Source organism: Festucalex cinctus, chromosome 8 (genome assembly GCF_051991245.1).
Source record: "Festucalex cinctus isolate MCC-2025b chromosome 8, RoL_Fcin_1.0, whole genome shotgun sequence".
In the NCBI taxonomy this organism is placed as follows: domain Eukaryota; kingdom Metazoa; phylum Chordata; class Actinopteri; order Syngnathiformes; family Syngnathidae; genus Festucalex; species Festucalex cinctus.
In genome coordinates this window covers 8,254,096-8,491,595 of record NC_135418.1, presented here as the reverse complement: position 1 = coordinate 8,491,595, position 237,500 = coordinate 8,254,096, and the positions used below count along the sequence as shown (strand labels likewise).

The following is a 237,500-nucleotide window of genomic DNA, read 5'->3' as shown; positions in this document are numbered from 1 at the left end:
GATTAAGATATGAGGGGCAAAATTGTCAGCGCATTTAATGTGAAGAAACGGACGTAAATATGAATTGACTGTCAATGCCGTTTACACGCCGTCGGGAGAAATACTGATCTATATATTACTGGGTATCCTAGGCCAAGACTTTTGAGGTCGCGAGGCCGCCATATTGCTCCTCCCAAGAAACGTTTCTCGGCGTACGATTTTATATATTTACAGTATCGAAATTGGAGAACATTTGTGACCGGCTCTGGCAAAAGGGTCCTCACGTGCAAAAAAAAAAAAAAAAGAATCAAAATTGAGATATTGATATATTCAAATTCTGCACTTAATTCCATTTAAAATTATATATAATACATGAATGTACAGTAAATTATATGCTTAATGATGTTTAGGACAGGAGGAAACCTATATATGCATATATATTAAATTAAAGTATTATAACTAATTCAACAAAAGATGCCTCTGCCAAATCTAATATTTGGGTCTTTTTATTACAAAAATTACGATAATCCCGGATACCCCCGCCCCCCCTCCTCATACAAATTGCCTACGAACTGTCCCCCCCCCCCCCCCCCCCCCCCCCCCTCATACTAATTGCCTACGAACTGTCTATTTCTCATCTTCTGTACGTATATCGTAAGTAGTAGTCAGCTCGCGAGGTGGGAGTAATAAGATGGCCGCCCTGTGACTTCAACAGCTATCGGTTATCCCGGTATAAATAAATACAGGTCAGTGGGGAGAAGTGAAGCCACCGGACGTACCTCGGCGGCCATTTTACGTTGCCACTTTCTCTGTGCTGAGTGTGCTAGTAGCTTGAATATCTCTGCGGTGTTTTCACGTTTTTTGTCACCGTCTTCACGGAAAAATGACAATGTGTGGCGTACGGTTGCCCCAGTAAATCTGTGAAAAGCTCTACATGCACATTTCATCGCTAAGAATGCAATTATAAATGCTTCTTTTTTTTTTTTTAAGATTAAAAAGACAAATGAAAAACACACAAATTACAGTAAGCAATGTAATTTATGAGGAGGCTTAACCAATGTTCAGAGTTTGCTTATATTTCCCAGTTAAAAAAAGAAGAAGATTGTTTTAGTTTTATTTTATTTCATTTTATTTTTTGGTGATGGCAATATAACCTGTTCATATCCAGATTGATATTGTGATTCACTCAAGGGAGTTCTCCACACTATCAATCTGGGACTGCTCCACGATGATTTGTTTGGGAAAGGCAGCACATTCTGTACAATACTTCGAGCTGACTGGCCGATGCGGCGTTGTGCACGTTTGTTTTGACCAATTACGGCGACGGTTGAAAATGTCGTCTTTGTGCTTGTCGAAAGAGGGGGAAACGTCTTACCAGCTAAAAATGCACGAAGCGCCTCTCACTGCTCACCATTCAACAAGGAAACCTGAATAATTCTCCAAGAACAGAATTGCAGCGTCCATCCGTCCATGTTAGAAAAAAAAAAAAAACTGATATAAAATGATCTGAGCATATCCTCGTACTTTTTCTGGGTGTAAAGCAGCTGTGTCGTAGTTTGGCGGTAGCCACCGCGCTTGTCTTTCACTCCTCACTGTCTTCCGCCTGGTTTAGAATGACTGCCGGCAGCTGAAAGAATAATCTCATCCCTCTTTGAGCCATGAGAGCCTCCGTAGGCCGCGCACACGTTCACCATAGCATTGCTCGCTGATTTATCAAGTGTTTGACCCATTTTCTAGGTCACACTGATTATTTTTCTAATTGACTGCATTGAGGCCCTGCCCTCCACCGCAAGGGGAGCACTAGAAGGGTCTATTCTCTATTCTCGGGAGGTTGTGAACTCACAAATACAGTGAGAATTCATCTTGCAGAGCAAGGTTAAAGGTAGTGATGGGTCGATGAGGCGTCATGAAGCGTGTTGACACAATGATGCGCTGTGTTGATACTGTGTCACTGAAAACTGATACCTGCTGGACCTTAGTATCACGACAGGTAACCAAGGTGACTTTTTTTTCCTTCTTATATAATTTATTTGAATAATAAACAGTATACATACAAAATATTTGAGAAAATTGAATACTGTACAAACATTGTATACAATACAAGCAAGAACAGAACACAACCATGGAGGTTAAAAGCATATAGAAGCAAAACCAGTGTTTTAAGTGGGACAGAACGCACCGGTGCGGAGCTCCGGCACTTCTAAAAATCTCCCTTGAGCGTTCAGGTATTCCTCACCGTGCAAAGAACGTGCTGTCACGAATCAGTTAACATGTCAGACATGAAATAATTCTTTTATTGACCAAAATCACAATCTTTAACCATAACGAGAGGCGTTTCTTCAAGTTTACAGCATAAAATGACTTCATTCAAATTGGGGTCATTTTTGACCCCGCTCATGGTAATAGTTGGTCATGAATCTAAGGGTTTGTTGATGGCCCCCGGGCATAATGGGGTTTAGTGGGTGGAGCCGTAATCAGGGGCACCGAGGCCCAGTACTCCTGAGGAAGCTGTTGCCACTAACCTGCTCACACTCCTCTCTTCCCAGGGCACCACTTCCAGATTACTGCAGTGAACTAGTAAATTAAAGACTTGGTTTTTTTTGTATCCTTGCATATTCTCCCTTCTTTATTGTGACCGTTTGAGCCAGGGGTCATAACAGCTTTATGAGCGAACATTCATTATTATGGACAATCTGTGATGAGCACCTTAGTCCAGTAACTGGGTGTATGAATAGTGGGGATTGTTCCTCCCACTCACACACTTTCGGGTCTCACTGTCATTGCCCATGCATTTCGAATATCGAGTCCTCAGCGGAAGCGCTCTCCAGCAATCCAACAAGGGTGGGTACTCCGAGCTGATGTTTGGTGCAGAGGCAAAAACAACAGCCAAGACCAGTATTCTGTACTATTATTTTAATTACTGTATTACAATAAAGGCTTTAAATACAATGATTTAAAAAGTTTCTAGGATGAAACTCTTGAGCATCTTCGCATAGTCTGTAAACATCCTCAGTGGTTGGCTGCTTTAACTCTTTGACTGCCAAAAACGTTTAATAACGATAAGTAAAATCGCGATGTATGCCGCCATAAACGTTAAATGACGTCTACGTTTTCTTTTTTTTTTAAATCAATGGGAAGTGCAACATCTAAGTGGAGTGCTGCATGGCCAATGAATTGTGGAATCAGAAACACTAACTATCGCCAGCAGATGGCAGCACTGAATCTCTTTTCAAGGGGCTGCCGGTGTACGGAATTACAATGAAACATGACGGAATCTGATGAAATTGGATGAAATCAAACGTTTTCAAGGATGGCGTGAATGATCAAAGCTTTTGTCACATTAAACCCAATTTGCAGAGCGTCACAAAACAAAAATATTTAGTGTTAAAGTGACTTGTGGAGAAAATGTATCTTCACAAAAAGCTTGTTTTCTCATCTTTTCACTCAAATTACCTCTTCAAATGGTTATTACTAACGAATGGAATAAGGTAGAAACATTGTTTTATTTTTTTCTAATGAAAGAATGGAATGTGATCTTTCATTTGGTACCCACATTGTATATGTAGTAAAAGTACACAATATTCTGTTTGCCCTGAAAGATGAGTTAAAATGCTCAAAATCGGCTGGCACTGTTTTTTGTTTTTTTTTGATAATGTATGGCAGTAAAAGAGTTAAATATTGCTTTCAAGAGACTCTGCGGATTGCGTAATACATCTCTTATTTTTGTCATAAAGGTTGGTCAGGAGTAAACTGTTCTAAAGGTGGCTTAAAGGTTGCATCTGAGCATTTTTAGAATTCAAATGACCTATCCTCCAAGCACTTCTGGGTCACTCGCTGGGAAAATTCCTAAATATGGATCTGCTTGTTTTGTTTTTTTTGTCTGTTTTTTTTTCCCTCATTGCAAATGCTTTAAACACATTTTAACATTGTTTCTTTACAGAGATTACTCCTTAAGATGGGAAAGGTTTTTCCGAATTTGTTAGTAAGGACAAACTTTTTGTCTTCACAAACTTAAGTACAGTATGGCAATCACAAACCTTTACACACCTCACAATGAAACAGGTTCCAATAGGAGTTTCCTGTAGCAGTTTGTGGAATTTAACAGCGAGTTATAGATCGGTACTCAAATTCATTCAACTCCCATTGTATACTAAAATACTGTACAGTACTACCTCACTTTCTACTGGTGATATGTTCCAAACTCACCTATCGCAATAGGTGAATTTACATGAAGTAGAGGTTGACTTTTTAAATGTATTATTATTATTATTATTATTTATTTATTTATTGTTTACAAAATGTAGAATACCAAGCTGCAGAGGTGAGAGGATGCGCCCTCCGCGCAGCCCGGCAACACACGAGGATGACGAAACGGCTTATAGCTACGTTTTCAAGTTTCTCTTTTTAATCTTAAATAAGTACGAGAAAACAAGTGATATATGTTGCAAATGAAAACCTGTGAGAATAAATACACAATAACTGAACTGCAGCGAACACTGACACTCTATATAGGCAAAATGTACACATTCAATTGAGAGCCACTTAAAAAAATGGCCACTGTCAGATGTGTTGAGAATTAAAATGTTCTGGTTTTGTTGGATCGACAAACGAGTCTGTTACTACTACTGTAGCCAATTATTGAACCTTTGGAATTAATTTGTAATTGGAATAGAATATATTTTTATCCATAATTGTATATAAGGAGATATGATTTGAAAATAACTTTATTGTCAATAAGAAATAACAGTGAAAATAACAGTATACATCACTGCTTGCATTGACTTCCAAACATTCAACCAATAAGAATTTGCATTGCTAACATTTCTGTAGGAAATAACGGCTATACATACGGTGAGGTAACATTTTTACAAACTTGTGCATTCACGTAACACACCTGGATAATCTCAAGTGAGATTCAAGTTTCCACATCTTGGAACAGAACACTGTACTTTTGTCCATAATTTAAAATGGCAAAAAACAGAAAAACTGTATAACTAAATGAAAGGGACACCATATTCACTTAACTGTCTTAATCTGCATTGAGGCAGAAGTGCAACAAAAGTCAGAGACAATGACTGACAACTTGCCTTAAGCAGGAAAACAATAGCAGGCTTTCAGCACTTCACCATTCAACAATGGCTACTGAAAAAAATAAAGCACTTATTTATATATATCTATATATAGACACTTGATAAGTTCAAGCATTTCTTGTCCAAGTCAAACATGGCTACAGCCTAGATTGTCTTCAATGTCCAAGAAGCCCAGTGCCTGCAGAAAAAAAAAAAAAAAGAAAAAAGAAGAAAAAAATTAATACCTCGATTTGATATATAAAAATTACGACAGTGTATTAGGGTCACGTATAAATATAAACGCCTTGTTTCACCGCTTATGCTGACCCCTGGACGTCTGCATGCTGCGGCACAACTGCACTCAGACCAGCCAACTGTTTATTTTTATGTGCAATAAACTGCTATTTTGTTATCAAAAGCACTTTTTGCAATGCTTTATTGCACGAAAACATTATTTTAAGGTTTGAACTGTCACAAAAGAAAAAATAATAGTGTTCATGTCCAAGTTGTGCTTGAAATGTTTGTTTTTTACAAATGTTTGTTATTACAAAAAGCTCCTTTTCTACGTTTTTTTTTTTTTTTTTCCCCTTCAGGAATTGGAATTTCGACAAAACTTGGCTATATTCTAGCGCTGATAACTAAAGAACGGAAAAAGATAGAAATACATTTTTTTTTTTTCTGATGAACAAAGTCTAACCTTTCTTTTGGTAGGGTCCATGTTTAAATAGAAATAGAAACAATATTTTGTGGGCCTTGCAAAATAAGTCAAAAATCCAGTAGAATGGGTGATATTGAATGAAAATGGCTGGGATTAAATGAGTTAAGAAGAAATCCGTCTCCATCCTGCCTTTTCATTTTATAGTGTCCCATTAACCACCAACAAATCCTTACGTTAGCGCCTGGTGAACAAAAGTCAGCACCACGTCCAGAATATAGCTACACAACGTGAAGTTCTTTCAAGTTTCCAAGTTTTTTTTTCCACAAATCTGCCACTTTATGAAGTTGTAAATTTACCACTTTATAAAGTTGCAAAGTTGCCACTTGGCAAATATACAAGTTGTTTTTCTTGCCACTTTTGCAAGTTTTTTCTCTCTCGGAATTTTACTAAATATACTAATACTCTAATATTTAGGGATGAAACGATAAGGCAATATCGTGATATTGTGATATTAAAACTGCCACAATATCGTTGTCGTCATGTTCGCAATATTTAAAAGGAACACATTTGTTAAAAAAGAAAAAGTCATGTTGATTTCCATTTGTGCAGTTGTAGCACCCTCTAGTGGCTAGTTAAGTAGTGCATTTTTTTTCATTAGGGATGTTTTGGCCTTTTATGTTTAAAATCTATGCTAATTGTCAGATGAAGGGGAACCTAATTTGCTTGTGAAGCTTGTATTAGCATTAAGCGCCTCAATATTGTTATTAGAGATTGTAGGTGGTTTATATGCATTGCTGTAATGTACAAAAGCACAATATTGTGCTTTTTTTTAGTGTGAGCTCTTTTTTTTTTGTTACAATATTGTGATCTTTTTTAAATATCTCACCCCCCCAAAAAAAATAAATAAAAAATATCGTCATAATTATCGTATTGTGATGTTTGGATATCGTTACATCCCGACTAATATTGCAAGGTGTATTCTCTGGAGTTTGTGAACTCACAAATACTGCGAGAATTCATCTTTCATCAAGGTTACTATTACTATTACTACTCATCAAAGTTACTAATACGCCGTGGTAAAAAAGCATCACTGCAGATACATTGACAATAAATAAGTTATATTTAGCAATGGTGTGAAATTGCTTACCTTTAAACCCCTCTTCTGGCATTCCCACTATAAATGAAGAGGTGGGAAGCAGTGTCAGAAAACAGAATTACAACACAGGCGTGATTTCACTTTTTCTATACTAGAGATATATATGTCAGAATTTCAAATAAAAAAATGTAGATTTTCCCCATCAATGTGGACAAGACAATCTCCCATCCACAGGACACCCCACCACTGTTCTACATGTCCTGTACTATTCCAACATACTATACTTCCTTGCAACTTCAGACTTCCTCATACAGTACCACAGTTCCTCTTGGGGTATCCTATCATTGGTTTCCTCTTGAGCCACAAAGACGAGTATTTCCTTCTGAACTTCTCCATCAACACCAAGAAGGCAACAATGAATCTGTGGTATTCGCCCACAGTACATAATTTTAATGCTGCTCGCCCTTTCTGTCCTAACTTCAACTACTATTTCATATCACTTCACTTTATGACACATCAACTTGATTCATCTGTAGTTCCCATAGCTCAGCACATCTCCTATACATTATTCTTAAAAATGGGCACCAAGCAGGAACACAGATGGGATTTTGGAACTTGGGGGGAGGTCAAGCTTATTTAAAAAACAAACAAACAAACAAACAAACAAACAAACGATAATATATACAGTATCTCACAAAAGTGAGTACACCCCAAACATTTCCGCAGATATTTAATTTGAATTTTCATAGGACAACACTGAAAAAAAATGACATTTTGATACAATGAAAAGTAGTCTGTGTAACAGCTTATATAACAGTGAAAATTTACTGTTCCCTCTAAATAACTAAAAAATACAGTCATTAATAGTTAGCAATTTGAGCATAGTTTAATCATGTTTCCTTCCCAGTGTGTTAAATTTGATATTACAGCTCTGTTGAGAAAACTCTTCCTTTCTCAGCTTCCACAAAACGGTTCTCTACCTTTGCCTTTTCAATATTCCTCACCACCAAAGTGACCTTCCACACCACCATACTATGCGGCGTAGCGACACACTCCTTACAGTCACAGATCTTCACATTCATTGTCTTTTTTATGTGCTCCGCTTTTGTAAGTCCCCCAATGACCCTTTTTGCAGGGAAAAAAAAAGTGTTTGCTACAACTATTTGAATCCTCTTGGCAAAGTCTACCACCAACCCTCCCTGTCACTTCTTCATTACTTCATTGCCCTCACCAACATGCCCTTTAAATCCCCTCTCTCTCTCTCTCTCTCTCTCTCTCTCCCTCTCTCTCTCTATCCCTCTCTCCCTCTCCCTCCCTCCCTGGGATGAGCTGAACCACTTTGCTTAGCTCCTTCCACAATGCCTCTTTTGCAGTTCATGTCCTTACCTGCGGGGCGTAATCACTAACAGTAAACATTAACACCCTCGATTTCATGCTTCAGTCTCATCTCCTGTTCTGACACTAACTAACCTCTATTAATAATGTTACTCACCTTGATAGACATCATCCATGGCTGCAAAATCAGCTATTGGCTCGTCAGCCTGAGATAAGACAATAGCGCGAAATGCTTTTAAATGTAGTTTTCTGACAACTTCATGTAGAACACAATCCAAAGGGCCATCGCATCACATAAAAAGGTGACCGAGTGACTTGTGTGCTACTTACTTTTAGAGCGATAATACTCTCTGGGATGACACCTAAACTGCCCAAGGTGGCCGAGTCGTCTGTCAGACTTCTCCCATCAATGGAGAGGTTTTGGTCAAACGGTGCCACAGAGAAGGCATGCATAATCTAAAGTGTTGCAAGAACAGCAAATTAAATCCAGATTACTTGCTACCTTTTATAAATAAGCATGCGTAAATTAGTGATCCCAAAATACGGGACTTTAATCCTCTAGATTTATAAAAATGCAGCTGTCCTTCAAATGCTTTTTTGTTTGTTTACATTAAAGGAACGATTGCGGGTGGCTTTACCTGAATTTTCAGCTCTTTCAGGGTCTGATTTGCAGATACAATGAGGGCTTTTTCGCCTCTTAGTTTCCGGTGCCGAGTGCTTCTCCTGATTCCACTGTATTTAGTTGTGTTGGTTCCCAGGTAAGATCCTTCTATGGCGCTGCTTTCACCGAGTTTAAGCCGCTTTGCACCATCTTCTGACTGGTAAAATAAAAATAATATATCAAACAACTATTTGAAACTACCTATTCATGGATTTCCACCAACACACGCTCTTTTTGGCCATCAATTATACATGGCTTTTCACTATTTGTGAGCTGTCCCAGTCTCTTTCCCTCGCATAGCGGGGTCCACTGTACAGATAATAGAAAAGCTGTCTAGTAATGTTTGTATTGAGGTGACTCATAATAATCAAGGCAGTCAATTCACCAAGGAGCTGTGCTTTGATGTTCATTTGAATAGAGAGAGCAGAGACGTATGGTTCCGGGTTAGGTGGTACTCTGATTGGTTGCGATAACATATACACTAATTTTGATAGTAACTCTATTTTGCAAGTGAAGGGTAGACTGTTGACTCAAGTCGTCTCTGACTCTTGTCTTTTCCTCACCACAGTATCTGAGCCTGTTTTCCGAAGCTGAACCGTGATTGGTCATTACTTGAGCCCTCAACAATTGTCATGTCATTTTCAGGCGAAAGCAAGTGGCAAAATGGCCGCCTCTGAGATAAATAAGAATGGGTGGATTTTGCTCATATTTCCACATACATAATATTAATCAAAATGCTATGTTTAGACTAGTGGGGGTACTAGGGTTGGGATCGGTTAGGTTTTAATTTTAATTAATTTTCATTAGGGATGTTTTGTCCTATGTTTAAAATCTATGCTAATTGTCAGATGAAAGGGAACCTAATTTTCTTGTGAAACGATAAATGTGTGCTTGCATTAGCAAGTAAGTGACTCAATATTATTAGAGATTGTAGGTAGTTTATATGCATTGCACAATATTGTGCTTTTTTTTTTAGTATGAACTCTTTTCTTTTACAATATTGTGACCTTTTTTAAATGTCGCAAACCTCCCCACAATATCGTGATAATTATCGTATCGTGACCTTCATATCGTGATATCGTATTGTGATGTTTGGATATTGTTACATCCTTAGTGCTTAAACGGTTCTAAAATCGGTCTCATTCCGCATATTTGCCAAAGCAAGGTTACTTTAGTTAATGAAAATTAATGAAATAACTAAAACTAAAATTAAAAAAAACAAAAATGCTTTTTAAAAAACGAAAACTGAAACATTTTTACGTTTACAAAATTAACTAAAACAAATTACACCAAAATGTACTTCAATTTAGTTTTTGGTAATTAATTTAATACATGAGCCTTTGGGGTTGATTTTAAGTGTGATTTTAAGTATACAGGTAGTCCTCAACTTAAGAACACAATGGGTTCCGAGAAGTTGTTTGTATGTCGAATTTGTTTGTAAATCGAATCACATTAAATTTTGTTTCAAAATTACATTTCATAAAATTATTTTTTTTAAATAAAATAAAAATGTTAAAAAATTAAACATTAAATTATATACAGTATCTACTTTATATACATTACATAAATTAAAAAAATCATCCACCATCACCATAAAACATCCATCCATCCATCATCCAATATCTGAAACACTTTTCTTCACAACACATTGAATTAAATTATTACACAGTACGATGCAGTAAAAAACAAAATAAATATGCTTACTGTACATAGATGGTGGAGGAGTTATTGAACAGAGTTCATGTGAGGCTGCTGAAGTGGAAGGCATTCTTGTAACGTTCTCAGGAAAGTATGTTTTCCGACTGACCGTGATTCCGTGAACTACACATGAATGTGATTGGCTCATACGACGAGTCAAGATGGCGACCGCCGTGTCAGATTCAAGTGACTTCGAAGCTGACGTGAAATTCTACGTTTTGCTACTATGCCAATTAGGGCTACACGATATTGGAAAATCATGTAATATGCGATATAGTTGCTGAATATAGCGCTACCGATGATATTGCAATATTTAACATGTACCTAAAGAAATGACATTTTTATTTTCTAATTAAAGAATTACAATTTTTCATGCAGCAAAATAAGCAAACTCAATATATTCTTATGTAATTGTAATGACCTCTCAATAATGTTCAACTATTGGATGGCAGTGAACATTTTAGTTAGTGGTTGACTGGTCAAATTCAAATAAAATCATAACATTCCATATGAAACTTGTTGCATGTCTTTGTGATATGCATATTGCGTGGACCAATATCGCGATATTCTTTTTTTTTTTTCGATATATTGTACAGCCCTAATGCCAATAAAGAGGACGACTTAGGGCTGTTTCTCATGAATATCCTCCAGGAGAACCTCTGAAATGTATTCAGTGGGGCGCCAATATCATGTGCATGAACAGAGCGTGTGCCGTGGCTGCTGTGCCGTACATCGCCGGACAGAGAGGTAGTTGAAATGCGCAAATGGCTGCGTGGCGGGGATTGTGGCAGAGGGGCATTACAATACAATACTGTAATGTATGATGTGGCGCGCACTTAAAAATATTAACTTGCGAGCAAAATACAGCGTTTATGGACATCAGTCGAACGTTGTTCCTATCTGCGAATGTTAGTAAGTCGATTGTTCGTAACTTGAGAAATACCTGTATTTTGATATTAACCAGAATAAGGAACGTTTGTGTGTCACACAGAAGTGACGCAACCTAGCGGAAGCCAATAGCACCTTCAGATGACGTCGCTCTTAGGCGACAACTTTGTGTGCAACTCAGTTCTGCCACTATTGCACACATTCACATGACTTGTTTTTGTCCCTCTCTTTTGTCTGTCCAGAGTCCCACCTGATCAATTTAGTAGGACCGCATCCACAAAGGGCATGCTACTTCATATGACTTGACTATAGATTATTGGACATGCTGATCTCTTCTTTTGAAATGATCGCTGATGACCAGTCTTGTCCACTAGAGTTCTTCGCCCGTCATTGACATGGGACGAGACCCATAGTGTATGATGAGCATTTGTGTCAGACCCTATTACAGCAGAGGTGTCTTTTCATCCTGATGGCATTGGCCTTTTGCCAGTGCCCCTTTGTTAGCCATTGGCAACCATCGTTTCCGTGTACCGCAAGGAGGTAAGAGGATGGACTTCCACACGGCAACCATTACTTTAGGTTGTGTGTAAAATCATGACATCCAGGTCAATTCAGTGTCTAAATTGCATTGCTAATCTGGGCTTTGCTTGTAAAATGTAGCACTTTTGTGTGTTTTTTTTTCTCAGCCAGCTGATTAAATGGTTCGGCCCCTATTCATTTTAATACTGTACCAAATCAACTCGTGGGCCGTATTTACGACACCCGTCTTAGAGCTATTTACCTGACTGAAGTCTGGATCACTCTCTCCAGCTACCTTCGGTTGCTCTTCCTTCTCCTCCTCTGCCTCGGAGCAGCTGGCGTTCAGCTCTGGAACTGCTTCTTTAATCAGCTATTCAAAACGCATCATCATTTGGATGTTAAGGTGCATTGGCAAACTCTTATTTGATAAAGCTTGTATTTAGACTCAACCATTTAATGCAAATGTATGACTGTATGAATTTGTCATACCCTTTTTTCTTCAATAATTTTGCGGATGTAAATTGTAGCTTGGGTGTACTCTCTGAGGTCTTTCTGTTGCTGGGAAAGGAATCCTTCTCTGCACTCCCAGCAAAGATCTGAATTCATTATCACAAAAAGACAAGCAATACAACATGCATCAATGATGGTAAAACAAAAGAAATACAGTACACCAATCACAGTGCTGACTCGGGGTTAGGAGTTTGTAGTGATTTTGGGGTACTTTCCGTGCCAAAAATTGCATGGGAAGTCAATGTAAGCAAAATCTAATGAAAGTTATGCAAAGGATAAAAGGACTGTATTAGTAAAATATAAACATATCCAAACCCTAATTTATGGGGAAGGGTACTCTTCTTGATACAACAGCTCCTCAACATATGCATTGGCAGTAGGCATGTTTCTGGCATCAACTAGCACCCTACTCTTTACAGTGAGTAGTGAGTAAATGGTGAATGGACTGCTTTTTATATAACGCTTTTAACTACACCATATGGTGCCCTAAGTGTTTTACAAATTAAACCTCACATTCACCCATTTATACACGCACTCATACAGCAGTGGTCGGCTGCTGCTATGCAAGGCGCTGCCAGGTCCACTGGGAGCAAATCTTGGTTCGATGTTTTGCTCAAGGACACTTCGACATGGTCACTAGGGTTGAGGATCGAACCCACAACCTCACGGACGGGAGACGACCACCTTACCACTGAGCTCAGTTTCAATAGATGATCACCAAATGCCACCTTTATGTACAAAATCCTGTTACAACAGGCACATTATTCTGTGCCTCGCCCGCCTTGGCATCCGCTCGGCAGGCTCGCAGCTTCCCATACGGCCGTCCTTCCACGGAGACAGCCAACTCGCAGAAGCTGCTCGGCAGCAAGGCAGGCCCCGCTCGGCCGGCGGTGGACCTTCACGAGAGAAAGAACGGAGGTCCTCGCTCGGCCGGCGGTGGACCGAGCTTTGCATGCATAGACCAGCCAGAACCCGCTCTTTCTCGCAAAGGTCCCCCGCCCGTGCTGCGGGGCCTGCCTCGCTGCCGAGTTGACTGTCTATTAGTGTAGTAGTCCCACACCTAGTTTTGTCCACTTAGTGCCATTCGAAAACAAAACAAAAAAAATAAGTCAAAAGTATGAAATTAAGAAGAGACACATGGTGTGCATGGATGGTGAATTTTTAACTGCTAGGCAGATAACATTCACGACTTCACCGCGGGTTACTAGACTGACTGAGCCGAATCGAGCACGCAAAGGACAAGCACTCCATGGCTTCTACAGTTTAATCATCATCATCATCATCATCATCATCATCATGTTAATCGTGCAACCTCCTTCAATATCATATAAAATATTTTATTTCAAGTGTTCTACTGTATTGCACTGTGTGCATTATCAGAGAAACTGACATTAGTCCCGGGTTCCGATCAATACTCGACGCACACCTTTTCCTGAAAATGTTGGAGTAGGCAGTAAAATTAAACTTTTCAGGCATGCACAAAAAACCCTACCATATGTGTTGTTTAAAGAGATACTTTACTTATTTAGCCATTTTTGGCAGTCAAATATTAATATTTTGCCTAAAATAAATTTGATATTTTCATTATTTTTCATGTACAATTAGCAATTGTTTTTAATGAATAAATCAAGAAATTATGTTGAAATTTTAGAAAAATTTATTTACAGTAGAAATCTTTAGGGATCTATTTACTTGCGTTTTCATTTTTATTTTTATTATTTTAATTTAGTTTAACACATGATAATGACCCTGGAAGCTCTGCAATTTTTGTTATTTTTTAAACAAATCTGTCAATATAGTTTAAAATAAAAATATTAGTTATTTTCTATTTTACTGCAAATGAATATTGGCTTGAAATATCGGTTATCGGCCTCCTTGACTACTAATAATCTGTATCGGCATCGGCCTTGAAAAAAACATTATCGGTCTATCACTAGGGTCGATTAATCAGGTGTCAGGCCTAGGGGTTAGGTATTTTTGTTCATATTAATGACTCTCACTCCTACCCTGATTGCTGTTGATGATACTCAGTTGTTTTAAGATGTTTGTTGATATCCTTAGCAGTCAAATATCCCAATATATTTTCCCACATAAAAAAAAATTGATAGGTTCAAACAAAAAGTGCTAACTTCTAGGCCGTGTATCAGATTCAGAGAGCAAAACCTGGAAATATATAAAATCACAATGTTTTCATTAACTCATTTGCTCCCAATAACGTGTAAATACATTTTTTTATGTTCTAAGTGTCCCAAATACGTATTTATATGTTTTTTTGTTGTTGTTTTATGCGAGAGCATACAGAAGGTTTTGATGCAGCCTCTCAACTGCAAAGAACGGTTGCAGAAATGGTGGTTATTACACAAATGGCCGGCAGGTGGCTGCAGAGCAAAGGAGATCAACCAGAGCCATGTAGAAAAAAAGCTGAATTACTTATGATTTTAAATAGATTTGTGAAAACTGATTAAACTTATCTCTCTTCTATTGCTAATTGCTGCAAAACGGAAACAGATAGAAACATACTTTTTTTTTTCCTGATGAAAGAAGAGACTTTAATCTTTCTTTTGATAGGTTCCATGTTTTATAGCAATAGAACACAATATTCTGTGGGCCTTGCAAAATCAGTCAAAATCCAGTAAAACAGCCAGGAGCGAACGGGAGTGCTTCTGTGAAAATGGCTGGGAGTGAATGAGTTAATTTCCATTACAGTTTCAATAACTTTAGGGGGAAATATACATTCCAAATACATTAGAGCACACTTGCAATCACTATGCTGCTACTATGCTTGCAAATACTATGCTGCTGTTACAGTCAAGTGTACGTGTCTTATTATTATTATTATTATTATTATTTATAATGTACAGAGCTTGTTCCTACATCATGCTACAGTAGGTGCATGAGAAGTTCCATGAAACAAAAGTACAACAAAAATTGTGTTTCAAGACCTGTTTATCAGATGAAACACTTTCCTAGTTCTGTACTCTTACCAGGCTGAGTGGTGTATTTAGCGGTGGGACCCATGGGTGTGATTTGCTTGAAGCAGTGGATGGAGATGGGCTGGTCCACAATGAAGAGTTTGCTGATTACCTCCCATTCACTGGGCCAGAGCAGAGCAATGCTGTGCAGAATAAACCAAACATTATGAGCCCACATTCGGGTTATTCGTGACAATTTTATAAGCATTAAAAAGACAATGTGTATTATTTAGTGCCATCTAGTGGTGAACTAATAAAATGAGATTATTTTGAAATGTGCACCAAGGTGCCTCTGACCACATTTGGCAAGCCAACCACCAATTACGATCAATTATTATTTTGCGTGAGCAGGAGCTAGCGTGAGCGGCAAGGAAGAGTGGCTAGTAAAAACACACCGGAGCGGCTAACGAGCAGCGAGAAGGGAGACGCTAAGAAAAGGTAGCAACAGCAAAGCAGAGGGAGACAAGCAGCAGGAGCCCGAATCACAGGACTCAGAGATGACCAGCTGGCCCCAGTTGTGAAAGGTAAGCGCCGTCGACCCATTGGGTCCGACTCTAGCTGCACGCACCACCAGAGGCTGACTACGTTCGCCAAGTTCTTCTCCCTCGGGTGCCCATAGCAGAAAGTTGGCAGTGAAACTTGTCAGCACATAAGGTGTTGGCGCAACTTATGTAACACTAGTAGTGATTACTACGATAATAATTATTTAAAAAAAAAAAATGTACGCTGTGATACGAATGTACGCTGTGATGTGATAACATTTTTTGCATACAGTATTATTGAAATTAAGTTTTTTTTTAAAATGACGTAGTTCACCACTAGATGGTGCTAAATAACACACATACACTCTTAAAAACGCCCGAGTTAAGAATAACCCAAATTGGGTAAAAAATGGACCGACCCAACTTTCTGAGTTATTAAATTAAATTAATAAAATTATTAAAGTAATATTTACAAATTATTTCACAAAGCAACCTATTTTTTGTTGCTTGATGTGATGGTTATCCATTTGGCCAAAGTTTTTTGAGTAAATTGAATTCCATTCCGAACTGAATTTGGTCAAAAATGAATTCACCCAACTTTTTGAGATATTTAATCGAAAACGGGTCAAATTAAATAGTAACCCACAAAGCAAATCAATTTGTTTTTTTGTGGGTTATTTATTTGACCCAACTTTTTGGGTAAATTGAATAACCCAATTGGATTGGGTGAAAAATGAACCGACCCAACTTTTTGAGTTATTTAGCCCAGTAAGTTGGGCAAAATTCTTCTATGTCCAGGGTTATCCTTACCCCACCCCAGTGTCCAGAGGACAGCCAAAAGACGTGTTTTACGTATCAACAACCCAATGGCCTACAACTAGCCACCTTTGTTTTACAAATGTGACCATTACCTGCCAGATTAGCGGTTTCTAGGCACACCCTGCTAAACCAATACCTCTTTACAAGTGAATAGAATATTCAATGAGGGCCTTGCCACCACATAATTGATGAGCAACAGCTACAGCACCACATAATCCAATCACATGCAGAAAAGAGAAGGTGTAGCAGTGCCACTTAAACTCAGATAACTTCCACAATTCTTGATCAAAGCTGCACTAAAACGTCAAACTTCTGAAAATAAAATACAATAACTTGAACAACAGCTGAATAAACTTAATTCAGCTGTCAAAAATATTTATTTTTCTTTGTGTCTATATTAAATTGCAGCAATTTCTAAGTGAAAATTTGGTTGAATCTTGTGCGTGCACAAGCAATAAATCTCAGCAAAAAATACAAAACACATTTATTGACCTTTTACTAAAAACAGAGGCTAAAACAACTTTCCAAAGTAGAAATATTACTAATTGTAGCCTGTTGAACACACTGTGGTGTCATAAAAATATTGTTACCTAGTTCTAAAGATATCCATCACAACACACTGTCATTCTTTCACAACATACTGGTTTGGGAAGCTAAAAGATTACTTCACTTTCCCAGTCGATGCATACACGTAATTTCCACATTTACAGAACAATGGTGGAAAAAAATAGCTCCGCCACTTTGTCCTAGCTCTTTACAAGTGAGGGCTTTTTCAGCAAATAATTGATGATCACAGCTGCAACACCACATGGTCTGGTGAACACAAAATATGAATAAAATATAAATATTGTGCTAAATTCATTCATCATCATCCGTATTCTGTTTAGCCACGCTGCTGTCAGCATGTTGTGGTGGGAGCGGGGTAAGTGGAGCGCAACTGCTCCTCCGTTTACTACACGCAATCGACGACGCGTTCCAAAATTAGAAACAGCGTGGCGGAACCTCCGTTGAATGAGCTGCCCTTGATGCTCGCATATATCTTGCATCGAATAAGGCAACAAATATGCAACGTAGAAATGCAGTACGTCAGGAATTTCACGTTTTCCGCTATTTCCGGGTGTCGTACGCGTACATCCCTCGTAATTTTTGTCCAATGGGAGCACGGATCGTCACGTGGATCGACGTAATTACGCAATATAGGCCACTTGCAAAAAGCACAGTGTGAATATGAACCGCACCAAACTAAAAAAAAAAATAAAGTCCGTTTTTGGTCCGGACCAAACAAGCGGACTAAAGGACTTTTCTGGTCTGAATACACCCTAACAGGGAAGCACTGATTTGGACCATTTCAACCGTTGGAAAGTTGATGTTTTTTGTTTAATCTATTTTAAACATGCATAGCGTGTCATTACTGACTGTCCTCTGCCGGGACACTACAGTCAAGCTTATTTAAGTGCTTAATATTTGGCTGAATGTGTGCACTTTACTGGGAGTTGGAGGATCGAGGCCACAACACCGAGACACAATCAAGAGACGGGTAGGACCTTTCTTCACTGAAGGGGTCAATTAGGGCTAGAAGCAGGTTCTTAAATGACAGTCACTCCATTAGTTTCGTGACACGTACATCAGCTGGCATGCTTCGCGATGCTTCCGTCTGTTCCTTTGGATTCAGGATATTGACGAATGTGTTGAAGAAATTTTCCATTATAGCCGCTTTTACATCCCATGGGTCAAGGTGGAAATCACCCAGGGGTCCGAAGCGAAAGCAGTCCAGCAGCTGAGCTTCGGACAGGACAAGTGTTTACATGTGTTTCTTTCAGAGAGGAGGCTTTTTGCATATAAAAATGTGTTTTTTTTTTTGTTTTTGTTTTTTCAAAAACTAAAAATTTATATTTGGTCTTCTAAGTTATATTTCCCCTCGGTTTTTGTCCCATGTGCTCACTCAAAATGTTTTTCCTCGTATAACAAGTCAAAGCCATATGTTATTGAAACTCACTGTCGTGAATCTCCATTGATCAGGGAGTCGTAGGTGAAAATGAAGCCTCCATGTGGACATATCAGGAAGCTGTTGCCAACACTGGACACTGGGGAAGACTTGGTGGGTCTCCTGTATGTGAGAGTGAGAGTGAGTGAGTGAGTGAGTGAGTGAGTGAGTGAGTGAGTGAGTGAGTGAGAGAGAGAGAGAGAGAGAGAGAGAGAGAGAGAGAGAGAGAGAGAGAGAGAGAGAGAGAGAGAGAGAGAGAGAGAGAGAGAGAGAGAGAGAGAGAGAGAGAGAGAGAGAGAGAGAGAGAGAGAGAGAGAAAGAAAGAAAGAAAGAAAGAAAGAAAGAAAGAAAGAAAGAAAGAAAGAAAGAAAGAAAGAAAGAGAAAGAAAAAGCGAGAAATTAATGGAATGAAGAAATGAAGGACTGATTTAGATTAGTGAATGTCAGGCGATTAAAAAAAAAAAAATCTAATTACAGGATTTGTCATTAATCTAATTCATCGATTTTAATCTCATATCTGCTAAAGGTACCCAAATAAAGAATTTAAATTGATAGGACATTACGGAAAATTCACAAGGTACAAATCACTAGGTTCTTGTTAATAGTCGCGTCTTTGTTCGTATTATAAATAAACTTGCCATTCAAAGGTCCAAGTAAGATTGCCTCATCTGTTGTCATCCTGCTTTTCACTAGTGGCACAGGTCAATTTAAAATGTTATGTATTGTGTCTGCACTTCACCCATACACAGACTTGTACATGCAATATTTTGCAGATTCAAGCGCATTTTTTTTTTATCTGTATGCTCATGTAAATATTCTTTTTATCACAAAGTACAGACAAGCAATATATATTCAGAAAACAAACAAGTCCAAGGTCCATTTTAGTTCTCAATGTAAACCGGCTTAATCCAGAAACATGCATTGCATACAGTCAATGCGTATGTAGAGGAACTGTTGTATCAAAAAGAGTGCCCTTAGCCATAAATTAGAGTTAGGATTTGTTTATATTTTACTATTACAATCCCTTTCTTCTTTGCGTAACGTTTATTGGATTTGGCTTACTCACTGACTTCCCATGCAATTTTTGGAGCAGGAAGTAGCCCAAAACCACAGCAAATTATAGACACCCCAACCACGCTACTACACATCATGGTGAATTGCAAATGCACCAAAAAGACTTCGAGTTTGACTACGGAGGCCACTGCTGCTTAGATGTGAAAATTAATATAAAGTATCAGCGCTAGAGAACACTACTGGGTGTTTTAAAAGATAACCTATAACGAGAAGTAGACTGTACTCAGGTACATAAATGAACTTAAGTAACTGTGTGAAGCAATCATACATATTAGAGTGGCTTCATCATGTTTTTTGTTTCTTGTACTTGAGCGACATATTGCAATATCTGTACTGAGTATAATATAGTTATCATAAAAAAATAAAATAAAATGTTTTCATTGTGAGTAAATCCTTAAGCGGCTACATGTATTTTAACCTGAACCTTTATATTCAATTCTTTTTTTAAATCAATTTGTTGCTAAATTTCCGGATTTTTACAATCATGTATGCTTTGCAAACAGACAATGAATCAGGCACCTTTGTTTTTACAATGAGTTACTTTACTCATCACTCACAGTACTCCAATAGTTGTGGGAATGCATTCAGTTCTTAGCATTCAGCTATTAGCATTCAGCTTTCAGCATTCCCATGCAATTTCTCCAGAAATTGCACTTAGTCTCATTGTGAAAGTACTTTATTTATTTTATTTTTTTATTTTTATTTTTTTTTACTACTACACTTTTAACTTCTACTTGAGTATAATTTTCCAATCTAACATTACTTGAATATAAATATTGGCTACTCTGCCTTTAACATGTAAGTTTATCAGTGTCACTGAGCGGTCACTGTGTCACCAAGCCACTTTAACAAAAGTAACTGGGTCAAATGTTATCTTCTTTTTTTGTATTAAATGAGCATAATCTAATTACTAATTATTGTGATTTTAGCTTTTTTGGAGACTCTCTGGCATCTTAGAATACTAATTACACATAATGAACCAACATTAGGTCTCATACCAACATTTGTAGCCTTAGGTAGGCAAGGTGAATTCAGATATACCAATTTTGGGTTCTTTTTTTTGCTACTAAAAAAAAGCATACCTGATAAATTTTCTCCACTCATCCACAAAAAACAAAGGGACAACGTAAAGTATGTCTGTGTCCTGGAAAAATAAAACAAAAAGGATTTCTTAATCAAGTCCAGTATACCGACAGCAGTGTTTGATAGTTTTACTACCTGAGGCCACTTGGCGAGGGTTGGCCGGTTCTTCTCATGGAAGAGGTTGAGTAGCTGGTTCTTCTGCTCCAGAGCCATCATTTTACTCACTGCCTCATTGTCCTTTTCCTCCTGTTCCAGTGTCTGGACACACAAGGATGAAATGATTGGCTTCTGTTTCACTCCTTCATGACAGATTTAATACATACTACTATGAACAATGTAAGGATCAGTTTAGAAATGGAGATGCAACAAGAGCTATCATTTTGCTCTTATAGTGGAAACTTTCAAAGTGATGGCAAATTAAGTGGAAAACATTCCAGTTAATGCCTCTTCAATACATACGATAAATAATTATATGCTCAAGAAGGAACCTTAATGAAAAATGATGGACGGCTTTTCTTTTTTAAAGTTACATAAAGTAAGGGATCAGAAAAAAGCTGTGCCTACTTACCAGACACTGCGGACAGGGACTTTGGTCTTGGGTAAATTCAAGGGCTTTGGGGAAGTATGCTCTTAGCTTGGTCCAAACTTCAGATGATACCAGCTTACGTTCAGTGTCCAGAATACTCAGACCTCCTGATGCAGCAAAAACCATTGCCATTTACTTGTAGCAACCCATGTCACAAAAACATAAACGGAGAATTTGTACATGTGTAGTTTTTACATTCTACCCGTGAACATACCATGACTGCAGACAATGTCCTCATTGAACATCTTCATCTCCTCCTCGTTGCCCTCTGAGACCTCAGGGCTGCAATCTATAAGCCACCAATTAATTCAGTTTAATACTCATAGGCTGAATTCAATTCAATAATGCTGCAGACTCAGAGCTCCGAGTCCAGACTAACATTTTTCTACCAGGAGCACAGTAGTCCCTAACTTAAAATTGGAAGAGTTCCGGAAGAAAATTTAGGGGCTAACACGGCAAATTCACTTGCAAAAAATAATTCACATTTTGCTGAATTCTCACTGTATTGCTGATAAATACTTGCAGAAATTATCATGTTTTAAATTCACATTTATTTTATTGTGGGCGTTTTAGAAAAACGTAAACCCTAAATATTTATTCATATTAATAACTAAAAATGTAATGTTAATGTTTAGACCAGCAATGGAAGTATAACCAGCGAATTTCACTCACACTCTGTGCATGTTTGTGGGTACTGACAAGATTTGCAGTTTTTGAATTATATTAGCTTATATGTGACCTGCTCCAGCAAAAGGGTGCACACTTAGACATTTAATTTAATTTAGCACACAAGGCCAACCTAACCCTAACCCATATTTAGTTCTCACGAATGAGTGGCAAATTTAAATGTTCACAATTTTACGGTGTCATTGCAACGTTCACCGGCCCATGATGAAAAAACAACATGGGCTTTGTTCACTCATAAGTAGAGATGGGTACCTTTTGCATTTGAAATGGTTATGTTCCAATTCTCAGGACTGTGGAATCGATACTGGTACTTTTGTTGTGTGGGTTATTTATTTTATTTATTTATTTTGTGGTAATAAATGGTAACGTATACAATAAAATAATAATAATAAAAAAAGGACATCCACTTAAACGGTTATTTTTCATCAAATAAAATTTGGCAAATAAAACATGAAATTAAAACAAATGAGCCAAGGGAGGGAATAAAAAAAAAAAATTTAAGGTATACAACATTTTACAATGAATAAAGTATAAATGGCAAGTGGCATGTGCCAAAAAAAAATAATCAAAATTGAGATATTGATATATTTGAATTCTGCACTTAATTGCCTTTAAAGGGATAGTTCGGATTTTTGGACATGAATCTCTATTTCATCTCACCTCCAATGTGTGCGATCATCACTGACTTACCCCTGACAGCGTTCTGTGACACGAGTTCTGGTCCGGTGTTGGACGAGAGGAAAATAGTACAGCAAGCTGGCTGGGGTCACGGAAATAAAGCGTTTTTCTTCTAAAAACAATGTGTATTCAAAAGAGTGATACATTTGCATCACAATACTCCTTCCTTTCTGAGAAAAGTCAGACGCCATTACCGCTGGGCACTACTTTTCTGTTCCTTTGTATCACTGCGCGGCGCCCCACATGCAGCTGATAGACGCGCGCTAATCTACAAGTTGTTTGTCTGTCCTTTCGAAGGTGGAAGGCGCGCGGATCAGCTGTCTGCAGCGCGTCGATTAGCTGTCTATAGGGCGATGCGCAGTAATACGAACGAACAGAAAAGTAGTGCCCGGCGGTTATGACGTCTGTCTTTTTTCAGAAAGGAGTTTAGTGTGCAAAATATGTCACTCTTTTGAACACAAATTGTTTTTAGAAGAAAAACACTTTAAGTAACCCCAGCCAACTTGCTAGACTATTTTCCTCTCGTCCAACACCGGACCAGAACTCGTGTCACAGAACGCTGTCAGGGGTAAGTCAGTGATGATCGCACACATTGGAGGTGAGATGAAATAGAGATTCATGTCAAAAAATCCGAACTATCCCTTTAAAGGCAATTAAGTGCAGAATTCAAATATATCAATATCTCAATTTTGATTATTTTTTTTTGGCACATGCCACTTGCCATTTATACTTTATTCATTGTAAAATGTTGTATACCTTTAATTTTTTTTTTTTTATTCCCTCCCTTGGCTCATTTGTTTTAATTTCATGTTTTATTTGCCAAATTTTATTTGATGAAAAATAACCGTTTAAGTGGATGTCCTTTTTTTATTATTATTATTTTATTGTATACGTTACCATTTATTACCACAAAATAAATAAATAAAATAAATAACCCACACAACAAAAGTACCAGTATCGATTCCACAGTCCTGAGAATTGGAACATAACCATTTCAAATGCAAAAGGTACCCATCTCTACTTATGAGTGAACAAAGCCCATGTTGTTTTTTCATCATGGGCCGGTGAACGTTGCAATGACACCGTAAAATTGTGAACATTTAAATTTGCCACTCATTCGTGAGAACTAAATATGGGTTAGGGTTAGGTTGGCCTTGTGTGCTAAATTAAATTAAATGTCTAAGTGTGCACCCTTTTGCTGGAGCAGGTCACATATAAGCTAATATAATTCAAAAACTGCAAATCTTGTCAGTACCCACAAACATGCACAGAGTGTGAGTGAAATTCGCTGGTTATACTTCCATTGCTGGTCTAAACATTAACATTACAGCGCGTCGATTAGCTGTCTATAGGGCGATGCGCAGTAATACGAACGAACAGAAAAGTAGTGCCCGGCGGTTATGACGTCTGTCTTTTTTCAGAAAGGAGTTTAGTGTGCAAAATATGTCACTCTTTTGAACACAAATTGTTTTTAGAAGAAAAACACTTTAAGTAACCCCAGCCAACTTGCTAGACTATTTTCCTCTCGTCCAACACCGGACCAGAACTCGTGTCACAGAACGCTGTCAGGGGTAAGTCAGTTCTGATCGCACACACTGGCGGTGAGGATGAAATAGAGATTCATGTCAAAAAATCCAAACTGTCCCTTTAAAATATATAATACATGGTTGTACCTCAAAAATTGACAAAGTTACAGCAGTTTTAATGTTGGACGGTAGAAATCCCTAGTTTTGAGAAAATGGGGTTTAAAGTTTTGGTACTTGCATCTTTCAAATGTCCATAGCATTTTCAGGAACTGTTAAAATATCAGTGGAAAGTCAGTTCCAACAGCAGGCAAGGCCATCGCCCGAGATTTTAACCCTTTAAATGTTTTGGAAGTTTCCCCTCACAAGAGATGAAATCAGCCTCAACTTTGAAGATCACAGTCAGCTTACAATTCATCTTCTGAGGCATCAGTCAAAGTTTGGTTATATTATTGTTACTCCTTGTGGTATTTTCTTGCGTAAATGAGGTCATATCACCACACATTATCCACACAACATTTATTTAAATAATTTGTGAATTATGTTTGAGGCTAGGAAATTCGGGTTGTTTATAATAAAAAAAATAAATAACAGTTGCGCAAGAAGTGGCGCTAGCTAGCAGCTCAGCTAAAAACACACCCCCTAGGCGGTGGGCCGAGGCCACGTATCTGCTTTAGTTTTTTAGATCAATGATCCCTGGTGAGGGAAGACCTGGATCGTTCATGTTTTGAAGTTTATTTTTCTCGGAATCAGATTTTGTTTGTTGGCACTCGTAATTATTATTAAAATATGATCCTTTGTGGTTGCTCAGGAAAATGGAAAAAAAAAAAAAAAACTACCATGGAAAATTGTTGGTCATAAATAATTGTCCAATTTAATTACACACCCTAAGGTTTTTATTTTAACAATCTTAGTAGCATATAAATGAAGCAACTATAAATAATATTAAATGAACAACAACCTGAGTTAGTCATCTTCAAATGACCTATTGGCACAAGTTTGTACATGGCCGCTCATTCAGCTTGCAGGTGCATCGCCCCTTAACTTAGATTGTTTTCTTCCAAGAGCAGTGCACCAGCTCAAGTATTGCTGTTGGAGCTGGGGGAGAGTGATCATCCTGGCCATTCATTCCAAATCGCAGCAGAACTGGCCTGGACTGCAAACACTGCGGCAGTGGTGAAGAAGGCCCAGCAGTGGCTCCACTTCCCGAGGCTTCTCACGACCTCAAAACCCCTTCTACCACTCCTGCGTAGAGAGTCTTCTGACCTACAGCTACGACATCACAGTGTGGTACCTGTACTGAGGCAGAGAGGAAGGGTTGTAGAGAGTATAAAAGGACAGCAGAGAAGATCATCGGCTGCTCTCCTGAACATCTACCACTTCCGCTGCCTCAGTAGAGCTCAGAACATTATTAAGGACTCTTTTCACCCAGGTCACCATCTCTTTGACCTGTTACCCTCGAGCAGGGGTTACAAGACACTAAAATCCAGAACAAACAGATTCAAAAACAGTTTTAATCCAAGAGCAGTTGCAGGACTCAACTCATACTCATCCTCACCATTTAAATGACTATTTTTTATTGTGCACTTTACACTACTGGGAACTTTATTGTCACAATGCGCATGTTTAATCTTCCCTTTTAATTTTTATTTATTCCATATTGTATCCATCCATCCATTTTCTTGGCCGCTTATTCCTCACAAGGGTCGCGAGGGGTGCTGGCGCCTATCTCAGCTGGCTCTGGGCAGTAGGCGGGGGACACCCTGGACTGGTTGCCAGCCAATCGCAGGGCACACAGAGATGAACAACCTTCCACACTCACAAGCACACCTAGGGACAATTCGGAGCACCCAATTAACCTGCCATGCATGTCTTTGGAATGTGGGAGGAGACCGGAGTACTCGGAGAAGCCCCACGTGGGCACGGAGAGAACATGCAAACTCCACCCAGGAAGGCCGGAGCCTGGACTTCCATATTGTATGTTGATCTTTATTTAAATTTTGCATGAGGGAGCAACAAAATCTTGTTTGTATCTTAATGTTGCAATGACAAAAAAAAAGGCTATTCTATCTTATTTTATCCATCTTCGCAGGGGCAGGAGCAGGCTCAGATTCAAGGCTGCTTCTGTGGACTGCAGCCTGATAGTTGGAAAACTGAGTGTGCATTTGCAAAGAGTCGATCTGAAATAAAAGTTCTCCCCCCCCCCCCCACCCCCTTCTTCCCTGAGCTCATTTTATTATTTTGATGTTTGTGAAGTCCATGTAGCAGTCTCTATAATAGCTACCGTGGTTGGAAGTGCAGCAGGTTCCTGAAATTTAACTTCTACATATAACTTATAAAAGGACCATGCTTGAACATACATATAGTCAAAGCTAATTTTCATTTTCAATCTCTGGGCAAACATACGCCATCCACATAACATGTAGAATGACAACAAACGTGTTTTTAAGGTGAAGCAAAGCCTCTTTTGCTCCTTGTACCAATGGGTCTGTCTACAGAAACACAGAATTTATTAAATTCTTTCATCCTGTATACTGAGCAGTCTTTTCTGTGTAGTCAGCAAGAAAACAGTTCCAACAAATGTGGGCCGCGGGCGAGTAATTGTGTAGCAAATTTTTGTGACATTATGCAGAAGGAATGACTTTTCAAAAGAAGTGACAATAAGTACTATTCCCAGTCAAGTTTAAAGACGAATTTCAACGATGCTGACGCATGTTACCTTTCTGAAAGTGACTGATGTACAAAAGTGTTATTTTAGCAATAAATACGCCGATGCGTGTAGCAATACTATAAGGTATCAACTACGATAAGGCTTAAACATTAGAGATAAGAGTACGTACACACCCGGAAAAACAAACTGAGATGGCGCATTTCGAAGCGTGTCATTGGACAATAACCACAACTACGTTATGTATGTCGGACTCTGAGCATAGCTGCCCGCTCAGTTTGCCGGAGCCGGTAACCTACATAAAGTTACCGATCAACACAAAATGTGCAAGAGATAAGAGTGCCAACATTTTTTGTTTAATTTGTTGAGAAATGAAGCTGATGTTAACAAAAAATGAAGTCCTCCCTCGTTGGGGATCATTCAAATGCACGAAAACAGCCCTCGGCCCACCACCTGCCCGAGTTACGAGGCATAATGTCTAATAATTGCTTATTTTCATACACTTCTATTACAATTTTGACTTTTGTGCTGCTCAAGGAAGCTATTTGTGGAGAAATCTCAAAATGGACAAAAAATGTCCAACTGTCTAATAGGCAAGGCAAGTTTATTTGTGTAGCACATTTCATACACAAGGCAACTCAATGTGCTTTACACAAGGAAAGACAACACATAATATCGTCCATATCTCGATATTGACTGCCGACATGCGGACCCTTTTGCCGGAGCGGGTCACAATTAACTCTTTGACTGCCAGCCATTTTCGGAAAAGGTAACCCCTATACTGCCAGCTGATTTACAGAATTTTACCGATCTTTCAAGCTCCACAGAAAATGTTGTGTTAGGACTATGGAAACGCGGATACCAAATGAAAGATTGAAGTCTCATCTTTCATCTAAAAAAAAAAAAAGTTTGTTTCTACCTTATTCGGATCTTCAGTAATCAACAATAGAAAACACCTTCGTTTCACCCAAATCCTCTATTTTCTTCCAAAATACGGAGAAATCAACTTTTTGTGAAACGATGTTATTTCATGCACTCTAGTGAAATTGGCACTTTTTTTTTTGCATGAGTGATTCTACAAACACCTAAACTTCAATAAAACACTACCCCAACAATAAAAAATGTTTTTTGATTGCAAAATAACAGTTTATTTACATGCAACAGTAGCAATCCGAACAAACAATTTGGAAAACTCTTTGCAAACTATTTACACGTGCGCAACAGTTTTTGTCAGTCTGCTTCTGCATGGACTGATTTACGTAGAGGTTGGTATGATGAACGATGTGCTGGAGAAGTTCATCCGTGATGAAGAGCTCCAGGATGTCAGCTGGCAGGTGGGAATTCAGCTCTGCTGCAGCATCCCTTGGTCCTGGTTTTGCAGCAAAGGGGAAGATGGTTGGCTGCCAGCCGAATTCATCAACTTCAAGCCAGCCAGAATCTTTGGGATCTGCAAATATACATTTCAATATCATATATTATTTTAGAGCACTGTGATGCAATGTGTGTGTGTGTGTGTGCATGTTTACCTTTTTTTCTTGGATGTATTGGTTGATGCACATTCTGTAAATTATAGAAGACGTTTACCATCAAATATTTTATTAGTGCTGTGGAGAATCTTTTTTTTTTTTCTTTTTACCTTTGTTGTACTCACTGTGAGAAGGGTCACTTTGAGTAGGAGCTGAAAGAAATATATACACAATTACAGTACTATAGAAAGACTTTCCTTTTATTGTTGCGGTGTATTGAAAACATTTTTTTTTTTTTACCTTTCTTTGTCGTAGAACCAGCGGTCGGACGTTGCTGTGAGCACGATCTATAAAATATACATTCACGTTTGTATAGGTAATATATGTTTTAGTGTATATCAGCACATTTACACACGCTGCTAGCAGATCGCCCGAAAAGTAATCTTACTAGCAATCTCTTAGCATGTTAGCGCTTACCTTCACGTTCTTTGGAAGACTGTCCAAGACTGTCTTGCATCGGACCCATAGTAGTCGTCATCGTCCGATGAAACGTCATCTGTGCAGACGTGCTCGGTTGTGCACCACTTTTCTCCGGTGTTAGCATCGCTGGCCGGTGGGGCCTTAGGACGTTATTAGCATCTCTAGCCGGTGGGGCCTTAGGACGTGGTCGAAACGGCCGCGTCACCGCTTCAACTATGACTTAACTCCGTCATCACTGTGCTCTTGAGCACTGGTCGATGCTTTTGAGCTTTGAAAATAAGGATCAAGCGTGAGCTGATTGCCATCTGTAGCCTTTTTGACTCCCTTAGCCAAGTTAGCCATTCTCTCCCCCTCAACACTCTAGCTCCGCCTCTCTTCTTCTACTGTTGTCTCCTACCCGATCTTGTCCAAAAGACTCATCACAGCCATCTAGTGGCCAGGAATACTCATTATAGTAACCCGATCGGCTTGATACTTGGAGCACAGCTGCCCAAGGCTTTCCTCCACCCGTTTCCATAAAAAAACATAGTAGACGTCAATTAACGTCTATGGCGGCCAATCCTAGGATTATACTGAACATCTTTAAACGTTTATGGCGGTCAAAGAGTTAATACCAAAAATAAATTAATATTACAAATTATAAAGCGAGAAGCAAAGTTCTTTTCAATTAACAACATAAATAACAAAGTTAAGCAATAAAATTAGCATAGAATATAAATATTTGTATTGGGGTAATCCTGGTTGCTTGTGCAGGTGTTTTTCAAGAACGTGCCTGCTGCATGTAGAGCGATGAATTTGAATCCACCTTGGACAAAAATCTTTCATCAATTGACAGTTTTAAGAGGATGTGAACAGCAATCAAGATTGAAGAGAATGATTGGGAGCAAACTCATTTTAACTTACCCGATGAGGTATGTAATGGTTGCTAAATTGCCCCCAAGATTTTGCAATTTTATCCGTATGAAATTATAAATCGCTAGCGTCAGGCCAAAACCTCATTAGTCACAATTTAGTAAATTTGATGTTTTGTTTTGTTTTTCCCCAAAAATGTATACTTTTACTCAGTATGCACTAGGGGTGGGAATCTCTGACATGAGGCCAATTCAATATGTATCTCGATACACAGGTTGCGATTCGATTGAAAAACGTTATCTTTCAGAGCAGAACGGTTCGATATGGTTCGATTAAGTCTGGGAACGATACGATTTTCGATTCGATAAGATTAATTTTAATTCATTAAAAATTAAAATTAATTCATATAAAACTTCTAGTGACATTTGTTGCTTGTAGACGTTTAATCTTAAAACATCACACATTTTTACAGTATCTCCAAACATGTTAAAAAAACAATAACAAAAATGTCTTCTATATTTTCATATATTGAATCAATTATTGAAATAGACCGCAACAAAGGGCTGGGTGATATGACTGACAAATGTATCAGTTTAAATATTTATTAGTCATTATTGACAGTTATAAATTTTTTTTCTATTCAAAATAAGGATCAGGAAAACAAAAGGCTGATAATTTAATTTGATATAAATATTTAACCTTTAAAAAGACACCAACACAAACAAAATATGTGCACAATGTGAAGTACAGTGATACCTCGGCTGACGAACGCTTAAGCTCACGAACTTTTCGCCTCACGAACATTAAATTCGCGAGCATATAGTCTCTGCTGACGAACTAGTTTTCGGCGGACGAACCAAACCACGCGGTCGAACAGCACCACGGTGGCGGCCACGAGAAGCTGACGCACGCTCACGGCGTCCCAGTTCGTCACCCCTTTCTTTTAGTGCGGACGCGGTTTGTGTTTGATAGACATTTTGGACCATATTGAGTGTACTTTTGCTATTATGGGACCAAAAAAGACCCCACCACAGGCTAGTGTTAAGCCTAATGCTACGTTCTCACCAAAAGCGAGGGACGACGGCGCGTTCGCATTGTAATCAATGGAGTTCGCGCCACTAAAAAAAGCGAAAGTGCTGTCACGTACCTCAAAATAGGAGAAAATAGTGCCACGGCAGTTTAGTCCCAGGAAAGAGGTGAAAGTAGTTGGCGGTGCTCACTTTTTGTTGACTCGCTAAAGTGCTCCACTTCCTTGTTCACCAAGGGACACACCTCCTCCGCTCCGGTGAGCACGAAAGCGCGATTGAGCAGCAACCGTTCCATAAACACTCTACGCGGTGAAACGCTCGCGAATGAAGTAAGTCTACCATTGCTACCATCCTTAAGAACTACCATCACAAAGGTAAATAAAACGACTATTATACAGTACAGTTTATTTCTTTAATTACAATACAATAGCGCATTTATTATACATAAAATAAGGTATATTTTTGTGTAGTTTTAAGGCTTATTTAGTAGAAAATTATGTTTTATAGGGACCTGGGAACGGATTATTCTCATTTTAATGGTTTCTTATGGGAAATAAATGTTCGGAAGACAAACTTTTCGCCTCACAAACCCTTTCTGGGAACCAATTATGTTCGTGAGCTGAGGTATCACTGTATTTCAAAAACATAAATTTTAGAAATGAAATAAACCTGCCGTCCAGACAAAAGAAATATGAAATTTAAAGGGATACTTGACTCTTTGAACAATTTTCAGCAGTGAAAAGTTCATATTTTGTCCAGAATTAATTTGATAACTTCATTATTTTTCATATACAAATAATATCTTTTAAAAACTATTTTTTTCCCTCTTGCTGTCGACTGATGACATCACCTGTTCTGAGGAAGTAGGTCGGTAGGTAAAGTAGGTAACGACCAATCATGGCTCATCTTTTTTCTGGGGTTGGTCAGCAAACTGAGCCATAATTGGTCGTTACCTACTTCCTCAAAACAGATGATGTCAGTCGACAGCAAGTAGAAAAATTACTTTTTAAAGGTATTATTGTATAAGAAAAATAATGGTTACCACATTAATTATAGACAAAATATTAACTTTTTACTGCTGAAAATGAGTAGTATCCTTTAAGTTTTGTACGAATGTGGGATGCATTAGTGACACAGTTTTCCATCAGATGAGTCAGATATAAAACAGATGATACACAAGTTATCTTCTGGAGTTGCTGAATAAAATACACCTCACATCTAAAGAGTAAATGACTTGGAGTGTCTTCAAGTGACAAGATGTGCATACGCTTCCCTCTTGACTTTCAAAGGGGACTGAGATTGGCCATGCAGACCCCTTTGACTCAATCTATCTTGGGGATCTCACCACATTGATAATACATGCATTGGGCAAAGTTTGAATGTTCATCATTGTTTCCCAAAGTAAAAGCCATTGTTTTATTTTGATTCAACACAAAGATAACCTATTTACGTGGAGGAGTGCAGATATAGGATATTTGCTATTGAGAAGCTGAAATTATGAGCATTTGGGCAATTTATATTACATTTTAATTTAAAAAGTTATCTAAAGATTCATGGATTATTAAACAATTATAAATTCATTTGATAATCGATTAGTTGTCGATCAATAATCGCTGCAGCTCAAATCAATTAATTGCTACACCTCTATCCACTGCTACTATCCACTATCCCTACCTTGGTTGTTGTTGGCATGTGGTCCTTTCCCATTGCTCTGACCATTGCTTGGTTCGCTTTCATGCTCATCCTTCTCCAACTGCTCCAAAGCCAACTGCCTCCAACTGCGCAGAGAGGCTTTGCCCACCCAGTAACCTTCTCCGCTGACAGACACACAGACACACACACACGCACACAGTTAAGTAACATGATAAATAAAAAAAAACTGAATTATCACCAGAATTAAACAGAATAGGAACAAGGATGGAACACAAAAAAAAAAATGAAAAACGGCCACAAAAAAAAGAAAGCTTGAAATAATCAAAATAATAATAACGAAGAACAACTTGTCTGAACGTTATCGCGCGACACCATTAGCACAGTATATACCTAAGGATTGGTCAATAATTTGTAAAACAGGGCTCGACAGTGCGAGCATTTCACTCGCACATGCGGGTAACTTTCAAGTACATGCTAGTGAACAAAAATGCCGCTCGCGCGGCGTGAGTGCATTAATGCTCCCTCTGCACTATGTTTAAAACGTACATTCGAAAGTCGTGTCCTCCTCTGGCTCTCCCGTACTAGCAACAAGAGTGCGCCGCCTGGCGCTAACTCAATCCAACGACTGTCAACCCCACCCCCACCTTCGCGGACTGCTGTCGAGCGCCCCCTGGACCACTGTCGAGCGCACAGCTCCTAAACCCCCTCCGTTAGACCGCTGTCGAGCGCCACTGTTGATAAAATTCTGAGTGGAAACACAAACGTTTTTTTTTGTTTGTTTTTTTTTTGGTTGGCGGGGCGGTATACCGGAATCGGCCCCAGACTCAAAAAAAAAAAAAAAAAGTTCACATCGCTTCTGCTATTAAATAATTGAATCAAAATTAGAACTTAATCCATTGTATAATCCATCCATCCATCCATCCATCTTCTTCCGCTTATCCGGGGTCGGGTCGCGGAGGCAGCAGCTTCAGGAGGGAAACCCAGACTTCCCTCTCCCCAGCCACTTCAACCAGCTCCTCCGGCGGGATCCCAAGGCGTTCCCAGGCCAGCCGAGAGACATAGTCTTTCCAGCGTGTCCTGGGTCGTCCCCGGGGTCTCCCGCCAGAGGGACATGCCCGGAACACCTCCCCAGGGAGGCGTCCAGGAGGCATCCGAACCAGATGCCCGAGCTACCTCAGCTGGCTCCTCTCAACGCGGAGGAGCAGCGGCTCGACTCCCAGTCCCTCCCGGATGACCGAGCTTCTCACCCTATCTCTAAGGGAGAGCCCGGACACCCTGCGGAGGAAACTCATTTCGGCCGCTTGTATCCGGGATCGCGTTCTTTCGGTCACGACCCACAGCTCGTGACCATAGGTGAGGGTTGGAACGTAGATCGACCGGTAAATCGAGAGCTTTGCCTTTTGGCTCAGCTCTTTCTTCACCACGACGGACCGATACAGAGTCCGCATCACTGCAGACGCTGTACCGATCCGCCTGTCGATCTCCCGCTCCATCCTACCCTCACTCGTGAACAAGACCCCAAGATACTTGAACTCCTCCACTTGGGGCAGGATCTCATCCCCGACCTGAAGACGACACTCCACCCTTTTCCGACTGAGGACCATGGTCTCGGATTTGGAGGTGCTGATCCTCATCCCAGCCGCTTCACACTCGGCTGCGAACCGCTCCAGTGAGAGCTGGAGGCCCCGGCTTGATGAAGCCAACAGCACCACATCATCTGCAAAGAGCAGAGATGCAATGCTGAGGCCACCAAACCGGAACCCCTCCACGCCTCGCCTGCGCCTAGAAATTCTGTCCATAAAAGTTATGAACAGAATCGGTGACAAAGGGCAACCTTGGCGGAGTCCAACCCTCACCGGAAACGAATCCGACTTACTGCCGGCAATGCGGACCAAACTCTGGCAACGGTCGTACAGGGACCGAACAGCCCGTATCAAGGGGCCCGGCACCCCGTACTCCCGAAGCACCCCCCACAGAACTCCCCGAGGGACACGGTCGAACGCCTTCTCCAAATCCACAAAACACATGTGAACTGGATGAGCGAACTCCCACGCACCCTCGAGGATCCTGCGGAGGGTGTAGAGCTGGTCCACTGTTCCACGGCCAGGACGAAAACCACACTGCTCCTCCTGGATCCGAGATTCGACCTCCCGACGGACCCTCCTCTCCAGCACCCCTGAATAGACCTTACCAGGGAGGCTGAGGAGTGTGATCCCTCTGTAGTTGGAACACACCCTCCGGTCCCCCTTCTTAAAAAGGGGAACCACCACCCCGGTCTGCCAATCCAGAGGCACTGTCCCCGATGTCCACGCGATGTTGTAGAGGCGTGTCAACCACAACAGCCCCACAACATCCAGAGTCTTTAGGAACTCCGGGCGGATCTCATCCACCCACGGGGCCCTGCCACCGAGGAGCTTTCCAACCACCTCAGTGACTTCGACCCCAGAGATAGGAGAGCCCACCCCAGAGTCCCCAGACTCTGTTTCCTCAAAAGGAGACGTGTTGGTGGAATTGAGGAGGTCTTCGAAGTATTCCCCCCACTGCTTCACGACGTCCCGAGTCGAGGTCAGCAGCACCCCATCGCCACTATACACAGTGTTAATGGTGCACTGCTTTCCTCTCCTGAGACGCCGGATGGTGGACCAGAATTTCCTCGAAGCCGTCCGGAAGTCGTTTTCCATGGCCTCACCGAACTCCTCCCATGTCTGAGTTTTTGCCTCAGCAACCGCCGAAGCCGCGTTCCGCTTGGCCATCCGGTACCTGTCAGCTGCCTCCGGAGTCCGACAGGCCAAAAAGGCCCGATAGGACTCCTTCTTCAGCTTGACGGCATCCCTTATGGAGGCGCGGAACACGGCCCATTCGGACTCAATGTCCCCCGCCTCCCCCGAGACAAGGGAAAAGCTCTGCCGGAGGTGGGCATTGAAACTCTTTCTGACAGGGGATTCCGCCAGACGTTCCCAGCAAACCCTCACAATACGTTTGGGTCTGCCAGGTCGGACCGGCATCTTCCCCCACCATCGGAGCCAACACACCACCAGGTGGTGATCAGTTGACAGCTCCGCCCCTCTCTTCACCCGAGTGTCCAAAACATGCGGCCGCAAATCCGATGACACGACTACAAAGTCGATCATCGAACTGCGGCCTAGGGTGTCCTGGTGCCAAGTGCACATATGGACACCCTTATGCTTGAACATAGTGTATGGACAAACCGTGACGAGCACAGAAGTCCAATAACAGAACACCGCTCGGGTTCCGATCAGGGCGGCCGTTCCTCCCAATCACACCCCTCCAGGTCTCACTGTCATTCCCCACATGAGCGTTGAAGTCCCCCAGCAGGACGAGGGAGTCCCCAAAGGGGCGCTCTCCAGCACACCCTCCAAGGACTCCAAAAAGGGTGGGTACTCTGAGCTGCTGTTTGGTGCATATGCACAAACAACAGTCAGGACCCGTCCCCCCACCCGAAGGCGGAGGGAGGCTACCCTCTCGTCCACCGGGGTAAACCCCAACGTACAGGCGCCGAGCCGGGGGGGCAATAAGTATGCCCACACCTGCTCTGCGCCTCACACCGTGGGCAACTCCAGAGTGGAAGAGAGTCCAACCCCTCTCAAGAGGACTGGTACCAGAGCCCAAGCTGTGTGTGGAGGCGAGTCCGACTATGTCTAGCCGGAACTTCTCGGCCTCGCACACCAGCTCGGGCTCCTTCCCTGCCAGAGAGGTGACATTCCATGTCCCAAGAGCCAGCTTCTGTAGCCGGGGGTCGGTCCGCCAAGGTCTCCTCCCTTGGCTGCCACCCAGCCTGCACTCCACCCGACCCCTTTGGCCCCTCCCACCGGTGGTGAGCCCGTGGGAAGGGGGACCCACGTTGCCTCTTCGGGCTGTGCCCGGCCGGGCCCCATGGGTGCAGGCCACCAGGCGCTCGCCAGCGAGCGCCGCTTCCAGGCCTGGCTCCAGAGGGGGGCCCCGGTGACCCGCGTCCGGGCAAGGGAAAACGTGATCCATTTTTAGTCATCATCATCAGGGGTCTTCTGAGCCGTGCTTAGTCTGGCCCCTCACCTAGGACCTGTTTGCAATGGGTGACCCTGCCAGGGGCATAAAGCCCCAGACAACATAGCTCCTAGGATCATTGGGACACGCAAACCCCTCCACCACGTTAAGGTGCCGGCTCACGGAGGGGCCATTGTATAATCACATATAATTACCTGATTGTGCGTTTGCCCTGATTGGACACTTCCTTGTAGTCCTCATTAAGTTGATTCTTCAGACGTAGGACCCTGCAACGCTGTCCCACACACTCGCGGCATAGAGCGGAGTCTGCAGTTTTGGAGAAGTTGTGTGTTATGTATATACATTTCTCATGTGAAAATGTGTTGCTTTTGCTTTCCAACATAAATCCAGTTTGTCGTTCTCTTACCATCAAGCCTTGGCCCTCCACCGTAGCGCTCGTACAGGACCTGCCCAGCTTTCTTAGACACCCTCTTAGCATCTCCCACTTTGTCTGGATGCAGTTTGCCATGAGTACACAGGAAGTGTGAGTTGTCAATTTCCTTTGTAGCAGTAGAGTCATCCAACCACTTCTTCAACCAATCTAGAGGTATAAACTCGTAAGGGTCCCCTATGAGCAAGGACAAGAAAATACTCAACATGAATAAACATGTCACCTCTTAATTTCTGCAGCCGAAACCCGTTCCCTCAATAAAAAGTTGTGGCCATTATCCATTGCAAAGTAAGAACCAAGAAAACTTGGTTGAGACAAATAGAAATTTGTTTGTGAATAAATATACAGTACAGTAAAATGGATCAATCGTTTTATAATCGAATCATAGCCCCTAAATCATAATCGAATCGTGAGGTGTCCTAGGTGTGGTACTGTGCCATGCAGGGCTAATGGAAAAACGGCAGAAGGGACAGTACGAACACCCTGAAGAGGAAATACATTTCGGCCGCTTGTATCCGGGATCCTGTTCTTTCCGTCACAAACCATAGCTCATGTCCATAAGTGAGGGTAGGAACGCAGATCGACCGGTCAATCGAGAGCTTCGCCTTTCAGCTCAGCTCCTTCTTCACCACAATAGACCAAAAGAGTCTGCATCACAGCAGACGCTGCACCGATCCGCCTGTCGATACTCTATCCTGCCCTCACTCATGAACAAGATCATTTTGTAGGAAGACTTCAAAAGAGAGTAATGTGCTTTTGTTTTATTTTCTACCCATACAGAGGAGGCATACATTAAAATAGTTCGACTGTATGGCATCTTTGTGTAAGCTTAGTTTGACTATTATTTAAGTATCTCGAGGTCAGGCTGAGTGTCCTCTTTATTGAAAATGAAAACATGGACACCCTAGTAGGGATAAGTTGTGCACTCGCCTGCCAACACACAAATTTGTCATTAGTGTGTAAGTCTCAATTTGTGACTACCTGCCTTCCCAAACCGAGAGCTCACGTCACTGATGACATCTGATATGTATCATGGTGGAGATCATTACCAAACCACACCCCCTGCACAACAGAATTGGCAGAGTGAGGAGAAATTGCAAATGTGTGCATTGCGGAGAAAACAAAATCCAACATCAAATTGACATCTACCCAAACGATAAATCTCTTATACATGTATCCAAATTGGTCGGTTTACTGACCGTCTCTTGCAGGTAACAGCTCGTAAAGCTCTTTCACTTCTTCATGCTTCGCTTTGCCCTTATCCACGCTCTGCTTCCTCATGTTCGACATTTCACTGCACCACTCCTCAAATTTATGGTTGTCTTGGTCCACCAACCTCTGAAGGAACTCTTGCGAGTCGGGAAAGGGGTGAAACAAACCTCAGATAAGACGGCAGACATAGATGTTGACTACAAGCTGCAAGTTTATAACTAAAGCAGTCTTCTCAAAATTGTGTCGTGTCAGTGATTGATGTAAAAAAACAATAACAAAAAAACAAAAAACAAATAGAAAACTAAAATTCAACCCACCGGGAACTTGAACTATGGTCTGAGAGGGATCTAAGGTCTCCTCTTCCTGCATCTTATACACCAACATGTAGGCATTTCTGGAGCAGTGGTAGCCTTTACTGCACTTGGGTTTTCGTGTCTGAGACTTCACAGTTTCAGCTGATGACAAAATAAGACCAAGGAGATAGTAAATACTAAACAATTTCTTCAAACAAAAATGGTGATATTAATTAAACAAAAATAGGCTACTTGGTGGGAACTGCTATGATTTGATTTGTGTATATAATATAATATAACATAACATAATATAATATAACATAATATAATATAACATAATATAATATAACATAATATAATATAACATAATATAATATAATATAATATAACATAACAACATAATATAATATAATATAATATAATATAATATAATTATATATATATATATATATTTTTTTTTTTTAATGGGCAAAAGCATTTTATAAAATAAATGAAGACAAAGTTCTATTTATCTGATGATCCATGATCCGATCAGAGCCGTGAGTTTTTTGATCATCGCACCAAGTGATTAATACTTAGTGAGGCAAATAGAAATGCTTACCAATATCGTCTTCTGTACCTAACTGCAGCTTTTTGCCTTCCATCTTTTCAATTTCTTCATCATTGAATTTGTACCAGTCGCTGGTATGAGCATCTTTCACATGGGCAATGTAATGTCCGGAGTAGGCACTGATGCCGCGATGGATCAGCACTGCGCTCAGTTCATAGACGCACTTCTGATCTAGAAAGGCAACCAGAACACACACAGTTTGGTCTAGAAGTATTTGGACAACCCACATTCAAAACTGAAATAAAATAAAACAATCAATTGTTAAAATATAGTCCATAGCTTAAAGGGTTTTCATAAAAATATACAAACATATACACAATTCAAGTTTGGAGTCATTCAGATGTAGGGTGACGATTATTTTTGTCCCAACGGTCTGATTTTGATTGTCACATTTTTTTCCCCCTCAATAGTACTTTTAAACTACCAGCTTTAAAGCATCTAAACTAAATATTAAAGGAACTGGTGAATATTAACATCCCTTGCACAGCGGCTTCATTTACTCCACGTCGGTCAGTAGATACAGTAGCTACTCCTGGTAAGGAACAGCTCTTGTCAAAATAGATTCATCCTCAGAAGATAATGCCAACTCATGGCTGCCCATCAGCTGCACATTTAGCTGCGTGTTCGGTCATTTTTACTATTACTGTCTACTGCTTCTTCTCTCATTTATTAGCGGATTCTGATTACTTCTGCTTGCAAGCCATAATTATATGGAAAAGCTGGAGTCTGACTGGCTGCTTGCTACACGTACATTTCCGCCACGTCTGATCAAGTAAATATCCTTACAGCTCGCAGCTGGTCAGGTAATAATTTGATTCTCAGTCATATAATCACCCAGCCCTACATATACATTGCACACAGGGAAGGTCATCAATGGGGGTGACGTATATGGGACTAGTGGTTAGGGACCAATGCTGTAACGAAAGAGTGGGACAAAATTTCTCCACATAAATTTAAAAGATTCATTCACAATTATAGGAAATGCTTCACTTGTTATCAGATTCTTTTTGTTGTTGTGTTTTTGTTTTTTATGTGGAAAAAAAAAAGAAAAATTGTTCAAATAGGTATGTACAAATGTTTAAATTATATACAGTAGGTGTCTCCTTTGTTTCTTATTTTCATTGGAGCTGGGGAAATATTTGATAGGATATGGCTTTGGATAAGTTTATATTTTTGTTTATTAATCTGTACTTTCTTTTCTTTTCCACTAGGCCCGACCGGCACCACACCACACCATGTTGCACAACACCACAGCAGATGGCCTCCATTGCATTTCCATTGCACCGGGCATGCGGTGGGATGGGGGTGGGATAATTTGAACTGCCCATTTTGCACACTCGCAGTGTGTTGTGGCTCTGCCCTAACATTTGACGAGTGGCAATTCGTGGCTACTCTTTCTTGCTGAGATTCAAAATATTAATTTCCGTTGCATGATGTGGCGATGTCGCAAAGTACAGCCCATCGGATGCACAGAAGCTTTCACACAGACGAAAAAGCTATTTCTGGGTTTAAACCAGCGAGACAGGTTCGTGCCGGCTGGCCAGCATCAAGACAAAAGTACACAATATATAGTACGAACGTTTTGCATTTTACACCAACCATATTTACAATTTCATATGGATCACCATGGATGAAATATTGCAATCTTGATTTCACAACCGGCTTGCGAAGCTCGCCGCCTGCCCTCATTCATTCTGAATGAAGACCTCAGCCTCATTCATTTAACTGGTCAACAACGGCTTGTCCGCCGTCTAAAGCCCTCCGTTTGCAAAATTAACTTGAATACAAAAATACATTCGAGTCCTACTATAAGTCTTAACATGTACAAATACATTGAAACATTGTGTAAAGCATCACGAAGCTGAATTTTATTGATATCTCTGCTTCAAAGACAAGCAGTAAGTCATTTTGTGTTTGCCAAAACAGTTGTTTTAAAAATGCAACAAAAAAAAACGCCGAGGGTAACATTTTGGGGAGATACACTAAAGAAAGCCCAAGCTGGCGACTGTCATGTCGTCATCTGTGAACACAAGGTCGCGCACATGATATCACAAGTATGCGATACGATGATAGGAGAGGGAAGGGGTTGAGGAGTTGGGCACAACTTGAGCCACAAACAACAGATGGACCAACGTGGCATGTCTATTATTATCTGGTTTATCTGTATGACATCAAATTGGTCGATAATTGCCGATAATTGCCGATAATTACTGGTCATCCACATTATCGTGCATCCCTATTATATTTATTGTATATACTGTATTTTTATGACTTTGGCGAAGGCCTCTTGCCTCGCTCACGTAAAATAAGGAAATGGGCGTGTGCCACGGAGTTGCTTGCTGTATCGCTGTCGGCCAATCAGATGACAGTGACGACAAGGCCCCGCACGGCCCCCCTGGTCTAGTGGAAAAGTGGCATAGGTTTAGGGGGCAAGTACATTTTCACACAGGGCCAGACAACTAGTGAACAATGGCAGTTTCTGATACATGTCAGGAAAATCCCACTTTATTCATTTTGTATAACAAGTATGTAGTCAAATATTTATCCTTTGGTAACCACATATATATCTGACACGGGCACATAACTGTCATAAAGATTAAGATTGGTAATACCTTTTGTATCTTCAAAAAATGGTGCCATGTCCAGTTGATCGGGGAAACTGATGTAGGTGTTGAGTTTCTTCTTGTGGCCTGTTTGTCTAGAGATTACATCACAGAAGATGGTAACTAATGCTTAATGATGCATCATTATTTGTCATGAGTTTTCATCTAGAAATTGATCTGTGCTTAATCGCCGCTTAAAGGTGCATTGCAGGTTGTCACTTTTGTACTCGTGACTGCCACCTCTGGCCTAAAGCGTTAACTGCAGCCTCTATGTCAAGCTCATGCATGGTGCCCTACACCCCTCCTCCCACAAGATATTGTGGAGTGCCCGCCGAAAAATACTCTGAACTAAAGGGAAGATACAAGCTGATAGTTGCAGTCGCAGTTGGAAAGTCAAGACTCTCATCTGGGCATTGGTGGAGCATGCATGATGTAGTCTGCAACACACCTTTAATTTACTGATGTCTGTGTGTTATGTTAAGAGATGAACTGTGACAAACCTGTCAAAGACAAAGCGCATTAGTTGCAGGTTGAGGGTTGGAGGGAGACTGTGCAGTCTGATTCTGCGGGTAGCGCTGTGTTTACTTTGACAGCTTTCACAGAAGTAGCAGTTGTCACCATCTAGTTTCTCATCCTGAAAAGTTGAGACAATCATAGTTAATGCTGGTCCTTGTGGCAGGCAGAATAAAGGGCATAAATGGTTTTAAAAGATATCAATTTGTCCAAATGAAAGGATTTTCATTATACCAACTTATCACAGTACAGGTAGTCCTCTAGTTACAAACATCTGACTTGCGAACATTCTCAGATACGAACAAGGGCTGACTGATGACCATAAATGCCATATTTGGCTCGCAAGTTAATATTTTTAAGTGTGCAGTACTTGTCTAAGGCATGTCTGTCCAGTGAGTGATTCAGTTTTGCATAAGTTTCTATGAAAAATGTGTATTATATCGTCAGTGTTAGCACACAATTTCTGAGGAATATTAATATTGATTTAATTGGTTTTAATATTTAAAATTTAACTTAATTTTACATTTAAATGTAATTAAAAATGTATAAAATGAACCAATGACTGTGACTGACTGACATGTTGCACGACAATAGTGTTTAACTCTTTGACTGCCAAAGACGTTTCATGATGATTAGTAAAATTCCAATTAATGGAATGCGATCTTTCATTTCGTAGCCACATTGTATATGTAGTAAAGGCAAACAATATTCTTTTTGCCTTGAAAGATGAGTTAAAATGCTCAAAAGCGGCTGGCACTGTGGATTTTTTTGTTTTGTTTTTATAACGCCTGGCAGTCAGAGTTTTAAGAAAGTGGTCTCTGTTAAGAAGACATTTGTATTTGTTTAAAAAATTCACTCAATTACTCACTCTTAAGACGACACCAGTTTTAATTAAGGATGGCGTGATAAGGGCAATATCGTAATATTGTGATATTAAAATCGCCACAATATCGTCGTCGTCATGGTTACAATGCTATTTAAAAGGAACACATCTGTTAAAAAAAAGTCAGGTTGATTTCTATTTGTGCAGTTCAGGCACCCTCTAGTGGCTAGTTTATTAGTGCAATTAAATTTTCATTTGGGATGTTTTGGCCTATGTTTAAAATCTATGCTAATTGTCAGATGAAGGGGAATTTAATTTGCTTGTGAAGCGATCAATGTGTGCTTGCATTACCAAGTAAGTGCCTCAATATTGTTATTAGAGATTGTAGGTGGTTTATATGCATTGCTGTTATGTACAAAAGCACAATACTGTGCTTTTTTTTTTTTTTTTTTAGAATGAGCTCTGTTATTTACAATACTGCAATCTTTTTTAAATATCGCCAACACCCCCGCAATATCGTGATAATTATCGTATAGTGACCTTCACATCGTGATAATATCGTATCGTTATGTTTGGATATCGTTACATCCCTAGTTTTAATACTGTTTTTGTTTTTTTTTAAGTGATGCTACAAAAATAAAGCATTTTGTCATCGAAAAAACATCAGTTTTTGTCATGAGTAGCTTTATCGTGATTATCATGGACTTATTTCCTGACTAATATATCGATAATCGCGGTATCGTCATATCACAAGATAATCGTTATCGTGAGCCTCGTACCATGTATCGTATCATATCGTGAGGTACCCAGAGGTTCCCACCCCTAGTGCGCACTGCGCACCACATCATACATTACGGTGCAGTGCTGTACTATAGTTCCTCTCTCTGCCACAACCCCGCTGAGCGGTACCGCGATGCACGGCACAGGAGCCACAGCGCACGCACTCTTGTAATGCAAGAGGCATAGACCTTTTTCACAATAGCCGGAAGTTAAGTGCTCGCTGTGTGCATCAACTATCAAACTTCCGGTGTCGTTCGCAGCGAATGTAACGATGCCGCGGGCGAAAAATAAAAGCTACTGTATCGTACTGGGATGCTCTTCCTACGTTTTAAACTTTATTAAAGCAGCCTTACCTTTCATTTCATTAGTTTCTCTGCAACACAGAACTAAAATAGAAGATTTGGCGGGATTAAAGACCACATTTTATTATCAGGATAGGGCAGCACTCAAGTCTCCAGTAGCATTTCACCTCTGCGGATTTCGTGTTGGGGCTAAAGTGTCAGATGCCCGTAACCCAAGGCTGTTCCAGGCCTTTTCCCCTTGGATTAACTTTACGCCGCCTCCTACGAGGGAATCTGTTTTTGATCAATGGGACGTTGGTGCAAGCAAATGAGCCCTCACTGGAAACTTGGTCAGTACATACTGGGATTATGACACACGTACAAAAACACAAACACACATCACACGTTGCCATCATCATCATTGAAAACAGACTATAAGACTTAAATAAGGTCCTCTATATCCTTACTATGAATTAGTGTTAACTACAACCAATCGCCACATCAAGCACATCTTTAACTTAGGCCTACCATCAATCTAAAATAACAATGCTGCCATACACATATTGTTTCTTATGTTTAGGGGCTTCGAAAAGAAAAAATATCTGGGAATGTTTTCAATGTAGAAAAAAAAAATTGGCTGGTGGAAATTGTGTTTGGCTAGTAACTTTAAAGAGTAACTATCCACGTTGGCTGGTCATCCAAAAAAAAAAAAAAAAAGTATGTTAAAAGTCTCATACTCACTAATGATTCATGAGAATGAATTTCCCTAACTTGTAATGAATTCAATTGTAATTCCTGCAAGAGAAATATAACCAATTCAAAATCCCGTGGACTGGAATCAATTCAAATGTGTCATCGTCCGACCAATGAATTGAATTGAATTCTAAATTTTGCCAGCCCTGGTCATGAGATTTTACAATGACTTCACTTTCAACACTTCCGATTTTACCCGTATCTCGCCCCCGTGAACGTCACATGTCAGACTGAGCTGCTTGTGTTATGTTTTTAAGATCGAGAGAAGCCAAAACAGAAAATCATGGTTAAATTTCAATTGCACATCCCCTGGGGTTCAAATGCATTGTGACACAATAATTGTCATGTCTTACTAATATTTATGAGTATGCCAATCATCGACTAATACAATAAGCACAGGTATTTCTAGGACTTGTTTGTGTTTATTCCTGTTACCTAAACCTACCTTCAGAAACTCTTTCACACACTCTGTAAGGTTCTTGTGGCCTTGAATGTTCAATTCGAGTTCGTAGAATCTGGAGGGCAGCGCAGACGATCGCCCACATTGGTTACAGCTGGAAAACAACAGTGACTGCAAAATTATAAAATCTTTCTTTGTTAATGTGAATAAAATGCATCTTTGTAGTCTGACAGGGGAAGAAATATGCCATGGTGATACTTCTTTAAGAAGACTGACATTTGCACAGTCGGTTTGCTTACACAGTTACATAGGAGAACTGTCCACAAAATTGTTGCTGAATGACATTTTGCAGGGTTGGGTTCTTCTGCTTGGACAATGTGTCCTCCAACAAGGACAGAAAGAGCTTTGAAAACTCCTGGGCATCCTGACAGAGAAAATAATAACTTGAGTGCCCTGTGGAGTCACCACTGGGGCATCATACTGTTGAAGTGATAGTAAAAACAAAAAATCAACAGGTAGTTTGAAAGTTTCTTACTTGCTGCTGCCCAGTGTCTAAGCCAAGAGCTTTAACCAGCCCTGAAGGATCAATGTATTTCCTGTTGCTGTTCTGCAGTAGTGCAAACAAATATTGTAGATGTTCACAAATGGACTGAGGTTCGTAATCTGAAACATACCAAGTACATGTCAGAGTAGTATGTGCATATTTGCCCCCCAAAAAAGAACCTACAGCTTTAATAACTTTTGTACTCCATTCTACTGAATATGTCAGAGAATACCACAATGCATGGTTGTAATCATTTGACCCTGAACTAAAATTTTCCACTAGGATTTTTTTCTTCTTCAAAATGAGGTGGCACTATATGATCACACTATACTCTATGTAGTGCTAATGGGAACATTTACAGTAAAGCCTGGTTCACACATAAAGATAATTGGGCTGTTTTTGTCCCGATATTGCACAAACGCCCGACAATCTTTTGTCTTATAAGATTATCTTATAAGATTATCTTTCTATGTGAGATGTATTAAGAGTGGATTTGTCCCGATAATTAGGTCCAAAACCAGTCGGGGCCGACAATCTTAAATAATGAACATGTTCAATATTTACGACAAAAATCTTAACGTCGGCGGGGACGCCGAGGTGCGCCTGCGCCACCAACTGTGATGTCAAACGGAATGTAGCCAATCAAGAGGCGCGCTAACTGAAAAAGATGGAAGTGTCCATCTATTCATCCATTGACTACCGCTTATCCGAGGTCGGGTCGCGGGGGCAGCAGCTTTAGGAGGGAAACCCAGACCTCCCTCTCCCCAGCCACTTCCACCAGCTCCGCCGGCAGGATCCCAAGGCGTTCCCAGGCCAGCCGAGAGACATAGTCTTTCCAGAGTGTCCTGGGTCGTCCCTGGGGCCTCCCGCCGGTGGGGCATGCCTGGAACCCCTCCCCAGGGAGGCGTCCAGGAAGCATCCGAACCAGATGCCGGAGCCACCTCAGCTGGCTCCTCTCAACGCAGAGGAGCAACGGCTCGACTCAGAGTCCCTCCCGGATGACCGAGCTTCTCACACGATCTCTAAGGGAGAGCCCGGACACCTTGCGGAGGAAACTCATTTTGGCCGCTTGTATCCGGGACATGGAAGTGTGCGTATACAAAAACAACAAGCATATCAGAAATCATGTCCGACCAGAAGCACAAAGTCCGGTGGACTTCTACCATGGAGGACCAGCTCGTGGGAGAAGTCGTCCGCAAACCATCATTACTTCCAGTTCGTCGCGTTTGTTGTCTTCCATGGTGTGTCTCGTCGTTTCCAAGATGTTTCAGTTGGTTTTTTTTCCCCCTTCCGGTTTTGATTAGATCACGTATAATCACGCGAGAGGTCTCTCACGGAGGACTGGAATTTTGACTAGTGTTGAGATGATAATCTTTATGTTTGTGAGGGAGCTGTGATGGGATTATCTGCGCACCTTACACACAATACCAACAAAGATGTTAAATGCCCGATTTTTTATCTGACAAGGATAAAAAATCTTTTAAGATTTGAAAAATCCTTATATGTGTACCAGGCTTAAAACAACATGAAATATTTGCAAAACATCAAACTAAATGGTTAACAACATAAAAGTGGCAATTTCATTGATATAAATTGTACCACTCCTGTCGCCTACTGCCTGAAGCCAGCTGGGATAGGCTCCAGCACCCCTGCGACCCTTTTGAGAAATAAGCGGTTCAGGAAATGGATGGATAAATTAAAAACAAAGCAAAAGTCACTGACTATATGTTTACATTACCAAATGAATCCAGCGTATGTGTGTGTGCTTTGTGTGTGCGTGCATGCGTGTTTGGGTGTGGGTGAGTTTGTTTTTATGTATGAATGAATCGATAGAGATCCAAATTATTATGCAAAGGGTACTAGGCATAAATTTCAAAGACTGTAATTTGAATGTTTTTAAAAGGAACCCCGGCTGTCATGATTACTTTGCTTTATATTATTTATTTGGTTGTTACTAATGTAACTATGAGATTCATTTTTTTAAAAATCATTTCCAGTTTAATACATTTTGTAACTTTATGAGAAACTTTATTTAGACGTACGCCGCCATCGTTATTTACGTCGCAACGCATTCAGTGCGGCGTGACGTAGAATGGCGGTAGGTCTCTGCTGAGCAATGCGATTTTCGGTTTTGTTGTGAATGCAGCATTAAGACAAGAAACTATCGCGTGGACGTAGGGCTGGGCAATAAATTCATTAATTTGATTAATCGTCATTTTGAAAATTCAATCGTGGAAAATTTTCTAAATCATGAAATTGAACTTCTTTTTTTTCTTCTGGACTATTAAACGGTGTTGTTTTTATGTTCAGTTTAGGGCTGAACGACTATGGAAAATAAGCTAATTGCGATTTTTTTTCCCCAAAAAATTGTGATTGCGGTATCATATGCGATTATTATTTTCATGGTTCTTCAATTTCAATATACTTTTTATTTTTTTACCCAAAGATTACAGGATCTTATGATAAAGGCAAATTAAGCCTTATCACTTTTCTACTACTATTACAATTTACCACTTCAACATATCCAATTTTTCATGTTGCATGAAACATGAGATGTAAACACCACACTTTTTAAACACTGCATTTATCAATAAATACATTCAATATATCTAATTAATCACTAATTAAACTTTGCGATCACAAGTCAGTAAACTCACACATGCTAAATTATAGGCAAAGACAATTATATCTGCTTATATAATGTAACATTTTCCGATTTGATTTAAAAACAAAAAAACAAAAACAAAAAACACTTGCATTCTGTAGCAACCCTTGTGGGTGGGTCGCGGGTTGAGTAGTTCCTATGGTCTTGACGGGCCATGAAGGCAACACAGACTTTTGTTTTGATAAGCAAAGCGCATTCAGTGCTGTTGTGTTCTGGTGTGGTTGCGGCCGACAGTTACTTGCAAATTGTCATAAAAGAGTTGTTTGTTCGCCGCTTGGCCTGATTATTTCACCAACGCTACAATACATGTACATTAAAAGAGGGTGCGGTGGCGACAGCTAAATGATGGTGAGTAATGATGAGCAATAACCATTTCATCCGTCCTAATTTTCATTCATGAAATCGGACGACACAACATATGGTCACATGCATACCTATTTAGCCTAATAGGAGAACTCAAATTTACAAATTTATCAGCTGCTGCTGCATACTTGCGTGTACAATCAGTTGACATGCGACACTACGGCAGCCAAAAAGTCATAACTCACAACAGTGAAGTGTTGTTTTAAAACCAAGTTCAAACAGATTCACCATGTTAGAAAATCATCTGAAGGTCTCATGACACCAAAAAAAAAAAACCCTCACCAAAATAATGTGCACTTACGGCGCTAGGCTTTAGTTACAGCGGTGACACTGCTGGATCCCACTCTCTTTCCCTCTTTCCGCTCCATTACAATGAGCATTTAAATCACCCCTTTTCACGATTATGTCATCGCGTTGTCAAACTGCAATTTAATCGCAAATGCATTTAATCGTTCAGACCTAGTTCTGTTACATGCAGATGTTATTGTGAGTTGTAATTTTGCTAACTATGAATGTGATGATGTTAAATCTGATTTAGAATCAGTATACATTATTGTTGTCTGAACATTTTGCATAGGAATTATTTTTTAATCAATGAAACCATTATATAAATGTTTGTTGGGTTTATTAGATTAAAATCGATAAAAATCATAACTCTCCTGAATGACTGAAGAAAATTATTTTATTTTTTGGTCATATCACCCAGCCCTACGAGGACGGAAAAGAATGTCTTTTTCTGCAAGGAGCACTCTGCAAGATTCCAGGGGCCTCATTTATAAAACTGTGTGTGAAAATCTGCGCAGAAAAGTATGCACGAACGAAACTCAAAACTCACGTACGCAGAAAAAAATTGAGATTTATAAAACCATGCGTAGACACACATACGCATATCTGCACGCAAGGTCCCTTTATAAATGCCACACGATCTCAACCGGTGTGTGCAGCAGATTCCACGTCATTCCCCTCCGCAAGTCCGCCTATTTCATCCCATATTTGGCAATGGAAACCAACTAATCTGCGTATTAATAAGCAGCACGTCCGCTTACGATCCGATATGACAGCCTTATTTTTAGGGGTGTGCCAAAAAAATCGATTCATAAAAGAATCGAGATTCTCATTTATTAATCGAATCGATATTAACATCCAAAAATCTATTTTATTTAAATTAGAAATGAAGAAGAAGGGGAAAATGCAGTTGTAGCCCACATGCTGTTTTTGTGTAAAAAGGCACTTACAATACAAAATTAATAAATGTTTAAAAAAAAAAAAAAAAAAGACACTTTAATGTCTCTGTCATTTTGTCTTGCAAAGCAGACTGGAGTAGATCAAATTATTTGTCAATCAAAAAATTTTGAATCGAAAATCATTTGAATCGAGAATCAAAAATCGATTCTGAATTGAATCGTAGACCCAAAAATCGGAATCGAATTGAATCGTGAGACAGTCAAAGATTCCCAGCCCTACTTATTTTATCCATCCATCCATCCATCCATCCATTTTCTTAACCGCTTACTCGTCACAAGGGTCGTGGGTGTGCTGGAGCCTATCCCAGCTGGCTTCAGGCAGTAGGTGGGGTACACCCTGGACTGGTTGCCAGCCAATCGCAGGGCACACAGAGACGAACAATCCACACACACAAGCACACCCAGGGACAATTCGGAGTGCCCAATTAACCTGCCATGCATGTCTTTGGAATGTGGAAGGAGACCGGAGTACCTGGAGAAGACTCACGCAGGCACGGGGAGAACATGCAAATTCCACCCAGGAAGGCTAAAGCCTGGATTCGATCTTGCGTTCTCAGTACTGGGAGGTGGACGTGCTAACCACAGCCTACGTGCCACCCAGCCTTATTTTAATTTTTTATTTTATTTTATTTTTTTAATACAAAATAAGTGCAAAAAATATATTGTACCTGAGTAATGTACTACCAACGTTTCATATCGTGCGTTCTAGTGAATTTTTACAATAAATGTAAAATGATAAAAACAATTTTGGGGGGTTTGGTGGTCTCAGCGTTGCATCTCTGCTTTTTGCAGATGATGTGGTGCTTTGGCTTCTTCAAGCCGTGGTCTCCAACTCTCACTGGAGCGGTTCGCAGCTGTGTGTTAATTGGTTGGGATGAAAATCAGCACCTCCAAATCAGAGACCATGGTCCTTAGTCGGAAAAGGGTGGAGTGCCCTCTCCGGGATGAGATCCTGACCGAAATGGAGGAGTTCAAGTATATATTGGGGTCTTGTTCACGTGTGAGGGCAGGATGGAGCAGGAGATCGACAGGCGGATCGGTGCAGCGTCTGCTATGGTGCGGACTCTGTATCTGTCTGTTGTGTTGAAGAAGGAGCTGAGTCGAAAGGCAAAGCTCTCAATTTACCGATCGATCTACGTTCCTACCCTCACCTTTGGTCACAAGCTGTGGGTCATGACCGAAATAACAAGATCCCGGATACAAGCGGGCTCTTAGAGAGCGTTGAGAGGAACCAGTTGAGGTGGCTCGGGCATATGGTTCGGATGCCTACTAGACGCCTCCCTGGAGAGGTGTTCCGGGTATGTCCACCAGTCGGAGGCCCCGGGGACGATCTAGGACACGCTGGAGAGACTATGTCTCTCGGCTGGCCTGGGAACCCTTGGGATCCCGCCGGTGGAGCTGGTTGAAGTGGCTGGTGAGAGGGAAGTCTGGGCTTCACTGTTAAAGGTGCTCCCCGCGCGAGCCGACCCCGGATAGGCAGTAGTTAATGGATGGATGGACTTCTTTTGGCAAGATTTTAGTTTTGTTTATATTGAGCGTTGTACTTAAACTTTTTAATCTTCTAAAATGTATGGGTTTATTATATATGTATGTTTTATAAGGATCTTGAATTTATTTTAATGTTGGTGGGGCTCAACTTGATAAGCTTCTCTTTCGTGTTAGATACAGCTGTGGTTTTGTTGGTGTACACAAACAACGCCAAAAATTAAGCACAAATTTTAAACCAGCTCAATTACTAAACTTAAACAATTGTACCTGTCTCTGTGTTGTGTTCGCGTGCACGTGAATTGTCACACTGATAGAGGCTTCTTCGCAACTCAAGGTTGTGGAACCACACTTGCAGGAAGGTGTTGACGTAACACGTAGCTCCTAGATTGGTCAAACCAACAAACGTGTTCTGTAATAGAAAAAGAAACAATTATTAAGGTACTGTGCACAGTGATTTAAATTATGAAGTATTGTACCTTATCTCTACGCTCTGAATTTGGGTCATCGATATTGTGGAAAGAATTTTCATCAATCTCCCCAAGCCATCCCTGTTCACCAATGCCAACAAGACAGTTGGGGTTGCCTTTACAGTTTCTCCTGAAATGTCACAGCATGAACAGAAACTGTTAACAATTAAACAGCATATGAATATATTCATGTGTGGCAGGCTAACTGTGCATAGAAGTTTCAAATCAGTTTCGAGTCACAGTATAAAACTTAATTAGCGTGTGATGAAAATGCGTACATGTATAGGCTTTGTTTGACTCGTTATTAAATATGACACAGTGAATACCTGCATGTTCCTCTCTTGCAGGCCGGAAGACTGATGCGGTACGCTAGCTCGATATGCTCCTGGCAGATATCTTCAGGTTTTACCGATTCCACCCAACGCCAAGCCGCTTTCTCCAACTGTAAGCGCGGCGCCATAGTCCTGGGATTTGAGGTTAACCAAAAGAATGAAATGTGTACACGGACAAACTGCAGTATGACGAGAATGTTCACACTACTTGAAATAATGCTAACACAAACGGCTAACACGCTAAATGCGTATTCACATCGTAAGCAGCCTACCTCGACAGCTAAGTGACGCTACTTAGTTTAGCCAGTTGAAGAAATTAATATTTTACATAAGCAATATTTAACGCGCCACGTCGCCTCGAAAAAATATACAGACACAGTAAATGGCTATTGTGCCGGACAGCAAAAGTAAGAGCAACCCTGCTTATACTAGCATTGGCTCGTTAACTTGCTGAAAAGGCAGCATAGGCCAATCCGACCTTGTTTACTCCTTCGTATTTTATTTAAGTTTTAGCTAACGAGTTTTGAGATAATGGCAAGTAATATCGAACCTTGCTTCACCAATTGGTTCGTGTCACTTCACATTTTATTGAATTTTATTTCATATTAATCGCCCTTGTGTTCGTAAAGCTATGCCCACTTAGCTAAAAAAAAAAAAAAAAAAAAAAAAATTAGCACGACTTCAAAATGACGTAGGCGAGAGTCCTGTTGCTAGTAGGAGGAAGAGGAAGCTGGTACTGTTCTTCTTCGTCTCATACTGTTTGTGTTCAACGCTGGTCTGCAGAGTAAAACCGCCACCCATTATTCTGAACTGATTTGCATTTAACTTGTTCTTCTTCTGTATGATAAGAACTTGACTTTATGTACGACGGCGTATTAGGGCCATGTATCACGTGTAAATATTTTTTTAGAGGGCAGGGGCAATATAACGACAAAAAGGGGCAAATTTGCACTTTTTTTTCTCGTCTCGCGACTGTTTGTCAAGTGTCAAGTGCATGTGTCACGCGCTACACAAGGGTTTTCAAACAAGGAGATACTAATTGCTTTAGCAGAGATTAACAATATCATAGTTGCCAGTTTATTATAAAGTGGCAAATTTTCCACTTTCTTTCTCGTCATATTAAAAAGAGGCAAATTTGCCACTTTTTTTTCTCATCGTATTAAAAAGTGGCAAATTTGCCACTTTTATCTGGTCATATTGCCCCCACCCTCTAAAAAACCTATCTATCTATCTATCTATCTATCTATCTATCTATCTATCTATCTATCTATCTATCTATCTATCTATCTATCTATCCATCCATCCATCCAGTCAGCTTTTTTCCCACAATTTGTAGATGTTGAAATTGAGGTGTTTATTATCTGTAATCTTTAATCATGATCAGCATCATTAAAAAAAAAAGAAAAAAAAAGAAAGAAATATTTCACTCTAGCTTTTAAAATTTATGATATACGGTAATCTAGATGCACCATAGGCTATATTTTATGTCCCTACTATGACCTTATAGCTTATTATTTCCGTTCTGTTCTAAAATTTCATGTTTAAAAACGTTTATTCAAAATTACATGTAGTCCTACCGCATGCATGTGATTATCACGAGTCGTTTGGCTGTGGGAGTTTTCAACATAACACAATTCTGGACCTACGCGAGTGCTGATGAATGGAAGCTCCGCCCCTTTGCTGGTAAAGGCTGCACACTACCTGGGAAAGTCGGGTACCGTCCAAGGATACCTCAGCACACGCGTCTCTCACCGCTCCACAAGGTAAAACGTTTATTTATTTATTTAATTATGAACGCTATCCTAGTTTGTTGATTCGTTTCAGCACTTGATACACACTGCAATATGTTTTAGACCTGTACATTCTGTTTAAAAACGCTAGATTTTATGCATCCAGATTTGAGATGTAACCTTGTCTACACATTAAATGTACACACCTAAACTGCTGTCGTTTTAGTCAACACTTGGTTTGAAATGTGGTGTTTTAGTGTTTGGGTTCTGGAAGCCCAAAACCTAATTGAATTGATTTGACTTTAATCAATGCCTTTTTAGAAACCACCAGGCACTACAGAGCTCAAAACAGTCTTACTATAAATGTGTTGCTATTTGTTAAAGATAAAAGTCATAATGTAAGCATTATAGCTAGCTGGGTGGATAGATAGATTTTGGGGGAATGACAGTTTAATATTCCAGTGAAGAACATTTTAAAATGAGTCTACGCTAATTAAGTAATTTTTGCATGTCCAGAAGTTCATTGATCTTTCAAGGCTAGGATTATACCGACCCAGTTCCATTATGGAATCAGGGGTTAATCTATTCCCTTGGCAGACACACAGAAGAGAAGAGAGACAGGCAGGGCAGATACAGTACATGTCAGAATCTGCCTCACTAATCCGAAAGGTTTTTGAGTGTTGTGCAACTGATAGGCACAAAAAGGCTTTACTTAGCTGGGAGTGACCTCAGCAGTGGACATGCAACCATTTATGTAACCAGACTGAAAAGGGGACATTGATTGTGAAACTGTTCAGTGAAGGACCAGCGCCCATTATTGTATTCCTCCACCAATTTCCAAATTTAAACATGGTATAGATTGAAGATATGTGATACACAGTTTACAACGGACAATTGTTTTTTGAATCTTTGGTCACCACAAAATTAGGGTATGCCTAGCTTCTACTAAAGTGTCAATTTCATTCAGACCAAACGAAATGGATAGAGATTATGCCGCGTATCTTAAAAAATGCCAAGTACGAATTGTTTTAAAAAAACAAACAAACAAACAAACAAACAAAAAACTAATTATCATAGTAACGATTACTTCTGAAAAAAAAAAATCAAATATTTCTAAAATTTCATGCTTAACAACGTTAAATATTACCCAAAATTTTAAAGTAATTTGTTACACTACTCATTACTAGGAAAAAGTGATATTATTAGTTTTAGTTACCAGTTACTGTAGTTACTTTCCCAACACTGGCCATATGTATTTCAGGAGTCTACGGCAACGTCAGAGCCAAAGATGGGGCGGGCGGAGATTGTCTGCAGTTGGAAGAAACCTGTAAATAACATCAAGGATGTGTTTGACTTCAAGGGAAAGATGGGATCGTAAGTACTGCGTGCTCAGATGAAAAAGTGTGAGAAATGTCGGACTCGTTACAGGCTGCCACCCTCCTAATTGCAGTGTTGCTATTTACAGTAAACCTAACTGCCTCGTCCCAATATCAAAAGGAGGACACTCCAGGCTCAGATTGGCACATGTTTCAGGATAATCCTTTCATCACCTTCCGCACAGCTAACTTTATCAATGGAACTTTTTATACAGTCAACATAATCCGCTTACAATTCCATCTCCTAGCAGTCATATTTTGACATGCCCATAGATAGTGCAACACATTTAAGTCCAATAATGTTCATATTCCACAACCATATAGACTTTAATTAATTAATCAATTAAATGTTAAACACATTTAAGACATATATCACTGGCTTCGGGCCAAAAACCTTATACAATAGCCTACTATCCTTTTACATTTAATCTGTGCCTCACAATTGCTAATTCCTTTATGAATATGCCATTCTCACAAAAACAAAATGCTGCAGAGTGAACGGAATCAAATACTTGTTGACTTAATTATAAGCCTGTTACCTCATCACTGTCTTGTGGACTCAAAGCTGCTTAAAGTATTCTTATCATGGACTGGCTGTGAATAAGTATGGTGTGTGTCTGTGCCTGATCACTGACGTCACACTGGGGCAGTGTGGGAACATCCTAGCCTCACTTCATTATAAGATTAGGAGTCTGACTGAATATATGAGGTTGAAAGTGTGCTGCACACCTTTGTTGCTGTATGTCAAGCAACAAAGAAATAAAACGGCTCTGTGTGAAACAAAAATGTGATATTTTGAACAAGTTATCTTTGTTTTTGTTTTTTATTTCTGGGTCTGGGGTGAAGCTATTTTGTATTTTTTAAAAAGCAAAATTTTTAACCTGGATTTAAAAGCATTTACACTCAGGGCTGACTTCACTTCTGTTGGTAGCCTATTCCATCTGTGTGCAGCATAATAGCTAAATGCAGCTTCACCATGTTTGCTTCGAACTCTGGGTTCCACGAGTTGCCCAAGTCTGTAGATCTCAGAGCTCTGCTGGGTTTGTACTTCAAGAGACTTAGGCTCGATTTCCTAAACGCAACCGGCTCTTTCAGCTCTCAAATGATCCCTCACATTTTTTTTCTGCTTCAAATAATTCACTAACAATGTATGCACGATGAATAGAATGAACAAGAAAGTGGGCCTTCCATGAGGGAGGGATTGCGTCTTAAGATTCAAATCATAAACTGGTCGATTCAGTTCGATCCTCTTAAAAAAAAAAAAAAAAAAACCTAATCGAATCAGATCGCAGTAGCTATTAAGGGAAGTTCCCGTCAGGCAACTACCATGTGTTGAGAGCGCAGATGTTAACAAGCCCTTGAGCAGCAAGCGGCTATGTTAGTGATGTCCAGTTGGATGGATTTCTGTCCCAACAAGGCTGCGACATCAGTAAGGAGGTGAGCAAAATGACCGCTGCCAAATTTAGTTAGCTTCTAACTGACCGTTTCCTGCTACAGCATAAAAAGAGCCATGAACAGTCCAATAATTCTGATGCAAGACAACACGTCCCACCTGTTTTTAGACATTAAGTTATGGATGGCAGAAAATTTCCTGCAGCTCAACCAGGACAAAACAGAGGTTTTAGTCATCGGTCCTGAAGGTCAGAGAGAGAAACTTTTACCTAAACTACAAGATTTTAAACCCACGCAATGTGTAAAGAATTTGGGCGTCATTTTTGACTCTGAGCTTACTTTTAATCCTCATATTAAAAATGTAGCCAAGATCGGTTTTTACCATCTTAAGAATATTGCCAGAGTCCGCCCGTTTCTCTCACAGGCCAACACGGAGGTGCTGATGCATGCTTTTATTTCTTGTCGTTTAGATTATTGTAATTCCCTACTCTCTGGTCTTCCCAAAAAGAATATTTCAGTCCTACAGCTCCTTCAGAACTCAGCTGCACGTGTGCTGACGGGGACCGGAGGGCGGGAGCACATTACACCAGTTTTAAAATCGCTGCATTGGCTCCCCGTGCGTTTCAGGATTGATTTTAAGGTGCTTTTATTAGTTTTTAAATGTCTTAACGGTCTTGGCCCATCTTATTTATCTGATTTGCTTTTACCCTATTACCCCTCGCGGCTTCTGAGGTCTTCTGGCAGTGGCCTTTTAACTATTCCAAAGGTGAGGACCAAGACACATGGTGAAGCTGCCTTTAGCCACTATGGTCTGCAGAGAATATTCATGTTTTTAAGAGGAGGCTTAAGACTTATTTTTTTAGTTTGGCATTTGATTGATCTTTTTTTATTGTATTTTATTTATTGATGTTTATTATTATTATTATTATTATTTTTTATTTTTTATTATTTATTATTACTTATATATATATATATATATATATATATATATATATATATATATATATATATATATATATATATATATATATATATATATATATATATATATATATATATATATATATATATATAGGATTCACACCTTGAGCATGGAAGAATGTTATATGAACGGAACATTAAGCCTTAATATTTTATTTTAATGCTGTTCAAACATGAAACAGATTACAACCTCTATAAGACTGAAATTTCAGATAAATAAATAATACATTTTCATATAAATCTTACACTCTACAAGCTTACTGATTATTATATTATATTTTCTAAATTTGAATGAAAAAAAATCGCAACAATCGACTTATAAATTCGTATCGGGATTAATCGGTATCGGATCGAATCGTGACCTGTGAATCGTGATACGAATCGAATCGTCAGGTACTAGGCAATTCACACCCCTAATATATATATATATATATATATATATATATATATATATATATATATATATATATATATATATATATATTTATCCCCTTTTATTTATTTAACTATTTTAATCTATATTGTCTTGTAGCTTTGTTATTTATTTATTAATTTTTTCTATCGTGTTTAACTGTTTTCTTTTAGTGTTTAAATCTTTTTTATTTGGTAGTTATTAAATTTATAGCTCCAGTGTTTTCTCATGGGGGAGCCTCCACAGTGAGAGGGATGCTTGGTCTTCATCCATCTCACTGTGGATGAACTCCTCCTGGGTGCCTTTCCTTACAGGGTACTTCTGTGCCCCGCCATGTTGTGGTTTTCATGTGTTTGTTGGGTTTTGGGTGTGTCTGTGGGTACGATCATGGGGATGGGGGGGCTTTTTCTTTCTTTTATTTTATTGTATTATGGATGTCCAGCACTTTGAGTTGCATTTTAAATGTATGAAAGGTGCTATATAAATAAAGTTGATTGATTGATTGATTGATTGATTGATGAAGGTGAGCTGTGATTGGTTGTTACCTGAGCTCTGTTGGGACCCTGAACTTTGATGTCATTTTTAGTCGACAGCAAGTAGCAAAATGGCCGCCCCTGAGATAAAGAAAAACGTGGATTTTGCTGCTTAAAGGGTAACTCAACAGGAAATCAGACTCTTGCTCCACCCCTGACAAAGATTTGAAATCGGTGCTCAAAGTGGGTGTTGCCTGGACCATTGGTTTGCGAATGGGAAGAGGGTTGGGCGTGGTATGGCTGTGATTGACAGCAGCAACCGCTAATAAGGCGTTTAAAGGGATAGTTCGGATTTTTTGACTTGCATCTCTATTTCATCCTCACCTCCAGTGTGCAATCAGCACTGACTTACCCCTGACAGTGTTCTGTGAGACGAGTTCTGGTCCGGTGTTGGAAAATAGGCCGGCGAGTTAGCTGAGGCCACTTAAATAAAGCGTTCTTCTTCTAAAAATAATTTGTGTTCAAAAGAGTAATACATTTGTACACAAAATTCCCTCCTGAAAAAAAGTCAGCCTCCATTACCCCCGGGCACTATTTTTCTGTTCGTTCGTATCACTGCGTGTCGCCCTGTAGACAGCCTATAAGATGCGCTGCAGACAGCTGATAGTCGCGCCTTCCGCCTTCGAAAAGACAAACAACTTGTAGATTAGTGCGCGTCTATCAGCTGCATGCGGGGCACTGCGCAGTGATACGAACGGACAGAAAAGTAGTGCCCGGTGATAAATGGCGTCTTACTTTTTTTCAGGACAGAGTATTGTGATGCAAATGTATCACTCTTTTGAACACAAATTGTTTTTAGAAGAAAAACGCTTTATTTAGGTGACCCCAGTCAACTCGCCGGACTATTTTCTTCTCGTCCAACACCGGACCAGAACTCGTCTCACAGAACGCTGTCAGGGGTAAGTCAGTGCTGATTGCACACTGGTGGTGAGGATGAAATAGAGATTCATGTCAAAAAATCCGAACTATCCCTTTAAGGTGGCATGTATGAGACTGAGCCGTTGGGTGGACAAACTTTGTTTATCACAGTGTTTAACCTTAAAATGGCACCAAACAACCAAACACATGGTTTTTGCCCCAAATTCAAGACTTCAACAAACATGCACTAAAATGTCAAAATTATGACCAGGACATGTATACAGCATTAGTAGCAGGGGCGAAAGTGGGACCTAACGGTCTGGCACTACGTTCCGGTAATAGATTCAGCCCCGAAAATATGATGGCTACTGTTAAAACACCATGTTAAATAATAACCTGTCAGGCTGCAACACAAGCAGAAAACAATCTACTAATGTCAGATTTACATACACAACAAGTCACTAAGAGCGGGGCGAGTGTTTAGGTGGCGCGATTGCATAGACAATTTAGTGCAGACGGCTGCAAAAGTGCGTGGGGCGGCGCGGAGGATGTGTTTGAAGTGGTGGGATGAGACGGTGTGGTGAGGCGAAAATCCACATATTCGCCCTAGTTGAAAAATTTGAACTTTCTTCGCATTTTGCCTCTCGGCCTGATGGGCTTGCTGAAATATGTGACACATCAGCTTCATCCATCTTCGAAGGACTACGTCACACACGCCAATGACCACGCACGCAGTAGGAAATCTCAGATAGGCCTATACATAGAAAAAGCTCAGACGAAAGAATTTTACTATTTTTGTGTTTTGTTCCATATGTCTGAAGTTTAAATATCTGCTTACAAGGAACCTTTTCGAATTAAGCTCCACTTTTCTGCGGTAAACGTTACAATATCCCACGACAGGGTATGCAATTTTTGTACCGGGTTAAATACTTTTGGCACAACAGCGGAACGCTCCCCCTTATTGTGGTGTGAACGTAGCTTAAAGTTCTTTTGAATTGTTCCAGTGTGCCTGTGTAGTGTAATCCGTTTCCACTGATATCGTATTTATTTATTCCACGGAATTCTGTCCACCGGCTCCGTTATATGAGTCACGTCGATATGTGTACACATTGGTGTTTTTGTTATATATTACTTTGCACATCATTGAAAAAATAAAATTTTGAATCAAAATAAGTTTCTCACGTAGGCCTCGTTACAATCATGTTACAGAAATGCAGTAGCCTAATGCATGTGTAAGACCTGTTGTGTTTTAATTGTGTGTTATAGGTATAACTGTGCCATATGCAGTTTTGTTTGCATTTCGGTGGTTTGTGGGTTCGATCCTCACCTCTGGTGACCATTTCTAAGTGTCCTTGAGCAAGACACTGAACCCCAAATTGCTCCCAGTGTACCTGGCAGCGCCTTCCATGGCAGCAGCTGACCACTGGTGTATGAGTGTGTGTGAATGGGTGAATGTGAGGCTTCAATCGTAAAGCGCTTTGGGCACCATATGGTGTAGTTCAAGCACTACACAGTACATTTGACTCGACTTAGAGCGGGACTAAATAGACTAATTCTTAGAATAATATTTACCGGCACACTTGTAAGAGAGTAAAATAAAGAATTGGTAAAAATAAAAGTGACTCAAGGGTGGAGGAATAAACTCACGACCTTCAGCTTGGGAGACAGCCGATCGACTCCCTGAGTCATGCAGCTCTTGCTTTCTGTTAGTATATCGCTCATGTCAGTTGCAACTGATTCCATGGAATCTTCTCCAAGAGAACAAATGATGTATTTGGTCTCTTGGAGATAAGCAAACAGCAGGAGGGACATAGCTTAGATGGCAGTGTGGCAGTCTCGCAAGCTGAAGGTTGTGAGTTCGTTCGTCAACCCTTGAGTGACTTTAATTTTTTGTTTTCAATTTTTTTTTATTTTACTCTCCTCCTAATGTAAATCTTAGCCTAGTCCAAAACTGAGTCTATTTGGTCCCACTCTAAATAGTCAAATGTACAAAATTTACTGTTTATATAAAAAGCAGTCCATTTACCATTTATTTACCATTTGAATGATCACTATGAAGTGACAGAAATGTGACATATGAGTTTTTGACCACCGTTTTATTTATTTATTTATTTTTAACTGTTGTACATACTAATTTGGAATATGGTACTGAATTTATTTTGAGTAATTAAAAAGACTGTTATGTAATATGTAATAAATGTTCAACGTCATTGTGGATGATTTAAAAATGCACCCAATCTAAATCTTTTAGATTGTTCGGAAAATTAACAAAGTCAACAAATGCTTGATAATTTGGAGCACAGTGAATACTAAATAGCCATCCATGCATTTTCTGCATTAGGGTTGCAGATTTTCTGGACCTTATCCCAGCTGACATTAGGTGAAAGGTGGGGTAATCGCAGGGCATATATAGATAAACACAGACAAACAAGCATTCACACACCGAAGGATAATTGAGAGTCTTCACTTAATCTTTAACATTCATGTTTTTGGAATGTGGCAGGAAGTCAGAGTATCTGAAGAATATACTACAGGTGTAGGCATGAAAATTAGAATATGTTGGGAAAGTCTTTTAATTTCCATCATTTGTTTTAAAAAATCAAACTTGTATATCACATTAGTTCACCACACACAAAGTGAAATGTTTCAAGCCTTTGCTTCTTTTTTTAATTTTTTTTTAATTTATTTATTTATGCCGTTTAAATAATTAACTGTCAATGTCAATCAAAATTGGTGATTATTAACCTTTTAAAGGCAGACTTGATGATCTATTGGCTCTCTTTCGATTGCATGTTAATGGAAGAAGACATTACAATGTTGTGATTGGTTGTTGTATAAACACTTTCTCACCCAACTTAACCCCCCATTGTTTTGTGTAGGGGGTCTTTTTCTGAAGTTTTCATGGTGCGAGAGAAGAAAACAGGCAAATTGTTTGCTCTGAAATGTCTGAAAAAAAAGCACCTCACCCACAGCAACCTGGAAAACGAAATCTACGTTTTAAAGAGGTAAAACACACAATATCATCTGAAAAATAGACATACACCTTAAAATATATTATTTCAGCTAGAGCAGGGGTGTCAAACATACGGCCCACGGGCCGGATCAGGCCCGCAAAGGGGTTTAATCCGGCCGGTGAGATGATTTTGTAAGGGTTGGGGGAAAAAAATAAAATAAATAAAAAATACTAATGTTGGACCAATTAATTAGCCGGCTACAATCAAAGCATATAAATTTCTAATTTCACAAGCAATCCTCAGATGAGCAATGTAACTTGTACACAGAATTGCTCTGGATGTTATTTTACACAATTTAAAGATAGTTTGTTTAGAAAAAATAAAAACACAGACCAACATAAATCAAACACAAATGTGCTGAATAAGACACACAGATGACAAGGATTAACGTCCTTATAACTTCATTAACGGCACCACACGATGCATTCTGTGAGCAACATACAAGTATATGCAAAATAGGTAGATATAACACGCTCAGAAATCACACAGGCAGTGTTGCCGCGTTCCATTTTGATTCGTGTTATTTTTGGGATATTATTTTTACAGTTGCGTCCTGCAATTTAGGGCTGAACTGGCCCGCAAGTGACGGCGATTTAAAAAAAATAAAATAAATACATCCAATATTTTTATTATGGATGTAACGATAGCCAAACATCACAATACGATATCACGATATGAAGGTCACAATACGATCATTATCACGATGTTGTGGGGAGGTTGGCAATACAAAAAAAAGGTAAAATATTATAGAAATATAATATTAAAAAAAAAGCTTATTCTAAATAAAAAAAAACACAACAGTGTGCTTTTTGTACATTACAGTAATGCATATGAACAACCTACAATCTCTAATAAGATTTAATATTGAATCACTTACTTGCTAATGCACACACATATTGAGTTCCTCTACAGAGTGACTTGGTTCACAAGCATATTCCGTTCCCCTACATCTGACCAATAACGAGTATTTTAAATATAGAAGGGACAAAACATGCCTTATGTAAATTAAACTGCTGTAAAAAAAAAAAAAAAAAAAAAAAAAAAAATTATCAGAGGGTGCTAGAACTGCACAAATGGAAATCAACCTGACTTTTTTTAAAAAGATGGGCTGCTTTTAACTCATTCACTCCCAGGCATTTTCAGAGAAGCAACCCCCTTTGCTCCCAGCTGTTATACTGGATTTTGACTGATTTTACAAGGCCCACAGAATATTGTGTTCTATTGCTATCAAAACATGGAACCTACAAAAAGAAACATTAGAGTCTTTTCTTTCATCAGGAAAAAAAAATAGATTTGTGTCTGTTTCCGTTTTGTAGCAATTAGCATTCGAATACAGATAGGTTTCCTTGATATTCACATTCCAGGTGAAAACACTATCAAAAAGAGCTTGTTGCAACATAGCCCTGGCTGATCTAACTCTGCCACCCCCTGCTGGCTATTTTTTGTAGTAACTACCATTGTTTTAAGCCACCTCTTCATGTCAGAAGACGCACCAAAGCCTTCTGTATGCTCTTGCATAAAAAAAAATAAAATAAAAAAAAAGACATTTAAAAAACCCCGTATAAATACGTTTTTGGGAGTGAATGAGTTAATATCGTGACATGACAACCATGATACATGTGTCTTAATATCGTGATATTGCCATTATCGTTACATCTCTAGATTTTACCGATCCGGCCCACTTGGTAATATATTTTCCTCCATGTGGCCCCTGAGCTAATATGAGTTTTGCACCCCTGAGCTAGAGTGTACAAGACAAGCATGCATGCACACAGAAAGAAATAACTTAGGTCACTGAAAATATACTCTATAAATATAACATCAGACATTACTTTATTTTTGTGGTCCACTATGCTGTCGGGAGAAGGCACTCTTCAAACCCGACACTGCTGGAGCAGCTTGGTTGTGAGGGGTTGGCCAAAATACCTGTCAACAGGTGCTAAATCTCATTAGTTACTTAAATCTTGGACCACAGTGTATTCCTCAGAAGGTTGTGCAACAGATTTGACCACAAAACTGAAGCAATGCCAGATTTTCCTCAAGTCATTTTGAGTATGTTTTCATGTTTTACTTTTGGCAACTTCAGGGTAGTTTTGGGACCATGTTTTTTTTTATCTCTATGTGTGTACTTGTGTTGCTAAGGCCTGCACTGATTTCTGAATGTCTTTCCCATGATTTCAGGATAAAACACGATAATGTGGTAGGCCTGGAGGATTTTTACGAGAGTAGGACACACTATTACCTGGTCATGCAACTGTAAGTGTATATTACCCTTAAAAGTCTTTGTTCCATATGTTGAGTAAAAGAGACAAGACAAAAATACCGTACTAATGACAATCCTCATTTGTGTGCAGGGTGTCAGGTGGGGAGCTATTTGATCGGATTTTAGATAAAGGTGTTTTTACAGAGAAGGACGCGAGCCTGGTGATCAAACAGGTGCTGGAGGCTGTTGGCTACCTGCATGAAAACAGTATTGTGCACAGGGACCTGAAGGTAGCAATACAATGCAACGTTTTACTTTGTAACCACGAGAATACCTTGTACTCACCCATGTTTATCAATCTTTTTGTTCTTCTCGCACTCATTTGCTGAGAAGCCTGAAAACCTGCTGTACTATAGTACAGACGAAAATGCGAAGATCATGGTTAGCGATTTTGGCCTTTCGAAGACGTTGGAGCATGGGGTGATGTCCACAGCATGTGGGACACCAGGATATGTTGGTAAGTTGCTTAGTGGGTCATGCACACAATATAATCGAATGCAACTAGAAATGTCTCCTTTTCGTTGATCATCTGCTCTGCTTTCAACAAAACAAAACAAAAATCAAGTGATACATTGATATTATGCAGTAAAATAAAAAGATCATGAATCACTTTTGCCCACCTGATGCACCTACATGATTATCCACCATCATTTTTCTTTTGTAGCTCCAGAGGTCTTGGCCCAAAAACCCTACAGCAAAGCAGTTGACTGTTGGTCAATTGGAGTTATAACTTACATCTTGTAAGTAGCTTTTTTCCTTACTTTATACTAGGGATGTCACAATAAGGGCAATGTCGTGATATTGTGATATTAAAACAATATCGTCGTCGTCATGTTCACAATATTTAAAAGGAACACATCTGTTAAAAAAAAGTCAGGTTGATTTCCATTTGTGCAGTTCTAGCACCCTCTAGTGGCTAGTTTATGAGTGCAATTTTATTTTTATTAGTAATGTTTTGGCCTTCTATGTTTAAAATCTATGCTAATTGTCAGATGAAGGGGAACCTAATTTGCTTGTGAAACGATCAATGTGTGCATTACCAAGTAAGTGCCTCAATATTGTTATTAGCGATTGTAGGTGGTTTATATGCATTTTCGTTATGTACAAAAGCACAATATTGTGCTTTTTTTTTTTTTTTTAGTTTGAGCTCTCTTTTTTACAATATTGTGATCTTTTTTCAATATCGCCAACACCCCCACATTATCGTGATAATTATCGTATCGTGACCTTCATATCGTGATAATATCGTATCGTGATGTTTGGATATCGTTACAGCCCTACTTTATACTGCAGGTATAGTCATAACAGGACCCGACCAATTAATCAGATGATGGCCCTCCAAGTATTAGCCAAAATAATCATCCAAATTTATTATTATTATTATTATTATTATTATTATTATTATTATTATTATTATTATTATTATTATTATTATCATTATCATTATCATTATTATTATTATTATTATTATTATTATTATTATTATTATTATTATTATTATTACAAACGCCTAATAGTCTTTAAAAAAATTGATAAACATTCAGAATGCTTTACATGAAAAATAGAGTGAAATGTGAATAAAAAGTCTTGAGAATGGGAAAAATCCAAAATTTGGGGAAAAAAAGAAACTGAATGTATTTATTGGATGGATGGATGGATGGATGGATGGATGGATGGATGGATGGACTTGTACAATGTGAAACAGGGAAACAAATGCACTTTTTTCAATAACGAAAGAAAAATACAACAAAAATGTAAATTAATACAATTAATACAGTGAAATGTGAATAAAAATCCCTGTTGGGAAAAAAAAGAAACTGAATGTATTTATTTTTTTGCACATATATTTAATTGAATGTACAACGCGATTGATTAGATGATTAGTTAGCACGTCCCCATCCCAGCACTGAGGACGCAAGATCAAGTCCAGTGTTCGGCACTTCCTGGGTGGAGTTTGCATGTTCTCCCCGTGCCCACGTGGGTCTTCTCCGGGTACTCCGGTCTCCTCCCACATTCCAAAGACATGCATGGCAGGTTATTGACCCGAATTGATCCGAGGTGTGCTTGTGAGCGTGGATGGTTGTTCGTCTGTGTGTGCCCTGCAATTGGCTATCAACCAGTTCAGGGTGTACCCCGTCTACTGCCCAAAGCCGGCCGGGATGGGCTCCAGCACCCCTGCGACCCTTGTGAGGAGTAAGAGGTTAAGAAAATGGATGGATGGATGGATGGATGGATGGATGGATGGATGGATGGATGGACGTACAATGTGAAACAGGGAAACAAATGCACTTTTTTTTAATAATGAAAGAAAAATACAACAAAAAACGTAAATTAATACAGTTAACATAATCCCCCCCATGCTCAAGGTATAGACCTCTTCGAGATTGCCATGGAAGTCAAAGATAATGGTGTGCATTTAAACTCAATGTAATTTTAATCTGTAATATCACGATTCACCACAAGATGGTGACATGTCTTAGTTGCACTCAGAGGTGTACTATATAGAGAGAGTCTGGCAAACTGAAAACACGGACGCCATGTTGTTACCCTCAGCCACAGGAGGGTGCGTGCGCTCAAGCGTGTAGCCCATGAGCATGCCTATTGTTTTGCACGCAAAACACTAAATAATGTTCTTTCACAAACTATAGGCGTGCAGTTTCTTTTATATTTTCCCCTTGTTATATTTTTTTTTTTAGCCTTTGAGGTATTTGACAAGCAGATCATATCAGGCTTTTAGTAGTATAATATGGTATATTTTTATCGTACATGGATTTTGATTTTCAACGTTATGAATGCTGGCAATGTATCAGTGTGTTCATACGTAATAATTGTCAAGCTATCAAACGATGAAATTCTTTAATCAGATGAATCACATTTTATAATTGTGACTAATCACGATTAAGCGCCTAATTAAAAAGGCTTTTTTTAATCAACATTTTTTTGCCCTCGAAATTTAAAGAGCACCTGTTGTGTTAATTCTTTCAATATTTAATGTTATGAGGACGTCTTCAACATTTTTTGATCCACTGCACATGCTCATCTCCCCCTTTTTTTTTGGTTCCTAATTAGTTAATTACGTACGTAATTTAAAATGGAAAAAAATGACTCCAATATTTTGACATGAACAAATATTTTGAATCTCATACACAAACATTTATTAATTGCTTCTTTTTCTGCCAAGAATCGGTATCTGCATCAGCCTCAAAAATCGGTCGAATTATTGAGATATTTATATCCACTAGACGCTAAATTTTATGTTAAAGTACAGTGTCCATCAACTGGAGCACACTGCAGCTTTCCAGAACTTGGGACCTGCTCAAAGTTTCCTCCTCTGTGAGGCCCCGTTCCACTTGACGTAATATAACCTGGGGCCCTTTAGTGAAACAACGTTATTTGTTTCTTAACCACTTAGAGCAAATTGTTTCTGCATCTAACATAAAAAATACTGTCAATGCTATACTGTACACAAGTTTTCCATGAAAAAAAATGTGTACATATTTGAAAGTATTGTCTCTGTGTTGCAGGCTGTGCGGATACCCTCCATTCTTTGAGGAGAATGAGACACGTCTGTTTTCAAAGATCATGAGAGCTGAGTACTCCTTTCACTCTCCATTTTGGGATGAGATCTCTGAGTCAGGTACAAAAAAAAAAAATCATTGTGCCAACCATCCTCATTACCTGTAATATATCGAGGACCAAAACTGCCAAAAATTATAAATAAATAAATGACTCAATAAATGAATAAATGACTAAAAGTGAAAATAAAAATGAATATAAAAACATATAATTTGAAAATTATATCCCAAAAGATAATTATAAATGGAAATAAATCCGTTTTTATTTTCACTTTTAGTAATTTATTTATTTATGTAGTCATGTATTTATTTATTTAGTCATTTATCCATTTATTTAGTAATTTATTTATCTATTTATGAAGTCATTTATTTAATAATTTAGTCATTTATTTAGTCATGTATTTATTTTGAATTTTGGCAGTTTTGGGCTATTCTGCCAAGTCGAAATGTTATTCAAATGAGCGTGTTTTGGGTTGGTCCATTGCTGGAGCTCTCCATTGCAAGCCAGCAAGACTTCCTCGTTTGCCGAGGTGCTCACTTGACCAATGACAGGCTCAACCCAAGACACGCTTAGGACCGCCCCCTTATTTGAATAACATTTCGACTTGGCAGTATGGATGGGCTCTAAATGTTGACTCCACATGTATTTAGCCAAGTAGACAGTGTATATACTTCATCCATCCATCCATCCATCCATCCATCCATCCATCTCTCGAGGTGCTTATCCTCACTAGGGTCGCGGGCATGCTGGAGCCAAGCACAGCCGCCAATGGGCGGTAGAGGGGTATACCCTGAACTGGTCGTCAGCCAATCACAGGGCACACATAGACGAACAGTGTATACTTCACACCAGAAAAAATAGTTCCATTGTTATGAAAAATAATTTTATCCCTTGACTATTAACCTGTTTTTGTTTTTTTTTGTTTTTTAAGATTGAAAGGATTTAAACTTATTGGACACTGTATATTTCTTCTGTCATCACAGCAATAGACTTTATTAGGAATATGATGGAGAAAAATCCCATGAAACGATTCACCACTGAACAGGCCCTGCGGCACCCATGGTGAGTCTTATTTTTTCTTCTTCTCTCTTTTACAGGCACACGTGGCCAGACTAGCACTAAAATTAAACCTATCTCTATCCTTACGTTCAATTATTTATTATTATTATTTTTTAATCTGTCAGTTACTATCAATGACTCTATTGCAGGATTGCCGGAGACACAGCTAAAGACTTGGATATTTATCGTTCTGTCTGTGAGCAGATGGAACGAAACTTTGCCAAATCTAAATGGAAGGTGAGTAACAACATAGCATTGTCCATATTTTAGGTGTTTGTGAGCTCATCATCATAATCATGTGTTACAGTCAGCATATATCAATCCTGGTTTGGATAAACGGGTATTGACAATTCCAAACATCTGGACATTTCTGTTATTTCCCAAATACAAATGCTTCCTTTACACCAGGGGTGTCAAACTCCTGTTAGCTCAGGGGCCGCATGGAGGAAAATATATTACCAAGTGGGCCGCATCGGTAAAATAACGGTATATAACTTAAAAACGATTGCCGTCAATTATACGCAGATTTTCGCTATTTGTGTGCCAACCCCTAAATTACAGAGCTCAACTGTAATCATATTGTTCCAAAAAATAATACAAATGCAAATGGGACGTGGCAGCACTGAGTTCTGGATGTATTAAATCTACCTGTGTTGCATATATATTGTTCCCAGAATGCATTGCGTGGCACAGTTAATGACATTATAAGGACGCTAATCCTTGTCATATCTATTTGTGTTACCAGTAATCAAATTTGTGTCATATTTAACACGTTTGTCAGTCTATGATTAAAAGAATAAATTACTACTACTACCACTAATAATAATAATAATAATTATTATTATTATTATTAAACAAACCGTAACTTTAAATTGTGTATAAATAATGACATCCAGGACGATTCCCCCGTACAAGTTGCATTGCTCATCTGATGACTGCTTGTGAAATTACAAATTTTATATTTTTGATTGTGGCCAGCTGATTAATTGGTCCGACTACATTTATTTTTATTTTTTTTAACTTTACAAAATCATCTCATGGGCCGGATTAAACCCCTTTGCGGGCCTGATCCGGCCCGTGGGCCTTATGTTTGACACCACTGCTTTACACAGTGAAAAGAAATGGTGCATTGTATTGCTTTTGCCTGTGACTAGCATACAAATCAGGCAGATTGTTATAGTAGTCAAATGACATTTCATCATATTTTGAATTCAAAATAATCTTCACAAATTCAATGCCAACGATCCAAAGTCCAATGCTTTTCAATGAGTGGACAGCCTGGCTATTTTACAGCATGTTAAACCACGTTACACTGTATATTAGGGTTGTAACGATTAAGGCAATATCGTGATATTGTGATATTAAAACTGCCACAATATCGTCGTCGTCATGTTCACAATATTTAAAAGGAACACATTTGTTAAAAAAGCCAGGTTGATGTTCATTTGTGCAGTTCCAGCACCCTCTCGTGGCTAGTTCATTAGTGCAATTAAATTTTCATTAGGGATGTTTTGGCCTTTTATGTTTAAAATCTATGCTAATTATCACATGAAGGGGAACCTAATTTGCTTGTGAAGCGATCAATGTGTGCTTGCATTAGCAAGTAGGTGCCTCAGTATTGTTATTAGAGATTGTCGGTGGTTTATATGCATTGCTGTTATGTACAAAAGCACAATATATATATATATATATATATATATATATATATATATATATATATATATGTATATATATAATTTTATTTTATTTATTTTTTTTACAATATTGTGATCTTTTTTAAATATTGCCAACCCCCTCTATAATATTGTGATAATATCGTATTGTGATGTTTGGATATTGTTACATCCCTACTGTATTTTATGCTAGTATTCGTTATGGTCATCAAGTTTCAGAGATCTCAGAAAAACAAAGAAATGATGATTCCGTGTAACTTTTTGCAACTCTGACATTTGTGTCACGCAGGTAGAGAAAGCCCTCTTTTCACCTTATTTCTTTGTCAACAGCAAGCCTTCCATGCAAGTGCCGCTATCTACCACATGAAGAAACTGCAGGTGTCCCACAGGGACCGCTGCTCGGCTCCTCTCTCACTGCCCCACATCATTGTTCAGACCTCCTCTCAGACTGACCTAGAATCTCTGGGATCCTGCAATGATGACGCTCTCAGCATGGACCCAAATGGAAACCCTCTGCAGTCCTCCAACCATCTCACTTGCAGTGGTTCTGAGCCCAGTAGGGGTCTGTGCCCTCCACTAAGCGGACATCATCGTGAACCCAACTATCTGCTTGCAGAACCAAGAGAGGTCCACTCATCGGACTCTGACAGTGACACTTCTTTCATGTCATCCAAAAGGTCATAAATGCTCACCATACTAATAAATGTTAGCGACGGTATTAGCGTCTAAAGGTGAATTATGTGTGTGCGTTGTAGCCCAGGGGCTGTGGCTGAGAGGAAGGACCTACCACTTCAGTCTGGTGTTTGTTCTGTCATGTGATTTGCTGGCTGCTTGAGACGATTCTCACGGTAAGTAAAGGCTTTTTCCTCTCTCGTGGCTTCATTTATTTTCAAAAATTCAAACTTTGCTGTTTGCTTCTGAAATCCTTTAAACTGCAAATGATCTCTCATTTCAGCTGAAGACACAAAGTGGCATTCTTCTTGGTTTGAAGATGTCAGCACATCGACTGCTCAACAATTCTGCCCTCTGAGCTGAGGAAAATATTTTCTGATGGCTGACACTGTTAACTGTAAAACAGTCTTGCACTTTTCTCTTCTTTCTGTCTTTTGGACTTAGATGACATTATTTGAAATTTAGTTTAAGTTATACCTGTCTGAATTGAATGTTTTCTGTAAATTTCACATTAGTTGATGGGAAAAAAATACAACTTGCACATAGAAGGTTCCGATATTCAGTTAGTAGTGCAGTAACCCACTACAACCCCTAGCAAAAAGTATGGAAACACCAGTCTTGGATGAGCACTCACTCAGATGTCATATAAAAAGCATGAAACAGTCGTAAGGTCATTCCAAAGTGCAACATCTTGGCTTTCAGAAACACTAAAAGAAATGAAGAAATAATATTGTGCTGGTCAGTAAATGTGCAGGGGAAATAAATATGGAATCACTCCATTCTGAGGAAACAAATATGAAATCATGAAAAACAGACAAAGAAAAAAAAACAATCAAAACACATCACTACTACTTAGTTGCACCACCTCTGGCTTTTATGACAGTTTGCAGTCTCTGAGGTATGGACTTAATGAGTGATAAACAGTATTCTTCATCAATCTGGTGCCAACTCTCTTTGATTGCAGTTGCCAGATCATCTTTGCAGGTCGGAGCCTTGATGTGGATCCTTTTTTTTTTTTCAATTTCCACCACAGGTTTTCAATTGGGTTGAGATCTGGGCTATTTCCAGGCCATAACATTGACTGGATGCGTCTTTTTCCAAGGATTGCTTTCACAGTTTTTGCTCTGTGGCATCTTGGAAAATGATTTCATCATCCCCAAACATTTTTTCAATTGAAGGGATAAGAAAGCTGTCCAAAGTGTCAATGTAAACTTGTGCATTTATTGAAGATTTAACCACAGTGCCTTTGCCTGACATGCAGCCCAATATCATCAAGGACTGTGGGAATTTTGATGTTTTCTTTCGGCAGTCCTCTTTGTAAATCTCACTGGAACGGCACCAAACAAAAGTTCCAGCGTCATCACCTTGTCCAATGCAGATTCGTGACTCATCACTGAAGATAACCTTCATCCAGTCATCCACAGTCCATGATTGCCTCTCCTTAGCCCATTGCAGTCTTGTTCTTTTTTGTTTAAGCGTCAATGATGGTTTCCTTTTAACGTTCCTGTATGTAAATTCCATTTCCTTGAAGCGATTTTGCACAGTTCTGTCACATACATTGACTCCAGCTTCCTCCCATTTCTTCTTCATTTGTCTTGTTGTGCATTTTCTGTTTTCAAGATATATGGCCTTTAGTTGTTTGTCTTGACGCTGAGATGTCTTCCTTGGTCTACCAGTACGCTTGACTTGAACAACCTTCCCATGCTGTTTGTACTTGGTCCAGATCTTCGATACAGCTGACTGTGAACAGCCCACATCTTTGGCAACCATACGTGTAGTTACCTTCTTCAAGAAGTTTGATAATCCTGTCTTTGGTCTCAGGAGACATCTCCCTTGTTGGAGCCATGATTCTTGCCAATCCACTTGGTCCAGCAGCCCTCCAAGGTGTTAACTGCTGACTAACGAGCAGATGTCATTTGAGGCAGGTGCCCAATTAAGGAAAGGAAATTGACTGGGTGTGTCCTTACTTTCTGGAGTGATTCCATATTTTTTTCCTCAGAATGAAGTGATTCCATATTTATTTCCCTGCACTTCCTCTATAAAAGTAACATTTACTGACCAGCACAATGCTTTTTCTTCATTTGTTTTAGTGTTTCTGAAAGCCAAGATGTTGCACTTTGGAATGACCTTACGACTGTTTCATGCTTTTTATCTGAGTTTGATCTACACAATAAAACGTCTGAGTGCTCGTCCATGACTGGTGATTCCATAATTTTTGCTAGGGGGTAGTATAAATCACTAGTATTGACTTGGAATATGTACATGCATTGGACCCCCACACTCTTTGCGGTTTGGCACCCGTGGATTCACATATTCCCCGTTTAAAAAATAAATAAATAAATAATAGTGTTAAATATTTTTTTGCACCCCCCCCATACCCCCCCCTCCCTTCACCCACTATACCCTTTTTGTGGGGTTTGAAAGTTAGTCCGCATTTTTTTTGTAGATTTCTTTGGCATAATGTATTTTTTCCCCCCTTAATACATTTCAATGGGTGACGATTATATGTGGATTTCCACGATTCGTGGGGTAGCTTGGTCTTCTATCGACGCAAATACTAGTGGGGGTTCACTGTACATAAATTAATTTATCAAGTGCCACAAACCACAATGACAACTCTGTAAAGAATTACAAATGTAGTGAAATACATTTTTCAAAATGTTTTATTTTCTCAATGAATGTAGACTAGTCGTTCTCTTTCTTCTTGTGATGCCGTACCACGTTCAGGTAGTCATGTAAGTCTTTGTACAAACAATGAAGAAGCATAAGTAAAGCTTTTATTAAATATGGTGGGTTCTTCACAAATAATGAAACAAAGAATAAATAATAGTACAGGGTGTCCAAAAGAATTTGACATATATATTTTTTTTAATATCAATGTGGTAACTACTTGTCCCAGGCAAATGGAATTAAATAGGCTTTAAGTTATTTAAAAAACAAAAAAAAAACATTTTCATACGATCATAGGCAAACTGATTACACGAAGCTTTACAAATCCACAGTGTGCACTGCCCATGTGACGCGACACACATTAAAGATGCATTCCGGAGTTTGCCACTTTTTTTTTTTTTTTTTACTCGCAACTGCCACCTCTGGCCTAAATTGTAACTGCAGCCTCTGTGTCAAGCTCGCGCAAGGCTACGTTCTACCCTTTCCCCCCTAAGAATCTGTGGCATGTTCGCCCTGAAAACCACACTGAAGGGAAGATACAAGCTGATAGGTGCAGTCACAGTCAAAAAGTCAGGAGTCTTTGTACTCAGGCATTGGTGGAGTATGCATGATGTAGATCTTTAACATTAACATTTTAACTTCCACAATGCACCTGTAAGACAACAAAGCCTTTTTATTGCTGGTAAATATCATCCGTCCTGAAAAATGTGTATTAAACTCATGTATTTGCCACATCTCATCAAAATTTTAGCATGGATTGGCTATTTAGTTAGACTACAAAATGGCATCAAGTTTTTGTGACACCCTGTAGGTTACGCAAAGGTAAATCTGATACTGTGTTGACCTTTCTCATGACATGACATTTTTCATAAAAAAAAAAAAAAAAAAAAAAGACATACATCTACAGATTACTACATTGACACCTCACTAAGTGTTCAGTAACAGTAGTATAAGCAAAAGTGGTTATTTAGACTTAGAATCAGAATATCTTTCCAAACCGTACATGTTGCATCCATCATAGAAGATGTGCAATGTTAGTGAAGACAAGTAACAGCAGTATTTGAGGGTTAAGGAGGATTTCTGCTTTAATGAAGACTGATTCTGTTAAATGATGTCCTGTGCCATAGTGAAAGCAACTTATCTCCTCAGTCCTGGCAGTTACTCAAATCATAGGCTTTCTTTTGAAGTTGTGCCACAAGGTCTTTAAGCTTGGCATCAAGTCCCCCAAGCTTTGAGGACTTTTGAAGAATCTCATCCTGCAGTTTCTTCAATGAATCTGCTTTACCTGTGGAGAGGTAACAAACAAGTCTGTGGAGCTCAAAGTCGGAGTGAAATAATGATTTTACTTTCATTTATTAGGGCCCGAGCAGCGACCGCTGCGAGGTCCCTATTGTTTTTGTAAAAATTATTATTATTATTATTATTATTATTATTATTATTATTATTATTATTCTTCTTCTTCTTCTTTATTCTCCGCAAACGATCGCGATTTTGGGTACCTAAACATTCACGAAAACTCACCGAACTTTGCACACTCCTCAGGCCCGGCGAAAAATTTGATATTATTAAGTCGTCATAACAATGAGACTCGATAGCGCCCCCTAGCGTAGAAAAATAAATACCAAGCCCGGCACGTTTGAGCTAGAGCAACAAAAATTGGCAGGCACGTGTAGCACCCCGAGACGCACAAAAAAGTTTATTGGGACCATGTAGCTAAAATGTACAGGAAGTGAGCTATGAATTTTTTTATGTCCAATTTTGGCCTATTTTGGCACATTCACTGTGGTCATGCTTTTTCCCCCTTTGCAAACATTTTTCATCCAATTGACTTCAAACTTGGCATTTATCATCTCAAGACCTGAGAGAACAACTGGGCAAAACATCTTGCCTTTTCGAAATACTATATGACGGGGGCGGGGCATCAAATATTGCCTTTAAAATTTCATTTGTCCAGAAAGAGCAAATGCTTAATAACTCCCATGTTCAAGCTCCAAAAAATCTCAAACTTCTCAGGCAACGTAATAGTCACGGCCTGAAAACATCTATATGATAAAATTCAGTTATACATATAGCGCCACCTAGTGGTTACAATAAATGTCATACTTTACGTTTTTAGCTACTGTGCTGAGCTTGTTGAAGGGATCCATTTGAAAATTGGTCAGAAAAGCCTTAAGATGTTGATCATGCCCCACACCGAATATTGTAACTTTTCGCCAAAGGGCGTTGCCGCTACGGTGACGCAAAGTCTGAAGATTTTTCGTGAAAATAAAAGCTGCATTAACTTGACCGAGATGATCCTATCTTCTCAAAATTTCACACATTTGATGAGAGTCCAGCCCTAAAGACATCTACTGACTTATATTTCATCTAACTGATAGCGCCACCTAGTGGCAATTTTTTTTCTTACGAATTTTCTTCTACGTTTTTCTCCAAACACGTTAACTGGACCTACCTCATATTTGCTCAGATGAGGGTTTCGGCCTTCATGATGTCACAACACGAAGTTTGTGAGTTTTCGCGAATTGCTGTGGGTGTGGCTAAGCGCTGTTCGCCAAGAAAATAACGCCAGTTTTGAGGGTCTACACATGCACAGAAACTCATGAAACTTGGCACACACATCTGGCCTGGTAAAATTAGCAATATTTTATTGTTGATTGTGCTATTTTTACAAAAATGACTCAATAGCGCCCCCTAGAAGTTTTTAACGAAGCAGCCCCAGTTGTACGTTTAAGCAAGAACGACGAATATTTTTAGGTGTATGAGGGAGCCCAAGACCTACAAAAAAGTCTCTTGGACCCATATGCTAAAATGAACAGGAAGTGAGCTACGAATTTTTGAATGTCCCATTTTTGACAATTTTTGCACATTCACAGGGGGCAGACTTTTGCCCACTTCTCCTATACGTTTCATCTGACTGAGTTAAGACTTGACCTGGACCATGTCAAGTCCTGAGCCAACGACAGGGGGAAAAATCTTGACCTTTCGAAATACTATATGATGAAGGCGGGGCATCAAAATTTGTGTTTCGCACTGAAAAAGGATATGCTTAATAACTCCCCGGTACATGCTCCAAAAAATCCCAAACTTGACATGTATGTTTATCGTCAAGGCCTGAAGCAATCTCTATGACAACATTCAGTTATATATGCAGCGCCACCTAGCCCTTGAGGCATAAAAAAAAAATACCCCACATACGGTATTTTGTACAAAAAATGTCAACTCATTCTGAGTGTGATAACTAAGTCATTTATGAATATTCTTTTAGTTTCCACCACTCAAAATGTTCACTGGCATCAGACTTATCCAAACATATATATATTTTTATTTATTTTTGATAGCCTCTGTGGACATTAAAAGCAATATCGTGAATGAAGGATATGCTTAATAACTCCACGGTACATGCTCCAAAAAAAATCCCACACTTGACATGTATGCTTATAATCAAGGCCTGAAGGTATCTCGATGACAACATTCAGTTATAAATACAGCGCCACCTAGCCCTTGAGGCTTATATAAAAAAAAAAAACCCACATACGGTATTTTGTACAAAAAAATTTAAACTCATTCTAAGTGTGATGACTAAGTCATTTCTGAATATTCTTTTAGTTTCCACCACTCAAATTGTTCACTGGCTTCACACCGATCCAAACGTATGTACGTTTCCATTTTGTTTTATTCATTTTTGATTGCCCCTTTGGACAATAAAAGTAACATTGTGCAATGAGTACAACGAGCGATGATGTATATATACACTTTTACAAAAAATATCAATCAGGGCAACTCATTGCCTAAAAATAAAAAAGGACGCTGATTTTTGCAGGTCTTAACAATCACCAAAACCCGTTGAGCTTGACACACACTGGCAAAAAAAATATTCTACATGTAAACGTTTATTATGCCATTTTCAAAGAAATTTTGCTTCCAATATGCCAGTACCCCAACGTGCCAGTACCCCAACGTGCCAGTACCCTAACGTGCAAGTACCCCAACGTGCAAGGACTCCAACGTGGCCCGGGCTGCGAGGGCCCTTTATAGCTGCTCGCAGCTCTAGTTATTATTATTATTATTATTATTAGGGCCCGAGCAGCGACCGCTGCGAGGTCCCTATTGTTTTTGTAAAAATTATTATTATTATTATTATTATTATTATTATTATTATTATTCTTCTTTATTCTCCGCAAACAATCACGATTTTGGGTACCTAAATATTCACGAAAACTCACCAAACTTTGCACACTCCTCAGGTCCGGCGAAAAATTTGATATTATGAAGTCGTTATAACAACGCGGCTCTATAGCGCCCCCTAGCGTAGAAAAATAAAAACCAAGCCCGACACGTTTGAGCTAGAGGAACGAAAATTGGCAGGCACGTGTAGCACCCCGAGACGCACAAAAAGGTCTATTGGGACCATGTAGCTAAAATGTACAGGAAGTGAGCTATGAATTTTTTAATGTCCAATTTTGGCCTATTTTGGCACATTCACTGTGGTCATGCTTTTTCCCCCTTTGCAAACATTTTTCATCCAATTGACTTCAAACTTGGCATTTATCATCTCAAGACCTAAGAGAACAGCTGGGCGAAACATCTTGCCTTTTCGAAATACTATACGACGGGGGCAGAGCATTAAATATTGCCTTTAAAATTTCATTTGTCCAGAAAGAGCAAATGCTTAATAACTCCCATGTTCAAGCTCCAAAAAATCTCAAACTTCTCAGGCAACGTAATAGTCACAGCCTGAAAACATCTATATGACAAAATTCAGTTATACATATAGCGCCACCTAGTGGTTACAATAAATGTCATACTTTACGTTTTTAGCTACTGTGCTGAGCTTTTTGAAGGGATCCATTTGAAAATTGGTCAGAAAAGCCTTAAGATGTTGATCATGCCCCACACCGAATATTGTAACTTTTCATCAAAGGGCGTGGCCGCTACGGTGACGCAAAATCTGAAGATTTTTCGTGAAAATAAAAGCTGCATTAACTTGACCGAGATGAACCTATCTTCTCAAAATTTCACACATTTGATGAGAGTCCAGCTCTAAAGACATCTACTAACTTACATTTAATCTAACTGATAGCGCCACCTAGTGGCAATTTTTTTTCTTACGAATTTTCTTCTACGTTTTTCTCCAAACACGTTAACTGGACCTACCTCATATTTGCTCAGAGGAGGGTTTCGGCCTTCATGATGTCACAACACGAAGTTTGTGAGTTTTCGCGAATTGCTGTAGGCGTGGCTAAGCGCTGTTCGCCAAGAAAACAACGCCAGTTTTGAGGGTCTAAACATGCACAGAAACTCCTGAAACTTGGCACACACATCTGGCCTGGTAAAATGAGCAATATTTTATTGTTGATTGTGCTATTTTTACAAAAATGACTCAATAGCGCCCCCTCGAAATTTTTAACGAAGCAGCCCCGGTTGTACGTTTAAGCAAAAATGCCGAATATTTTTAGGTGTATGAGGGAGCCCAAGACCTACAAAAACGTCTCTTGTACCCATATGCTAAAATGAACAGGAAGTGAGCTACGAATTTTTGAATGTCCCATTTTTGACGATTTTTGCACATTCACAGGGGGCAGACTTTTGCCCACTTCTCCTACACGTTTCATCCGACTGAGTTAAGACTTGGCCTGGACCATGTCAAGACCTGAGCCAACGACAGGGGGAAAAATTTTGACTTTTCGAAATACTATATGATGAGGGCGGGGCATCAAAATTTGTGTTTCACAATGAAAAAGGATATGCTTGATAACTCCCCGGTACATGCTCCAAAAAATCCCAAACTTGACATGTATGTTTATCGTCAAGGCCTGAAGTTATCTCTATGACAACATTCAGTTATATATGCAGCGCCACCTAGCCCTTGAGGCATGAAAAAAAAATACCCCACATACGGTATTTTGTACAAAAAATGTACACTCATTCTAAGTGTGATAACTAAGTCATTTATGAATATTTTTTTAGTTTCCACCACTCAAAATGTTCACTGGCATCAGACTTATCCAAACATATATATATTTTTATTTATTTTTGATAGCCTCTATGGACATTAAAAGCAATATCGTGAATGAAGGATATGCTTAATAACTCCACGGTACATGCTCCAAAAAAAAATCCCACACCTGACATGTATGCTTATAATCAAGGCCTGAAGGTATCTCTATGACAACATTCAGTTATAAATACAGCGCCACCTAGCCCTTGAGGCTTATATAAAAATAAAAAAAAATACCCCACATACGGTATTTTGTACAAAAAATGTACACTCATTCTAAGTGTGATAACTAAGTCATTTATGAATATTCTTTTAGTTTCCACCACTCAAATTGTTCACTGGCTTCACACCGATCCAAACGTATGTACGTTTCCATTTTGTTTTATTCATTTTTGATTGCCCCTTTGGACAATAAAAGTAACATTGTGCAATGAGTACAACGAGCGATGATGTGTATATACACTTTTACAAAAATATACCAATCAGGGCAACTCATTGCCTAAAAATAAAAAAGGACGCTGATTTTTGCAGGTCTTAACAATCACCAAAACCCGTTGAGCTTGACACACACACTGGCAAAAAAATATTCTACATGTAAACGTTTATTATGCCATTTTCAAAGAAATTTTGCTTCCAATATGCCAGTACCCCAACGTGCAAGTACCCCAACGTGCAAGGACCCCAACGTGGCCCGGGCTGCGAGGGCCCTTTATAGCTGCTCGCAGCTCTAGTTAGGGCCCGAGCAGCGACCGCTGCGAGGTCCCTATTGTTCCTGAAGGAATTCTTATTATTAGGGCCCGAGCAGCGGCGGCGGCGGTGCCGCTGCGAGGCCCTATTGTTTTTGTAGGAATTCTTCTTATTAGGGCCCGAGCAGCGACCGCTGCGAGGTCCCTATTGTTCCTGAAGGAATTCTTATTAGGGCCCGAGCAGCGGCGGCGGCGGTGCCGCTGCGAGGCCCTATTGTTTTTGTAGGAATTCTTCTTATTATTATTATTCTTATTATTCTTCTTCTCCGCAAACAATCGCATTTTTGAGACACTAAACGTGACCGAAAACTCACCAAACTTTACACGCACATCAGGCCTGGCGAAAAATTTGATATTTTAAAGTCGCCATACATGATAACAGAAAAATGGCTCCTTAGCGCCCCCTACATAGGTTAAACGGATCCCTGTCCCGCTACGATTGTCCGACGGCTATGAAAATTGTGTGGCACCTGTAGCACATCCCAATGAACAAAAACCTCTTTGAAGTGTGTACCCTAAAATAGACAGAAAGTGAGGTATGAGTATTTAAATGTCCAATTTTTGCCAATTTTTGCACATTTACAGGGGTCATACTTTTGCCCGCTTCTCCTACACGGTTAACCCGATTGACTTCAAACTTGGGATGTACCATCTCAACACCTGGGACAACATCATTGTGAAAAATGAAAAGTTTTTGATATACTATATGACGGCGGCGGCGCATCAAATTTAGAGTTTAAAAATTCTTACTTCACGAGGCATTGCCGGTTGTACGTTTAATCTAGAGCTACGAAAATTGGTACACATATGTAACAGGCTATGACCTACAAAAAACTCTTTTTGAACCATATGCTAAACCTAACAGGAAGTCCACCATTTTGATTTATTTTGGAACGTGTTGCCATTTTTTTGGCCATTTCATTGGAGTCTTATTTTAACGAACTCCTCCTACAGTGTTTATCCGATCATCTTCAAACTTGGTGTGATTCATCTTAAGATGTTGAAGATGAAAAGTTATTGAAAGCTTTGTATTTCGTCGCACGCTGTTGTCATGGCATGCACTGTTTGCAAAGGAAAAAAAATATCCTTAAAGAAGCATTGCCAGTTGTACGAAGCAGCTAGAGCTACGAAAATTTGTAGACATATGTAACAGCCCAAGATGTACAAAAAAGTCTCCTGGTGCCCTGTGCTAAACCCAACAGGAAGTCCCCCAGGGGCCGGGCATCACATTTTGAGCTAAAAAAAACTCCTCTTTAACAAAGCATACCCGGCTGTACGTTTCACCTAGAGTTACCAAAATTTGTAGAGGTATATAACAGCCCTCGATTTACAAAAAACTCTTTTTGAACCATATGCTAAACCTAACAGGACGTCCGCCATTTTGATTTACTTTGGAATGTGTTGCCATTTTTTTTGGCCATTTCATAGGGGTCATATTTTAACAAACTCCTCCTACAGAGTTTATCCGATCATCTTCAAACTTGGTGTGATTCATCTTAAGATGTTGAAAATGAAAAGTTATTGAAAGTTTTTTATTTCGTCACATGCTGTTATCGTGGCATGCACTTTTTGCAAAGGAAAAAAATCCTTCTTAATGAAGCATTCCCAGTTGTACGAAGCAGCTAGAGTGACGAAAAATTGTAGACATATGTAACAGCCCAGGATCTACAAAAATGTCTCTTGGTGCCATGTGCTAAACGCAACAGGAAGTCCCCCAGGGGCCGGGCATCACATTTTGAGCTAAAAAACTCCTCTTTAACTAAGCATTCCCGGTTGTACGTTTCACCTAGCGCTATGATAATTTGCAGGCATACATAAGAGCCCACGATGTACAAAAAAGTCTCTTGGAACCATGGGCTAAACCAAACAGGAAGTCCGCCATTTTGATTTATGATGGGATTTGTTGCCATTTTTTGTGGCCTTTTTCAGGGGTCATATTTTAACGAACCCCTCCTACAAAATTTATCCGACTGTCTTCAAACTTGGTATGTTTCATCTTAAGATGTTTAAGATGCAAAGTAATCGAAAGTTTTTTATTTTGTCACACGCTGTTGCCATAGCAATGCATGGGAATTGCACACCATATTTTGCGTTTTGATTAAACACCTAAAGCTATGATAATTTGCAGGCAAACATAAGAGCTCAGGATGTACAAAAAAAGTCTCTTGGAGCAATATGCTAAACCAATCAGGAAGTCCACCATTTTGATTTACGTTGGGATTTGTAGCCATTTTTTGTGGCCTTTTTTAGGGGTCATATTTTAACGAACTCCTCCTACAAAATTTATCCGACTGTCTTTAAACTTGGTGTGCTTCATCTTAAGATGTTTAAGATGCAAAGTTATCGAAAGTTATTTATTTTGTCGCACGCCGTTGTCATGGCGATGCATTGTTTGCCAAGTAAAATGTTACTTTTTTTTTTGGTCTAAACATGTGCAAAAACTCATGAAACTTTACACACACATCAGGCTTGTCATCAGCATGAATATTTTAGAGATTTCTTATTCAATTTGCAATAAATGGTTCAATAGCGCCCTCTAGACATTTTTATGAAGCTTTTGCAAATGTTTTGTGTTTTATGATTCAGCTAGATTTGTAAAAATTGGGATACCTATCAGCCTAAGACTTACAAAAAGGTTTCTAAAGCCATATGCTGAATCAAAAAGGAAGTTTGCCATTTTGATTTACTTTGGTATTTGTAGCCATTTTTTGGGGCCTTTTATAGGGGTCATATTTTCAACAGAACTTATAAGATCGTCTTCATTCTTTGGCGTGTTTCATCTTAAGATATTTAAGATGAAAAGTTATTGAATTTTTTTATTTTGTCACACGCCTTTGCTGTAGCCATGCATTGTTTGTGAAGAAAAATGCTTTTTTGAGAGTCTAAATATGGGTGAAAACTCACAAAACTTTGCACACGCACCAGACCTGTCTAGAACATGAATATTTTATTTAGAGATTTGTTGTGCTATTTGTAATAAATGGCTCAATAGCGCCCTCTAGACATTTTTATGAAGTCTTTCCGATTATATGATTCAGCTAGATGTGTGAATATTGGCAGGCATGCCGAATATATTCAAAAAGTATTCTATATAGCCATGTGCCAATCCATTTTGATTTTATTTTGTTAATTGTGCATCGTTTTTGGCCTTTCCATGAAACTTTAAAAACACAAAGCATGGCAAAAACGTTTACAATTTAGATGGTTTCCTATTTGACAGTACCCCAACATGCCAGTACCCCGACGTGCAAATACCCCAACGTGGCCCGGGTTGCGAGGGCCCTTTATAGCTGCTCGCAGCTCTAGTTAGGGCCCGAGCAGCGACCGCTGCGAGGTCCCTCTTGTTTTTGTAAGAATTATTATTATTCTTCTTCTTCTTCTTCTCCGTAAACGATCGCATTTTTGAGGGCCTAAACATTTACGAAAACTCACCAAACTTTGCAGTCTCTTCGGGCCCGGCGAAAAATTTGATATTATGTAGTTGTCATAACAACGCGACTCTATAGCGCCACCTAGCGTAGAAAAATAAAAACCAATCCCGGTCCGTTTGAGCTAGAGCTACGAAAAATGGCAGGCACGTGTAGCACTACGAGACGCACAAAAAAGTCAGTGGAAGCCATTTCCTAAAATGTACAGGAAGTGAGCTATGAATTTTTTAATGTCCAATTTTGGCCTATTTTGGCACATTCACTGTGGTCATGCTTTTTCCCCCTATGCAAACATTTTTCATCCCATTGACTTTAAACTTGGCATTTATCATCTCAAGACTTAAGAGAAAAACTAGGCAAAAAATCTTGCGTTTTCGAAATACTATATGACGGGGGCGGGGCATCAAATATTGCCTTTAAAATTTCATTTGTCCAGAAAGAGCAAATGCTGAATAACTCCCATGTACAAGCTCCAAAAAATCTCAAACTTCTCAGGCAACGTAATAGTCACGGCCTGAAAACACCTATATGAAAAAATTCAGTTATACATATAGCGCCACCTAGTGGTTACAATAAATGTCATACTTTACGTTTTTAGCTACTGTGCTGAGCTCGTTGAAGGGATCCAGTTGAAAATTGGTCAGAAAAGCCTTAAGATGTTGATGATGCCCCACACCGAATATTGTAACTTTTCGCCAAAGGGCGTGGCCGCTACGGTGACGCAAAGTCTGAAGATTTTTCGTGACAATAAAAGCTGCATGAACTTGACCGAGATGATCCTATCTTCTCAAAATTTCACACATTTGATGAGAGTCCAGCCCTAAAGACATCTACGAACTTATATTTCATCTAACTGATAGCGCCACCTAGTGGCAATTTTTTTTCTTACGAATTTTCTTGTACATTTTTCTCCAAACACGTTAACTGGACCAACCTCATATTTGCTCAGATGGGGGTTTCGGCCTTCATGATGTCACAACACGAAGTTTGTGAGTTTTCGCGAATCGCTGTGGGCGTGGCTAAGCACTGTTCACCAAGAAAACAACGCTAGTTTTGATGGTCTAAACATGCGCAGAAACTCATGAAACTTGGCACACACATCTGGCCTGGCAAAATGAGCAATATTTTATCATGTATTGTCCTATTTTTACAAAAATGACTCAATAGCGCCCCCTAGAAATTTTTAACGAAGCAGCCCCGATTGTACGTTTAAGCAAGATCTACGAAAATTTTTAGGTGTATGAGGGAGTCCATGACCTACAAAAAAGTCTCTTGGACCCATGTGCTAAAATGAACAGGAAGTGAGCTATGAATTTTTGAATGTCCCATTTTTGACGATTTTTGCACATTTTCAGGGGGCATACTTTTGCCCACTTCTCCTACACATTTCATCCGACTGACTTTAGACTTGACCTGGACCATGTCAAGACCTGAGCCAACTACAGGCAGAAAAATCTTGACTTTTGGAAATACTATATGATGAGGGCGGGGCATCAAATTTTGTGTTTCGCACTGAAAAAGGATATGCTTAATAACTCCCCGGTACATGCTCCAAAAAATCCCAAACTTGACATGTATGTTTATAGTCAAAGCCTGAAGGTATCTCTATGACAAAATTCAGTTATATATGCAGCGCCACCTAGCCCTTCAGGCGTGAAAAAAAAATACCCCACATACGGTATTTTGTACAAAAAATGTCAACTCATTCTAAGTGTGATAACTCCCATGTTCAAGCTCCAAAAAATCTCAAACTTCTCAGGCAACGTAATAGTCACGGCCTGAAAGCATCTATATGATAAAATTCAGTTATACATATAGCGCCACCTAGTGGTAACAATAAATGTCATACTTTACGTTTTTAGCTACTGTGCCGAGCTCGTTGAAGGGATCCAGTTGAAAATTGGTCAGAAAAGCCTTAAGATGTTGATCATGCCCCACACCGAATATTGTAACTTTTCGCCAAAGGGCGTGGCCGCTACGGTGACGCAAAGTCCGAAAATTTTTCGTGACAATAAAAGCTGCATGAACTTGACCGAGATGATCCTATCTTCTCAAAATTTCACACATTTGATGAGAGTCCAGCCCTAAAGACATCTACGAACTTATATTTCATCTTACTGATAGCGCCACCTAGTGGCAATTTTTTTTCTTACGAATTTTCTTGTACATTTTTCTCCAAACACGTTAACTGGACCAACCTCATATTTGCTCAGATGAGGGTTTCGGCCTTCATGATGTCACAACACGAAGTTTGTGAGTTTTCGCGAATCGCTGTGGGCGTGGCTAAGCACTGTTCGCCAAGAAAACAACGCTAGTTTTGAGGGTCTAAACATGCGCAGAAACTCATGAAACTTGGCACACACATCTGGCCTGGTAAAATGAACAATATTTTATTGTTGATTGTACTATTTTTACAAAAATGACTCAATAGCGCCCCCTAGAAATTTTTAACGAAGCAGCCCCGATTCTACGTTTAAGCAAGATCTACGAAAATTTTTACGTGTATGACGGAGCCAAAGACCTACAAAAAAGTCTCTTGGACCCATATGCTAAAATGAACAGGAAGTGAGGTACGAATTTTTGAATGTCCCATTTTTGACGATTTTTGCACATTTTCAGGGGGCATACTTTTGCCCACTTCTCCTACATGTTTTATCCGACTGACTTATGACTTGACCTGGACCATGCCAAGACCTGAGCCAACAACAGACGGAAAAATCTTGACTTTTGGAAATACTATATGATGAGCGCGGGGCATCAAAATTTGTGTTTCGCACTGAAAAAGGATATGCTTAATAACTCCCCGATACATGCTCCAAAAAATCCCAAACTTGACATGTATGTTTATCGTCAAGGCCTGAAGGTATCTCTATGACAACATTCAGTTATATATGCAGCGCCACCTCGCCCTTGAGGCAAAACAAAAAAATACCCCACATACGGTATTTTGTACAAAAAATGTAAACTCATTCTAAGTGTGATAACTAAGTCATTTATGAATATTCTTTTACTTTCCACCACTCAAAATGTTCACTGGCATTAGACTTATCCAAACATGTACTTTTTTATTTATTTTTGATAGCCTCTAATGGACATTAAAAGCAATATCGTGAATGAAGGATATGCTTAATAACTCCACGGTACATGCTCCAAAAAAATCCCACACTTGACATGTATGTTTAGAGTCAAGGCTTGAAGGTATCCCTATGACAACATTCCATTATATATACAGCGCCACCTAGCCCTAGAGGCATAAAAAAAAATACACCAACTTAACGGTATTTTTACAAAAAAAAAAAAAATCCACATGTCAAGGTTTATCATGCCATTTTCAAAGAAATTCTGCTTCCAATGTGCCTTACCTAAACTTGCCAGTACCCCAACGTGCCAGTACCCCAACGTGCAAGTACCCCAACGTGCAAGTACCCCAACGTGGCCCGGGCTGCGAGGGCCCTTTATAGCTGCTCGCAGCTCTAGTTATTATTATTCTTCTTCTTCTTCTTCTTCTTCTTCTTCTCCGTAAACGATCGCATTTTTGAGTACCTAAACATTCACGAAAACTCACCAAACTTTGCACACTCCTCAGGCCCGGCGAAAAATTTGATATTATGAAGTCGTCATAACAACGCGACTCTATAGCGCCCCCTAGCGTAGAAAAATAAAAACCAAGCCTGGCACGTTTGAGCTAGAGCAACGAAAATTGGCAGACACGTGTAGCACCCCGAGACGCACAAAAAAGTCTATTGGGACCATGTAGCTAAAATGTACAGGAAATGAGCTATGAATTTTTTTATGTCCAATTTTGGCCTATTTTGGCACATTCACTGTGGTCATGCTTTTTCCCCCTCTGCAAACATTTTTCATCCAATTCACATCAAACTTGGCATTTATCATCTCAAGACCTGAGAGAACAACTGGGCAAAAAGTCTTGCCTTTTTGAAATACTATATGATGGGGGCGGGGCATCAAATATTGTCTTTAAAATTTCATTTGTCCAGAAAGAGCAAATGCTTAATAACTCCCATGTTCAAGCTCCAAAAAATCTCAAACTTCTCAGGCAACGTAATAGTCACGGCCTGAAAACATCTATATGATAAAATTCAGTTATACATATAGCGCCACCTAGTGGTGACAATAAATGTCATACTTTACGTTTTTAGCTACTGCGCTGAGCTCGTTGAAGGGATCCAGTTGAAAGTTGGTCAGAAAAGCCTTAAGATGTTGATCATGCCCAACACCGAATATTGTAACTTTTCGCCAAAGGGCGTGGCCGCTACGGTGCCGCAAAGTCTGAAGATTTTTCGTGACAATAAAAGCTGCATGAACTTGACCGAGATGATCCTATCTTCTCAAAATTTCACACATTTGATGAGAGTCCAGCCCTAAAGACATCTACGAACTTATATTTCATCTTACTGATAGCGCCACCTAGTGGCAATTTTTTTTCTTACGAATTTTCTTGTACATTTTTTCTCCAAACACGTTAACTGGACCAACCTCATATTTGCTCAGATGAGGGTTTCGGCCTTCATGATGTCACAACACGAAGTTTGTGAGTTTTCGCGAATCGCTGTGGGCGTGGCTAAGCACTGTTCGCCAAGAAAACAACGCCAGTTTTGAGGTTCTAAACATGCGCAGAAACTCATGAAACTTGGCACACACATCTGGCCTGGTAAAATGAACAATATTTTATTGTTGATTGTGCTATTTTTACAAAAATGACTCAATAGCGCCCCCTAGAAATTTTTAACGAAGCAGCCCCGATTGTATGTTTAAGCAAGATCTACGAAAATTTTTACGTGTATGAGGGAGCCAAAGACCTACAAAAAAGTCTCTTGGACCCATATGCTAAAATGAACAGGAAGTGAGCTACGAATTTTTGAATGTCCCATTTTTTACGATTTTTGCACATTTTCAGAGGGCATACTTTTGCCCACTTCTCCTACACGTTTTATCCGACTGACTTATGACTTGACCTGGACCATGCCAAGACCTGAGCCAACAACAGACGGAAAAATCTTGACTTTTGGAAATACTATATGATGAGGGCGGGGCATCAAAATTTGTGTTTCGCACTGAAAAAGGATATGCTTAATAACTCCCCGATACATGCTCCAAAAAATCCCAAACTTGACATGTATGTTTATCGTCAAGGCCTGAAGGTATCTCTATGACAACATTCAGTTATATATGCAGCGCCACCTAGCCCTTGAGGCATGAAAAAAAAATACCCCACTTACGGTATTTTGTACAAAAAATGTAAACTCATTCTAAGTGTGATAACTAAGTCATTTAGGAATATTCTTTTACCTTCCACCACTCAAAATATTCACTGGCATCAGACCTAACCAAACATACATATTTTTGTTATTTAGTTTTATGTATTTTTGATAGCCTCTATGGACATTAAAAGCAATATCGTGAATGAAGGCTATGCTTAATAACTCCCAGGTACATGCTCCAAAAAATCCCATATTTGAAATGTATATTTAGAGTCAAGGCCTGAAGGTATCTCTATGACAAAATTCAGTTATAAATACAGCGCCACCTAGTCCTTGAGGCATAAAAAAAAATGCCTCACTTACGGTATTTTTGCAAAAATTGTAAACTCATTGTAAGTGTGATAACTAAGTCATTTATGAATATTCTTTTACTTTCCACAACTCAATATGTTCACTGGTATCAGACCGATCCAAACATATGTATTTTTTATTTATTTTTATTTTTTATTTTTATCGCCTCTATGGACAATAAAAGCAACATTGTGCAATGAGTACGAGCGATGATGTGTGTATATATACTTTTACGAAAAATACCAATCAGAGCAACTCATTGCCTAAAAATTAAAAAAAAGACGCTGATTTTTGCAGATCTTAACAATCACCAAAACCCATTGAGCTTGACACACTCATCACACCTGGCAAAAAAAAAAAAAAAAAGTCCACATGTTTATCATGCCATTTTCAAAGAAATTCTGCTTCCAATGTGCCAGTACCCCAATGTGCAAGTTCCCCAACGTGCAAGTACCCCAACGTGCAAGGACCCCAATGTGGTCCGGGCTGCGAGGGCCCTTTATAGCTGCTCGCAGCTCTAGTTATTCTTATTCTTCTTCTTCTTTATTCTCCGCAAACGATCGCGATTTTGGGTACCTAAACATTCACGAAAACTCACCGAACTTTGCAGACTCCTCAGGCCCGGCGAAAAATTTGATATTATTAAGTCGTCATAACAATGCGACTCGATAGCGCCCCCTAGCGTAGAAAAATAAAAACCAAGCCCGGCACGTTTGATCTAGAGCAACAAAAATTGGCAGGCACGTGTAGCACCCCGAGACGCACAAAAAAGTCTATTGGGACCATGTAGCTAAAATGTACAGGAAGTGAGCTATGAATTTTTTTATGTCCAATTTTGGCCTATTTTGGCACATTCACTGTGGTCATGCTTTTTCCCCCTTTGCAAACATTTTTCATCCAATTGACTTCAAACTTGGCATTTATCATCTCAAGACCTGAGAGAACAACTGGGCAAAACATCTTGCCTTTTTGAAATACTATATGACGGGGGCGGGGCATCAAATATTGCCTTTAAAATTTCATTTGTCCAGAAAGAGCAAATGCTTAATAACTCCCATGTTCAAGCTCCAAAAAATCTCAAACTTCTCAGGCAACGTAATAGTCACGGCCTGAAAACATCTATATGCTAAAATTCAGTTATACATATAGCGCCACCTAGTGGTTACAATAAATGTCATACTTTACGTTTTTAGCTACTGTGCTGAGCTTGTTGAAGGGATCCATTTGAAAATTGGTCAGAAAAGCCTTAAGATGTTGATCATGCCCCACACCGAATATTGTAACTTTTCGCCAAAGGGCGTGGCCGCTACGGTGACGCAAAGTCTGAAGATTTTTTGTGAAAATAAAAGCTGCATTAACTTGACCGAGATGATCCTATCTTCTCAAAATTTCACACATTTGATGAGAGTCCAGCCCTAAAGACATCTACTGACTTATATTTCATCTAACTGATAGCGCCACCTAGTGGCAATTTTTTTTCTTACGAATTTTCTTCTACGTTTTTCTCCAAACACGTTAACTGGACCTACCTCATATTTGCTCAGATGAGGGTTTCGGCCTTCATGATGTCACAACACGAAGTTTGTGAGTTTTCGCGAATTGCTGTGGGCGTGGCTAAGCACTGTTCGCCAAGAAAACAACGCCAGTTTTGAGGGTCTAAACATGCACAGAAACTCATGAAACTTGGCACACACATCTGGCCTGGTAAAATGAGCAATATTTTATTGTTGATTGTGCTATTTTTACAAAAATGACTCAATAGCGCCCCCTAGAAGTTTTTAACGAAGCAGCCCCGGTTGTACGTTTAAGCAAGAACGACGAATATCTTTAGGTGTATGAGGGAGCCCAAGACCTACAAAAAAGTCTCTTGGACCCATATGCTAAAATGAACAGGAAGTGAGCTACGAATTTTTGAATGTCCCATTTTTGACGATTTTTGCACATTCACAGGGGGCAGACTTTTGCCCACTTCTCCTACACGTTTCATCCGACTGAGTTAAGACTTGACCTGGACCATGTCAAGACCTGAGCCAACGACAGGGGGAAAAATCTTGACCTTTCGAAATACTATATGATGAAGGCGGGGCATCAAAATTTGTGTTTCGCACTGAAAAAGGATATGCTTCATAACTCCCCGGTACATGCTCCAAAAAATCCCAAACTTGACATGTATGTTTATCGTCAAGGCCTGAAGCTATCTCAATGACAACATTCAGTTATATATGCAGCGTCACCTCGCCCTTGAGGCATAAAAAAAAAATACCCCACATACGGTATTTTGTACAAAAAATGTACACTCATTCTAAGTGTGATAACTAAGTCATTTATGAATATTCTTTTAGTTTCCACCACTCAAAATGTTCACTGGCATCAGACTTATCCAAACATATATATATATTTATTTATTTTTGATAGCCTCTGTGGACATTAAAAGCAATATCGTGAATGAAGGATATGCATAATAACTCCACGGTACATGCTCCAAAAAAAATCCCACACTTGACATGTATGCTTATAATCAAGGCCTGAAGGTATTTCTATGACAACATTCAGTTATAAATACAGCGCCACCTAGCCCTTGAGGCTTATATAAAAAAAAAAAACCACATACGGTATTTTGTACAAAAAAATTTAAACTCATTCTAAGTGTGATGACTAAGTCATTTCTGAATATTCTTTTAGTTTCCACCACTCAAATTGTTCACTGGCTTCACACCGATCCAAACGTATGTACGTTTCCATTTTGTTTTATTCATTTTTGATTGCCCCTTTGGACAATAAAAGTAACATTGTGCAATGAGTACAACGAGCGATGATGTATATATACACTTTTACAAAAAATATCAATCAGGGCAACTCATTGCCTAAAAATAAAAAAGGACGCTGATTTTTGCAGGTCTTAACAATCACCAAAACCCGTTGAGCTTGACACACACTGGCAAAAAAAAATATTCTACATGTAAACGTTTATTATGCCATTTTCAAAGAAATTTTGCTTCCAATATGCCAGTACCCCAACGTGCCAGTACCCCAACGTGCCAGTACCCTAACGTGCAAGTACCCCAACGTGCAAGGACTCCAACGTGGCCCGGGCTGCGAGGGCCCTTTATAGCTGCTCGCAGCTCTAGTTCGGTTTGTTTCTGTTATGTTTAGTTTCTTTCTGAAAATTAGATTTGGCCAATGTCAAATGAACTATAGGTTTAATAAATAATCCATAGTAAAACGTTGACAGATAACTCAATCACGTTGTAAGCAAATTCTGAAAATGCGACTATATGATGAATCTGTTACCTTCCAGAGCATCCAACATGGTGTCAGTGGTATTAGTCAGATCCCCAACATCCTTCTTTAGGTTTGAAAGCCGTTCGGCATCTGGCCCTGCTTCTCCAGGAGGCCCTTTAGAGGCAACCTTATCTTTAAGACGATCAAACTCATCCAGCACTGTCAACAGCTCCTAAAACACACACACATGCATAGTGCATATATATTTATACGTTTTAGCTGAATATCCCGATCAAAAATAAACATGGAAACTTGAATTGTATTAACAGTTTACGATCATAAAAATCCAGTCTAAGTTAGTGTATGACGACTGACGAGTACAGCATTTAAACCCTGCAGACTGAAATCTTAATCTGATTTCTGATCATTTCCAAGTGACATCTCACCTTATCAGTAAGAGCTGTTTCATCCTCAGCTTGGTCTGCGTTCTCCTGTGCGACATCAGCATGTTCGCTTCCATTCTGCAGCAAGTCTTTAAGCGTATCCAGTTGGGGTTTGAGTGGACTAATTATTGATGACACGTCATCCAGAGTCTTCTCTGCTGGTTTCAGTTGATTTTTTGCCTGGATGAAATCAGCCATTATTAAACAGAATGTTTTTTATTTTTTGTGATTTTCCCTGGGGCTATCCATAATCCAGGACTGGATGATGGTATGCTATACTGGAGATGATTTATCCTGGGTCCCACCTTAGTAAGGGTTCTGTTCAAGTCGTCTATGGAATCCATGCTGTTCTGGAGTCTGTCTTCCATGTCCGAGAGGGATTCCTCCACTGAGTCAAAGCCTGCCAGCAGTTCATCCACATCATTCTTCACCCCTTCTGCAGTGTCCCTGTCAAGATGTCATGAATTTTCACTCCAAGAATGACATTTAATGCTTGACATTTCATTAAATCTGACATTTAATCTAAGAATGGTTGATATTAAAAACAAACTGTGAAGGTGGGTACAGTCACCTGGTATCTTGGGCCTCCTGCAACAGTTTTCTGGCTGCATCCAACTGCGGGCCTGACTTGTTTAATATGGACGTACTGTCTGGTAGGTTTGCTGCAAGGTTTTTCAGTTCATCAAGCTTCTTCTTTAGAGAAGCCGGGCTCAAAGGCAATTTGGTTTTCAGGATCCAGTCACTCACTTCCTGAATGTGGGTCAGGTTGGATGTTGGATCTGGATCCAGAAATGAGACAAGTTGGAGGGAGAATAAGAGCGAAGTCTCACATACACATGTGCGCTCACAAACATTCAACTTGCCCAATATAATGACATCTAAGGGGCTCGACACACGGGAGGCGACAAGCGACAGCGAATTACATATTGTGTCGCCTCCCATGTTAAACTCGACACAGGGGAGGCGACAAGCGACAGCGAAATACGAACCTTGTCGCCAGGTCTCCACACACGGGAAGCGACAAGCAGTTGCAATGGCGGCAGCGACTGACGTCACCCTCTAGCGCAGCTTGTTGACAACAGAATTGATTGGCTATCATTGGCTAAGGCAGGAAGTGTTTGGTCGGTGCTGGATGTCACTTTGATTTACCTTTCTTTTCTCTTTATTTCTTTTTTTTTTCTGACCTTTTCTCTGGTCTCCTGACCATTTAAATCTCACGACTCTGGCAAGATTCTGAAGTACCTGGTTAAGGCGAAGGGTAATGGGATATTTATAAGGTTTTAGGTGAATGAATGAGTATAAATTTATACGTATTTGCACGCACGCACACGCACGCACGCAAACGCACGCACGCACGCAAACGCACGCAAACGCACGCACACATACACAAAAAAAAAAAAAAAAAAAAAAAAAAAAAAAAGAGCAATGATGACAAGACGTTGAATCGGTAAGACTACCGAATGAACAATTCTGAGCTCTTAAAAAAAAAAAAAAAAAAAAAAAAGAATTGATTGGCTATTAAATTGGAGGGACACATTAGTTGCGTGAAGTGTGATATAAAACTGGATGGTCGGACACTGCTAAAATTAGATGCTCGATTTTGCTGCGTATTGCACTTTCTAGCATGCCCTGCGTTCATTGGCTCATCAATGAAACCTTCGTGACCGATTGGTCGAAGCCTTGGCGACAGTACAAAAGTTGAACATGTTTCAACTTTTCTAGTATCGCATCACGGACCTACGCGCACACGCGCAATTTTTCACATGCACGAATGTCGCGTGTCGCTGAGGAGGAGGGGGAAGGCGATTTTCGCCTTGTCGCCTTGATTCCATATAGGAAATGAATGGGGAGTGAGCGACATCACCTCCCCCGAAATTATTCAGCACACAAACTTAAGTTGGGAGGTTAGTAATAATGCATCAGATTTATATAGCGCTTTTCTGGACACTCAAAGACGCTTTACATTATCCATTCACTCACACATTCACACTCTGGTGGCGGTAAGCTACTCATGTAGCCACAGCTGCCCTGGGGCAGGCTGAAAGAAGCGCGGCTGCCAGTGTGCACCTGCGGCCCCTCCGACCACCACCAAACATTTGCACCTTTCAGACACCAGTGTGAGTGGCTCTGGAGGCGATACTGTAAAGCCCAATTCACACTGACTGCGGAACGGACGCGTTGCGGACGCCGCAAGGACCACGAGTTGAGTTCACCCAATAACAACCGTGTATATAGTCCTATTTATAAACAAAAGCCACGCTTGCCTGTTGTCACATCGATATGTTTTTTGGACATTATTTCTAGGACTTCTACCATGGCTGTTCTCCATGGGTAAGTACGTTTTGTGTTTAAATAGTGTCCTTTTGTCGTGTTTAATTTAATCTGAGCTCATATTTTGTCTTAAATGTCCGACTGATGTCATGCTATGCAGCTAGCTAGCTTCCCTCCCCAAAAAACGAGTTTGCAAACTGTTTTATTTTGAAATATACCGGATTTACCTTTCTGCGAGACGCTCGATTTCCTGTCCGGCTTGTGTAATTTCTTTAGCTTCATGAAAATCCGTATGCGGCGTCCGGAAGAAATAGAACGCTTGCGGAAACCTTCCGCATCGACGCAGTCATTCCGCACCACACCGAAGCTGGTGTGAATTGACACATAGACTTGAATGCGGTCTATCCTTGCGGCGTCCATACGGCCGCCGTACGGAGAATGCACCACGTCCGTGTGAATTGGGCTTAAGGTGACGCATGACTTTGTTGCGGAAAGCGGGGATCGAATAGCAGTGGCGGAGCCAGACTTTTATAAATAGGGGGGCCGGGGGGGGCCAAGGATACTTCATCCAAAGATGATGCCAAATTTGTTTTCACGAAAATTTATTTCAATCGGAGTCTCTATCGATGTTCAAATATATTTAAGTACATATTAAGCACAGGGGAGATTTTTGCACATAATGTGCCATTTATTAAGAATGTATAAAATGTACAAAAAAATAATAATTCAGCACTGTTTAACTTGAATGAACTTGCACGCACATGCAGATACTGTATTCATGCAATTACAGTACTTTTATCAACATAACATTATAATATGAACATAATGCAAATTTGTATTACAGTATGACTAAAGATCCTGTCGAAGTTCCAAACTTCATTTTCCACACACCCTATGAAAAATAAATTTATTACTCCAACTACTACTTCATTTACAACCACATAATTTATTAATGTGATTAATTAATAATCATGTTAATAAATCCTCCCCTTCTACCTGTAAATGCAAATGTCAGTTAGTGTCGGTTTGAACTTTCAACCATTGGAGGGTGCTATTGTATTGCATAACAACAACAACATACTTATTTTTAGCTTGCACAAAACTACGTTGCTTATTGATGTCCGTCCAAAACAATCTATCTGAACTAGAGGTGTCAGTGGATTAAAATTTGTAATCATAATTAATCGCATTACTTCAATAATGAACTGACTATTAATCACACATTAATTGCACATTTTATATCTCAATTTATACCTACATTTACAATAAAATGTCCCCCCCCCCCCCCCCCCCCCCGATTTCAATATGGTTTTATTTTTTTTTAGTCATTGATAGAGCAATTTCATAATAATTCAATTAAAAAAATTAAAAAATTCATTGATAGAGTAACTTCATAACAATTCAAGAAAAAAAGTTTAAAAAAATAAAAATAAAATATGTGCTGTACTGTAAAACCAAACCAAAGCGTGACTGATTTGTTTTGGTCATTTTTCTCTCACTACAACATGGTATAATTGCATTTGTAAGACAATAGTGAAAGCTCAATGCATTTCTCTTTTCATATTAGGAGCTGCCTAATTTTTAACATGAAGTAACTTGTGAAATTATGCACATTTTTAAAACTGTAAAATACAACACAGTCCCGACAAATACAGTTTATGCATTCGCTCTAGGCTTTTATTTTGTGAAGTGAAATAGGATGTGCATTGTAAAATGACGAATTTTTACTGCATAGGAACCAGAAACGACCGATGTGTTCTTTTCATATTAATAGCTCTGTAATTTTAAACAATAAGTAACTTGCGAGTTTCTGCACATTTTAAAATTGTAAAATACAACTTGACGCCAATCCCCACACATTAGGCAGTATAATTTAATTTATTACTGCTAAATTGTGTTATAGTGACTCCTTTTTATGACGTCGGAAGCTTTTATTTTGTTAAGTTCTCGGATGCGAGACGCAGCTGAGGCCGCTCTACTGTTACAGCGAACACATCGGTAGTTTCACTTTCACCCTGATGAGATATTTTGTGGAGATGCTGAATAAAATACGCCTCACATTTAAAGATAAATAGGATTGGGCTCACTCCAACTGTCAAGACGGCGTCCATTCGGCTCTTTACTCTCACAGGGGTTTCAGAGTGCCCATGGACGCCTCTTGGTGCTCGGTGCGAACGCAACGAACAGAGTGCGTTCTTTCAAAGCAAGGCACGGGTGGTAGTGGTGAGACACAGTCCAAATGGCTCCTCCACCTATATTCTGCCCCTTAAACACTGTATTTTAGCTCCAGTGCATTTCTATTGGGTAGTTTTGACGTGGACGTTTCTACTGCGTGGTGACTAGAATTCCCTGAGTAGAGGCTTTCCAAATAAGGAGCGGTCGTTAATCGAGCGTAAAAAAAAAAAAAAAATAGTGCCGTTAAAGGCACTTTAAGTTAACGAGATAATAATGCGACAATTTTGACACCCATAATCTGAACATAAAAGTTATTTTAAACAGTCACTCACATCTCACAGGCAAACAAACATGATATAGCCAAACGCCAACATGCATTCTCGGTACTCAGGAGACTGCTCCTTAAAACAGATGATTCTCCTTCTCCAGACTCCTAGTGAGGTGGATTATAATGCTTTGTCGTAAGTAGCGCCAGCTACTGTTCAGGAGGGGCATAACAGTTAGTAGGCGTCTGCTTGAAAAAAAATGCTGGCAGGCTGCATCGGCCAGGCGTGCGACGTCACTGCGCCGGTGCCGTGATATGTCAATCATTTGGCGTCTGCTGGGTCCAATCACATTTCAGCAGGGGCACGTGCCACCCCGGCCCCCCCTCTGGCTCCGCCATTGGGTATATATATCGGCTGACTCCATATTACTTACAGTCCTCACACAATTTAACGTTAAATATCAATTATTTCCCATTCATTTTCAATGGGACTGACATTGACTTTTTCTAAGTCCCACTTTCCAAGCCCAGTTCCTTACATACAATCATCATTACCAGCTCTCTGATACTGCTCAGTGCCGCACTTGGTTAAGTAAACAGAAGGCGAGGATTTGAATCCCACCTTCACCAGATTCCAGTTCAACTTTCTTTTTATTCATTTGTCATTCAACCAAGTTACTACTTAAAATGATTAGTAATATTACCACTACTTCTACTACTGCTACTACTACTACTACTCGTAGTAGTAATTAATAGTTAATTACTTTGTAATTTTCACAGAATTTATCCTTCAATTTCCTTCATAAGCATTCAGCTTAGCATTCAGGTATTGGCTTTCAGCATTCCCACACAATTTCTGCAGAAATTGTACTTAGTCTAGTTCCATATACAATTTTAGCCATCATCTCTTTGCACTATAAATATATGTACCTGACAGGAAATCTTTGAGCTCTTTTACAACATCCTTTGCCTCTTTTAAGTCATCTTCCAGGTCGTCTTGGGCCTCCCTTATCTTGTTGGACAGATCCTCAGTTGTCTGTCTCATGTCATTGGCATTATCTTGGCTGTCTTGAAGCTGTAAATTAAAAAAAAGAAAAAAAACAACAACAATAAAAGTACAAGTGCGTATACAGTATGATTATGATTAATTCGTGCTACTTCATAAAAAAAAAAACAGAATTCCACATGAATAACTAAGCACTATGGCAACACAGTCCCTTCAGAAACCTCAAACAAATCCGAGACTTAATAAGAGGAACAGAGGGCAGAATTTCATTTTATATTCCAAGAAGAATAGTTTGTTGTAGCTGCAAAAAGGACCAACTATATTTTCCTCTATTTAAATTCCCTGTAGGCAAAATGACCATGGGGCCCAATAGTTGTCCCTATATGTCAGGGTTCAACAATCTAGTGCACTCAAGCATCAAGAGCCACATGAGTAGGCCTTGGGCATGTTCTTTAAATTGTAAATATATAAATAAATATAAATTTGGTTGTACCTTCTCTGAAGCCTCCGTGATCTTGTTGCTGAGATTTTCCAGACGATCCTTCACATCCCTCACATCGGCATCTGCCCTCTTGCCCAAAGGCAGGGCGCCAACACATTTTGAGCCCTTCTCACAAGGCAACGATCCTTCTGGTGGACACAGGTCTTCACCCTCACACATGAGTGGGGTACAGGGTTCGGACCGAACACTGCCACATACCTGGAGAAATATTCCTCATTTAGACACAATACTTCAACTATTAGGCCCCTAAAGGGTCGCGGGGGGTGCTGGCGCCTATCTCAGCTGGCTCTGGGCAGTAGGCGGGGGACACCCTGGACTGGTTGCCAGCCAATCGCAGGGCACACAGAGACGAACAACCATCCACACTCACAAGCACACCTAGAGACAATTCGGAGCGCCCAATTAACCTGCCATGCATGTCTTTGGAATGTGGGAGGAGACCGGAGTACCCGGAGAAGACCCACGCGGGCACAGGGAGAACATGCAAACTCCACCCAGGAAGGCCGGAGCCTGGACTCGAACCGGAGTCCTCAGAACTGGGAGGCGGACGTGCTAACCACTCGACCACTGTGCCGCCATCGCGATACATACGTATCCCAATGCTTGATCTTCAAGGCGATACGTATCCTGATATATTACATTAATTTACTTGGATTTTATAGTAACAGCCATATGTATACCTAAAGGATATGTTTGTTATGCTGACTGACAAAAATATTTTTGTTAGCAGCTCTTCTGGTTTACCACCAAGCGGCATGCCTGGTCTAAATGTGTACGCACTGCAGAGCAAGGAGCAGTTTTCACAGACACACCGGGAATATTTATTAATAGGCACGAGCCGATATGAGCAAAAATATCAAGGTATTAAAATTACAGCTCTAAAATGTGCTTATCTGAAATATTTGGGGAAGTAAAAAAAAAGCATTTTTTTTTCATGTAACACATTCTATTTCGTTTTTAAACAAAATATAGGAAAATTGGTACATTAAGACACATGCACCATGTTACGTTTATAAGTAAATAAATGTTGATATTCTTCCTCTGCTTTCATTTTTCTAAGCAAGACACAGTGTCCAATCACTGGTGAGCTGTTTTTGCATTAATTGAAGGCAATTAACTTCAAAGACGCTGCTGGTTTTTATTTTTTAGGTACAATGCAAGCTGCAAAGGCAAACGTTAACTGCCTATTCAAAGTTAACGAGCAATATCGAGTCTGACGTCTGCGTATCGATACGTGTATTGTGATGAGGCTCGCAACGATATATTGCCGTATCGATATTTTGAGCACACCCCTATTTTGTACTGATGTAACAATCATCTAGTTTCAACTAATTTAAGACTATGTGATGTCAAGGATCTTTAATGCTATGTGATGTTAGGTGATGTCAGGAACTATCTGTAAGAATTTTGTGATGTCAGGAATCTTTAATCGTGTTGCTGGGTCAGCCAATCAGAGAATTCCATGTCAGTACTGGTACTCACATGTCTAGCAACAACCAATGAGATTGATTGACTGTTGATATAAGTGTCTGAGAAATGTGTGTGTTCGCCGGATTATTACTCACTGTTCTCTGTGCATCTCCGCAGCCCAAAGGGGCTTAGCGTATCGTGATTCTCGATGCTTTCCCGTTGTTTTTCGTTTCGTCAAGTTATGTGAATAAATAGCTAAAACCTTATTTTTGTCTGCGCTTTGGGATCAAAACCTTCAGCACACGACAGTTATAGAGTCTTTCACACAATGGACTACTTTCTCATCCAGTCGAGAACGTTTCTCGTCCTAATGAGAAAGTTTCTCATTAGAACAAGAATGTTTCTAATCTTAATGAGAAACATATTTCAATTTTTTTTATCCCATGTCACTTTAGGGGTTCCATCTTCAAACAACCGTCAAATTACATTACGAGTAATTAAAATGTTGGTGGCCTAGTTAATACCTTTTTAGCAACAGGAGTGAGATCTGGGCGGGATGCCATGCTCTGGTTTAGTTTGGTGACATCTCTGGTGTTGTTTGGAAATTCTTTTTCCTGAAGATCTAAAGTATCTTCTCTCACATCAGCTGATTCCTTCACAGTCTTTTTACTGGTATCGATTTTCTTTGCAGCATCTGCAGACTCGTCATAGGCGTTTTTGATGGTAGCAAAATCTCCTGAATGAGAGAAAACCTCAATATGAGCATACTTTATGAGTTAATCTTGTGAATGTGATTCTGATGTATTTTTAATTGTAAATTGTCAAATGGTCTTAAAAAGGAATCAATAAAAGAAAACAGCATGATGAAATACAATATAATTGAGTAGAATGACAGGAGCAGTGAGAATTGAGAAGGATCAGACCAAAAACGGAATGTTCAGGAGAACACTTAGATAAATCTTTATAGATGTTTTTTTGTGACTGCCATACTGAATGTAAACGTGTTTCTATGATTGACCTGCATTGCCGGGACTGATTGTGTTTTTCATAGCTTCTTTCTTGATGTTGTAGTCCCCATTTAGGCTGTCCAACAGGTCATCAAGTTTGTCAAGCTCTTTGCCCAGATCGGGTTTTTGTGCCAGAGGAGATAGGTTATTGTTTACCTTGTCCACTTGGTCCCTGTGAAACACATGGAGTTCAGGTGGTGAATAGAAGTATTCATATTCAATCATCCATCCATCTATTTTGTACACTGCTATTCCTGTTTATGGGAGCGGAGCCAAGGCAGGTTGCCACTTAAACCATTCTCACTAACATTCACACTGCCACCTAGTGTAAATAAACTGACCCACCTTATTTACCCCCCACCCCCCAACCCCCCTGACGGTAGTGGTGTGTCGGTTGCGAACGAGCCGGTACAAAGATTCTCTATGTTGCTCTCTCTTTTTCACGTCTCTGAAGCAAGGTTTGGCAGTGTCTCAGACAGACAAAAACAGCAGGAGGAGAAAACCGGAGAGGAAAGGACGACACACAAACGCGGTTTGTACAAGATGAGCCGAAAACGAAGTAACATTTGGAGACGTTTTAGTTGGTTAAAGTCAGATGAGAGAAGGATCAGCCCTTGCAAGTTATGTTTTTTTTTTTTTTTTTTTTTTTTTTTTTTTTATGCAAATTTAAAATAAAGCAAGGTCTTTTATCCTGGACCGGGTGAGTAGCTAATGCTTGTTTTGTTCGCTGCTGCTGTTGCAGTTAAACTACTACTCACTATTTTTGTAATTTGATTGTTATTTTGATTGTTGTTGGTTGAAGTTTTAATTTTGTTTCTTGTTTATTGTATGGAGCCTATTAATTTGTTCAATAAAATTAGAAAAAATAATTTGCTTTGCTTGATAATTGTTGCCATTTGTAGTCAGTAGAGTGCAATATTTAGTTCTAAATTTGTAAATTTGTCGTAAATATTTAAAAGAAAAGCTAAAGTTAAAAGAGCCGTTAGAGAGACAAAAAGCCGATCACTGAGCCAATCCAATTGAACCGGCTCACCGAAAAGAGCCGAAAATCCCATCACTACTGCGCGGAGGTCAGGCAAGTAAACCACTACACCAACAGGGTCATGCATTCAGAAAATATATAGATGTAATATAAATGTTGATAGAAATATTTCCACACCTTAATTTGTCCAGTTCGGACAGAGCATTGTCAATCTGTCTCACGGAACTGGGAGGAAGGAAGACACTGTCCCGAATCAATTTCAGACGACCTTCCAGGGCTTGAATACGGGGCTCAAACTTTCCAAGGTCACCAGAGCCTCCCGGAAGAGACGGGACTTTCGGGGTGAATCTCTCTATGGCTAAACTGAGGGTTTGTCGTCGTGTATCCAGGGTGAAGAAGCAAGATGGACACAACTTGCAATTCGGGAAAGAGTTACAGTGTCCTCTGGGGCACGAATCACATCGAGTCCCTATGACACCTGGACGGCACAAACAGCTTCCTGTCTGCTTGTTACAAACTTGGGTGCCTTCGGCGTCACACAGACAAGCTTGGAAGATCAAAGGAACAGATGAAATATGTAAGTCACATGAAAAATGATTGATTCCTAGTTTTACGCAATATGAATGCCAACAGTTCCTCAAGGACAGTAATGAGAATTTTTCTTCATATCTGTCATAAATATGAAAAGATATCAATAATTTTCCATAGAATTTTCTGTTTAATTTTTGCAAGAGTGCGAGTGTCAGACATCAAGAGAAGTTGACTTACGCTTGCAGCCGATGAGAGGGTCTCCATATGTGTTGTCTGGGCAATCGGTACATGTTCGGCCTGCAAAGCCTGGCCTACACTGGCACTGACCTGTCAACTGGAAAGGCAAACAAACAAACAAACAAACAAATCAATTTTCACCCACAGGAGAAACAAAAAACTGCACAAAATAGATTAGTGATTCTCAAAGTGTGGAGCTAGTATCGCTTGTGCTAATCAGTTTCACTCTAGTGGTACAGTACTTGAAAGAATGAATGCCCAAGCACTGTTCAGTTGCACTTAAAGGTATAGTAGAGGATGTCTTTTGGCTAAGTTTTCCGAGTGGATCATCTTAAGTTTTCGTCCTCCAGCCTGTCAATCAATCTGGAGACGTTACTAATTTATTTCCACTTGCTGCACATGCGTGTTTTGAGTGTGTGTATGTTTTTTTTTTTTTTACGTGACAAACATACATTTTGCTTCTACTTTTCAAGATAATCCTCTGTTATGCCTTTAACTTTTTTAAAACAGTTTTTCTATATTTAGATGAGTATTGATGGTCAAATCTGTGCATAAAGTTAGAGACTAACAATAGTTTTATTTTCATGGACACTTAAATCTACCATGCTACTGTATTTTAAATTTGGTCATTATGATGGTACTTACTAATTGGAAAATACGTTTTGTGGTACTTGCTGAAAAAGGTTAGAGAATTACTGGATTAAGTCATATGTAACAATACACAACTTTTTTTTCCCATTACCTGTTAAAAATGTATGCTGTTGCTATTTTATGAAGTATTTAAAATCCTTCTCTCTTAATATGAATAAAAATCACCAATTAAATTTTAGTTCTAAAAACCGCTTTAAAAACTTATAATATAGTTGTGTTGAAATTTTATATTCCCTTGGAGTATTTAAATTTATGAGCACAACCGTAATGTACAAAAGCGTTGCTTAATGACAAAAATGGCATTAGTGATGTGTCGGTCGCGATGAGCCGGTCTTTTATCCTGGACCGGGTGAGTAGCTAATGGTTGTTTTGTTCGCTGCTGTTGCAGTTAAATTACTACTCACTATTTTTGTTATTTGATTGTTGTTGGTTGAAGTTTTCATTTTGTTTCTTGTTTATTGTATGGAGCCTATTCATTTAAAATAAATAAAATAAATAAAATGAGAAAAAAAGTGCTTTTCTTTGCTTGATAATTGTTGCTATTTGCAGTCAGTAGGAATGCAATATTTAGTTCACCAAGTCATTTATCAAAATGTGTGGTAAATTTGTCGTAAATATTTAAAAGAAAAGCTAAAGTTAAAAGAGCCGTTTGAGAGCCAAAACAAGCCAGCTCTTTTCACTGAGCCGATCCAAATGAACCGGCTCACCAAAAAGAGCCGAAAATTGCATCACTAAATGCTATGAATCGTCACCAAAATTCACATGCACATCTCTACCTATGCCAACTTCAACCTCTGAACATATCAAAACAATTGCTGCAAGTAGTTTGGTTTTTATGGGCATTAAGCCTTTTTCTCTCCAAAGAGTGCACTCGTGTTTACATATCGCTCGGGTATGTCACATTCAGACATCTTTCCTCAGTGTAATCTGTCCAAACATGCATATGATGACATAATCGTACTAAATTAAAGTAACAGGATGAACATTCCTGTTTATGATCATGCAGACTGTCCCGTTTTCATTGTAGGAACAAGTCTGGAAGTGAGTAGGTCACACCTGGTCACAAGTATCGCTGAAGGACTTGGTGGGATCACAGCTGCAGAGTTCGCAACGCTGGAACTGCGGGGATTTCCAGTAGCCTCTTGCACACGTTTGACAAGTCAGGCCATGGAAGTGTTGCCGACAAGGACACTGGCCAGTCACAGAATCACAAATATCTGACAGTGATCCCTCCGGAAAACAGGAACACTCTGGATAGCAGAAAAGGGGTGGGGCGGTGGGGAGGAACTTGAATCAAATTCCTTACGAACATATGATTACAGGAGTGCGTGTAAATGAGTGAGGAACAAATAAAAAAACACTATGCAGTGAATGTAATTTAGAGGAGACATATTTCACTATTTAAAACAGTTCCCACCCATTAAAATGAGCCAGAATCCTCCATCTTGAATTACATTTTATGTTTCACCCACATGTTTTGAGGGAGTGATTTCTGTTTTCATGAAAATGAGCCACTGCTCACCACACTACCGTGGTGATTATGGTTTTGTTACCATGACTACCAACGATGGCAAATATATTAATTGGCTTCTTTAGCTTATATTGATGTCTTTGCAGAACAACATACAAAAGCTTCCCTCTGTCAATTTAAATGTTGTGCAATTTTGAATTATTTTCCCTAGCCTTATAGACCTACAGGAAGGTCTGTTGGGGAAAAAAGATCTAAGGTACCTTTTTAACTTTAGTATATTAATTAATTGAATTCAATTAATCAGCAAAAGAAATAGAAACACCTGAATGTTGCACTTGGCTGCTTAAAGGGAATGTCAAGTCACAATTTTTCTGAACAATATGTTGTATGTGGCCCCATTATCTAAACACGGTATTCTGATTAATATTGTATATGTGGAATATGAATCAAGCGGAAAAATCCACCCATTTTTATTCATCTCAGGGGGCGACCATTTTGCCATTAGATGTCACGGCTGCTCAGGGCTCTGGTAACAACCAATCATGGTCTCGTCTTGTGCATGTCACGTGACCAAACTCAGAAAACAGGTGAGTGGTTGTTACCTGAGTCTTGAACAACTGTGATGTCATTTTCAGTGGACAGTAAATGGCAAAATGGCCACCCCCTGAGATGGACAGAAACGGGTGGATTTTGCTGCTTAATTCATTTTCCACAAATGCAATATTAATCAGAAAGCCATGTTTAGACTAATGGGAGCAAATAGAAAATATTATTGTAAGGATTGAATAATTTTTTATTTGACTTCCATTTCAAGCTTAGTTTCTTAAACATGTCTTAAAGTGTCAGTGTGTAATCTTTAGCGCCATCTAGTGGTAAACTAATAAGTCATTAAATTTAAATATGCAAAAAAAAGTTCCATCACTTCAACATACATTTTGTTTATATAATCGTAGGTCTAGAAACACGTCTGTAGCCACACCTTACAAGAGGCTAATATGTTTCACTGCCATTTTCCTGCAACGGATCCTCAAAGGACAATTTCACAAATGTGAACGTTGGAGCCTGCAGGTAGTCATTGCTGAGACCCATGATTAGAGCTCGATCCCGCTCGATCCTCGCCCTCTGCTTTCCTCTGTAAAGCTGTTACTCGTTTACTAGCTTCTTCCACTGTTAAAGATGACTTGACTAGCCACTCTTGTTCGTGGCTCGATCCAACTTATGGCTCAGCTAACTCCCACTAGCTGATCTTGTTAGCTACTAGGGGTGTTAAAAAAAAAATCGATTCGGCGATATATCGCGATACTACATCGCGCGATTCTCGAATCGATTCAATAATAGGCAAAATCGATTTTTTTTTTATTTTTTATTTTTTTTTATTTTATTTTATTTTTTTAGGATTCACACCTTAAGCATGGAAGAATGTTATATGAACGGAACATTAAGCCTTAATATTTTATTTTAATGCTGTTTAAACATGAAACAGATTACAACCTCTATAAGACTGAAATTTCAGATAAATAAATAATACATTTTCATATAAATCTTACACTCTACAAGCTTACTGATTAGTATTTTCTAAATTTGAATGAAAAAAAATCGCAACAATCGACTTATAAATTCGTATCGGGATTAATCGGTATCGAATCGAATCGTGACCTGTGAATCGTGATACGAATCGAATCGTCAGGTACGAGGCAATTCACACCCCTATTAGCTACGGTGGCTATATTCCAGTTCGCTCTGTCTTTCAGCCATAGATGGGAAAGTCCAGAAAGTAAAAACCCTGCCACAGTTTGGCTGTAGCCACAGCCCACAGGTGCTTCTACTCACCCGGGCTCGTTTACCTGCCAGTTGAGTAGAAGCACCTGTGGCTAAAGCCAAACTATGGCAGGGTTTTTACTTTCTGGACCCTAATTTCCTATCTCTGCTTTCAGCGTCACTTGCCGGGGTTCCCCCCGGCTGCCAAGTCGCCGTCACTCGCCGAGTTGCTCGTTCGCTCACGCAAAGTAAGAATTGCTGGTAGGCTTGCTAAATATGGTCTTTCTGAGCCACCGTCGTGTGCGTGCTTCGAAATGCAAGTTTTGCAGCTACATCCTATGATATATCCATTGGTCACTTATTAATAGTCTTGTTCCGATACAGTTTTTTGGCCCCGGATACCGATTCCAATACCCAGCTTTACAGTATCGGCCGATACCGATACCATACGATACCTGTTTTTTTTTTCCCCTCAACATGAAAAAGCTGCCCTGCCATTGTTTCAGAGCATTCAAGGGCCAATAGAATATCTTAGATCGGCATGCAGTGAACATGTCACATATCAGTGAATGTCATGCACGAGCAACACGCAAGATGCTGCATCCAAAATCCTATATTAGTGATGGAATTAATGGTATCGGCATGTTACTTGTGAGTACTCACCGGTACCGATACCACTGTTTTAATGCAGTATCGGCACCTCTGCCGATACTAGTATCGGTATCGGAACATCACTACTTATTACACACTGTCACTTTAATTTACACAAAGTACTGTTACATGAATAACATGCAATGCCCATGTGGTGTTGAAAAAAACTGAAGAAACCAGTTGACTCACTCGAGCAACCCAGAGGATTGGCTGCAGAAAGGCCATAATAGCCTCTTTTGCACCGATCACAGCGTGGGCCTTCCACATTCATTTTACACTGACATAGGCCTGTATTGTCATCACAGCGTCCGCCACTCACTGTCCCGTCAGCATTGCAGACACAACCTAGCGAAGAATTGCTCAAATAAGGACAAAATATACCAAATCCACGCAAAGACACTACTGCAATACATTTAACAGACACTTTCAAAACTATCGGTTTTACTTTGTAAATGTGCTTTTGTTGACTTACGTATACAAGCATCAGGACGATCCATCTGACTGTTGGGATTCAGCTGGTAGCCGGCGACACACTGGTCACACTTTGGTCCTGTGGTGTGGTGCAAACATCCTTCACACACGCCTCCAGTCCTCCGGCCACTGGCTTCATACAACGCTTGGTCAAAACGACAGCGCTGGGCGTGGTTGTTACACTCACAGCCTGAGGTGTACAGAAAGAGAATTTAACAAATGCAACTCAGGATCAAAAAGCACAGCCAAAAGCTTCATGACTAGTTCATTTTGGTTTAGTGACCCATGATTACGCAACTCGTAACATAACCACGTTATGTTGTTGTCCAAACTCAACTGTAATCTCTACTTCCTAAATACTGTACCACAATCCCACCCATTTATATGCATCAGTTATGAAATATTACAACAGTTTTCAATATTCAATTCCGCCCATTTAACTTCTCATCTCAGTGGTTCCATAACTTTGGCATGTGGTAGTGTGTCTTACGTCTGCAAGTGTGAGTGTTGCCCTGCTCCGCAGGTCTCCAGGGTAGATCATTGTAGAGATCATCACAGCGCTCACAGTTCACACCAGCAGTATTATGCTGGCAATCACACTGTGGGCTCACCTGCAATTATTCATATTAATTGCTTTAATTAAGGGTGGTTGAAACAGGTACGGCTATAACAACACTAGTCGATCCAGCAAGCAGTCAAATTTATAGTGAGATCCAAATGTATGTTAAATGCAGTAGTCAGCAGTGGTAAGCAAACCTTATTGCCGGCCTCCAGCAAACAGTGACTGGCATGTCCATGACACATGCAGCTGCCCATCACTTTCATCTCCTTCAAGGCGAAAAACCTACTGAGAGCTCTGCCTGGTTGACGTGGTACGTCGCCCAACTCTGCCAGGTTTACCCTCAAACCTGTTAAGCCAGTCACATCTAAGGACCAAACAAATCAGAAGTCATAATAAGCGGTCAAGAAAATGGATGGATGATTCAAGAAGCAATCATACAGCTGTAAAGCAAAACAATGATTTTTCTGATGACAACGGGCCAATGTCAGGAATCCAACACACTAGCTGTTGATAGCAGGTAACCAGTAGGAGGCTCCAAGAGACAGCAGCTGGTCTAGTGACCCAACTGGTACTAGGCTTCAGAAAATTCCTCTGGGGTCTCTACTAGCAAACTTATGAATTATTTTTTATTTTATATGTCAATATAGGCAAATATCTTTCTTTGTTTGTTTTGTTTTAGAGTTCTCTGTGGTCCTTCTTGCCTGAGACTCCCAAGGGGTCAAGAAACATCCCGCATGTAATACATTGCAGACAAACACAAATACAGTACTAACCTTTAATCATTGGGTTGCTAGGATCTGGGACATAAGGATAGTGATGCAATGGATTGAACTCGATCTGAAAAAGAAAATACTTCATGTATGTTTTTTGCATTCACAATGCTGAAATAGATTATCAAACCCCAAGGTTTATGTATTATTTTGTTCTTTTCCTCCTTTGTTGTAACAGCCACACAGTATGGAATTTTGCGTACATCGTAGGAGAAATACGAGAAAAGAAAGTTCTAATTCTAAATAGGGACGTAACGATAAGCGCGATATCGTGATATCGTGATATTAAAACTGCCACAATATTGTCGTCATTATGTTCACGATATTTAAATGCAACACATCTGTTAAAAAAAAAGTCAGGTTGATTTCCATTTGTTCAGTTCTAGCACCCTCTGGTGGCTAGTTTTTTAGCACAATTTAATTTTCATTATGGATGTTTTGGCCCTTCTATGTTTAATTAAAATCCACGCTAATTGTCAGATGAAGGGGTACGTAATATGCCTGTGAAGCAAGTCAATATGTGTAGGAACTCAATGTGTGCGTGTATTAACAACATAACGTAATAAAAATAATAATAATAACATAATAATAATAATAATAATAATAATAATAATAATAATAACATCGATGTTATGTACAAAAGCACAATAGTGTGCTTTTTTTAGTATGAGCTCATTTTTTGACAATATTGTGACCTTTTTTAAATATCACCAATATCGTGATAATTATCGTATCATGAGGTTCATATCGTGATATCGTATCGTGACGTTTGGATATCGTTACATTCCCAATTCTAAAAAGTACAATACTTATACTTTATATGAAAAAAATGCATAAAAAAAATATGCATATAATTTGCAAACAAATAAACTGTCCAACCTGGTCCTATAAGAACAGTTGCATTGACTATGATCAAACAAACACAAAAAGAAAAAAAACATATTTCACTATTACCAGTCTACAACTATGTATAAATGTCTTCTCACTTCTTAAATGAAAATATAAGAAGAGCAAAAATGTCATCAGAAATGTTACGGGGACTAGGCTATCTACATTATTTTAAATTCAAATAATATTGAGAAATTCAGAGCTGTCGGGGATCACTAAATTGTACATTAAGAACTGTTTTTTGTAGTATCACCACAAGAAGGTAAAAAACAAATGGTGGCAAAAAAAATGATAACTGGACGTTTTGAGAGAAATTTGAGTTGTTCTTACTGTATGATCTTGGTATGGGTTTGCTCCAGTATGGGGCAGAGTTTTACAATATGTCTGGTCCTCAGTAACAGGAGGTGCAGTAGGAATCCCTGGAAAATATCTCTGGCAGTCTGTAGATAAGTAAAAGGCAGGCTGCCATGTCCTGCCATTATCCATAGACTTCTCTATCACCAGGGCATTAGGACGAGGCCCCTGCACAGACAATTAGTTCAGAAATGACATGTGCATGTACGTTAGTTAAATCAAATGAAAGTTCTCAAAATGATAGGAAATGGCATAAAACAATCCCCTCTCTGAGCCATCACCGCATTGTGGTGGAGGCTTTTGTATGTCCCAGTGATCCTAGGAGCTAATTCGTCTGAGGCTTTATGCCTGTGGCAGGGTTACCCATGGCAAAAAGATCCTAAGTGAGTAAAAATTACAAAGACAATCCTATGATAAATAAAATATTTTGACCTCAATTTCCCTTGCCCAATCATGGGTCACTGGTAACACCCCACCTCGACCAATCCCTCCAGGAATGGAGGTGGGGCATGTTGGCGAGCCCCTGGTGGCTGGGCCTGCACCCATGAAGCCCAGCCTGACAGCCCGAAGAGGAAATGTGGTTGCCGCTTCCCAAGGGCTCACCACTTGTGGGAAAGGCCAAGGAGGTTGGGTGCACAGAATGCTGGTTGGCAACTTGGTGGTCCGATCCTCGGTTATAGAAGCTGGCTTTAGGGATGTGGAATGTAACCTCTCTGGCTAGGAAGAGTCATGCACCAGGCATGCAAGGGTGGTAAGTTCGGGCTATATATAGTCAGGATCACCTCAACATATAATTTGGGCTCTAGTTCCAGTCCTCTCGAGAGCGGTTGGACACTATACAGTTGACCACAGAGAGAGTTGCAGAGCAGGCCCCTTGGCAATGCGTGCACATTTTGGTATTCACCCCGGTGGACGAGAGGGTAGTCTCTCCAAGATAGAGAAGCAAGAGAAGTCCTTGTAGTCCTGTGGTACTCCGTTTGCAGCTGATGGGTTTCGGCTGGTGGCATGGTGGCTGACTGGTTAGCACGTCCGCCTCCCAGTTCTGAGGACTCCAGTTCGAGTCCAGGCTCCGGCCTTCCCGGGTGAAGTTTGCATGTTCTCCCCGTGCCTGCATGGGTCTTCTCCGGGTACGCCGGTCTCCTCCCACATTCCAAAGACATGCTTGACAGGTTAATTGGGCGCTCTGAATTATCCCTAGATGTGCGTGTGAGTGTGGATGCGTGTTCGTCTCTGTGTGCCCTGCGATTGGCTGGCAACCAGTCCAGGGTGTCCCCCGCCTACTGCCCAGAACCAGCTGAGATAGGCGCCAGCATCCCCCGGGACCCTTGTGAGGAATAAGCGGTCAAGAAAATGGATGGATGGATGGATGGATGGATGGATGGATGGATGGATGGGTTTTAGCTGGCCAAGTGTCCTCTTTTGTGGTTGCTGAGGCAAACACATGGGTATGGGAAGAGTTCGGAGAATGACTTCTGGACGGATTCAAAAAATTTTTGCTTCACAATCTGGTGTTTCAGGAGGAGGAAGTAGTGCACCATTTACACTACTATATGTATAGTGGAGATAGGGTGTTCCTGACCTCAGTAAGGGACATAGTGAATCAGTGGGGAGAATGCTACAAAATACCTCCTCAACGCCACTGACATTCCCTCCAATGAGGAAGCATAGTCTGGTGTGTCTGGCGCGGCCTTTCCTATCTCTGTGGTCACCAAGTGGTTAAACAGCTCCTCAGTGGCAAGGAAGGGGTAGATGAGATCCGCCCAGAGTTCTTAAAGGCTTTGAGTGTTACAGAGCTGACATGGTTGACATGCCTCTGCAACATTGCATGGACATTGGGGACAGTGCCTCTGGATTGGCAGACTGGAATGGTAGTTCCCTTTTTTAAGAAGAAGGAGGGTGTGTTCCATCTACAGGAGAAACCACACTGCTCAGCTTCTCTGGTAAGATCTATTCAGGGGTTCTGAAGATGAGGGTCCGTCGGAAAGATGAATCTCAGATTCAGGAGGAGCAGTGTGGTATTCTTGATGGCTGTGCAACAGTGGACCAGTTCAACACCCCCAGCAGGGTCCTCCAGGGTCCATAGTAGTTCAATCAACCACATGTGCTTTGTGCCTTTTTGCAGAAGACCTTCTACTGTGTGCCCATGGGAATATTATAAAGGATGCTCCGTGAGTACATGGTACCAGACGCTCTAGTATGGGCTGTTTGATCCCTGTAGTTTGGCCCGCATTGCCAACAGTAAGTTGGACTTGTTTCCAGTGAGGGTTGGACTCTGCCAAAGCTGCCCATTTTCACAGATTCTGTTTATAAACTATGGATAAAAATTCTAGATGCAGCCAAGACGTTGATGAGGTCTGGTTTGATGACCGCAGTCTGACCACAGTCTCTGCTCTTTGCATATAATTTGGTTCTGTTGGCTTCATCAAGCCGTGTTGTTCAACTCACTGGAGTGGTTCACAGCCGAATGTGAAGAGTTGAGATGAGAATCAGCACATCCAAATTTGAGACCATGCTAATCAGTTGGAAAAGTGTGGCGTGCCCTCTCCAGTTCGGGAATGAGGTTGTGTCTCAAGTGGAGGAGTTCAAGTATGTTGGGGTCTTGTTCATGAGTGAGGGGAAAATGGAGCAGAAGATTGACAGTCAAATTAGTAAAGCATCTGAAATGATGCAGACTCTGTCATGGTGACGAAGGTGAGCAGGCGAAGCTCTCGATTTACGAGTTGATCTACGTTCCTGAATTCCTACCCTCAACTGTGGTCACAAGTTGAGGGTCGTGACCGAAAGAACAAGATCCCGAATATTAGTGGCCGAAATGAGTTTCTTCCGCAAGATGTCCAAGCTCTCCCTTAGTGATAAGGTAAAAAGCTTGGTCATTTGGAGGGCTCAGAGTTGAGCCACTGCTCCTCTGCAGAGAGGAACCAGATGCGGTAGCTTGGGCATCTTGTTAAAATGCCACCTGCAGGTGTTAGGAGGGGGCCCCAGGAATGACCTAGGACAAGCTGGAGAGACTTATGTCTCCCGGCTGGTTTGGGAATGTCTCATGATCCCCAAGGAGGAGTGGCTAGGGAGTGGGAAGTCTGAGTCACCCCGGGTTTTCACCGGATGCGGTTGCGGTGCGGTTGCGGTGCGGTCCGGCGACGCAAGCAATTAGATTCCATTCATTCGAATGGTGCAGTTTACACCGCTTGCGGGTGCGTTGCGTGTCGACTGCGGAAGGCCTGCGGCGTGCCGCAAGCCTTCCGCAAGGATAGACCTATTTTCTATTTTTAAAACAATGTTGATGCTGAAATGAGAAATGTGGCTTGTTTTCACACACCTTGAAATGAAGGATCAGGTTGTCCAGCTTGAAGAGATTATTGAGGTCCAATTGAAGTGTTACTGGAGCAACCTCTGCAGGAAAAAATAATAGAACTAAAAGCTCCATCACATATCATTATTTCGTAGGCATCATCATTTTTTCCACTGTTTTAAAAAATAATGCCGTTGTCATATTTATGAAATACGATGATGTCCACCACATGTCCAAGAAGAACTGAATACAGTATGTCTGCCTGAGCCCTGTTTAAATTCACCAAAATTGTGTTGCACTACCCATGCCAATAGTTAGACATGGTTCCAGCAGATGTACCGTACATATCAGTTGACTTTCAGCCACCAAATTGTCAGATGGGCCAGGTTCAAGTCAAAGCAAACACCCTTGGTATAGTATACCTGTAGTGCAGAGCAGTCTACCAAATTCCCAAACCGTCATGAATATCAAGCTGTGCTGTCTCTGAATATATAGCTGTTTGAGTACTCTATTTTCTGAAGTCTTGAATGATTTGTCTTACATGATGACTTGTAAGAATTCAACTTTGTTCATCAGCTTTCAATGATTGCTTTAAACTAAATTATGCATGGGGTTTGAATTGTGGCATTTCTGACAAGGCACACCCCCCCTCACATGAACTGTGTCTCACTCTTCCTCAATTCCCTACAGCTCTCATACATCTCAAATCGTTCATTGGCATTAAAAAAAAAAAAAAAAATCATCAATTTTTTTTAAAAATGTCTTTGCCAACCTTTAATGGACTGCCACCATCTCTCTGGTCCAGCGGTGGAAAGCACTTCCTGGAGAGTGTGGGCTAGGGGTCCGTTTGGGTTTCTGGAGTCGCATGGGCAGCACTTCATCTTCCTCTGAGGAGTAAAAAATCAAGAACAACAACTGAACCTTAGTCAGTGCCAGTAAACTATCCTTACACAGGACTACATTTATTCACATATGGTGTTTCATCTTGAGGGCCTGGAAACTATGGACCCACGAGCAACTTCCAGATGTGTCCAGCTAGCTAAATCACTGGAACCCAGCACAGGATCAATAAATCAGATTATATATATTCAAATTATAGGACTGTGTTGTCTACTTGTGATTTTCTATCAATGTTATTTTGTTTTTGTACCTCAACCCTCTATTCTATTCCATTCAATTCTATTCTATTTCTACTGGCAATCAATTTCGGTAAAGATAGATCTATATAGTATACTTTTCTATATTATTTTAATGATTACTGGTTTTGTACCATTTTAAAGTTATTAAGGTGTATAATTTCCAAGCGTCTTTATGTGTATTTATGAGAAATACAGTATACCTGCAAATTTATTTCTGTCTTGTCTACATATTTACATCTTGTAATAAATCTTATACTGTGATGCATTGATTTGCCGTGTCGCCATCAAATGAATAAATAAGTCAATGATGTGACATCCCAGTTTGCCTTTGCCAGTTAAGTCAATATTTAGTAATTCCCGTCAATGCTGGAAGTGACTGCCACTCTGACACATACAGTAAGAGACTGGCCGCCTACCCACTAGAGAAAAGTTCCCAACTAGTTGTTCATTGTTGCAACATCAGTGTTGTTCATCACGCTTACGTGCCTCAGGTGGTCACACTTCACAATAAATGGTCTGTTACAGTATAATTCCAGTAGGAGTCCAAATGGATTGTTTTGGGTTGTTAAAAACTAAAAATAAAAATCTGACAAGTTATTGGCAGAGGCTACCTAAATAGCTTGAATCTGTGTTTTACTTTACTATACTTTATTTGAGGCATAGTGACATTTATTAATAGACTTGATGTCATTCATAAATGTAGAAAAAAATACACCTCAAACCCTGACAAATTAACTTGATCTACAAACATATGCATATGTGTTAAATACATTCATGACACATTTGTTTGTTTTTATTATACATACAGTATATTGCCTTTTTTTTTTTTTTTTTTTTTTTATAGCATAAAAACAATAGATGACAATTGATCAGGGAATCAAATGTTTGGTGGATTAACCTTAAATGACCACCAATCCAGTAGAGTGTAACATAAATCTGAGCAGATTAAAGTCCTGTCCTTATTTGAGGTTTTATTTTTAACTGTTTGTTGCTTTTGGCACAGTTCTTTATCACCTCAAACAAACATGACAAGCACTGTTTGTATTCATTCCTTGCCAGTGGTCTGATACCTGAACTGATGAAATATATTTGAACTGAAGTAAAGGTAATGTACAAAGTTCATAATGCAAAGTATTCAATAAAATACTCTAATATGTGTCTTGTAATAAGAAAGCACTGGTTACATTTCTAATGGTGACAATGGTGTGTATATTATTTACTCTGACTAACTCAGCGTATGTGAACAAAATCACGTTTAATATTTAACACACAAATCCAATAGCATCCTTTTAAACACCGCTTCTGGTTTAATATGTTGCAATATAATAGATTACTAAGGAGTGATTCTAGGGTCAGACGTTTAGGGGTCTCCCAGCCAGGCAAGATCAAATTTCAACGCGAATTCATTCCCACATTTATGAAAGAGAAGACCACCTGAAACCTTTTCTTGCTAGAAAAAAAAGTCACCTAATGAGGGCTACTAATGATAATAAGAGTGTAATGATAATGGAGTGTTAGGTAAAAGTAATGTTCCAGACAAGCCTGGTTTAATTTATATAGGATACTAGTTACTACTTACACCATGACTGTCCTGTCAGTACATCATTGGAAATCGGTCGGGGAGAGGTGGAAGGGAACAAAAGATTTTGAAGCACGGTGTGGAGGGAATTGCTGTAATTTTGTTGTTAAAACATTACGTTTCAACAAAGCACTGAGTGTGAATACAAGTCTTTAGCATGCTTAAAAAGGAACATACAGTACAACAAAAACAAACAAATACTATGCTAAATTTTAGAGGGGTGAGAATCAATTTAGTCGTGTTTGAGAACCCCCCAAAAGGCTAGAAATGCCCATGGATTCTACAGTAAGCTTTGTTTGTATAACAATGAATGAATTCATATATCAAATATAACATCTGTTTTCATACTAATTTAGGACTCCAGGCCATACAATATATTGTCACCACTACTGCCAGCAAGTTTTAATAATGCAGTAGCATTAGTAAGAAAGCATTCCGCACGTGATCTGATCAGTGAGTTAAAATGATTTTGGAGCCTAATCATTGTTGATCTTTATTGTTCGCCATAGGTGAGTGTGCCAGCTCTGAGATAAAGCTGGGTGTTTGCTCCTCTCCCTCTCTGGTCAAAGTCACACAGGTAGAGAAATAAAATATGGACAAGCGGCGTTCACCTCGACAGAGCGGGAGAGTACACACCTAACACAGGTATCATTCCCACAGGCAGATTCACAATAGTGTGTGCAGAAAGATTGTCAGAAATTGTTGAATGAACGCCAATAAATGAGGTATGAAAAGATGTGTCTTGGCTGCGGAACAATCCTCCCCCAGTTCTGCATAGCGTTGCAGATACAATTCCCAAAAAAAAGGGGGTTGACAAAATGTGTCACTTTTTCTAAGGTAGGGGTGTCCAACTCCGGTCATCAAAAGCCCCTTTCCTGCATGTTTCCCTCCTCCAACACACCTGAATCAAATGATCAGGATCGCTTCTACAGAGCGTACAAATGATTTGATCATTTGAATCAGGAATGTTGGAGAAGGGAAACATCTAAAACGTGAAGGATAGGGGCCCTCGAGGATTGGAGTTGGACACCCCTGTTCTAAAGCATGCTGCTCTGTCATACAGTAACCGACAGACATGTTTGTTTGTGTGTTTACTTGTTTTTTCCAATCCTTATCTTGGTGTCAGTCTTTTTGAAGCTGACTTCAGTGATTGCACATTGCCGTCCAAACTACGGCCCGGGGGCCATTTGCGGCCCGCCGTCCATTTTTCAGTGGCCCGCGGCATATGCTAAAATTAATTATAAAAATAAATTAACAACTGCGATCGGCTGGCAACCAGTTCATGGTGTACCCCGCCTACTGCCCAAAACCAGCTGATAGGCTCCGGCACCTCCCGCGACCCTTGTGAGGAATAAGCGTCAAGAAAATGGATGGATGGATGGATGGATGGATGGATGGATGGATGGATGGATGGATGAATAAATTAACAAAAACAAAAAATATTTGGAGATGGTCAAAGTAAAAAGGGAGGGTATCAAAAAAAGAGGTGCCATTAAAGGTTTTTAAAACTAATGAAAAAAACTCAAACTAAAATTAAAACAACAATTTTCTTAACAGGCGGCACGGTGGGTGACTGGTTAGCACGTCGCCTTCCAGTTCTGAGGACTCCGGTTCGAGTCCAGGCTCCGGCCTTCCTGGGTGGAGTTTGCATGTTCTCCCCGTGCCCGCATGGGTCTTCTCCGGGTACTCCGGTCTCCTCCCACATTCCAAAGACATGCATGGCAGGTTAATTGGGCGCTCTGAATTGTCCCTAGGTGTGCGTGTGAGTGTGGATGGTTGTTCGTCTCTGTGTGCCCTGCGATTGGATGGCAACTAGTCCAGGGTGTCCCCCGCCTACTGCCCAGAGCCAGCTGAGATAGGCGCCAGCACCCCCCGCGACCCTTGTGAGGAATAAGCGGTCAAGAAGAAAGAAAGAAATTTTCTTAACAAAATAAAATAAAAAACGAAAATGCTTTTTAAAAAACTAAAACTAACTGAAAATACATTTTATGTTTACAAAACTAACTAAAATTAACTATAATTATAGAAAACATGTCCTTCGTTTTAGTCTTTGGTAATTAATTTAATGCATGAGCCTTTGGGGATGATTTTAAACGTGATTTTTAGTAGATTTATTTTGATATAAACCGGAATAATGACGTTTGAAAGTATGGTGTTTTTTTTTAAATATTGCGCACAAGTAATACACATTTTCAAAAATATATAATAATAAAATACAACCAATACTGAAACTAACAAACTCAACTAAAATTAAGCATTTATTAAAGAACTAAAACAGAACTAAGCTGAAAACTAATTAAAACTATTCCTATTAAAAACAAAACTCAAAATAGTTATCGTTATCGTCTCAATGAATGGCTTCTATTTTAGTTTTCGTTTAATTTTCGTCTAAAAAAAAATTTCGTGATAAAAATTGTGACGAGAATTTTTCAGGGCACGAGGGTGGAAGTGCGAGTATTGGGACACGGTGTATTTGTCGCTACAATAACTGGAAATAGCGTATGTTGTGACTTACAGAAATCGGAAGTCCGTGGCATCTACTCCAGAGCTATGGTTCAGCATACTAGCAGTTAGCATGTTAGCATTTGCTAAGATGTGGCATAAGAAAAAGCTGATTTCAGTTACTGCGTGTTGCATTTAATCAGGGATAGATTTAAGACTGAGTTGCCAGAAAAAAAAAAAAGATAATCTCAGATTAATTTTGCAAATTGACAATGCTATTCAATCATGTTTGCTTTTGTCAAAGTCAAGTCAAATCATCTTTATTTATATATGTCAGAACTTGTTGCACCATTTATTTCAATTGAAGTCAGGGGGTCAATCAACTATCTTTTTTTTTTTTTCTGATTTCTCAGCTAGAATCAAGTATTACACTCTGGTCTACTAGCGATGAACAAGTCAGTTTTTAAACAATATACAGTATATACATAGAAAATGAGCATTGGCTATACTGTACATGCATTCACTCTCCAAAGCCTTGCTCACAAGTATTACGTGGAATCAATATAGCAAACAGTTTGGTCGTGAGCGATTTTATTCTATTCCAGATGGGCATTAGTACAGTACATTATTTAATGTAGAAACAAACAAATAGAAAAACTTTTGTACAAAATAGTCTAAGATTGTCTGATTAAGGTCTGTGCTGAGTCAGCGAATGGTCTGCTCAGTGGTGTTGCAGACTGTTCCCAAGATAATGATGTAGGTTAAAGGGTGCAGTTGCAACATGAAGGTCTGGCACTGAAACGAGACTGACTAAAGGGGCATCGCACAGTCTAGCCAAAACTACCACAGACCTTTGCTGCATGTGTATGTCAGTGTGTTCACCATGACCTCTACCTTATTTGCCTCCCTGTGTTCTTATCACCCCTGTCATGGTTTGGGTTGGGTTTTTGTTGCTTTTGTTGGGGTTCTCGTTTTGAGTTTGTCATATTCCTTTATGTTTCTGTTTCTGCTTTCCGCTTTCCGGTTTGTCCCCCCTTACTCTCGTTATTGTTAACTTTGTCCACCTGCGTGTATCTTCCCTTCACAGTGTATCTACCAATCAGCTTCCCCTGCCACTTGTGTCTTGCACCGCTGTGTCTCGTCATTGTCAATTAGTGTGTGTATTTCGTCACCTGTTTCCGGTTCAGTTCTTTTCGGGTCATTGTTGTTATTTTTCTGCCTGAATTACTGCCGTTCTCCTGTCCTGTGCTCTGCCCTAGTTTCCCTTGTTCGTCTGCCCGGAGTTTACTTGTGTTTTGATCGGTTCCTTATTTGCCTCCTGCTTTTGTTTTATTAATAAAATCCCTCCTTGACTCCTCTGCCCTCGTGCCCTGCTTCGCTTGCATTTGGGTCCTTCACCCCGCCAATACCTAACAGCCCCATAGAAACACATGACTTTGCAGGTAAGCCAAAGCGTGATCTACGCTACCTACAGAGATGTCTCCCAAAATAAGATGATTTTCTATCACGCGACTAATTACTCTATAAAATGATATCTTCGAGACCCATTTGACATATTTGAGGTAACAAAGGCTGGGACACATTAATTGTTTTGAGTATACAGTTGAAAACATGAGCACTAGTTTCACAATTATAACTATTTTTTTCTTTGTATTGATGTGAACTATGAGATCTTAAGCATGTCAAGAAGTGGTATCAACAAAATAACACCAAACTCTGTCCGTGTTGGGCGCTTTCGTTTAAATTTTGCCAGCTCGTACCTGTTGGTATGGCGTACAGTACACTTCGGGGCCAGTCAGTCCGCATGTTGATGAGGCATGGAGCTCATCAGCACGACCGACAAGTAGGTCGCTGCTGCGTGGATAACAAGCTCCTTGAGAGCAGTCGGTCTGGGCGTGAGATACCGCAGCCACGGCTGGGGGAGAAAATGGTTACATTACCCACTTGTACTTGTAAGATGCTACCTCTGTCAGAAATAAGCCACTGGAATTCATCACTTTTATATTTTAAAATATCTATCTATCTTAACTTCAGTGTTATTTTGAAAAAGGTCCACATAATTAGCCTTGTAAGAATGGTAAAGCAGGCCCAAACTAAGTCCCATGTGTGGTAATAAGTCTTTAAACATGTGCCATCATGACAGAAAGCATGCAGGTTCATTCTTTGTGTGAGGTATGTGCGGTATATTAGCTACCGCTTAGTTTCACTGGAACGATTCCGTTCATTTATGGTCAGAAACAACAGATTTAGGTCAGAAAGAAGGCACCAGAGAAAGAGTGAATGAGCAACATTGAAGAAAATGTGTTTAATCTTACCAGTTAGAAGTAGAAGGAGCGTCATTTTACGATCTATTCATCTACAGGTCTGAAAGAGAAGGGCAAACCAACATATGAGCTTTTGTCAGCAAAGAGAAACAAATTCAAAAGCACCTAAATGTCAATTTGAATGTGAGAGTCACCTTTGTAGTCGATGCCCACGCCCGGTTACTTACTGCTCATGTGTGTTGTTGCCTCGCTGCACTTATACCCACCGTAGACTCACCTGGACGATATGATAGAGTGTGTGTCAGAGTCACACCCTTCAGCACCACTCCCTGCTCTCCATGAATCAACACACGCACACACAAACACACACTGTGAAACGTTACCCCATAAAGTTTACTGCACTTCACAACGATATATCGTCAGTCCATCTTAAAAAAAAAATAATAAAAAATAAAAATAAAAATAAAAAATAGCCGCTACAGCTATACAATTCTGAATCTGATTAAAAAAAAAAAAAAAAAGTTTGGTGAAAATATGCCCTGCACAAATGATGTCACACACATTCTTTGTCTGTCCTTACAACACTGGGGCTGTTCATAGAAGAAGGAGAGGAGGAGAAAAGGAGATTGCCAAAAATAATATGTTATACTACTCATTTGCCTTTGGAATGCAATATTACTTTGAAGCTTCAAGTAATGAGGACCATGTTGTCCCAAAGGATCCATTTTAAGATCCATCAGTCCAAATGTCATTCATCCAAAATGTCGCTCTTGATTTTATATTTTACATCTTATTATTAGGGATATGCAATATCGATGCCAGGTATCAGTATCTGGCCAAAACCTGGTCTTATTTCAAGGTATCGTATTCACAACGCCCTCTTGTGTCGCAAGGGTCACGGGGATGCTGGAGCCTATCCCAGAATAATTCAAAATTGCCATTACATGAAATTTTATGAGGAAATGCTATATTGTATGTATAATGTGTGTGTATACATATATATATATGTATATATATATATATATATATATATATATATATATATGATATTTCTTATTAGCCATCCATCCATTTTCTGAACCGCTTACTCCTCACAAGGGTCGCAGGGGGTGCTGGAGCCTATCCCAGCTGGCTTTGGGCAGTCGGCGGGGCACACCCTGGACTGGTTGTCAGCCAATCGCAGGGCACACAGAGACGAACAACCATCCACACACACAAGCACACCTAGGGGCAATTCAGAGCACCCAATTAACCTGCCAACCATAGGTTTGAAATGTGGGAGGAGAGCGGAGTATCTGGAGAAGACCCACGCGGGCACGGGGAGAACATGCAAACTCCACCCAGGAAGGCCGAAGCCTGGACTCGAACCCGAGTCCTCAGTACTGGGAGGCGACGTGCTAATCAGTAATCCACTGTGCCGCTTATTATTATTATTATTATTATTATTATTATTATTATTATTATTATTATTATTATTGTTGTTATTATTAGCATTATTATTACAAATGCTGTACTGACATGTTTAGCCTCATCTTCTGAATTGTGAACAGTGGACGGTTAGTAGCCGACTATCAAACTTTCATTGAGAACTATTGGGATCCAATGGAGGCGGAGCTCTGATTTGGAACATTTCAACTGCTTGAAAGTGGCTGTTTTTTATATAAACTATTTTAAACATGCACAGCGTTTCATTTACTGACTGCCTGCTGCAAGGACACTACAGTTCAGCTTATCTAAGTGCTTAATATTTGGCTGAATGTGTGCACTTTACCGGGAGTCAGACCAAGGAGCGACACCGGGACTTGAGGAAGAGACAGGTTTGATCTTTTGTCACTGAGGGTGTCAATTAGAGCTGGAAGCAGGTTCTAAATAACCAGCTGCAGTGTGTCCCGTGTGACCCGAGGCATCTAGAGTGGTGGTTTGCCCCAGCTGGGGCATTGGGGATATTTAGTGCTGACAGCACATAATATAATGAGATGTCTTTAAGCGAACCGTAGTATGCAATATGTTGCATTACTTAGCAATGTTTGTGACTTGTGTAAATCGCTAGTTTTGTAATGCGTAGTCCTTACACTGCCAACCAAACACAAATAGTGTTGTCCTTGCCACATAACACTGAGCAAATCAATCGCCATTGTGACATGTTGCAATAATATATAAAGCCAACACAATGTGGAAACGTTTCTCTGTTTAAAAAGAGACAGTGACTGGAAAACAATTTCTGTCACTCCATTCATTTTGCTACATGTCCGCTAGCAAGCTTCGTGATGCTTCCGTCTGTTCCTTCGGTTTCAGGATATAGACCCTTCCAGCTGACGTCACTGCTTAGCTCCCGCGGCGCCTCCCGGAGGGCAAACATCCCATAACAAATTAATGTTATTAAGCTTGATTTTCGGCGAGTGTTTTCGTTAAAAGGTGGGAAATATGTCAAGTGTCACAAAAAATGTCCCACGGAGGACACTACATTACTGCGAATAATTGAAACCAGTCGTTTGGAGCCGCTAGATACAAAAAAAAAAAGAAAAAAAAAAGAAAAGAAAAATTGTGTTTGTTGGAAGGAAAAGTGGAAGCAGAAGTTTAAGGTAATTGTTTTTAGTTGAAACAGTACATCGATCACTACTCTCATGGTGTAAATTGTCAATCATGAAATCGTTTGTGTCCCTGATATACTCGTCTTGCTGTATATCGAAGTCTTCAAGCTATCATAGCTTGATAGCTGCTAACAAACAGACCGCACGTTTACTACGCATTCCTCAGCAGAGATCAAGCCCGAGTTAAAATGTTAATTGTGATAATCATGTTAAATCATTAACTTTTTGTTCAAAATTACTTGCAAAAAATGTATGAATGATTGTTTCACGAAAGATAATATGGCACATTCATCTCGTCTGCCTGGAATTTACAATCAGAGGTTAATGTTATGACCAACTGTATATGAAAAACACAAACAAACAAACAAACAAAAAGTACCTGGTATAAATTGATCTGAGCATATCCTGATACTTTTTGTGTGACATTTTTGTTTTTATTTTATTTGAACTGAGTCAAATGCCATTTTTAGCATATGTCGTGGGCCACTAAATGGCCCCCGGGCCGTAGTTTGGACAACAATGTGTTAGAGCATCCGTCAGCCGCGCACAAGTTCACCATATAGCATTGCTCGCTCATTTATCAACTGTTTGAGCTATTTTCTAGCTCACACTGATTATTTTCTAATTCACTCGCATTGATGCCCTGCCCTCCACCGCAAGGGGCCCATTTCAAGGTGACGTCACACTGGAGGGATCTACTGGCAAAATAAATGTGTTAAAGAAATTTACAATTTAAACTCTTTTACATCCTTCTGGAGCTTTCTTTTCTGTCTGGAAATCGGGAAGAATAAACGGAGGTTTACAAGTGTACAATTCCGACTTGTTGGAGCGTTTTTTTTTCTTTTTCTCTCCTATAAACTCCATTAGGACAATTAAAAATGGCACAAAATGCACCTGTTGTTTTGTCACTTAAGGCTTAAAGCCGTTTAAGCAACGCTTGCAAGCTTTAAGGTGTACAATTAAGCAGCACTCTAATCTCCGCCATTCAAACTTTTGTAGCCAAACTTGATTTTTACGCATGCGCAAACGTAATGCTCACATCGCTTATTGCTTGCACATTCATTTAAGTCAACACACACAAGAAATTAATACTAATCTCTGCTGTGTTGTGCTATAAGACAATAACAACACATTTGAACCGCAGACACTCCAGTTACCCTGAGGGCTTGATGTTTACTCGCTTGTGTGCAAAGGTAGCCCCAGGGCCAGCTGAACACACATATAATATTCTGTATTCTCCATGCTTAATAAGACCAAGCACAGGGTCAGGGTGTGTCCTGTGATTCAACACATGCGCACACGCAGACACGTGCACGCACATACATTCATAGAGTCTACACTTCTTAGACAAGTAGCGTCATGCCTTCTGCCGCTCTGTGGATGTGTTCTTCATTTCTAAAGTAGCAACTTGCTGTTTTTTCTCTTTCAGCCCACAGTTATGGAACGGGAGATTTGAACATTTACTGTATATTTCAACACATGTGTTTCATAACACCCTACTTAGGTAGAAAGCATTTAGTGTACATTAAATGCCCCTGAGGTTGTATGATTTGCAACACCAAAACGTGGCCAAAAGTTTGCATTTCAAACTTCCATCATGTATGACGTCAGGTGAGATGTCGGCATATCACTTCAGCCTCAGTTGAGCAAACATGAACGGATTAACTGTGAGTTCCTTGGCTTCTTGTGGCTATTTTATGACATTTACTGTATTTGTGACCAGCCTTAAAGGGATACTTCACTTATTTAGCCCATTATAGCAATAAAAAGTTCATATTTTGCCTATAATCAATTTGATACTTTCATTATTTTTCACGTACAATTAGTACCTTTAAAAACACATTTTGCAACTTGCTGTCCACTGAAAATGACATCACAAGGGCTCAGGTAACCAATCACAGCTCACCTGTTTTCTAGGTTTGGTCATGTGACATTCACAAGCTGAGCTGTGACTGGTTACCTGAGCCCTTGTGATGTCATTTTCAGTCGACAGCAAGATGCAAAATGTGTTTTTAAAGGTACTAATTGTACATGAAAAATAATGAAAATATCAAATTTATTATAGGTAAAATATTAATGTTTGACTGCTAAAAATGGCTAAATAAGTGAAGTATCTCTTTAATAAGGGCTGTTATGAGAAGAATGCAGAAATAGATGAACCCAGGTTAGCGTCAACATTTGAGTTGTGACTGCTTACCAAGTTTAATGAAGAAGTTTTTGTTTTTAGCATTGAATGTTTAGTTTTTTGTAAATGTTTTTTTTTCTCCATCACTCAGTCCCTATTCAACATATTCCATCCATATAGTCTTTGAACCGACAACCTCCAGCCTCAAAAAGAAACCCTTTGACACAGCTAGTTCTTGCCTCTAAACATTTTAAAATCATGTTGTTTTTCTTTTCTTTTAATTATTTTAGAAAGTAGTCATTTGCTCATTTCTTTACTCTAAAAAGTTTTCTTTTAATGTGTTTTAATGTTGTGAATGTATCTTTGAGTAATTTTGTTTGCTCTACTTTGCTTATGAATGTCATTAACTGTTATTTGTTAATGCTTGTAGGTGTTTTGTCTTTGTGTAAAGCACATTGAGTTACCCCGTGTATGAAGTGTGCTATAGAAAATAACACTGCCTTGCCTTATGCAACATATGATATGTCTAGGGTTGCCAACTGTCCCTTGAAATACAGAATCGTCCCATACTGAGTTGTCAAGGGCCGCACTTTTTCCCGTACCATGAGAATCAAAAATAGTCCATAAAATGTCAATGGAATTAATGAATAACAGTGTCCTTTATGTGACAACTTAACTTAATTATTGTTTTATATTAATGTATACAGTTAAGCAGAAAAGGTTTCTGTTTGAGAGATAGCTATTTATTTTGAGACCCTTTTATAGGAATAGTCTGTTCAGAAGATGGATCGATGGAAGTTAATATTAGTTTTTATTCAAGTAAGTTTCAGGATCATAACTTTTCCATGTGTTTATCCATCCATCCATTTTCTTGACCGCTTATTCCTCAAAAGGGGGTGCTGGAGCCTATCTCAGCTGGCTTTGGGCAGTAGGTGGGGTACATCCTGGACTGGTTGCCAGCCAATCGCAGCGATGTGTTCATATCATTCAAAAATATGCATCTTATTCAACTCAGGTTTAAATAATCAAAAAATTATTTCACCTACAAAAAAAAAAAGCAAAAAAAATAATAAAATAAAATAAAATAAAGCAAAAAAATAAAACAAAACCACGGCAACAAGGTTGAGGGCAATTAGGTCGGCCGTCCTTGTCGATGAGGTGTCCTTTATTTATTTTTCAGGAAGTTGGCAACCCTAGTTATGTCCCGCGAGCCTTGTGAGGAGTAAGCGGTTTAGAAAACAAATCGATGGATGGATGGATGTTATGTTGAAAAAACAGTCACATATAAAAACCAGTAATCAATCAAATAATCATAAAATATGTTGATTTACAGAGTTGTAAGTTTTGTATGACATTCTCCTAATGTTACTCCGAGGATAAGTTCTCACATATCATCAATTTGTTGGTTTCCTGTACAACCCATTCTTAGTCATCGTCTGACACACACAATCGTGTCTGTGTGTCTGAGTGCTGTACAATTCCACTCTTACCACACTTGACAGCAGCAGTCTCAGGGTCGAAGTAGGTGACATGGTTTACACAACCTTTCCTCTAGTTCCCAATCTGTCAATGTGGTTGTTATTTATATGAAGCTCTCAAACATAGAGGAAACGCACAATCAAATTGACACTAAAGCCTACGTAATGTCAGAATACACCAATTAAAAAACAGCTGCAAAATATGTTAACTATGTTAAACTATTTGTCCTACAGAAATAATGAAAAAGGCTAGGCGACTTTAATATAAATACTAGTGGAAAGTATTGTTTTGTCAAACTTGCACATTTGGTGAGTGGAATCTGATAACTCTGTAGGCATAGCTGAAGAAACAGGAGAAGTAATGGCTGCAAAGGCATTGCTGATATTGATTCCATATAAGGATGGAGGTCAACATGGGTGTTCAGAGTGAACAAGATAAACAGTTGGAAAATGTGGTGTGTGTGTGTGTGTGTAGTTTTTTTTTGTTTGTTGTTGTTGTAATAATAAGAAGCTAGTAGGTATAGCGGCAGTATATAGATTGAACTACAATAGTCCAGGAAGAAAAATAAGCCAAACTTTAGAAAGTGTTGATTGCTAATTTGCAGGATAATTCAACCAGGGACTTCCAGAGACTTTAATTGACATAGCTACATATTATGCGGAGGTAGTGGCAGAGACGCAATTAAGGCAAGGCATTAATTAATTTCTAGAACAGTGGATCTCAAACATTTATTCAGTGATGTATCCCCCGTGATTTTTTTTTTTAGGCAAGTACCCCTAAATCAGCACAAAGCATTGCTGATTGAAGAAAAAATAAATACATACAAATAATTAAAACCGAGTGTTGTGCCATCATTGTCTGATTTATTATTAAACTTTGGAACTCTATTTGTATTCATGTGGTCTCTTGAACTATTTGGAAATAAAAAGTCCACTAGTATTTATATTAAAGTCGCCTAGCCTTTTTCATTATTTCTACTATAAAGCTTTTAACAAAGTATTACCGGCCAATGTGAATACGTTTTTCACAATTAGAGTATGTGTGCATACACTGAGAGAATATGGAAATTTTACGTTACCAAAAATTAGAACTACTCGAAACTTAAATAATGCAAAAGAATTTATAGATTTAAACTGTTACGGTATTTAAAAGAATGGTCTGGTCATAATACATTGAGAATATTTTGTGTTAAGATGACATCAGTGTTTTCTGTCTGTGCTTGATCAGCCAGAGAGGGCCGTGCACCATGCCATGCACTACTGTCATGATCGAGGTTGCGGCAGGTTTATACATGCTTTCCATAAACGTTAATTACGTCACGCAAACTTGGTGTGGCTATTAGCGCCTGCGTTTAGTGAATTAGACGCTGTATATCAATGAGTCTCATTTGCATGGTGGTGGGCAAAATTTGCGTCAAATGTATGCAAATTACCTAATTTACATACGCGCAAATAACACCGGCGCACCGTGGTGCAATCTGGTTGGCCGCGCACTTAGTGACAGATTACCCCATCTCCGCGTGTTTAGTGAATTAGACGCTCCCAGATTGCTCCATTTTGACGGGTTAGCGCCGTGCAAGGCGACCTATCAAGATGCTGATGAGATACCATGATTAGCACACTGGTGTGCCTTAGACTGCCCACGATAAAAGGACACTCTAGTCTGAAAGGTGCAAAAAAAAATCTTCAGTAAGCGATGGGGGTACACCCCAAACTGCCAACGTGGGCTTACACCTGGGCTAGGTGTCCCCCGACACACTCCAGTCCAGTTTATGGTGGTAAACACAAGTTGATTTGTCAACCAATCCACAGGATAATAATTACTCACTACACAGCATCATCTTTTGGAGACATCCAACAACGGAGCCTATGCTGGCTTTGATTGGATAGACCAGGGATGTCAAACATAAGGCCCGCGGGCCGGATCAGGCCCGCAAAGGGGTTTAATCCGGCCGGCGAGATGATTTTTTTTAAAGTTAAAAAAAATAATAATTGAAAACACATACATTTGTAATTTCACAAGCAGTCCTCAGATGAGCAATGCAACTTGTATGGGGGAATCGTCCTGGATGTCATTATTTTACACACAACTTAAAGTTACGGTTTGTTTAATTATTATTATTATTTTAAATCATAGACCGACATAAATGTGTTAAATACGATAAAAATTTACTTACTGGTAACACAAATAACTATGACAATGATTATCGTCCTCATAACGTCATGAACTTATTTGCTCCCAAAAACGTATAAATGTTCTATTTTAAATATTACCATGCTCCCAAAGACGTATTTGTTTTTTGTTTTGTTTTTGTTTTTTTTCATGCTAGAGCATATAGGAGGTTTTGATGCAGCCTCTGAACGGAAGAGAATGTTCAAGCAATGGTAGTTATTACAAAAACGGCCAGCAGGTGGCAGCAGAGTATAAGCGATCAACCTGGGCCATGTTGCAACAAGCTCTTTTCTCCCACCGTTTGAAACAGATTTGTGAATAATGATGAAACTTTGCTAGATTCTAATGCCAATTGCTGCAAATTGGAAACAGATAGAAATGTATACCTTTTTTCCTGATGAAAAAGAGACTCATCTTTTGTTTTGGTAGGTTCGATGTTTTGATAGCAATACGACACAATATTTTGTGGGCCTTGCAAAATCAGTCAAAATCCAGTAAAACTGCAAAAAATGTGCTGGTAGTGAATGAGTTAACTGCGCCACGCAATGCATTCTGGGAACAATATATATGCAAAACAGGTAGATTTACAGGCCCACAAATAGCGAAAATCTGCGTATAAATGACGGCAATCGTTTTTAAGTTATATACCGTTATTCTACTGACTATTCTAATATATTTTCCTCCATGCGGCCTCTGAGCTAACATGAGTTTGACACCCCTGGGAGAGACGTTTTACCCTGCTTAATTAGAGCAAGAAAAAGCTAAATCAATAAGCAGCATTTTTGTGAAACCTTGTAACTCACAACACATCCTTATTTGGATCCCTGTTAGCATAAACCGTGAATTTGAACACATAATTGATGACAGTCAGCAGTGAACTCCAAAAAGCTCCACCTGCCTTTGAGCAATAAAATTGTGGTGTGCTTGCTCAACAGTAAACGTGACATTGAACGGGGCAAGAACATTTCGTCACAGGAACTCTGGACAACAGCCCAGGAGCTGCACGACGACACGGCCACCCTGGCTGCCTCATGAATATTGAGCAAGTGGCACATTATGGGTGGGGAAAGGTTGGCTATAAATGACCACAGTCAAAAGTAAACTCGTCATTCACATTCAGACTCCAAGTCATGATAAAGATGAGCCTCTCATCAACATCAACATCAACAACTACAGTAAGTTTTCTTTCATTTCTGATGTATGACTAAAAAACGTATTTTTGATATTGATATTGACTAAAGGGAAGTGTGTTGCACAATTCTTAAAATGCAAATTACTTTTACTATGGAGTAGGCTTTTAACTACCATCCAAGACAAGCTTATCAGTGGACATTTCGAATCACTCTCAGCAATAAAAATACAAGTGAAATGAATTATTAACCTGGTGGTTGACTGGTTAGCATGTCTGCCTCCCAGTACTGTGGACTCGGGTTTGAGTCCAGGCTTCGGCCTTCCTGGGTGGAGTTTGTATGTTCTCCCCGTGCCTGCGTGGGTCTTCTCTGGGTACTCCGGTCTCCTGTCACATTCCAAAGACATCCATGGCAGGTTAATTAGGTGCTCCGAATTGTCCCTACGTGTGCTTGTGAGTGTGGATCGTTGTTCGTCTCTGTGTGCCCTGCGATTGGCTAGCAATCAGTCCAGGGTGTACCCCGCCTACTGCCCAGAGCCAGCTGAGATAGGCTCCAGCACCCCTCTGTGACCCTTGTGAAGAGCAAGCGGTTAAGAAAATGGATGGATAGATGGATGAATCATAAATGTGAGTCATGGCTGGATCTGGAACCAATGGTTCATTATTCGAATGAAACTGTAGCAGTGATCAGCTTATGCAGCTTGATCCACAATTAAACATTCAAAGGTTGTGACACACACGCATCTACATCCAAAGAAAAGCAACTCATGGGGCTGAACCTTTAATTTGGATCAAGTGTTGCAATACTGTCTCCAAAATCAGGGTCATATGCTATTCAAAGAGTCACTTTTTAACAACTGTCCTTTGTATCAAATGTTGCTCACAATATTTGATTATCGCTGATCTTTTCATTTGGATTGTTTTAGATGCAAAAGCAGCCTCCATCCAATTCTTGCATATCAGCTGAAGAGCCGCTGGAATCGGAAAGCATGCAAGAGTTCATGCTCTTCGCCAAGGAGATGCTCAGTCAGAAACCCAGCCGGCATCTGCTCAAGGTCTACTTGATGGGCTCGGTGTTCGCGGTAGTGGGGACTGTCATTGGACTGGTTGAGATGGTGTCTCACCCGTTCTCCTCAGGAGAGCCGATGGATGCAGAGATGCTCCACATGATGGCTCATGATGAGCAGAGGACTGTTGCCTCCATGACACAATGCAATGTCAAGATGCAGGCAACAAAGGAAGATCAGGACACGATCCGCAGCATGACTTTCACCAAGATCCAAGGTCAAAGAGGTTTATCCAATCGGCTACACGCTTCAAGAAGCTAATTTCTTTATCAGACTGCTCTTGAATCAACACTGTTGTGCAACATGTACAACTTAATCTTGAACACATGAATGAAAAAACCAAATGAGCTTCAGGTGCTATTTTTGCACTTGAATCATGGCTCACTGAACTCTGACTGTTCATTTATGCAATTGTACATTACAAGTTACATGTTTTTAATCCCCTGCACAAGCACTTTTCATGTTAATAAGACCGTGTTGGTTATTATAAACATTATGATTGGAATATATTTTATTGTGAAAGGTGAACTGCCGTTTTAAGATCTGAGCAGCCATACAGCACACCCTAGTGTCAGAATAAAAATGGCTGCTTGACCAATGTCTCACTTCACAATATCTTGAAATACTATACATGCAATGTTTTTGTACACATCAATATTTATATTTGAAAGCAGGTACAGTTCTACAGGGTCAGAGGTTTTGAGGTGATAAGATACCTGCCAGGCAACAGAAATCCAGCCATTTTGTACATTTTTAGCCATTTTCATTCTATATAAATAAAGATGACTTACATTTATGGAAAAAAGAAGAATAACATTTTTTTGGCCTCAGAGGATAATGGTGCTGTTTCTGACCCCCTGAACTGTTTCCTAGCTACAAAAAAAAAAAAGAAAGAAAAAAAAAAGAAAAAAAAGAAAGAAAAAGAAGTCTGAGCTAACTACCTAACAACATAAACAATGACCTACAATTATATTCAGCAACTACAACGACAACTGGTAATGATAACAGCGTGCTAGAAGGTAGGATATACTAAACATGTCATGGCATAAGCCAGTCACAGCATTTACTACTTGCACCACAGCTGTACTGTCTGTATATGACTTGAAGGCAGCATATTCATCTGCACAATTAGGACACTCAGAGCCTGGTTGGGGAAAGTTAGATGAGATTGGGTGGGAGCAGGGCCGGCCCAGGCTACAGGCGAGCGAGGCGGTCGCCTAGGGCGCCATCTTGTGGAGGGGGCGCCAAATTGCAGAAAGGAAAAAAAAATAAAATTTAAAAAACACAAACACAAAAAGCCCTCCCACCCTCTCGTGTTTTCTAGCATAAAATGTTATATAGCAAATATATTTTAATGAGTTCCTTTTTTTATTTTTTATTATTACTTCTATTTCAAATAAATGACTGTGAGTTCACGACCTGCTGTCCTGGCGCCCACCTGACCCACTGCTGCCGCTTACAATGAATGAAAGGTAGGGGGAGGGGTCGTATATCATCTCAGAGTGTAGTGGCAGCAGTGCTTTAACACCAAAATAATTTGAAGTGATGTATTTTGTTTAATGTACAGCTGAAGCAACAGCCAGTCAAGCACCAATCAGCAGTACTTTGAGTGACACAAAGCTCGATCTTCTAGATCCAGGTGACTATTTCAGTTATATCAGCTATTGCTGCATCATGTACAGTGCTCAGCATATATGAGTATACCACCTTTGAAAAATGTAAAGATTTTGTTCAAAATCTCCCCGCGACCCTTGTGAGGAATAAGCGGTCAAGAAAATGGATGGATGGATGGATGGATGTTCAATATCTCAATAAACATAAGAACAATTTCCAAAATATTGACAAAATGTTTTCTGTAGAATACGCACTTGACTCACAACATGAAAGTAAGGTTGTAATAGGATGCATAGATTACAAAATCTTCAATTTAATCAAATTAACTAATGCAAAAAAAAAAAAAAAAGCAACCCACAACAAAAACGACGACATCTAGTATTTTCTATGAGCTCCATGACTGTTATGGGTAGCAACATGTCTGCTAGGCCTGGAATTAACAATTAGCCTTTTTCTCGGGGTCTACTTATTTGTGCAATATGTACTCTAATAAATTAAAAAAAAAACAAAAAAAAACTCTTAGCAGAGATGCAGTCATTTCTTACCTGGCCAAAATCCAATATGTCAAGCATGGAACTTTTAGTTTTTCTAGAGGAGAAAAAACTTCGAGAAATCTATCCCAACATGTGGGTAGCACTCAGAGTGGCCGCTACCATACCAGTGACTGTAGCATCAGCTGAGAGATGCTTTTCCAAGCATAAACTAATAAAAAACTATTTAAGGTCTACCATGTCACAAGAACGGCTAACTAGAGTGGCACTTATCAGCATCAATCAAGAAGTATCCAGGCAGCTATCCTTTGACGCACCAATTGATGCCTTTGCTGCAAGGAGGTCCCGGCGTGCACTATTTTAAGTATTTGCCGTTATGTTCCTAAGTTATTTAGTGAAGTTTTTTTGCACACTATTCACATTATCTGTGAATCACCTTATTGCCAAAGTTTTACGATATATCAAAGTTTGTATATTGATACATTTACTATTTTTTGTATCTTACACAATTATTAATGTACATAGTGAAAACATTTTGAGGTTTTAAATACTTTTCAGTCATTTTTCAAAAATTGCAATAAAAAGTTGCATTGCATTGTACTTCTGTTATTTTTCTTATTTTTATTTGTTTGTGGAATTTGGTGTTTATTGCGTGGTGTGCTATTAAATATTATATATCTCTAATTTTTTTTGTGTGTGTGTGTTTTTTTCGCCTAGGGTACCAAATCATGTAGGGCCGGCCCTGGGTGGGAGAAACCATTTTTTTGCGTGAACCTTGCTGTAATTTTGCTTTTAAAATGACGTTTCAAGTTTCAATAAAGTACTTCATATTACACCCTTCTCTAGCTAGTTTGAAAGGACTGACATTTTTTTTTCTTTTTAAACCCACATAATCGCTTTAATTTTAGGGGTGCTGGGGTTCAATCTAGGGGTACTTGAGCACCCCCCCAAAAAAAACTGACTGGAATCGGCCACTGCTCTTTATGGCCACAATGAGCTGGAGAGTTCCCCCTGGCCTGGCCGCCAGCTAATTGCAGTGCACAGAAAAGAAATTTACACTCACAATCACAGTGATGACAATTTCGAGTGCTCAAATAGCACAGCTCACTACTACCTCATCCTGCCTGGATATTTTATAAGTACATATGGCTGACCAAAGAGGTTCTATTCCATTTGTGTAGTTCAAGCGACCTCTAGTGGTTACTATATTACTGCGATTTAATTTAAATTTGGTTTTGTATTGGCCGTGGGCGGCACGGTGGATGACTGGTTAGCACATTCTTTGTCACTGCTGTTATGCACAAAAATACAATATTGTGCCTTTTCCCCCTCCAATATGAGCTTTTTTTTGTTACGATATCAAAAGTTATTATACAGTATCATGAGCTTATATATCCATCCATCCATCCATCCATCCATCCATCCATCCATCCATCCATCCATCCATCCATCCATCCATCCATTTACTTAACCGCTTGCTCCTCACAAGGGTCGCGGGGTTGCTGGAGCCTATCCCAGCTGGCTTCCTGGTTGCTAGCCAATCGCAGGGCACACAGAGACGAACAACCATCCACACACACAATCACACCTAGAGACAATTCAGAGCGCCCAATTAACCTGCCATGCATGTCTTTGGAATGTGGGAGGAGACCGGAGTACCCGGAGAAGACCCACGCAGGCACGGGGAGAACATGCAAACTCCACCAGGAAGGGCAGCGTCTTGCGTCCTCAGCGCTGGGAGGCGGATATGCTAACCACTCAGCTGCCGTGCTATATACTGTATATATATCATCACTCTCCCCAGAATATTATATTGCAATTTTCATATCGTAATATTTATCATATTGTAACATTTGGATATCGTTACATCCTTACAATAGAATGAACCTGGCACATGAACACCCATAAGTGGAAGGTCATTCTAATCCTGAGTCAATATGATTAACAGTTGGCGCCAAGAATAGGTTGAGTAACAGTCTGTGTGTGAAACTGATCTTCTGAGGGATCTCATCTGTGCTACCAGTTGACCTAAAGTAGCCGTGGCAGTAATGTGCGCGTGTTTAAAAATAGGTTGTTATAAAACAAGCCATTCATTCACCCTTCGAAAGAGCAGAGCCTTTTAAGCTTGATTTGGCACTTACCAGATGACTTACGACATTTGAGAGACACCGCTACCGCTCCGTCACCATGAAATCTACAATGGGTTCCAAATGTTAAGGCAAAAAAACTCAAGTTGATCTTTTATCTCACACACACAAACTTTCTGAAGAAGGCATTTTTATTTCTTTCCTCTCGCTGTGTTACAGCGCTTTTACTGTCTTGCAAAAGATCAGAAAAGTCATTAATGCTTGCACAAACATGAACCCTTGAGCTGTACACTGTACCAGTTTAATCGCGGTCAAAGAGTCAGCTATAGAAAGCCAAATCAAAGAGACAATAGGATTGGGGAAAATGGTTCTTTTTTTTCTTGCTTTTTTGCTGAACAAGGATTTAGCTTGAAAGGTTGTCGGTGGATACCAAAGTCAACACACACAGTGTGAAGTTGTGGACTCCTTGCCAGGCCCTGAGTCAAACAAGCACTGTGGATACTTTGTCTAAGAACAACAGAGACTCTGCTGTAAAGGGTGAGATAACATCCTTGTTTTAGGCCATTGGGAATATCTCTCCTTACCAGCTGAAGAGTGCCATGAAATGACATGCTATTGGGACAAACATTTGCATCACAACAGGAAATGGGAAATAAAAAAGCAAATTGCAAGATGACTGGTTGCACTGAGAACAATACCCCAAACTCAAAAGTAAAAAGACTGACAGCCCATCTCACCTACTATGATAGAGTTATGTATTATTGTTTTGTGGTAAATACTAGGGATGTAACGATAACGGCAATATCGTGATATCGCGACATTAAAACTGCCACGATATATCGTCGTCATCATGTCACGATATTAAAAGCAGCACATCTGTTAAAAAAAAAAAAAAAAAAAAAGTCAGGTTGATTTCCATTTGTGCAGTTCTAGCACCCTCTGGTGGCAGTTTTTTTTTTTTTTTAGTGCAGTTTAATTTTTGCAAGGCATATTTTGGCCCTTTTATGTTTCAAATCCACACTAATGGTCAGATGAAGGGGAACATAATTTGTCGATATGTGGAGGAACTCAATGTGTGCTTGCATTAGTGCCTCAATATTATATTTATATATTTTTATATATAATATTTATAATATTTTATAATACTTTTCATTTCTTTAATGTACAAAAACACTATTTTGTGTTTCTTATTTTTAGAATGAGCTCATTATTTTTACAATACTGTGACGTTTTTTTGTTATATATTATATATATTTTTATATATAATATTTATAATATTTTATATTTTTCATTGCTTTAATGTACAATATATATATATATATATATATATATATATATATATATATATTTAGTATGAGCTCTTTTTTTTTTTTTTTTTTACAATATTGTTACTTTTTTTTGTATTGCCAACCTCCCCGCAATATCGGGATAATTATCGTATCGTGACCTTCATATCATGATAATATTGTATCGTGATGTTTGGATATCGTTACATCCATAGTAAATATCGAACATTTACACGGTGAGAAGCCCAATCAGTGTAAAAATAGCAACATTTCCATGATAATATCTTAGCTCATGTTGTCTGGCAACTGGCAAAGCATGATGGTGTCCAGAAAAACTGTAGACCGCTATTGTAGAAGATTTAGGGTGCACTAACAATGACGGATAGTAATATTATACTACGACATTGAACAAAAATATAATAATCCATCCCACCTCACTAGTGCATGTCAAGTTAGTGATTAGACAGCACGACTATTGCACCGATGTGCTTTCAGCTGGCTACAATAAATGCCACAGATTTTGCAAGTTTTGAGGGAGCGTGCAATTGGCATGTCCACCAAAGCTGTTGCCCGTAAATTGAATGTTCATTTCTCTAACATAAAACAATTGGCCAGTAAATCTGTCATGATCTGGATTCAGTTGTTTTGTTATTTTTTGTTTGATTTTTGTTATCATGTTTTCTTTTGTCATTTATGATCTGTTTTGTTGAATTGTCCTTGCATGTGTCTCCTTGGGTCTTGTCAAGCTTTATCATGTCCACCTGCATTTGTCATCATCACACCCTTGTCAGCCAATCAATTCCCTCAGCCACGTGTATCTTGTCCAGGTGTGTCTCATTGTCTACTTAGTGAGTGTGTCTAGGCCCTGTTCACATGAAAGCCTGTTTCAATGTATCCGCACAAGTTTGTTACCGTTTGGGCAGTTCGTCCACAAGTCGGCTCGGTTTCGGCGCTTGAAACCGATCACTTTTGAAACCGGGCACCTGAGTGGAAAGATTTCAAAACGCGCCCCGTATCGTGCACATGTATTGTGACCAGAGGCGGGTAGTAACAAGTTACATTTACTCTGTTACATGTACTTGAGTAACTTTTTTTTTTTTTTTTTTTTTTTTTTTAATGTACTTCTAAGAGCAGTTTTACCACACAATACTTTTTACTTTTACTTGAGTAGATGTGTGAAGAAGGATCGCTACTCTTACTCCGCTATATTTGGCTACACTAAAGTCGTTACTTTTTTTTTTCTCTCCTTTTTTTCGTTCATTATCTTTACCAGAGACGCCAACAGCGGTTCATCAGCGGATTATTATTATTTTTTTCTCACTCACTCACTCACTCACTCACTCACTCACTCACTCACTCACTCACTCACTCACTCACTCACTCACTCACTCACTCACTCACAGAAGCTTACATGTGTGAATGAGTGAGTGAAAAAAAAAAATCTGTGCGTTCTTTCAAATTGCCGCGGGAGTGACGTCACGCAGCCGACAAATTCGCTCGGCCCCGTTTGCGACACGGCACCCCCCGCTCTGCGATTGGCTGGAGGAGTGTAAACACTGTGTTTCCACAGAAACGTCCCACTGTTCACAAAACAAACACAAAATGGCAAAATACAGGCTTTGGGGGTTAGTACAAAATCACCACCAGAAATTAAGAGAAGCCCAGAGCTGTAAATTGAGAAGTAGTTTGTTTGTTTAAATCCTGTATTTAAAAAGTGCATTTTTCTGAGTGAAACCGGCAGACTGGGCCTTTAAGCTTCCGCTTCCACTTTGACTTCCAACAAACTCCCTTTTTGTAGCTAGCGGCTCCAAACGGCTGGTTTCAATGAGTCACAGTAATGCAGTGTCCTACTCGGGACGTTTTTTGTGACACTTGACATATTTCCCACCTTTTAACGAAAACGCTCACCGAAAATCAAACTCTCTACATTCATTTGTTATGTGATGTTTGCTCTCCGTGAGGCGCAGCAGAAGCTAAGCAGTGACGTCAGTTGGAAGCATGTGAGTTTTTGGATTCATTGTTATGGCATGTAGGGCCAAAGGTGCTATCATGGGGAAAAAATATCACTTTTACCACGCCACCTCAACAACGGTCATCGCAATATGTATTCAAGGGCCATGTCACTGATGTCAGTCATGGGCCCTTAGAGTTGGCATACAGTAATGCTTCTCCTCTTTTCGGCATCCCTGCATATGGCACAGTCGTTGGTGGATGGAATGTGCTTGTTCTTACATGTTCCAATTCTACATGATCAACATGAGGATGGGAATAAGAAACAAAATCTGACATCAACCATGTTGTCACATCACAATTATGAAATCTAAGATCATATGAAGAAAGGAATAATGCTGATGTTTGCAATTTTCATTGTAACAAGCAATGTAGCACAAGCCAATCAGGGATATTTCGCAATTGCTTACCAAAAGTCCTTCTCACTACTTGTATTTTAGCGTTTGAAATTTATGTATGAGTTGGGTAGATGTATATAGTGTGTCCTGTGTCGTATGTGTGTGTTGCGTCATTGGTCTACATATGCATTTTCAGTACAATTCAGGAAAAAAAAGAAACAGTACATTCATGTGCTGCTGCCTGGCAACGTGGCACTTAGGAACACTCGATTTCTGCTTTTAGTCCTGTGACCTTGTGTCTTACATCTCCAAATCTTTAAAAGACTGCTGTGGGTACTCTGTATAATGTAGTCACACAACACACAGTGGCTGCTGGAGTAAATGTTATCGACCTACTCCATCTGGAGTCCATGACAAAGATAGTTTGCCTGGAAGACACATGAATACTGACCGCCCCTCGCACTATATGGGAAATACAGTTGGAGTTAAACAACTCTTTTCTTTAAAGAAGATATGTGCATTTGTTCACATTGAGTTTCCCACATGTCGTAAGAATACACCTATGACGTGCTTTTGTCAAAATACCCCAAGGATAAAGAATGACATCACAATTTATACACCATACATCTTGCCTTCCCACAATCAGCTCGTTTTAGGGTCCCACTCAGTCTCATGTAGTTGTAGTGGGCCAGCCTGTATCCCACCGTCCCCACATATTGCTGGGCCATGGTGAGGCTGTACACAAATACCCCACACTATGTTAACGTCACAGAGCAATCAACTTAGTGTGGCTTTTCATAAAGTAACACTGCAAGTTAACACGGATCTGTGCATTCAGAAAAACTTAATGCAGCTCTCTTTTTCTTGCATGGCGGCACCTAAATCATCTATCTTAATCCATCTCAGGGGGTTCTCATCTCCGACTGGACTATCAATGCCGCTTACTAGTCATTAAGGTGGCCATCTTACATTGCCACTCACCAAGGCTGCCTATACTGAATACATTGATTTCTCTGTGACGTTTTCACATTATATTCTGCCTCTATGATGAAAATGCCACCATGTATGACTACATGTACATTTCCTTGCCAACAAAAAGACTTTTAATTTTCTCTTATCTCCTGATGTCTCAAAGATTAGTCTGCATCATATTGTCAGAGCCATTAATAATCAGCTGAGAGTAAAGCCCATCAGGTAATAAATTCACGGTGAAATGAACCTAACTCACCTCTGTGAGTTATCCATCCATCCATCCATCCATTTTCTGAATCGCTTTTCTACACAAGGGTCGCGGGGGGCGCTGGAGCCTATCCCAGCCGGCTTCGGGCAGTAGGTGGGGGACAGCCAATCGCAGGGCACACAGAGACGAACGACCATCCACACACACAAGCACACCTAGGGACAATTTGGAGCACCCGATTAACCTGCCATGCATGTCCTTGGAATGTGGGAGGAGACTGGAGTACCCGGAGAAGACCCACGCAGGCACGGGAGAACCTCCAAACTCTACCCAGGAAGGCGACAACCTGGACTCGATCTTGCGATATACTCTGAATGGTCCACAAGCAGTGAAGTTTGCTCTTTACGAGGATCTCATCACTCCATACAAGGATCCTATTGTTAAACACGTACTGATAACAGTTCTTGTAGAAATAAAAAAAATAAAACCACAAGTTGCCAGTAAAAGTGGCAATCTAAGATAGCTGCCTCTGTCTTCAGCCGTGACGGTCCTATTGACAGTCCAGTTATCAGAGGTGGGTAATCCAGGTCCAGAAAGTAAAAACCCTCCCACAGTTTGGCTTTAGTCACAGGAGGTTCTAGTTGACCGATTGGTAAGTAACTTGTTTACCTGCTGGTTGATTAGATGCACCTGTGGCTCAAGCCAAACTGTGGCAGGGTTTTTACTTTCTGGACCTGGATTACTCACCTCTGCCAGTCATATATATGTGTTTGTGGTTCTCATATTGGGAAATATCACACTCCTTTATTGACCAACATTAATGGTACAATTACACTGTTATAGTTGCTTCCTTTATATGCTGAGTGTCATGTAACTAACCCTGCAAAACAAGTTACTATCTCGCGATAACTAGTATAACTACAGGTTGATGACATGATGGTTTGAACATAAATCAAATAAGCATCGCCCTATGTTTTTGTTGACATACTTGGCCAAACATATGTGTCAGTGCGGGTTATCAGACTAGCTTTCTAATGCTAATCCGTGCTAACACTCTAGTTCCGCATACTTTTATTTTTTTTTGTATCTTTTTAGCCATGTCTGTGACATGATAGTTTTGGCCACCACTTAGAAGTTGCTGTTTTGCTCTTGAACTTCAACCAGCTAAGCTTCCATGTCATTAGCTCACTCACAGACATATTATAATTTTTGGAAATACTGCAAAAAGAAAAACAAGGATTTACTTGGTTGTTTAATTTCACACTTAAAGGGTGAACAGAACAGGCACTCCACACACCCAAATATATATATACAAATAATAAATAGTATTTTTCTTTGTTTTGATTTATGTCCGCTACAGTATGTTTCCCTGGAGAACAAGTTCACACTTCAAACAAATGCTATTTTGATAAATAGACTTTCAATAAACTATATATTATGCAACATCACCAACAGCACTAACACTAGTTGATGGTATTCCATCCACTTTCCTCACTCTAAATTTGCCAATAAGGTGCATGTTCAAGTGGTCTACAGTATGTTAGCTGTGTTTGACTGGCAATTCTTTGAGAGCGTACACCCTCTTGCACAAAGTCACCACCAGTGGTGCAGTCCAGGTTATATTTGGGTACCCACAGTTTTTCGTCACCCCCTTCTAAATCCTCCTTGATGTGCACGTTCATCTCCTCTGCCTCTAATTGGCTGGTAGGCGATGCCTTTGCTGATTAGATTGGCTAACTTTACACATGAATACTGATGAGCCAATCGTAATCAGAGTAGGGCGGGTCATTAACACAGTGAAAGATCCTTCAAATACTGTCCAGAGTGGCGATGAGTTTTAGCTCAACCGGATGGCATCGCGCTCATACACCAGAGACTACTTGCGGTGTGGTTTCGACCCCGGATTGAGCGCCACCGGTTACACATTTAACTACATGATTTAGATCCGTTTTAGTAGCTAGACTGGGAGTCAAAGGTGTAGTCCAGGGTAATACGGCCATACGAAGTATATCCACTTCTTTTTCAGACAGCATTGAGTATACCTAATTCTAAATCCCCCCCGCTGCACACCGTTCAGCCAAGGTTTACACTCCACTGCCTCTAATTGGTTGGTACCCTCTGCCTACACTGATTAGATTGGCTAACTTTTGGCATTTGAGGACTGATGAGACAACCGGAGGCAGAGTAGGCCACACAGTGGTGACCCAGAAATATAGCTCAGGTGAACTGATTTGTGACTTGATCGTGATGTCAGTTTGAGTCCCGGGGTGGACGCTGCCGGTTACACACTAACTACATGCTCTAGATAAGTTTTTTATGATTTGTACCGGTAAACACAAGAATGGAGACAAACAATTTAAGACAGCACAAAGCAATACTGGGCAGCACGGTGGGTGACTGGTTAGCACGTCCGCCTCCCAGTACTGAGGACTCGGGTTCGAGTCCAGGCTCCAGCCTTCCTTGGTGGAGTTTGCAGGTTCTCCTCTTGCCTGCGTGGGTCTTCTCCGGGTACTCCAGTCTCCTCCCACATTCCAAAATCATGCATGGCATTATTGGGCTCTTCGAATTGTCCCTAGATGTGGATGATTGTTTGTCTCTGTGTGCCCTAAAAATTGGCTGGCAACCAGTTCAGGGTGTATTCCACCTACTGCCCAAGAGAGCGAAGGCCTCTGGCCAGAAGCCTCCGGGCGACTGGAGTGGGGGGCGGACGCTGGCCGAGCGCAGCCGGAACTGGAGCGAGAGAGAGAGAAGGCTGCTGGCCGGATGCCTCCGGGCGCCCAGGACTGGAGTGGGGGTTGGACACTGAGCTATGAATTTTTGGATGTCCCATTTTTGTCAATTTTTGCACATTTACAGGGAGCATACTTTTGCCCACTTCTCCTACACGTTTCATCAAATTTGCTTCAGACTTGACCCAGACCATGTCGAGACCTGAGCCAACGACAGGGAAAAAAGAAATCATGACTTTTCGGAATACTATATGATGAGGGCGGGGCATCAAATTTTGTGTTTTGCAATGAAAAAGGTTATGTTTAATAACTCCCCGGTAAATTCTCCCAAAAAAAATCCCAAACTTGACATGTATGTTTTATTTTGTTCATTGTTCACTAAATATTGTTTTACAACATTATTTATACTGAACAAGTGTCTCATAACAAAATTATTTCACATTAATTCAAGCTGCGTGTGCTACCAGTAATAACTACAAACTGCTCAAGTCATGATAATTTTATTATTGTGAGCAAGCAAAAATGACAGATTTTTCTTACAAGTCATTGTATCTTAGACAGGATGGTTTTCTGGACTTAAAAAAAAGTGGAATTTTAGACTATACTCACTTCTCCAAGGACCACTACACCACTAGTCACAACTAGAATAGACAACAGCTCACATGACCCTCTTCTGGATGCTTGATACAAAATAACAGGCTGGATGGAAGGGAAGGCAGTCCAATATATCAAAAGAAAAAGTCAACAAGACCTTGACACGTGCTGTGCTCCGTAGGTCCAAACGTCCCACTGTGGAAAAACAGTGGACTGCTGACAGTGGAAGTTTCGGAGAACAGCTGTGCTGAGCATGAGGATGTCTTTTATTTTCATAAGTGTCCTTGTCAGACATTGGGTCAAAGCTGGAAACGTTGCTGACTCACATTAACATTCAACAAAACGCAATACAACAAAGCTATACGATAAACTAAAGTAAAAGCACTTTTGAAAACCAGATGAACTGCACTGGAAGTGAGCTGTAATCATACGTACAGAGAGCCCTTATGACAAGTGAAACATGCTGTGAGGATTCACAAGTTTTAATAAAACACAAGTCTACACCCTGCTTCTCAGAAACACATCAATGTAAAACACAAAAAACAGTTTTTCCTGTAGTCAAACACTTTCAGCTATTTTATATTACCCATTTCTCCAAAAAAGGTTGATACAGTCTGTATCAATATTCAGTAATCACTGCTCACACTAGACCCAAGTCTTATTGGCAATTGTGATCGAACAGTCAGCCCTTTTCTCTAAAGTGCGGCGGCAGAAGGAGTTTCGTCTGCGTTAGTGACTAGCGCACCTGCTGGCGTCCCGTTTAGCGGCGACTGTGGGGTGACTTTTGCCAGACGGTGCTCTTTGCTGTGAGTACAGTTGCGGGCACAGAGTTGGCAGGAAGCGCAGGCCGAATTGCAGCACGGCAAAAAGCGCACAATACTTATGCGCCACAGGAACCAGCCGGGGGACCAACAGCACCAGCAGAGCACTCCGCATCCCACCACCACACCCAGGATGATGTAGAGAATCAACAAGGACACAGAAACTGGAGACTCTGGAAAATAATTCAAAAAGAATTTTCATTATTTATATTTTTGGATTTGAATTAGTGGTTAGATAGAAAAGCCTCACAAACAGACATGCAAAGTGGGACCTCTAAAATCAATCCGTCCGTCCGTCCATCCATCCATCCATCTCATTCGGAAATGCTGATTTTCATCCCAACTGCTTCCCCTTGGCTACAAACGATTCCAGCTCGAGGTGGAGATTGTGGCTTGGGTAAGGGCTCAATAATGACCAATCATGGCTCGGACCAAGGTGAGCTGTGGTTGGTCATTACCTGAGCTCTTTTATGTAATTTTCAATCGACAGCAACTGCAAGTGGCAAAATGTTTTTGTGTACTAATGAACTCAGACCTGACCTTCAGCAATCATATCAAATCAATCACCAAAACAGCCTTTTTGCAGTTGAAAAACATATCTAGACTTAAGGACTGCATGCTTCAAGCAGACCAAGAGAAGCTTATCCATGCTTTTATCTCCAGCAACTTGATTACTGTAACAGTCTTCTGACTGGACTCTCTCAAAAGAACATCAGACAATTGCAGCTCATTCAGAACGCTGTCAATGTATGATTTTTTTTTTAAAGTAAATTTTGTAACCTACTTTTGTTTTCTCTTTGCTCTGAATGTTGTTGAATGTTGTTGAACTATTGTGTGGTTTTTCCTTGTGTATCAAATGTGCTATACAAATAAACTTGCCTTGCCTTTTAAAAAGGTATTGCAAAGAATGTTATAAAATAATTAAAACACAAGTTATTAAATTAATTATAGCCGGAATATTAACATTTTATTGCAGAAAATGACTAACTGAGTCAAGTATCCCTTCAAAGAGAGGAGTTTGTATCGTCCACTAGAACCCATGGGAGCAGCTTGGCTAATAGGTTTGTACGGTCTCACAACGATGTAAAAAAATAAACATAAAATAAAAAAAGGTTATCACTTTAGCAACTGATATGTAGTGGTCATATTTGGTCATCATGTAGTATGACCTGGAAAAAGAATTATAACAAATATATATTTTCATTATAATTTTAAATGTGTGGCTCGCTAGTGTGTTTTGTTTAGATAGCTAATTGTTAGCCTCATAACTTTGATCTGGTGCGACCATTGTAGAAAGATAGATGATAGATAGATGAAGATCCATGATAGATGTATGCCCTAAATTATAGATGTCCTAAATTGTAGATAATTGTAAAATTTCAGGTAATAGTAAATAATAATAAATATTTTTTTTTTTTATGTATTTTTATAATAAAAGAACTGTGCTGGGTCTGGTAAAATCCTTATCCGTCAATGACCCTCGTCTAATGACTTTTTTTTTTTTTTTTTTTTTTTTTTCACTGTACAATACTTGCCATTTCATTCGGTACACATTCACACCCTACATTCAATGTAAGAGTGATACCGTAAAAAAATCTGACTTGACACAAAAATTTGATTTGACACAAACAATAATATTTAGTTTGGAGTGACACGAAGAGAGGAGGTTTATCACTTGTAGCCCAAATGAATGTGAATCTATCTAAAAAAAAAAAATGAAGACAGAAATACATTTTTTAGATTTTAAGTACTGTTAAATCACCATGCACAGTTTTAATGCGATCGGGGAAAGGAGGTGGACAGCAGACTATTAATCTAGTTTCCCCACTAATAAGATGGCAAAAATAATAATAATTACAAAAATCAAAGTAAAGTTACATTCCACTTACCCGAAACGGACTCATAACTCGGAGTGCTGACTGCAATGCCACAGTTGAAGTGTGTGGGAATTGGCACTGTGGGGGGATTTACAAAAGGTGGAGGTGGGGTTGCTATTGGTGTTGGTGGCTCTGGAGGTAGAAGCTGACCTGCTGAGGAAGGACAGACTTTGGTCAACCAACTTAATCAGAAAGACAAGGTATTTAACGGTAAGAGGCATACAATAAAGTGAACCCATTCTAATTAGGAATGTAACGATATCCAAACATCACGATACGATATTATTGCGATATGAAGGTCACGGTACGGTAATTATCAAGATATTGCGGCTGGGTTGGCGATATTTAAAAAGGATCACAATATTGTGTAAAAAAAAAAGAAAAAAAAAGAGCTCATACTAAAAAAGCACAATATTGTGCTTTTGTACATAACAGCAATGCATATAAACCACCTACAATCTCTAATAACAATATTGAGGCACTTACTTGCTAATGCAAGCACACATTGATCGCTTCACAAGCAAATTAGGTTCCCCTTCATCTGACAATTAGCATAGATTTTAAACATAGAAGGCCAAAACATCCCTAATGAAAATTACATTGTACTAATAAAATAGCCACTAGAGTGTGCTAGAACTGCACAAATGGAAATCAACCTGACTTTTTTTTTAACAGATATGTCCCTCTTAAATATTGTGAACACGACGACGACGATATTGTGGCAGTTTTAATATCACGATATCACGATATTGCCCTTATCGTTACATCCCTAATTCTAATGTAGTGGAAACTTTACAGACACACCTGCAATTAGTGAGAATTTACAATACAGAAACAATAAAAACCTTTTAAAAATAGTCTGACCTCATCCACATTCTTGAAACATATTTAAATGTGTAAAACATTACTTGAGCTTACTAAAAAAAATACACCTTTCAAAAACATTGTATACATATTTGAACACACAAAAGATGAATTGCGATATAGCGGGGAAACACTGCACTCCTTAAATTATTTGTAGTGCTCCAAAATGCTTGCGAAGTGTGACATAATTTCAGAGATGATGTCACAATAGATATATTTCAAATCAAAACAACAAACTCTAGACCAGTGGTGTCAAGCTGAATCCCTCGAGGGCCGCAGCTCTACAGGTTTTCGAGGCCTCCCATTTTCAACACAGCTGATTCAGATTTAAGATCATCAGCAAGCTCTGCAGGAGCCTGATAATTATCCAGATCCTTGAATCAGGTGCGTTGGAGTAAAGAAGCCTAGAAAACATGTCGCGCTCTGGCCCTCGAGGACCGGATCTCGACACGTGCTCTAGACACAACCCTTCAATGTAATTGCCCTTGAGTGTATAACTGACCATGTAGTCCGCAGACCGCAGCCACTGAACTTTATTCTTCATGCTTTTATATACAGTACATATCCTCTGTGTCAGGTCTTCAAGCAGTGAGCAGAGCAAGTGATAGGTAGAATCATCACTGTTGATGATCTTCGTTGAAGACCCGTGAAACAAACGCCAGAACCTTTACTTGAAGAGTCTGATGTCACAAAAAATAGATCCTGTGGCGTTTTCTTTGTTCTTGAAAAAAAGGCAAGAACTTCACCATGACACTTTGCTCTGAGCATCTGTTACTTCCTGGCCAAGGAGAACATTGCATTGCTGGAACGATCTCCCACCTGTCTCCATGGGATTTGTTTTCCTCTTTTTCCCAATCTCAAGAAGGTCATCAAGGCCAGGGGAGCCATTTTGAAGACGTGGAGGAGATCAACACCTACCACCAGATGGCGGCAAGCCAGGTCGATGTTTCTCATTTATCAAACGATCAACAGCTTTTTGACTTGGTCCAAAACTTGATCATGGTTCTTTCGAAGATACTTCGCTCACTTGGCACTGTCAGCAGCAACAAAAACATTTTTTTCTTTTTGGACTAGTTTCTTCCATATTTGCAAGCAAGCTCTGTAATGTGGGACACCATCGATATACTCCTCAGTCCTTGGAAATAGTTTGCGTCCCTACCTCTTGCAATACTTGTTCGTTGCTGTTCTTGGACCCATCCTTCCATCCATTTTCTTGGCCGCTTATTCCTCACAAGGGTCGCGGGGGGTGCTGGAGGCTATCTCAGCTGGCTTTGGGCAGTAGGTGGGGGGTACACCCTGGACTGGTTGCCAGCCAATCGCATGGCATGTTCTTGGACCCACATGTGAATTTTCAACATGGAAAATAATAAGTAAAATAAACACACAAAACACTGAAAACGCGCGTTTCCAACATTAGGCAATATTTTTGTTTCATCTGTGGTTTGTAAATGGAATAGTTTGAACTGAGGTGTTTGTAAGTCGGGGTTCCACTGTATATCTTTTGTGACACCAGTTCCAGAATCTCTGTGACACCTTATGTTTGTTGGTCGCCTTTTAAACAAAAATAATATGGTTTAGAGAGAGCTATCAGAACCAAATGGTCTAAATAGCAACACATTACCTCACTGACCTTTACACCCTGTTGTCAGATTTTCTTCCAGGTCACTTCCATCCCCACAGTTGTCAATGCCCTTATCATCACACACTAGACTGAGTGGGATACACTTTCCATTCCTGCAAGTGAAGTAAGGCTCACTGCTGCATAATGATTGATTGAATCCTGGGGAGGAAACGTGTGATGTTTGTGTCAAAGACAATGAGACTCATTCACTAATAAATGCATAGATATGTTCATATTCCACGCACAAGTTGAGCGTATAATCAAAATTACTTTTGCACCTCTGTGCATATGTTAAAGGTCCCCTGAAATGAAATGTTCACTTTTTTGTTTTTAGGTTTTTGGTCATAAATATGCCTTACCATAGCTTGACTAAGTCCCCAAAGCTGTGAGATAAATGACCCATGTATCTCTTTCCTATGGCTGTTTGTATCAAAGTAGCTCTAACAGCACTCTCAAATGGGCTTCAGCAGATCGGTTTTATACGTCACTAATCCCACCCTTTTCGATTTTGTGACGAACAACCACTCACACACATGCACACCTACGGAAAATTCAGGGTGTCCAATTGACCTGCCATGCATGTCTTTGGAATGTGGGAGGAGACCGGAGTACCCAGAGAAGACCCACGCAGGCACGGGGAGAACATGCAAACTCCACCCAGGAAGGCCGAACCCTGGACTCGATGGGGAAAAATACTATTTATATTATTTACCAATAAACTTTGTGCTAATTATGTTCTAGCTTTTTACTATCCATCCATCCATTTTCTAAACCGCATACCCCTAATAAGGGTCGCGGGGGTGCTGTAGCCTATCTCAGCCGGCTTCGGGCAGTAGGCAGGGTACACCCTGAACTGGTTGTAGGACTTTTAACTATTTAATAATTTTAAAAAAGCACAAAAACACTAAAACATCATAAAAATTAATTAAGACTTAGCAATTCAATTATGCATCTACTGAATTTATAGTTTGACATAAAGTAGTTGCTTAAACGTTTCTAACAAGCAGACATTTTGGTGGGCCCCTCAAATTGAGACCACTTTTTGAGGGTCAAGACTTGGTTTTAGAGTTTAGGTTTGAATTGGATTTAGGTTGGGTTTAGGGTTAGGCAATCAGTTGTGACGGTTAAGGTTAGGCTAAGGGTAGAGGAAATGCATTATGTCAATGAGATGATGTCCCTACTAACATACAAAGACAAACGTGTGTGTGTGTTTACCAAGTCTGAAGGATGTGAAGTCCCCCACAAAGTCTACTCTTGGCTGAGTCCCACGGGTAACAAGTCGCAGGGTCAGGTAGTTTCCTGTCGACAGCACCGGCCGTGGCGGTGTCTTGCCACACAGAGGAGGCCCAAGAGGAGGAGAGTTCTTGTCCCATCCATCATAAAACTGAACGAATGAGCCTGCATGACAGGGATCTTCTGAACTTTCCCCAGAGGTGGGCTCCAGTTTGGGGTTGAGGGGAGCAGAGCCACGTGCGGACTCGGGTAACAGAGGGGCTGGGCTCAGAGGGGCTACTCGCAACAAACTGTAGACAAGGAAGAAGCGAAAGTGGAACTGGACCTTGTCCTGTGGCGAGCTGGCCTGCATGGTGAGGTGGCAGTCGGTCCCCATTGTTACAAAATAGTACTTTTTAGATTCTTGATGGGAGTTGATGATCATGCCATCACCCCGGATGGTCTGACCACAGAAGTCCACCACGTTCACTGATAAGACAAGCACACCACAAGTAAATTCAATTATTTATTATTACGAGAGTTTCACTTTTCACCTCTGAGTTCAGGCCTTAATTCAATAGAACAGCTAAAACTCCTGACTTGAGAGAATGTAAAAAAAAATACAAAAAATCAAAGTTAGCATATTTCATTAAATAGTTGTCTTCAATGGAATGAAGGCAAGGAAGGTTTTCTATAGCACATTTCATACACAAGGCTACTCAGTGTGCTTTACACAAGGAAAGACAACACCTATGAACATCAACAAACTACACTGGAAGATGGCAGGAGACCAATGAGATGTAGAAGCTTTGAGGAGAGGAGTTCCGGGATGATGGTGTTGAACGCAGAGGTAAAGTCAACAAATAGGATCCTCACATAGGTCTCTGCGTCACTGAGGTGTTCCAGGATAAAGTACAGCCCAATGTTAACTTGTTGACTGACCTGTTTGCTTGGTTGGCAAACTGCGAGAAGTCCAGCAGGGGTCCAGTTATGCTCTATAGGTGATCCAGCACAAGGCATTCAAAGGACTTTATGAGCACAGATGTCAGAGCGCCAGGCCTGGAGTTGTTCAGCCTTAATAGTGTCGGTTTCTGATGTAAATGTTCGTTTCATTTTTAGAGGTAATGCACTTATATGTGTTATGAGCAGTGGCAAAAATATTTGACATACTTGCACATACAATATGAGACTTTCTCACACCTTTGGCTCAGTGGTAGAGTTGTCGGTCTAAACCCTAATTTGCTCCCAATGGACATGGCAGCAGCTGACAACCAGCATGTGAATGTTTGCGTGAATGGGTGACTGTGAGGCTTTGAAAAGCGATTTGGGCACCATATGGTGTCGATAAAGCGCTGCATGAAGATCAGTCCATTTACTATTTTTAAACTGATTTGTCTTGACATTATGTATAGGCTACTGCAGTGTTGCCAGGTGGGAAATATAGGATTATCGTAACATCGACTCAAAATTATCGTATTTTGATGGAAATTATTGTACATCCCTCATAACCAAAATACACTGATTCGCGGCAGTCAAATATGTGTTCTTGTGTTTAAAAGCGCTCACAGGCACTCAAGGCTTCATTGCGAGTTAACGTCACTGATCTGTATAATTTCCTGTTTGGGAGCGTCTCCTGGGGGCGGGCACTTACCATTCAGCCAATCGATGCATGGACATCTTTCGTTGCTCATGCTCAGCAAAGAGCGATTGGCTGGTATTATGTCACAGGGTTCGCAAAAAAACTCTGGCAGTTTCAGTTTTACCGGCAATAATCCAAAATGGTCAAATTATCATACATTTGCCATTTTTTGGGATTATTGATCGTACATCGTACATAGGGTTAAATTATCGTACAAATACGATAATTATCGTACACCTGGCAACACTGGGCTACTGTAACATTTTTTATTCTATCAAAGCGTTTTAATCACACTAAGTGTCATGACTCGAGTCATGAAGGAGTGATGTTTGGGTCTTGTCTCGAGTCATGAAAGAGTTGCAACTAGTTTAAGGCTATGTGATATCATATTATGTGGTGTTAAGAATCTTTAATGTTATGTGATGTTATGTGATGTCAAGGATCCTTCATGCTATGTAATGTTATGTGAGGTCAAGAGTCTTGGTGTTATGTAATGTGTGATGTCGAGTCTTTAATACTGTATGATGTTGTGTGGTGACAGGAATCTTTGGTGCTGTGTGATGTTATATGATGTCAAGAATCTTTGGTCGCGTTTCTGGGTCAACAGCCAATCAGAGAATTCCATGTCATACGATGTCTAGCCACAACCAATGAGATTTGATTGACTGTCTATATAAGTGTCTGAGAAACGTGTGTGTTTGCGGGATTATTGCTCTCTGTTCCTGTGTACAGCTCTCTTAGTTTCTGCCTTTGTGTGAATAAAGATAAAATCTTATTTGTGTCTGCGTTTTGGGATCCAAACGTCTCAGCACACAACACTAAGTAAAAATGTGTTAGCACATGCAGGAAAAGAAAAATGCTTATCCGAAGATGCACATCCTGTAGTAAACTGTAACAAAATAAATTCAGTGCTGCTCACTCATTACCCTTCTTCAAACAGATAGATCAATCTATAACATAAATGGCGTGACTCAGTGGTAGGGCTATGGAACAAATGTATCCAAATATCATAGCCTACCTCCCAAAGTAATCTTAAAACCAAGCTTAAAACATGTTTAAAAAGTCAAAGTCTCAATCACAGGTACCTCTTATCTGTTATTTTAACGTATGCTGATCTTCCAACAGTATCGTTTTGTTGTTTGTCCTCAATGTATTACTTTTATTTGCATTTTTATTTTTGTTTGTATATCGAATATGAATATCTACATTGATTAGATAATGTGGTGAGATTGACTCTATAAACCTATATGGTTATTCTGATCTGACCTTCTTCCAATATTATGTTGTTTTCTTGTCAATGTGTAAACAGACAGTCTAAATACAAATGCAAATACGAGTTCAAGCCATCAAACAACCCTGTGAATCAGCAGTGTTGTTATTGGATGGGCCGGACCAGGATAGATAGGTGGGCAGGTCCGGCTTTGGCAGCCCCATCTTCACCCTCTGGATCTGGGCTGTAGGCCAAATAATGACCAAATTTACAATCACCCATGGAGTTTATTAGCTCTGTTTCCATGGGAGACAGTTAGCTCCTCCTCCAATGGCCTCCAGGAATGTTTCAAAGCTCGGGAGCCCCTGTTGGTGGGAAACGTTAATCCCTTCTACTCAGCAAATGCTACAGAAAATTGCAATTCCAGTTCTTATTAAACAATACAGTCATATATGAAAGCCAGTTTATAAGATGAGGCCGCTAAAAGACGTGACAGCAGTACAGGCATGCTGTGCATCCATTTGGTAAAGCATGACTGATTTAACAGGAATTCTTTTGGTAATTTCTCACACATGCACATAAGATTCTGGATTGTTGTTCGCCAAAGACTAAATGTTCACCAATGTGTATGAAGGGCTTTTAGGATGACAATTCAGGATTAGCTCTCACATTTACTATTGAAATGGTCTAATAAACACTACAAAATGTTTGGGTTAGTAGAATGCTCTCTTGCACGACACTGAAACACCCCCAAGCAACAAGGGTTTGGGTGCCCCGGCGGCCATTCGTAGTGTAGTATGTCATTTTTAAATTGCACTTCTGCATCTTCAATAAACAATCACCATTAATTGTGCTTCATTCAAGTGACTTGTTTTGTTTTAGTTTAACTGAAGCAAAACTACTTCTAAGTGAGTCAGAAAACAGGAAAATAAAATTGCTAATTGCATGGTCGTTTGAAAAAAAGCCTTACTATACATGGTCATTAAAAAAAAATGTAAGTAAAAACTTTACTATAAATGGCCATTTTAACTTACTAAACATCGTTTTAAAAACAAACAAACAAACAAACAAACAAACAAACAAACAAACACCTTGATATGCATGGTCATTTACAACAACAAAATGTCTTAATATACATGGTCATTTTTTAAAATGCCTTATGGTTGTAAAAAAAAAAAAAAAAAAGCCTTATGGACATTTAAAAAAACAAAAAAAAAACGCCTTACTATATACGTGGTCATTAAAAAAAAAAAAAAAAAACAAGAAAAAAATGCCTTGCTATTTGTGGTCAATTAAAAAGAAAACACCTTACTATCTAGTAAATTGTCTTTTTTTTAAATTCTTTTCTAAACACCTTCCTATACATGGTCATTTTAATTAAAAAACAACAACAACAAAAAACACCTTACTATACGTGGTCATTAAAAAAAAAAAACACCAAAAAAAACCACCTGAATATACATGTTTTTTTTTTTTTTTAAACGCCTTACTATATACATTGTCTTTTTTTTAAGTGCCTCACTAAACGTGGTCATTAATTAAAACAAAAAAACAAAAATCAATGCACCTTACTATACATAGTCTTTTTTATTTATTTTATTTTATTTTTTTAAAGGCCTTACTCGCCTTGCTCTCGCAAGATGAATACTCGCGGTATTTGTGAGTTCACGAACTCCGGAGAATACATCTTGTACTGCTCCCATTGATTTCTGCTGATGGTTCGGACCAATCACAAAGCGACATTGTGTTTGGGGGCGGGATATGCAACTGTGACGAAACCAGGAAACCAGCGCCGACGCCGGAGCTAACAAAAAACCCCAACATGGATGAATGGACGCTGCAATTAATTCTGTTCTCGCAGAATTACTCACCGTTTCCTTGTTGAATGTTGAACAGCGAGAGGCGCTTCGTGCATTTCTAGCTGGTAAAATGTTCGTGCTTTTCCCCCCTTCGGCAAGAACGAGGACGAAATTTTCACCCATGGTTGTGATTGGTTAAAAACAAACATGTAGCATGCCGCATTGTCCAATCAGCTCGAATTATTGTACAGAATGTCCCGCCTTTCCCGACCTAATTACTGTGGAGAGGTTCCAGATGGATATAGCTTACTATACATGGTTATTAAAAAAAAAAAAGACGCATTACAATATCTGGTCATCTTTTTAAAAATGCCTTTTAAAAATGCCATGGTCATTTAAAAAAAACAACCCATCTTACTATTAATGTTTTTGTTTTTTTAATAAAAGTTTTACTACTAACATGAACATTTACACAAAAATTAAGAAAAACAATCAGCTGTACTATACATGGTGTTTGTTTTTTTTAAAGCAAAAAACAAACAAACAAACACACACAAAAAAAACACCTGACTCAGCACTGCTAATGTGAAGGATATGCGGTTTGTGTCATTATCTGTTGACCCTCTGGGGGCCCCTGCTGGCTAAGGAGCCCAAGCAATTGCCTGCCTTGTCTAATGGCAAACTACACCTCTGCTATTGTTTATGAGGGGGGAAGGAATTTATGTAGCGTTTATAAGAGCATTTCAATAATAAGCACCTCTAACGGCCCCTCACAAATGTCGACGGACATTACAAATCCATCATATGTATAAAGGTGTCACTACATTATAATTGTGACGTTGCATTTACCTGCTTTCTTGCATTGTTTTTTTTTTTTTTTTTTCACAAGCGATTCACAACGCAAATTGAAGTGTAAAAGCAGACTAATTAAAGACCATGAATATTCAAGACCAACAAATGAAATTGAAAATGAAGGACCTGCCTGGTTTTAGTGCTGCATTGTAGTGATAACAAATGTAGCCGACTGCTTTCGCATATAAAAATTCATCTTTAATAAATGTGTTTTCCATCCATTTTCCGAACCACTTATTACTCACGCTTTTTATTTATTTATTTATTTATTTTTAAAACAAAATTTCAGAAAACTGTCATGTTTTGGTTTTGTGGGGGGTGGGATTTTGTTTGCTTTTGGTGTTTTTGGTTGTTTGTCATGTGTTCCTTGTCTCTTCCCTTGTCCCGTTATGTCAAACCACGTCCACCTGAGTGTTTCTTCCCTTCCCAGTGTATCCACCAATCAGCTTCCCTTGCCACTTGTTTCTTGCCCAGCTGTGTCTAGTCATTGTCAATTAGCCTGTGTGTATTTAGTCACCTGTTTTCCGTTCGGTTCTTGTGGAGTCATTGTGCCTGTTGTTGTCCCTGTGTGCCATGCCATGCCATGCCATGCCATGCCATGCCATGCCATGCCATGCCATGCCATGCCATGCCATGCCATGCCTTGTGTGTTTTCGACCTTGTTGTTTTAGTCACAGAGTACCTCGTTTGCCTTTTTGTTAATTAAACCCCTTTTTTTTACTTGCATCCCTGCCTTGCCCTGTTTTTGTTGCCCCCTGCATTTGGGTCCTGCCTCCAACACCGCCACATCGTGACAAAAACTGTTTTAGTAGCTATACCGTATCATAATAATGCATTTTCATATTTCAAACTCGGTATTAAGTTTAAGGGGAAACAAATGAAGCAATTTTGTAAATGGTAGACTTACTTGGTTTAAATATCCACTGCTCCAAATAATGTCATATGCAGGGCAAAGAGAAACAGACACATTTAGGTGTAAGAAAGAGGACGATAAGTTTGCTTCATTATTTAAATGATTTGAAATTAATAAAATCAATTTTAATCGCTCAAACGATCTGCGCACATATGCAATTCATGTTCATCATAATTCTACCGTTGTGCTTGTATTTTGTATTTTCAGTTGCTAATGTATCATTGTCTTTGAGTCAAAACAACAACAACAAAAAAACAAAAAAAGTGATCCAGTTACATGTAGTAAAACCAACTTAAGATACTATAGCCTACTGTTAGTAAGGCAATACACTGCGAGCAACCGGTAAGATTGCGCACACGTGTCTGTCGTACTTTTCAGGCGTGGATGTCTAACCTGTGTCGATGGCTGACCCGTGTAGACCCAAAAGGCAGAGTGGGAGTAACAGCGTGACCAGGCGCCCACAGGGCACGTCCGCGAGAATCTCCATCATCCAGGCTGGCCGCGTCAATGACGACAAACTCACAGAAACATGAGCGCCATTGTCGCTCCGACGTGAAATGATCCCAACGTGGACTTTGGGTTGGAAGGAGGATTTTATCTAGTACTATGTTGAGGCCATCATGAAAACGCAGAGTTTTATTTAAATCCCACATCTCGCCCCCACCTACGGTCCCCGACGTTTCCACGACAACAGACAACCAATCAGCTGTCAAGAGAGAAGAGTGGGGAGCTACACACACCAACTCAAAGCACAACAAAGCTGCATGGTCCTCGTGAGCTTCTAAGAGCATAAAGTCACGCATGGACGTAAATTTAATTTCCAACTGCATTTTTTTTTTTTAATAAAGTTTAGAAGTGTTGAACCTCCCCACATACAACAAGCAGGATGGGTGTGTCACGCGCGCGCGTAGACGCACGCACACACTCACAGGGGCCGGACTGGGACTTTATTTGAACAAGTATGTAAACATAAAAATGGGCAGAAAAAGGACAAGAAGAAACCAATAAGCAAATGTACATTTTGCACTCCACAAGACACGCTTACTAAACCAGCAACATTAAGGCAGATTGTACTTCCTGTATGTGCTCTTATTTTGAAATGTGTTGCCACCACTTCTGGTGCACACTACTGAGCTGACTGACGCTAACTTGAAGAGAGCAACGATAATTGTAGGAGGCTTTCCCATCATACTTTGTTGCTGTTACTAGTAACACTTGTGATTGTGTTTTGCCTCTTTTATGTGTTATTTTTGTACAGACAAGGTTTAATAAAGTTCTTATTTCTCGGGATGTCCCGATCCCGATCATGTCATTTTCAGCTGATCGGTATCGGGAGAAAATGTTAGGCGTAACTTCAATTTAAAATACTACATAACATCCTTGAAATCATAGAAGATAAATGCACCTTCTGTGGAAATGTATCTGAAACTGTTTTGCACTTATTTTGTAATTGCCCTGTAACTTTAACATTTTGGAGAGATCTTGAAAAGTATGTATGTGAGAAAAATGGTCATTACAATTGATCCCAAAGCTGTGATTACAAATTTCATGCATGATAACAAATCTCTAGTTTTTGGGATCAATCTTTATGCTCCTATTCGGCAAATTTTATTTGCATAAAACAAGCGTTTCCAAATCCCTGCCTAAGTTTCATATTTTTCTGGTGGAATTTAATTTATATATTAAGTCCTTAAAGTTGACAAGTAACAAGAAGAGTTCATTTACATTGAAAACTCTTGGTGAATTATCCTTTGTTGATCTTAATTGAATCTTTTTTTTTCTGCCTTATTTTGTTCGTTTTCATTGTTTATTTTGTTTTGTTTTTCTTTCTTTTTTTATGTATAATTGTTGATTTCTTTTTGTTTTCAATATTGTGAATGTAAATAAGATGGAAACTTGGAATTGAAGTTTGTTATTGTTGTGAATGTTAAATGCAAAGTTTCAAACAAAAAAAGAAAAATAAGAAAATTATAGGGGTTTTCATTTTTGGCAATTTTGTTTTTATTATTGTTATTATTTTATGCGCTACAAAGCAACACAATCATACATATTGGCAACATATTGCCAAAAAAACGTTTTATTTATTTTTATTTGTTATTTTGTTCACTTCTGATTACGTGTGCGATTTTGAAACAGTGTCGGTTCGCAGCTAAAATATTGGATGGCCCACCAGGAATTGACATGACAATCTCCAGCTACAGAAGCAAGTTATCCACGGCATAAAGTTTTTTGAGAAAGTAAATTCAGACCGTGGAGAACGTCCCAAACCAGTGATGAAGCAAAAGTTTTGACAAAAGTGAAGAGTAGACAATAATTCATATTTAATGGCATCGATAGATGAAATAAAATGACAGCAGACAAGTTATTTTTATTTGTGCTCAGTAAATACTGTATCTGTTATGATGAGGTAAACGTTCCAGGATAACCATGCTGCAGTAGAACTGCATCATTTTTAATGAACATGGAGAAGAAACGCTCCATGTACAGATTTATGTTACATTTATCATCATAATGAAGATGACAACTTTTACAAACTCAAAATTATCTACTTGTACTACTGCTACATATTTGCAGTTCTATACAATGAATGACAAATACAAATGAATTCTGTGTGACCTGCCAAAAGACAGTTCTTCAAATAAAAGGTGTTGACTAGTGATGGCAAAATGAAGCCCCGTAAAGCAGTGAAGCCCTGCAGTGAAATGCTTCACACACACGTAGGGGCTTCAAGATGATTCATTTCCTCGACTACGCCATCATGTGGACAGAAAAATGTATAACATGCTTGGTGCATGCAATAAAATGGTGGGGTGTAAATCATGCTCTAAATACAAAAGAATATATATTTGAAGAGTGTTTTAACATGAATTGTTCTGTGTTACTTTGTCTATGTTTGTGCTTATGCAACAAGTGAAAATGTGAAATAAGGACGTAAAATAAAGTGCTTATTCATTTTTATTTAAAAACTATTTTTTCCGAAGTGTTTGGACTCAGGCGGTTTCTTTTTTTTGCAGAGAATTTCACCTGCTTTGGAAAAAAACTCTTTCACATGGTACTGATGAAGCAGGGGTGCATCGATATGAGATAGCAAGTTTGTATAGAATTGGACGCGTATATTTCTGTGATTCCCAGTACTGAAGGGGACTTTCAACTGTGAACAGAAAAATGTGAATTTTATGTGTTGTCACATTTTATTTTATTTTATTATTGGAATCTGTTAAAATAGTACCGTAATTGCAGTGCATTACCTTCTGAGGTGAGATCTGCTCAAAGTGCTCCGAAACAAGGGAAAATCTCTTTCTTGCTGGTTCCATCGCAAAAAGAAGCTCGTCAAATCGAATGCCAAAAGCAAAAAAAGTAGCGCAATAAGGGACCCGAAAACACAAAAAGTGAAGGGGAATCCATAGCGTTTCTTTGCCGCTTTTATTTCGAACTACACTCAAACCAAGCGAATCATTTCCTGAATCAGTCACGTGGTACACCTGCTTCGTGGGGCTTCAAACGTCACCACGTACGTCATCAACACACGCATTGACACGCCGTTCATGAACCACTCATCTGCATTACTCGGCACACGCTTCAGGGATTCGACCCGAGAAGCACATCACTAGTGTTGACACACTTTAAAGAACACACCACTTAAGTCATTTTCCAGTATTCGATTAGGCATTGTGTATAAAGAACAGTGTAAATATTTCTGGCATCTTATTCCCTGATACATTTTTTTTAAGTGATTAAGCATCAAAATAAGAACATAACATGGGCAACGCCATTATCCTGGTCATGTGATCATGATGACATATCCGGTGCGTAAACGAAAGCCGCCTTCGTTCATTTGAATGGGAGCTTGCTGACGTAATGGGCAAGAAAAATGTCATCCTCAATTGCCAAAAACTGTACCAATTCGGATTGGAGTAATCTTCAGCACGTCAAGTTTCATGTCTTTCTGTTGGCGGCTCTCCTAATGTGGGATAAGCACACTGAGCTCTACAATAATGTAGCTGGCCTCGTGAGTACAAGTGAGCTGGGTCCAGGTTAGGGGCCGTCCACAAGTAGTCATGTTATTCTTTGCATGTTTACAGCATGCGATACGTCACGATGATCACGTAACAACGTAAAAATGGCCAATACTGTACTTAACTCATTCACTCCCAGCCATTTTCACAGAAGCAATCCCGTTCGCTCCCGGCTGTTCTACTCTGTTCTATTCTGAATTTTGACTGATTTTGCAAGGCCCACAGAATATTGTGTTCAATTGCTATAAAAGCATGGAGAAATTAAAGATTAAAGTCTCTTCTTTCATCAGGAAAAAAAAAGGATGTTTCTATCTGTTTCCGTTTTGCAGCAATAAGCATTAGAAGAGAGATAAGTTTCATCAGTTTTCACAAATCTATTTAAAACTGTAAGTAATTTAGCTTTTTTTTTCTAGATGGCCCTGGTTCATCTCCTTTGCTCTGCTGCCACCTGTTGGCCATTTGTGTAATAACTAGGGCTGTCAAAGTTAAACGTTAATAGATTAATTAATCACAGAAAATTGTCGCATTAATCACGTATTAACGCAGATTAATCACACTATTTTTTCTGACCGCACTTGAACGTAACCGCGGATGGTTACATTGAGGGCTGTGCAGGTCCGTGTTTAGGTCAATGCACGGCATTTCCTACACCTGTTGGTCCAAAATGAGCGGGGTGACTCCAGTTGGTGTGCTTGGTGGTAAATTTCGCTTTAAAAAACACCCCAACGGGACTTCATAGAAAACAAAAGTAATTTGTGTTTAATTAATAATTGCTGAATTGCACCCAATTGATATGATGCTGTTACGTTTTGAGCATTACACGCATGCCTGCAATTGCGTACATGCATTTAATCAATGTTTGCAAATGACATTCATATCATAAAATGCGTTGTCAAAATATTACGATATTTTGTATTTATTTTGTATTACGCGAATACGGAAGTATTTAGCTGATTAATCGTGATTAATCAAAATTAAAAAGTGTGATTAATTGGATTAAAAATGTTAATCGTTTGACAGCACTAGTAATAACTCATTTCTGCAACCGTTCTTTGCAGTTGAGAGGCTGCATCAAAGCCTTCTGTATGCTCTAGCATAAAAAAACAAAAACAAAAATTAAAAAAACATATAAATACGTCTTTGGGACACTTAAAACATAAAAAAAACGTATTTACACGTTATTGGGAGCAAATGAGTTAATGTAAAAACATTCATAAAAAGTACTGTAAAATCATAATTGATCAACATAAACTGACACATTTTTTTTCCCCCAAGGAAGAGTTGAAATGAATCATTTCACAGAATAGCGGGTTCATTTTGAATAAACAGTGTGTTCCTTTAAATATAGACCAGTACTACACTGTGCCACTCAATACAAGTAGCAGTAGCACTACTATTGCTTTTCAGTCAATAAAACTAACAGATTATAGTCTGACAAAAATATTTCGGTGTTATTTTGTTTTGAAGCACTGCTTCAAACGCCACTGTACAATAATAAGAGAACTAAGACAAGCTTAAAACAACGGAGAGTATAGATGTACAGATACCGCATGCACTATAAAAAAAAAACAAAAAAACAATTGCATTCCCCAACACAGGGGGCAAATATTAAAATTCATAATTTAGCGAGGGGAAAAAAAACAACATCCTCACAAATGTTGAGGACCCTGAGCTTCAGTTCTCGTCATCAAGCCCATGTGGGTGTTGGGCCACAAGAACGTGAACGTCTTGGTACATTAAAAAAAAAAAAAGCAAAACAAATAAAAAGCTTTTAGTTTTCAGAAAAGGAGGCACACCAACAACCAAATGTACAAGCAGCAGGTTTACAAAGGGATCTAATGAATCCCATTGATGATGTGCTTGTGCAGCAGCTCCTCTTTGTGGTTGTGTGTGGTAGGCGTCACCTCTTCATCCCGCAGTCGGGCATTCTTGCGGATTTCTTCCAGGGAGTAATTCTGCAGAAGGCATCCGTTCTCAAACACGGTCACCAGCAGATCCTGAAAAACAGGAAATGCATTGACATCATCCACGCTTGCCAACCTACAACATCAACATTTTCTACGTGGGTTAAAATATTCGAATAAATCCAACACAAACATAATATGTAGTTGTAGTTACTATCTACAACAAATTCGAAAACCACTTGAAAAGTGGACAAAATTGGATTTTTTATTTTAAATTAATAACGCTTATTTGGGTCACAAGAACTAAAGGGTTTCCTGTTGAAATTTTGACAGAACTTGCCCCTTTGTTATATGAAAGCACACTGTCTTCATAAAGATTGTAAGTTCCAAATGTAATAATGTTACGTACAATGCGCAAATGAGTCTTGGGTTAACTTATTGAACTATATATGAGAAGAATAATTTAAAGTACAGTAAAAGAAACACAAAGCTGCCAACACATAGAAATTCCTTTCTGGAACACTTTATGTGAATTTTCATATTTTTAAAATTCTGTCAGGAACGTGTAAGGAAACAGTGCAGTGTCTTAGCATTTATTCTATGATAAATAAAATTGCAGTTGGCACACAGCATTGATGGGCATAATCCCGTGATTAAACTTCACTTTGTGCGGCTGTTTTTGTTCCTCGACGCTGATATTAATCTATTAAGATGAATAATAATCACAGTTAGCCTCTAGTAGCTTTTGGCTAATGATCGACTTCTCTGCTACTTTCCACCGCCCATGAGCAAGAAGTGATGAATTATGACACCAGAACCACCGGCAGAAAAACCGTGGCATGTCAAACATAAATCACCATTATCTACCAGATATTTTTGATCATTTTCAATCTCTTTTTTGTAAATTATTATTTTATTTTAAATATCCAAAACGAGGTAGTGTTGAGTGATTTCTGTAACAAAATACAGACAATCCGTAACAGTTGGCAGCTCTGGAAACTAGTGTTGTTCCGATACTGATACTGGTATTGGCAGAGGTGCCGATACTGCATTAAAACAGTGGTATCGGCATCGGTGAGTACTCACAAGTAACATGCCGATACCATTCATTCCAAAGCTAATATAGGATTTTGCAGCATCTTGTCTTGCTCGTGCACGACATTCACTGATATGTGACATGCCATTGGCCCTTGAATGCTCTGAACCAATGGCAGGAGAGCTTTTTCATGTTGAGGGGGAAAAAAAAACTTAAGTATCGGTATGTTATCGGCCGATACTGCAAAGCTGGGTATCGGAATCGGTATCCGGGGCCAAAAACCGGTATCGGAACAACACTACTGGAAACCCCTTGATCATAAGTTAGTCCAGTTTTACATCCAGGCAAAACAGTAACCACAATCATAAACATATTGCATAAAGAATGCTACATTCCAACTAAGCATTACAGTAAACACCCAGTTTTTGCAGGGAATAGGGATCAAGCCCTTCTGTAAAGAGTACAAATTCAAGAGTAATTGATACCCTCTCAAAAGGATTTGTATTTGCCTACCGATGCCACAAGATGGTGACAAAGCACTACTTATGTCTAAATGAAACTCCTCAAAACAATTCAACATACAATACATTCTTGCCACCAGATAGCGCCAAAGAAATAATGCTCAAGCATTGGATAGATAAATATTCCACAATAAAAGACATTATTCATTGAATAGGCGAATGTGCACCGACTAAACTTCACAGTATGCTGATGTCACAAGTAGGGATGTTCAATAACACTTTTTTCAGACAAGTACCAGTACGAGTACTCAATAGGATTAGTCACCGATAACAATACGAAGTACTAGTACTTTTAATACATAGTATTTCCCACAATAATCAATGACAGAGAATTTTAAAGAAAGACCTGTATGTCCCAACAGCATTTTTCCTAAAAATGCATGAAATTAATGTCAATATTCTATTCTTCTAATTTCTCGTTCCTGATCATAAAATGGTCGGCCGACGTTGTAAGTAGCGATACCTTGACATAAGGCCGGGTATCAGCCTGTTAGGATACCTGGTATCGGTGCTCGCCCATCCCTAATTATAAGATCAGTCTCACCTCCTCAGGTTTGCCGGCTCCCCTTTCTACAGTCTCCAAGAGCCCATCAGAATTCCTTCTCAGTGATAGACGACCTCTCTTTGACACCTTGGACGGATCCGTCACTGGCTGCTTGTATACGTCCATCTGTGAGCGATAGACAATGGAGTAGTTCTTTTTGAGAGAAAACAGATTTCAGTGCAGCATACTTAATGTCCATCCCCCCATTTTCTGAACCGCTTAAGGGTCTAATCTAATGTATTCAATATAAAACACAAAAAGTTTGAAACACTTTTTCTTTGAAAAGTCTTCAGCACAGCCAATGTTTTTCAAACAGTCCCCTTTATACAGACCCACAAAAACAAATGAAGATCTGTAATATGTATAAAGTTTGTGATCATCCTCCCTGGTCTTATTCCAAACAGTTTTTCATATGCAAGTAGGATCAAAATTTGATGCATGGAAGTACCACCAACAGACACATTTGTGGTGCAATAAATGTACAAATTGTTTGAGAAGCATTAAAAGCAAAAAAAAAAAAGCTCCAATAGCGCTGCCTTCTTGGTCTGTGAAATATTCACGCAGCCCAGGCATGAGTACTTGACTTACGGGGAATTTACAGGAAATGTATTTTTCATTGTTTGTATGCAAATAGTTGGGCGTCTGTAGTGCCTGCTCACCCTTCAAATTCAAGTGGAAAAAAAAAACAACTATGTGAATTTTTGCTCTTCTACCTAATTCTGTGTGTTCCAACAGAACTCTTCTGGACTTTTGTCCCAAGGAGCGTTTTTTCCAACTTTTGGAGAACTTTTCAGTTTACCTTGGTAAAATTCAGTTCGTGCGTTTTTCAACCAACAACAATTACCAGGGTACTTAAATTCCCCAGGGGGCATCCAAGTACAATTCTCAGCAGCAGGGTCTTGCTGAGCCAGGCAGGAACTTTGAGGGGGCGGGCTGCAATGACCACGGCTGATTGGTCAAATTTGGGGGCGTTGTTTTTACATCAGCTGGGCTCAAACTCATTTGAATTAATTACCAAGAACTCCTTATGTCATGCTTCACCACTACTTTAATTGAGGTGTACTTTGGTGGCCTGGAGAATGCAACATAAGCTTTCTATAATCTAAAGTATCATATTTATCTGTGGCGGATATAAAATGTCTACATAGCATGCACACATCAGTAATCGTATTTATTAATATTATTATTATTATTATTATTATTATCACTTTAATCACTTTAAAACTCTTGGTAAATGAAAGTGAGCATACACCTGCCACCATTTAATTAAAGTCTTGTCTTGTCACCCTTTTGCCCAGATATATGAAAAAGACGGGAGATTTTTGTCACATGTACTGAACAGCCAGAATCAGTCAAAATGTCCTGCAGCTCCTTCAGTGTTGCTGTATAAGCCTCCTAACCAGTTTTCTTCTTGTCTTTTTCATTTTCAAACTTGAAAAGAGAAGTCCAGTTCTTGGTAATGTCACTGTTGTTCCATATTTTTTTTCACTTAATGAATATTGTCTTCACTGGCTCCTTTAATGCCTGGGAAATTATTTTGTAGCCGAGTCCTGACTGATGTTTTTGAACAATGAGATCCTTCAGATGCTGTAGGAGCTCTGTTTCGACTACAGAAATGTCAGATAAAGCCTACGATAGAACAGCTGAACTTTTTTTTTCTTAAAAAAAAAAAAAAAAGATTAATCAGAGAGCACTTTCAATGGTGGCAGGTCCGTCCGTCCATCCATCCATAGATAAGAGGCATACAGACAGACTCCCACTTAGCAAGTTTGAATGTGATTGCTTAATTCCAAGCACAGCCACATTCCCACCTACCACATAAGCATGTGCACACAAGATCAACAACACCTCAGTTGTATCACTAATATTAAATTTTTGTTGTTGTACACCAATTACGTCACATTAATGGCAGACAAACCTTTTAAATGAATCTTGGCTGTTTCACTTATGTAACATACATTAATATTTGTAGACTTTACCTAATCATGGTCGGACGATATTTGGCATTTTATACATGATCAGTGATCGCCTGTACTGTCATAATTTACGCAATCAATCGTCATTGTGGAACAAGACATTACAGCATAAACAATCTCGTTCACTCCGGAGTCATTTTGTGCTGTTCTGTGATAGTGTATATGTGAGCCCGAAAGTAAATCTATTTTTAGCCTTGTTGTGAGTCGTGAGAGCCGATACGGAAGACCTTTGCCCGGGGAGGCGGAAGTTCCGTCTCTGCCACTTCGACCATCGAATCACAAAGTAATAGCCTTTGTGTATTTTTTTTTTAAATAAAATAGCGAGCTGCAGTATATTTGTTATTTATTTATTTGAACATTTATTAAATTCCAAGAAGTAACATTAACTTCCAGTCACACACATTCAGCCAATCACAGATGCAACTAGCAGACAGGCGTTTTGTTTTGAAATAACACAGAAACACAGATGCGCAAAATTTTTACTAGATGAGGATACGACATATACTCCGGTCATATTGCTATTCTCGTGACATGATTACTTAAGACTGGCAATACAATTCGCGTAGATAGGGATGAATCTCTGCTTGAACCAAACCAAACGGATTCACTCAAGTGTCCTATGCAGATAAAATGTGGAGAATGTAACATAGCCATCTTCCAATACAGTACAAACCAAAAAGGAGCTGGCAGCATGAAAAGAATGTGGAGCCATGTAGCTGATAAGTAGATACATGGATCTGTTGACAAAACTCCCGCAGCCACCTGAATGACTGGCGATGTTCATGCATATTTTTTTAAAATTAATGTCAGAGAATGAGATGCCGTGAGAGAGAGAGAGAGAGAGAGAGAGAGAGAGAGAGAGAGAGAGAGAGAGAGAGAGAGAGAGAGAGCGAGAGAGAGAGAATCCTTTTTTTTGACCCCCAATTTTTTGATTTTGTAAAAAAAAAAAAAAAAATACAGTAGGTAAACAAGTTAAATAGATATTTTGCTGGTGATCGGATATATATATATATATTTTTTTTAAACTCTCTGATTGGCTAACTGTGATTGGGTCTAAAAATCGGGTTGTTAGTTGTTTGTTTTAAAAAATGACTGTTTCTGACAAGGAAAACATTTTGGTTAAATTTGGGACAGATGATATCATCTTAAAAATAAAGGAAAAATGTGTGCCTGTTAAGCCTGCAGCTTACAGAGGACTCGTTCTCAGAAACCAACCTATTGCAATACAGCCAGTAGGCAAACATGACAATTGTGGAATAGAATGCGCAATTGAGTTCCTGACAGTGCTATGTATTGGTATGTGATGTAACTCTGGGCTAATGCAATATGGTCACACATAATAACTTGTCTGTTTCCTTTCCGACTTCACCTCAGCATAGGTCACAACTTGTTTTTCTTTATACTTCATGTCTTAATTATGCTTTAAAACGATCCGACAGTGTTGCATGTAAAGGTGTGAGTTTTCTTTAGATCTTGTACCGCCTGCAATTGGCTGGCAACCAGTTCAGGGTGTACCCCGCCTACTGCCCGAAGCCGGCTGGGATAGGCCTCAGCACCTCCGCGACCCCTAAGAAAATGGATGGATGGATGGATGGATGGATGGATGGATGGATGGATCTTATACCACTGCAAAAACATTTATGGCAGTGATCCACAAGTGCGGAGCATATCTCCAAATGCATCTTACAGTGCACAGGAAATACATTTCAGTTCAGCCATTGTTATCATTTTGGTCATAATTTCATAATATTACCTTGGTTTTATTATATACTGGTTATATTTGTATTATAATAAAGCAATGTCTTTTCTAAAAGCTTCATTTTTTTATAATCGACTTTTAAGTGCCGGACCAACAGACTAAAGAACTCCTTTGTCCACCCTGCCATTGTACTCTACAACTTCCCACTGGGGGGGAGGAGGGTGTAGCATGCACTTCACTTCACAAATATGGCACTTTACTGTACTTCTCCGGTGTAATAACCTTATTTAATGATTGACTGAATTTTCATTTATTATTATTATTATTATCATTATTATTATCAGTATTATTGTTATTGTTATTATTATTATTATTATTATTATTAATTAAATCTCTGGTGTAATAACCTTATTTATTTATTGATTGAATTTTTATTTTTTTATTTTATTTTTATTATTATTAATTCAATCTCTGGTGTAATAACCTTATTTATTGATTGATTGAATTATTTTTTATTTTATTACCTGTTCTCATTGCGGCTGGATGTGTAAATTTCCCAGAGGGAGCCATCCCAAAGGGATCAATAAAGTCAAGTCTAAGTCTAAGTCTAAGTCAAAGTCTAACTGATCTATTCATACATGCATATATATTTTTTTACTTCCTCAAATACTGTCTCATTTGCGTCACACAGGCTCTACAAAATCATCTGATTTCAAGAAGGCTGGGAGATAATTGTACTGCTTTTTTTGTTTTTTTTTATCCCTAAGACAGGATATTAAGACACTGGGAAATTTTTTAATTAAGAAAAAAATGCATGTCTTCTTTAACAGGGAAAATGGGATTTTGCTTTGTTTCAATTTAACAATTATTTATAATGAAGTCTTTTTAATTCATTCAACTCCCAGCCATTTTCACAGAAGCAATCCCGTTCACTCCCGGCTGTTTTACTGGATTTTGACTGATTTTTCAAGGCCCACAGACAATGTGTTCTATTGCTATAAAAGCATGGAACCTATCAAAAGAAAGATTAAAGTCTCTTCTTTCATCAGGAAAAAAAAGTATGTTTCTATCTGTTTCACTTTGTAGCAATTAATATTAGAAGAGAGCTGAGTTTCATCAGTTTTCACAAATCTATTTAAAATTGTAAGTAATTTAGCTTTTTTTCTACATGGCCCTGGTTGATCTCCGTTGCTCTGCTGCCACCTGCTGGCCGTTTGTGTAATAACTACGATTTCTGCAACCGTTCTTTGCAGTTGAGCGGCTGCATCAAAGCCTTCTGTATGCTCTAGCATTAAAAACAAACAAACAAACAAACAAACAAACAAACGTATAACTACGTCTTTGGGACACTTAAAACATTAAAAAAAAACGTATTTACACGTTATTGGGAGCAAATGAGTTAACCTTGTGCCACACTTATTTACAAAAGGTGCTAAACAAATGAAGGTTGAGTTGATTCATGCAACACTTTACAATTGCACTATTACTTTCTCTACTTTTGAACATATTCATGATATAGAAAATTACTATAACAGTTTTCAATATCCAATGTAGGGAATGAAAGAAATATATGCTCTAAGGAATAAAATCATTAAAAATGATAAAATGACAATCCCCAGTGTTTACATAGTCTATGGTCTCATAAAGTCTCAAACGTATTGTGTAGGCTCAGCCAGTTCGGAGTAAATGTTTCAAGTATTCATGAAACAAGCAATATTTTCATTTGATATTCAGTAGATAAAACTGTGCAAACCTGTAACACTCAATGCTACTCACCCCCTTGCCATTCGTCTCCACATAGCTGCACTTGAAGGCACAACTGAGTGTGTCTCTGTTGAGCTTCTGAAGCAAGGAACTGCCACAACCAAAGAAAACGTTCTCTGCACTCCAGCCTTCATCACTCAGTTTGTGAAGAATCTGCAGAAAACCACCAAGGCACATACTAAGGTGACATACAGTTCACGGCACACAACATACTTAAAGCAACTACAAACATCACAATTAGCATTTCCAGAAAGACTGTCACCTCACCAGTATTTCATTTTTACCGTATCCCTGATGCAGCTCATGCAGTGCTTCAACTTCTTAAATGGACCTTCGCACTATTCCAGTTATATTGTTTAATATCACAAATTGCGTAATTTTTTTAGTTTTTCCTTGCACCCTTGTGGTTCCATCATTAATATTTGTCAATTGTGGTCACGTGAAGCCCTTTAAGACTCTTTTGTGATGAAGGGCTATATAAAAAAATAAAAAAATAAATAAACTTGATTTGACATGTCCAATGTTTAGACATTTCAGAAGAAATCTGACTATTTATTGCTTTTTATCAGCAGGAATTATGCCAACCAATACCAATGATGGCTCAAAACAGTGATTGGTTTAATAATGTGGAACAACCACTTTAACAATTTTTTCTTTGATAATTAGGCTCATCTGGGCAAAAAAAAAAAAAAAAGACTTGTAGTAGTAGTAGTAGTAACGAAAGTAACCATATTTTCCGCACTATAAGGCGCACCTAAAAGCCTTCCATTTTTTCAAAAGCTGACCATGCGCCTTATAATCCAGTGCGCCTTATATATGGATCAATATTGAGCCGCAACAGGTCCGCTGTCAAGACGCTATCGGTGACCCTGCACGATCGGTGACGCGCATGCGCGGAAGATTCCGCCATCTTGGATCGCTAGCTAATACTAATACTTTACCTCAGAGGTAATAATAAAACAGCTGTTTATTCATTTTGGGAGTGAATGAAGTTGTCAGAAAGTTGGTTTGTGATCTATGAATAAAGTTTGACTGACCTATTTTACTGTTTTGTTGACATTCCATTTAGCACAGCACCATCTAATGGATGCATAACGTAACCCCAGCCTCTACTGTAGCACCTTATATATGGAAAAAGTTTTAAAATATGTTATTCATTGAAGGTGCGCCTTATAATGAGGTGCGCCTTATAGTCATGAATATACGGTATATTGAGAAACAAACACCCACCCCCCCAAAAGACAATACCCAAACGATCATTTTCTTTAATCGTATACACATCATTTTTAAGGACACAAAACAACAAAATAAAACAAAAGGACATGTTTGTTGAGCCGTTTAAATTGCATGGTCAAAGACAGGACGCCATTTTAAAAATCTCAATAATTTGAAAAAATAAGATCCCCACAAGAGGATTGACTAATACTATCGATGTCAAAAAATATGAAATTTGGACCTAGAAGGTTTCGGTTCAACACCAGTAATATATAAAACACATTGACACAATATAACACTACCTCATCCACTGAATTGAGGTCAATGCCATCTCCTTGAATTATTCGCAGGTATGAAGGCAGCACCTTGTATCCCACAGAGTTCAGCAAACATCCAAAACACTCTTCCAAAATCTTGATGACCTTGAAGACACATTATTTATAGTAAAAATCTTTCATGCATCTTCAATGTGAGCTGCTGTAAACTAAATAACCCTTGTTCCAATAGAAACAAAACTACACTGTCATTCAATGACCCAAATCAAAAGATCAGCTATACAGATTTCCAAAATATGTCAAAATGTGGGTGGAATGGCCAATGCAACCTGAGTGTAACGGAGTAACGCAGCAAGAATTTTGAAAATTGGTTGATGGGTTCCAGGGAAATTGAGTGTTTTTGCATGTGAACAAAAAATGGCGTTCTTGGAAAAAGTATTTGTGTGATATCAACTGTTGAACAAATGAAAAAAACACCTTCAAATTAGAGTAAAACAGTATCACTAATTATTCTTCAATATATCTCCTGGACTCTTATTTCGGTGATCAGTGAAGCCATTCTCTGATTGGCTGGCAAGTTTCAGCCATATGCCTGTACGGGCCACAATTTCAAAGGGTGCTGCAAGTTGATGTGTCAAAATTAATGTGACATTTCAAATGGCGTCACATGCCATAAAACTCCTCTGAAATGGAGCATCATTGGTGAGAAAAGTGCGGATTATTAATCGATCAAAATATACAGAATCAACACATCCACTATTTATTAAATTAAATACAATGGAATTTTATGACTTGGTTGAGTTTAAAATAGCACAAATAATGTACAAAGTATACAACAATCTACTCTGCCACAGTACTCAAAAGTTGTTTGAAATTAGACACTGTCCTTATGAGATAAGGGGTACAAGTGTGTACAAAAACCCCAAAACAAGAACAAATATTAAGCAAAGGTGTGTCTCTGTTAAAGGAGTTAATTTGTGGAATAACGTGGGAACTGACCTGAAAAGATGTAATTCACTTGTTGAATTTAAAAAAATGTTTAAAAGCAAAGTTCAATATTATTATTTAAATCAGACATGAGTTAGGAAAATTGTAGAAATGATTTATTTATTTACTTACTTTTCTTTGATGTTTCAATATGAGTGTAATGTGAATTGTATACATGAGTATGTTGATATATTATTATTGTGTATTTCTATTAATTTTATTTGCATACGCTATATGAGTAGGATTATATATTTTCTTTTATTAAAATGGAATCTATTGTATCAAATATGAAATAAGTGATAGGATACGAAGAATAAGGGGAATAGGACTGGATAAGTTTTCAACTTCTTCCTACTCCCTTGAACATATAAATTGACATTTATTGGATGTTTCTTTTATTTTACTTTTAACTTTCTTTGTTACTTGTTTATGTGTTTATATTTATATATATATATATACGTTCAATAAACTTCAAGCTTAAAAAAATAAAAATAAATCTACCCATAATGTTAAGTAAGTTAAGTTGAGGTTTTTCGTGCTTCAGTATGTAGTTAAAAAAATAAAATAAAATCACTCTGCATGTATGGTGCAAGCCCCCTTAGCCCTTCCATGCATTTCTCCAGCGCAATAGTACTGACTATGGTGTTAAGAATCCTGTCAGCCTCTTTTCATTTGTTCTGCATTGTAAAAGGGACCTCCTACATGACCCTAAATTCTTGGTCTGGCCTGACACCTTTACTCCCACTGTTCCTTTTTTTTTTTTTCTTCTTCTTCTTTTTTTTTTTTTAACTCATCCTAATTTTGGATTTTTATTGGACAGTCAGATGTGAGAAGGTCAGTTTCCAGAGTCCAGACTCTACATACAATACAACAAGCAATTGAAAAAGTATGCGTTTCAGAAAAAACATATTCCCCAAAACAATTTGTGCGGTTGGAGTAACTAGGTGCAGTTGTTTGGAACGCTACAGCACTGCCCTAGTATTTATGACCTGACCTGATCTCATTATAAAAGAGGTGTCCAAACTACGGCCCAGGGGCCATTTGCGGCCCACCGGCCATTTTTCAGTGGCCCGCGACATATGCTAAAAATGGCATTTGACTCAGTTCAAATAAAATAAAAACAAAAACGTGTGGAGATGGTCAAAGTAAGAAGGGAAGGTGTCGAAAAACGCAGGTGCTATTAAAGGTTATTTTAGTTATCTAAAACTAATGAAAAAATAAAACTAAAATTCAAAAAAACAATTTTGTTAACGAAATAAAATAAAAACGAAGATGCTTTTTTAAAAAAAAGAAAAGTAACTGAAACTACATTTCATGTTTACAAAACTAACTAAAATAAAACTAACTATAACTATAGCAAAAATGTCCTTTGTTTTAGTCTTTGGTAATTAATTTAATGCATGAGCCTTTGGGGATGATTTTAAATGTGATTTTTAGTAGATTTATTTTGATACAAACCGGAATAATGACGTCGTGCCCATGGTGTTTTTTAAATATTGCGCACAAATAATACACATTAAAAAAAAAAACTAAACTAAAACTAATAGTGAAACTAACAAAACTAAAACTAAGCATTTATTAAAGAACTAAAACTAATAAAAATGAACAGAACCACCCTGAAAACTAATTACAACTAACTAAAAAAAAAAAAAAAAAAAAACTCAAAACGAAATAAAAACTAAAATGAAAAATTCCCAAACTATAATAACCCTACTGCCATATTACAAATAAATTGGTTTATATACTGTAGCATTTTTCTAAATAGGCAAAAGCACAAATAAATTATTTGTACAATTTTTAGGGCTAAACACAATTTCTCTTCATAACATTATGTGGCCCTTGCGTCCTTCTGATTTTCTGTATATGGCCCTCAAATGAAAAAGTTTGGACACCCCTGCATTATAATAATCATAAAAAAATAAAATAAAACTAGGAACTAAAACAATACAAAGGGCCCGTTGGTGAAATATGTATGACTGTGTCAGATTGAATCTGGCGGCCTTATTTACCTCAATAAGAGTTTCTGCGGGGTCTCCAGAGTCAGGCCGGATAACGAGACACGAGTCCTGGCCGCGTTCCATGACTCGCTCCTTCAGCTTGTCTCCCCAGATATGTTTGCACGCGTTGAAGATGTCGTAGCTGTCACTGACCACAGAGACCGGTCCAGATGAGAACTCATCCAACACTCGCTCAAATGCATCCTTCTCTCTACTTTTCCCCCAGGAGATGATAGTACTGGAAGAAAAGGGAGAGCATTTTCCAAAGATTTTTTTTTAGATAGCCTAACATTTGGAGATGATTTGAGAAGAAAGCAAGACAACGGGTAGAAAAGAAAGAATGATTAAAATATGTTCATTGTAACGATTATCGGCCGGTTGTAACTTTTTGCAACCTCAGTTCCAAAGGAATTGAGCTCCTGTGGCCTGAACATGCCACTGTGGGGGGTGGGGAGCACAAGAACATCCCCCACAAACAGCCACAAATGCTCTGATTGACACGCGCACGCGCACACACACACAAATCAGGACAGTAAAAGCCTTCTTAGAAACTTGACTTTCTTATTTTGCAACAGAACAATGAATTATGAAATGTTATGTTTGCCATTTGTGAAATGTTGACTCCATGAAATGTCATGAAAATGTTCCATTGCAGTGGCAGATTCTCCACTAAACTTTCATGTGTATGCACATTTTAACAGTGTAAGCTAGGTAACATTTTATTTGAGGTATTCAATTGTACGTGTTGCATTGGTTGAATTCTGACCTTAGAATCTTAACACACATGGGATCCAGATTCAATCTGATTAGTCAACCAAAAACCTCCCCCAGCTGGTAACTTTCCACTGTGGTCTCAACCGGCCCCCCTGGTGTGGAGGCCGCCGCCTTCCCAATTTAAAAGCACGCTCCCTGCGTGCTGCTTTCTCTCTTCCGCTGCTTTGGCTCCTCTTGGCTCCTTCCTGGTCTCCATCGGCGCGGCTGCCAGACAAAGGGCTAGCCCAGCTAGCTTAACCTCCAGCACACGGCAACGCACAGAAGCCATCGCGTGTTGCGACAGGCGCAGCGAAACACGCTGCTTTTGGTCCCTGCACAAGGCTCAAACGGATGGTGCCTTTCCAGGCACAACAGGCCTCAACCAAAAAGGGCCCTTCCCAGCCAGCAGGTTGACCCCGTGACGCTCAGTTGGCCAGCCGGACGACCTGTCTCTCCCTCTCCTGAACTGAACCTTCTTCATCCCTTCTTCAAACGGGCTTGGCGAGTCTCCATCCAGGGTCCTGCTTCTGAGACCAACCCCCTCTGTAAGTGCAACTTTGCAGGCCTTCGCCCTAGTACAAATTGGTGCAAACTAGGTTGATTGTGGGTCCCATGTTGGTTCGATTTAAGAAATCCATCACCTTGGCTAAGACCGTTTCTTTTTTTTCTTCTTTTCTTCTCCTTTGATTATTTTTATTATTTTAGTTCTCGTTTCATTGCCTATCATAGTAGTTAGTGTTGCTTCTTTAAATTCTAAGTAGATTATCCCACCTAGGTTAGAGAATAAACGTGCACAAAACTCAACCCCTGGTTTACTGTGTGTGTGTTTCAACAATTTATAGTGACCTCTAAGCTGAACAAAGAACTCACAAAATTGTAGTAAGGGCACAACCTTCATTTTAATGACTGATTCAACGAGGTTCTCATCTGTTATCCTGATAAAATTATCAAAAAGAGATGTGGTGCTCCGCAGGCAAGCTCAACTTAATTTAAATATTAAGTTTGAGTCTCCTTCAATTAATTGATTATTAATTTAATAATTAACAATTATTGATTTAATAATTAATTGGACCGATTTCCCTTACATCATTAATGCTAACGAAACAGCCTATTAGTATAGTAAAGGAATAAAGTATTCAGTATAATCTTAGATTTTTGCAGCCTTGTGTTAAAATCGTTTCAATACCCTCCATTCAATCGAATTCATCACAAGCATCTCAAATTGACAATCTTAGATGAACACAGAACGTGCAGGCTTGAATATGTAAATTGCAGGTTATCATAATGATCAGTCTTAATGACATACACCACTTCCTCATTCATAAAAAAAATGTTTTAGCCATCATTATGAATTTATTCTATTTTTGAATCAAATTGTTTTTATTGTGTTCGTCTCTGTGTGCCCTGCGATTGGTTGGCAACCAGTCCAGGGTGTCCCCTGCCTACTGCCCAGAGCCAGCTGAGATAGGCGCCAGCAGCCCCCGCGACCCTTGTGAGGAATAAGCGGTCAAGAAAATGGATGGATGGATGGATGGATGTTTTTATTGTGCAAGGTAGCAGCATTAATAATTAGTAGGAGGATTGATCGTAGTAATTATATGAATGATCATGGCACAACTGTGAACACGATCACGAGCTAATTCAGAAGTGAGCGTACATTGGACTTTGACTGGGGATTACAGTAGACCTCCGCATATTTGTGCTAGCATTCACTAATTATCCTATTTGTGGCCTGAAAAATGGCAAAAAAAATTGTGGGAGAAAAATTCTTTCTACAGTAGGTATTATATTTGTTGTACTGTAGAGTATCTTTAATTGACACAATGAATGGTTACTGTCACATCCATCCATCCATCCATCCATCCATCCATCCATTTTCTTGACCTCTTGTTCCTCACAAGGGTCGCGGGGGGTGCTGGAGCCTATCTCAGCTGGCTTTGGGCAGTTGGCGGGGGACACCCCAGACTGGTTGCCAGCCAATCGCAGGGCACACAGAGACGAACACCCATCCACACACACACCTAGGGACAATTCGGAGCGCCCAATTAACTTGCCATGCATATCTTTGGAATGTGGGGGGAGACCGGAGTACACTGAGGAGACCCACGTGGGCATGGGGAGAACATGCAAACTCCACCCAGGAAGGCCGGAGCCTAGACTCAAACCTGAGTCCTCAGAACTGGGAGGCGGACGTGCTAACCAGTCATCCACCATGCCGCCCGTTACTGTCACCTGTAGTAGCATTTCTTTCAGACAAAGAACAATTAATGTCAGCTGTAAACACATCAAAATTGCTGTCTGCGCAAAAAAAAAAGAAAAAAACGTCCTCCCACCCGCACTTGAGTGGCTAGGCGGACGTTCTGTCTATAGACAATTGCTCACACCATCACAGATACAGCAGTATTGGAGACAGATTGGAGTAGTGTACCATGCTTGTGCTTACACTCATCAAATGTCCATGCCCAAGCCTGTAGATACTGTAGTACAGTGAATTCATTACTTTAATTCTCACACTCCAATGAAGGTAAAAAAATACTGGATCAAAGTTGTTATATTGACGGAGGTGTGTGGTACATAGAAAGAGTAGTTACATTGCTATGAAGCTTTCCAAAATAAAACGTGTGTACCTATGCTCAGCAGCTGGAATGGAGAAACCGGCCATTGGGCATCCGTAGTATCGCTGAGCCATAAGTAGGCCTGCTACTGTGTCAGTACTGCAGAAATTCACCAGATGAGCAGCTCCACCTAAAGCTGCAGACTGGATAGATCAAGAAGAAATAATTACTTATTTGGCTCTTTAAATATTATGGGGGGTTTTTCTCCCATCTGTCCTGTTTTTCCAGTTGTATTGTGGATGTTACAGGACAGTGATAAATAGGGAGTGAAAGGGAATGAGAGGGCACAGAAAGTAGAGAGAGTGAGATAAAGTGTGTGTCACAAAGTTTGTTGCCTGATGTGTTGTTCAATTATTGCTGAAAAGACAGAACAACAAACTGCCAGGCTCGAGGAGTGAGCAAACCCAAACCCAGACCCTGGGCCCTTCTACAAGCGCCAAGACCAGGTCAGACACAAGGCAAAGACCCAAATCATAGCAAAGAAGCAAGCAGCAATAAAAGCTTGGTAAATGTATCCAAGTCTTTATTTCACAAACCAGTAACATACAACCAATGACAAAAATGAGTTACTGACCTCCTGTGAGGAGACTCCTCTGTAGCCAAAGTCATGCAATTTCAGGTCAAGACCCTCAAGGCTTCCTGAAGTAGCCTTCAGGTGTTTGGCGAGGATCTTCTTAAACTCTCTGGATACGGTAGCCACAGTGATGGGATACCACATCTGGACCAACATGGTCTGGAGCCAAAATTGAGAGGGTGTCATCAAACAGATGAAAGCAGACAGCAACGGTGTATCCCAATAATAAGTGTGCAAGATTTAAATTAGGCCCCAAGGCAGGGGTCACTACATAATACCCAACATTTTATCGTTTATTTTTTTATTTTATTTATTTATTATTGTAAATGTTTTATGTTATGTGTTCTGTAAAGAGCTTTGTGGCAGTTGCGGTTGTTTGAAAGCGCTATATATGGTAAATAAAAATGATTTGAATTTTATTTCTGCACATCTTTACATTTTCAAATGATCAGTTCTTCAACAGTCCTAGGAAATCATAATGTTCCATCACTAGTAAACAGGCCTGCCGGCTACTCATCTGACTATGTGTTGGTGACTCCTGACAGAAGGCAAATCAATCATGTTAGCATCATTTACCTCAACGTAGTTAGTGAGCCAGTAGAAGCTTGGGTCTGTATTTTCCACTGTGAACAGCACATTGCCTCTGGTTATGATCTTGCCCTCAGGCACAGCTTTTATCCGGATGGGAAGACGGCCATCGTGTTTCTGACACAAAAGTGACACATTCAACATGTAGTGAGTAGTGATGTGTAGGTCGCGAATGAGCCGGTACGAAGAACCAGAACAGCTTTTTGAAGTGAACGATGAGAGCCGGCACCCTCTCTCGGGAGCCGGCTCCATCATTCATTCATTCATTCATTCATTCATTCATTCATTCATTCTCTCTCTCTCTCTCTCTCTGCCTCTCTCTCTCTCTCTCTCTCTCTCTCTCTCTTTTTCACGTGTCTGAAGCGAGGTTTGGCAGTGTCTCAGCTGCCGTGCTCGGAGGGGGTTGGGGACTGCACGCGGAGCACATGCTCCGCCTCGTCTGCGCAGCCGCAGACAGAGAGAGACAGGAGGAGGAGAAAACAGGAGAGGAAGGGACGACACACAAACGCGGTTTGTACAAGATGAGCCGAAAACGCAGTAATGTTTGGAGATGTTTTAATTGGTTAAAGTCAGATGAGAAAAGGAGCCGGATCAGCCCGTCCAAGTTGATATGTTTAGTTTTTTTTTTTTTTTTTTTTGAAATGCAAATTTAAAATAAAGCAAGGTCTTCTAGGTGAGTATCTAATGTTTGTTCTGTTCGCTGCTGCTGTTGCAGTTAAATTACTACTCACTATTTTGTTATTTAATTGTTATTTTGATTGTTGTTGGTTGAAGTTTTAATTTTGTTTCTTGTTTATTGTATGGAGCCTATTTATTTGTTCAATAAAATGAGAAAAAAAACATTTTCTTTGCTTGATAATTGTTGCTATTTGCAGTCAGTAGGAGTGCAATATTTAGTTCACCAAGTCATTTATCAAAATATATGGTAAATTTGTCGTAAATATTTAAAAGAAAAGCTAAAGTTAAAAGAGCCGTTTGAGAACCAAAAAGAGCCGGCTCTCTTCACTGAGCCGATCCAAATGAACAGGCTTACCGAAAAGAGCCGAAAATCCCATCACTAGTTGTGAGCCCAAATCAGAAAATACTCCAACCACCTGCAACATTATGGGCACTTGCACAATCTCCAATTCAAGACCCTTGAAAGCATTCACGAGAGGCGTGAAGTTTGAAAGTGACGATGAAGTCAAAAGTGTTGTGAGCGACTGGCTGAGACAGAGACAAAATCCAAAGATTTTTACGTTGAGGGAATACGGAAGCTTGTGCACAGATGGGAAAAGTGACAGAAAAAACAAAAACAAAAAAAACAGCCTGTGTGTTCTCTCAGTCTTGCAGTGGAGCGATAACAAGGAATCCAAGATATCACTGACTTGAGTCCATAAACAGAAGACCTCAAGCAAAGCTAGAACCTGAATGGAAATGCTTGAGTCACGAACTCATGACTGCCACCTCTGGCCTAAAGCGTAACTGCAACCTCTGTGCCAAGTTTGTGCATCATTCACGTGCGAGCACATGCGCTCGAATAAACACTTCATTTATTCCGTTTTATTGGAGTCTGTATTTCTGAAGGAAAGGTCAGATGGCATAAATAACAGATTCTGCTGTCAATATGTTACAAGCTACTGGGACACCATCGGATTGAAAAATAACCTGGGGTTGTTTAATAAGGGTATTCAATGATTTGGTGCTAGAACCTTTGGAGGTCTGAATGGCGTAAAAAAAATATTATTTCTCAGAGGTGATTAGATTGTCAACTTGGTTTTGATTTTCGTCATATTTTGCATGTTGTAACTATGTTTTAATTCTGGGATCAACTCTAAAAACAACATTTTGAAGGATTACAATTTGAATAGTTTCCTGTTCTCAGACCTTTCAAGACATTTCAAAAGTATTACAGGCATTAATAATGCCTTCTTTTTTTTAATGCATTGTTATCACTGTCAGGAACATTGTCTTTTTGACTTTCTATTTTCACTAATTCCCTGTATTGGAATATCTCGGCACAGAATATTATAACTCTTCAAATACCTCAAGAAGCTTTCGCCAGCCTTCTTCATCAAATACAGCCTGTTTGAAGTGCAACTGGTAGAAGAGCTTTGCTTCTTGAATCTTCTCCTCTGTAATCACTTGCCCTATAGAAAAACAATTGATTACTATCACACCAATCACAACATTTAGACCACAGAATTGGCCAGCAACAATGACCTTCATTAAATATTCATCATACATGAGTGATATTGTGTATTTGAGTGGTTGCAACAGTTTTTGGAAGTAAATGTACCTGTGAGATATTTCTTCAACAAATATTGGAGACCAAAAAAGACCACTTCGCTGAACTGGGAGCCCTTCTTGCGACGGCATTCGAAGTAGGAATAGATTTTGCTGACGTTGGGAGGATACTGTTTGTAGTGTGTGATCTGAATAAGACACAAACACAACAAAGTGAATAGTCTTGACCGCAGTCTGAATAAGCCTATTTACATTTCTAATCATCTAACTGCATAGAGTGGTCATTCATCACTTGGTAATCATGCCACGTACATTACATAACAGCAAAGTCATAAGTTAGAAACAAGAGGATTTTCTACTACACGCACGTACTGAGTTAATAAGCAAATGTGACCGTAACATATTGGGTCTCTTTGCAACACTAATGGAATAATCAGCAGCAACAACCACTTGATCAACCACGGAATGACACATTTCACATACTTTTGATTCACCATGCCATACTGCTTTGGTTTACCCTCCCTTCCAAAAGTTGGCATTGGCAGCACAATGAGCAAAGAGTAGAAAAACTAAATTAGGAATGAGGGAAGCCTAGACTTGCCTCTCCCCAGCCACTTCGTCTAGCTCCACCAGAGGGGATCCCAAGGCGTTCCCAGGCCAGCCGAGAGACATAGTCGTCCCTGGGGCCTCCTCACAGTAGGACAAGGCAAGCCCGAAACACCCCAGCTGGGAGGCTTCCAGGAGGCATCCTCGCCAGATGCTCAAGACACCTCAGCTGGCTCTTCTCAACATGGAGGAGCAGCTCTGAGCCCTTCTCATGTGACCGAGATTCTCACCCTCTCTCTAAAAGGGAGAGCCCGGATACCAAAGGCGCAAACTCATTTTGGCTGCTTGTAGCTGGGATCTTGTTCTTTTGGTCACGACCCACGGCACGTGACCATATTAGGTGAGCGTAGGAACGTAGATTGCCCGGTAAATCGAGAGTTTTGTCTTTAGGCTCAGCTCCTCCTTCACCACAACGGACCGATACAGAATCGATTCATTGGTCATTATTATAGATCCGTTTTTAGCACTGAAGACAATGGTACAATTCATTTTGGCCCATATGCCCCAGTTTTCCTGTTATACGCTATGTACTATTTTTTGGGGGTCTGTTTCAGTAAGTTAGGCTACTGGGTAATGCACTCACTCAGCCACGCAGCTTGAAGGGGGTACTGTGCACTACTAACTTTTCAGCTTGATTCCGAGAACAGCACTTGATCTGCCAAGGGATTAATTTAACATTATTACTATTATTATTAGGGCTGGGAATCTTTGACTGTCTCACGATTCGATTCGATTACGATTTTTGAGCCTACGATTCAATTCAGAATCGATTTTCGATTCTCGATTCAAACAATTTTCGATTTAAAATTATTTGATTGACAAATGATTTCTGCTTCAATTTACAGATATGCACAACATTGTCATGATCTACTCCAGTCTGCTTTGCAAGACAAAATGACAAATAGAGACATCAAAATGTCTTTTTTTTGTTTAAACATTTATTAATTTTGTATTGTAAGTGCCTTTTTCCACAAAAACAACATGGGGGCTACAACTGCCTTTTCGCCTACTTGTTCATTTCTAATTTAAATAAAATCGATTTTTGGATATTAATATCGATTTGATTCGATTCGATTCGATCAATAAATGAGAATCTCGATTCTTTTAAGAATAGATTTTTTGGCACACCCCTAATTATTATTAATATTAATATTATTAATATAATATATTAATATTATTAATATTAACTCATTCACTGTCTTTGACAAGTATACTTGTCAATTATATATATTTTTTGAGCGGGGATAATGGGGGAGAATCTGATTGGGCTCCACTGTAAATGTCAAACTTGGAAACAACTTTACTGATGCCTAAGCACCAGTAGATGACATAATTGCCCCATTTTATATGAACTAAACACAGTTGCAGAGTCCATTGGCGTAATGGCTGTATTTTGTGTCACCTACATTTTTCTACTGTCAATTATAAAAGAACGGGACGAGGCAAAAAGTAGGGAGTCTATTCTGTCATTTGGTAGATTCGGTTTATATATAATTATTGAGCGTAATATCGCGTTGGTATTGAAATTTTTTAAAAATAGATATTCCCACATTTGTCCATCTGTTGTGGTTGCGGCTCAAGTTGTGCCCAACTCCTCAACCCCCTCCCCTCTCCTATGGTGAGTGGGAATGTCACATATTTGCTACGTCATAATGTGCGCGACCTTGTGTTCACAGAAGATGCATCATGGCAACATGGCAGTCGCCTCTGTGGGCTTTCTTTACTGTGTCTCCCCAAAATGTTACTCTCGCAGTTTTTGTTGCATTTTTTAAAACATGACTGTTTTGTTTTGGCAGACTCAAAATGAGTTACAGGTTGTCTTTGAAGCAGCGATATCAATAAAATTCAGCTTCATGGTACTTTACACAATGTTTCAATGTATTTAACGTGATAGATTTATAGTAGGACTCAAAAGTATTTTGTATTCAAGTTAATTTTGCAAACATTATCGGCTTACTTATAGATTACAAATCAATTTTTTTTTCCCCCCTTGCCCTTTTATGGTTAGATCAGGGGATGTTAATATTTGTCAACTGTGGGTGTTTGAAGCCCTTTGAGACTCTTTAGAGATTAAGGGCCATGTAAATAAACTTGACTTGAAAAGTTCAATAAATAGTGTATATGCTTAAAGAAATTTCAACAAAGTTAAGAGTTGAAGTTTTGATTCTTTCTTTGGCTAATATTTTCCCTTGTACTGAAAATGAATATCAGCTACAAATATCAGCTATTGGCCTCCTTGACTCATAATATTCAGTGTCAGTATCAGCTTTGGGAGGGGGACAAAGAAAAAGAGTGGAAAGACTAGTGTACAGCTGACAAATTTAATAGCACAAAGGAAAAAAAGGACGTACAGGTAATTGCAATGTTTAAGCTTGAAACAATTAGTGCTGAAAGAGAAGGCATATAAGATTTCAAATGCATCTATTTGCGTTTCTGGGCATCAAATGCTAAAAGGCTAAAACACTTCAACACTGAATACCACTACTGCATAAATGCAGCTGACTTAATTATTTAAATCGAGAAGGGCTGAGCTTTTGGTAACCTTGCAATAAGGTGCTTATTGCATTGCAATAAGCATTGCCAAATAAGCTCGTGTGTTATTAAATATTCACTAATCTAAATCCATCGAGTAGTTGAAGCTTAAAAAAGCGAGCTATTAAACATCCTGACCTTTGCCATTTACCAACGCCACAACTTAGAATGACATCTAACAGTGAGATCTGACATTACCTTGACTGAACAGTCAAGCCCAAAATTATTCATACACCTGGCAAATTTTTATTTAAAGGACATCTTCAATTTTTTTTTTTTCCTAATCCGCTGCACACGCTCATCCTCCTCTTTTTCTAATCAGTCAACTACTTGCATAATTTTTCCTTTTCTTTTTCTGTGCGTTTTGGGATTTTGTCATGCTAAAATGTCCACTCCACACATCCATAAATTTGCTGGGGGTATACAGAATTTTGGGCTTGACTGTACATATTGTGCATTACACCAACACAACATACCAATCGACACTGCTCACCCAAGCAATCAGACATCACTTTATTTTAGTAGCTGAAGGAAAACCGCTAGTGTATATATATATATTTGTTTAAAAATTATGTATTATTTATTTGGAAATAGATTTTGGAGGACACATTCTATACAACTTTAGATTACACCTTTGGAAACCTTTCTTTTCTTTGTCAATCAATAGCAACAGTAAACTTGCGAACAAATACTGTACATAAAATATCCATCCATCCATTATCCGAAGTGCTTATCCTCACGAGGATCGCAGGCTTGCTGGTGCCTATCCTTTTGAAATTAGAACAAAGCGGAACACCCTATTTTGACAAAACAGATTGTAATCGGATGCAGAGGTTCAACAGTGCTGCTTTGTTAGCTACTTTAGTGAAGTCCTTGCAAGGAATTAGTACTACTGCATGTACTACTGCATCCCCAAGCCAAACCCATCTGTAGAAAAACTTTATCAATGCCTCCTTTTTACAATTCTGACATGTCAAGTGTATTTATTTTTATCAGAGCAAGAACCTCAAGTAATTTTACTGTCCTAGTAATGCTGTTGTGCTTTTGGTCTTGTCCTATTCCATCATAGTACCATAACCAAAACATTTTAAACTCAAGTAGCTTGAGGCAGCTGGGGTCAAAGGTCATACTAGCTTTTCCTCATAAGGTACACAATGTTTTAGCGTTTAGCTGTATTTAATGTTTGTATTATATTTAACCGACAATATCACAGACTCATGAAACTACTAGTACATATGCTGAAAACACGAATTTACCGTCCGGGTGTACTAAATAATTGCTTTCATCTGCCGATGGCTATAAATTGCCCTTTAAAAGGGCACCAACTGCTAAATTTATCACATTTATTACTCATAAACGACCCTAAACAATGTCGATATGTTCAATTATTGCGATTTCCCTATGTCAACAACAACCTGAGTCTAATGACTCGTAAAGTACTGTGGTCTTAGCCTGTAGTAGACATAATACCTATCCATTCTACTCACTGTACGTTATTCTACAGTTGTAACCCTCAACATATCAACGTTTAACGTGAGAACGTTTGAAGCGTTGCAATGAACAGTACAACGCCCCAAACATAGCAGAGATGATTACAAAGTAAAGTACTGATTCACTGACCTTATACGAATCCGTCGCAAGCAAGAAATTAAAGTCGTGAGCTGCCATTGTTGTGATGAATGAATGAATCGACGTAAATGCCACTTAAGTATCGGTGCCCTCGACACGGACCGATTATCTGATATTATAACCCGCCACGGAGAATTGTCGCAATGAAATTTCAGCATTGGGAGTCCAACGGCAGAAATTTCAAACGGAGGATTTCGCGGAACGTAACCGACTCCTAGGAGAAGTCATTTTGTGTGTAAAGGGGCGGTGTTCCGTGCGCATGGCCAAGCGCACGTCTTTTCTCCACCCTATATGACCTGATACGTCATGGGGCGTTCAAGGACACTGGGAGTTAAATTCTTTTAGAACACTTCCTTTCATCAGCAACACAATCCGCGATCACTGTGCCACGGGCAAATAGAAGGGAATACCAAAGCGTCTCGTTGTAGTGTTTATTTATTTCGCTAACCGCCTTGCACCATTTATCATATTGTAGCAAACGCACGCAAATGCACGAGCACGCCCACTGTTTCACTCATTCTGGCCGGGAGCTGCGCACTTTGTCTCACTCTCGTGGCCACCCTCCTGAATTGCGTCCTTACGTCATTCAAAACCGACAATCTCGTCAAAAACGATGAACGAGGCATTGTATTGATTGTTGTTATTTCTTATCATTGTGGCATTGTAATTTGAAATTTTTAATGCTTGTATTAATATTGTGTCAATAAAAAACGAAGAATTGTCAAATTAATTGTCTTTATATTTGTTGTTTTGATTATTATTTTGTGTTAAATTTGTCTTTATCTTTTGTTTCGTTAAATGCCAGGGGTCGAAGAGATAATGGGAAACGCAAAGCTGAATTTTTTCCTGTATGCTAAATGACAATTTCTTTTGGCTTCTTTGTTTACGTCTTTACTCAATTATTTTTTTCCCCATACGTTTTTATTTACTTAGTTGCTTGCTACTACTTGCTTCTTATATACAGTACAGGCCAAACGTTTAGACACACTTTATACAATGTGTCAATTGCTTTATTCTCATTACTATTTACATTGTAGATCACTGATGGCATCAAAACCAAGAATGAACACGTGGACTTATGTACTTTACAAAAAAAGGTGTAAGAACATAGATTCAAGTTTGTTCAATATTGCCACCCTTTGCTCTGAGTATTGCTTTGCACACTTTTGGCATTCTCACCTCTGGGACCTCCTTCAATACTGTTGGAAACTTTCCAACAGTATTGAAGTGGCAAGCGGTGACATTTTAGAGTGGTCATGCTGTAGTGTCACATGCACGTGCCCGCAATATTTTGGTAGTATTTTTATTAATTTAAATATTAAATAAAATTTATTTTATTCCACTGTGTAGGTATAAAATTAAAGCGGACCGACATAGGTTGATACGCACACATTGTAATGTAACCGGCTGTGAGTGAAATGACAAAATCACATACCCACAAATTTGTCAATACGTTGGAATTTACAGTATTAGGAACTAGCTCGTGCCCAAGATGTGGGCTCAACCCGGGAGAAGGAAAAAAAATGACATAGCAGAAGAATCGCAAGAGTTTTCAACCAACAATAAAGTTTGTTAACCTATGGACAGCCAGCTATCCATTTATGTTTCTCGTACGCCCTTGCTTGAAAGTGAGGGACAAAATTCTTGCCCATTTTCGTGATGATTACTTCAGTAGGACGACCACTTGAAATTATATTCTTGCTGGAGTATTCCTGGAGTGGGAGGACCGCAGAGCACGGCCGTAAAAAACGCTGCAGCCTCCTCGGGCATGAAAGCTGGCATTTGCCAGCCCTCTATCTCAAAAGGCTCACGTACAGAAGAAACCTCTCGGAACAAACACAACTTGATTTCTCATTACTTATGCGCGAAACAAGCTGTCGGCTTTCCGGCTTTTACACAACTTTATTTGCTTACAAAGACGAGCTTCCTCTCGCGAGACACTCGTTTATCGCGATGGTTCGTGCGTGCAAACTATCCGCTGTCGGCATTCCACCTCTCCGCAAGGAAAACAGGACAAATTACACAGGAATTTAAGACCAAAAGCAGTAGAGCTAAGGTATTGTATAGCAGATAAATATTTTCAATGATTTTATTGAAGGGCTTGGGCATGCACTGCATGAATAGCTTATTGTGCCCGCTCTCCACTGTTTGAAAGCCATTTCAGGTGACTACTCTTGAAGCTCATCAAGGGAATGCCAAGAGTGTGAAAAAAAAATAAAAATCATCATAGCAAAGAGTGACTATTTTGAAGAAACTATAATATAAAAAATGTTTTCAATTATTTCACTTATTTATTTATTTATTTATTTATTTTTTACAGTTACATTTCTTGAAATTGAAATTTCATTTTCGAAACTGCAAGCTCATTTGGCCAAACAGACTTACATTTGTGCATGACCTTTCAGTTCATGAGCAAAAACACATATCTATCCCATGTACAGGCACCTGTATGTCACGATACAATACGATATGAGATACAAGGCTCACGATAACAATTATCACATGATATGACGATACCGCATTTATCGATATCAGGAAATAAGTCCACGATAATCTATGATAAAACTAATCAAGACATAAACTGATGTTTTTCAATGACAAAATAGTTTATTTTTGTATCATCACTGAAACACAAATTTACAGTTATTTACAATCATTTACACACTAAAATTAGTGTTGTTCCGATACCGATACTGGTATCGGCAGATACTGCAACAGTGGTATCGGTATCGGTAAGTACTGACAAGTAACATGCCGATACCATTAATTCCAACACTAATATAGGATTTTGGATGCAGCATCTTGTGTCTTGCTTGTGCACGACATTCACTGATATGTGACATGGCAGGACAGCTTTCATGTTGAGGGGGGGAAAAAAACGTAGGTATTGGTATCGGCTGATACTACAAAGCTGGGTATTGGAATCGGTATTGGGAGCCAAAAAAAGGGTATCGGAACAACACTTACTAAAATGAAAATTTTCACACAATTGCTTGATGTTTACACATGAGCAAACAATTGGCACAGACTCAGCTTCACGCTTTTTGCAAAACATTACACAGTGATTTGCACACATTGTAATTCGAAATATAATAATTTTTTGTAAATATGTGTATGTTTTTTCTTATACAAGTGTGTATGTTGTGAATGAAGTGTGTCATTTTGCAAACAGTGTAGACTAGAGGTTATACAAATTTTAGTGTGGTGCTTGGATAATTGTGGCAATATTTTGAAAAAATGGGGTGTATTTCACAAAGCAGATTTAGTGAGAAATATGGGTAAAGAAACCCTGAAATATGGGAGACTCTGCGTTTTCCATTTCAGAAAGGGAGGTAACTGAAACCAGAGGATAAGAGGTAACTCTAGCCTGTTTCATAAAAAGAGGTCTTTTAAGTTGTTGGTCAGTTACCGTAGTAACATGGTCCCTGAACCTAACCTGGTCGGTAGCAGGTTTTTCACAATGAACCTCGAGTTTTCCCCTGTACCCGCCTCCTTTCAGCCACACACAACAATTCATTTCCTCATTCATTCAGTCCGTTGCGGCGACTTTTTGCGTAAATACGCCTGTAGTCTATCTTTCACTTTTGTCACAAACATGGCATGTCATTTTGACAATGAACCAAATGATGAAAGTGCCGCTTAATTGCGCAGGGAATTAAATATTCGTTGCGAGAATGTTATCATACCGCGTATGCTGGCATTTCCGCACAGTTATCTTATTGAGCGGAACCGTTTCACATCACGGTCCATCATCTACATGCACAACCTAATCCGTCCTTACATTTGCGACATTAGGAGACGTAGTCATATGCCAGCTCTCACATCGGAGCAGTATCGCGCTCCATTTTTTTTTTTTTATACCCGTTTGAATAATGTTTTTATATTTCACATAAGTGTTTTATATTTCATATGAAATCAAGCGTGCTTCTCCCTCGCAGAATGAAATGAATTAATGAGCTATCATTCAACAGGTTTCCCCTGTAATCGTGTGATTGCAAAGAACTATGCATTTAAATTTACGCATTGACCCGAGCAGCTAATGTTCTGCCACGCCGCCTTCCTCTATGGGAAGCTGCTGCGGTGTTGCACTTTTTTTTTTTTTTTTTTTTTTTTTTTAAATGTGTTCAAATTCGACATATGATCGCATTAAGATTTTCAGTTGAGAAGGGCAAAAAAATAAAATTAAAAACAAAAGCAACACAGAAGCAGAGGGCGGCGCTGCGCTCGCCTTCCCCGTTGCCATGGTGACTCGACGAATCGGGGCTCCATTGAGGCCAGTTTTGCCAGGTGTACGATAATTATTGTATTTGTACGATAAATTAACCCTGTGTACAGGGCCGGCGCTAGCCATTTTGGTGCCCTAAGCATAAATGTTGTGTGGTGCCCCCCCAACACTCCGTCCGCACACCCCATCACCCCTCCCCTGGTAGAAATGAACAATATCTGAGTATTTGTCAGTTTTGCTTTATTAAACAAAACAACTTGTAAGTAGGGCTGGGTTTGAAATATCGATATATCGCTATCATATCGATACACCTTTTCATATCCCAATATCGATACATAAAACCATGTATCAATATATCGACCCCCCCATTTTTGTCAATTTATTTACACAGCCTGTGCTGTGGTTGTAATTTATTTAAATTATTATTTATTGTTTTTATAAGGCCATGTTAAATGAAACAGATTAATGTAACTGCAATGGATTCAATTCCTAATGTAAATATTCATATTCTTAATAATGCATTAAATTAGAGCAAGAAGTTTCTACTCTTTGCAGCATTGGTACTTTTGACTGTCTAAAATATGTGCTGCATGAATTCCTCAACTGAATCGAAAATCGTTGTGAATCATGAATTGAATCGGGCCCTTGTGAATCGAATTAAATCGATTCTGGAAATCTGAATCGATACCCAGCCGTACTTCTAAGTGTCCATATTGAAGTTTTAAAAATGTTCACAAAAATAAGTGATAAATAATAAGTCTTTATAAAACTAACAATGACACCAAATACTCAAATAAATAAAGCTAAATGAATTAAAATAAAACTCAATGCCACTACTATTAACAAATAAACATCTGGAAATAAACAAAGTGCAAGCAAGTTAGTACAGAGGCACATGTCTACATTTCTGGGCTGCAAAATCGGCTATCAGGTCATCATATGACAGCTTTTGTGCAATTTCTGCATTCATGTTAGGGTATGAAATGCTCCTTGAACATATTGAAGCATTGATCCTGTATTCAGAAATACAAGACAATATTCAGGGATTCTACAATGAAATATGGTTTTGAACCAACCATGGTACAAACATTTTCTAAATTGATTAGGATTCTGATATTGTGCAGGCCTATATTTAAAACACAGGTACATGTAAATTTTAATAATCTACCTTTTTAGAGAAGGACTGATAGGGCACTATGTAAAAATTCTGGACATAATGTTAAAACTATGAATATGAAATGAGGAAATCTACTTAGCCTTAAGATGATTATTATTATTATTTTCAAATTACACTTTCACCAGTACATGCCGCTCTTGGCCGTTCCATATGAAACAATATTCTCTCGTCACATTCCATTTAACATACCGTATAATGAAGGTGGGGCGGCACGGTAGTCGAGTGGTTAGCACGTCCGCTTCCCAGTTCTGAGGTCTCCGGTTCGAGTCCAGGCTCTGACCTTCCTGGGTGGAGTTTGCATGTTCTCACCGTGCCCGTGTGGGTCTTCTCCGGGTACTCCGGTCTCCTCCCACATTCCAAAGACATGCATGGCAGGTTAATTGGGCGCTCGGAATTGTCCCTCGGGTGTGTGTGGTGAGTGTGGATGGTTGTTCGTCTCTGTGTGCCCTGCGATTGGTTGGCAACCAGTCCAGGGTGTCCCCTGCCTACTGCCCAGAGCCAGCTGAGATAGGTGCCAGCAGCCCCTGCAACCCTTGTGAGGAATAAGCGGTCAAGAAAATGGATGGATGGATAATGAACGTGCTGGTCACAACCATTCCACTGCGGCGGTTTGGAGTGTTTTTTTTTTTTTTTTGCTAACTGTGGTCATGTAAACGTAGCTGCTACAAAATAAACAAATTGTCATACCTGCAAGTGACGCGCGAGCATCATCTCATTGTTTTTTCTTTTCCTCTTTTCCGCCCCCAATTCTTGATCCCTTTTTGATGACATGTCCAGATATCCAAGAATAAACTTCTGCCACATTTGCGATTGAAGCATAACGTGCACCCCACCCCCCTCCCCCTTTCCCTAGTAGTTTGCTCCGTTGGAGCAAAAGTGCACCCCGCCCCCCTCCCCCTTTCCCTAATAGGAACAAACTACGTACTAGGGGAGGGGGGGGCACCAACGTAGACCAGCGATACCGCTCGTCGAGTAAATAATGCTACGTTATTTTTGTATTTATTAACATGCTTTACAAGCTTTTAATTTAAATATTAGACACTGATATTATAATTACTAATATGATTATTTTTCTTGACCGCTTATTCCTCACAAGGGTCGAGGGGGGTGCTGGAGCCCATCTCAGCTGGCTCTGGGCAGTAGGCAGGGGACACCCTGGACTGGTTGCCAACCAATCGCAGGGCACACAGAGACGAACAACCATCCACATTCACACACACTCGAACCCGAGTCCTCAGAACTGGGAGGCGGACGTGCTAACCACTTGCTCACCGTACCGCCCGCATCATTTTCAATTTAATATAAATCAAACACACTTATGTTTCCTAAGCCAAAAAAGTTACATCCAAGTAACTTTTTAATTTAGCATAAACTACTTAAAGTCAACCTTATTACTTTACCGCGAATCGAATTTCTGATTCAGGATAAACAAAATTTGTAGGGAAAACCTGAGCTGGTTGCCAGACAATTGTAGGGCACTTTAAACCCTGATTGTGCGTGTCCGTGTGTAACATCCACACTCCATATATGAAAACTGATATGACTTTCTTCTCCTTTTTTGTCAAAATAAGCTTCTTCACGTTTTTCACTAGTATCACCAGTGAATAACACTAGTATCTGTTAAGTACATCGCTGAACTAATTTTGTCACCTCTGGAGTTATGCATCATGCACAATGTGGATCAATAAGCAAGTAACTAAGGCATATAACAGTATAACTAATAAATCCACATTTATTTTCTTTTTTGTAGTTGCTGGGTTTTTTTTTTCTTTTACAACAGACAGTTCAACTGTGACATCACTAACCCAGACCTTGCATGGTGTTGACATCTTCGACACAAGACACACAGATTTCAGCTCCCTCTTCCGTCCGTTTGAAGCAGTCACATCCAGTAAAAAAAAAAAAAAAAAAAAAAAAAAAAAAAAAAAAAAAAAAAAATCTCTTCAGGATATACTGATCAAATTAAATCAAACAAAGAAAGCTACAAACAGCATATGGATCTGTTATCACAGTTTTACAATCATTAGGCGGACATAATGTAAAGCACGGACTTCCCTTGAGACCTGATAATTGTTATGTAATACTACGTTTAAACCAGTAGAGGGAGAAAGTAACTTAAAAATCTAAAAAAAAAAAAAATCATCTTGAGTTACTGCTGGTGACACTAAATTTAATTATAAATTCAACGTGCAACAACCATTTTTAGAATGCTTTCACTTGCATAAGTCCCCCCCCCCCCCCCAAAGTAGCCTATTTAAAAACAAAAAAATATGTATGATTCCCATATCACATAATTAATTAAATACATTTACATTCAAGTTTTCAAGAAACACTGCTGTTTTTCCACTGCTTTTACTTTTTAGGGTGTGTACATGGTGAGGAACAATCATTGTATAGTTTGTTGGCATAAACTAATAATAATACTAATACTACTACTACTACTACTACTACTACTAATAATAATAATAATAATAATAATAATAATGATAATAATAATAATAATAATAATAATAATAATAATAATAATAATAATAATAATAACAAAGTATTTAAAATAATTTGGCCATTTTGTCTATGGCACAGTTTAAAATGCAAAGCTAAGTGTCCATATGGGACAATTAATTACATTCAACCATTTTAATTAGTATAATATAAAACTAAATAACATGGTAACTGCTTCTGCACTGGCAAACAAGATGAATAGGCACTCTCCTCTCATCATGTTTTACTTTCTCTCAGTACATAAGCAGAATGCCTCCCTTCTCTTCCCTTAACCACTAATTGACGCTGATCAGGCCCGCGACGAACTGACACGGAGTGGCGGCTTGACAAATGCAATCATCCGGACAGCCAGGGATGAAGTAGCTGGTGGTTGGCAGCCGCTCCAGCTCCTCAGCTGTGGCCCCGATGCTGCAGGCGCCATCAGGGGTCATCTCGCCTCTGGCCACCACTGACTGGACCAGTCTGGACTGATAGGAGTTGGGTGATGATGAGGGGCAAGTGCTGTGAGGTCAAGGGCATGATTTAAGCAGGCAAATGGGGGAGGCATTACGCTTGTGCATCCGATCATGGGTGACAGGATTAGGTATAGTGGGGGGGACGGAGATGAAGAAGCAATGTAGCAAATTATCTAAAACGTTTTGAAGAGCACGATCTGGAGCCCTTCCAAAGGACTAGCTCATCGTTAGGGCCTTGGGGTGCTGGATGAGAGTCTCTGCTCTTGTCACGGACCAGACCTCTCAACATCCCTCCGAGACCTCACACAGTCGCCCCACTGTCCTCCAGCTCTCCTCTATCTCAGGCGAGGGCATGATTTTGGAGCTACCACATAACGCAATGCACTTTGTTAAGTGGGAGTCTACAGAGAACCCGGGCATATAATTGGCTCGTCCCAGAGCCATGTAAATGCTTAAGTGTCGATTCAAGTTGATTGGATAATGGGTAAATGCACGACATGTAATAGAAGTAGAAGAGGAGAGGGAAAATATTTTAGGCGCATTATTTCCCATACCTACGGAGCCCTTCTGGTGTCAGGGTCTGAATTTTTATTTATTTTTTTGCTAATCTGTACCCACAGTTTAGTAATCTGTTCCCACAGTTTAGTAATCTGTACCCACAGTTTAGTAAACTGTACACACAGTGTACAGATGGGTACAGATTGTTAAACTGTGGGTACAGTTTACTAAACTGGGGATACAGATTGCTAAACTGTGGGTACAGATTAGCAAAAATAATAATAATTAAAAGCCTGACACCAGAGGGTCTCCGAATAAACCAAATCTGTCCTTTTTATTTCAGGTGTAGAGAGATCACAGATCACTATCAAGTGATTATGTCCATCCATCCATCCATCCATCCATCCATCCATCCATCCATCCATCCATCCATCCATCCATCCATCCATCCATCCATCCATCCATTTTCTTGACCGCTTATTCCTCACAAGGGTCGCTGTCCAGGGGTGCTGGAGCCTCAGCTGGCTTTGGGCAGTAGGCGAGGTACACCCTGGACTGGTCGCCAGCCAATCGCAGGTGATTACCACTAAATTGCAAATAACTTAATGACATTGTTGATGTTGTGTGATGGAGGGTTGGATCCCAAAACACAGACACAAATAAGGTTTTAACTATTTATTCACATAACTTGACTAAACTAAAAACAACGAGAATGCATCGAGAATCACGACACGCCAAGCCCCCCTTGGGCAGCGGAGAAGCACAGCGAAACAGTGAGCAATAATCTGGCGACCACACACATTTCTCAGACCCTTATATAGACCGTCAATCAATCTCATTGGTTGTGACTAGACATGTGAGTACCAGTACTGACATGGAATTATCTGATTGGCTGTTAACCCCATAATTACAGATAGTTCCTGAGATAAACACACATCACATAGTATTACAGATCATCCTTGAAATCACATTAAAGATAAGCCTTAAAGATTCCTGACATTACATAGTCCAGACATCATACAGCCTAAAACTAGTTGAAACTGGATGCTGTTACATCAAGACCAAAAAAGACCCGTAACGGGTCGTGAACTCTACTCAAACTTAACCCAGGCGTGACCCCAGATTACTCCGGCATGACCCGAGTCATAAGAGTTGAAAAGTCTTTGGTGTGTTTTCCCAAACATAATTTTTCATTTCTCACTTGAAACATTTCAAATTTCACAAGTGAGAGCGGCAGCTGAGCATCATGCCTGGTGGCGCTGTTTGTGGCTTTTTTTTTTTTTTTTTTTTTGTGACCCCGTGTGAGCTTGTAAATCCATAGTCTCTCTCTTGATCATGGCATGTCAACTCCACTTAAGAGCCCGGAATGCCAGCTCTTTGTCTTTTCCTCCCGAGCGGCCTTGACTGTTGTCATGCTGTTTCATATTAAACACGAGGCTTCATGTCGTAAAAGGCAGCAACACTGGCCTTAAGGTAGCTTGGCACAGCTCCTTGCCCACTGCACACACTCAAGTGTAACACTTCTTCTAAAGAGCCCCCCACTTCACTTGTCTCACTGTAATTGCATACCTCTCTGCTCTCATCTCATGTAGCTCTGCCAAATAAAGCCCCACCCCCACCACCCCAAACACACTCCCATGGCATTCATTGCACTTTAGCAAAACCTGTTTGTTAGTAATGTAAAAATTATTCCCTAACTGGACCTGAAGACACTTTAACAACTTTATTGCCTTTAGAGAAGGTCCACAAGGGAGACTGGGACATCTGAATTTGACTTCAGTCACCGCATATTGATTGCTTTACTACGGATGCCTTTCTGCCGTCGCCTAATTAATTCAAAATGTGCAGTCCAATTCATATCGACTGAGCGATTAAGTGGACATGTATGTGCTTGTATACTTTTGCCTTTTGTTTATATTGATTCTCTCTTGAAACATATCCTTGTAAAGCTGTATTTGATTTATGTTAATATTGTGTACAGTATTTGAAATATTAAAAACTTTAGATTCCTGTGAGGGAGTTTGTTTGTGTGAAACAGATTTGAACAATTTGCAACCAGAGTCTAGACAAAATAAGACAAACACCTGCATGCCTCTGCGGTTCACCTGGATTCAAACTCTCCTAGTTTTCCTCAGAAAAAAATAACTGCACACTAACCTGTCTTTTGCCCATGTCAGCTGTGAGGTCCTCTTCTTGAGCAACAAACTGTATATACTGAAATGTGCGTACACATTTTGTGATCAAATTGGTGTGGACGCAGGATTAGCAAAAGGAGTGTCATTGTTTTTACAGGCTGATGTGAACTTGGAGTTTAGTTCTTCTCCACTTACACTCCACTTTCCTACATTTTGATTTCAAAGTCATCATGCTAATCGTGCATGCACCTCCAATGTTTTTTAGGATGGCATGAAGTTGTCTTATGGCATGAAGTTTTAATCGGAGAAACAGCGTCGAGAATGTTCAGGATGAACTTATCCAGAAATTCATCAACAGTCTATGCAGTCCCAGTTGCTGAGACAGACATAATTTCCATAAATTTAATGCTTGTGTTATCATTTATGCATTTTTTTTTGGGGGGGGGGGGGCGGTAATATACACAGTGGTTGCCTGAACTTATTTTTCAGGTGTGAGGTGTGCCGTATCCCAGAAACGTAGACACAGATAAATGGTTTACAAAAATGTATTAATACAGAACAAAAATGGAAACAATGGCAAAGTGTAAACAGAAAATGCTTATCCAATGGCAAGGGGCAAAAAAAAAATGAACAGACAATGCACACAAAAATGTGAAAAAACATTGATAAACAAAAAGTGTTTGTAAAAAAAAAAAAAAGAGCAAGGACAACTAAACCACAAGAAGTACTTAAAGAATAATCAGAGTAATCAAAACCAGGTAAAGTGAGGCATCAATGAGCGGAGTCAAGACTAACAGTTGGTACAGCAAAAGGTAAACCAACTAAATGTATCGTATTCATTTAAAATTGAAACACTGTATGCCCATTTATTCATTTGTGAGTGCACTGCAAAAATATATTCTGTTGCTTTTACAGGGAAAAAACTGGTAGCTCTGGTTACCTGTATAATTCGGTAATGTCGTGCGAATGAAACAACTTTACAGAATAACTTTTATATCATGCATCCTAAAACAATTATTAATTCATTGCCTCACCCAGTGACAATCAATAAGAGAATTGCTAAGGAATTGGATTGACAAACCATATCCGTAATGGTATTGAAATATCAAAATTCTTATCAATTCCAAGTGTTTCAATCAGTACCAAAGACTTTTATTTCATGAAAATGTTTGTTGAATTGGAATTTTTTTTTTAACCACTTGAGGTATCATTGTTTTATACTATGTAATAATTATGTTAGTTAATATATAAGCTTTATATAAGAAATGTTTTTGAGTGCTTTATGGTTTAAAAAGTAAACTCTTTTTTTCTAATGGCGTTGACTAATTCTTTAAGTCCGTTGGGCATAACGAAGTTAACTTGGATTTACTTGTAGATGAATGGGGTGTTTTAATTGTGCGGACAAGACGAGAAATTCACCATTAACGAGAAAAGAGAAGGAGAATTTTTCTCAGCAGGGTCAGACCAGGTCAAAAGGATTAGCGGTGGCACCGGACATCCCCAAATCAACTGATCCTACCCAAGAATAACACACTGCTCAACGTTGCTATAGAATAGAGTCGAGAGATGCAGACTTAACAGTAGGAATTGAGGAGAACATACCTCATTGATTTGCAGAGCAGAAAATCAAGTATTGAATGCATTGATCTACATTTCTGAATAAACTGTGTTGTGAATATTAGAATAAAAACATTATTAGCATACACATTAACACAGTTGTTCTTTATGGTCAAACAACATCGATCGTATCCTTGTTTTCAACCTCAAATATTTCTTTGTCAATATCTTGAATGAGTTTTATTTTCAAGTAGTAGGCCACCATTGAATGTGATCTAGATAAAGAATGAAAGAATGATGTATTTGATGTATTTCAGCAACGTTTGACAGGTTTTATGTAAATTATGTCATTACTGTCATGACTGGATCATGTACGGGTTATGTCATGCTTACTGTCGTGACTAGGGTCATGTACGGGTTATGTTTAAACCCAGGGGTCCGCCAGGAGGCGTCCTTTAGGGGGGAGGGGGAGGTTTCTGTCATGACTGGGTCATGCCAGGGTTAACTTTGGGTCTTGCAAGGGCCATGTTTGGGTCATGACCGTGAGGTCAAGTGTCTGTTTTGAACTGATGTTTTGAACTGATGTAATCGACATCCAGTTTCAACTGGTTTTAAGCTATGTGATGTCATGAGATATGCGATGTCAAGAATCTTTAATCTCTTTTTCTGGTCAACAGCCAATCAGATAATTCCATGTCAGTCTTGTTACCCACATGTCTAGCCACAGCCAATCCGGTCAATTCACCGTCTATTTAAGCCAAACCGAGAAGTGTGTGTTTGTCGGATTAGTACCTCTGTTCCTGTGTGCATCTCCACAGCCCAAGGGGGCTTGGCGTCTCGTGATTCTCAATGCATTCTGGTTGTTTCTCGTCTAGTCAAGTTGTTCTACGCTCTCGATGTTATGTGAATAAAGAGTTAAATCTTATTTGTGTCTGCGCTTTTGGGATCCAACCACAGAACATAACAAATAAAGTACATTACCAGAGTTTTAATGAAACTTCTTCAAGATTTTTATTTTTTTTGCTGGAGTTGATGTCCATTCGCATATTCACACAGTAAATGTGTTAAATACTAACTCAAGCAACTAGAACTGTTGTTATATTTTGGCCAGGTTTAGTGGTCAATGTATACTGCGTTGAAGTACGGTGCGCTGGAATTTTGACATTGAAATTCCATCAATATTTTCAGTTACATCTCCCAGCAACAAGTCATCAGAATCTTAAAAACAAATACAAGTGTAAACTATTGAGACAATTAGCTGATGGTTGGTCAAACAGTCTTCAAAGCAACGTTGCACCAGACCTGCATCAGTTCCAACTTACAGCGGTTCACCCTCAAGCTCAGCATGTTATGCTGTCGACAAGTGGTGAGGAACGACAAGGAATCTGTTGAAGGTCAAAAAAAGTGAACTCTGACATCAGATGAAGGATGGGATCGCTCTTCCAACTCTTTTCCCAGAAACCCAGCGCTTATAGCAACAACCTTCTCCAGGCTCACTGCACCCTTGACATGCCAAGGGAGCATCCCACCAACTAAATGCTCAGCGCAGTCTTAAAGATATTCTGATGAGCTTTAGGTTGAGAAAGATTTTGGGTTGACTTTGAAAAAGAATCGAAATGAGCTACTGGTGAATAACGCGCCTCTGTTCTGTTTAATCTGTCGGTCGGGTCACTTCTTGAGTGGCTCATTGCCATGCATCACATCCCACATTCATCTATTCTCAACATGTTGGTCTATGTGAATGTTAGTAACTTTATTTGTCTGTAGCACTCAGGCAGCAGAAGAAAAAAAAACAATTGTAATGTATTCTCTCGAGATTTTAATCCAGTGTGATTTGTTTGAACAAAGGAGCAATGGAGGCGAGGAGTTTAGCCTCCATGCTCAATAGTTACAATAAATCTTGAAGGCTTATTGTGCTGCAGGGCCATGCCTCATGAGAGGATGCATGCGGGAGAGAGGTTTTGGCAAGTTCAAAACGTTTGAGAAAGATTTTATTTTTACCATATAGCATTTACAGTATATGGTCAAGTATGAACTTGTGAACAGAACAGTTTAAATCAACATAAATGATCATACTCAATAGTTTGAAAAAAAAAGAAAAAAAAAAAGATTATTTTCTGGCACTTGCAAGATGACGAATGAAACATGACATCATCAAGTTCTATAAGGTAAAATACCATATCTTCAAGTACAAATCATCTATTCAAAATGGTCACACTAATCCAGTGCTTCTCAAATAGTGGGGCGGGCCCCCCCAAGGGCCAAGGGCGAGGCTCCATCAAGGGGGGCGCATTTGATCTCGGGGACATTGCTTTTTGTTTTTTTTTGTTTTTATTTAGTTATTTATTTATTTATTTTTTTATTTTTTTATTTTTACTGTCCTAGAATAAAGTGCAATTGCACCTCCACTACACTAGGGGGAAGTGGCGCTCTCATTATTGGCAGAGTGTGCACAGGAAGCATTCTCTCGGTGGTGTAGGGGTTTTGTTTGCACTGAGCATGCGCGCCTTGCACACAGCAAAAAAAAAAAATCAGCAAAAATTATTTTATATATTTTTGTTCTGTAGGTTAAAGTTTTTTTGTTTTGTTTTTTAAATATTGTGCTCCTGAGTTAATGCTGGTGATCAATTTGAATGCATTATTATTTATTGATTTTATGTAATTCTATTTTTCCGTATCATGTGGTTTGACATGGTCAGTCAAAAAATGTTTATAGTTTAATTAAGGATTTAATTTTATTTTTGAATTCTAGATGCACTTTAAATCGTTTCTGTTACAGTTAATAAAGCTATTCTTTGTTGTAAGTTGGTTTCTTTCTTTTTTATTCTCTTATACGTTAATAAGGATACAGTGTTATGCAGAGGTGTGCTTATAATAATTTTATAGACATAAAATTATACTAATCATAGTTGCGCGTGAGGGGGGGGGGGGGGGGGTTCTTCTTATTTGGGGGGTATGACAGAAAATAATTGAGAAGCACTGCACTAATCCAACATACATGTCTTAATCAAGTTTTATGTATATAGGTATTTGTATCATCCCACAAACGAAGAATGGATTATATTTCAATTGGCTGACAATTTTCCTGAAATTAAAATACAATGATCACCATGTTGACTGCATCTTGATTTGTGAGCCTTTATGATAATAATAATAATAATAATAATAATAATAATAATAATAATAATAATAATAATAATAATAATAATAATACTCTTAAATTGCTATCCAAATGGCCCATCGCAGATGTAGTGGGAACTTTTTGTTTTTTCTGATGTGTAGCAGCATAAATAAGTGTCACCGCCTCCACCCGCGTATACCACATGAATGGAGGCTTTAGAGCCGGGACGCTTTAATTGGAATTTCATGTGGGCTAAACTGAGGGGAAACTGATGTAAGTTAACATTTGGTAGACTTAATTGGTCGCTTTCTCTCCCCCTCCTCCTCAAATCGGGCACTTACAGGCCGCCGCTGAAGCTTCCCCGCTAATCTCCCATTTACAATCAATTCAATCGGCCAAACAAAAAGTCCGCCTCTCTCTTTTTTTCTCTTCCTGTCTCAAACGAGTTCCATTGTGGCTCGTAAATTGCCTCAATCCCCGGTGATCCCGCGGTGGCGCGGGGAGCCAAAGAAAGATGTCCTCATGTTGTTGACAGCTGATTAACGCGCGGTGCCTCTCCAGCCCGCTTAATCTCCTTCGCTTGGGCGCGCAGTAATTAAAGGCCCGGTTCGTCAATTAACGTGTTTGTGGATGCTGATGCAGTTGCTCAGATGTTGAAGAGGTGCGGGAGGGGGGATGTGTAGGGGGGTAACCTGCATGGTCGCCTTCAGGTTGTTTATTGCTCCCATTTTGTCCGTGTCTCTGCAGCCATTAACGTATATGAAGTGAACGGTCTGCCTTTAAAATAGCATTGTTGTCGTTGCAGTGCAACTCACATCATACAGCTGCATGTTTCAACACATTTTGTTTTTCTGGTCGGGAATTTCACTTTCAAAGAAAAAAAAAAAAAAGCTGGTTTGGCAGGTGGTGATGCAGAGCTTGTCCCTGTCACATTAAGTGAGTATTCAGTCAGGACTCTCCAGACCATGTTCAGGCCGCCTGAGCACTAATTGGCTGTTAATAGAAAGATCTCCATTTGGGAGCACGAATCTACCTCTCAACAGAATGTGTGCAGGGATAATATTGTTCTTGGAGCCGTGCGGAGAATAACTTGTGCTCTATTAATGCAGAGGTCCAGATGAAGAGCTGCGCCTGAGTGCTCCATTATCTCCAGTTGGGATGATGTGCTGAAGCCAAGCCCGCCACATGCATTCACTCTCCGCCATCAAGCCTCCAGAGGCCGTTTAGCTGCTTAATGTCATTCGTTTTCAAGGGTTCGTGTTATTTTTGATCACTTGCGACATTACGCTCGAGTCAAGTGTAAATGTGGTATTTAGTGAGATCGTGCCTGTCAATAAATGTTGAGGCAAAGTGGCCACATGAGCACACAGTGCATGGAACTGATGTGATTTTAAAGAGCACTTACACTCGTTTTTATTATCACAATATTTTGTTCTATTAGGCTATCTCAACAAAATGGAAATTGACGCTATTGTTAAAAAAAAACATTTTTTTTCATTCAAATGAATGTATTACATTTTATTTTAATGCTGATTTTTTGACTCCAATGATTCACAACGCATCAAAATAAGATTCTGTTTTTCCAGTTTTATTTTTCAAACATTTCAATGATGGAAACAATGTGGCTCAAACATTCATTATATTATAAGTTATAACTTATGTATTAACATTACAAATTCAGTGAAATGTACAACATAAAGATGTGCACCTCAAATTATTCATATTTTAAATAGCATTTCCCTTTATGTACAATTCCTCTGTAGCCATCAAACTCAATCATGACAGAAAAAAAAAAATCCTAGTAGGCTATATGTCAATATTGCCTTAACAGGAGAGCCAAAGGGGATTGAGTTTAACTCTGGACTGTGTCCACCTTCTTTCTGGACCATTCATAGCTGTTAATCTTGGTGACAAATGTAGAGCATAAGGCAGTCTGTTTGAGGCCTCTCATAGTCTGAATAGATGGCATATGCAGATTGAGGACGCCGATTCAGCTCTGAAGCTCTCTGGGCTCTCTATCGGTGGCAGAAGAGAAGCTGTCGTGAAGTTTCCTGATGTGTTTCTTCAGGTCAAAGTTGCGGCAGAAGCCCTTTCCACAGGTGGCGCAGGTGAAGGGCTTCTTGTCGTTGTGCGTGTGCATGTGGAAGGTCAAGTTGTAGATCTGATGGAAGGCCTTGTTGCAGATGGAGCACTTGTACTGCTTCTCCCCACTGTGAGTCAGTTTGTGGTTCTTGTAGTTACCTAGTGAGGGACATGCAAGAGCAAAGCATTATTATACATTTCCTGCAAATATTAGACGGCAGTGGATTACAATGCTGTCAAATATCAAATATTTTTGGAATCGATTCAATTATTTAATTCATTAATCGACCAATCGGATTATTTTTAATTTTGCATTAAAGTGTATCACAAAAGCATTTTTTCCCTGATTATGGTTTATTAACCAGTGATTGGTGTTTATTTCCTAGTTCATATTGTATAGTGATGGGACAAAAAAAGGGGGACTGTGTTGTACAGATGTTTGCAAATGTCTTATTTTGATTAAGCATAGAAGATAATCAGTCTTCTTTCCAGAAATCAGTGAACAATTGCTGTTGATATGCTGAAATCAGAGGATTTGGACAATTTTAAATAAAAAAAAATGGCTCCAAATGATTACGTAATTATTAAATTAGCTGTTGATTAATTTGATAATCAATTGCTTGTCGATTAATGGATTCATTTTGACAGCTCTAGTGAACTGGTAGAAGGGCCATTTGAACATAGTGAAGTCATATTTTTAACAATAAATAATTTCTCATCTGGATATTTTTTTTGTTTTGTTTTCTGTAATAATGTAGGCTCCATAAAAAAAAGAAGAAAAGGAATAAAACACCCAATCCAGAAAGTGTTGTAATGTTTACAGATGTGAAATAATTTCACATGGTTTACCAAAACATTCTGAATGTTATGTCCATGTTATTGGACATATTACACACATGAGTGTGTGTCAAGACACGACGCAACATTCACTTAAAAATATTTTGTAGGCCAACAGCACTGAATAGATAAAAACAATTCTGAATTTAAATTGCACTCCTTACATTTAATTCAACAAAACGCCAAACTATTTTATAAAAATGTATACTCTCCTTGTAATAACGATAAATGTGAATTGTTTCGTACCATGATGGCGACAACAGAGGGAACGTGACAAGCAGAGCGTCCAAAAAGTGAGCATAAAGAGGCGCCGTTTTCTGTTTCCCCCACCAAGGTCAGCGGTTCATTGTGAAGTTATCGAGCCGCTCTGGTTCGCCTGCGCTGACCAGACTTCATTAATCTGGGATTTGTGTGCCGAAGTCAAGAAGTTGTCAAACTTTGTCCGAATCAAGCGTGGTGACAAGGGAAAAAAATAGCAGTAGATTCCCAAACCCAACTTTGCTGGGGTCTCGCAATTGACCCAGAGCAAATGCTGCCATCTTGAAGGGGGAATTAGTCAGTGGAAAGTGACATGTCCTCTTTTCACTGATGCTTTCACGCTATCTGTGGGCCTGCAACTCTTCCTCTTTTCATACATTCACTTAAAATAACTAATAATAATAATAATAATAATAATAATAATAATAATAATAATAATAATAATAATAATAATAATAATAATAATAATAATGATAATAATACTGCGATTGGCTGGTAACCAGTCCAGGGTGTCCCCCGCCTACTGCCCAGAGCCAGCTGAGATAGTCTCCAGCACCCCCTCGACCCTTGTGAGGAATAAGCGGTCAAGAAAATGGATGGATGGATAATAATAATAATAATAATAATAATAATAATAATAATAATAATAATAATAATAATAATAATAATAATAATAGATGTATATACTATTTTTATTCATCACAACACTGTACTAATCATAATGACACTAATAAATGTATTCAAATCAATATTTGACATGGGCGTTCACATGTTTCATTCAGGGGATAATGAAATAACTTGGCAGCGATTTTTTTTAAAAATTATTATTATCACGGACTCAAACCAGGAGATGATACGGATCAACAGACAAATTATTATTATTATTATTATTTTTTTTTTAATATGTTAAAATTTGCGATTAACAGTTATTGTTTTTCTGAAATCATGCTGTGAGAGCCATGGCCCATATGGTATTTTCTTTCTTTTTTTTTTAATTTTATTTTATGATTCAACCCATAAGCGAACAAAATATTTAAAAGCACACGTAAAAAAAATGGTAGCAGTATTAAGTCTCGGTGAAATTGATTGTTTGGGAAATAAGCACTCTTTACCTTTTTGGTGGAATCCTTTTCCGCAGAACTCACAGACGAAAGGTTTGTACCCGGCGTGGATCCGAACGTGCGTGTTGAGCGTGGAGCTTCTGTTGAACGCTTTTCCACACTGGTTACATTTATGTGGCTTTTCCTTTCAAGAGCAGGACAGTAAAGATGAACAATTTGGCATGAAATGAACACACAAAAGAGCGGCTCTTCTCACCTGTGTGTGAATAATCTTGTGCCTGCACAAGGTGCTGGCCTGTCGGAAGCCTTTCCCGCACACTTTACACACGAAGGGACGGGCCCCCGTGTGCACCGGCATGTGTCTGGTCAGATTATAGTGAGCATTGAAAACCTGCGGAATTGGGGAAATGTGGAATTTCTATTAATAGATTTTTGGGAGCGGTCGCTCACACGTTTTTTTTTTTTTTTTTTTTTTTAAGTTCCCTTCCAACTAAATTTCAGTATTTCGTTGTAGAATATTTATGTATTTATATTTTCTTTTATTTGCTTTTCTGTTACCTTTCCGCACACTTCGCACGTGAAATTTTTGGGTTTTCCGTCTCCATTGCTGCTGTTGCTGCTGCTGAGTTTATGAGTCTTGAATCCGTTCTTTTCGGTACCCACGCCGTGGTTCTCCTTGACGATCTGGTCCAGCTGCCCCGGAAGATGCTCCTTGTGAGGGTACTGATGTGTGGGAATCTTGTCAGTGCCCGCGCTGCCGGCCAGTTTGGCATTTTCCAGGAGCAAAAGTCTGTGGTGAGCCGAGAGGGAGGCCTGAGCCTGCGGGCTGCTGAGCCAGTGTCCGGCCAGAAAGTCCGACTGGGGATAGGCAGAGTCCAGGTAGTTGAGATAATAGAGGGAGCCGCCACTTGGCATCGCGACAGCCTGGTGGATCACCTGCGGTTTCACCACCCTGCTTCCCGTCGTCAACGCAGGCTGCTTCAAACCCGAGTCCATCTTGGCGCACATGCCGCAGTTGCCCTTGCACGGCGCACTCGCGGAGCCGCAAAAACCTCCCCTGAGACTCGCCCTCCAAAGCTCCGAGTAGTTCATCAGGGCCTTGGCCTGGAGGTCGTAACCGAAAGGCTGCAGCGGAATCATGCAGGGGATCGGGGAGCAGAGCCCGAGCAGCTTCTTACCCTCCGCCCGCTCCTCCGCGTTCCCTTTCGGCTCCGAGCTCTTGGACATGATTCGGTCTATGGAGAAGGCGAGCGTCTTGGGGGCCGCGGAGGGTCCGGTCCTACCGCAGGACATCATTGTCTCCAGGGATCCGGCGCTTGACATTTGCTGATGGGAAGTTTTCTTCCTCTTTGAAGCGAGCGCAACTTTTACGCCAGCAACTCCCGGGACATCCGACTTGCTCCTTGCAATTGTCTTTTCAATTTCTTGTGCTTCCAGCAGAAAAGACGGGAGGACACATCAGTTTAATAAGCACCTTGCTGCCACCCTCGTACACATTTGCATTCAAATGGCAACCCCGCTGCAACAATGGCATCCAGGGATGGTGGATTAATGCTCATTAACTACTGCACACAAAATTACCAGGACACTCGTTAGGGCGACGAGGAAGAAGTTGAGAAGAGGACCAAAAACAAAAAAAAAACAAAAAAAAAAACAAAAAAGAAAAAAAAAAGAAAAAGGTTGCAATCAGAGCTCCTGATGACTGGATAAATTTGGATCTGAGTTAGCCTCTTTAATGGTCAGATGGGTGTGAAAAAAAAGGCAAGTGCTCTCTGTGTCATGTTGGCATGAGCACCGCCCAAGTGGATTAATGTCTCCGTGTCTTGTGACATCAGCGGGCACCCCAACTCTTAAATGTGTGAGTGTGAGACGCCCACTTTGATCGGCCCGCCCTCAAATAGCCCATCTACAGATTTATGCTTTTGACAATATGTCCTTTTGCAAAATACTTCTGAGCTCATTTAAATATTCTATTTGCAAGCAAACGTGTGCTCACCTGTTCCAATTTGTTGAACACCTCCCTTACTTGTTCAGTGTTTGTATGGATTCAAGGATCCAAACGTGCCCTTTCAATATTTCCACCTGTTCAAGAGCAGGAACTCCCTTTGGATCCTATTAAAGCAAGTTCCCTATTCAAAGGAGGCCATTTCCAGAGAGGGAGGGAAAGGGATAGAAGAAAAAGCCCCCAAAGTTCTTTCACTTTTTGCTACTAAGACGCTGCGTGAACCTAGTTTTTGTGTTCTCTTCTTCCAAAAATGGAGGGACGGATTAAAGAGCGGCAAGCAGAAAAGAAAAGACATCGCTTGTGCAGAAGTATGCAAGGGGAAACAAAAGGGATGCCTTTATTCCTTAAAGAGGCATACAAGAAGTTTGCTGGAATCCGCAGTGTTGTGTTGTACTAACAAAGAGCTACAAGGGCCGAGTACAATTCATGTGTTCACATGCAGGCCATTTGAGCACATGCAGGCGCTCCCAGAAAGCTCAACTGAGGATGGAACCGTGGTGATGAGTAGTAGGAATAAGTCACTGATGACCCACTTGGAGGGGGGGAAAATACAAATGCTCATTGACTTTGATATTCATTTTATTTTTGTACCTGAAAAGTGCTGATAATCAGACATGACCACAAAATCGTCCATTTTCCAACATGGGAGAAGGTGACGATTCACCTCTGTTATTTACTTTTTAACCCTGCATGTTGCCGTCCTCCAACACTGTTGTTATTCCTGTTAATATTCTTAAAATACATCCTGACTCGGTTTTGTTCTACACCTCCATCTCAGCATGAAAGAATTAGTGCCTGCTGTCTGCGTGCTTCTCATATGTAAATGCAGCAAAAATGCTCTAATTTAAGTTTATTCAGGCACAACTGGCAGTTCATCCACACAATCAACATTGATCCTATTGCTTTAACTCAGGCCCCTCTATTCAACTCAAGCAGCAATTAGCTCAAGCATTGATTCAAGAGGACCCACGATTTTTGCCTGCAGGCATGCAGAGACCATGCAATTTGCCTAGCATAATCTCTTATCACTATTTATGACGTGGTATTAAGCACACACATTTTGCATAGACGACCTAAGCAATTGATTTGGTTACTTTTTGTGCGCTTCACAATAACATTAAAGAGATACTTTACTTAGCCATTTTTGGCAGTCAAACATTATATTTTGCCAATAATAAATTTGATATTATTTTCCATGTACAATTAGTACCTTTAAAACACATTTTGCAACTCAAAATGACATCACAAGGGCTCAGGTAACCAATCACAGCTCAGCTTGTTTATGTCACATGACAAAACCTAGGAAACAGGTGGGCTGTGATTGGTTACCTGAGCCTTTGTGATGTCATTTTCAGTCGACAGCAAGTTGCAAAATGTGTTTCTGTCCATCCATCCATCCATTTTCTTGACCGCTTATTCCTCTCAAGGGTCGCGGGTGATGATGGCGCCTATCTCAACTGGCTCTGGGCAGTAGGCGGGGGACACCCTGGGCTGGTTGCAATGTGTTTCTAAAGGTACTTAATTGTACGTGAAAAATAATGAAAGTATCAAATTAATTATAGACAAAATATTAACTTTTTCTTGCTATAATGGGCTAAATAAGTGAAGTATCCCTTTAAGCAGATAAAAAATGTAAACAAGCAATCAAACTGTATGAAATGTGTGACCTAAACTGATGTTAAAAATGACTGAATCACTAATGGTTTTAAAGGGGAAGTCTACCCCCACTCCACAAGAAAAAAAAAACATCTTGACGATATGTTCTATGCAGCCCCACGAGTCTAAATAAGGTATTCTGGTTTATATTGTGTTTGTGGAATATGAGTTAAGCAGCAAAATGCAGCAGTTATTTTTTATTTTTTATTTTATCAATATCAGAAGCCACTTGCCACTTGCTGTCGAGTGAAAATGACATCACAGTTGCTCAGGTCTCAGGTAACACACAGCTCAGGTTCAGAAAACAGGTGAGCTCTGATTGGTCGTAGTCATAGGCCACCGTGATGTCATCTTCAGTTGACAGCAAGTGGCAAAATGGATTTTGCTGCATCTCATATTCTACAAATGTTATAATAATCAGTATTATATATGACTAGTGAGGTCATCTATAACATATTGTCAGAAAATGATTAAAGTTGACTTCCTCTTTAAAGAGACGGTGTGTAAGATTTAGTGCCATCAAGTGGTTAACTAAGCAAATGCAACAATTTTAATGTAATATGCAATAAAGCAATATGCTGCCTCAGAGAAACCACATTTTGAAAGCTTACCACCAACTACTGTACTACTCATTATTATTTGGAGTGAGCAATCTAGCTTCTATCTTTTTAATGTTGACAACATTACTAAGTTCTAATAAAAAAAAGCACTTTACACATCATTTTGGATTGATATTTTGTTTTGTTTTCACTGATCCCATATATCGTTATTGTATATTGTCGACAAATCTCAACTCAACTTTATTCATAAAGCATATTAAAACAGTCATTGCTGCGTACAAAGTAGAATACAAAAGAATAGAAATCAGTCTTGTAGTAGAGACAAGTGAAAGAAAATAACACAACATAAAATTTATTATAATAAATATAGGTAGGTAAGTATACAAGGAAATAAAATTAATATTACAAAATTAATAACAAGCCGTGGGGATGTGAATAAGCAAATAAAACAAGTTTCAATAAAATAACACAAAATACAGAAGGCACCATAAAGCACTGAAATGTTGCGAAGTCTCATGCTGAGTCAAAGACCAAAGAATAGAGATGTCGGGCAAAAATATCGAGATTTGAATTTTTGTCCATATCGTACAGCCCTAAATCCAAAAAGCAAATGAAGGCGACTGCTAGCCAGTCCCAGATAGAAGGGGCTGGCTCACAGAGGCATTCATTCGGACATAGTTGTTTACAGAAGTGGTGAGCTGTTTTGTTGCAAATTAACTTTTGAGTTGAATAAACGCAAACAGAACTACACAATTTTTTCCGTGTCTTTTAGTTTTCAGAATGAACTTCCGCTTTTAACTCTTTGACTGCCACACGTTATCAAAAAAAAAAAAAAAAAAAAAAAGCCAGACAATTTCAAGCATTTTAACTCATTTAAACCGAATATTGTGTGCTTTTACTACATTTACAGTGTGGGTACCACATAAGGAGAAAACAAGCTTTTTGTGAAAAGATACATTTTCTCCAAAATGCTAACTTTAACACGAATATTGTTTTGTTTTGTAACGCTCTGTGAATTAGATTTAATGTGACAAAGGCTTTGATTCTTCACGTCATCCTTGAAAACTTTCCATTTCTTCAGATTTCATCAGCCCACTGAAAAGAGATACAATGCTTCCATCTGCTGGCCATAGTTGGTGGCTGTTTTTGATTCCACAACCCAATGACCAGGCACTTAGACGTTGCACTGCCATTTATAGTAAACACAGCATACACACCCGTCACCATGGGCGGGCCATAGGAGTCCGTGCCCGCCCACCAAGATGATTGTGCCCACCCATTTGAGGCATGGCTCTCTAAAATGGTTCTCCTTTTTTTTCTTATTATATTTTTCCATTCATTTAGTTTAGTACTCTTATATCCGAGTGTCGTAAACGCAACACAGGTCTTGCGGTATGTTACGTTTGTGTTGGCTGCGTTTGTGTTGGCTGCTTCAGTTCATTGCTTCTAATGCTCGCCGCTCGCCGAATTGTTCTTGTTTTTGGCGTCGGCTACGGCCAGCGGTGGCCGTTTGTACAAGACAACTAAAAAGGGTGACATTTCCAAGTAACGTTTTCTGGCGGCATTCTTGCAAGATGTCACAATATGAAGAAATAGTGGTATGGTTTTGTTTCATTGATAGCCTTATAGTCTTATCTGCAACAGCCATCACAGTCTTACTGAAAATAATGCTAGGTATGCCATACGCTGACTTATACGCATACGCGACAAATATGTCAATGTTGGAGTGCAATGCAAGAGTCATGTACATGTTGTACAAGTGAAGCTGCAAGTTTCTGAGGACGCTGGCGCACAAGACAAGTGAGGAGGGACATAATACAAACTACTTTCGTGTCGGCAACTAAAGAGTCACTTGGAAAAAAAAAAAAACTACGGGACCCACATATCATTTGGGCATCTACAATGAGGTAGGATTTTGCTTTCCTTTTTTCTTTTTAATTCTGCTGCAGACACCGTTCAAACAGGTGGTCCGTTCGAAGCAATATGTCAGCACATCCGCCCTATTGGATGCGGCAATTGTATTTGCCATTACATCGGCAAAAATAGTAAGATTGACTTTGAATGGGATAATATAATCAAAGGTAATAATAATTCCTTATTAATCCAATGAGTTGTGGCTTGATGATACATCTCCAAGGAGAAACAGAAGGAGGCATCTTTACAAATAGCTTCACTTTGCCTCATCCAATATGGCTGCGGCGTCAACGTACTCACGGCGCCCCTGCAGTCTACTTTATGTGTGTGTACTGTAAATGCGGTCTATGATAATACTGTCAGCGGGTGCCATTCAATGGATAGATGCACGACAGTGCTACATAAATTCATCCAAATATATTGGGCAAGTTAATGCTGTCAGTATGGTATTCATAATAATTGGGCGCGCCCATGCATTTCAAGTGCCCCCCTTAAGCCCGGGCTCTGGTGACGGGTCTGGCAGCATACATGGTGATTTTACTAATCGTTATTAAATGTTTTTGGCGGCCAAAGAGTTAAGTGACAGAAAATATTTCTGAGCACTTTTGCAGTAGGCACAGCGCCACTATTCAGCCTGAAGAACATTAGTGTAAAAAAATAAATATACAAATGTAATTTCTTTTGCAGACGGGTCTGGCCTCCTTTATGGTGCCTTGTGACCTATGTACTGTAATATAATGAGCAATGATTATAATGACCTATGATCATATACAAAAAAAAAAAAAGAAGCTCATTGATGTGATAGAACATATATTTTTTTTTGGCATAATATTGAAATTAATAGTGGGTTTTTAAATTTAATGATTAATTCACCACTAGATGGCATTAAATTCCACATACTGTCTCTTTAAATCACACTTCAAATACTGTATGAAGGTCTCCTTTATCGTCATTCTCTCCCTAATACCAACTGGATGTCTCTTAGATCGTCCTCTTCTTAAATCTCCTTCGATCTCATCACCCTACTACTGTACCCAACATCTCTCCTTTTGAATGTGTCCAAACCAACAAAGTCTGGTCTTTCAGACGTTATCCACTAAACATCTAGCCTTTGCTGTCCCTCTGACGAGATCATTTTTAATCCTATTCAAACTGGTCACCCCGAAGAGAAACTCAACTTCATCTCTACCAGCTTTCTCCGCCTCCTGTGCGCTCTTCAGTGCCACTGCAACCCATAGCAAGCCTCATCACTGCCATATTGCCATTTTTCTCGACGCTGGCGGAGACTTTTCAGTCACATAACACACCTGACATCTCCTCCACCCATTTTAACTTACATGTTTCCAGCTCTTTTCACACTCAATGTTAACCCAGTATGTTAAGTAAGTACCCTTGCTCTCTGTTTTCCCCGTAGTCTCATTTTCCCACCTCCACCTCTCTCATTCATGCCTGGACTGGTGTCACAAAAGATGCATTTCAAACTACAAACTATGAGTATTCCCCTTCATTGTGGGACAGATGATCAGCCAGCACATCTACAAATAAATCATACGGGGTTTGCTTCATTTAGCCCCACTCAACTTTAATTTAAGTCATTCACTGCCTTTGACAAGTATACTTGTCAATTGTATTTTTTAGAGCGGTGCTAAATGGGGGCGAATCTGAGCATGCTCCACTGTAAATATCAAACTTGGAAACAACTTTACTGATGCCCAACCACCGGTAGATGACATCATTGCCCCATTTTATAGGAAATAAACACAGTTTCAGAGTCCATGGGAGAAATGGCTGTATTTTGGCAAACCTACATTTTTCTGCTGTCAATTATAAAAGAACGGGACGGGACAAAAAGTAGGGAGTCTATTCTGCTATTTGGTAGATTCGGTTTATATATAATTATTGAATGGAATATCACGTGAGTATTGGAAATGTAAAAATTTTCTATAATGACTGGCAGTGAATGAGTTTTAAATGGGAAGTCTCGTGAAAAATGTTCTTTACAATAATGTTCTATGCTCCCCCGCTGGTCTAAAGATGGTCAAGTGACATTCGCAAGTGATGTTTGTAAGCTGAGCCATGACAAAATGGTAAAAAAAAAAAAAAAAAAAAAGAATGAATAAATAAATAAAGTCCAATTTCAAATTAGATACAGATGACTTACGTACAATGTACATTAGTAATAAGCTAGCTATTTAATAAGTTGAAACAAGAACTATTTCAGGTGAATGAATGAGGAGTTAGCACATCCACAGTTGTGAGGTTAGTTGTTTATTCCGGACTCCACATGCCCACATTCCATAAACAAATTGTCCTTAGGCATGAACCTGAGGCCGAATGGTTGTTTGTCTATGTTTGTCTACTGTATATGTGCCTGTGATTTATGGTATAACTCAGGGATGTTAAACTCGTATTGGCTCAGGGGTCGCATGGAAGAAACTATATTACAAAGTGGGCCGAATCGGTAAGATAAGATATATATCGGTAAGATATATAACTTAATAACAATTGCCGTCAATTATACGAAGATTTTTTTTTAGATTTTTGAGCCAGTCCTAAATTACGGAGCTCAACTGTAATCTATTGTTTAAAAAAATAACACAAATGCAAATGAAAGCGGCCACACCTTGCCTGTATGAGTTCCGGACATGTTAAATCTACCTGTTTTGCATATATATAGTTCCCAGAATGCATTGTGTGGCACAGTTAATGAAGTTATAAGGATGTTAATCCTTGTCATATGTATTTGTGTTACCAGTAATTGAATTTGTGTCGTATTTAACACGTTTATGTTGGTCTATGATTTAAAAAAAAAACCTTTTTATTTTTATTTTTATTTTTTTAAACAAACCATAACTTTAAGTTGTGTGTAAAATAATAATTTCCAGGGCGCTTCCGTGTACAAGTTACTCATCTGTGGGCTGCTTGTAAAATTACAAATTTATATATTTGATTGTGGCTGGCTGATTAATTGGTCTGACATTGCGATTTTTCTTTTTTTTTTTTTACTTTACAAAGTCATCTCGCGGGCCGGATTAAACCCCTTTGCGGGCCTGATCTGGCCCGCGGGCCGTATGTTTGACACCACTGGTATAGATGGAGATATTAATTTGTGGAACAACTTGCGTAAAATGGACAAAATAGATTTTATGTGGTGGGGTGGGCATCTTTTGCGCTTATATAACAATTTTTGAAATGTATCTGTAATCCACACCAGTAATCCAGCTATTTAATGGGGATGTGGATGAAGAACAGTGGAAAACCTTGACGAATTGACACCTCACTAAATGTTTACAATTGCCTATATGAATAGTTTCCGCCATGAAGTGTTCCCTCACTATAATGCAGTTCAGTTGTCACGGTCTCGCTGTGTTGCAGATTTTTTTGTGTACAATTCTGCATATATATATATTGTTTTCACAGTAATGTACCTATTATATAAAATTTATGAAAGTTTGAACATTGAGAATGTGTAAACAAGAGAGACGTGAGAAAAAGTAAATGCCTCGACGAGAAAAGTGTATAAACTGTGTGGTGAGGGGTTTCAGAGCCTTAAAACATTTATAGTAAATATAAAACATAAAGCTAGCGTCTTCGCGGATTTCATTTCATGCGTATATTTTTTGGAACCTAACCCCAGCGGTAAATGAGGGAACACTGTACCACAAACTGTGATCCCAAAACTGTTGAATATCTTTTCAAACCCATCCAACAGCGTTCATCCGTCCATGCATTTTCTCTACCACTTTATTCTACAATGGCGAGAGAGCGCTTATCCAGCAGATTTGGAGTGTGAGGAATTTTCAATTAGAAGAAGAGTAAGGATGTACACGTTTTAATGAAGTCAATTCAAATGGCTGTCTTTTTAATAACTGCTGTTGGATACTGATGAATAAATATCAAGCTGATAATGCACCAAACTGTGGCCCACACATCTCATCACAGGAAATCACAGACAGTTGTCCTCACACGTTGCACCCATGGTGACAACTTTCACTGACGTTAAACCTGAGGAAATGAGAGCAGAATGTGTGAGTAGCAAGAGATTTGACTCTCTTTCTACATACTAGTCTTACATTTGATACTACGCTCAGATATTAGTACATCACATAGCAGAAGCCATTGCGCTATTGGCACAGGGGGCAGCACCCCACAACTTCGTTTGCATGACATTGGTTTGTTTTTTTCTTTGCGGATCAGTTTTGAGAATTAATGACTTCATTTGTGGAGCAACTTTCTAATTTTGTGGGGCACTTTTATTTTGAAGGTTAATCGCAGGTCCTACCAATTAGATGCGGATGCAAGTGAGAACACAAACGTGAAGTTGGAAGTAAATAGGAAGGAATTTAACAGTTTAATGGGTTTATTGTATGAATTGTGATGACAACTGTGTGATTGACATACACATGGAAAAAATGGAAAGGACCGGCGTACTAGCAGAAGAAAACAATGAGGCTGGCGAAATCCACTGGGATGCTGGACTCAAGGCCCAAAACCAGGACTGAAAATGGGACGTCTGGTCACTCTATATTCTCCGCTTCAAGCCAGACATCTGTGAAAAGTGGACTCGATCAACCAAGCACTTAATTCGGGTGTGAAAAGCGCTACCTGTGTCAATCTTAGGTTTGATCTCGGATCTAAGGTCGCAGCTTTCAAAAACCGTTGGAATTTTTCAGATAGCACCAACAGTGCCAGAGTTACGGTAATCCAAATGTGCACCTACAGAAATGTGATGCCCGCGACCCGCTCAGTAACAAAGTGTTCCGCAGTAGCACAGAATGAAGAAAATCAAATTATAGACGAATTATCCTATTTACAGTTGCGGCGTTGAGTTGGGAGTTGTGCGCAAAAATGTTTTCTTTTTCCTTGGTGGGTGCAACGGAAAATAATTGAGAAGCACTGCTTCCAGGACAAAAGCTTGGGCCGCATCACAGAGGCCTAATGTACACTACCCCACCACCCCCAAAAACATTTTTCTAAAGGCAATAATTATGTTAACTTAGTAGGACTACAACAAAAATAGATTAAAGAGCCATCTGTACAACTGAGCACTAGTTTGTGTTCATAGAGTGCAAGATATGACTAAATGATGACCTAGAATATTGTAATGGTGCAAAAAAAAAAAAAAACTTGAAAGGCGTATCAACACTAACCTTTATTGGAAGGTAAGTGTGCATCCAAATTGACTGTGTGAATGTGTGAGGGTCACAGATGATAGATGACAAAACTTGCCGTGAGAAATTAGTGTTACAAATACTGTGTATAGCAATAATATAAATTCAAAATATACAATAAGAAGTTCACATGTTGCTCAGGTGCAATTTCAAATGTAACTTGCGCTGTTGAATCACAGCCTATATTACTTCTGAGCAAAACATGACTTTTTTTTTTTTTTTTGCTTAGGTACCAAGCCAGCAAACATAAGACACTTTCAAAGTAGTAGCTTGAATGTTGAATATGTATATAAGAATAAATTCAACCCATTATAATGTTTGGCCCTGGTGTACCCATCGTCGACACTGCTTGATAATAAAGTGGCAGCTTACCTCGATATGGGGGCGGCACGGTGGTCCAGTGGTTAGCACGTCCGCCTCCCAGTTCTGAGGACTCGGTGTTCGAGACCAGGCTCCGGCCTTCCTGGGTGGAGTTTGCATGTTCTCCCCGTGTCCGCGTGGGTCTTCTCCGGGTACTCTGGTCTCCTCCCACATTCCAAAGACATGCACGGCAGGTTAATTGGGTGCTCCGAATTGTCCCTAGGTATGCTTGTGAGTGTGGATGGTTGTTTGTCTCTGTGTGTCCTGCGATTGGCTGGCAACCAGTCCAGGGTGTCCCCCGCCTTTTTGTTCCAAGGCAACAATGCGTCGATCTTTTTCCTGCGTCTCTTTCTTCAATTGCTGTATTTCCTGAAGAAGTGGCTCAATGCTCTTCTTCATTTCAAGTAATTCGGCAACCATTCCACTGAGTTTTTTAAGAGAAGATTTTATCTCCTCAATCTCGTCGGCTCTTTTTCCGCCAGGCATTCTGCAACAATGTAGTTACAAATCCCAATGCAAAAATCAACAAGTAGTTAGATTCACGAGCGAGTGCAGGAGCAAGTACAGATGCGTCCTTCCTCAACAGATGCGTCCTTGAAGCTTTGAAGCTTTTAAGGCTTACTTAGTAGAAAATTATGTTTTATAGGGACCTGGGAACGGATTATTCTCATTTTAATGGTTTCTTATGGGAAAAAAATGTTCGGAAGAAGAACTTTTAGGCTTACACACACTCTCTGGGAACCAATTAAGTTCGTGAGCCGAGGTATCACTGTATATATATATAACAGACACTTGTTACACCAGTACCGATGCATAGCAGGCACATAAACAGGTCATGAACTCTCACAGGCACATATCAGGTCATGAACTCTCGCGCAGGCCATGACACACACCCTTACGCACGGACATTCACTCATGATGAACTGAGCGAGGAGTGTGCAGACATAAATCTGGGAATTGATGGATAACAATATGATTCAATGACTCTTAAAATCAACGTATATATATTGCTGATGCGTTTAGTACTTTTATTAGTTTTTAAATGTCTTAACGGTCTTGGCCCATCTTATTTATCTGACTTGCTTTTACCCTATAACCCCTCGCGGCTCCTGAGGTCTTCTGGCAGTGGCCTTTTAACTGTTCCTAAGGTGAGGACTAAGACACATGAAGCTGCCTTTAGCCACTATGGTCCTCACCTATGGAATAGTTTGCCGGAGGGCATCAGGTCTGCAGAGAAGAGAGAGGCTTAAGACTCACTTTTTTAGTTTGGCATTTGATTGATCTCTTTTCTTTTTATCCCCATTTATTTATTTAACTATTTTAATCTATATTGTTTTGTAGCTTTGTTTTTATTTTTATTTTTTAACTGTTTTCTTTTAGTGTTTAAATGTTTTTATTTGGTAGTTATTAAATTTTTAGCTCCAATGTTTCCTCATGGGGGAGTCTCCACACTGAGAGGGATGGCTGGTCTTCATCCCTTTCACTGTGGACGAACTCCTCCTGGGTGCCTTTCTTACAGGGTACTTCTGTGCCCCGCCATGTTGTGGTTTTCGTATGTCTGTTGTGTTTTGGGTGTGTCTGTGGGTACGATCATGGGGATGTGGAGGGCAGGGGTGGCTTTTTCTCTTTTTTAATTTATTTATTTTTTTATTTTTTTACTTTTTATTGTATTATGGACGTTCAGCACTTTGAGTTGCATTTTGAATGTATGAAAGGTGCTATATAAATAAAGTTTGATTGATTTAATTGGGCACTCCGAATTGTCCCTAGGTGTGCTTGCGGGTGTGGATGGTTGTTCGTCTCTGTGTGCCCTGCGATTGGCTGGCAACCAGTCCAGGGTGTCCCCCGCCTACTGCCCAGAGCCAGCTGAGATAGGCGCCAGCACCCCCCGCGATCCTTGTGAGGAATAAGCGGTCAAGAAAATGGATGGCTGGATGATTGATTGATAGTAAGAATCGATGGGGACGAGTTACTCATAAGCCGTGGCTTCTAACCATCAGCCCTTCTTTCGGATGTTAATGTTGCAAATGATGTGATCGATGTAACCTATTGTCATAATGTGTCCGAAAGGAAAAATAATAAAAAATAAAAAACAAAACGTTGGCCCCTCCATAAGGTGGTGAGAGCATGTGAAGGGGGTCCCACTTCCCTCTTTGGGTTGTGCCCAGCTGTGCCTCATGGGTGCAGGCCCGATGAGCAGATGCTTCTGTGCGAGGGAAAACAAACTACAAAGCTGTTGTGCATGTTTGGAGGTCTTATAGAAAACACTTTGAAACAATATCTCTTGTTCTCGTTTTTTTGTATCACAAATACATTACATTTGGACAGGGGTGTGTTAACCTTTACTGCAGAACGTTTTGAAGCTCATTTTCCAGGTAATAGTGAGTTACAGTATCTTTATTATTTCTGATGCACTAACTTGAGGATTATTTTGGATAGAAAATGAAAATATTCTCAAAGCTAAATAAAAGTAGGTAGCTTTATCAGGGTTTACCATTTATTACAGTTACCCATGAATAATATTTTGAAATAAAATATGCATGCCAGGAGCCACTTTGTTGAATGTTCATGACCATGACATGCTTGGTTTGTTGTCTGCATGAGTGAAGGAATGAATGGAAGCAAATCACTTTCTTCCATGTGTGGTCATAATCCATCATAACGTATGTGGGTGCATGTGCGCGTGTGCGTGTAAGAGTGTGTGTGTGTGTGTCCCAAAAGCTTCTGGCTCTACAGTGAGTCATGTGAAGACAAGAGCCTCTGGGCAGTTGTTGGGTACAGACATACAAACCATTAAACCAGGGGTGTCCAAACTTTTTCAATTGAGGGCCACATACAGAAAATCAGAGGGCCGCAAGGGCCACATAATGTTACAAAGAGAAATTGTGTTTAGTCCTAAAAATTGTACAAATCATTTATTTGTGCTTTTGCATATTTAGAAAAATGCTACAGTATATAAACCAATGTATTTGTAATATGGCAGTAGGGTTATTATAGTTTTTAATTTTTTTATTTTAGTTTTTATTTTGTTTTGATTTTTTCATTTAGTTAGTTAGTTTTCATTAGTTTTCAGGGTGGTTCTGTTAGTTAGTTTCAGTATTAGTTTTATTTATTTATTTATTTATTATTGTTATTATTTTTTTATGTGTATTACTTGTGCGCAATATTTAAAAAAAAACACCATGGGAGCAACGTCATCTGAAGGTGCTTTTCTATTGGCTGCTACTAGATGGTGTCACTTCTGTGTGACATACTTTCAATCATCATTATTCTGGTTTTTATCAAAATAAATCTCTTAAAAATCACATTTGAAATCATCCCAAATGGCTTATGCATTAAATTAATTACCGAAGACTAAAACGAAGGACGTTTGCTATAATTATAGTTAGTTTTAGTTAGTTTTGGAAACATAAAATGGAGTTTGTTAGTTTTCGTTTTTATAAAAGCATTTTCGTTTTTATTTTATTTCGTTAACAAAATTGTTTATTGATTTTTAGTTTTTGTTATTGCGTTAGTTTTCGTTAACTAAAATAACCTTGAATGGCACCTGTGTTTTTCGACACCCTCCCTTCTTACTTTGAACATCACCAATCATTTTTGTTTTTGTTGATTTATTTGAACTGAGTCAAATGCCATTTTTAGCATATGCCGCAGGCCACTGAAAAATGGACGGCGGACCACAAATGGCCCCCGGACCATAGTTTGGACACCGCTGCATTAAACCAATTCAGTGGATTTTTTTGTTCAAAGAAAGTGGCATAAAAAAAAGCCAAAAAAGCTAATTAGTTATTTTTTTAAACAACCCAAGTAGGATATTGTAGATGTGGAAGAAGGAGAGGTGCGCACAATGAAATGTGCCAGCAGGAGAGGGGGATTAACCTTTGACATCCATCGAATAATAACAGCGGCCATAATGTTGATCCCCGTATGGGATTTTACTGTAAAGGTCCATGAAAAGGGACAAACAGTACTGTTATTCATCCCTTGAGGTATGACCCAATCTGCTCTTCTGTCTTGTCCGAATATTGTGCGCGATTGCTTTAAACTATAAGCTACTCTTTTCATGGAAAAGATCTAAAATTAATCAGTGGACTTGTTTTCCGCCCTTAAGGCCATTATGAAAGGTTTTGGTGCATAGAAACATAAGAGGCTTTGCGCGCTGCTTTTATTAAAAGGATCTGACATCTACCTGCCCTCTCAAATGGTTGTCAATTTTGACACTTCTGGCACGCAAAAACAGCTTTATAAAAATAACCTCATCCTCATCCCGCGCGGCACTGCTGGTAGGTTGCCGTTTACCTTAAAGGACACTGTGAAAATCGTTCGAAATGAAATACATATCTAAGAACAAATCTCAAACCGGTTTATTTAGCAGTTGGATACTCTGCACGTGGGCTCTTTTCATTTGTCTGTTGTCATTAGTTTGTCTGCTTGAAGATGTCAATTTGCTACAACGGCTTGTTTGCACATCCATATTACAGCGGGACTCCAGAGTTACACCAGCAGCCTGTCAGACTTGCCACTATGCTGGTCAGTTGGAGATCCTTCCATTTTGATAACGTTACCATTTTCCATTTCTCCGCATGATTGGAATTTAAACAGGAAAGCAGCTCAGCTTGTGCTGTCATAAATCTCTGGGCCCATTAATCCACCCTGGTGTCATCTCTCACTCACAATTGCCCAATCATGTCGGATATTCATGCACGGGATATTAAATGAATAGTATTCCGCAGTCGTGCTCGCCACTGATTAGATGCTCACTGTTCATTATCATCGTTGGCAAAATATATGGAAAAATCACACAGGGTCCAAAGCATGTGACACATTAGCTGAAAGGACCCCTTCCTGTCTTTGTTTTACTTTTCATCATGCAAGAATGTCTGTACAATTCATTTCTGGAAAGAACAAACAAACAAACAAACAAACAAACAAACAAACAAACAAACAAACAAACAAACAAACAAACAAACAAACAAAAAAAACTATGGTTTTGTCAGGAACACACAACATATTTTGCTTGCTTTCAATTGACACCTTTGGAGACACAGATTAGATCAGATGATGTAGTTTGGTGTAATGTTCAACAGACACACATTTCTGCAATTCTGACACAAATTTAAAACTGTCAGAATTGAAGAAAAAAACAATTGCCATTTCAACAGTTAGTGCGAGATTTCTTTTGTACATCATGTACTGTATATGGGTCAATATGATGTGCTGCATTTTGTAAAACCTATGAAAAGGTTTAACACATTTGAAAATGTCTAACTAATAATATGAAATATTATATATTAATCATTTTTCTGACTCTAAGATCAACAACTTTTGTAAGGCCCATATAAACTTATTTTCTTATGAACCTTTCTAAGAACAATGTTCAACAATGTCCAATTCTTATAAATGGTGAATCACTCCCATTGTTTTGAATTATTGCTTATACATTCAAGTGACAAATACTGTGGAGGACATACAGTATATGTCCCTTTTTGACGCAAATTTATTGGCATAATCAATGAGTAAGTCAATTATTCATATTTTGTATTTTATGTATTTCAAGATCCAAAATGTTGTTTTTGTCTTGTCTAGATGTAGGGAGATTATTGTCCCCTGACCCCCACAAGAAAAATCATTTAAAGCATCCTTTCTTCTTTTAATTTGGGACTATATTATAACTAATCCCCTTGCCTTTGGTTTTAGCTTCCATCTTTTGGCCCTTGATTTGATTTTGGTCATTTGAGCTCTGGCAATTCTTTCAATCTCCTTCTGGACAGTAATATCAACTCTCAAGATGATGCTTTAATCCACGTTAATCTCTGATTTTTCTTTCTTAAGAAATGATGCTCGAGGGTGGGGCAGAGGCCAGTGTGGCGCATTACCATATGTATTTTTGCAGCCAACTGCCACTGCATGCAAAGTGCTTCTTGTAATAAAATACAATTGCAATCAAACAACAGTTACACAATATTTAAATCCATTCTGCGCACGCACTTAAAAACAACAGACGACAGAGGCAACAAATTCTGTTGGCAATTCACCTTTATTCAAATGCTCTTGATAATTGATGCATTCTGCCTGGTGTCAGAAGTGGAACAAACCCAAACTAGTAACTTCACACAATGGAGCAAGAACATTTGGAAACGGGAATACCGAACATACATGCAGCACTTTTACAGGAAAATAATGCTCACAGAAGTAAAATACAGAAAGACACCACTTCCCATTATCCATTTGAAAAACTGCCCATCCATTTCGAAAAGAAGGGTGCATAAAAAAAAAAAAAAAAAGGTTGTGATGTAAAACATGTAAAACAAACTAACTGAAATGATACAGGAGTAGTAAAAAACAATTTGAATTGAAATTAAACACATGGAAACAAATAAAAAAAAGTGTCATAAAACCAAATTGAACTTACTATACTAACATATTTAACAAATGAGAGGAGCATGAGAGTGGTTTTAGCGAGAGTCCAAAAGCAGATGGTTTGTGTTGATTTCGGCACTAAGAAGAACCTGACTTATAAAACATGGCAATGCACAAACCTTTCTTATCAAACAGCTTGCGGCAAGTACACAAACTGATTAAAGTTTGAATTAAAACACCACAAACAAGCTTTATATTTATCTTATTTAAATAATCTATCAATAATATCTCTCCCAGAATGTACAGTACTAATTTTAATAGCATATGAATGTGCTTCGGGCGGCACGGTAGTCGAGTGGTTAGCACGTCCGCTTCCCAGTTCTGAGGTCTCCGGTTCGAGTCCAGGCTCGGACCTTCCTGGGTGGAGTTTGCATGTTCTCCCCGTGCCCGCGTGGGTCTTCTCCGGGTACTCCGGTCTCCTCCCACATTCCAAAGACATGCATGGCAGGTTAATTGGGCGCTCCGAATTGTCCCTAGGTGTGCGTGTGAGTGTGGACGGTTGTTCGTCTCTGTGTGCCCTGCGATTGGTTGGCAACCAGTCCAGGGTGTCCCCCGCCTACTGCCCAGAGCCAGCTGAGATAGGCGCCAGCAGCCCCCGCGACCCTTGTGAGGAATGAGCGGTCAAGAAAATGGATGGATGGATGGATGAATGTGCTTCCATTTACGAAAATGTTTTCATTCATAAATGGAACAAATGTAAAAGTTGATGCTATTTATATTACCTGCTATTGCCAAAATGGTTATTTTAGCACATAAATTTTTGGGGGGTGCAAAGTTCAAAAGTCGTCAAAATAGAACAGTTACAAATATACTTTTTTCCTGATGGAAGAAGAGGATCTAATCTTTTTTTTTAGTAGGTTCCACGTTTTTTATAGCAATAGAAGACAATATTTTGTGGGCCGTCCTTGCAAAATCAGTCAAAATCCAGTAAAACAGCCTGGAGCAAAGGGGGTTGCTTCCGTGAAAATGGCTGGGAGTGAATGAGTTCAAAGGAAAGGTGATGTAAACATAATGGTAAACACGCCCAGAGTTCACCTTTTTTTTTTTTTTTTTTTAGAACAATTTTCAGGCGTCAAATTCAAAATGAGTTAATATTTTTTGTATTTGCAAATCATTGTATTGTTTTTTACGTTATTTACGCTTTAGCCAACATCACAACTTCACTGGAAGTGTTTGGTATTTTGTGGTCTAAACAAAACAAGACAACATCAGTTATGTGAGCTACATCTGCAAACCTCGGCTATAATATGCATTGGAATATTAAGTATAGCTGAATAATTCATTGTTCTTTTTTTTTCTGTGGTCAATCAAGTAAATGCAGTCAAATGCTTTTCCCAAACCTGGGCACACTGCCGCCTCTCTCATCCACCATCTAAAGATTTTGAGATCTCACATGCAGTCACTGTAATGAAACACAGCGTGTCTTTGATTCATATATTTTTGCAGCATGTTTCGCAGTTATTCTGTTCTACCTATGGAGAACCAGGACAAAGAGGCCGGTCGTGGAAGTTATTATAGAGAACAGTCTAACATACAGTATTGTGTGTTTGTTGCTGTACCTATGCGGTACAAACTGGAACCTCAGAGACAGGCTGATCGAAGAGGAAGCTTAAGAGAAAACATAATGAGTCTTGTGTCAGCACTGAAGGCATTTTGGTATGTTTTGATAAAATGACCAACAGCATTAAATACATTAAACAATACAGCGTTCTTTTGGGGGTGATAAATGACGTGGATTTCTCACAACAAAAAGACAAGTGGCATAATTCTCACTTGCCACTTAAAAGAATACAACATGCAGTAGCTACCTTCGCTGCTCAATCAGTATAGCCGTACATACGTCAGTATTGGGAGAAAAGAAAATATAACATATTGGAGCAGAACATTTGGAAGGTTAAGTACACAAAGCAAGAACTAAACAAAATATTCAAATATTTTCTAAAAACTTGATGTTAAATGATTTACCACCACACTTTTTTTTTTTATTTTTTACAAGTGCCATTTTCAGTGAAGCGATAACAATTCATCAGTGACAATTTAATAATAGTTGTGATGTTTGACACTGACACAATACTTCAATACACCAGAACATCACATAGCCTTCCTTATCCACTCGTCTTGTATTGAATTAACTTGTGCTGTTTACAGTGTCCATTTTACTACTATTTTTTTCCTTCATGACTGTTTTGTTACTTAATATTTTGATGTTGTGGTGAATTCAATCTCAAGCCTACACAAGAACTTGACATCTTGCCAATGTTTCAGACACAAGATCCATTTTCTTTGTGGTAATTCTGACAAACAAACTCTTACATGAACAAAGAACAAAAACCTCACAAAGCAGGTGATGGCCAATTGTTGGGCCAGTGTGTTTTGGCCTCCGGAAGGCTGTGAGTGTTCTTAGGCAGCATATTGCTGAACCGCTTTGACGTTCTCGTTGTCGTTTTCATTTAATTATCGCTGCTCTCTTCGTCACTGTCCTTCATGGAAATGCCTTGCATCCCTCCTTCCCTCACTGAGGCCGTGGCTTCTTCTAAGGTCAGACGATTTCGAACAGTCTCATACATTTTACTGTTTAACGTGGAGTCCAGGACCCCTTGAAGGCGGAAGTCACGGTACTTTTTCTAAAGGTCATAAAACAAATCAGAAACAGTGTTAGACATTTTAGACAGTACTTAACATTTATAAATGATTTAACGTTAGTGTAAAGATTGATTTAAAGATGTATCCTAAAGTTTAAAGTTGTGTGAACATAGTGATAAACAAAGCTTCATGAAGTCCAGGTCATGTTTGTAAATGAGAATTAGTTTTCACATTTTTTTACCTGGTTAAATAAAGGTTAAATAAAAAAAACTACTTACCTACTATTTACCTACTTGTGATGCTTTTTGACTCATCGAAATGTAATCAATTTCCATTGCACTAGCCTTTATCTTTAAATCAAGAGCACCATCTCTAACATTAAAAAAAAAATTGTGAATGCTTCATGAAGCTTCATGAAGCTTCAATTTCCTATCACTAGTTGAACATCCCACAAAATGTAAAACACTACAATGTATAAAATTCCTCCGTCATCATGGTGCTTGATTATACAAGGGTTCAGTTTAACTTTTTTGAGCTTTTAGCCATGCTAAAATGCTAATTCCTCATAAAAACATGACGGAAGTGGTGTTTTTCTCCATTCGGCCCTATATGAGAAATGGTCATTCTGCTCTCCAAGCGCCAGCCCCTCTCAACCGGAGAAAATGAGCGAATGCTCGCTTTATGACATCATAAGGAGTGGACCCACCCCCGCACTCTGTGGACTAAACACACACCCACTTTCTCTGAGACCTCCATGGGATAGTGACAAAAGTATCCTTCATAGTAAAGATTTTGTCCAAATGAATTCAAAAGCAATCAATTATCATTCACATTTGCACTGCCAAAGTGCAATGACAAAATCCCACAAAGGTTCTGGGTGACACTCGTGTAAACTACAAGTAAAATTTTTGCACTATTGAGCTGAACTGTAAGAACAGTATTGTGGTTAGTGCGCTTGCTGTGTAAGCAGAAAGTCCCCGGTTTGAGATCAGGTCAGGCTACCCCCACTCCCTTATCCTTCCCTCTTCCTCCACAATTTCTTGCGACAAGGAGCCATTTTGTTTCAAATGTTTATTGAATAATTGATGGCTTGCATTCAGAGGAGTGCTTAAACGCAGATCAGCAGACTGCAGTCGGCTCGCTGGGGGTGTTGCAATCACGCGGAGAGAGGTGGGGTTTTACTGAACCGGGCGTTTTACTTCCGCGTTAGAAAACTAACCAGCAACACCTAATATTTCATTTAAAAAAAATACACTGCCATTGTGTCAAAGGTCAGATTTAATCATTATATGAATATAGACCCTTCCAGTGTGACGTCACGTTGAAGTGCGCCCCTAGTGGTGGGGGTCACCACGTGAATGCAAGTGAATTAGAAAACAATCAGTTGTGAGCTAGAAAATAGGTCAAACAGTTGATAAATCAGCTAACAATGCTACGGTGAATTTGTGCGCGGCCGACGGATGCTCTAATAGCTCAAACAGAGATGAGATAATTCTTTCGGCTGCCGGCAGTGATTCTAAACCAGACGGAAGACATTGAGGAGTGAAAGACGAGCATGATGGCTAGCGCGAGTGCGAGCAAAACTACGACGCCACTGCTTTGCACCCAAAAACGTACGAGGATATGCTCAGATCATTTTTTTTATCAGGTAGTTTTTCTCTTTTTCATATAGAGGTGTTCGTTAATACCATTAACCTCTGATTGTAAAATTGAGGCAGATGTGATGAATGAGCCATATTATCTTTAGTGAAACACTCGTACTTTTTTTGCACAAGTATTCAAGTCATTTTGAACAAAAAGTTAACGATTTAACATGATTATTACAATTGACACTTTAACTCGGGCTTGATTTCTGCTGAGGAATGTGTAGTAAACGACGTGCGGTTTGTTTGTTAGCAAGCTAGCAAGCTAAGATAGCTCGAAGACTTCGATATGCAGCAAGACGACACAAACGATTTAATGAATGACAATTTACACCATGAAAGTAGTGATCGACATACTGTTTCAACCAAAAACAACATACCTTAGGCTTCCATTTCCATTTCCCCATTTCCCCCAACAAACTCCACTTTATTGTAGCTAGCGACTCTAAACAACTGATTTCAATGATTCGCAGTATTGTAGTGTCCTACTCGGGAAGTTTTTTTTTGTGACACTTGACATATTTCCCACCTTTGAACGAAAACGCTTGGCGAAAATCAAGCTCTCTACATTCATTTGTTATGGGATGTTTTCTGTCGTCCAACACAGCTGATTCATAAAATCAGTTTGTCAACAAGCTCTGCAGAAGCCTGGTAATGATCCTGATGGATCATTGGATGTTGGAGAATGGAAATTTGCCATTAATTTCATGTAATATGAAGGAAAAATGCTATATTGGGATATAGGTCCTGCTTTAAATTTATTTTTTTATTTTTTTTTTTGGGGGGGGGGATTTTATGTACTAGTGGTATCAGTATTTGATATCTGTCACAGTGACTACTCAAGAACCGAGTACTCGTACTCGTGTCGGTCTGTAAAAAAAAGTGCATTGAACACCCCTAGAAAAAAAGCCACATACACACAGACATTAAATGCATTTTAAATGTAAAATGAGGTTGTCACCTTAACAATTCTGATGAGAATCTTCAGCTGATAGACATGCAGTTGCAGGTCCATGCGGTCAGTAAGCCATGTTCCGATGAGGTTCATTGTGCTGGTGTACCATTGCTGAGAGAGAAGAGTACATGTGGATGAGTGACGGACAAGCAGGAAGGCACTGACAATCTGATCCAGTTCAAACAACACACATCCAATTTTGCATAGGATCCTTATTTAGAAAAAATGGTTTCTCTTCCTCTCAAACAGCCCCATCGGCACAGTGGGCTATTTAAGTGTTTACTCCAGGAAGAAGCAGCTGACAATGCGGCATCACTTAATAGGATCCTAATAAAGAGGAATGACTGCGAACGATCCTCTTGGCATTTATCAGAATGTTGTGAGAATGTGTTGTAGTGACAGACCTATAGGCACTTGTCGAAGTCCATGAAACATCTTGTAGTGTCGTTTTGGTGTTGCAAGTAGCATTGACTGTAGTTTCTGTTCTGTAGCAAGCAGGTTCCTAGTATGCTAATTAAAGCAAGGATTAAAAGATATGTTTGTGGTGACTGTTAAAATTGTTTTGTTTTTTTTGACTAAACAAAAAAGGTATTTACATTTTTTTTCTGTTTAACAAAACTAGGAACTGTAAAAGGAGGTTTTGTCCGTGAGATAGATCCTAAAAGATCATATGCCAACATAACTTACCGGCCTGTCTCATTTCTACAGGTGCTCATTTTAACCTTGGCATTCCGTCACTGCTCAATTTAGACCAGCATCTTGCATCTAATATCTTTGAGGCACATTGTGTACGGGAGCCCAAAGCTTTCAGATGTTTCTCTGTGGGGCCTGGCTGTTGTCAAGTCTAATTGATGGATAATAATGAGCACAGGCTGATACTAATAGAAGGCGACTGACTTCAACTGTCAGGGTCACAGAAGAATGGATGCATGTCTAGAGATGACTTGGAAGAATTGGGGCGGCAGATGCTAAGTTGTAGTTTCTGAAAATCTCCCACTGCAGCTGATATTTTAATCTCTGATGTCAATTATCAAGATCATCTGAAAGGCCTGGATTTTGTAAATAATTTGGGTTGGAAAAGTAAGTTTTGTAAGCCAACCACTCAGATGCCAACAGAGTGAAGTTGAAGATCAAACTCCCCAAATGTTTGAGTTTTGTGAAACTAATTTGGCTTGCCTCCGCTGTGAGTGATATAGGAGGCAGTGAAAAGCGTCTACGGTATTTGAACAACACTTCACCACAATACAGTAGTAGTAGAAAACAATTTTATACATATTTTGTTCAATAAACTATCAACATCAAAAGTTTGGCGTGAACATTATACATATGTTTAACAAAACGAATGAAAACAAATAATCTGTAAGTAAAAAAAACACTTTTGTTTTCCGACAGCGTTCGTCCGCCATGTTTCCCCGCGTGGACCGTCCAGGTAGCTTACAAATTCTTGTAGGTGCGCGGTGCATAAAATGTAGGCAATGCAAATGCCAAATGGAAGCGTGTGGCTGTTGAACTTGGAATGTCATTTCGTGGCGTGGAGCCATGCGGACCTCGCAGACGCGTCACACATAAACCAAGCTTTAGGCAGGGGTTGGCTTTAGGTTAGCTTTCACAATAATGAACAACTCACTTCAAATTATCCCTCAACGTTACCAATTAATTAATTAACTTCAAACTTTACCTACATGTGTGCAATTGTGAAAGTTTTTCTGATTGCAACAGTTGGACTTGGACCACTACAAAACGTTGCCTTTTCAAAAAAAGGGGGACACCACTGTCATGATTAATTGCTGAACACCACACCAGTATATGCTGAATGAGACTACAGAATAAGCAACACCTACAAATGCACCTCAATAAATTAGAATATCATAAAAAAGTTCACACATTATAGAGCGTCATTAACTCTTTTACTGCCACACGTTATCAAAAAAACAAAAAACAAAAAACACAGTGGCAGCTGATTTTGAGCATTTTAACTCATCTTTCAAGGAAAACAGAATATTCTGTGCTTTTACTACATATGAAATGTGGGTACCAAATGAAAGATCACATTCCATTCTTTCATTAGAAAAACAAAGTAAAGTAAGTAGTTTCTCCCTTATTCAGTTCTTTAGTAATCACAACTTGAAAATAGGTCATTTGAGTGACATTAAGCAAAAATTGAAACGATAAGGAGAAAACAAGATTTTTGTGAAAATATACATTTTCTCCACAACAGTGACTTTGAACTAATATTTTTTGTTTCGTGATGCTTTGTGAATTAGATTTAATGTGACAAAGGCTTTGATCATTCTCGTCATCATTGAAAATGTTCAATTTCAACAGATTCCGTCATGTATCACTGTAATTCCATACACTGGGCGCCCATTGAAGAGATACAATGCTGCCATCTGCTGGCCATAGTTAGTTGGTGTTTTTGATTCCACAACCCATTGACCAGAAAGTGCTGCACTTAGATGTTGCACTTTCCATTGATTAACCCCCCCCCCCCCCCAAAAAAAAAAAAAAACCCAAATCAAAACAAAATGTAGTTGACGTCATTTAACATTTATAGCAGCATACATCTTGATTTTACTAATCGTTATTAAATGTTCAAAGAGTTAAACAAATAGGAAACTACGGTACTTTTCAGGTCTGCATACTACTATTTAATTTCTAAAATTAAAATCATTTTGATGGCTTGATGTCATATTGAAATTTATTGAAATGGTGAATTTTGGGTTTTCACAAGCTGTAATCATCGCACCTCACATCACACATTTTACTTTTTGTAATCCAATTGCTGAAATAAATTCAGCTATATACCACTACGTATAATTTATTAAAAATCCACTTTCAAAAAGGAGCACTTTTGAAAGAGCCCTGCGCAGGTGTTGGTGTGTAAAACAGCACCAACCATCATCAGAGTGCAATCGAATTCTTAAACACTTTTGCCCGACCAATAACACAACAAGCTCAAAAGCACACCACAATCGCAGCCACGACAGCTGAAGACGAAGCATTCGGGTCAGCGAGCGGGACACGGGTGAGGAGGAGATGGCTGCGGCCACGCAGTACGACGGGTGAATCAGAGCGGCGACCTGGTGCCAGCAGCATCCTATCTGTCGCTGTGTGCCTGTGAAGGCTTCAACGTGGCAGCAGGCCTGTGATCTCGCCCCAAGCATAACCCCCCACTGAGAGGCCAGGCTTGGAGTGACTGGCTGCTCTCCCTCTTTGCATCATCCACTCTTTCTTCACTTCTTGTTGTTCTTTAGACTTTTTAGACACAGTGCCACGCAGCTCCCTTCTACAGCCATTTTTCACAGCAGCCATTTTGTGTGCTCTTCTGCTTTACTCCCCCTCATTTATGTCAAAAGAGGCTTGACAGTTATGTCACAAGTTTTCTTGCTGCCATGGCATTTGGGAGGTCTCTCGAGGATATCTTATCGACCCAGAATGCCTGTGATTTTCATCAACTTTCAGATCTTTTTAGGGCCAATGTGAGTGTTCTCCTCATTTGAAGAAAATTATAACAGCGATTGATGATCCAGGAAATGCCATCAATGTCTAGATAGCAACAGGGCAAGACTTTGATTAATTTTACAGGAGTTTTGCAAGTTATTAAGTGTTGGTAATAAAATGTTCCTATTTTGGAATCAATCTCTTTTTATTTTTTACCACTGGGCGGCTGACCGGTATCAACACACGGGACATTAGGTATCAGCTGCATTTACAGGTGATTGTCATGACCCTGCTTTGCGCAATACAGTATGTGGCAAGAGGTTTTCCAATGTAGCCTTCAAAACTAGCAAAACAAGCAATGCCTTGCTTTGATTTCCAATATCCAGTCTTTGTGATGACGGAATTTCTTCTACAAAGATGACCAACACAAAATTATGGGGTATACCAGAGGTGCACAAGATTTGGTTTGGTTTATTCATTTTTTTCCTTTTGGACACATTACAGCTTACATCAATCACATCACTCATTTGCAACATTGAATCTGAAAGAAGGGGTGACGGGTAGAAGCCAAAGCTTATTCGAGACCCGTCCCCATCGACCCATTACTATAACGCATCAGTCACATACATTATTTAGAATAGTCATTGATTTTTATCGTTATCCATCCCAACTATCCCAAACACTGCTCACTCAGTTCATCTTGAATGTCCGTGTGTAGATTGCAGCTAGTCCCAGTCATTTGGAACTGGTGAGTCGATTCCCAGACGCCACCAGCAGGCCTACCCCGCCAGGCGAACAGCCAAGGCAAGCGCAATTCTTCTCTTTCACCAGTAGCGTCTTCGCTGACCTCGGATCAGTTATGCATAAAAACTGATCAAAGTTAACAACGTTGCAAAACATTTAGTCACAGCTTTGTGGAACTTGGAACTTGAGTGCAACTTTGTTCTATTAATGCTCATTAGTGAGAAAACTTGCTCACAAAAGGTATAGTAGTCCAAAACATGGACAACATTTTTGCAGCCAGTGCTGTCAATGTAGGATCGCCTGGTAGGAGGTATTTATAAAATGTGTCCAAACCCACAGAGGTAAATTTGTCCTTCAATTCTACATTACACTGCAAATGAATGATTTCAAGTTGCATATCAATAGGCAAATCAGAAGCTCTGACTGTGAATGATGAGTGAAAAACTGCGACCTCTGTCTCGGGTTCGTTAAAGGCATGATTAAGATCTCTCACTCTCCCACTCTATCAACAACCCTGCAATCTTGTCTTCGTATCGTTTCACATCAGAATTAAACGCTTGCTGTACACATATCTTTTAGACAGGGAAAATGAACAGGATCACTAATTGTCATCTGTGTCTCCCATAAACTCAGTTTCAACTTGAATGCATGTATGTTGTCACAATACTGTTAAATTTTTTTTGTGTCCTTGCAAACATTTTGTTAAGATTATTCAAGCACTCTGTGATGTCAACCATAAACGCAAGGTTCTGAACCTATAGTGGCACTGTAATTCGTTAACAGGTTTACCTTTTTTTCTCCATGAAATGTCCGATTTTGTCACGTAAATCAAAGAAGCGCTTGAGCACAGCAGCTGTGCTTAACCATCGTACTTCCGTGTGGTATGGCACACCATGGGTAATGCTGCAGTCACTGAGATGGCTGTCAAACTGACGATGCTTAAGACTTCTGGCTCGGTTGAAATTTACAGTTTGCAAAACCACCTCCATGACATGATCCATTTTTAACAATTTGCAGCATAATGTCTCCTGATGCAAAATACAATGAAAATGTCCAAAAATCACCCCCTCCATTTGCGGCTTGCACTTTCAGTTTCACTCTGAACTTTGTCACAACACCTGTCTTTTTACCGATCATTGACGGCGGACCACCAGTAACTAGCCTTATGGCGCATGAGCAATCCGTCCCGCCTCTGTCCAGCACTCCAACTACGGAGAGGAAAATCTCCTAGCTGTTGTGGTGTCGGTCATAGGCACCAGCTCGAGAAAGTCCTCTGTGACGGTCTTGTCAACTCCATGAATGAATGTTGCCAGTTGAGCCATGTCTGCAATATCAGTACTCTCATCAATCGCAACAGAAAACAACAGAAATGACTCCACTTTGCGTTTCAGTTGGTGGTCCAAATCTGCCGGTAGTTCTGCTACGGTATTTCTCGCCAAGCTAATATTAGCAAAAGCTTGTCACTTTTCAGGATACACAATTTCAGCAGCCTTCAGCATGCAGTTGTTGACAAACTCTCCGTTACTCTACAGCTTTAATGCTATTGCAATTTGGCTAGCAATTACGTAGCTGGCTCTCACCGTAGCCTCCTGGCTTCTTGGCTCCGGGTGAAGATAGATTGCGCACCCCCTAGCGGACAATAGCGGAACTGCAGATTTTGAAAGAAAATAACAGTAAACAGTAAAATAACAGTAAACAGTAAACCTTTTATTTTTTTTATTTTTTTAAAATGCAGATTTATCCCGCAGGCCATACAGAACCGCCATTCGGCCAGCGAGCCGTATGTTTAACACGGCAACTTCATTTAGCATAATGCTCAGTATTATTGATTATTGTTTTCACGTCTAGTGGCTTCCCACGGGCTCACCACCGGTGGGAGGGGCCAAAGTGGTCGGGTGCAGTGTAGGCTGCGTGGCAGCCAAGGGAGGAAACCTTGGCGGACCGACCCCCGGCTAAAGAAGCTGGCTCTTGGGACATGGAATCCTGGACGCCTCCCTGGAGAGGTGTTCCGGGCATGTCCCACCGGCGGGAGGCCCCGGGGTCGACCCAGGACACGCTGGAGAGACTATGTCTCTCGGCTGGCCTGGGAACGCCTTGGGATCCCGCCGGCGGAGCTGGTTGAAGTGGCTGGGGAGAGGGAGGTCTGGGCTTCACTCCTAAAGCTGCTGCCCCCGCGACCCGACCTCGGATAAGCGCTAGTAGATGGATGGATGGATGGATGGATGGATGGATGGATGGATGGATGGATGGATGGATGGATGTCTAGTGGCCGTCCTGTATTTCTGTTCTGGCAACACACAAGTTGCAGCTGTCCTTTGGTCTTGATTCGGTGGCACACGTCCTGCGGCCTCCCTATGTTACTGTTCAGTCGGCGCACATCCTGCGGCCGTCCTCCGCTTCTGTTCCGGCAGCGCACGAGTTGTGACTGTCATCTG

The 237,500-nt window shown here is 39.5% G+C and overlaps 10 protein-coding genes across 33 annotated transcripts in view; 2 read left to right on the top strand and 8 right to left on the bottom strand.

Moving 5' to 3' along the window:
- The window catches only part of zbtb40 (zinc finger and BTB domain containing 40), a 23,203-nt gene extending 21,580 nt beyond the window's left edge, over positions 1–1,623 (bottom strand). Inside the window, exon 1 of one of the 2 annotated variants that reach the window (XM_077529494.1) lies at positions 1,391–1,623. In XM_077529494.1, the coding sequence (XP_077385620.1) occupies positions 1,391–1,443 (53 nt within the window). In that variant the 5' untranslated portion in view covers positions 1,444–1,623. Of the gene's footprint in view, positions 1–1,354 lie in introns of both variants that reach the window. The other variant, XM_077529496.1, reaches the window with a different exon arrangement.
- A 3,062-nt stretch (positions 1,624–4,685) lies between these two features.
- Positions 4,686–53,029, bottom strand: usp48 (ubiquitin specific peptidase 48). 4 transcript variants are annotated; one of them, XM_077529491.1, is made up of 28 exons: positions 52,527–53,011; positions 52,249–52,386; positions 51,932–52,052; positions 51,723–51,864; positions 45,687–45,814; positions 45,451–45,575; positions 45,197–45,305; positions 42,102–42,235; positions 41,611–41,696; positions 38,990–39,169; positions 38,413–38,550; positions 38,083–38,232; positions 36,860–37,060; positions 36,648–36,759; positions 32,470–32,612; positions 21,628–21,702; positions 21,396–21,520; positions 20,963–21,085; positions 20,827–20,888; positions 18,683–18,793; positions 15,398–15,528; positions 12,393–12,499; positions 12,166–12,273; positions 8,776–8,955; positions 8,468–8,593; positions 8,295–8,343; positions 6,854–6,880; positions 4,686–5,247 (listed from the first exon to the last, which is right to left on the bottom strand). In XM_077529491.1, the coding sequence occupies exons 2-28, from the start codon at positions 52,380–52,382 to the stop codon at positions 5,225–5,227; spliced, it is 3,150 nt and encodes a 1,049-aa protein (XP_077385617.1). In that variant the 5' UTR covers positions 52,383–52,386; positions 52,527–53,011; the 3' UTR covers positions 4,686–5,224. The 4 variants fall into 4 exon arrangements, with proteins under 4 accessions (XP_077385617.1, XP_077385616.1, XP_077385615.1 ...); XM_077529490.1 differs by having other exon boundaries at positions 52,805–53,011; XM_077529489.1 differs by having other exon boundaries at positions 52,249–53,011.
- Positions 28,092–32,462, bottom strand: LOC144023728 (uncharacterized). Of its 2 annotated transcripts, none has more exons than XM_077529500.1 (5): positions 28,913–32,462; positions 28,736–28,782; positions 28,606–28,647; positions 28,496–28,529; positions 28,092–28,416 (listed from the first exon to the last, which is right to left on the bottom strand). In XM_077529500.1, exons 1-5 carry the CDS (start codon positions 29,037–29,039, stop codon positions 28,121–28,123), a joined length of 546 nt encoding a protein of 181 aa, XP_077385626.1. In that variant the 5' UTR covers positions 29,040–32,462; the 3' UTR covers positions 28,092–28,120. The 2 variants fall into 2 exon arrangements, with proteins under 2 accessions (XP_077385626.1, XP_077385628.1); XM_077529502.1 differs by having other exon boundaries at positions 28,621–28,647.
- Positions 53,030–53,734: 705 nt separating the features above from the next.
- LOC144023727 (calcium/calmodulin-dependent protein kinase type 1D-like) lies at positions 53,735–74,484 on the top strand. Its single transcript, XM_077529499.1, has 13 exons — positions 53,735–54,017; positions 55,246–55,358; positions 62,416–62,541; positions 64,732–64,806; positions 64,905–65,043; positions 65,147–65,270; positions 65,478–65,553; positions 68,338–68,450; positions 69,373–69,451; positions 69,598–69,685; positions 71,452–71,798; positions 71,877–71,969; positions 72,077–74,484. The coding sequence occupies exons 1-12, from the start codon at positions 53,835–53,837 to the stop codon at positions 71,938–71,940; spliced, it is 1,527 nt and encodes a 508-aa protein (XP_077385625.1). The 5' UTR covers positions 53,735–53,834; the 3' UTR covers positions 71,941–71,969; positions 72,077–74,484.
- On the bottom strand, positions 74,439–122,710 carry lamb3 (laminin subunit beta 3). Its single transcript, XM_077529503.1, has 22 exons — positions 122,600–122,710; positions 122,045–122,199; positions 115,897–116,011; positions 115,152–115,225; positions 111,812–112,003; positions 110,597–110,660; positions 110,018–110,187; positions 109,752–109,872; positions 109,263–109,451; positions 108,980–109,135; positions 105,967–106,160; positions 104,260–104,356; positions 103,669–104,038; positions 102,521–102,681; positions 102,027–102,238; positions 100,084–100,290; positions 99,515–99,659; positions 94,445–94,652; positions 94,179–94,320; positions 93,877–94,053; positions 93,500–93,662; positions 74,439–75,748 (listed from the first exon to the last, which is right to left on the bottom strand). The coding sequence occupies exons 1-22, from the start codon at positions 122,622–122,624 to the stop codon at positions 75,609–75,611; spliced, it is 3,477 nt and encodes a 1,158-aa protein (XP_077385629.1). The 5' UTR covers positions 122,625–122,710; the 3' UTR covers positions 74,439–75,608.
- A 9,280-nt stretch (positions 122,711–131,990) lies between these two features.
- Positions 131,991–133,705, top strand: LOC144023860 (G0/G1 switch protein 2-like). Its single transcript, XM_077529782.1, has 2 exons — positions 131,991–132,090; positions 132,971–133,705. Exons 1-2 carry the CDS (start codon positions 132,046–132,048, stop codon positions 133,370–133,372), a joined length of 447 nt encoding a protein of 148 aa, XP_077385908.1. The 5' UTR covers positions 131,991–132,045; the 3' UTR covers positions 133,373–133,705.
- Positions 133,706–145,330: 11,625 nt separating this feature from the next.
- On the bottom strand, positions 145,331–158,877 carry ldlrad2 (low density lipoprotein receptor class A domain containing 2). Of its 12 annotated transcripts, none has more exons than XM_077530330.1 (6): positions 154,830–154,940; positions 152,778–152,926; positions 151,839–152,324; positions 150,633–150,782; positions 148,151–148,291; positions 145,331–146,434 (listed from the first exon to the last, which is right to left on the bottom strand). In XM_077530330.1, the coding sequence occupies exons 3-6, from the start codon at positions 152,278–152,280 to the stop codon at positions 146,136–146,138; spliced, it is 1,032 nt and encodes a 343-aa protein (XP_077386456.1). In that variant the 5' UTR covers positions 152,281–152,324; positions 152,778–152,926; positions 154,830–154,940; the 3' UTR covers positions 145,331–146,135. The 12 variants fall into 12 exon arrangements, with proteins under 12 accessions (XP_077386456.1, XP_077386452.1, XP_077386454.1 ...); XM_077530326.1 differs by lacking the exon at positions 154,830–154,940 and adding an exon at positions 153,006–154,782; XM_077530328.1 differs by lacking the exon at positions 154,830–154,940 and adding an exon at positions 153,006–154,782 and having other exon boundaries at positions 152,778–152,909.
- A 1,719-nt stretch (positions 158,878–160,596) lies between these two features.
- On the bottom strand, positions 160,597–188,005 carry nampt2 (nicotinamide phosphoribosyltransferase 2). The gene is made up of 11 exons (XM_077529992.1): positions 187,697–188,005; positions 182,991–183,126; positions 182,738–182,841; positions 180,701–180,829; positions 180,125–180,283; positions 179,563–179,693; positions 176,195–176,420; positions 173,226–173,345; positions 171,721–171,861; positions 166,270–166,395; positions 160,597–164,261 (listed from the first exon to the last, which is right to left on the bottom strand). The coding sequence occupies exons 1-11, from the start codon at positions 187,742–187,744 to the stop codon at positions 164,100–164,102; spliced, it is 1,482 nt and encodes a 493-aa protein (XP_077386118.1). The 5' UTR covers positions 187,745–188,005; the 3' UTR covers positions 160,597–164,099.
- A 16,937-nt stretch (positions 188,006–204,942) lies between these two features.
- Positions 204,943–209,424, bottom strand: fezf2 (FEZ family zinc finger 2). The gene is made up of 4 exons (XM_077530812.1): positions 208,172–209,424; positions 207,870–208,004; positions 207,665–207,797; positions 204,943–205,616 (listed from the first exon to the last, which is right to left on the bottom strand). The coding sequence occupies exons 1-4, from the start codon at positions 208,934–208,936 to the stop codon at positions 205,366–205,368; spliced, it is 1,284 nt and encodes a 427-aa protein (XP_077386938.1). The 5' UTR covers positions 208,937–209,424; the 3' UTR covers positions 204,943–205,365.
- Positions 209,425–225,297: 15,873 nt separating this feature from the next.
- Positions 225,298–237,500, bottom strand: part of cadpsa (Ca2+-dependent activator protein for secretion a) — a 327,287-nt gene continuing 315,084 nt past the window's right edge. For all 8 annotated transcript variants that reach the window (XM_077529642.1, XM_077529640.1, XM_077529641.1 and 5 more), the window contains 2 exons: positions 230,887–230,991; positions 225,298–228,323 (listed from right to left, as the gene is read on the bottom strand). In XM_077529642.1, coding sequence (XP_077385768.1) covers positions 228,150–228,323; positions 230,887–230,991 — 279 coding nt within the window. In that variant the 3' untranslated portion in view covers positions 225,298–228,149. The remainder of the gene's footprint in view (positions 228,324–230,886; positions 230,992–237,500) is intronic.

Excerpts from the sequence above, each read along its gene's own strand:
- LOC144023728 (XM_077529500.1), bottom strand. The coding sequence starts at position 29,039 with ATGCTAACACCGGAGAAAAGTGGTGCACAACCGAGCACGTCTGCACAG. Across the intron at positions 28,530-28,605 it reads TCACAGTGAGTACAACAAAG|AATGTGCATCAACCAATACA; the intron begins GTAAAAAGAAAA and ends TATAATTTACAG. Across the intron at positions 28,417-28,495 it reads AATACATCCAAGAAAAAAAG|ATCCCAAAGATTCTGGCTGG; the intron begins GTAAACATGCAC and ends GTATATTTGCAG.
- usp48 (XM_077529489.1), bottom strand. The coding sequence starts at position 52,382 with ATGGCGCCGCGCTTACAGTTGGAGAAAGCGGCTTGGCGTTGGGTGGAA. Across the intron at positions 6,881-8,294 it reads CATGGATGATGTCTATCAAG|TGGGAATGCCAGAAGAGGGG; the intron begins GTGAGTAACATT and ends CTTCATTTATAG. Across the intron at positions 5,248-6,853 it reads GCCAGAAGAGGGGTTTAAAG|GCACTGGGCTTCTTGGACAT; the intron begins GTAAGCAATTTC and ends TTTTTTCTGCAG.
- LOC144023727 (XM_077529499.1), top strand. The coding sequence starts at position 53,835 with ATGCATGTGATTATCACGAGTCGTTTGGCTGTGGGAGTTTTCAACATA. Across the intron at positions 55,359-62,415 it reads TTCAAGGGAAAGATGGGATC|GGGGTCTTTTTCTGAAGTTT; the intron begins GTAAGTACTGCG and ends TGTTTTGTGTAG. Across the intron at positions 69,452-69,597 it reads CAGGCCCTGCGGCACCCATG|GATTGCCGGAGACACAGCTA; the intron begins GTGAGTCTTATT and ends ACTCTATTGCAG.
- lamb3 (XM_077529503.1), bottom strand. The coding sequence starts at position 122,624 with ATGACGCTCCTTCTACTTCTAACTG. Across the intron at positions 112,004-115,151 it reads ACCTGATCCTTCATTTCAAG|GGGCCTCGTCCTAATGCCCT; the intron begins GTGTGTGAAAAC and ends TTGTCTGTGCAG. Across the intron at positions 102,682-103,668 it reads TCCGAACTGGACAAATTAAG|GGACCAAGTGGACAAGGTAA; the intron begins GTGTGGAAATAT and ends TGTGTTTCACAG.
- LOC144023860 (XM_077529782.1), top strand. The coding sequence starts at position 132,046 with ATGATAAAGATGAGCCTCTCATCAACATCAACATCAACAACTACA. Across the intron at positions 132,091-132,970 it reads CATCAACATCAACAACTACA|ATGCAAAAGCAGCCTCCATC; the intron begins GTAAGTTTTCTT and ends GGATTGTTTTAG.
- ldlrad2 (XM_077530320.1), bottom strand. The coding sequence starts at position 158,738 with ATGATGGAGATTCTCGCGGACGTGCCCTGTGGGCGCCTGGTCACGCTG. Across the intron at positions 148,292-150,632 it reads TCTGACAACAGGGTGTAAAG|CAGGTCAGCTTCTACCTCCA; the intron begins GTCAGTGAGGTA and ends GTCCTTCCTCAG. Across the intron at positions 146,435-148,150 it reads GAGTTATGAGTCCGTTTCGG|AGTCTCCAGTTTCTGTGTCC; the intron begins GTAAGTGGAATG and ends ATTATTTTCCAG.
- nampt2 (XM_077529992.1), bottom strand. The coding sequence starts at position 187,744 with ATGGCAGCTCACGACTTTAATTTCTTGCTTGCGACGGATTCGTATAAG. Across the intron at positions 183,127-187,696 it reads TTGCGACGGATTCGTATAAG|ATCACACACTACAAACAGTA; the intron begins GTCAGTGAATCA and ends TGTCTTATTCAG. Across the intron at positions 182,842-182,990 it reads GTTGAAGAAATATCTCACAG|GGCAAGTGATTACAGAGGAG; the intron begins GTACATTTACTT and ends GTTTTTCTATAG.
- fezf2 (XM_077530812.1), bottom strand. The coding sequence starts at position 208,936 with ATGTCAAGCGCCGGATCCCTGGAGACAATGATGTCCTGCGGTAGGACC. Across the intron at positions 208,005-208,171 it reads CGTGCGAAGTGTGCGGAAAG|GTTTTCAATGCTCACTATAA; the intron begins GTAACAGAAAAG and ends CCAATTCCGCAG. Across the intron at positions 205,617-207,664 it reads AAAAGGATTCCACCAAAAAG|GTAACTACAAGAACCACAAA; the intron begins GTAAAGAGTGCT and ends GTCCCTCACTAG.